Raw genomic sequence first — 288358 nt, forward strand, 5'->3', positions numbered from 1 at the left:
TTTTTTATGCCATGGACCCTTACCTTTAATCGAGGGGTCCTTCCTGGTTGGGAACCCATGAATCTAACCCAAAATTTTGGTAGTTCAAACCCCTACACCTACAGAAAATGAAACACAGATGCACCAGTGTAGCTCTACAGATTGATGGAAACGTTTCTATGTTGCAGAAGACCCTTAACAGTGTTGAAGAGCAGAAGGATCTTGGGGTCGAAGTTCATAGCTCGCTGAAAGTGGACACACAGGTTAATGGTGGGGTGGGGGCGGCTAAGAAGGCATGTGGCATGTTTGCCTTTATTAGCTGAGGCATTAAGTTCAAAAATCAGGAAGTTAGTTGCAGTTTTAAAAAACTCTAGTTAGGCCTCAGCTGGAGCATTGCATACAGTTCCAGTGATCCTCTTATAGGAAGGACATTGAGGTTTGGAGATTAGCAGGACGTTGCGTGCATGTGCTACAAGAGGCTGAACATACTTGGGTTGTTCTCTCTGGAGAGGCGGAGGCTTAGGGAGGATCTAATAGAGGCTCATAACATTATGAAAGTCATTGATTGAGTAGACAGGCAGTGTCTTTTTCAAGGTTATAAATATCTAATACCAGAGGGCATACACTTAAATTGAGAGGGGGTAATTTCAAAAGAGATGTGAGGGACAAGTTTTTTTACGCAGACAGTGGAGGGCGCTTGGAATGTGCTGGCTGGGGTGGTGATAGAGGCAGATACATTTTAAGAGACGTTTAGACCGGCACATGAATATGGGGAAAATGGAAGGATGTAGACATTCTTTTGGCAGAAGGAATTAGTTTAGTTGACTATTTGATTTTTAATTTAAATGTTTGGGATATGTCTGGGACCTGTTCCTGTGTTGTATTGTTCTATATTCTATGTTCTAAGAGTTAAATGTCATCCTGTCCATTTTTTTTTTGCAATTTGAAGTGGGTATTTTCAACATAACAATGATGTCCTTCTTACATTTCACTAAATGAGCAGAACACTGAATTTCTGACAGCTGTTCTCCAAATTCAATCAAAACATGTTCTTTTACTCTGACAATTACTGAGGAATCATGCAAGATGAAAAAGAAGGAACAACTGTGAGTCTAAAATCTTGGTGGTGAATAAAGCTATTCTGGCTTGTGATGGGGCAGTTTAGACCGACATGGACCCTTTGGCTACGGTCATCTGATCAACACAATCAAGGGTTGGAATTTTGTTCACTTTTAAGCTCAAAGTTCATTTTTTATCAAAGTGTGTATACTATATATAACCTTGATGATTTGTCTCCTTACAGGCAGGCCATAACACAAAGAAACCCAATAGAATGAATAAAAAGAGAAGGCTGTCAAACGATGTGCAGGGAAAAGAAAATAAATCATATAGAAGGTAAAAGTAGGCAAATAACATTCGGAACTGAAGTTCACGAAGATGAGCCCACAGCCACAAAGCCAGTCAGCACTGCAGCTGATCCAGATGCCCATTATTTGCAGGCCACAGCCTCAGTTCAGCGCAGGGATAAGTCTATCTCATGGAGCAGAGAGCTGAACACTGGCCTGACTGTCCCTTGCCTCCAGCCCTGATAGCCAGAACTTTTCAATCTGGCTCGGCACTTTAATTGGCCAAACCACAGGTTGTTCCTTACTCTTGGACCTGTTGCTTTGATACGCACTGACCATTCATTTCCTTGAATATCTATCTATTGACCATCCAGTACACATTATTTATGGCTGCTTCAGTAGCATTATACAGTTGTATATCTAACTATATGTCATATATGGATTTCATGTCAACCTCAAAGTTCAAAGTAAAGTTATTATCAAAGAACACATCCACGTCACCATATGCATTTTCTGAGATTCATTTTCTTGTGGGTATTCACAATAAACACAAAGAAACACAATAGCATCAATGAACATTCAGGCAATAAATACAAACAGCCAAAGTGCAAAAGACAACAAACTATGCAAATACAAAAAAGGAGAAAAAATAAATAATAATAATGATAATAAATACATAAGCAATAAATATCAATAACGAGTTGTAGAATCCATAAAAATGTGTTCATAGGTTGTAAAATCTGTTTTGTGTTGGGGCAAGTATAGTTATCGCCTGTAGATCAAGAGCCAGAATCACAGAATCTACATCGACAGGGTACTTTTTCTGTTACTGTATCTATTAATATTCTTGTGCTAATATTATTTTATGTGCTATATGTGATATATGTACTGTGTTTTGTACCTTGGTCCCAGAGGAATGATGGCTTGTTTAGCTCTGTACATGTGTAGAGTTGAATGACAATGAGCTTGAACTCAAACTTGTTCCTTGCTTTAATCATCTTGCGACTTTGTACTGTCAATGAAGTAGAATGTGGAACAGTCTGTAGCAACACACAAACTCAGTCGGTCAGGCGGTATATACATATTACATTTATTTAGAGATAAAGCACAGTAACAGGCCCTTCTGGCCCAACTCATGCCACCCAATTACACCCATGTGACCAATTAACATACTAACTTACACATCATTGAGAGGTTGGAGGAAGCTCATGTGGTCATGGGAAGAGTGTACAAACTCTTTACAGACTGCAGCAGGAATTGAACCTGGGTCACCAGAGCTGCAATGGCATTATGCTAACCACTATGGCACAATGCCAACCCCCCGCCCCGGAGGAAAATGGACAGTCAATGTTTTGTGTCAAGACTGTTTGTCTATGAATCAAATGTCAAGCTGAATATCCATTTTGATATGGAAAAGAGTATTGTCAATGTTTTCTGCCAAGATTTTTCAGCAGGACTGGCCTACTGAGATCCTCCAGCATTTTGTGTGTGCCGTCCATTTTACAGACTGCCCATCCTGTTCAAACGTCATGAGATTTGCTGGGAAAACCAAAATACCCCTGATTTAGTGGACATTTCCTCTACATACCACTCAGGTGATCAATACCAGAAGAAATGTCACCGCCACCTTATTGCTTAAAACACCACATTAATGTCCTGCTTTCCAGTGAAGAACTATTTTCAAGTCCTTCAACCATTTTCTTGCCTTTCTTCAGTGACACTTTATCATTAATTCTGTCTCTAACAGTCCTTATGAGCTGTTTAAATGAAAAATGATTTGAGAAGATCGATTAGGACTCCCCCTAGTGGTCTAGTCATTGTCTGGTGTTCCACTGAGTTCACTCCATGGTCTGTTTGAGCTGTTGGTAACAGTCAGCACAATGTTCAGAAGGTTTGATGATTATTCCCTGTGCTCTTGAAATAAGAAGCAGGGGGAAGCAGACAGGATTGTCACTCCAAATCAACCTTGAAATGTGTGTGGAAACAAAAACAGTTAAATCTTTTGAGGTTGAGGACCCTTCAGAAAACTCTGTATTGCCAGTATTTTCTGTTCTTATTTTAGACTTCCAGCATCTGCAGTTTATATTTTGATTCCTTCTTGTTACAGCTTTCTTTGGGCCTGTTGTCAGAACAAGGAGAACTCTTCATATCACAGAACTAATGAGATGTCTTTCATTTCAGAACTAAAGAGATGCCCTCCTTCAAAAAAAGAGGCTTTCCTTCCTCCACCATCAACCTCATCTGCATCTCTTCCATTTTGCTCATGTAAGCCATTACCCCATTCTCCCTCCACAATACCAGGGATAGGGTTCCTTTTGTCCTCAGCTACCACCCCATTAGCCCCTGCGTACAGCACATAATTCTCTGTAACCCCCACCATCACCAGTGGGATCCCTCCAAGCAGATCTTTCGATTGCTCACCACCATTTTCCGCTTTCCACAGTGATCACTTCCAATGAAACTCCCTGTCCACTCATCCCTCTCAACTGATCTCCCTCCTGGTACTTATCCTTGCAAGCGGAACTAGTGCCACACCTGCCCTTACACCTCCTCCCTCATTATCATTCAGGGTCCCAAAATGTCCTTCCATGTAAGGCAACACTTCACCTGTGAGTCTGTTGGGGTCATCTACTGCATCCGGTGTTCCACATGTGGTTCCTGTCTATCAGTGAGACCCAACGTAGATGTGGAGCCCGTTTCACCTACACCTGACTTCTGTCCAACAGAGAGCGGGATCTCCCGGTAGCCACACGTTTCAATTCTACTTCACATTCCCATTCTGAAATGTCAGTTCATAGCATCCTCCACTGCTGCACTCGGTTTAGGGGAGCAACACCTTATATTCTGTTTAGGTAGCCTCCAACCTGGATGACATGAACATCAATTTCTTGAACTCCAGATAACTGCCCACCCCTCACCATTCCGCATTCTTCTTTCTTTCTCTCATCTTTTTCCTTACCTGCCCATAAACCCCTCTGGTGCTCCTCCTCCTTCCCTTTCTTTCACATTCTTCTACCCTCTTCAATCAGATTCCACTTCCTCCAGCCCTTTACCTCTTTCACCAAACCAATTTCACAGATCTTTACTTCAATCCTTCCCCTGCTCCCAGTTTCACCCATCACCTACCTCCTTGTACTTCTTCCACCATTAGCTCCACCTTCTTACCCTGACTTCTCATCATTTCCTCCAGTCCCAATGAACAGACACAGCCCAAAACAGTGACTGTTTATTCTCTTCTTAAATGCTGCCTGACTTGCTGAGTTCCTCCAGCATGTTGTTTGTATTGCCTCCTGCAACAGGCTGTCCAGAGGGCTATACCCAAGCTGATGAATAACACATAGCACTGAGTTATACAGACAGAAAAAGGCTCTTCAGCCCATCTAATCCATGCTGATCCTAATCTAACTTGATCCTGTTTGCACATGATTGGCCCATATCTCTCCAAACATTTCCTATTCTTGTACCTGTCTAAATGTCCCATAAACGTTATTATCAAACCTGCCTTAATCACATCTTCTGGCAGCTTGTTCACCATCTTCTACATGTAGAAGTTGCCCCTCAGGTCCCTTTTAAATCTTTATCTTCTCAATTTAAACCTATGGCCTTTGGTTCTTGATGCCTTTTCCCTGGGAAAATGCCATTGTAAATTACATCATGATTTTGTACACCTCTATAAGGTCACCACCGTCAGTTTCTTGTGCTCTGAGGAATAAATTCCAAGCCTCTCTCAAAAACTCAGGTCCTCAAGGCCTTGCAGCATCTTTCTTCACACTCTTTCTAGCTTAATAAGTATTTTGTATTACACAGTTACGCAATATTACAAATACAGCCTCACCAATGAATTATACAACTGCAAAATAACATCCCGCCTCCTCTACTCGTTATCCTGACTGATGAAGTTCAGCATGCTAAGCCAGCACTTGACCACTCTGTTCGCTGGACGGAAAGGAAATCCGTTTATCAACCGTCATTGCTCAGAATTTCCAGAAGGTTTTGCAGCCAGCAATGGACATTTGAAAAACAGTCACCAACATTTAATGTGAAACAGAGAGAATGGAAGCCTGAGAAGACATAGTTCGATCAGTTCAGCCAATTGAGTAGAAAAGGCAGCAACTCATGGATGTTTGGTGCTTTGAGCAGTACCCAATCACTGTTCAAGATTTATTGGTGAGAACAAATTAAAGTAGGGCAGGGACAAGCAGAGCAGCCATTGTTGGAGAGGACAGAGTTAGATTGCAGGTTTTGAGGCTTTACCTCGTCGAATCTTTAGCAAGGAGACGCTTGAGTGAGAGAAAGCAAATAAAGCTGTGGATAGAGTATCCCGATGCCCTCAGTTTATCATTCTTCCTCCTTTATATTTGCTGAGTTAGAGATAGTTGAATGCTCCTCTTATGGGATGTTGGAATGTAGGGATACTTCTGGTATCCCTGACTCATCGTCATCACGGCTAGGCTTCACGAACGAAGATTTAGGAAGGGGGCTGCCCACGTCTGCTGCAGTGGTCAGTGAGGATGGTCGTAGACATGGATGTGTCCTTCGGCCTGCGCAATTATTTTTTTAGGTGGAGTGCAGTGTGCGCATTATTGGCCCCACCCTTTACACCCGGGGTTCATCTGTCATAGCCTAGCAAGCTGGGACGGTGAAAGTGAGGTCCTTGGGTCCCTGACTACGACACCTGCAAGAAGTGCATCCAGATGCAGCTTCTGACACTTCAAGTTAAAGAGTTGGAGCTGGAACTGGATGAACTCCAGATCATTTGAGAAGGTGAGGTACCCCTGAGGCCATCTCCCTCAACAATAGGTATACCACCCTGGACATTGCTGGGGTGTGATGACCCAGCAGAATAAAGTTGCAGTGACCAGGTCTCTGGCACTGAGTCGCAGGTAATTCAGAAGGAAAGGGAAAAGACAAGGCGAGCTGTGATAGGGGACCAAAAAGTTGGTTCTGAGGACAAGAATGAGATTCCCAGATGGTATGTTGTCTCGCGGGTGCCAGGGATTGGGACATCTTGAATCGAGTCCTCAAGTTTCGTAAGTGTTTGGGTGGTCCAGCTAGGTACCAATGACATAGGTAGGAAGAGTGATGGGGCTCTGCAAAGAGATTTCAGGGAGTTAGGAACTAAGCTAAAGAGCAAGACTTCCTGGGTTGTGATTTTAGGACTGCTATCCTTGCCATGTGCTAGTGAGGCCGGAAATAAGATTATATTGGCTAAGTAGTTGGTGTAGGAGGGAGGACATAATAATTTTGAATCATTGGGCCCTCTTCCAGGGAAGGTGGGATCTATACAGAAGAGTTAGTTTGCACCTGAACTGGAAGGAGACTAATATCCAATGGGAAGATTTGCTAGTGTTGCACAGCGGGGTATAAACTAGAGTTACAGGTGGATGAGAACCAGAGTGTCAGAAGAATTAGTGGAGAGGTCATGGAGACAATGTTGTTAAGGCCTCAGAAAAAGTCAGGAACCAAAAGGTTGAGCATGGTGTGACTAATGTCCTAGGCTGAGTATATTTCAATGCAAGAAGTTTTGTAGGAAAGGCGGATGAGCTCAGGGCATGAATCAGCACTTGGAATTATGCTATTGTACCCATCAGTGAGACTTGGTTACAGGAGGGGCAGAACTGTCAGCTCAATATTCTGGGGTTCCATTGTTTTAGACATGACAGAGCAGGAGGGATTAAAGAACAAGGGCTGGCTTTACTAGTCAGGGAAAATGTCAGGGCAGTGGTCAGGACAGACTGGAGAACTTGTCTAGTGAGGCACTATGGGTGGAACTGAGAAATGAGAAATGCATGACCATTTAGTGGGGCTATATTGCAGACCACCCAACAGTCCAGGGGATTTAGAGGAACAAATTTGCAGAGAGGTCACTGTCTGTTGCAAGAAACATAAGGCTGGTGAGGTAAGTGATTTTAACTTTCCATGTGTTGACTGGGAATCCCATACTGTAAAAGGACTAGACAGGATAGACACAAAATGCTGGAGGAACTCAGCAGGCCAGGCAGCATCTATGGAAAAGATTACAGTTGATGTTTTAGAATGAAACCCTTCAGTAGGTGGGTCTCGGCCTTAAACATCAATGGTACATTTTTCCATAGATGCTGCCCGGCCTGCTGAATTCCTCCATGAGGTTGCCCTAGCAAACAAAGTGAAGAAGAGTCTGAAGGGTTTCTACAGATATGGCAAGAGGAAAAGGATTGCAAGGGACAAAATTGGCTCCCTGGGAGATCAGAATGGGAATCCAAATACAGAGCCAAAAGAGATGGGAGAGTTCTTAAATGAAGTTTTTGCATCTGTATTTACTCAGAAGATGGACAAAAATATCTATAGAAGAGAGGCAAAGCAGCATCAACTTCATGGATCCTATAGAGATTACAGAGGAGGAGATGTTTGCTGTCCAGAGGCAAATTATGATGAATAAATTCCCAATGACTGACAAGATGTTCCCTCAAACCTTGCGGGAGGCAACCACAGAAATTGATGGGGCCCTTGCTGAGATATTTAAATATTCTTAGTGGCAGTTGAGGTACCAGAGGATTGAAGGATAGCCAATGTAGTTCTGCTGTTCAAGAAAGGCTCTAAAAATATACCAGGAAATTGTGGGCTAATTAGCCTGACATCAGTTGCGGGGAAGTTTTTGGAAGGTTCCTTGAGGGCTCGGATATGTAACTATTTGGATAGACATGGACTGATTGAGGATAAGCTGCATGGATTTGTGTGTGGAAGGTCATGTCTAACCAATCTTACAGAGTTTTTCGAGCTAGTTATTAGGAATGTTGATGAAGACAAGGTCGTGGATGTTGTTTACTTGAACTTTAGTAAGGCATTTGACAAGGTCCCACAGTGGGGGCTGGTCAAGATGACTGGGCCGCTCAGCATTCAAGATGAGGGAGTAAATTGGATTAGAAATGGTTTGGTGGGAGAAGCCAGAAAGTGGCCTTAGATGGCTGCTTCTCTGACTGGAGGTCTGTGACCAGTGGAATGCTGTGGAGTTCAGTGCTGGGCCCATTGTTGTTTGCTATCTACATCAACAGTCTGGACGATAATGAGATTAACTTTATCTTCACATTTGTGGATGGCACCAAGATTGGGAATTTAGTGGAGGGCAAGGCAGGCTATCATGACTTGCAGCAGGATCTAAACCTGCTGGAAATCTGGGCTAAAAAATGGATGATGGAATTAAATGCAGACAAGTGCGAGGTATTGCACTTCAGTAGGGCCAACCAGGGCAGGTCTTACATAGTGAAAGGTAGGGTACTGAGGAGTGCACTAGAACAAAGGGATCTGGAAATATAGGTCCATAATTTGCTGGAAGGGTGTCACAGGGAGATACTATCGTAAAGAAAGCTTTTGACTCATTGGCCTTCATTGATCAATCTATTGAGTACAGGAGATGGGATTTTATGTTGAAGTTCTATAAGACATTGGTGAGTCCTAATTTGGAGTATTGTATCTAGTTTTGGTCACCTAAATACAGGAAAGATGTAAATAAGATTAAAAGAGCGTAGAGAAAATTTACAAGGATGTTGCTGGGACTGGAGGACAAGAGCTATAAGGAAAGATTGAACAGGTTAGGATCTTACTCATTGGAATGTAGAAGATTGAGGGGATAGTTGATAGAGGTATACAAAATTATGAGGGGCAAATGCAAGCAGGTATTTTCCACAGAGGTTGGATGGCTCTACAACCAGTGGTCATGGGTTAAGGGTGAAAAATTTAAGGGGAACATGAGGGGGTACTCCTTCACTCACTGGGTCATGGGAGTATGTAATGAGCTGCCAACACAAGTGGTACATGCAAGGTTGATTTCAACGTTTAAAGGAAATTTGGCGATGTACACGGATGGTATGGGTATGGAGGGCTATGATCTGGCTGCAGGTCATTGGGAGTAGGCAGCTTAAATGGTTTGGCACAGACTAGATGGAATGAAGGGCCTGTTTCTGTGCTGTACCTATGACTGTAGGACACTTGTGTGCTGTCCACTGTGCATCCTTGGACTGTGTTGGTCTTCGATGCAACAATGTATGTTTCTATGTTTTGATGTGCATGACAAATGAAGCCAAGCTTAAGATAATCTTAACTAACTCGGAGAAATGGCAAAGGTATTGATAACCACACTTCACCCAGTGAAATGGGGTAGGATTATAAGGAAGAAGCCATTCAGTCTGTTGAGGCCTTACCATGCTATGGAAGAGCAATCCAGTGCGTCCTATTGACTTCTCTCCAGAGTCCTGGACTTCTTTCTTTTTAGGTGTATATGCAGACCTTTGGGAACACTATGATTAAACCTGCCTCCAATACCACCCCGACCCCATTGCAATCCAAACTGTAACTATTCTTCAAATAAAGTTTTCTCGCATGTTAACTTCAGTTCTTTCGACAATCACCTTCATTTAGAATTTCACACACAAATTGCTGGAGGAACACAACAAGTCAAGCAACATCCATAGAGAGGAATAAACAGTCAATGTTTTGGACTGAGACCCTTTATTAGGACTGGGAGCAGAAACCCGAATAGACTATGCAGGTCCCTGATGAAGGCCCTTTGTCTATAAAGTGTAAAAATAAGGTGAGAGTAGTTATTGCGCCATTGGAAAATGGTGCTGGAGAGGTAGTAATGGGGGACAATGAAATAGCAGATGAACTGCATCACTAGCAGTATGGCAGGTGTTGGGGCATGGCATGTGTGAAGTTAACATAATTCGAGAAGCTTTTGGAAAATTGAAATGTGTGGAGGTAGATAAGTCGCATGCACCAGATGATGTACACTCCGGAGTTCTGGAAGGGGTGGCTGAGGAGTTCATGGAGGTTTTAGTTTCCATCTTTCAAGAATCAATAGAGTCTGGAATGGTTCCTGAGGGGTAATAATTGTTCCTGAATATACTAAATTATATAAATATAATCAACATCAACAAGCATTAATTAATCCTATAAGTTGTCCAAATTGAAAAACTAGGTTTTTAGAAGTGTTTTGACGAAATGTCATGATCTCTTTTACTCCAGGGAAGATTTCCCTCACCATGAAAACAATCTCTAACCATCATGTAATGAGCTTGTATCTCCTCCCCATGTGGAATGCATGAGTTTCCTTCAGGTGTTCCAGTGTCTTCCCACAGTCCAACGGCAGACCAGTAAACTGTCCCGTGATTAGACTAGGATTAAACTGGGGAGTACAGGCCAGCGCAGCTAGAAAGACTGGAAGGGCCTATTCTGCATTGTATCTCAATAAATAGATAACTAAGTTTTGGCAAGAGGCAAGTCCTCAGTTTAATGTCTGATCCAGAATACTGTGCCTCCATCAGTGATGTACTCACTCAATGCTGGACTGAAGTGTTAGGTAGCTAGGACTCTGGATTTTGAGTAAATGACATTGGGGGAGGGAAAAGCCATAAAGAAATGGAGAGAATTTTCAATGACAATGTACCTGTATTAATATAATTGTCATTTGTTATGTCAAATTAGCTCCAAATTACTGGATAATTTACTGCAAGGTAATTAGAATGTTATTAAGCAGTCACATTAAAATAAGGGATTACAGTTACATTTTTTTATCCAACTAAGGTTGTGTTCATCAATTATTTTTCTCATCAAAATGATTAATTGGACACTTGGATGTAAGAAATCATTACAATTATTACATTGTCCTGAAACTTGCTGGGCCAGACTAACAATGAACAGAGTTACAGAGGATTTTCTCATCACTGCCTTCTTTATCTCAGTCCCTGCCTGAATCTCTACCACCCATGTAACCCCATTCCCTTCTAAAATCACTCCATTCCTCCAGTTCCAAATTCTTGTACATTCAGTAGATATGGGCTCCTCCTTCAGTAGTGATGGACAGCTCCTTTGGTAGACATGATAACTGCCTTCAGTAGGCATGGACATCTCCTTCAGTACAGATAGACACATCCTTCAGTAGACATGGGCATCTTCTTTAGTAGAAATGGCACCTCCTTCTGTATACTTGAACCCTTCCTTTGGTAGAGTTGTCCTCAGTTACCTGGGGCTGTTTTTCATGCAAAGAGTGATGCATATCTCTAATCAGCAGCCAGAAATAGTAGTTGAATCAGGCATATTAGCAAGATTCAAAAGCCATCAAGCTGTGCACATAAATAGAAGGTGAGAGGATTATGGACCAAACGTGAACAGAAAGGATTAACTCCCTGAGCAACACCATTGGCTTTGTTGAGCTTATTCCAATGTTGAGTGCATTTTGTAGATAGTATTTACTGCAGTCCCAGTGTGATAGTCATGGGCGGGATGGTAGATGGGGCCCCAGTCCACAGTATCCTAGCACCGGAGTTAGCATAACTCGTTACAGTACTAACGATCCAGGTACAATTCCTGTTGCTGCTTGTAAGGATTTTTTACATTCTCCCTGTGACCGTTTGTATTTCCTCTGGGTGACCATAATACCAGAAGACCATAAAATATAGAAGTCTGCTCCACCATTTCATCATGGCTGATCCAATTTTCCTCTCAACCCCAGTCTCCTGCCTTCTCCCTGTATTCCTTCACGCCATGACCAATCACAAATCTATCAACCTCTGCCTTAAATATACATAAATGTTGGCCTCCACAGCTGCCCCTGGCAAAGAATTCCACAGATTCACCATCCTCTAACTAAAGAAATTCCTCCTCATCTCCATTCTAATAGGACTTCCCACCATAGGAAACATCCTCACCACATCCACTCTCTCAAGGCCTTTCACTATTTGATAGGTTTCAATGTGATTACACCTTTTTCTTCTGAATTCTCATGAGTAGAGGCCCAGAGTCATCAAACACTCTTCATATGACAAGCCATTTAATCCCGGAATCCTTGTCGTGAACGTCCTTTGAACCCTCTCCAGCATCAAAACATCCTTTCCAAATGCCCAAAACTACTCACAATACCCTAAGTGAAGCCTCACCAGTGCTTTATAAAGTACATTACATCCTTGCTTCTGTATCCCAGTCCTCTTGAAATGAATGCTAACATTGCATTTGCCTTCCTCAACACAGACTCAACCTGCAAACTAAACTTTAGGGAAACGTGAACAAAGATTCTCAAGTCCCTTTCCACCTCTTTTTTTTTTGTATTGTCATTCCATTTAGGTCAACTGTTTCATTCCTTCTACCAAAGTGCATGACCATACACTTCACAACACATTTGCCAGTTCTTTGCCCTTTGTCAAGGTGCTCTGGCTCCCTCCCACAGTCCAAAGATGTACTGGTTGGTAGGTTAGTTGTTCATTATAAATTATCCTGTGATTAGGCCAGGATTAAGATCAGGGGATCACTGAGCGGAGCAGCCAGAAGGACCTATTCTATGCTGTATCTCAATAAACAAACAAATAAATCAATAATTCTACCAGGTTTCTTTATCTTGAATGGTGTGTAACTAACTAAACATTACTGGAGCTACATTCATCTCAGAGGAGAGTGAGACAAGAGATACTATAGTTGCTGGGATGTAGAGAAAAAATAACTGCTGGAGGAACCCAGAAGATCAAGCAGTATCTGAGGATGAAAATGGAGATTTGACATTTCAGGTTATCACACTTCCACTGGACTGAGGAGCTAGCAATGGGGAGTTCCACTCTTCTCATTTCCACACCTTATCCATTGCTAGGATGAGGGTAGTTGGTCGAAAAATGTAGAAATCACAGAGGCAAGGTAGTGTGAGGTGGTGTCTCAGAACTCCTGCCAAAGAGAGAAGCAAAAACACACTTCAACATCAGAATACCATGAGGAGAATTGAACAGTAAAAGGGAGACACAAGAGACTGCAATAGAATGTTCTGGAGTAGAAGACAAACATGGAGAAGCTCAACAAGTCAGACTGCATGTGTGGGAAGGGGAAGTTCTTTTCCTGCACAGAGGAGAGTGATATTGGCTAATAAGGGCCAAGCATGGTAAAATTTTGATAATCTGGCATTCCCAAGACTTTAGTGGTGCCGGAGTGGCAGATTTTGTATGTTATTTCTGTAAGGGGTTTCTTCTTTTATGTTATATTAAAATGGCTTCTCTGTACTGTTAACTGCTGAGACAGTGATTCTCTATAGCAGCTTTTTGGGTTATAATTACTGATAACAGGAATTGTATTCATTTGCTAACCAATTGAGATAGACGTTATTCTTTCTTGTGTGTGAAAGCTATTGTTTTTCGCAGGCTTTGGGGAGAAGGCGCAATGGGGACAGAGAGAGGAGACGCAATGCTGTAAGCTGGGTGACGGAACGGACCCCGAGTGCGAGTCTGAGGCCCAGGGTCTTTGGTGAGGAGAGGAGACACATTCAGACTCGAGCAGGGCATTTGGTCGATCACCGAGAGTGGCCCCATTCGTGGGTCAGCAGAATTCGGAGGACATCAACTGGAGGAAGGGGGACCCGGTTCTGTAAGAGCTCCAACGATGTGTGCACAAACTGGTTAATAATAACAACGCCTATTTCTTTTTTTTAAACAGTTCTTATTTTGTTCCTTTACTATCTACATAGTCAAAGCAGGAGTTATAAAATGGTGTACTGTCTGTTATTTGGTGAGGTGGGATATATCACACAGCATCTACACAAACTCGATTATACAGTTTGGCGGGGCCGAAGGCTGCCCCTCCTAAACGAGAGCGAGCTGAGTGAGCCTGAGGCTTACCAGGGGGCTCTATTTCAAATTAGTACCTTAATTTGCTTTTGATTCAAGCGTAACGCTATTACAGCACCTTATCTCTTATTCATTTCCGCTGCTGTCTATAAGGAGTTTGTACATTCTTTTCAGACCCCACTAGTTCTTTCCCAGTGCCCTGGTTCCCTCCCACATTCCAAGGGCATACAGGTTAGGGTTGGGGTGGGCATGTGGTGTTGTTTCCGAAAGCATGGTGACATTTGTGGGCTGCCCTCAGCACATTATCGGCATAAGCAACACATTCCCCTGCATGTTTCGATGTACATGTGACAAATAAAGCTTACCTTTATCTTTTACCAGAGATACAAGAGAGACTAAAGATGCTGTAAATCTGGAGCAACACACATAAATGCCAGAGGGTCTCAGCAGGTAAGGAAGCATCAACTGAGAGGAATAATCAGTCAGTGGTTTAGTCTGAGGTGTTGACTGCTTATTTCCCTCTGTGGATGCTGTCTGACCTGCTAAGTTCCTCTGGCATTTGTGTGTGTTGCCAGGAAGATTAATATCTATTGCCAGTTTTTACTTGCCTTTGAGAATGTTGTGGTAATTGAACCTCTTGAACCCCTGCTTCACTTCTAGTGAAGGTGCTGTGTGGCAGGGAGTTCCAGGATTTAACTGGGTGAGTGAAGTGCTAAATCATTGGGATTCCTGAAGAGAGGCAAAGCCGATGGCATTTTGGGTACCACGGTAGTATAGTGATTAGCGTGACACTATTATAGCTCAGAGTTCAGAGTTCAATTCCAGAATCCTCTGTAAGGAGTCCCTGTACGCCCTCCCCGTGGAATGTGTGGGTTTTCCGAGTGGAGTTTTCCAAAGACGTACTGGGCAGATTAATTGGTCATTGTAAATTGTCCTATGATTAGTATAGGGTTAAACGGGGGTTGTCAGGCATTATTGGGATAGCACTCTGTGCTGTATCTTTAAATAAAAACATTAAATTTCTACTGCCCGCTAGATCCGTAAGTTGCACAGGAGAACTCGCTCAATGGGATGGACCGATATTTCTTGAAGTGTCTCTGGAATCCTTTTTGCCTCTTTCCCTCTCTTGCCACCTCTAACGTTCCACATTTTAAAACTTGCTTCTTCATCAAGTGTTTAGACCGTCTTCTTCGTGGGGAATGAAGTGAGGGCACAGTAGCTCTGCATTTGTGATGCAAAGTGTTTTATTGTTTGTGTTTGGAAAGGATCAACACCAAAGGAGGACTGGAAGATTGCAAATGTCACTCCGCTATTTAAGAAGGGGGCAAGGAAGCAAAAAGGAAATTATAGACCTGTTAGCTTGACATCGGTGGTTGGGAAGTTGTTGGAGTCGATTGTCAAGGATGAGGTTATGGAGTACCTGGAGGCATATGACAAGATAGGCAGAACTCAGCATGGTTTCCTTAAAGGAAAATCCTGCCTGACAAACCTATTGCAATTTTTTGAGGAAAATACAAGTAGGCTAGACAGGGGAGATGCAGTGGATATTGTGTATTTGAATTTTCAGAAGGCCTTTGACAAGGTGCCACACATGAGGCTGCTAAACAAGATAAGAGCCGATGGAATTACGGGAAAGTTACATACGTGGATAGAACGTTGGTTGATTGGCTGGAAACAGAGAGTGCGAATAAAAGGATCCCATTCTGGTTGGCTGCCAGTTACCAGTGGTGTTCCACAGGGGTCCATATTGGGGCCGCTTCTTTTTACATTGTATATCAACGATTTGGATTATGAAATAGATGGCTTTGTGGCTAAGTTTGCTGATGATACAAAGATAGGTGGAGGGGCCGGTAGTGCTGAGGAAACAGAGAGTCTGCAGAGAGACTGGATAGATTGGGGGAATGGGCAAAGAAGTGGCAAATGAATTACAGTGTCAGAATGTGTATGGTCATGTACTTTGGTAGAATAAATAAACGGGCAGACTATTATTTAAATGGGGAGAGAATTCAAAGTTCTGAGATGCACCAGGACTTGGGAGTCCTCGTGCAGGATATCCTTAAGGTTAACCACCAGGTTGAGTCAGTGGTGAAGAATGCGAATGCAATGTTGGCATTCATTTCTAGAAGAATAGAGTATAGGAGCAGGGATGTGATGTTAAGGCTCTATAAGGTACTGGTAAGACCTCACTTGGAATACTGTGTGCAATTTTGGGCTCCGTATTTAAGAAAGGATGTGCTAACATTGGAGAGGGTTCAGAGAAGATTCACGAGAATGATTCCAGGAATGAGAGGGTTAACATATGAGAAACGTTTGACCGCTCTTGGACCGTACTCCTTGGAGTTTAGAAGAATGAGGGGGGACCTCATAGAAACATTTCAAATGTTGAAAGGCATGGACAGAGTGGATGTGGCAAAGTTGTTTCCCATGGTGGGGGAGTCTAGTATGAGAGGACATGACTTGAGGATTGCAGGGCACCCATTCAGAACAGAGATGCGAAAAAAATTTTTTAGCCACAGGGTGGTGAATCTGTAGAATTTGTTGCCATGGGCCGCAGTGGAGGCCAAGTCATTGGGTGTATTTAAGGCAGAGATTGATAGGTATCTGAGTAGTCAGGGCATCAAAGGTTTTGGTGAGAAGGTGGGGGAATGGGACTAAAGGGGAGATTGGATCAGCTCATGATGAAATGGCAGAGCAGAATCGATGGGCTGAATGGCTGATTTCTGCTCCTTTGTCTGTGGAGAGAGACAGAATGAAAGCATTTCTGTTTTATGACCTTTCATCCTAAGTTAATGTATATAGCATCTGCAGGTTCTGATTTTATTCTTTAAAACGTAATTAAGAGTAATTTTGTATATGCAATGTTAAAAGAAATAGAAATCTACAGCACATTACAGGCCCTTCAGCCCACAATGTTGTGCCAACCATGTAACCTATGCTAGTAACTGCCTAGAGTAATGGTAGAGCACAAAAGCAGGCCACGTGCCCCAAAATGTCCACACCGAACATGACACCAAATTAAGTAACATAGCTACTTTATGAACATGATCCATATCCCTCTATTTTCTGCATATTCATATGTGTATCTAAAACCTTCTTAAAAGCTTTTGTTGTGTCTGCTTCCACCATTACCTCAGGCTGTTTCTTTAAAACACATACCACTCTCTGTCTAAAGAATTTGCCCACCACATCTCCAACTCACACAATACAGTATTAGACCATCAGACCCATCTCACACAATACAGCATTAGACCATCAGACCCATCTCCTCTCATACAAAACAGTATCAGACCATCAGACCCATCTCACACAATACAGTATTAGACTATCAGACCCATCTCCTCTCATACAATACAGTATCAGACCATCAGACCCATCTCCTCTCATACAATACAGTATCAGACCATCAGAACCATCTTCTCTTATACAATAGGGTATTAGATCATCAGGCTGATGTCTCCTTCCAATCTGAGTGGTTTTCAAAACCAAAGTCCCATTTTTCTGATCTTTCACCATTGTGAAGCAAGTTATTCACTCTTATAAACTTGCCTCACTCCCTTTTCAAAGTGTTGATAATTTTGGTTTTCATTCCCAAGCATTGAGTTTTCAATCATTACCAAAGCTCAGTGTAAAAAGGATTTTTCTCATAATCCTTCCTGCATCTGAAGAATAAGGGGTGATCACACTGAAACCTGTTGAATGTTGAAAGCCCTAGCTAGGATGGATGTCGAGAGGATGCTTCCAATAGTGTTGGAAATCTAGGACCAAAGGGCACAATGTCGGAATTGTGGAACTTTGGAACAGTGGTAAGGAGGTATTTATTTAGCCAGAGTGTGGTGAATTTGTGGAATTCTTTGCCACAGGTGGCTGTGGAGGCCAATTCATTGAGTGTACTTAAAGTGGAGGTTGATTGGTTCTTGATTAGTCAGGGCATCAAAGGTAATGGGGAGAAGGCAGGAGAATTGGGTCAAGAGGGGAAATAAAGCAGCCATGATGGAATGGAAAAGCAGACATGATGGGCCAAATGTCCTAATTCTTCTCCTATGTCTTTTCTATTAGCTAAAATTTTATATCCAATTTCCCCCAGTCCTTTGAACAGCTGCTAATGGGAATAATCTTTCTCCATTTACCTGGTCTCAACCAGTCGTGACCTTGACCTCCTCTGTCAAATCCCCTCTCCACTTCCTCTGCTCTGAAGGGCTTGTTCCATTATTTGAGTGATTGCACAAAGAATTGACAGTGTTCTACAACACATTTAACCCAATTGCAATGCCTAATTAAACATCCCTTTGTTACCTTGCAGAGCCTTATGTTACTCTCAGTATTGGAGCCGATACAGACATCGTCAGCCTGGCCAAGAAACAAAATGCTTGAAAATACATTGATGTCGGATCATTATGAATATTCACATGAGATATTGTTCATGCTGATTTGTTTCAACCGTCTTCACTTACCTGTCACCCAGTCAAGTTGTAAAATCAATTATGATATCAGAAATTGCTGGAGTCATTCGGTAGGTCAGGCAGCATCTGTAGAGCGAGAAAAAAGAGTATATTTTTCAGACAATGGGTCACTGAGCTGAAATTAATTCTGCTTTTCTTTGTACAAATGCAGACAGTTTTTCTGAGTGCTTCTAAAATTTCCTATTGCAGGTTTCTAGCATCTAAAATATTTGTTTTTTTCATTTACTTGAAGAAACAATTACTTGTCACCATCTCTGCAAATCTATCCTGGCACAATATTGATATATTCACAAAGAAATCACAACAGCGGCTCTATTTTATTAGGAGTTTGAGGAGTTTTGGTATATCATCTAAGACACTCGAAAATTTCTACAAACGTAATGTAGCATTCTAACTAGTTGCATCATTCTTGGTATTGAGGGGCCACTACACGAGATCGGTAAAACCTGCAGAAAGTTACAGACCCAGCTGTAACAGTTAATTAAAGTTACAACACCATTGATCACATCAGAATCAGAATCAGAATCAGACTTTAATCGCCAAGTACCTGTACACATACAAGGAATTTACTTCCGGCAGATGTTGCCTCTCTGCTCATAACAATAATAATGATAAATATAAATGAAAATATAGATTATACATACAGGTAGTGCAATCCAAGTAATAGTTAGCCGACAGTTAACCGGCAGTTAACTGTTCAGCAAAGTGACCGCAGTAGGGAAAAAACTTCTCCAATGCCTATTAGTCTTAGTCTGGAAAGATCTGAAACGCCGACCAGACAGAAGCAGTTCAAACAGTCCATGTGCAGGATGGGAGAAGTCCTTTATGATGTTCCCCGCCCTCTTCTTCAACCTGGAAAACCTGAAAACAAGAAAAACTTCCTCACTATTGAACATATTTACGTGCAGCACTGCCTCAAGAGAGTAGCATCCATCATCAAGGACCCCCACCATCCAGGCCATGCTGTCTTCTCAGTACCAGCATCCAGCAGGAGATATAGGAACCTGAGGGGCCACACCACCAAGTTCAGAAACTTTCATTACCATTCAGCCATCAGGCGCTTGAACCAGTGTAGATAATGTCACTCACCTCAGCTCTGAAGAGATTCCAGAAACCTATAGGCTCAGTTTCAAGGAATCTACAACTCACATTCTCGGTACTTTTTTTTGCACAATTTTGTCTTCTTTTTCACCTTATATATTTGTCAGTCTTTGTGTATAGTTATTCATAAATTCTATTGCAATTCTTTATTTTCCTGTAAATCCCTGCAAGAAAATGAATCTCAAAGTGATATATGATAACATATACATGCAGTACATTGATACAAAATTTTACTTTGACTTTGACTTTGGACAGTTTAATAGAAGTCATTATAAAATAGTTCAATATATTACCTGTTATGAATATATATCCCTCTATATGACCCAGCAGAACCAGAGGCTCTAAGTACAAGACAGTCATTAGTAATTCCAATGTGAAATTTATTCTCAGAATGTTCAGAATATGTAAAGCTGCAGCCCAAATTGAGCCAAATTGCATGAATGTATTTATTCAGATTTAGAGGAACTTGAAAGAATAGAATAATATATTGACAAAGTAGGAGGAGGAGGCTTGTGTGAAACATAATCACCACCTGTCAGATTAATTTCAGTCTCTTTGCTGTCAATCTATGAAATTCCATGAGCATATTTTTTGCAAATTCTTTAAGCACTTTACAGTAATAGCTACAGTGTATAGAACATTCTTAACTCTAAAAGCTCTAGTCATTTGTGGTGTATGCATTGTCTGTTCCAAAATCTGTTCTCATTGGCTGTTCTGCCCTTTGGGCAATTGATTCATGTTTTTCTATGTGATTTAAGCACATTGAACTTTTATTTTGAAATGAACAGTTTCAGATCTGTATTAGGCCACTTCTTGTGTAGTTGGGAAATAGCAAGAAGGAAAGTCCATTGACTAGCAGAAGGCCAGAGATTTATGTTAGGAGCTAAAGAAGTTTCTGTCTAAAGCCATCCTGTCTTTTTCCCCCAGCAGAAACATTGCTTATAAGTTGATGTTATATTGTTTAGCAGCTAATCTAAAGGTATCAGTAAGATTTTGCTCAAATAGAACATTATTTTTTGAGTTTATTGGACATTAACCCTGCTGCTAATAGCTTATACATACTATTTACCTGATGTATTAATTTGTTGGAAGCTCATAATATTTACCTGCAAGACCCGTAACTAAGTTCTTACTTACCTGCTTCTTTACTTTTGTGAATGGACCAACACGGTAACTGCACTGTACTTTGTTGCTTTTGTCTGTGTCTCTCCCTATTGACATGTCATGTCAATGTCATGTCATTGAGTCTGCAATAACCTCAGGGAGCTAGGAGGCTACATGCTGATTCTCTTGTCATTTTTGATTGGAGTTTGCCTGTCTGTCCAGTTCCTGTTACAACACCTCCGCAAGGGTAGTACACTGACAGACTGAGGTCTGTACTCTTCAGCAGGTATTCTTTTTATCTAATTGATCATAAGACCATAAGACAGAATTAGACCATTTAGCCCAACAGGCCTGCAGTGCCATTCCCTCACGCCTGATTTACTATACTTCTTACCCCATTCTCCTGCCTTCTCCACATAACCTTTGACACTCAGACTAATCAATAACCAATCAACCTCCACTTTAAATAAACCCAATGATTTTGCCTCTGCAGTTATCTATGGCAATGAATTTTACAGATCCATCACCCTCTAGCTAATGAAAATCCTCCTCTTCTCAGTTCAAAAAGACAGTCCTTAAATTCTGCAGCTATACTCTCTGGTCCTAGACCGCACTGCTATTGAAAGAGCCTCTCTATAACCACTCTGCCTGGTTCTTTCAATATTCAACAGAGCTCACCTCTCATTCTCCTAAACTCCAGTGAGTACAGGCCCAGAGCCATCAAATACTTCTCATATATTAAACCTTTCATTCTCAGAATCATTCTCGTGAACCTCCTCTAGATCCTTCAATGTCAGCGTATCTTTTTTTAGATAACAGACCCAAACTCCTCACCTCATCTTCTTTGAATCTAAATCCAATTATATTTTTCTTTCTTTCTGATGCCGAGAGAGAGCCCTGGGCTTAAAACATTAACTCTATTTCTCTTTCCACAGATGCTACCTGGACTGCTGAGTACTTCTAAGATTTTGAGTTTCTTTGCCAGAATTTGAATTTGTTTAAAACTTTCAAGTGGATAATCTAATTGAGTGTGATATACCCTCAGTTACACTTTATTAGTTACCTCCTGCACCTAATAAAGTGGCCAATAGGCATATGTTGATGGTCTTCTGCTATTGTAGCTCATCCACTTCAAGGTTCAACGTGTTGTCTGTTCAGAGGTGCTCTTTTGCACACTACTGTTGTAACACATGTCCCTTCCTCCCAGCTTGAACCACTCTGGCCACTCTCCTCTAAACTTTCTCATTAACACGGCATTCTTGCATACAGATCTACTGCTCACTAGATTTTTTTTTTGTTTTTCACACATTTCTTTGTAAACTCTAGGCAGGGTGGTTTGAGTATCTCAGATAATCCTGATCTCTTGAGATTTTCACGCACCACAGAGCTCACCTGTTTGTCAGTGAATACTGCTTAGCAGATGAGGCCTTTTGATTCAAGTACCAGTTGAGGTTTATCTTCTGACTATAACCTTTCCTCCTCAAGAAGGGTATTTCCATTCCAAAATTCTTTCTTTAACCAATCGGATATTGAGCACAAGGTATTCTACAGATGCTGGAAATCCAGAGCAACACACACAAAATGCCGGAGGAACTCAGCAGGTCAGGTAGCATCTATGGAGGGGATCTCCTTTCCTATCAGATTCCTTCTTCTTCGGCCCTTTCCCTCTTTCACCTATCAGCTTCCAGCTTCTCACTTCATCCTCCCTCCCCCAGCCACCCACCTTCCATCTCAGCTGGCTTTAACTATCACCTGCCGGTTGTCTTCCTTCTCTTGCCCACCTTCTTATTCTGGGTTCTTCCCCTTTCCTTTCCAGCCCTGATCTTAACCCAAAATGTCCACTGCCTTTTCCTCTCTACAGGTGCTGTCTGATCTGCTGACTTCCTCCTGCATTTTGTGTATGTTGTTTTAGATTTTGAATTCTTTTATTAAAAAAAAATCTTTATTTAGAGATAGAGCATGGGAATAGGTCCTCTCAGCCCAATTAGCCTGCACTGCATAATTAAACCCACGTGAACAATTAATCTGCTAACCTGTACATCTTTGATACTTGGGAGGAAACCAGGGCACCTGGAAGCAACCCATGCAGTCAATCCTAAAGCAGTGATTAACATAGAATAGTACAGCACAGTACAGGCCCTTCAGCCCACAATGTTGTGCCAATCCTTAAACGCTGCCTCACATATATCCCCCCACCTTAAATTCCTCCATATACCTGTATTCAACCTGAAACACTGGCAATTCCTCATCCCGCACCAACATAGAAGCTGCTTGACCCATATTTCCCCCAGCAGATCATTTGTTGCTGCAGCCATTAGCATTATTTGCCTTTCCTGAGTGTGAATTTGGCTAAGGACCAGCACCATTATCATTTATTTATTTAGCGATATAGCATGGATTAGGCCCTTCTGGCCCTTCGAACCACACTGGCCCAGTCAACCTCTAATAAACCCAATTAACCCTAAACTAATCACAAGACAATTTGCAATAACCAATAAGCTTACCTGGTAGTCTTCAGAGCGTGGGAGGAAACTGGAAGAAAAGCCATGCATTCCACTGGGAGGGCATACAGAGAATCCTTGGAAAACCACACCGGATCAAACTCTAAACTCTGGAATGCCCTGTAGTATAATAGCATCGCGCTAACCATCACACTACCGTGGTGCCCAACAGAACTAGAAGGCCAGGAAGACAGACAGGAACACTTACCACTCAACAGAAAAAAATCAGGTAGTAAATCGCTTACAATATACATCTGTAAAGAAAATAGTCAGTTAGATTAGCTGTGGAGCAAATTTTAAGTATTCTTTGTAATATGTAGGTAGCATAGATCAAGGAACACTTAGGAACACATAGGAGAATAAATACTTCACTCCCCGATCTGCTCAATTGACTTGTTTAGTGGGATATCAAAGTTATATTGACAGGACCATCTAGATTGACAGGAACATCCAATTTGATCAGACGTCCACTGTAATTTTTTTGTTTGCTTGAATAATTTGGTTGAATACAGGCTGGCAGTGTGACAAATAGCTCGCTGTTTCTCAGAGAATGATGGCAACCTTACTGTCTTTCCAGACCCACCTCCTTTATTTTGCTGCATGTTTTCAATGAGTGCATCCCATTTAAGAACATAGAACAGTATAGCACATAAGCAGGTCCTTCAGCCCACAATGTTGTGCCAAATCAGTTCAATTAGTAATTAAATGGTAAGCTAAACTAATCCCTTCTGCTGACACAGTATCCCTCCATCCCTCAAGAGAAAGAAGATAGTTAAGAACAACGTTGGCCCCTTGAAGAATGAATTGTGAGAAATTGTTATGGGAAACAGGGAAATGGCAACAGAATTTAATGCGTACTTTAGATCTGTCTTCACCAGGGAGGACACAAGCAATCTCCCAGATGTATGGATGGGCCAGGGTCATAAGATATCAGAAGAATTGAGACAGATTGACATTAGGAAAGAAACTGTGATGAGTAGACTGGTAGGACTGAAGGCTAATAAATCCCCAGGTCCAGATGGTCTGCATCCGAGGGTTCTAAAAGAGGTGGCTCAGGAAATTGCGGATGCATTGGTAATCATTTTCCAATGTTCCTTAGATTCAGGATCAGTTCCTGAAGATTGGGGAGTGGCTAATGTTGTCCCACTTTTCAAGAAGGGAGGGAAGGAGAAAACGGAGAACTATCGCCCTGTTAGCCTAACGTCAGTCGTGGGGAAGATGCTTGAGTCCATTATTAAGGACGAAATAGTGGCACATCTTGATGGCAGTAATAGGATTAGGCCGAGCCAGCATGGACTTACCAAGGGCAAATCATGCTTGACTAATCTGTTGAAGTTTTTTGAGGGTGTAACAAGGATGTTAGATGAGGGTAAGCCAGTGGATGTTGTGTACCTAGATTTTCAGAAGGCATTCGATAAGGTGCCACATAGGAGATTGGTGAGTAAGATCAGAGCTCATGGCATTGGGGGCAGGGTTTCAACATGGATAGAAAACTGGTTGGCAGATAGAAAGCAAAGGGTAGCAGTGAATGGGTGTTTCTCGGACTGGCAGGAGGTGACTAGTGGGGTACCACAGGGCTCTGTATTGGGACCACAGCTCTTTACGATTTATGTCAACGATTTAGATGAGGGCATTGAAAACTATATCAGCAAGTTTGCTGACGATACTAAACTGGGTGGCAGTGTGACATGCGAAGAGGACGTTAGGAGAATACAGGGAGACTTGGATAGGCTGGGTGAGTGGGCAGATACTTGGCAGATGTCATTCAATGTGAATAAATGTGAAGTTATTTGGAAGCAGGAACAAGAGGGCAGAGTATTGTCTGAATGGTGTAGAGTTAGGTAAGGGAGAAATGCAAAGAGACCTAGGAGTCCTAGTTCATCAGTCAATGAAGGTGAATGAGCAAGTGCAACAGGCAGTGAAGAGGGCAAATGGAATGTTGGCCTTTGTTACAAGGGGAATTGAGTACAAGAGCAAGGATGTCCTTTTGCATTTGTACAGGGCCCTGGTGAGACCACACCTGGAATATTGTGTACAGTTTTGGTCTCCAGGTTTAAGGAAGGACATTCTGGCAATTGAGGAAGTGCAGCGTAGATTCACTAGGTTGATTCCTGGGATGGCAGGGCTGTCTTACGCAGAGAGATTGGAGAGATTGGGCTTGTACACGCTGGAATTGAGGAGATTGAGAGGGGATCTGATTGAAATGTTTAAGATAATTAAAGGATTTGATAGAATTGAGGCAGGAAATATGTTCCAGATGTTGGGAGAGTCCAGTACCAGAGGGCATGGATTGAGAATAAGAGGTCAGTTATTTAAAACAGAGTTGAGGAAGAGCTTCTTCTCCCAGAGAGTTGTGGAGGTGTGGAATGCACTGCCTCGGAAGACGGTGGAGGCCAATTCTCTGGATGCTTTCAAGAAGGAGCTAGATAGATATCTGATGGATAGGGGAATCAAGGGATATGGGGACAAGGCAGGGACTGGGTATTGATAGTGAATGATCAGCCATGATCTCAGAATGGCGGTGCAGACTCGATGGGCTGAATGGTCTACTTCTGCACATATTGTCTATTGTCTATTTCCCTCATGTTCATATGCCTATCTAAACATTGCTTATAAGTCTCTAATGTACCCGCCTCTACCACCACTCTTGGCAGTGCATTCCAAGCACCCACCACTCTCTTGCCCTTCACACCTTCTTTCAAATTACCCCCACTAGTGTCAAATGTATGCCCTCAGGTATATGATCATTCAATCTTCTGACAAAGGTATTGCCTGTCTACCCCATTTATGCCTCTCATAATCTTATAAAGCTCTGTCAGATCTCCCCTCAATCTCCACCATCCTGGAGCAATCAGACCAATATGTCATGATCGCACATGCCCTCTAGTCCTGGCAGCTTCTTGTTAAACCTCTTCCGAACTTTCTTCAAAGCTTTGACACCCTACCTATAATAGGGTGAGCAGAACGGTGTGCAATACTCCAAATGCAGCTTAGCTGGTGTATTATAATGCTGCAATTTTATAAGACTCACTAGGCATCTGGATTATTGCTTACAACTTACTGTCTTCTGAAAGACAATCATATATTCATACATCGCAAATAACTGGGAGTGAATCCTCAGCATGTTCTAAATAACAGTTAATCTCATGTTCACCAATAACACCAATTAAGTCCTAAGCAACACTTTCAACACAACATGTCAAAAAGCCTAGATAGAGTAGATGTGCAGGGGAATCTAGGACCAGCAGGTACAATCTCAGAACAGAGAGACATCCATTTAGAATGAGAATGAGGAGGAATTTCTTTAGCCAGAGGATTGTGAGTCTTTGGAATTCATTACTACTGACAGCTCCTTCTTCACCCTTCTGTTTGTTGTTTTTCTTTGTCCAATAGGTTTGTTTTCACAATTGTCCTGATGGTTAATTACAATCAACAGAACTTTAATCAGAATCAGGTTTATCATAACTGCTATATGTTATGAAATCTGTTGTTTTGTGGCAGCAGTATACACTATTAAAAGAAAATTATAAATTAAAATAAGTATCTATACCAGTTCAGCAAACTCATGGTGGAGGGGAAGAAGCTGTTTTTAAATTGTTGCATGTGTGTCTTTGAGCTCCCTTACCTCCTCCTTGATGGTGGCAATGAGAAGAGGGCAACTCCTTGGTGATGGGGGTTATTAAAGTTGGATGCTACGTTTTTGAGGCATTGCCTTTTGAAGATATCCTCAATACTGGAGAGGCTAGTGCCCATGGTGGAGCCCGAATGTAACGAGTTAGGGTACTCTGCACTGTGCAGCTGTAGAAGTTTGTCAAAGTTTGAGGTGACTGACTGAATCTACACAAACTTTTAAGAAAGTAGAACTCCTCCTGTGCCTTTGTTCCGATGACACTTATGAGTTGGTGCCAGGTCAGATCATCTGATATAATAATGGCAAGATCCCTCAACATCTTCCTCTTTTCCAAATAAAAAACTTAGACCCTATTTAGTCTTTCTTGATGACTACTCATGTTCACTTCTGCAAGCATTTAGGTAAAGAATCTTTGAGATACTATGTGGAACATTACAACTTAAACACAATTTCAAAAATCCACAATTCATACATTTGGTATTCCTGGAACTTCCTTTACAATGTCAAGGACAGCAGCAATTCAAGAAAGCAATACATTTTCATCTTGACAAGGACAGCTAGGGATGGACGATTAAACGCTGTCTCAGACTGCAAAGCCCACATCTCATGAATGAAAGTTAAAAGAAGGCTTTGAGATTCCTTCTAAATTCTCTTGTAATTTCAGATAATAGTTGCACAATATTTTAATCTCTCCTCTCTTCCATCAATAGGACATTAGGTACATTTAATGTCAGAGAAATATATACAATATACATCCTGAAATTCATTTTCTTCAATATGATTTCATCAAAACATCCTTTTCCCTTCCTTGGGATGTGAAAACTGGTTGATCTCCCCTTTAGAATGTAGAACATAGAATATGACAGCACAGTAAAGGTCTTTAGACAGACAGACAGACAGACAGACAGACATAATGTATTGATCCCAAGGGAAATTGGGTTTTGTTACAGCCGCACCAATCAAGAATAGTGAAGAAATATAGCAATATAAAACCATAAATAATTAAATAATAATGTTAATCATGCCAAGTGGAAATAAGTCCAGGACCAGCCTATTGGTTCAGGGTGTCTGACACTCTGAGGGAGGAGTTGTAAAGTTTGATGGCCACAGGCCGGAATGACTTCCTATGATGCTCAGTGTTACATCTCGGTGGAATGAGTCTCTGGCTGAATGTACTCCTGTGCCTAACCAGTACATTATGAAGTGGATGGGAGTTATTGTCCAAGATGGCATGCAACTTGGACAGCATCCTCTTTTCAGACACCACCGTCAGTGAGTCCAGTTCCACCCCTACAACATCACTGGCCTTACAAATGAGTTTGTTGATTCTGATGGAGTCTGCTACCCTCAGCCTGCTGCCCCAGCACACAACAGCAAACATGATAGCACTGGCCACCACAGACTCGTAGAACATCCTCAGCATCATCTGGCAGATGTTAAAGGACCTCAGTCTCCTCAGGAAATAGAGACGGCTCTGACCCTTCTTGTAGACAGCCTCAGGTCGACAATGTTATGCCAAATATTTAACCTACTCTAAGATCAATCTAAACTTTCCTACCTACATAGCCCTCGTTTTTTATCATTCATGTGCCCATCTATTAGTTTCCTAAATGTCCCTAGTGTATCTGCCTCTACCACCACCTCTGATAGCGTATTAGAAACATAAAAACATAGAAAAACTACAGCACAATACAGGCCCTTCGGCCCACAAAGTTGTTCTGAACATGTCCTTACCTTAGAAATTACCTAGGGTTACCCATAGCCCTCTATTTTTCTAAGCTCCATGTACCTACCCAGGAGTCTCTTAAAAGACCCTTTCGTATCCACCTCCACCACCATCGCCGGCAGCCCATTCCACACACTGACCACTCTCTGCTTAAAAAACATATCCCTAGCATCTCCTCTGTAACTACTTCCAAGCACCTTAAAACTATGCCCTCCAGGGCTAGCCATTTCAGCCCTGGGGAAAAGCCTCTGACTATCCACTCGGTCAATGCCTCTCATCATCTTAGACACTTCTGTCAGGTGACCTCTCATCCTCCATAGCTCCAAGGAGAAAAGGCCAAGTTCACTTAATCTATTCTGATAAGGCATGCTCCCTAATCTAGACAACACACCTATCTACACAATATTCTACACACCTATCGCAATCTGTGTATGAAAACCTACCTCTGACAGCCCCCTCACTTTCCCCCAATCACCTCGATTTAGCTTTTGCTGCCCTGAGGAAAAGGTCTTAGGCTGTCTACTCCATCTATGCTTCTCATCATCTTGTACACTTCACCTTTGTCCTTTTTGCTACAGAAAGGTAATCAACTTGAATCATCGACTGTGCTTCTCTGATATCAGATCATCTGACCTTCTGAAGTTCTCCAGCATTTTGCACTTTTTAATCAGCAAATTAGTACATGTTATCTTTGTCTTGGACTCATATGGTAAAGACCCTATTGTGGGGAGATGTATAGAAAGTCATGGAATTAAACTCAATTCCTGAAGCAAGTTCAAGTTTATTGTCAGCTGCCAACACCGATTAACAAAATGAAACAATGTTCTTCTGGACAATGGTGTAGCCGCAAATTATATGACATGCACAGCACCTAAAATAAAATATTACCACAAATAAATGGTATGTATTGTAGTGCACAGCACAGGTAAACAGTAAGCAGCTCGCTATCCTAGTGGCGGTATGATATTCATTAGCCTCACCTCCCAATAGAAGAAGCGGTTATCCAATCTGTGAGTCCTGGTCCTGATGCTCCTGATGGTAGTGGGTCAAAGAGATTGTGGGATGGGTGTGAGGGAGCCTCAATAACATTTTGGCCTTTGTCTACAGCACTTCTGTAAATGTCACAAGTAGCAGGAAGGGAGACCACCGTAGAGTTTTGCAGTCAAATACCTTGCATCCTCTGTACCACATACTGATGCAGCCAGACAGAACACTCTCAATAGTGCCCATGTAAAAAAAAAAGTTAGAATGGATTTATGTTCATTCTACAGGTCACGTTAAGAATTTAACTTTTTTAAAATTGAGATACAGTACAGAATAAGCCCTTCCGGCCCTTCTAGACATGCCACCCAGCAATCCCACAATTTAATCCATGCCTAATCATGGGACAATTTACAATGTAAAAATTACCCTGCCATACAGTAGGTCTTTGTTCCATGGGAAGAAACGGTACACCTAGAAGAAACCACATGGTCATGGGGTGGACAAACACTAGGCTACCATGGCACCCCAAGTTGAGACCTCGGTCTGAAGTTACTTAGAGTCATGTGGAATTGTGCATTTGACTTTTGAAAGCTGAGGCACGACAGTTTGAGCACCATGTCATAATTCACTTTGCTATTTCATCCCACAAAGCGTAGCATGAAGGTACAAATGGAAAACTTGACTATGAATTGTTCTGCTGACGTTAGCCCTCTGGCTGAATGGAGGTAGAAACTGAAATTGATTTGAATAATCATTTTACCTCATTTCCCTGCATTAATGACCATTCAATTGGAATCCTCCTGCCATTTTGACCTGCTCCCAACGTGTAATTACAGCACATCTGTTACCACAGATGTACCGTGAAAATATAAAACTCCTAGGGCAGTCTGAGTGATTTGTTTCAAATGCATCTGTTTGCAAACCAGTGAAAACCTCTCGTTTCAATCTCAAATTGCCTGGGCAAAGCATTTGCCTTTTCAGCAAAATTATTTGTTTTTATATTAAGTTTAACACTAGCTTCCCTGGTAAATGATTGATTTTGAATGCCAATACAGGGGCTCCCTGGGTTATGGATAATTTAGCTTATGGAAGTTCAACTTTACACTAATATCTCCTATACACTTTAAAGCAATTTTCAAGATATTAACAATAATAAGAAGAATAAGAATATTAAAAGTATGTGTGGTATTTACCAATGACTGGTTACAATTTTAATATCATTAGTTAAATTATAGATAGTGTTAGAATGGCTACTTGAACAATTAAGAAATTATAACAGCTATGTAGGTCTATGGTCCCAGTGCAGGTCAATAAGATTTGGCAGTTTAACATGCATTAGATGGGCTGAATTGCCTGTTTCATGCTGTGCTTTTCTATGATTGTATATGTAGGATGAAATAATACGGGTTACAATAAAAATCAGACGCTTCTGTTTTGGAAATTTTGGCTTTTGAATATTTCTCAGGAAGAGAATCCTTTCTCTAACTCTGAGACTAACTATACTGTACATGTTACCAGCTCAAGCGCACAAGCTTACGTTCTGCCTGGATCTTCCTAGAGGTGTAGCAGTTATCACAATGCTTTCCAGTGCCTGTGTGATTGGGGTTCAATTCCGTCTGCTGACAGTGAGGAATTTGTACATCCACCCAAGACTGGGTGGGTTTCCTCTGGATGCTCCAGTTTCCCAACACGTTCCAAGGATCTGAGGGTTTGTGTTAGTAAGTTGTGGACATGCTAAGTTGGATCCAGAAGCATGGCAAGCTGCCAGTGCAAGTGGATTATGTGAGCTCAAATTCACCACTTGAGAGAAGTTTGGACAGGTACATGAGTAGCAGGGGTATGGAGGATGATGGTCTCAGTGCAGGTCAATGGGACCAGGCAGTTTAAGTGGTTCAGCATGAACTAGATGGAGTGAATGGCCTGCTTCTGTGCTGTACTTAATTCTGCTCTTTTGTCTTATGGTCTTGAAGTTTATCGGAGCCTATCGCTTTAAACAAATTATAGTTGTGTGCCCTGATATCTGTAAACCTATGTGAAACTTGTAATTATGCCCTCTTTGCAGACCCATTTTTTTCTTGCTTTTTTCCTCCCTCCCTCCTCCTGATATCTTCCTGCCCTGCAATCCTGTTTGAGCTCCAACTCATTCATTCTCTGCACTGTCCAGGTGAATCTTGCAGGGAAGCGCCAAATGTCTGTGATTCCCTGGGTCGGTACCAACAGGTCAACCAAGTCTGGGGGGCAAAGGTGAAGAGTGAAATCCAAAGCTTGATGAACCTGGAGGTAGAGCTCCCTCGATCAGCTTGCGCAGAGGTCAGTGGGCTGATGTCAGCGAGTCCGGGCTAGTGACTATAGGCTGTAAGTCTGATATCTGCAAATCTGAGGGTCTGAGATGGCCTTTCCTGGAGTTGGATGCCTGTCTAAATGCGTGAGGGGCTGGTTGGGTATAGGGTGGGGAAGTGGTCCGTTTGGCTGTTATTGTCTAGTTTGTTTTGTGATTCTCTGGTCTGAATTCCACCCATGCTGATCATTTCAGTAAAGTACTGCACTGAGGCAGGACAAACTCAGATTACCAATTTTATCAGTGCATAGGAATATGAATTCTACAGATGAGGATCCTTGGAATTTTATTAAGTGGAGAAGAAGTGTTCTAAGGGAATGTTGGAAATGAGTTATTGGATCTATAGAGCCATATTGCAGGGAAACATGCCCTTCAGTCCACTTCATATGGAACTAGCTTAGACGGACCTGTTGGTAAGTATCTATGAGTTAGGTTGAAGGGATATTTTTCTGAGCTGTATTTTTCTATGACTATGACTCAAAGATGCTGACTAAAATGCCTCTCTACACTCACTGTTCTCAACTTTTTTATACCTAATGGACTAATACTTTTAAGCTAGGGGTCCATGGACCCAAGTTGGGAGCCCTTGCTCTACATTAATTCATTTTCCTTGCATTTGGCTCATATCCTTTCATTCCTTTCCGATCCATATGCCTTTCCAAAACTTTGTTTAAGTACCAATGCACAAGAACAGAGAAGTCTACAGTAATAGGTGGATATAGCCCAGTACAGCACTGGAAAAAAAATCATTGAACACAGTTACATAGAAAGCCAGAGGAAAGCATCATCCATCATCAAGGACCCCCTCCTTCCAGGCCATACCCTCTTCTCACTACTACCATTGGATAGGAAGTACAGAAGCCTTAGCTCCCGCACCATCTGGTTCAGTAACAGTTGTTTCCCTTACAACCATCAGGCTCCTGAACCTGTACGAATAGGTTCACCAGCTCAAGTCTGGACTGATTCCACAACCTATGGACTCAGGGACTCTAAACTCACATTCTCAGCATTATTTATTTATTTGTCTTTAATTTGCACGGTTTGTCTTCTTGGTTCTCTTAGTCCCATAAAACAGCCAGTCCAATTGGATTGCTTGTTTATCTTTGCTAATGTATAATTTTTCCTGTAAATACAAAAAAATGAAACTCAAGGTAGTGTATGATAACATATATGTACTATGATAATAAAATTAATTTGATTTTGAATATAGTGATTAGCCCTGCTTCGACCACCTTCTCTAGCTGCTTGTTCAATATCTCCACCACCCTCTCCATGAAGAGTTTGCTCCTTTCACTAAATCTCTCTCCTCTCTCCTTAAACCTTTGGTAAAAATCTGTGACTGCCTGACCTATTATAATTGTTTCATTATCCTAAGCCTATAGTGGGAGAGTCCAGCACCAGAGGACACCGGCTCAGAAGAGAAAGATGTCCCTTTAGAACAGAATTGAGGAGGAATTTCATTAGCTAGAGGGTAATGAATCTGTGGAATTCATTGCCACAGACAGATGGAAGGCCAAGTGATTAGGAATATTTAAAAAGAAGGTTGATAGTTTCTTGATTAGTGAGGATATCAACAGTTATGTGGTGAAGGCAGGATAATGGTGTTGAGAGGGATAATAAATTAAATATGATGGAATGGCAGAGGACTCTCAATGGGTCGAGTGGCTTAATTCAGCTCCTATATCTTGTGGATTTATGGTCTTATAAAGCACTAGGGCAGCAACCCCAATCAAAGGTTTGCAAAACTGGCAAACAGAATCAACAGAAGACAAGGGAAAAAATAATGAGGATTTTCATGGATGAGTATTCAATTATTGTAGGCAACTTTAACCTTCATATAAATTGCACAAGTCGAATTGGCTAATGTAGCCTTGAGGACGAGTTCATAGATTCTGTTTGGTGCAAGTTTTTAGTGGAATACGTTGTAACCCTTACAAAGACTCTGGATAACTTACTTTATCAAAGACACTAATTTAGATCTGTAATGAGACAGGATTAATTAATGTTCCTCTGGGGAGTGAGTGATTGTAATATGATGAATTTCACATTCATTTTGACAGTGACAAACATCAATTTAAAACTAGTGTCTTAAACTTTAATAAAGTAGCAAAGGTATGAAGGCAGTGTTGGCTGGTGGCATGGGAAAATGGATTAAAGGGTAGGATGGTTGATAAGCAGTGGCTCACGTTTACTGAGTTATTTCATCATTCTCAACAGAGATATATTCCACTGAGAAATTAAGAAGGATGATCAATCTGTGGCTAGCTAATGAAGTTACAGATGGTATAAAATTGAAAGGAAAGGCATAAAGCGTGGTGAAGATTAGTCATAGGCCAGAAGATTGGAGATATTTTAGAATCCTGCAAAAGATGGTAAAAAAAGTAATAAAGTAAAGGAAATAGATTATGAGAGTAAACCAGAAAGAAAAATAAGAGCAGACAATAAGAATTTCGACAAGAATATAAGAGGCAAAAGCGTAGATAGGATTTGGTTCCTTTGAGAAGGGATGAGAGAATTAATAAAATGGAATAAAGAAAGGCAGAGACTTAGAACAAATATTTTGTATCTATTTTCCGAGGAGATGACAGAAAAAAAGATAATAATAGTCATAGAAAATGCAGAGGGAAAAAGTGGGAGAAACTTAAAACAATCACCAGGATTTAAGGAGAGGTATGATGCAGACAGCCTGCCAATGGTGCAGTGTCATTCACACTAGACTTTGACATGAGTGGTCCTGGGTTCGAATATGGCCGTCTCCTTGCACACCTTCCATCTGCGCAGGGTTGAGCATTGAGCTAGTAATTTGGCCTCATAAAAAACAGATAAATGCAAGATTGTCGCCCCATACATCAGAAGGTGCAGAGGGGAATAACAATGCTGCATACAAAGGAAATTGAGGATGAATCACTCCCCAGGACCTGAAAAGATTTCCCACTCAGGATCGATAAAGTACTTCTTCTTCCTCTTCTTCCTCTTCTTCTTCTTCTTCTTCTTCTTCTTCTTCTTCTTCTTCTTCTTCTTCTTCTTCTTCTTCTTCTTCTTCTTCTTCTTCTTCTTATTATTATTATTATTATTATTATTATTATTATTATTATTATTAATGGATTATTAGTCTTCCTATTCTAAATTTCCTGGATTCAAGAAAAGTTTCAAACAGATATGAAATTGAAAATGTAATGCCTCTATATTACAATGAGATGAGGAAAAGATCTTCCAAAGATCAATCCAACCTTCCCCTCCCCTCCAAGACACACACATAGATCCCTTCATTTTCAATCAACTATAAGTTAGATGGCAGGGTGGTGGTACATCTCTACCAGAGAAGGTGTAAGAAGCTCCTTCCCTCCACTCTCCTGCAGCTGACCCTTGGGCAAGGTGCAGCACCAGCTTAGCCCCTTAATCTGCTTCACGTGAAGTCATGGGAGCAGGTGGTCGATGGCCGTATGAGCAGCTGGGGCATATCACAAGTCCTGGTTATGTGACCACTGACACCAGGCAGACAATCTCTGAAGAGTATTGATAATGGCTGGGGTCACCCGTCTTGTAAAGACACTGCCCAGAAGAAGGTAATGGGAAACCACTTCTGGAGAAAAATTTTGCCAAGAACATTCATGATCAAAGACTGAGTCTGTCCTCATCATATGACAGGGCACATGATGATGATCATAATGATGAATTATCTAAGAGTTTTTAAAATGTCCTTAATGTATCTGCCACTATCAGCAACCACAACAGGGGATTCCTCATACCCACTAATCTCTCTGTAATAAAAACTTACCTCTAACATCCCCTTACTCTTTCCTCCAATCACCTTAAATTATGCTCCCTGGTATTAACTATTTCCATCCTAGGATATATCTATCTGTTAAAACACATACCCATCAATGGCAGCTTCTGAGGTTTAGACGCTCTAACTCCCCAGAGTATGGATAGCTGGCGCAGCTCCTTTAAGATTCAGGGCAGTCCCGCCAGTTGGTTATCAATATAAGGAGTACTTGAACTGAGATTCGGCATTCAATCATAAACCTACTCTTGATTTTGTCTGGTGTTTGTTTTGTGCTCAGATTCTCAATCCAGTTTGAATCCGTGTCTTGATCCTAGCTGAACCCATACTCCAGCGTTTGGGTCCTAACCAAACTCATCAAGGACTCCCATCACAGTATCTTTCACCTTCAAAATTACTCCCAGACACAACAGTCATGTCTGTTCTGCCTTCATCACTGCTAGTGTCCCCTTCCAATCAATTTTGCCAGCTCTTCTGTCATGCCTCTGTAATTTCCTTTACTCCACTGTAATACTGATACATTTGACCTTATCTTCTCTCTCTCAAACTTTAGGGTAAATTCCATCATATTATGATCAGTGCTTTCTAAGGGTCTGTTTACTCTAAGCTGTCTGATCAAATCTGCTTCATTACACAATACCCAATCCAGAATTGTGTTTCCCCTCAAGGCCTCAACCACAAGCTGCTCTAAAAAGTCACCACGGAGGCATTCTACAGATCCTCTATCTTGGGATACAGCATCAACCTGATTTTCCCAATCTACCTGGGCATTGAAATGCCCATTGAAATTTGTAACCCACTTCCTGGCTTCTAGTGGAGACCTGTATATAATTCCCATCAGAGCCTTTTTGCCCTTGAAGATACTTAACTTTACCCACAACAATTCTACATCTTCCATAGAAACATAGAAAATCTACAGCACAATACAGGCCCTTCGGCCCACAAGCTGTGCTGAACATGTCCTTACCTTAGAAATGTCTATGCTTTCCCAGAGCCCTCTATTTTTCTAAGCTCCATGCACCTATCCAGGAGCTCTTAAAAGAGCATATCGTTTCCACCTCCAGCACCGCTGCCGGCAGCCCATTCCACAATTCTAAGTCACCTCTTTCTAAGGATTTGATTTCATTTTTTACCAACAGAGCCACCCCACCCCTCTGCCTACCTGCCTGTCCTGCCAATACAATGTCTATCCTTGGTTGTTATGCTCCTAACTATGATCTTTTTTCAGCCACAACTCACTGGAGCCCACAGCATCATACCTGCCAATCTTTGACTGCACTACAAGATCATATACCTTATCCTGTATAATGTATGCATTCAAATATAACACCTTCATTTCTGTATTCATCAGCCAATTTAATTTTGCCCATATGTTACACTTTAACTCATTCCACTGATTGCAAATTTGCCCGATCATAGTCTGTCCTTTCTCACAGTCCCGCCTCACACTGCATCAACTTGTATATCAAATGCCCCATCCTCAGCCCCCTATCACTGCAGTTTCCAACTGCCTGCCAAATTAGTTTAAACTCTCCCCAAATTCTTCCATATTTCATTATTTTCCTGAAAATGTCTGCAAGAAAATTAATCTCATAGTATATGGTGACATATGTACTTTGATGATAAATTTATTTTGACTTTAAGTAGGTTTCAGATCCATCAAAAAATGGAAGGCATTGTTGCATGTTCGTCTGGGTTTTGTGCATAGCTTTCAAAAGAACCTACAGATGTGTGGTATTCCCATATGTCTGTTGTCCTTCTCATTATTTGACCATGAGCATTGTCAGTGATCCCCCCCCCATCCAGCGAACAATCATTTGACTCCCTACCATCAGCCAGGAGGTACAGTAGCATTAGAAGAAGGACATTTAGGATGGGAAACAGCTTCTTCTCTCAGGCCATAAGACTACTGATCTCCATGCCATCACCAACGGCTCATCAAGCATAAAGTGTCAGTAGTGTTATACTGCTTCATTTTTAACTTGTGTCGTAAATGCACCTTATTATTTGTTTGTGGTTAAAGTTCTATTTATTTATTTATTTACTGCGCCACAGCACAGAATACACACTTCTGGCCCTGTGAGATGCACAAAAAGCAATCCTCCAATTTAACGCTACCCTAATCTCTCTCACACACACACACACCCTTTGCAATTTTTGCTCATTTCTTTCTCAAATCCTGCTAAAACATTGCTTACATTTACATCATTTATTATTATATTGTAATTTGCCCTTTACTGTGCCTATTGTCTTGTTTATTAGTTATTGTACTGTCTTGCATGTCTTGTGCACTTTATGTAGTCTCATGTAGGTCTGAGGTCTAATGTAGTTTTGTGTTGCTTCATATAGCACCACGGTCCTGGAGGAACGTTGTTTCGTTTTTACTGTGTACTGTGCCAGCAGTTATGGTTGAAATGACAATAAAAGCTACTCGACTTGATTTACAATGACCAATTAACCTACAAACTGGTACATCTTTGGGCTGTGGGAGGAAACCGCAGCATCCAGAGGAATCCCATATGGACATGAGGAGAACATACAAACTTCTTTCAGGCAGCGCAGGAATTGAACCTTGGTTGCCTGCTCTGTAAAGTTTTCTGTTAACCACTACACTATTATACCACTGACTTTATGTGTAAGAGTTATATGTACTATATTTTGCACCTTGGTCTGGAGGAACATTGTTTGGTCTACATGTGTACGGTTGAATGAAAATAAACTTGAACTTGATAGGGGAGGTCAAAGATGTTTAGCAGTTGATTAATAGAACAAGAACTGTTAGACTGGGAGATAGCTTCTTCCCCTAGGTTGTAAGGCTACTGAACACCCTGTTGCCACCTAGTACACATTACTTATGTCAGCGCCACTAGCATTGTACTGTTGTATATTTAACCATATGTCTATATGCACTTTATGTCAATTTGTACTTCTACTCGGTGTACTTTTATAAGTTAATATTATTTTATGTGCTGTATATGATATACGTACTGTGTTTTGCTCCTTGGTCCCAAAGGAACGTTGCTTCACTTGGCTGTATACAGTTGAGTGACAATAAACCTGAACTTGAACTTGAACTGACTGTGGTGTGGATGGTGCACAGGACAGCCACAGTGAACCTGTTGTATAGAGAATGTTTGGTATGAAAAACTATACATAAACATGGAATATGTTGAATTCATTGCAACAGAAAGCAATGCAGACCAAATCATTGGGTATATCTTAATGTCTCCCACAGTCCAAAGACATACTGGTTTGTTGATTAATTGGTCATTGTAAATTGTCCTGTGTGTGGGGATATCATGTGTCATGTGTAAGAACATGACTGGACAGAGTTTGGAGCATATGCAGAAATGACAGAGTGATCTAGAAAGCATGGCAGTGTTAAACGTGGTTGTTGTTTGCTGTTAAGTAAAAGTTCTAGTTTTAATTCTTCCAAAATATGGTCTGTTCTTAGTAACTCACGGTACGTATAAAGAACACAATGTGGTGTTAGAGTCGGTTTGGAAGAATAACATGTTTCACTAACACAGGAGAAGAGAAGGAAATTGAAAAAAGAGGGCAAACTTTTCCGTTGTTTGCTAACAGCTTTGAAAATGGAAGTTTTGCAACTCCTATCGACGCTTGAGCTGACTGGAAACGTAGCTGAAAACTGGAAAAGATTTAAACAGCATTTTGAAATTTATTTATCGGTGATCAGAGCTGATAAAAACAGGAAAAAACAAAAGCTGGCATTCTTCTCCACGTGACTGGCAATGATGCAGTTGGGGTATATAACCATTTTACTTCTGAGAAATTAGATAATTTGGATCTAAGAGCGAAAATCGACAAGTTTGAAGAATTTTGTATATTGAAGCGCAATGTGACGTATGAAGGGTGCAAATTATTTACATGCAAGCAGAAAGCTGGTCAAACGATTGAGCAATTTGGTACAGAATTGAGAAACCACAGTAAAACATGTGAGTTTGCAGGACTGATAGACTCTCTCATAAAGACAGAATTGTTTGCGGCATTCTGTTAATGCTCTGAGAGAAAGACACTTAAGAGAACCAAACATAAAGTCATAGGCTGAAGAGATTTTTATTGAGAACTGCAGCATACACACTGTGATTAACCACAGCATATTAAGAAAAAGAATAAAACACAATGAAACTGACAGAGAGCAAGACGTCATTTGAAAGAAAAAAAATTGTGATTGCTGTGGGCGGCAGCACTGACCTAAAAAGTTTCCAGCGTATGGAATAATGTGCAATCACTGTGGTAAGAGTAATCATTTTTCACGCTGTCGCAGAAGCAGAAAGGAAACAAAACACAAAATGCAGTGCTTGAAAATTAACTTGAGGAGTTTGATATAGATGTGCTTTATGAAAATAAACAAAGTAAGAATGACTGGACTATGCCATTGCAAGTGAACCAAAACATTATTCTGTTTAAACTGGATACTGGAGCACAAGTAAATGTTTTTTCAGAATCTGAGTGTAATGCATCAAAGCTAAGACCTGAGTTATATCAGACAAAAATAAAAATGACTGGGTGTTCAGGTGCAGACATTCCAGTAAAAGGAACATGTGTGGTGAAAGTATCACACAAAAATAGTATGTACACACTTTCATTTGTGGTCATGCCAAAGAATGTATAGACAATTCTGGGTTTATCTGCCTGTGAAAAACTGAATTTGGTGAAAAGAGTCTTAGTCCTGGATAGTGACACAGAGTCAGAATAGAGTGACCTGATGAAAGAGCAAGAGAGAACAGAATTTGATTCCAAGTAAAAAAAGTAATAAAGAAAGATCCCACACCCATCCTTTTGTTACCAGCATCTGACAAAGCATTGCCACCAAAACCAGGAGTTGCAATTTTGTCCTCTGGAAGTAATGCACATGCATCAATGGACCATGCATTCCATCACAATCCCACCTCTGCAGGAGGACAGAAACCAAACTGGCCTGTACAGTACAATACTGATCTGAAGCCAAAGAATGACAAGAATCAGGATCCAGTTGAAGATGTGAAAGCACAAGTGAAGGTATTGAGAAGTTTTATTGAAATGATGATGTCTCAGCATAAAAAAAGAGATTACACAGTTAATGAATCAATTGCGATTTCTTCGCAAAGACCTCAAGAAAGAGCTAACTTCAGAGTTTCTATTAACTGATGCAGACCAGACGAAATATGGAAATAACAACACAACACAAGAACTGTGTGAACCACTTAGAAGGTCTACTCGTGTTTGTAAACCCCTAGAAAGACTGATAGAGACATGTTAAATTATACATTTGTTTTGATTAATGTTGCTAATTGTTTTTCTTTTTAAGGAAAGGAGGATGTGGTGATATCACGTGTCACGTGCAAGAACATGATCAGACAGAGTTCAGAGCATGTGCAGACATGACAGAATGATCTAGAAAGCATGGCAGAGTAAAACATGGTTGCTGTTTGCTGTTAAATAAAAGTTCTAGTTTTAATTCTTCCAGAATATGGTTTGTTTTTAGTAACCCACGGTACATATAAGGAACTCAACCCTGTGATTAGGCTAGAGTTAAGTAGCTGGCTTGCTGGCCACTGCAGCTCATTGGGCCAGTAGGGCCTGTTCTGTATTGCATCTCTAAATAAAAGTAAGTTGAAGTTGAACTTGAATAAACTACAGTGTTGAATGTGCACACCACAGCCACAGAGTACCTGTTGTACACAGAAGATTTGCATGACATTATAATGCAGTTGATGTGACCAAGTATTTCTTGCACTCACCCATGCAGATGCAAGATATTCAGTCAGATCCTTACATGCCTCGCACATGTTAAAAGGACTGCAAGAATTCAAAGGAGATTTGCAATCAATATAACCCAGTATTTAACTTGCAGTTGTAGAGAGATTATTTATGTGACTGATTGATGGTGATCCTAAGACTTCTACTTTTGGGCACTCAGCAAAGGCCCTGTTGGTGAAAATTAAGGCTTATAATTAAAATCTCTCTTGTTGAGGAATTTCTCTTTATAACTTTTCAGCAAACTTTGCTCACTAGATGATTGAGCAATTGCTTCAAGAATCTTACTTGTGCCAAGGTTGAGCAGATAACATACCAAACGGAACTGAATAAATTACTGGTTGTCTTTAGATAACTGTCTTCAAAATCCCCTGACTAATGCCATTCACTAGTCAGCAGATTGAGCTCAAGAGCTATAAGGCAACTTTGCAGCTGTATAAAACTCTGCTTAGACCACATTTGGAATATTGTGTTCGGTTCTGACCACCTCTTATTGGAGGATGTGGAAGCTTTCGAGGGGCTGCAGAAGAGATTTGCCAGCATTCTAAATGGAGAGCATGTCTTATGAGGATAGGTTGAGGAAACGAGGGCTTTTCCCTTTGATGGAAAGGAGGACAAAAGGTGACCTGATAGAGGTGCACAAGATGATAAGAGGCATAGTATGAGTGGACAGCCAGAGACTTAAACATGAGAAATTCTGCAGATGCTGGAGATACAAAGCAACACACACAAAATGCTGGAAGAACTCAGAAAGTCAGGCAGCTTCTTTGGAAAAGCGTAAACAGTCAATGTTTCAGGCCAGAGACCTTTCTTCAGGACATTCTCATAGGATGGAAATATTGGGGGGGATGTTAGAGAAAGCTCTTTTCACACAGAGAGTGATGGGTATGTGGAATACACTGCCAGGAATGGTGGTCATTCAGATATATTAGTCCATTTTAGAGACTATTTAGTAGGCAAATTATTGACAGAAAATAGAGAACTATGTGGGTGGGAAGTGTTAGATTGATCTTGGAGTAGGTTTAAATGTTGGCATAATATCATAGGCCAAAGAGCTTGTATTATGCTCTAATGTTCTATACTCTACAGAACATAGAATATTATATGCCTAATAGACAATAGACAATAAGTGCTCATCAGATGCATGGAGAGGCTGGAACTTGATACGTGAGCAACAACTTGCTCTCCATATCGTACTGCCCAGGCTTGAGTATCTAGACAGGTAGGATGCAATATCCATGGTCAATTCTGACTGATGGAGGCCTTTACTCACTCACTTTCCTCTAATCAGCTTAAAATTTTGCCCAATCATATCAGTTATTTCCACCTTAGGAAAATGTCTCTATCCATTTGATCTATGCATCTCATGATTGTGTACACCTTTATCATGGCACATCTCATCCATCTTTGCTCATGTTCTGTGTCAGTGATGGTAAGAAGAAGAGGAAAGCTCCTTACTCCGAGTGGAGTCATCAGGACGCTATTGTGATGATGTTTTTGTTTTTTTAGCAGGCTTTCTTGTTTTTACAAGGCCGAGTTGCTAGCTTGACACTCAACAGATGGAAAGTGTGCAAGGGAGCCGGCTGGATTTGAACTCCGGACCCTTTGCTCCGAAGTCCAGCCACTACGCCACCAGCCAGCTAGAGATGGTAAACCTGTTTTCAGTTCACTGATACTGAAATAGCATAGAAAATTTGAAGAAGGCAAGTAATAGAGTGGCAGGGGGAAGAAAATAGAGAGATACTGAAGTGGACGGGCCAGTGTTAAATATTCCCCCCGCCATTCTACTACTCTGCATAGCAGTTTGCTCAATACAATTACAGCTCAAGGTATTCCGGAGTTTGGAGTTTACTTCCGGAGCCATCTGTAAGGAGTTTGTATATTCTGTTCCTGGTGCTCCGGTTTCCTCCCACAGTCAAAGGCATACTGGTTAGTAGACTAATTGGTCATCATAAGTTATCCTTTGATTAAGCTACAGGTAAATGTGTGGGTTGCTAGGCGGTGGGGCTTGTTGGACTGGAAGGTCCTGTTTCGTGCTGAATCTATAAATAAAAATCGCACATGTGTAGCATTAATCCCCTCTCGTAAAAGATGAGAAGTTGAGGAAGGCAAGCTAGTTTCAAAGGTCCATGCCCAGGCATGCCTGCCACTGTGTGCCAATACCTAACATATTGACTACTTGTTTCTGGGGAGTAAATCTAAAGGCAATGAATGATTTGAATCCAGGGGAATCCTTATTTCCAGCAGTAAATGTTAAGAGCGCCCCCATCTCCCTCCCCTTTATTGCCCCTTTACTTGCTGGAGAGTCTAGTGTCATTACAAGTGTCAGCTCACAATATTTATATCCAGGTGCAGACAGTAATCACAATCTCACTGAAGGAACAGAATATTTTTCAGATTCTGATCCTTGTTCTTCATTCAGGTATGTTTACCTATCATGAAAGTGCACTTAACAAAAAATGCTATTTAAATATTCATGTATTTTACATTTTGGACAAGTTACATGCTAAGATACACTCACTGGCCATTTATTAGCTACCTCCTGTACCTAATGAAGTGGCCAGTGAATGCAACTCGTGTTCTTCTGCCACTTCAAATTTCGACATGTCGTGCATCTAGAGATGCTCTTCTGCACACCACTGTTGTAACACATGGTTATTGGAGTTACTGTCACCTTGCTGTCAGCTTAATCCAGTCTGGCCATTTTCTTCTGACCTCTGTCATTAACAAGAACTGCCACTCAATGGATGGTTTTTGTTTTTCATACAGTTCTCTGTAATCTGTAAGGAATGTTGTGTGTGAAAATCCCAGGAGATCAGCACTTTCTGAGATACTCAAACCACCCCATCTGGCACCAACAATCATTAAGTGGTCATAACGTAGTATTTAGCATTACAAGCGCCATGGTATTGTAATGGTTAGCGCCATTCTATTTCTGCTCAGATGTTGGAGTTTGGAGTGTAACACTACCTGCAAGGAGTCTCTGTACATTCTCTCCTTGGACTGAAGGGGTCTCCCCAGGTGTTCCGTTTCCTCCCACACTCCAAAGATGTACTGGGTAGGTTAATTGGTTAGGATTAAATCAAAGTTGTCAAGGGTTTTGGCGCAGAGACGGTCAAAGAGGAGGAAGGGCCTACTCTGCACTGTATCACAAAGAAAGTAAGAATAAATCACTTTTCTTCCCCATTCTGATGTTTATTCTGAACTACAATTAAGCCTCTTGACCCTGTCTTTGATGCATTGAGAAGCTGCCACATGATTGGCCGATCAGATAATTGCATTAACAAGCATGTGTACAGGTGTACCTAATAAAGTGGCTACTGAGTGTATTTATCCGTCATGGAAATCCACTTACCATAAAATATTTAAATATTAATGTGTTTTACATTTTGAAGAAGTTACAGGGTAAGATATATAAGGCTTAAGTTGTCTTATAAATGGATTTAAAGGCTCCATTAATGTTTCTTGTTGGTCCAAATAACCACTACATATTGAAGTTGGAAAGAAAATAATGACCTTTTTAATATGCACAAAACAAGCTGCAAAACATTTAAATTGCTTTCTTTGGAGGCATAGATATATACAAGAAGAAGTGTAAGATAATGTCAGTGTCCATCCAGTTCTGGGGTGTTCTGCAGATAATTGGACATCGTACCAGGCTATAACTGAGCTAGCGGATGCAAGACACCAGTGCCAAGGTTAAAATTAAAAACAGAATTAGAATTAAATGTGGCAGCTAAAAATGGTAACTGGAAAATTAAACACTTGTGAATGTGCAATATTGTATAGAAAAATTAAGGTGATGCATCCAGTCTGTTCAGTAAGTCAACCAGCCTCTCTCTCTCCATCCTGCAACAGCAATAGGAAGAGGCAAAGGCCTTCTGTTCTTTCAAGCCTGGCTGACTATTCAATATGATCATGGTTGAACTACTCAAAGCCATGTCCCAGATCCCTAATGTTCTCAATCCGAATGTCTTTCAAACGTTTATCTAATCCATTAAGTCCTTCTAAGAAGCTGGTGTCTGCAACTCTCTGGAGCAGCGATCAACCATCCTCTGCAAAAAAAATTCTATATACCTCAGAACGAATTGACCGTCCCGATCTATAAATTATGTTGTCTTGTTTGAGGTTCTTTCACTCACAAAACATCCCAATATCTACCCTATAAAGGATCATACTTATTAAAAGGCCACTGTTTGTTACTGTACTCAGAATCCCAATCTATTAAATATGCTGCCAGTTCTTATGCTCTCTGAAGTATGTTAAGACCATAAAACCAGAAGACATAGGAGTGGAATTAGGCCACTTCAACCATTGAGTCTGCTCTGCCATTGCATTATGGCTGATTTACCCATTCTCCTGCCTTTTCCATGAAACCTTATACACCCAGACTAACAAGGAACCTACCAAACTGCTTAAATATACTCAATGACTTAGCCTCCGCAGCTGCCTGTCACAATGAATTCCACAGATTCCTTGTAATTTCTGTTTTAAACGGATATCATCTCCACATCAACCATTTCAATATTCAGTAGGTTTCAATAAGATCCCCCCTCGTTCTTCTGAACTCCAATGAGTACAGACCCAGGGTCATCAAGTGTTCCTCGTATGTTAACACTTTCATTTCCAGAATAATTTTTGTGAACTTGCTCTGGATCCTCTCCAGTGCCAGCACATCTTTTCTTAGATAAGGGGTCAAAACTGCTCACAATATTCCAACAGATTTGTCAAGCTTGATTTTCCCTGGTCTTCCTTATCAGGTGCCTCCAAGTACCGCAAAATCCTTAATAATGGAGTCTAGCAATCACCCAATTATTGAAGTCAGGCTAACTGGTCATAATTTAATTTCTCAGCCTCCCTCCCTTCTTAAAGAGTGGAGTGACATTTTCAATTTTCCAGTCCTCCAGAACCATTCCAGAATCTAGTGTTTCTTGAAAGATCATTACTAATGCCTCCATAATAAGCTTCTCTTTTCTGAATCCTAAGGTATGGTCCATTTGATCCAGTTACCTTACAATATATTCCTTCAGACCTTTCAGCTTCCCAAGCACCTTCTGTAACAATACACTCACTTCTGCCACCTGACACTCTTGAATTTCTGGCATACTGCCAGTGTCTTCCATAGTGTAGACTGGCAACAAATATTTATTAAGATCGTCCTCTATTTCTTTGTCTCCCCTCCCTCCACTGCATCTCGAGCATCATTTTCCAATGGTCTGACATCCGTTCTTGTCTCTCTTTTACTCTTTATATATCTGAAAATGTTTTGGTATTCTATTGATAGCTTTGGCTCGCCTACCATTATATTTCATCTATTCTCTCATTTTTTTTAGTTGCCCTCTGTTGTTTTTCAAATGTTTCCCAATCTTTTATCTTCTTACTAATTTTTGCAATACTACACTTTATTTTATGCTGTCTTATCTTTCCTTGTCACCCACAAATTCTTTATCCTCCCATTAGAATACCTCCTCATGTTTGGAATGTACCTAACCAATGCCTTTCAAATTGTCCTCTTCTGCCATTATTCCTGCTATCGTCCCCTTCCAAACAACTTTAGCCAGCTCTTCTCTCATACCCCTATAATCCCCCTTACTTAACCGTACTACTGATACATCTGACTTTAAATTCTTCCTCTCAAACTGTGGAGTGAATTTTATCATTTTATGATCACTGACCCCTAAAAGTTCCTTTACCTTAAAGTCCACATTCAAATCTGATTCATTACACATGTCCCAGTCCAGATTCACCTTTCCCTCATGGGGTCAACCGCAAGATACTCTAAAAATCCACCTCATAGATATTCTACAAATTCACTCTCTTGGGATCGTGCACAAATCTAATTTTGTTTCAATCTACCTGGATATTGAAAACCCCCCTTACATTCATAACATTGCCTTTTTGATATGCTTTTTCTATCATCTATTGTAACGTATATCTCACATCCTGACTACTGTTCGGGGGCTGGTATATAACTCCCATCCGGGTCTTATTACCCTTGCAGTTTCTTAACTCTACCCACATGATTCTACATCATCCAATCCTATGTTACCTCTTTCTAAGTATTTGATTTCATTTTTTTAAATATATTTTATTCTTTTTTTCTATAAACAAACAAAAAAAATATAGCACATCCACAAAAACCATGACCTTAACAAAATTAAATTAAATATTGAGCAGCAAAAGGGAGAAAAATATAAAGGCAAAAGTAAACATACACAGCAGAGGTGCACTGCACCAGAAAACCTCAGTTCTCACCCCGAAAGAAAGTCCAATACAGGGCCAAATATCCTTTCAAAGATGTCCCCTCTGTCCTCATTACATATTCTCAGTCTCTCCAAATGTAAAGTATTTGCCAGTTCTCTCAGCCACAGATCGTATGTAGGCATAGAATCCATTTTCCACATTTGCAGGATTAACTCCTTAGCAATCACCATTCCAAACAATACAGCCATGTTTTCATACTTATTGGCTGAAGATAGGGAGCTTGTTGCTCCAAGGATGGCTATGAGCGGGTCCGGTTCCCACCGCTTCCCATAAGCCTCAGAGAAACAGTGACAAATTCTTTTCCAGTATGCATAAAGCTTACAACATGACCAGAATGAACGTGACAAGTTACTGTTCTCAGATTTACATCTATTACGAACTGGTGAAACATCAGGATAGAAGCTGTGCAACTTTTCTTTGGAATAATGGAGTCTATGTATTGTTTTAAACTGTATTAGTCTGTGTCTGACGTTGACCGAACAATCATGTATACTCTTTAAACACTCATCCCAGACCTCCTCTGTCAGTTTTTATACCCAATTCATCCACCCATGCGGGTTTAAGTCCTGCAATATTCACCCAAGCTCCATTATGTAGGATCTGATAGAAATAGGATACGGAACTATGAGTAACCGGATCAAATTTATTTATTGCCTCCAGGGACTCATGTTTGTCTAAAACTTCGAAATTAGGTATATATTTCCCAACCTCATAATCTCGAATTTGTAAATATCTAAAAAAACTAGATACAGGGATATTGTAAACTGCTTGTAACTGTGCAAATGAGGCAAAGTTTCTATTAATGTATAGGTCACCTACACTACAGATGCCACTCTATTTCCAGGAATCAAAAACAGTTTCATTCAAGCCAGGCAAAAAAGAATGGTTGTCACAAATCGAAGTGTCAATATAAGTTTTTGGAGCCTTAATGTGTAGTTGAATCTGCTTCCAAATTCTTACAGTGCTGCCGACCACAAAGCTGTTTCTAAAATGTGACTTATTAACTGCAGTGGGGCTATTAAGGAGAGCTGGTAAGGAAGTCTTCTTACAAAGCACTTGCTCTATGAGTAACCATGCTGGGCATGAGTCTGAGGTAAAGGGTGGGCCTTTTTTTCCACCAACATTTAATTTTTTACCAACAGAGCCACTGGACCCCCTCTGCCTACCTGCCTGTCCTTTCAATGCAATGTGTATCCTTGGATTCTATGTTCCCAACTATGATTTTCTTTCATCCACGACTCAGTGATGTCCACAACATTAAGCCTGCCAATCTCTGTGCTACAAAATCATCTTCTTTATTCGGAGCACTGCATGCATTCAAATATAACACCTTCAGTCCTGTATTAATCACTCTTTATGATTTTGCTTGCACATTACACTTCACCTCATTCTACTGACAGTACTTTCGCCCTATCGCCTGTTGTTCACTACACACTGCATCGACTTGTATAACAACTGCCCTATCATCAGCCCTATCGCTCTGGTTCCCATCCCCTTGCCAACTTAATTTAAGCCCGCCATAACAGCTCTACCAAACCTGTCCAGAAGCCCAAATTGGGTTCAGGTGTAACCCACACAAAATGCTGGTGGAACACAGCAGCCCTGACGAAGGGTCTCAGCCCGAAACGTCGACAGCGCTTCTCCCTATAGATGCTGCCTGGCCTGCTGCGTTCCACCGGCATTTTGTGTGTGTTGTTGTTTGAATTTCCAGCATCTGCAGATTTCCTCATGTTTGTTCAGGTGTAACCCATCCTATTTGCACAGTTCATACAATACCTTCCTTGGAAGAGATCCCAATGATCCGAAATCTGAAACCCTGCCCCTGCACCACTTCTTCAGCCACTCATTCATCTGTACTGTCATTCTATTCCTGCCATGTGGCACTGACAGCACCCCAGAGCTCATCTCCTTGGAGGCTCAGTTCATCAGTCTTTTCTCTAAATCCCTATGCTCAATGCGCAGCACCACTTCCTCCTTTCTACCTATGTGCACCACAAACCTCTTACTGCTCACCCTCTTTCTTAAAAATCTTCTATGGCCATTCTAATTCTAGCACCTGGGAGGAAACTCACCATCCTGGCATCTTTTTTGCGACCACAGATTCTCTTGTCCATCCTTCCAACTATGGAGTCTCCTATCGCTATTACTCTGCTTGACTTATATTTCCCTGCTGAGCCTCACAGCCAGTCATGGTGCCACTGGCCTGCTCATGGTTACATGAAATTCAAACTTCTCCAGCTTGACGTAAAGTCCATGATCAAGAAGCCACTTTAGAATGCCTCTGATGTGAGCGATGAGCTCCTCCATGGACTTCAAAAAAATTAGGATGTCATCCAATTAGACGAAAGCATACTTTTGGAGAGCATCCCAGAGCACGTTGTTTGTAAAGGCCTGGAGAGCTGCTGGAGCATTCACAAGGCCAAAGGGCATTTCCAGATACTCATAGTGCCCTGTCAGTGTGTTGAATGCTGCCTTCCACTCATCACCCTCCTCTGTAGGAACCAGCTGTATGCACTTCACAAGTCGAGATTCGAGAATGCTCTTGTCCCTTGGAGAAACTCAAAAGTAGTGTTCATGAGTGAAAGAGCGTAACAATTCTTGATTGTTATGCAATTCAGTCCTCTATAATTAATGCAAGACCACAGACTCCCATCTTTTGTATAAAGAAGAAGGCAGCTAAATGAATCCTAGGGCAAGAGCCTCCATAATATACTCTGCCATAGCACTTCTCTCTGGGCCTGTGACACTGTCGAGATCATCGGCCTGGCAGTAGATCTGTTGCACAGTTGTAGTGATGGATTGGTGGGAAAGTTGAGGCCTTTCCCTTACTGAAGACCCCCTTCCAAATCTTTGTAAATGGATGGAATTTCGTTCAACTTGGGTACTGCAATTACCTCCGAATCTTCATCTGAGGATGACTTCTGAGACTCCGTCTGTAGCGGGGGGGTGCTTTGGAAATCCCCAGAGTCTCCCCCATAGGTCCACAAGAGTCTTTAGTGAAAACAGAAGCCAAATCTGATGGTCATGAATCCTCCAAGTCTGAATAAAGCTCCAACCTGTATTCCCAATGTGCAGTGTCCCAGGCCTGTGCTCTCCAGTCAGAAGAGAGGTAATGAAGGCCACCTTTTCATGCTCTGAACCGGGATGGCTGGAGCTCAAACACTAATGAGCACTAGATGAGGAAGCCCGCAGCAAAAATCCAGGTCATCGTTGAACCTCTCCAGGTTGGAGGATATACTGGCTCCAAAGTGGTACCTACTGATTCTCTCAAGTGACTCTGGTCTCTTACTTGCAAAGGTTGACCCATGTCTCTCTGGAGTCTGCGTATCTCCGGGCTCTATCAGGAAATGACTTTACTGTGGCAGGTCACAGTGGACGAAAGACTCTGATACCCAGCTGGGTCCATACTGACTCAATCATACTGTGATGAGAGTCCTTGACAAGAATGGTTTGGACCCAAATGCTGGAGTCCCTGCGACAAGGATCAAGACACGGTTTCAAACTTAATCGCAAATCGAGCACAAAACAAACATCAGACAAAATCATGAGCAGGCTTATGATTGATCACCAAGCATCAGTTCAGCTGCTCCTTAAATGCTCAATCCTTGCTGCCCAAGACATGATTACCAATTAGCAGACTGTCCTGACTCTTTAAAGGGACTGTAGCAGCTATCCTCTGTTATGTTATGTTATATTGCTCAGAATGTTGGACAATATCTAGTAACATGAGGAAACTAATTGAAGCAGCAGAGAGGTGGTTTTTGAGGAGGATGCGAAGAATATCATGGATGAAACGAATATCTAACGAGGATGTCATGAGCAGAACAAGCACAAAAAGAGAAATTATGAGATCATGAAAAGGCAACATAACTTCATTGGACATGTGATTAGGAAAGAGGAGTTAGAACGCATGGTAATTATGGGAAAGATTGAAGGGGAGAAAACAAGAGGAAGGCAAAGAGAAATGATGATGGAGACAGCAGCCAGGGGATTGGAAATGAGTACTAATGAATTGATCCACTTGACCCGAAACAGGAGTGTGTGGGCCATGGTAGTCAAAGCTCACACTGGGCATGGCACCTGATGATGATGATGAGCAGCTATCCATAATCCAGTGAGTTAGAGCATCTAAACTTCAGAAGCTGGTACGGATGGGTACCTGTTGTAATATGTTGTTCCTTTGTGCCAGGGATAGCCACCTGAAGAACAACACATACTCCTATAACATCCTAACTACTTTTTAAATTCTGTTATTTCACACTTCTTGTTTTAACTTAGCTATTTAATAGATATATATACTTACTATAACTCAGTTTTTCTCTTTATTTATTTACCATGTATTGCATTGTACTGCTTCCATGAATTTAACGGATCTCCTGACATATGACTGTGATATTAAATCTGATTCTGATTCTGATAACTGACACTCACTGGGTGTTTTTTACTGCACCACCTGTTGTGTGTGAAAATCCTAGGAGATCAGCAGTTTCTGAAATACTCAATCCACCCCATCTGACACCAACAATAAATCCTTATTCAAAGTCACTGAGATCCCATTTCTTCCCCGTTCTGATATCTGAACAAGGTATGGCCTGCAGAAGGCTATTTTAAGGATAAGAAAACAATTCTGACTGAGGATAGAGATGGAATCAAAGGTACGTCAACTCTGGCAGGGTTTACAGACACTACAAAGTGAATGACTGTGATGCTTCATTCCGAGATGTGCTCAGCAACTTTTATGCACACTTCTAAAGGGAGAATCAAACTACACCTGTGCAAATCCCTGCAGCATCCAGTGACTCTATGATCTTAGTCAGATCATCTTTCAAGAAGGTGAACCCTCATAAGCTGCCAGGGCCTGATGGTGTACTTGGTGGATCTCTGAACACCTGTGCCAAGCAACTACCAGAAGTGTTCAAGCATATCTTCAATCTTTCACTGCTACAGTTATAAGTTCCTACCTGCTTCAAAAGTGTGACATTCAAACTAGTTCCCAAAAAGAGCAGGGTGAACTGCCTCAGTGACTATTGCTCAGTGACACAGACATCTACTGTGACGATCTGCTTTGAGAGGTTTGTCATAGCTAGAATTAACTGTTGCCCAAACCCTCTGCAAAATGACTACAGCTCAGCTTTCAACACAATCATATTCTCAGTTCTAATCAACAAGCTCTAAAACCTGGACCTCTGTTCCTCCCTCTGCAATGGCATCTTTGACATCCTGACTGTGTGGATTGGAAACAGCATCTCAGCCTTGCTGACAATCAACACTGGGGCACCTCAGGGATGCATGCATAGCCCACTGCATAGGAGCAAGATAGATCAACTGGTTGTGTGATGTTGCAATAACAACCTTGCACCCAATGTTTGTAAGACCAAGGAATTGATTGTGGACTTCAGGAAGGGGAAGTTGAGGGAAAACACACCAATCATCATTAAGGGATCAGAAGTAGAAAGGGTGAACAGCTACAAGCTCCTGGGTGTCAACATCTCTGGGAATATGTCCTGTGCCCAACATATTGATGCAATTACAAAGAAGGCACAAAACCAGTGATTAGGAGTTTAAGGAGAATTGGTATGGCACCAAAGACACAAATTTCTACAGATATGCCATACAGAGCATTCTAACTGGTTGCATCACAGTCTGGTATGGAGGGGCCACTGCACAGGATTGGAAAAAGATGCAGAAAGTTGCAACTTCAGTTAGCTCCATCATGGGCACTAGCTTCCCCAATGTCCAGGACACCTTCAAAAGGCTACATCTATCATTAAGGACCTCCATCACCCAGAACATGCTCGCTTCTCATTTCTACCATCAGTGAGAAGGTACAGGAGCCTGAAGGCACACACTCAATGTTTCAAGAACAGCTTTTTCCGCCATGCCATCAGATTTGTGAATGGACATTTGGAGTTGCTGCAACATGAGTGGCTGATTATGTATTTGCATTAGCGAGCAGGTGCACAGGTGTATCTAATATAGTGGCTACGGAGTGTAGATCTCTCCACAACCCAATTCTTTCATTATATGAATAGCTCATGTTGAAAGATCTGTTCTGCATCAGAACTGTCAGGAAAAGCTTTAAACTTTATTTAAGCTTTATTTGAAACAGGCTTTTAAAATATTTCTTGGCATATATAAGGGTGATAGACTGGTGGTGTTTGATTAATAAAGTCGAAATGGGTATAAGAGCATAAAAATAAACATTTTTAATTAGTGTGTTAATTCACCATCTGTGAGAAACCAATATTAAATTACTGAACTTTTAAAATTATTGCTGAGCAATTTTCAAGTTAGCGTAGAGTTCAGCAGTCAGTTCTCCAGTTGATGAATAAAGCTTTTTCAAAGATCAAATTTCAAAGTTCAAATTTATTCTAATGATATGTACATCATATACAACCTTGAGATTCATCTTCATGCAAAATAAAGAAACACAATCGAGTCCACAAAAAACCATACGCATAAAAGTCTTTCAAACATGCAATGTGCAAAAGAGGACAAATCATGCAAATAGTTTTTAAGAAGTTTTTTTAAATAAAGAGAACATGAGCTGCAGAATTCCTGTAAGTGAGTCTGCAGGCTGTGTAGTCAGTGCAGTGTTGTGGGAGTTTAGACAGCCCAGGAACCCAGTGGTCGCAGGTCAATGACTACTTCCGAACCTGGCGGCGTAGGACCCGAGACTCCTGCACCTCTCACCTGATGGTGGTAGGAAGAAGAGAGGGAACTGGTCAAGCACTGGTAGATGGCACTGAACTTATTTTCATCTTGTTCCTCTCTTATCTTAGAAAGAACGTTTTGACATTGGAGAGGGTTCAAAGAATGATTCTAGGATTGAAAGACTTATTGCATGAGGAGCATTTGATGTCTCTGGCCCTGTATTCACTTCATTGAAACCTCATTGAAACCTATTGAATAGTGAAATGCCTTGATAGAGTGGATGTGGAGAGGATGTTTCCTACATGGGGGAGTCTAAGACTAGAGAATTCATCCTCGGAATTAGAATTAGACCCATTTAGAATGGAGATATGGAGGTTTTTCTTTAGCCAGAGAGTGATGAATCTGAGGAATTTGTTGCTACTGGTGGCTGTGGAAGCCAAGTTTTTATGCATATTTAGGGCAGCCCCTGATAAATTCTTGATTGGTCAAGAAATGAAAGGATGCGGGGAGAAGGCATGAACTTGGACTGAGAGTGAAAATGGGTCAACCATTATGAAATAGTGGATCAGACTCGATAGGCCAAATGGACTAATTTGCTCCTAGATCTTATGGTATTATATGTATGTTGTGACAATAAACCTGATTCTAACTCTGAAATGGGTGTAATTTTATCAAGCTGCTAGAGGATGTGCTTGAGGCAGGAACAATAACAACAGTTTAAATACATTTGAACAACACACAGATAGGAAAGGTTTAGGTGTATATAGGTCAAACACAGGTAAATGGGATAAGCTTAGATGGGCATTTTGTTTGGCCTGGTTGAGTTATAAATATTAAATTTATTTGTCACATGTACATTGAAACTGTGAAATGTATCATCTGTGTCAAATCAAATCAGTGTGGGTGTGCTGTGGTATCCCACAAATGTCCATAAGTTATAAGACTATAAGATATAGGAGTAGAATTAAGCCCATCAAGTCTGCGCTACCATTTCATCATGGCTGATCCAATTTTCTTGTCCGCCTCAATCTCTTGCCTTCTCCCCATATCCCTTCATACCCTGAGTGTCACCACACTTCCAGCACCAACAAAGCATGCCCAATACTCACTAACCCTAACCTGTACGTTTTTGAAACTGGAGCACACAGAGGAAACTGATGTGGTCACAGCAAGAACATACAAACCATATTTTTTTCGTTTGGACTATTTTCTAAATGGGGAGCCAACTCAAAAATCAGAGTTGCAAAGGGACTTGGGAATCCTCATGCAGGATTAACTTGCAGGGTGAGTCATTGGTAAGGAAGGCAAATGCAATAAAAAGAAGGATATGATGCTGAGGCTTTATAAGGTATTGGTCAGATCACACTTGGAGTATTGTGAGTAGTTTTGGAACTTTTATCTCGGACAATATGTGCTGGCATTGGAGAGAGTCCAGAGAAGGTTCTTGAGAATGACCTTGGAATGAAATGTTTAACATATGAAGAAGGTTTGATGGCTCACAGCCTGTACTTGCTGGACTTTAGAAGAATCTCATTGAAGCCTCTGAATATTGAAAGGTTAAGATAGTGTGGATGTGGAGAAGATGTTTCCTATCGTGGGAGAGTCTGGGACCAGAGGGCACAGCCTCAGAATAGAGGCACATCCATTTAGAACAGAGATGAGGAAAAATTTCTTGAGCCAGAGGATGGTAAATCTGTGTAATTCATTGTCACAGATGGCTGTTCAGGCTAATTCATTGGTTACATTTCACAAATTTCAAGCTTTCAAAGTACATTTATTATCAAAGTATGCATATAAAATACAACTCTGAGATTCCTCCTCCCGCAGGCAGACACAAAACAAAGAAACACCATGGAACCCATTCAAGAAAACACCAAACACTGAACGCATGAATAAAAGACAAATTGCAAAATGGCAAAAAGTGAGTGAACAACATTTAGACATCAAACCAGCCGTCCAGGAGTGCTCGGTTTATTTCAGCTCAGCAATACACCACTAGCCCACAGCAGACTGCAGGGCCATTCTTCATCAAAGTACCCTGGTCAAACTGCTCAAAAGCAGCAAAAAAAGTAGCCAGGATCCAGAAACACATGTAACTTGAACCTCAGATCCCCCCAAACCAGTCTACAACCTTGCCGACCAACTCTTGCAAAGTGGATACCAAGACTCCTGCATTTTTCTCTAAAAACAGCTAGTGAGAGGGACAGCAAGACTGGTTAACTGCAGGTGGATGGTGCCAAACCCCGTCCATCTTCCACTCTCGTCTTTGTCAATTTCAGCCACGCTCAACAACTCATTCGGAGAGAAGTCAATGGAGTCAATCATGGGCTCACGCTCAATCTCCAGGCTTCCAGGCATCGATGCCACAGACTCTGCTCCGAACCTCACCAGATTTCCTCGGAGACAGCAAAGCACCAGATCGCTCAATCGGCCCAAAAACACACCATCAATATTTATATCATAGGTTCTAATCGCACACAAATTAGTAGCAGAAACATTTTTGAAAGAACTAAGAGGAATAAAAAGAATTCTTTACACAATATTGCTGGCACAATCTTGAAGTTTATAGTAAATTTAAGATGATGGTGATAGATTCTTGATTAATTTGAGCATCTGAAGTTATGGGGAAAAGGCATGAGAATGGGGTTGAGAAAAACAATAGACCGGCTATAATGGAATGGAGGAGGAAACTTGATGGACAAAATGGCATAATTTTGCTCCGATGTCCTTTGATCTTATGGTCTCTTGCTCAAACTCCTTACAGTCGGCTGAGGGAGTTAAATTATGGTCTCTGACACTGTAAAACATTTGCACTAACCACTACATTATCGTGCCATCCCAATGATTCTGCCTATGGCCACTGACCTGCACCTGGACCATAACCCTTCATACCCCTCCCATCCATGTACCTATCACATAACCATGCACATGAGACATATAATGTAAAGCCCTGTGAGATATTTTAGATAAGTGTTCTTACCCAAAATAAGATTAAGAAGTTAGTATTATTTTTAAGTTCTTGTAAATGAGAATGCATAAGAAGGAAAGGAAGGAGATAAGTTTAAGATACGGGAGAAAGAAAGCTTAATGGGAGAGACAGCATTAGTAAGGACTAGTGGGGGCATGGCATATTTTGGTCAAAAGCCACTTCTATCATGCCAATCAGTGATTGGTTCATTTAAAGTTTGCAATGTTCTTTTCCCATTGGTTGGCTTGTGTGCCACGGTACCCATTTCTGGCTCCAGTCACTTTGGGAGTAGAAGGGTAGCACATGCTTTCATCCACAAGGCCCACTTCAGGCTGAGAGTCGCAACCAGCTTTGAAGGACTACGGGCAAAAAGCACTGAAGACGTAGATGGATTCCACACATTTGCTTAGTTAAGTATCTGTCTGTAGCATCTTGGGTAGTATTAAATCGTGGAGCTTTAGCAGAGTATCATTTAAAGGTGGTTTTGTGTAGCTTAGATGAACTCCTTTCAGTTGGACACTGGGTTTAGTGTTTCACTGTTCATTTTTAAATAATAGTAACATACCCCTTTTTAAACCTGTGTCTCCTGTTTCTTACATTGGATCCTCGAACCTGCTCTGTCACAGACCAATTGGGTCAAACGGCTCCCTATGAGCTGTAACTTCTCAGTAACTGCTCAAGCAAATTACTGAAGAGAAAATCAGATGTATTCCTATGTTGGAGTACAATCCATGACATTAGGGTGACCTTGACGCACCAGTCCATGTCTGATATGCATAAATACAATTTACATCAATTTAAGAGCATTAGCTGGGGTAGATTTGAAATGGTCTGACCTAATTACCATTCAGCTGCTGAATATTATTATTCTTGTCGTGCAACCCAAACAATGTCAGGAACGTGGAGATCAAATTGAAAGCAGAAATGGGATGGACACTACAAATCTGAAACAGACAGATACCCAGAAAATCAGGCTGTATCAGAGGAGAGACTCTGAAAATCAGACTGTATCACTTTAATTGATAGTTTCAATTCCACTTTGACCTCTTTACTCATTGATGTCCTAATCTCTCCCAGGGAAGCTGGAGGACCAACATCTCGATTTCAGACTGGATTGACGATAGCCCTCCAGATGCAACACTGAATACAGGGATGGAAAACAGAAGTGCTGCAGATGCTGGAAATATCTCATGTACCTAATAAAGTGATCACCAAGTGTATGCTTGTGGTCTTCTGCTTCTGTAACCCATCCACTTCAAGATTCAATGTGTTGAGCATTTAATCATGTTCTTCAGCACACCACTGTTATAATGTGCGGTGAGTTACTGTCACCTTCCTGTCAGCTTGAACAGTCTGCCTATTCTCATCTGACCTCTCTCATTAACAAGGCACTTTTACCCATGGAACTGCTTCTCACTGGATGTTTTGATTTGTTTTTGCACCATTCTCTATAAACTCTAGAGACTGATGTGTGTGAAAATCCCAGAAAATCAGCAGAGTCTGAGATACTCAAACCACCCCGTCATCTACAGTCGAAGTCACTTAATCACATTTCTTCCCCATTCTGATTTTTGGCCTGAAGAAGAACTGAACCACTTGACCATGTCTGCAAGCTTTTGTGCATTGAGTTGCAACCAAATGGTTGGCTGATTAGATACAAGAGATTTTGCAGATACTGTAAATCCAGAGCAACACACAAAATGCTGCAGGAAACTCAGCAGGTATGGAATTCAATAGCCATTTGACATTTCTGACTGAGAGCCTCCTTTAGGACTCTTCTTCATGTTAGATATTTACATTAACATGCAGGGAAACAGAGTTACCTCATAATTCCCTATCATATTCATATACATAATTCCCCATCCACACAGACTATATATGTGTTCTTTCATATCTAGCAGTTTCACCACTTCCATAAAATTCCCTATTCCATCTATATCACCATTTCTGCCTGTTCCTTATTCTAGTACCTACTACTCATGTGTCTCTTAAACCAAGTTCAATTCCGATTTCCAAACGCAAGAGATTCTGCAGATGTTGGAAGTTCTTTCATTTCCATGCAAGGATTCTGCATCTCCCACAGAAGCCCCATCATTTGTTTCCTAATGATTGACTACCATCGTTGTTTTTGCCTTTCATTGTCATGCATTCTGTAAGAGAGGGTTGAGAGCTTCAAGTTCCTCATATGAACATCACTAATAGCCTATCCTGGCCCAACCAAGTTGACACCATGGCCAAGAAAGTTCACCAGCGCCTCTACTTACTCAGGAGGTTAAAGAAATTTTGCTTGTGCCCCTCATCAACCTCTGCCAGTTTCTATTAATGCATCTAGTTAAGTGCATAACTGCTTGGTATGGCAACTGGTCGGTACGTGACTGCAGAGATTTGTGGACACATTTCAGAAGCCATGGGAAACAGCATTTCCTCCATGGTCTCTGACTCTACTTCTCGCTGCCTCAGTAGAACAGCTGTATAATGTAAGACTCCACTGTACCTAAACATTCTCTCTTCTTCCCCCTCCCATCAGGCAGAAGATACAAACAGCCTGAAAACATATACCATGAGGCTCAAGAGAAGCCTCTATCCCACTCATGTCAGACTTCTTGCTGATGAGATTGTTTCTCAACCTCATAATCTACCTGGTAAATTATAAAAAGTAGTGAACCACTACCTTCTTGGCCATGCCCCCTTCTCGCTGTTGTCATCAGGAAGAAGATACAGGAGCCTCAGCACCCACACCACCAGGTTCAGGAACAGTCACTTTCAAGGACTTGAGTTTATCTCATGTTTTTGATGTTTATTGCTTATTTATTTTTTCATTTGTACTTGCACAGTTTGTTCTTTCTTGAACATCGGTTGCTTGCCCATCCAGTTGGGTGTGGGTTGTCATTGATTCTATTAGGTTTCTTGGACTTACTGAGTATGCTCACAAGGAAATTAATCTCAGGGTTGTATATGGTGATGTATATATATTTTAATATTAAATTTACTTTGATCTTTAGACTCTTGACCTTGTTATGAACTTGCGCCTTACTGTTTATCTGCATTGCACTTTCTCTGAATTTTATTCTGCATTGCTATTGTTTTACCTTGATCTGTCTCAGTGCACTATGTAACGTTTGATCTGTATGAACAGTATGCAAGACAAACTTTTCACTGTATCTTGTCACATGTGACAATAATACACCAATACCTATAACACTGTTTAACTTTCCTTACTTCCTGCCCTCACATAACTTCCCTTTTCATTTCCCCCTCCCTCTGTGTCCTACAAACTGTCATCTCTAGTGCCTATTGTTTACGAGAAAGTTTAACTCTGTTCCTCTCCCTACAGAAGCTGTCTTATCTGCTCAGGATTCCTAGCACCTTTTGAATCCACTGGCAAAATGGTTTTCGCTGCATGAGTTGGGATATTAACTGGCAGTCCTCTTAATATAATATATGTACACAATGAAAAAGAGAACAAAAGTAGTGAGGTAGTGTGCACTGTTCAGAAATCTGATGGCTCAGTGGGAAGAAGCTGTTCCTAAAACACTGACTATAAGACCATAGGACCTTAGATATAGGAACAGGATTAGGCCATTTGGCCCATTGAGATTGCCCCCTCAATTTTATCATGGCTGATCAATTTCCCTCTCAACCCCAATCTTCTGTCTTCTTGCCATATCATTTCATGCCATGACTAATTAAGGATCTATCAACCTTTGCCATAAACATACCCAATGACTTGACCTTCCCAGCCACCTGTGGCAAAAAATTCCTTGGATTTACCTCTCCCTGGCTAAAGAAATTCCTCCTCATCTCTGTTCCAAATGGATATCCCTCTATTTTGAGGCCATGTCCTCTGGTCTTACACTCCCCCACCACAGGAAACATCCTTTCCACATCCACTCTATCAAGGTCTTTCAACATTAGATAGGGTTTGGTGAGGTCCCCCCTCAATCTTCTCTGCTCCAGTGAGTGTATCTCTTCATGGTCCTGTACCTCCTCCCTGATGGAAAGGGCCTGTCCTGGGTGATGAATGGATTTTATGATGGATGCTACCATTTTGAGGCATCACTTTTTGAAGATGTCCTCAGTGCTGAGGTGGCAAGTACCCATGATAGAGGTGGCTGAGTTTGTAGCCCTCTGTTGAATTTTTCTAAGCCTGTGCGTTGGCCCCCTCTGTACCCAAACAGAGATCGGTCTTGATCAGAGCCCAGTCATGCATTTCCTTTAAACTCTTTGACCTCCTTTTTGCTTGACAAGTGAGCTGTGCAGCTAGTGTTGCAGTAATTGATCAGTGGTGTGCTTTCTTTGCAGGATTACAAACAGGAGAGGGATGAATGATGTCTGTCACATTTGAGTATAAATCAGCCTAACTTAGTAAGCAGTAAAGCTGAAGTGAAACAAATTACCTCACCCTTCTCAATATGAATTTAATTTCCACTCATTAAATAATTTATCTGATAATAAATAGGCTGCTTCTGCTGACGCAGTCCCTAGAAGTACATATCTATAAGTCAGCATGTTTTTTTCTCTCTCTCCAGATACAAGAGCCATTTCAGATTAAAATGAACACTGAAAGGTTTCACTGTGGCACAGTCCAATTTGGGTATTAATTAGACTAACTCAGACAGTGACAAAGCTGCGTCTTGAGGCTGGTTCTGGCCAGTCCAGGCTTGCAGATCTGTTACTCTACTAGGTTTGACTCATTAATTTCTATAGGCTCTGGAGGGCTAGAATCTAATAGCATTCTCTTAAAACAATTAAAACACCCTTTTTCTGTCATTGAAAGCCTCTTGTGTGTATGGCGTGACTCATTTGGTAACAGTCCCTTGTCTCATTTGCAAGGTTATGGGTCGAGTCCCAAAATGGGGATGCGTGCACTGCAGAAACTTGTATCTTCACTGCCGTACTGGGCTGAGGGATGTGCTGTTTTACAAGAGTCAAGATTTAAGGCTGCTTATTGTCATCCTTTCAGTTCAAGAGCGAAACTGATGTGTTCATTTATTGAGATAAGCTTTATTGAGATACAGGCCCTTCAAGCTGCCTCCTCCAGCAATCCCCTGAGTTAATCTTCTCCTAACCAGAGGACCACTTAGCCTTCTAACTGGTAGGTCTTCAGAATGTGGGAGGAAACCCATGTGGTCATGGCGAGAATGCACAAACTCTTTACAGGCAGTGCTGGGAGTTGAACCCAGGTTGCAGGTACTGTAAAGCATTGTGCTAACCACCATGCTACCATGCCGCCTGGTATGATATGCTGTATCAGATCAGATGCAACATGAAAATGAACACAGAAGCACAAAGACACAATAAGCATAAAAGCACAACAAGCACTTATCCCTGCAAACAACCTAAGTGCCAATTCACCTACTCCCTCGCCCCCATTCATGAGTCGCAAACAGTCCTTCCAGGTGAGGCAGCACTTCAGCTGCAAAACTGCTGGAGTCATCTATTGTGTCCAATGCTCCCAATGAGTCCTCCTCTACATTGGTTGAGCACCTCCGCACCATCCACCATAAGCAGGAATTCACGGTGGCCATACGCTCTAATTCCCATTCCCATTCCTGTTCCGATGTGGAGGTCCATGGCCTCTTCTTATGCCAAGATGTGGTCACCTTCAGAGTGAAGGAGCAATGCCTCATATACCTCCAAATGGGTCCTCTCCAACCTGATGGTATGAATATCTATTTCTCCTTACAGCGACAAATTGCACCCGCATTCTGCTATTCACTCTGACCTTTTACCTCTTCTTAACTGCCTATTAGTTTCCCCTGGGTACCCCCCTCCTTCCCTTTCTCTTATGGTCCACTCTCTTCAATTAAGTTTGTTTCTTCTCCAGCCCTTGACCTTTCTGACCCACCTGGCTTCACTAACCACCTTCCAACTAGAAACTTTACCTTCCCACCACCTTCTTACACTGACTTCTCATCTTTTTTTCCAGTCCTGGTGAAGGATCTCGGCCCAAAACATTGACTGTTTACTGTTTTCAACAGATGCTGGCTGACCTGCTGAGTTCCTCCAGCATTCTGTGTGCGTTGCTTTGGATTTCCAGCATCTGCAGGCTTTCTTGTGTTCATGACAAGTGTAAAGAACACAAAACAACAAAAAATGTTAAGCATAAATATGAAAGCAAATCTATAAATCGATGTATGAGTAACTGTTTGAGTGTGGCCATCTATACATAAGATTAGCTTATATAAATAGAGTGATTGTAAGTACATTTCAGAAGTCATGCTAATCCTTAACTGTTTCTTGTGGTTGTAAAACTTGCAATGAACAGGGGCAGAAACCCAGCATTACTAAAATACGTGAAGTCATCGACCTGAAATACAAGTCCTGTTTATTTCTCCACAGCTTGACTTTGTCAGCATTTCTTTCATCTTGCTTTTGCCATGACAGCTACAGCAATCTGCTCTTTATCCTGTTGCTTCTTGTGGGATTGTTTCCTGTTCTGGGGACACATGGAACTAATAAATTCACTGTCCACTGGCTTTTACTGTTCCTGTCAGAAGCAACCTGCTTGTGTGGACAAATATTGGATTGCTTGCATTTTCTAATGCCTCATTGTACAAGGGCTGCAACCTCTGCTGCTGTCGGTGTGGAATTTGTACATTCTCCTTGTGACCACATGAATTTCCCCCCAAATGCTTTGTTTTCCTCACTCATCCCAAAGTCAGGCAGCTTGGCTGTTTAATTGTGCACTGTAACTGCAGGTGAGTGGCAGAATATGAGGGGATTTGATGGGAATGTCAAGAGGATATGATGGGATTAATGAGCTTTTAGTGGCTCTGGGCCTGTGTCAGAATTAAAAGTTCAAAGTCCATTTATTATCTAAGTATATATACTATATGAGTATAGTATGTATATATATATACACACAAGTATGAGATTTGTCTCCTTACAGGGCAGCCACACAAAAAAAATCCATTAAAAAAGATGGATCAGACAATGTGTGAAAAAAGAACATATTATGCAAGCATAAAGAAGTAAACAAATAACGTTCAGAACTGAAGTTCGCCAAGGTGAGTCCACAGCCACTAAGCCAGTCATTACCACAGCCCATGCTGGAGTCTTTTAGTTGTAGGTCACAGCCTCAATTCAGCACAGAGGTGAGTAAACCTCATTCAGTAGTGAGCTGAACACTGGCCCTTCCCTCACCTCCTGCCCCAAAACCCTAAGCTTTTCATCTGGCCTGGGACTTAAATCTACCAAACATTGCTCATTCGTCACTCACAGACCTGCCAGTTTGATATGCTCTTGGGCTCTTGATTCAACACGTATCCAAACTTTCCAACCTGGCCCAGTGGAGTTTAAAAGAATAGAGGGTTGCGAGAAGTCTCACTGAATCCTTTTGAATATTGAAAGGCCTAGAAGGAGAGGATGTGGAGAGGATATTTTCATTAATGGTGAGTCTTGGACCAGAAGACACAGCCTCAGAATACAAGGACATCCCTTTAGAAGAGTTGAGGAGGATTTCCTTTAGCCAGAGAGTGGTGAATCAGAGGAATTCATTGCCACAGACTGTTGTGGAGGCCAAGTCATTGGGTATATTTAAAGTGGAAGTTGATAGGTTCTTGATTAATCAAGTTGTCAAAGGTTATGGGGAGAAAGTTGGATAATGGGGTTGAGAGGGATAATAAGTCAGCCATGATGGAATGGCAAAGCAGACTTGATGGGGTATGTGGCCTAATTCTGATCATATACCTTATGGTCATATGGGATTAATGCAGCCTTGATGCACATAGGTGGTTCATAGGTGCTTATTAGATTGAAGGGCCATGCTGTGGAACTGCCTGGCTCCCTATGACTCTGGCTCAATACCACTGAAGACAAAGGCTCTGTCCATACTTCTCTCTCAAAGATTACAAACTTAAGGGTGTATCTCAAAGTCAAAGGCAAAGTCAAAGTTGAGTTTATTGTCAAATATGCTGGTACATACATGTATAGGTGCAATCAAACTTACTTGCACATCACAGACAGACAGTCTGGATATAAAACTTCCACAGAAAAACTAATTATACACAATTCTTACAAGAAATAACACAATTACAACAAAAAAATGTTCTTTTTAGTACAAAGTAGTTTAAGTGGTCATAAAGTTTTCATTTCAGAGAATCTGTCCTGGGTTCAGCCCATAAATGCAATTAGGTAGAGCTCAGCAGTGTCTCTACTTCCTTCAAAGTTTGCAAAGATGTGGCATGACATCTAAATCTTTGACATATTTCACTAGAGGGATGGTGAACTGTATATTAACTGGCTTTATCAAAGCCTGGTATTGTCATGGCGAGGGCTGGCAAAGACTGAACCCAAGTATGGAGGAAAGAAAGTCTCCCATATGAAGATGGCAACCTGGGCTTATTCATACAAGTTCCAACAAACCTCGGTAGCTTGGCAGAGCAACATTGCGAGATGTAATATTCACAAAGCTGGGACCCAAGCGATATGCGCTAATTGGGAGTCCGCTAAAAATAATTACAGAATGCAGAAAACCTGTGCCAGTCAAAATAAGCTTACCAATAATAAACAAAAAGCATAAGAGCTTAATGACTTTCAGTAAGACAGTAATGAAAAAATGCAAGTGCTCTAGAAATCCAGGAGCCCAGTGTTCTCCGGCTCTCTGCACAGATCCTAAGGATTCATTACAGGTATAAAAACACCAATGCCCTTGAACGGATAATATAGTCTAATCCGTTATGGATAAAGCTCTTCCCACTACTGAGAATATTTACATGAAATGCTGTCACAGTAAAGTAGCATCCATCATCAAAATCCCCACCACCCAGGCCATGCTCTCTCCTCTCTGCTGCCAAGCACGAAGAAGGTACAGGAACTATAGGATCAGATGGGGTTCAGGATCAGATATTACTCTTCAACCATCAGGCTTTTGAACCAGAGAATTAAGTTCACTCAACTTTACTCGCCCCTTTCACTGAATGATTCCCTTAACTTGCAGACTTATTTTCAAGAACTCTTCATCTCATGTTCTCAATATTTATACTTATTTCATTTATTTGACATTTGTGATGTTTGTTGTCTTTTGCACATTTGTTGTTTATTCATCTTTCAATTATTGCATCATGTTTCTTGGATTTACTGTTTATGTCTACAAGAAGTTTGAATTCTAAACTTTAGTATTGCTATATTGAGATATTGTTTAAGTTTATGCAGGGTTATTCAACAGTATTTATTTTAGAATTTCAGTACGTATAGGTGGTTTACTTAATTTTCATTTGCACTATCTTCAGTATTTTTCTATCATCCGTGTTCCTATCTAAGAGTTTCTTAAATACCCCTAATGAATCTGCCACTACCACCACCTCAGGTAGAATGTTCCACATATTCACCACTTTAACCATGTATTCTGGATTTATGGCACTGTATATAGCAAATAGTAGTTTAAACAGCAGCCTGTCTTCAGACATGGCCGTGGATTCTAGATTGAACTTAAAATGCAGCTCTGAACAACACCCTTCCATTTGATTGCAGAAACCTGCATATGCATGTATGCAGCCTGGAGTCAGTTGGAAATGTTACGTTCCCGATAGTTTTGTTTACTAAGTGTGGTGTATCTATAGTTTTGTCTTAATGGGAGTTCTTAGTTTCATTTACTGTGGGTGTCACATGTCCCCAGTTTCGTTTTACTTTGAGTCCACAGTTTCGTTTCTGTGAGCGTGACCTTCTGACGTATGATGATGGTGTAAAAGAAATGTGGTCAAAGAGTCCGTTAAGGAGTTGAAGGAAAGAGAGAGAAAGAGTGAAGATTGCAGGCTTCAAGCTATCTGGGAACAGCTCACGATCAAGAAGGGTAAAGTCTAATGCTTACCCAAGCCCAAAGGACGGTTAATTAGTGGCACACTGTTCATTGTGGAGATGTGTCTGTCCTTCGTATGGTCCAAGGATGTGGATTTCATGACAGTTGCCTTGTGAAATCACTCTTTGTGGACTTTGGAACAGTATTTCTGGGCTGGGATCTTTGGTAACCGTTTCTTCGTTTGCTAGCCATGGAATCTTTGGTCGCCTCTTCGCTGCACTATGAACCCACAAGTCTCTCCTCTCACCTATTTCATGAATTACTGAGACTCTCTGAACTGCCACGGTAAGACTGCACTTGAGTAAGTTTTGTTAAGGACGGGTTCTAAGTTTGACTGTTTGGGAGCTTTAGATGCATAACAGTGTTAACTCCCATTTAAGAAAGTAGTTTATTTAATTTTCTATATTTTTGAATAGATGTTAATAAATATAGTGGTTCTAATATTAAAACCTGCCTCAATTTGTCATCTTTTGCTGCTTGTACATTATGATTTCATAACAGAATTAATACTCATTTTGGGTATTTGGAATGCGGGTGTGAAGAAGGAGGTATTAGTAAGCTATATGTAAATCAAAGGAAGCATTGTAGATACATTGTAACTATAGAATTGTCCTGCTGTTACCTTTGATATTGGATTGAACAGGCCCCTTCTTCCAAGGGTGTCTCGATATGATGCCTGTTGCTCATTTTTGCTGAATAAAACACTTTTATATCCATTAGTTTCAGTGCCTCTCTGGTGACTTTATTCACGTCACAACAGCTGCTCTCTGTTTCAAAATTGTACCTCTGAGAATATCCTACAATCATCTTAAAATTATGCCCCCTGGTATTAGCGATTTTCACTATCCGATCGACATCTCTTATCATCTTGTGCACCATATTCATTACCTCTCATCCTCCTTCACTCCAAAACACAGAAGGGAGAAGAGAAAATGCCTCCCACTATACAGATGATGAGGAAGTCCACAAGAGTGAGATAGATCACCTGGTTCAATTGTATCGCAAAAACATCAGTAAGATCAAGGAACTGGTTGTGGACTTCAGGAAGAAAATGTTGAGGGAACACACATCATTCCTCATTGCAGGGTCAGCAGGGAAATGGGTGAGCAGTTTCAAGTTTTGAGGTGTCAACATCTCTGAAGATCTATCCACAGCCCAACATATTGGTGGAATTACATAGTAGGTACACCCACAGCTATATTTCAATAGGAATTTATGGAGTTTTGAAATCATAGAAGCAAATCTCTACAGAATTCCAATCGAAGGTATTATGATTGGTAGCATCACCATCTGATATAGAGACACCGATGCAGAGAATCGGAAAAAGCTGTAGAGAGCTTTAAACTCAGTCAGATCAACATAGGCATTAGCCTCTCCAACTTCAAAGACATCTTCCAAAGATAATGATTCCAGAACATGGCATCCATCAAGGAAGACCCTCAATACCCAAGACATGCCCTCTTCTCGTGTTGACTATCAGGGAGGAGGTACAGGAGCCTGAAGACACAAATTCAATGTTCTAGAAACAGCTTCTTCCCTTCCACCACCATATTTCTGAATGTTCCATGAACCCATGAATACTACCTCACTATTTTGCTCTTTTTTGGCTTGATTTGTATTTTTACATACAGTATTCCTTTTGGAATTTGGAACACATTTCATGACATATGTCAGTGACAATAAGGCAAATCCAGATTCAGGTCCTTAAAAGCCATCCTCTAATACATCAGTAGACGATGTATCTCTCTGGTTAAGGTTAGCCAAAAGGAAGAATATATTGCATGCTTTTGCCTTTTTTAATGAAATTTTAATGAAATTTAATGATGTAGGATCACCAGTTACAGCACTCTCACACATGCTTGCTCACTTTCCATTGACCTATGACATGAAAGCATTTAGAATTTCTAACACTACTTTTCTTTTACCTGAACCTGTGTTTACACTCAAGACTTTATAGCAGTGATTATTATCCTGAAACAAAATATGCCCTGAATATGCTGTGAATCTTATTGTACTTTAATTTATATTCATGAAGGGACTTCAGTTCTGCACCAACAAGATCCAACAAGGTTCTTCTTAACCTTTCACTTAAAGCCAGTTGCGAGGAAAATGAACTTCATCACTTCACTTTTTTTTATGATATTTGACCTCTAGTGGATGGACCACAGAATTAACCAGTTTAGAAAGCAAAGAAAGCTGTGTTTAATTCTCAAGGAACTGGTGCAGTGTGGGTTATATCACACGTCCATGAATGTTAATACAACTTAAATGAATGTAAGGGCTTCTGTTTGTGCAGAGATTTAATAAGTCCTCATGACATTTCAGAGTGTTTTAAAACCCATTTATTATTTTAGAAGAACAGTCAATATTAAAACATAGGATAACACAGAATTAGATTGCAAAGAGTCAATCCCCACGTTGCTGTACATTTCTCCTCTTCAAATTTTATCCAATTCAATTTCAGAACTCCTACTGAATTCCACCTTCCATATCCTTTGCCTCTAGTGCATTACAGACCATAATTTATTGAGCAGAAGCAGGAGTTCTTCATCTCCCTGCTCCAGAACCAGAACCACCCCCCCCCCCACACACACAAACACACACACACACACACACACACACACACACACACACACACACACACACACACACACACACACACACACACACACACACATATCATGGAAGACATCATCATGTGGAAAGTGGCTAGTGAGTGAGTGGGCCAGTGAAGGAGTGGAGATTTGAGGCTTTGACGCGAGAGATTCTGGCAGTTTTGGCAGTTGGACTGTGCAATCAAGTCAATCAAGATTTGAATAGCTCAGCAGAAAGCCGTTGATTTGACAATCAAGATTTGAATAGCTCAGACTCAGCAGAAAGCAGCTGATTGGGCAATCGAGGTCAAGTAACCAAGCAGTTTGAAAAGCTCCAACAAATAAATGGAGGGTTACCTCAAGTGGAGCGGCCTGTGGAAAGCGGCCAGTGAAGGAGTGCAGATTTGAAGCTTTGAGAAGAAGAGGCTGAGGATCAGCTTTACTCCAAGTGAGGTAAGGCTGGGTAAGTTCACTTCAAAGGAGAAAGTTTCTCCCATAAGTCTCTGTTTTTGAAACGTCATTTTCTTATATTTGAATATGGAATCTTTTTTTAAAGGCGTATTACGCTACTTTAAATTTCAATGGTTATCCTTTTTTTTATTAATGATTTTTTGCTTTTTTATATTATTTTTTCATTTTGATTGATATATATTCTTTCTTTTTACAACCCTGTATTTATATCTGGGTGTTATATAGTTTCTCTTTTCTTTCTTTTCATGAAGTTGCCATCTTGAAAATGGGGGTAATATTAGTATTAGTTCATGCGCCTGCCGCTTGGCTCTTTTTCGAGGGGTGGGGGGAGGGGGTAGGGATCTTGTTTCATGCTTTTGCTTTTTATTTTTTTGCTTTTAGTTTATGGGCCAACTTTAAATTATTAATATTGTTGAGGTGTCATGTTCTCCGGTTGCTCCTGAATCATTTTTCCTTCTTCCTGAATCATGGGTTATGTGTCTTTTTAACCTTTTATGATATACACAACTAATATTAGCATGATGGATAAGTCTATTAACTTTATCTCGTGGAATACTAATGGTTTAAATCATCCGATTAAACGTAAAAAAATATTTAAAGTATTCCATAGACTAAACGCTAATATTATTTTTGCACAGGAGACCCATATTAGGAGGGAGGATAATCAACGTTTTTTTAGGTTCTGGAAGGGTAAACAATTTCATTCGAATTGTACCGCCAAAATTAGGGGTGTGTCTATTTTTATAGACCCCTCAATTTTGTTTACACATCATGAAATTATTTCTGATCCACAGGGCAGATTTTTGTTGATAACTGGTTCACTTTTTAATCGAAAAGTGGCTTTAGTTAATATTTATGCTCCAAACTTTGACTGCCCTGAATTTTTTAAACGTTTATTTACTTCCCTTCCTAATCTAAATGAATATATGTTGATAATGGGTGGAGATTTCAATTGTTGTCTGAATCCTTTGATGGATAGATCTAAACCTATCCGAATTCTTCCAAATAGATCAGCCTTACTTATTAATTCTTTTATGGTTGATTCGGGAATTACTGAAATATGGCGGTTTTTGAACCCTAAAGATAAAGAATTTTCATTTTTTTCATATGTATATCACAGTTATTCTAGAATTGATTATTTCCTTATTGATCATCGTTTATTAACAGATGTTACTGATTGTAAATATGATTCTATTACTATTTCGGATCATGCACCTTTGAAGTTATCTATCAAGATTTCGGACTTTTCCAATAATACTAGATCTTGGAGACTTAACGCTACTTTGCTTCAAGACCCAGAATTTATCACCTACATAAAATAGCAAATTGACCTGTTTTTTTCAACAAACGATGCTGAAGAGATTGACAGAGGAATACTTTGGGACTCTTTTAAGGCTTTTATCCGTGGACAAATTATCTCATATTCCGTTGATAAAAGAAAACAAAGATATTTAGATATTGCTTTATTAGTGGATAAAATTAAAGAAATTGATAAGATTTATTCTGTGACTCCTACCAAAGAACTTTATAAGAAGAGAGTTGAGCTTCAAATGGAGCATAGCTTATTATTATCTTCTTCAATTGAGAATCAATTAATTAGGACCAGGGCTCAATTTTATATCCATAGTGATCGAACTGGTAAACTTTTAGCTAATCAATTAAAAGCTATTTCGACTAAGTGACAAATTATTAAAATTCGTAAACAAGACGGTAATCTAACTACTGATCATAAAGAAATCAATAACACTTTTCAAGATTTTTATAAATCTTTATATCAATCAGAATTTGATGGCGATCTGTCCATGATGGATAATTTTTTTAACAATTTGAATATTCCCAAACTGACAGATGAAGATCGCAGCTTGTTCGATGCTCCTATCTCTATGGCCGAAATAGGAGAGGCTATCTCATTAATGAATTCAGGGAAAGCTCCTGGACCTGATGGTTATATTATAGAATTTTTTAAAGCTTTTTCTTCTTCGCTTTCCCCTTGGTTATGTGAAATCTTTAATGATGCATTTGCTAAGAAGAGATTACCTCAATCTTTTTATGAAGCTACTATCTCTCTAATTCTTAAAAAAGGTAAGGATCCTACTTTATGTGCATCTTATCGCCCTATATCACTATTAAATGTAGACTCTAAGATTCTTACAAAAATTTTAGCCATTAGGTTAGAAAAGGTACTATCACAGATTATTTCAGAAGACCAAACTGGTTTTATTAGGAATCAGTATTCCTTTTTTAATGTTAGAAAATTGATTAATATAATTTATACTTCATCACCCATAATCCCAGAATGTGTTATTTCATTAGATGCTGAAAAAGCTTTTGATAGAGTTGAATGGACATACTTATTTTTTGAGATATTTTAATTTCAGTCCTAATTTTATATCATGGATCAAACTAATATATTATAAACCTGTTGCTTCTGTTCTTACAAATAATTACAGATCCTCTTTTTTTCAATTATCTCGTGGTACGAGACAAGGTTGTCCCTTAAGTCCTTTATTATTTAATATCGCATTAGAACCTTTAGCCATTGCTATTCGTGAATCTCCTAATATTTTTGGTATTACCCATAATGAGAAGTTATACAAGTTATCACTTTATGCTGATGACTTGTTGTTATATATTTCTGATCATGACAGGTCTATTCCCGCTATTTTATCCTGTTGGCTCAATTTGGTAGTTTTTCTGGTTATAAACTAAACTTGGATAAGAGTGATTTATTCCCTTTAAACGCGCAAACTTTATTGAATGATAGGATACCATTTAAAGTTGTTACTGATAACTTTATCTATTTAGGTATAAAAATTACCAAGAAATATAAAGATTTATTTAGACTGAACTTTTTACCTATGCTCCATCAAATTCAACAACTTACTACAAGATGGTCTCCCCTATCCTTATCATTAGTTGGTCGGATTAATGCTATTAAAATGATGATTTTACCGAAATTTCTATATTTATTTCAAGCTTTACCAATATTTATTCCTAAATCTTTTTTTGATAACATTGATTCAAAAATTTCCTCATTTGTGTGGCAAAATAAAAACCCCAGGTTAAGTAAAAGGCAATTACAAAAATCTAAAAAAGATGGTGGTTTAGCTTTACCTCACTTTAGATTTTACTATTGGGCGAATAATATTCGAAACTTAATATATTGGAAGTTAGATTTGGATTCACCATTGTGCCCACAGTGGGTAAATTTAGAATGCAGTGAGGTACAGGGATATTCCCTATTCTCCGTTCTTGGTTCTTCTCTTCCTACTGATTTAGTTAAATTCAACAAACAGATATCTAATCCTGTTGTCAAACATACATTACGAATTTGGTTTCAATTTCGTAAGTTTTTTACTCTGAAAAACTTTGTTCTTGATAGCCCTATCTTACTTAATTTTTTTTTCAAACCTTCTTTGACAGATCAAGCTTTTAGCATATGGAAAAGGAAAGGTATAAAATGTTTTCGTGATCTTTTTTTTGAAGGTACTTTGATGTCTTTCGACCAACTTTCCAACAAATTTAAGTTACCTAAATCTAATTTTTTTAGATATTTAAAAATCAGAATTTTTTTACATAAAGTTCTACCATCTTTCCCCAATTCAACTTCAATGGATTTCTCAGATTTGACTTTTAACTTAAATCCTTGTCAGAAGGGATTAGTGGCTTTTATTTATAATATGATTATGAAGATACAACCAGAAATATCAGATAGAATTAAACAAGAATGGGGAAAAGAACTTCAATATAATATATCAACAGAAAAATGGGAAAAAATTTTACAAATGGTTAATTCTTCTTCTATATGTGCTAAACATGCTTTAATACAATTTAAAATTGTACATAGAGCTCATATGTCTAAAGATAAGCTTGCTCGATTCTATTCTCATATTAACCCTCAATGTGACAGATGTCATTCAGATGTGGCTTCATTGACCCATATGTTTTGGTCATGTCCCACTTTACATAACTATTGGAAGGACATATTTGCTACCATTTCCTCAATTTGGAATATCGATTTACAACCTCATTTTATTACTGCAATTTTTGGTATACCAAAAGAGGATGGTAATCAGTTTTCCCCTTCAATTAGATGAATGATTGCTTTTGTAACATTAATGGCCAGAAGGTCTATATTACATAATTGGAAAGAAGTAAATTCTCCTACCACGTTTCAGTGGTTCTCTCAAACTATTTCTTATCTGAGCTTGGAAAAAATTAGAAGCACTATTTTTGACTCATCAATTAAATTTGAAGAAACTTGGGGACCGTTCATTCGACATTTTCATATGAATTAATTTGACCTCTTCCAGACCTTCTCTCTGCTTATTCTTGTTCAGGTATGGAGTTCCGGAGTTTTTGACACTATCATATACATATAAACTGTTATTATTGCCCATGTTAGTTTAGTTTAGTGCTTTTCTTTTTTTTCAATATATATTTTTTCTTGTATTTTTAATTTTTTTTTCTTCTTTTGATGATTATTTTTATTTGTTTCATATATAATTATTATAGACGATTGATTAATATACTATTTTTCTTGTTGTTGATAATTAATAGGATATTGTTATCTTATTATTAATGTAATCTCAAGTCTATTGCACTTATAACCTATTCACTATTATGTTATGTTTTCTTTATATATGAAATTCAATAAAAAGATTGAAAAAGAAAGAAAGGAGAAAGTTTCAAAAGTTAAGGTAAGTATTGGGTAGGTCATGGCAGCTGAGATCGGCCCCATGGTTTGTTCATCCTGCAACATGTGGGAAATCAGGGATACTTCCAGTGTCCCTGACGACTATGTGTGCAGGAAGTGTGTCCAAATGCAGCTTCTGGCAGACCGCACTGAGCGTCTGGAGCTGCGATTGGATTCATACTGGAGCATCCACGATGCTGAGATAGTCATGCATAGCACATTCAGTGAGTTGGCCGCACTGCAGGTAAAGGCTACACAGGCAGAAAGGGAAGGGGTGGCCACTAGACAGCATAGCATTAAGCAGGTAGTGCAGGAGTCCCCTGAGGACATCTCCCTCCTAAACAGATATACTGTTTTGGATACTGTTGGGGGAGATGTCTCATCAGGGGAAGGCAGCAGCAGCCGAGTTCATTGCACCATAGTTGGCTCTGCGGCACAGGAGGAAAGGGAAAGGAGTGGGAGAGCTATAGTGATAAGGGATTCGATTGTAAGGGGAATTAATAGCCGTTTCTGCGGCCGCAAACGAGACTCCAGGATGGTATGTTGTCTCCCTGGTGCAAGGGTTAAGGATGTCTCTGAGCGGCTGCAGGACATTCTGGAATAGGAGGGTGAACAGCCAGTGGTTGTGGTGCACATAGGTACCAACGATATAGGTAAAAAATGGGATGAGGTCCTACAAGGTGATTTTAGGGAGTTAAGAGATAAGCTAAAAAGTAGGACCACAGAGGTAATAATCTCTGGATTATTACCAGTGCCATGTGCTAGTCAGAGTAGAAATAGGAGGATATTTCAGATGAATACGTGGCTTGAAAAATGTTGCGGGGGGTGGGATTCAAATTTCTGGGGCATTGGAACCAGTTCCGGGGGAAGGTGGGACTGGTATAAACAGGACGGTCTGCTCCTGGGCTGGACTGGAACCAATGTCCTAGGGGGGAGCATTTGCTACTGTTGTTCAGGAGGATTTAAACTAATGTTGCAGGGGGATGGGAGCAAGTGCAGAGAGACAGAGGGGTGTAAAATGAGGGTAGAAGCAAAAAGCAGTAAGGTGAAAAGTAAAAGTGGCAGGCAGGCAAATCCAGGGCTAAAAGCAAAAAGAGCCACCTTTCAACATAATTGTATAAGGGCTAAGAGTGTTGTAAAAACAAGCCTGAAGGCTTTGTATATCAATGCGAAGAGCATTCGTAACAAGGTGGATGAATTGAATGTGCAGATTGTTATTAATGAATATGATATAGCTGCGATCACAGAGACTTGGCTCCAGGGTGACCAAGGATGGGAGCTCAACATCCAGGGATATTCAATATTCAAGAGGGATAGACAGGAAAGAAAAGGAGGTGGGGTAGCATTGCTGGTTAGAGAGGAGATTAACGCAATAGAAAAGAAGGACATTAGCCTGGACGATGTGGAATCGATATGGGTAGAGCTGCATAACACTAAGGGGCAGAAAACGCTGGTGGGAGTTGTGTACAGGCCACCTAACAGTAGTAGTGAGGTTGGGGGTGGCATTAAACAGGAAATTAGAAATGTGTGCAATAAAGGAACAGTAGTTATAATAGGTGACTTCAATCTACATATATATTGGGTGAACCAAATTGGTAAGGGTGCTGACGAAGAGGATTTCTTGGAAAGTATGCAGGATGGTTTTCTGAACCAACATGTCGAGGAACCAACTGGAGAGCAGGCCATTCTAGATTGGGAATTGAGCAATGAGGAAGGGTTAGTTAGCAATCTTGTCATGCAAGGCCCCTTGGGTAAGAGTGACCATAATATGGTGGAATTCTTCATTAAGATGGAGAGTGACATAGTTAATTCAGAAACAAAGGTTCTGAATTTAAAGAAGGGTAACTTTGAAGGTATGAGACGTGAATTAGCTAAGATAGACTAGCAAATGATACTTAAAGGGTTGACAGTGGATATGCAACTGCAAGCATTTAAAGATCATATGGATGAACTACAACAATTGTTCATCCCCGTTTGACAAAAGAATAAACCAGGGAAGTTAGTGCACCCGTGGCTGACAAGGAAAGTTAGGGATAGTATCAAGTCCAAAGAAGAAACATATAAATTAGCAAAAAAAAGCAGCACACCTGAGGACTGGGAGAAATTCAGAGACTAGCAGAGGAGGTCAAAGGGCTTAATTAGGAAAGGGAAAAAAGATTATGAGAGAAAGCTGGCAGGGAACATAAAAACTGACTATAAAAGCTTTTATAGATATGTGAAAAAAAAAGATTGGTCAAGACAAATGTAGGTCCTTCACAGTCAGAAACAGGTGATTTGATCATAGGGAACAAAGACATGGCAGACCAATTGAATAACTACTTTGGTTCTGTCTTCACTAAGGAGGACATAAATAATCTTCCTGAAATAGTAAGGGACTGAGGGTCTAGTGAGATGGAGAAACTGAGGGAAATACATGTTAGTAGGGAAGTGGTGTTAGGTAAATTAAAGGGATTAAAGGCAGATAAATCCCTAGGGCCAGATGGTCTGCATCTCAGAGTGCTTATGGAAGTAGCCCAAGAAATAGTGGATGCATTAGTGATAATTTTTCAAAACTCCTTAGATTTTGGATTAGTTTCTGAGAATTGGAGGGTGGCTAATGTAATCCCATTTTTTAAAAAAGGAGGGAGAGAGAAACTGGGAATTATAGACTGGTTAGCCTGACATCGGTAGTGGGGAAAATGCTAGAGCTGGTTATCAAAGAAGAGATAACAGCACATTTGGAAAGAGGTGAAATCATCGGACAAAGTCAGCATGGATTTGTGAAAGGGAAATCATGTCTGATGAATCTTATAGAATTTTTTGAGGATGTAACTAGTAGAGTGGATAGGAGGGAACCAGTGGATGTGGTATATTTGGATCTTCAAAAGGCTTTTGACAAGGTCCCACACAGGAGATTAGTGTGCAAACTTAAAGCACACGGTATTGGGGGTGTGGTATTGATAAGGATAGAGAATTGGTTGGCAGACAGGAAGCAAAGAGTGGGAGTAAACGGGACCTTTTCAGAATGGCAGGCAGTGACTAGTGGGATACTGCAAGGCTCAGTGCTGGGACCCCAGTAGTTTACAATATATATTAATGATTTAGACGAGGGAATTAAATGCAGCATCTCCAAGTTTGCAGATGACAGGAAGCTGGACGGCGGTGTTAGCTGTGAGGAGGATGCTAAGAGGATGCAGGGTGACTTGGATAGCTTAGGTGAGTGGGCAAATTCATGGCAGATGCAATTTAATGCAGATAATTGTGAGGTTATCCACTTTGGTTGCAAGAACAGGAAAACAGATTATTATCTGAACGATGGCCGATTAGGAAAAGGGGAGATGCAACGAGACCTGGGTGTCATTGTACACCAGTCATTGAAGGTGGGCATGTAGGTATAGCAGACGGTGAAAAAGGCAAATGGTATGTTGGCATTCATAGCAAGAGGATTTGAGTACAGGAGCAGGGAGGTTCTATTGCAGTTGTACAAGACCTTGGTGAGTCCGCATCTGGAATATTGTGTGCAGTTTTAGTCCCCTAATCTGAGGAGAGACATTCTTGCCATAGAGGGAGGACAGAGAAGGTTCACCAGATTGATTCCTGGGATGGCAGGACTTTCATATGAAGAAAGACTGGATCGACTAGGCTTATACTCACTGGAATTTAGAAGATTGAGGGGAGATCTTATTGAAACGTATAAAACTATAAAGGGATTGGACAGGCTAGATGCAGGAAGATTGTTTCCGATGTTGGAGAAGTCCAGAACAAGGGGTCACAATTTAAGCATAAAGGGGAAGCCTTTTAGGACCAAGATGAGGAAAAACTTCTTCACACAGAGAGTGGTGAATCTGTGGAATTCTCTGCCACAGGAAACAGTTGATCTGGTTCATTGGCTATATTTAAGAGGAAGTTAGATATGGCCCTTGTGGCTAAATGGATCAGGGGGTATGGAGAGAAAGCAGGTACAGGGTTCTGAGTTGGATGATCAGCCATGATCATACTGAATGACAGTGCAGGCTCGAAGGTCCAAATAGCCTACTCCTGCACCTATTTTCTATGTTTCTGTCAAGAGAGAATGTACTGAGAAGGCAGTATCCATCACTGAGGACACTCACCAACTGGGACATGCCATCTTTTCCTTGCTACCATGGGGATGAGATACTGGAGCATGAAGACCCACACTCCATGATTCAGAAACAGTTTCCTCCAATCCGCCATCAGATTTCTGACCAGTCCATGAACCCACAAAGACTTTCTTATTATTCCTTTTTTTTTGCACAAATTATTTTTACAACTTATAGTAATATTATGCCTTTGCACTGCACCTAATTCTGCTCCTATCTCTTATGGTCTTATTATATCAATCCAAATCTAATTAGATTAATTTCTTAATTTAATAGCTCAGCATTTAATACCATCATTCCCACAATCCTACTCAAAAAGCTGCAGAACCTGGGCCTCTGTACATCCCTCTGCAATTGGATCCTCAACTTCCTAACCAGAAGACCACAGTCTGTGTGGATTGGTGATAACATATTCTCCTCACTGACGATCAACACTGGCGCATCTCAGGGGTGTGTGCTTAGCCCACTGCTCTACTCTCTGTATACACATGACTGTGTGGCTAAGCATAGCTTAAACGTCATCTACAAATTTGCTGAAATACAGCCACTGTTGATAGAATCTCAGGTGGTGATGAGAGAGCATACAGGAGTGAGATATGCCACACTCCATAACATACTAGTGGAATGGTGCCGCAGCAACAACCTGGCACTCTATGTCAGTAAGATGAAAGAGCTGATTGTGGATTTCAGGAAAGGTAAATTGAAGGAGGTCATAACAATCCTCATAGAGGGATCAGAAATGGAGAGAGTGTGCAGCTTCAAGTTTCTAGGTCTCTGAGGATCTAACCTGGTCTCAACATATTGATGTAGTCATAAAGAAGGCAGGAGAGCAGCTATACTTTATTAGGAGCTTGAAGAGATTTCGTATGTCAAAAAATACACTCAAAAACTTCTACAGATGTACTGTGGAGAGCATTCTGACAGGCTGCATCACTGTCTGGTATGGAGCGGGTACTAAGCAGGACTGAAAGAAGCTGCAGAAGGTTGTAAATCTAGTCAGCTCTGTCTTGGGCACTAGTCTACAAAGTACCCAGGACATCTTCAGGGTACGGTGTCCCAGAAAGGCAGCGTCCATTATTAAAGACCTCTAGCACCCAGGGCATGCCCTTTTCTCACTGTTTCCATCAGGTAGGAGATACAGAAGCCTGCAGGCACAAACTCAGCGATTCAGGAACAATTTCTTCCCCTCTGCCATTCTATTCCTAAATGGACATTGAAGCGTTGAACACTACCTAGATTTTTTAATATACAGTATTTCTGGTTTTGCATGTTTTTTAAATCTATTCAATATACATAATAGATTTACTTGTTTATTTATTATTATTATTTTTATTTTATTTATTATTATTATTGTTTTTTTTCTTTGCTAGATTATGTAATATCATTGAACTGCTATTGCTAAACTAACAAATTTTCAGTCACATGTCAGTGATAAATAAATCTGATTCTGATTCTGGAAATGTGGTCCATTAACACGGACTGATGGATACATCTTGACCAAAGGACCAGGCCGTCCCTATTTTATTTCCCAACAGGCTCACAGGAAGTTTTCAGTCCGAAAAACAAAGTTTTGGATTGACACCACTTTTAAAAGTTGGCACCTCCAAACATGAAAGTCCTGGTTTGATGATCCCTGAAATAGACTCAGTGAACACTTCATTAGGAACATCTGTACATCTACTTGTTAATGAAAATGTCTGATCAGCCAATCATGTGGCGGCAGTTCAAGGCATAAAAGCATGCAGACATGGTCACCCAACCCTGAGACACCAGGCAAGGTCATTTGATTCTAAACAATTGGTTTATTGATCACTACAGAATGTCTCTCTGGTGCTTCCAGTTCTCTCCCCTATCCTTTCCCTTTTACAACCATAGAACATTACAGCACAGAAACAGGCCTTCTGGCCCTTCTTGGCAGTGCCGAACCATTTTTCTGCCTAGTACCACTGACCTGCACCTGAACCATATCTCTCCATACACCTCTCATCCATGTACCTGTCCAAGTTTTTCTTAAATGTTAAAAGTGAGCCCGCATTTACCACTTCATCTGGCAGCTCATTCCAAACTCTCACCACTCTGTGTGAAGAAGCCCCCCCCCCAATGTTCCCTTTAAACTTTTCCCCCTTCACCCTTCACCCATGTCCTCTGGTTTTTTCCTCCCGTAGCCTCAGAGAAAAAAAGTCTGCTTGCATTCACTCCATCTATATCCATCATAATTTTATATATCTCTATCAAGTCTCCCCTCATTCTCCTACCCTCCAGGGAATAAAGTCCTAACCTATTCAACTTTTCTGTGTAACTCAGTTTCTCAAGTCCTGGCAATATCCTTGTAAACCTTCTCTGCACTCTTTCAACCTTATTAATATCTTTCCTGTAATTTGATGACCAAAACTGCACACAATACTCCAAATTCGGTCTCACCAATGCTTTATACATCTTCACCATAACATTCCAACTCTTATACTCAATACTTCGATTTATAAAGGCCAATGTACCAAAAGCTCTCTTTACTACCCTATCTACCTGTGACGCCACTTTTAGGGAATTTTGTATCTGTATTCTTAGAGCTCTCTGTTCTACTGCACTCCTCAGTGCCCTACCATTTACCTTATATGTTCTACCTTGGTTTTTCCTTCCAAAGTGCAATACCTCACACTTGTCTGTATTAAACTCCATCTGCCATTTGTCAGCCCATTTTTCCAGCTGGTCCAAATCCCTCTGCAAACTTTGAAAACCTTCCTCACTGTCCACTACACCTCGAATCTTTGTATCATTAGCAGATCTGCTGATCCAATTTATCACGTTATCATCCAGGTCATTGATATTGATGACAAATAACAATGGACCCACTAGTCACACCACTAGTCACAGGCTTCCACTCAGAGAAGCAATCCTCCACTACCACTCTCTGACTTCTCCAATTCAGCCAATGTCTAATCCAATTTACTACCTCACCATGTAAACCTAGCGACTGAATCTTTGTAACTAATTTTCCATGCAGGACCTTGTCAAAGGCCTTACAGAAGTCCATGTAGACAACATCCACTGCCTTCCCTGCATCCACTTTCCTGGTAACCTCCTGGAAAAACTCTAATAGATTTGTTAAACATGAGCTACCACGCACAAAGCTGTGTTGACTCTCCCTAAATAAGGCCCTGTCTATCTAAATACTTGTAGATCATTACAGATTGTCTGTTTGCTTCCTCCCCTCTCCCTTCCACTTTTCCCAACCTTGACTGCCCTCTCCTTGCCCCCTTCCCACTCTCAGTCCACAATAGAGACCCATATCAGAAACAGGTTTATTATCACTCACATCTGTCATGATTATTTTTGCAGCAACAGTACAGTGCAATACATGAAATTACTACAGTATTGTGCTGAAGCCTTAGGCACCCTAGCTGTATATAAGTGCCTAAGACTTGTCGAATACAGTACATAAATACCAGTATGAATTTAGTCTGTAATGTTAATGTGCAGAGGTTGCATGGATCTGGATGGGGTACCTATCAACTGGGCTGCTACATCCAATACATTGTTGAGCTTCTTATGTGTTGTTGAAACTCCACTCATCCAAGCAAGAGGAGAGAATTCCATTGTTCTAAATAATCAGATCCAGTAACCTAACTACTTTGTAATGGGATCTCACAAGTCACCGTAAACAGCTGCTTGAAAAAGACTCCTGTCCTCAATCTCATGTGCTCATGAAAAGTTTAGAATAAAAGAAGAAGCATCTGGCTCCTTGGTCAGATGGACATTTGAGATTCATGGACAGTGTGGACATCGAGAGAGGATAGCCATTAGTAGGGGAATCGGAAACCAAGGGGATAAAATAAAGGCGATTAGCAGAAGAAAAAGTGAAACAAGTTTCTCCTTTAAGTCTGTGAGTGGAATGTTGGCCTTCATCACTCAGGGTATTGAGCATAAGAATCAGGATGTAATGTTACAGTTGCACAAAACAATGGTGAGGCTGGAATTGGAACATTGTGTGCAGTTTTTGTCACTCTGCTGTAGGAAGGACAATGTTAAGCTGGGAAGTGTGCAGAAAGGAATTGCGAGAATGCAGCTTGGACTCAAGGGCTTGAATTACAAGGTGACATTGGACAGGAAATGACTTTATTCCTTGGAACACATGAGGTAATATGTAACATATGAGGAACTATGCAATTTTACACAGATAATAACATCACAAGGAACATAGATTGTGTGAATGCACAATCTTTTCCCAAGGAAAAAAACACAAAACATAGAGGGGGAAAGTTTAAGATGAGGAAATACTGAAAAGGGATCTGAGGGACAACTTCTTCAAATAGAGGGTGACACATATACGGAACGAGCTTCCAGAGGAAGTAGTTAAGGCAGGTACAATATTGCAAACACAAGGAATTCTGAAGATGCTGGAAATTCAAAGCAACACACACAAATTCTAGAGGGACTCGGCAAATCAGGCAGCAGTGGAAATGAATAAACAGGCAAAGGTACAATATTGACATTTAAAAAATATTTGTTCATGGATCAGAAAGGTTTAAAGGGATGCAGGCCAAGTGTGTACAAATGGGATTAGATTAATTGGATACCTTGGTCAGTGTGGACAAGATGGGCCAAAGGGCCCGTTTTTTTTACTATGTTCCTCTACAATTCCATACCCCCATGAGTGGTTAATGTTTGGAATGCACTGCATTTAGGGATGATTCAATAACTGTGTTAATAGAGGGGATCAAACAGTTGAACTCTGAAGGGATGTGGAGAAACCAGCAGGGAATAAAGCTACTTACAGCCAGTCTGGACATGACGGGAAGAATGGTCTCTTCAATGTGTAAACATTCTTTAAATCTATGCTGAAGATATATCGTGCAAATTGTTGGATTTTTAGCATTGGACTTAAGTATCGTAGATCCACTCAAGCAAGTTCAAGTTCATTGTCATTCAACCATACACATGTATGCAACTAAATGAAACAATGTTCCTCTGGGACCAAGGTGCAAAACACAGAATATATATCTCATACAGTACAGCACAGATACAGGTCTTTCAGCCCACCTAGTCTTTGCTGAACTATTTACACTTTCTACTCACATCAACCTGCACCGGGGCCATAGCCCTCCATACTCCTACCATCCATGTACCTATCCAAACTTCTCTTAAACATTGAAATTGAGCATTAAATAATATCAATACAATATCATTGACAGAATTGTTTTCAAATCTGTAGCTGTACAAGTTGGCATAAAATTCAAAGTTCAAATTTCAAAGTAAATTATCAATATACATATATGTCAAAATACAACCCTGTCTGCATACACATTTAATCCAAGAAACACAGTGGAGTCAATTAAACGCCAAGCCCATTAGGGTGGACGAACAACCAGCACGCAAAGAAGAACAAACTGTGCAAATTCAGATTCCGATTCAGTTTATTGTCATTTAGAAACCACAAATGCAATGCAGTTAAAAAATGAGACAACATTCCTCCAGAATGATATCACAAAAGCATATGACAAAACAGACTACACCAGAAAATCCACATAATGTTTGGCAATCCCCAATCCAGAGTCCGGAGAGGCTGCTGCATATAAATATCGCGCTACCGTCTTAGTGCGTTCCCCGGAAAGGAGCTCCAAATCCACCAGACAAAATCAAGACCAAAAACTAAAGCTACAAGACGTGCACAAAACCACATAGTTGCAACATATAATTACAGAAGTGCAAACAATAGCGTAATTGATAAAAAAAAAACAGACCATGAGCACAGTAAAAATAGTCCAAAGATGTTAAGAGACTATATAAAAAAGAAAATGAAATAATAAATAAACAAACAATACATGTTGAGAGCATGAAGTGCAGAGTCCTCGAAAGTAAGTCAATAGGTTGTGGGAACAGTTCCATAAAGGGGTGAATGAAGCTGAGTGAAGTTATCCACTCTGGTTCAAGAGCTTGATGGTTGAGGGGTAGTAAGTATTCCTGAATCTGGGGGTGCAGTTCCTGAGGCTCCTGTACCTTCTTCCTGATGGCTCCATTGAGAAGAGAGCATATCCTGGATGGTGAGGATCCATGATAATGGCTGCTGCTTTCCTGCGGATGCGCTCCATGTAGACGTGCTCAAAGGAGGGGAAGGGATTTACATCATATAGTTAAATATAAAACCATATAATGCTATTGCTGCTGTCATAAATAATGTGTACTAGGTGGTAGCAGGGTATTCAAAAGAATTTTAACATCAAAAATCCCTTTAATGTATTATCACTTTTGGAGAAATACAAACGCACACACAAATGATATTCCAGAATGTTCTTGACAGTCCATCTCAGAGCAACATCAGATTTCAGAGAGTGTGTCACATCACCGCTAATCTCTGATTCATTATGAAGGAGTTGATTCTTAATTTTGATGAAGGTTCCTAGGGACATGTAGGGTGAATTTGCTTATGAACTTTGTTCCGGGCTTATTATTAAGGAATTACCTTGGGGGCATATGTGGACTTTGATCTGTCAGCAGCAATTTGTGTCTGGCCATTAAGTTTGCTTAGCATTTTAGACTAGGAGAAAGCATAAAAAGTTTTAAGCCTTTATAATCTTACTCTGAAACAATAGTTTATTTTGGAAACCCCTTCAGTAGCTCTGCTTCTTACTCAACTCTGTGAATGGGAACAGAGCAAGCATCCCTAAAAATTATGAAGGATTTCTTGGATGGAAGAAAAGTGTTTCCCAGTGCCACGAGGATGAAAAAGAAGAGATAAACAAAATGAAAAGAAATGGCAAAGGAAAATGAAGATTTCTTTTATTGTGCCTTCAGTGTGTGCTGTGTCGGCGAGGCTGGGTTCGACAGAGCTTTCATTGTGTGCTGTGTCTGCGAGGCTGAGTAAAGCGGTGCCATGGAAATCCATAGTGGGGGTATTCCCTTCTGCTGCCAGTGTGAGATGACGAGTCTTTCGGGACCCTGAGGACTTGTGAAAACTGTGTGGTGGTTTCTTTCAAACTTATAGTCTTTTAACATCTTTGGACTATTTTTATCGTGCCCGTGGTCTTTTTTTTAAAATCAAATTATGGTATTGTTTGCACTGTTGTAACTATGTGTTTTTGTGCAGGTCTTGTAGCTTTAGTTTTTGGTCTTGTTTTGTCTGGTGCGATTGGAGCTCCTTTCCGGGGAGCATGCTAAGATGGTAGCATGATAGTAATACGCAGCAGCCTCTCTGGACTCTGGATTGGGGATTGCCAAACGTTATGTGGATTTTCTGGTGTAGTCTGTTTTGTCACGTACTTTGTTGATATCATTCTGGGGGAATGTTGTCCCATTTTTTAACTGCATTGCATTTGTGGTTTTTAAATGACAATAAACTGAATCTGATTACACTGTGTCAAGTTAGTCCAAGGAACAAATAGTTGAAGGGAAGTTCATTCGTTATGTGCCATATTGTATGACATAGGCAATCATCGACTCTCCATGACGATGATTGTGTTTGTTTTTTTTTTACAGAAATGGCTTGCCATTGCCTTCTTCTGGGCAGTGCTTTTACAAGATGGGTGACCCCAGCTCTAAATCAATAATCTTCAGAGTTTGCCTGGCATCAGTGGTCACATAACCAGGACTTGTGATGTTTGTGATATGTACCAGCTGCTCATCCACGTGACCCCGATTGGTAGGGGGTGGTGGGTGGGTGTGCCTGAGCAGGTGCTACACCTTGCCCTAGGGTAACCTGCGTGTGGGCGGAGGGAAGATGCACCTTACACTACCTTTGGGGCAGATGTAAATTGTACCCTTAAGAAAGTGTTCTTGAAACTGCTGGTGTATTACTTTAGGTTTCGGTACCTCCTTTTGGATTTTCGTTATGAGAAGATGGCATAGTGGGGATCTTTCGTGATGGATATTGCCTTCTTGAGGTAGTTCCTCACTTTGAATGGTGGGGAGGGAATTACTCATGTTGATTTGGGCTGAGTCTGCTGCTTTGTGCGTTCCAATACAATTGTGTATTCATACCCCTTGTTAGCCTTGATAGTAATTTGGGCCAATTTTAAATTGCTCAGCAAATGGCTGCTTTCATCCTGGTCATTGTATAAAAGGGAAGGAGGGAAACCTTCACAGTGCTTTCCAATAGACCACATGATAAGTGTAGACACTAATTAATATAGTCAGCCTCAGATAAATATAGCCCCAATCTCCACACTGTCTGGTAGTACATTATATCCCGATGTGACATTTCCTTTTACCCAGTCAAATTACTTAGCAGGATGAGGATGAGTTTAGCTACAGACTAAGGAACAAAACCCCTGTTTCAAGCAAAACCCTTTGAAAGTCCTCTCACTTTTGCATAAAATAAATGTTTTAGTTAATAATTTTTGTTTGGATTCAATTACATGGTAAAGGATTCAGTGGTCTACAATGCAATTTGACAATTTTTATCTGCAGTTTATAAATAAAAGGCTGATTCCAGCATAATCCGGACTCACGAATAACATTTCTTTGGCAAGGAAGAGATTTCTCATTCATCAGGCTTCTGTGTTAACAGCGGCCAAACTGTGAATGAAATGCTCTGTAAAATATTAGCCTACAGATGTTAAACATGCCTGCATTAAATTGCTATGTCACTGGCCTCAATGAAGGATTAAACATTCTATTTTAAAGTGGCTCAGCGTAAGCAGCAGAGCTTCCTCAGATGATTGTACATGTGCCTTTAATTTAGAAATTAGTCCCTCTCCCAAGCACAAAAATAAACTGGCCACTTTATTAAGTACAGGAGTGTAACTAATAAATTAGTCACAGGATTGGAACCTGGTGTGGTCTTCTGCTGCTGCAGCCCAACCACTTCCAGATTCAAATGTGTTGTGTGTTCTGAGATGCTCCTCTGAACACTACTGTTATCCGAGTTACAATCATCTTCCTGTTAGCTTGAAACAATCTGGCCATTCCCTTCTGATCTCTCAATTTAACAAAGCATTTTTTTTTCTCACAAAACTGCTGCTCACTGGATGTTTTTTTTCCGCATCATTCTCTGTAAACTCGAGAGACTGCTGTGCATGAAAGTTCCAAGAGATCAACAGTTTCTGAGATACTCAAACCTCCCTGTCCGGCACCAAGAAACATTCCATAGTCAAAGTGACTTTGATCACATCCCTTCCCATTCTGATGTTTAGGTCCGAACAGCAAATGAACCTCTTGACCATGTCTGCATGCTTCTATGCATTGAGTTGCTGCCACATGATTGGCTAATTAGATATTTGCTTTAATGAGCAGGTGTACAGCTGTACCCAATAAAATGGCCACTGAGTTTATTAGGCTGGCATAGTAATGCTGAACAGGGAAGTTCTTGATCTCTGAGGTGCCCTGTATTTTGTTTAAATTATGAAACTAACATTCTGCTTTCCCAATGAAATAGGTGTTAAAAAAAACCATAAAAGCAATAGTAAACCATTTCCCTTCTCAAAATAGTTGCATATTTCAACAAGATGGTGAAAGATCTTCCATCTCAACAGTTTTTATGTTCTCATCCCTTATCTCTTTCATTTCTTGGTGAGGTGATTTAATACATTCTCATGAATCTGAATCTGAATGGGTCCTACAGTAGTGTAGCAGTTAGGGTAACACCATTGTAGTGCCAGCAATCCAGATTCAATTCTGATGCTGTCTGTAAGGAGTTTGCATATTCTCCTTGTGACCTCATGAACTTGCAGTGGTTGCAGTTGTGCAGTGCTCATTGTTACCGTGTTGTATCTCTAAATAGCAATAAACACAAGAATCAGGCTTATTATCACTGACGTATGTCATGAAATTTGTTATTTTACAACAGCAGTACAATGCAATACATACAGTGCTGTCCAAAAGTTGCGGGTACATACATAAAACAAGTACGTAATGCTATGTATTGCAGTGTATTGCCGGCACAAAGAAAAACAAAATTCATGACATGTGAGTGATGATAAACCTGATTCTGATATGGATCTCTATTGTGGACGGAGAGTGGGAATCATGGTTGGGAAAAGAGGAAGGGAGAGGGGAGCCAGGGGAGGCACCAGAGAAACATTCTCTAATGATCAATAAACCATATGTTTATGTATATGTATATATATACATACACATACACATATATACATATATCTAAGACTTTTGCACAGTACTGTATAAAAGTTACAAAATAAAATATATAAAACTAAGGAAATTGTGCAAAGAGAGAGCAAAATGTTTTATGGGTTCATTTCCTAGAGTCTTTGCTGATGTTCAATGATCAAAGTTCAAATCAATTTATTATCAAAGTATACACTGTATATGTCATTATATACAACCCTGAGATTTATTTACTTGTGGGTATATTCAATAAGTCTGTAATAGAATAATAACCATATCAAAATCAATGAAATACTTTGCTAACTTGGGCATTCAACCAGAATGCAGAAGACAAGAAACTATGCAAATACAGAATGAAAAAAATATTATTAATAAATAAATTAGCACTAACTATCAAGAATAAATATTGATTACATCAATATGATGTGCCCAGGATAGATCCTCTAAGATGCTGATGCCCAGGAACTTGAAGTTGCTCACACATTCCACTGTTGTTCCCTCAGACTGGAATGGTGTGTGTTTCTCCGACTTCCCTTTCCTGATGTTGACAGTTAGTTCTTTGGTTTTACTGACGTTAAGTGCAGGGTTGTTGTTGCAACACCAATCAACCAGCCAATCTATCACACTCCTGTATATGCCCTCATCACCATCTGGGGAATCTGCCAACAACAGTCTTGTCGATCGTGGATTTATAAAAGGCATTTGAGCTGTGCTTAGCAATACAGTCATGAGTGTAGAGAGAGTAGCAAAGCAGGCTAAGCTTGCATCCTTGCAGTGCGCCAGAGTTGATTGCCAGCGAGGAGGAGATCTTTTTTATGATGCACACTGACTATGATCTCACGATGAGGTAGTCAAGAATCCAGTTGCAGAGGGAGGTACAGAAGCCCAGGTATCAACTGGCCTGTATAAATGGCATTACAAAACCAAGGTTTAGTGAAAAGCCTGGTATTATGGATCCAGTTTCTGTGCTGGAGTGCTTGTGCCACTATGAGTTAATGTAAGAAAAATGGAAGATTGTGAGCTATATTGGATGGAAGGGTTGATTAAATGTGGAGAAAGTTAAAAAGTTGGCAAAGCATCATAGTCTGAAAGACCTATACTGTGCTGTAATGTTCTATGTTCTCAATAGCATCTGAATGTTCTATCTCCACTTTGAGCAGTCACGGCCAGAGTTTCTCAGTAGTGAGGGTGGACTCTGCATTCTCAAGGAAGGCCTTGAGCACATTCTCTCTCCTGTGAAAAAGCCCAGCACAGTTTGAACAGTCTGATGTTGAGAAGAAGTAGCAAGGCATAGATAAATATGGAAAATACTGAAATAGGCCATTTAGAGGTTCAAGCCAGCTCCCTCTTTCAATATGACCACATATAGTTGATTAAGGTTCAAGGTACATTTATTGTCAAAGCATGTATGCAGTGTACAACTCTGAGATTTGTCTTCTCCAAACAGCCATGAAACAAAGAAAACTATGGGAGACACTCGAAGAAAAAAAATCAACACAACACCCACAAATAAAACCATACAGCATAAATAGAGGCTGAGGTCTTACCCCAGGGTTATAATCCTGAGACTTTCCCTTGCTCTTTGATGCCTTCTGTGTCTAGAAAGTTATCTTAAACAAAAGAGATACTGCAGATGCTGTCTTCAGCAACATACACAATGTACTGGAGGAACTCAGCAAGTCAAGCACCATCTATGGAGATGATGTCTTGGACTGAGACCCTTCATCAGGACTGGAAAGGAAGGTGGTGGAAGAATAAGAAGGGGAGAGGGGAAGGATGCGCTAGCAAGCTGGCAGGTGATAGGTGATTGGCGGGAGGTATGTGGGTGCGTGGGGAGGGATGAAGTGAGAAGCCGGAAGATGATAGGCAGAATAGATAAACAGCTGAAGAAGAAGAAGGAACCTGATAAGAAAATACAGCAGACCATGGGAGAAAGGAAACGAGGAAGGGCATCAGAGGGAGGCTATGGGCAGGCGAGAAGAAGAGAAGAGGTGAGGGGGAACCAGAATAGGGAATGGGAAAAACATTCCTGCTATCAGTTTGGAGGCTGCCCAGATGAAATATGAGGTGTTTCTTGTCCAGCCTGAGTTTGGACTGATCAGTGTTTACCACAGAGTATAAATAGAGCCTCAGTCCTATGATGGAGACACAAGATAATGAAATCTGGAGCAACAAATGGACTATGGGGGGAACTCAACAGGTCAGATCACAGCTGTGGGGGCTGGGGAACAAATTGTTGATGTTCCAGATCACAACCCTTCATCAGGACCAAGAGTGGAGAGGGGAGGATAAAGCCAATGGCAGGAATGATGAGATAAGGGGCTAATTGGAGACTGGTGGACAGAGAGCTGAGGGATGATGGGAGAGGGGTAGAATTGGGGGCCAGTGATGGGTAGATGGAGAAGGCAGGATGAGTTGACAGGGGGTGGGGGCAGGTGTTGTTGAAGGAAAGAACACTTACATTGATTTGCTTTTCCTGTCCACATAAAGTTGATTAAGGTTCAAGGTACATTTATCATCAAAGCATAAATGCAGTGTACAACTCTGAGATTCATCCTCTCCAGACAGCCATGAAACAAAGAAAACCATGGAAGCCATTCAAAGAAAAATAAATCAACACAACTCCCACGAAAAAAACCATATAGCATAAATAGCAACAAGAACATCAATGATCACTTACACATTCTTATTCCAGCATTCACGAGAATGATTCCAGGAATGAAATGAGGAACGTCTGGCAGCTCATGGGTTGTATTCCCTGGCGTTCAGGAGAATGAGGGGGGATTTCATTGAAACATTCCAAATGTTAAAAGGCAGGAACAGACTAGAAATTGCAATGTTTTTTTCCCATGGTAGGGGATTCTAGGACAAAAGGGCATGACTTCAGGATTGAAGGATATCCAATTAGAAAAGAGATGTGGAGAACTTACTTTTTGCAGCTGGGGAGGCCAAGTCATCGGGTGTATTTAAGGCAGAGATAGATAGGTTCTTGATTAGCCAAGGCATGAAAGGGTATGGGGAGAAGGCAGGAGAGTGGGAATGACTGGAAGAATTGGATCAGCTCATGATTGAATGGTGGAGCGGACTAGATGGGCCAAATGGCCTGCATCTGCTCCTATATTTTATGGTCTTCTAGTCTTAATAAAGATACAAGCCCTGAAAACATTCTAATCAACCTATCTTCTTCATTTCAGGTACAAGTTGACATGGTCCCTCTGTTCCACTTTCCCACCCAGTATCCTAAAACCTATCCTAAAGGTTGGTAGGATCATTTTAAACTAACAATACAAAAAGAGGAAGAGGTCTTGGGGTCTACAATTGTGTTCCTCTACCCTTTCCCTTTACTAGTCTCTTCCTCTTTAAAAACTGTGCTGATAGAGATATGTCCAGAATGAACAGGAGAAAAATGGTACAGGGTTTTCATTGCATTCTCATCCAAGTGCCTTGGCCTTAAACAGTATAAGGGTACGGTTATGTAATGGTCACATTACAGCACAATTCATTTTCAAGCCTGAATTATCAACAGAGGAAGCAAGACTTCCAATCACATCAAGGCAGTTTGAAAATTTTAAATTTAGTTTAAATGAAAATTGGGATACATAATTATGATAAAAGAGTATGAAACAGCAAAAGTGACAGTGAAGCTACAGATTGTCATGTTAAGTTAATCGTATATCCTTCATTGACAGAAATTTGTAGTCCTTGTCTGCCCTGACAAAATACATTCTGTGGTCACTTTATTAGGTGCACCTGTACACCCTGCTTGGTAAAGCAAATATCTAATCAGCCAATTATGTGGCATCAACTCAGTGCAAAAAAGCATGCAGATGTGGTCAGGACATTCAGTTGTTGCTTAGAGCAATGATAGAAAGGGAACAAAATGTATTCTAAGTATCTTTGATTGTTGGAAAGATTGTTGGTTCCACATGTGGAGATTTGAATATCTCAGAAACAGCTAATCTCCTGGGATTTTCACGCACAACAAATGTTCAAAGTCAAAGGTCAAATCTAATGTTAGTTATCCCAAAAGCTCCGCGTTTCAACAGAAATTCGACAAACCGCAGGTTCTCCCTTTCCCTGGTAAGAGAGAGGAAGGTGACCGTCATCTTCACAGCAAGTGGGAGACATAACAACAACCCACTAGCTTACAATATTAAAAGTCTGTTTTGTTGCTTTTTTTGAGCTCTGTGTCCAAAGATCGCAAAGACCTCAGGTCTTCAGGCCCGCAGCGGAAGATTTTCCGGCCTCCCCGATGACACACGAATCTCCTGCTGTGACACCAACCCTCGATCCGCCCAGTTCCAAAGCCCCGAGATCTTAGGCTTCTGAACACGACTGAGATCCTCAGGCCAAAGCTTTGGCTTGTCGAATAGCGGTCAGTCATGGAACCCCGAGAACGGGTCCCATTCCCGCAAAGAACTGAAACCGGCATGTAACTTCAGGTCAGGGTCTTCAAAAGAACCCTGAAAGGGTAAAATAAAGATATTAAAGGTAGAAATAAAGCTGTTTCAAAGATGCAAGCAAATAAGTCGCTGTTAGGTGCCAGCATCCCTCTTAAACTCTACCCAAACAGTCTCTTGAGTTTACAGAGAATGGTGTGAAAAACAATAAAAAAACATCCAGTGAGCTGCAGATCTGTAGATGAAAATTCATTGCTAATGAGCAAGGTCAGAGGAGAATGGCAGACTGGATCAAGCTGATAGGAAGGTGACAGTAACTCGAATAACCACAGGTTACAACAGTAGTGTGCAGAAGAGCATCTCTGAATGCACGACACATTGAACTTTGAAGTCAATGGGCTATAGTTGCAAAATACCAGGAATATATGGGGATATGCTCAGTGGCCACTTTATTATGTACCTCCTGTACCTAGTGACTGGCCAGTAAGTATTAATTGTATTTATTTGATACAATGAGCACTTCCAGGAAGAGCGACAAGAGCACTGTCACATGAAATTTGACACTGAGATACATTGGGACATATTAGACAAACAAATGGCTTTGTCAAATGAGTAGGCCTTGAGGACAAAGTAAAAAGGGAGAAGTAAAGGGGAAGGAATTCCAGAGATCAGATTCAATATCATTTATTTAATGCAGGTACATCAAAACATTCTTCAATTTGAGGGCCATGGTTGTTGAAGTTTCAGCTGCTAGCAGTGACCAATTAAGTTCAGGATTGTTCAACAGTCTAGAAATGGAGGGAGGGCAGAGGCTTAGAATTGCAGCACAGAGATTAACGCAGTGAGAGTACATAGAAAGATTTGTAAATTGAGATAGAACATAGAAAACATAGAAAACCTACAGCACAATAAAGGCCCTTCAGTCCACAATGCTGTGTCTAACATGTACTTATTTTAGAAATTACTTTGGGTTACCCATAGTCCTCTATTTTACTAAGCTCCATGTACCTATCCAAGAGACTCTTACCATTGCTGGTAGACAATTCCAAGCACTCAACACTCTCTGCATAAAAAAAACTTACCTCTGACATCTCCTCTGTACCCACTTCCAAACACCTTAAAACTGTGCTTTCTCATGTTAGACATTTCAGAATCAGAATCAGGTTTATTATCACCAGCATGTCATGTGAAATTTGTTAACTTAGCAGCAGCAGTTCAATGAATACATAATCTAGCAGAGAGAGAAAAATTAAAAATAATAAATAAACAAGTAACTCAATTACATATATTGAAAAGATTTTAAAAATGTGAAAAAGCAGAAATACTGTATATTTAAAAAAAGTGAAGTAGTGTCTAAAGATTCAATGTCCATTAGGGATTTGGATGGCACATGGGAAGAAGCTGTTCCTGAATCGCTGAGTGTGTGCCTTCAGGCTTTTGTATATCCTGCCTGATGGTAACAGTGAGAAAAGGGCATGCTCTGGGTGCTTAAGGTCCTTAATAATGGACGCTGCCTTTCTGAGACCCCGCTCCCTGAAGATGTTCTAGGTACTTTGTAGGCTAGCACTCAACTTCAGAGCTGACTAGAGCAGAGCAGCTTCTTTCGGTCCTGTGCAGAAGCCCTTCCATTCCAGACAGTGATGCAGCCTGTCAGAAGCTCTCCAGGGAACAACTATAGAAGTTTTTGAGTGTATTTGTTGAATGCCAAATCTCTTCAAACTCCTAATAAAGCCGGTATCTTGTCTTCTTTATAACTGTATCAATATGTTGGGACTAGTTTAGATCCTCAGAGATCTTAACAGCCAGGAACTTGAAACTGCTCACTCTCTCCACTTATGATCCCTCTATGAGGATTCAGCCCTGGGAAAAAGCCTCTGGCTATCCACACGATCAACGCCTCTCATCATCTTATACACCTCTATCAGGTCACCTGTCATCCTCCATTGCTCCAAGGAGAAAAGGCCAAGTTCACTCAACCTATTATCCCAAGATCTCTCTGATCCTCCACACTGCCAAGAGTCTTACCATTAATACTATACTTTGCCATCATATTTGACCTACTAAAATGAACCACCTCACACTTATCTGGGTTGAACACCACCTGCCACTTCTCAGCCCTGTTTTGCATCCTATCAATGTACTGCCGTAACCACTCACAGCCCTGTACACTATCCACAACACACCCAACCCTTTGTGTCATCAGCAAATTTAGTAACCCATCCCTCCACTTCCTCATCCAGTTCATTTAGAAAAATCACAAAGAGAAGGGGTCCCAGAACAGATTCCTGAGGCACAACACTGGTCACCAACCTCCATGCAGAATATGACCCATCTACAACCACTTTTTAGCCTTCTGTGGGCAAACCAATTTTGGATCCACAGAACAAAGCCCCCTTGGATCCATGCCTCCTTACGTTCTCAATAAGCCTTGCATGGGATACCTTATCAAATGCTTTGCTGAAATCCATATACACTACATCTACTGTTCTACCTTCATCGATGAGTTTAGTCACATCCTCAAAAAATTCAGTCAGGCTCATAAGGCACGACCTGCCTTTGACCATTCCTAATCATATTATTCCTCTCTAAATGTCCATTATCCTGCCTCTCAGGATCTTTTCCATCATCTGTCTCCTGAGGTCCCGGTATGGCTACTTGCTTATAGCTCCTATCTATCACTTCCTCACTTTCCCTGACCAGTTGAAGGTCATTGAGCTGCATCTCCAGTTCCCTAACCTGATCCCTTAAGAGCTGCAGCTCGATGTACCTGGTGCAGATGTGACCGTCTTGGAGGCTGGGTGTCTCCCGGACATTCCACATCTGATACCCATTACAGAACACCAGCCTCACAGACATACTCTGAATTCCTCTACTCCATCTCCCACTCCTCCAACACCCACTCTATAAAGATACCTTCTTTTTAAATTGTTCCCGCCAATCTAACTTGTTGACATCCATGCGCGTGCACGGTTGTGCCTTGATCAAACCATTGAAATAAAAATGCTCCCCTTTTATATTCTTCCTGCCGCTCTACCTCACTGATTTCCACACACCTGAGCAGTTGTGCCTTGATCAAAAAACAAAAAAAAAATCAGAAGTTGCTTGATAAACAAGCAGCGTAGGTCTTGATCTTCTTGAATCTGTCCACAAGGAGAAACAAGAACTGATTTTTTTCCACGTGGACACAATGCAAGTTCAAGTGTTGGCCTTGTCAATATCCTAAGCCATGTATGGTCCATTCTCTGACCAGAAGAAAAACCAAAAGCTATTGCATAGTCTGGCTCTTGCCACATTCACAGTCTTAGGAAGAGAAGGTCAGGTGCAAGTTCTCCAGCCATCTCTTAGTAATTCATCACAGCCCTTCCTGTTCTTATTTTGTAACTGAGTACATTATTCTGCCTTTCAGAAATGTTACAACTCTTCTGAGTGGAATGAAATATTTTGCGGTTGCTCTTGAAGGCAAGTGACATCAAGTTTTGGGATATGTCGTAGTAGTGACAAATACTGAACAAATGTAAAGTAAGACATTCATTTTCTCTTTGAAATGTTTGGATAAAGCTTAAGGCACAGTTGTTTATTGCATTACTGCAGTAAATAACATCAAACAGCTATCTTTTTTGAAGTGTGGCAATATGCCACTTCTTTTGGTAAATAAATGCCTTTACTAATAACTTCTGTTGGGATTGTTTGACCTGAACCATTTAATGAATGATTCAGCAGTCTGTGGGGCAAAGGTTTGCAAATTGGCCATTTTTATCTGCAGTTTATAAAAGAATCTCTGATCCCAGCATAATGTGATTATGTATGAGCGTCTGGTGTACTAAAAAAGACTTACTAATGCAGTGCAGTTGACTGAGGTAATCATTTTAATAATGGAAAAAAAACAGAGCTTCGTTAAGCCAGTGACATCAGCCTGTGTCTGTTTTTATTTGTGTGCGTGTGTGTGTATGTGTGTGTTGGACAGGAACTAACTCCATAATGTAAATCTGAAAGAAAATGAGACAGAGAGAGAAAGAGAGGCAGAAAAGAGAGACAGAAAGATAGAAGTACACTGCAGGAGGGGGTAGAGAGTGGGACAGAGACTGAAAGACGGAGGCAGGCGGAGGGGGAGAAAGGGAGACAGAAACAGAGACAGAAAAAGAGAGTAAAATTTCCTTCAAAACCCTTAAATTTCCTTCAAAACTCTTAAATTATTCTAACACCTGTGATATTCCAAAGGAGAACATAAAAACTTAACGCTATCTTCAAAGATTCCTCCCCCTCCCCTGCCCATCAGTTAACCTTCATCAACCATTTTAGTTGACCCATCACTACAATGCACTGTGGACACTTTAAACCATTTTTATAATGCTGTTTGCACTGTAAGTACAAGCTGGTAGCTTTGTATTTATGCTCATTTTATTCTATATCCATACTTTAATTCCTAACTTTATTTTTGTAAAATTCTTGATTACAAACAGAAAACCTACAGGACAATACAGGCCCTTTGGCCTACAAAGCTATACCAAACATAACTTTATCTTAGAAATTACCTAGGATTACCCATAGCCCTCTATTTTTCTGAGCTCCTGTCATCTCTTAAAAGATCCTATCGTATCCGCCTCCACCACCATTGCCAGCAGCCCATTCTAGGCACTCACCACTCTCTGCATAAAGAAACTACCCCTGACATCTCCTCTGTACTTACTTCCAAGCACCTTAAGACTGTGCCTCTCTTGCTAGCCACTCCAGCCTTGGGAAAAAGCCTCTGACTATCCATACGATCAATGCCTCTCATCATCTTGTACACCTTTATCAGGTCACCTGTCATCCTCTGTTGCTCCAAGGAAAAAAGGCCAAGTTCACTCAACCTATTCTCATAGGGCATGCTCCCCAATCCAGGTAACATCTCCTCTGCACCCTTTCTATGGTTTCCACATGCATCCTGTAGTGAGGCGACCAGAACTGGCACAGTACTCCAAGTGGGGTCTGACCAGGGTCCGAAACAGCTGCAACATTACCTCTTGGCTCCGAACCTCAAACCCACGATTGATGAAGGTCAATGCTTTTTTAACCACAGAGTCAACCTGAGTGGCAGCTTTGAGTATCCTATGAACTCACACCCCAAGTTCCCTCTGATCCTCCACACTGCCAAGAGACTTACCATTATTACTATATTCTGCCATCATATTTGACCTACCAAAATGAGCCACCTCACTTACTTGGGTTGAACACCACCTGCCACTTCTCAGCCCCATTTTGCATCCTATCAATGTCCTGCTGCAGCCTCTGACAGCCCTCTACACTATCCACAACACCCCAACCTTTGTGGGATCAGCAAATTTACTAACCCATCTCTCTGCTTCCTCATCCAGGACATTTATAAAAATCAAAAAGAATAGGGGTCCCAGAATAGATCCCTGAGGCACACCACTGTTTACCAACCTCCATGCAGAATATGCACGCTCTCCATCTGTGCCTGGGTTCAGTGTCGAGCTTTCAACTTGACCTTGTAAAAAAAAAACCTGGAGAGGGATGGGCTCCACCAGGTTTCAGATGCCCAAGACATGAAATATGATGAGCAATCACCAAAAGGATCGGTGCAAAGAGCTTGTCATGACAGCGCCCCGAAGAGTACACTAGGAGTTAAGGGCACACACACACACACAAACACACAATATGACCTGTCTACAACCAATCTTTACCTTCCAAGCAAGTTCTGGATCCACAAAGCAATGTCCCTTTGGATCCCATGCCTCCTTACTTTCTCAATAAGCCTTGCACTTTCTCATTAGCCATGCTGACTATTCCTAATCATATTATGCCTCTCCAAATGTTCATAAATCCTGCCTTTCAGGATCTCCTCCATCAACTTACCAACCACTGAAGTAAGACTCACTGGTCTATAATTTCCTGGATTATCTCTACTCCCTTCTTGAATAAGGGAACAACATCCGCAATCCTCCAATCCTCCGGAACCTATCCCGTCCCCAAAGGTCATCGCCAAAGACTCAGCAATCTCCTCCCTTGCCTCCCACAGTAGCCTGGGGTATATCTCATCTGGCCCCGGAGACATATCCAACTTGATGCTTTCCAAAGGCTCCAACACATCCTGTTTCTTAATACCTACATGCTCAAGCTTTTCAGTCTGCTGTAAGTCATCCTGACAATCGCCATCCGTAGTGAATTCTGAAGCAAAGTACAGTATTCATTGAGTACCTCTGCTATCTCCTCTGGTTCCATAGACACTGTTCCACTGTCACCAGGTTTATTGCACAAACTTGCTCTTTTCACTTTCACAAGGATCAAATTTATTTGCCATAATACATTTACATGTATTAGGAATTTGCTGTGGTGCGCTGGTCAGGGCACAACATGTAACAAAAATAAAAACATTCAACAATTATAAAGAGCTATGATGTTGTGGCCATTACAGAGACATGCATGGCTCAGGGGCAGGAATGGTGCCAGGCTTTAGAAGTTTCAGAAAGGACAGGGAGGGAGGCAAAAGAGATGGGGGTGTGGCACTGTTGATCAGAGATAGTGTCACACTTGTAGTAAAGGAGGTAGACATGAAGGGATTGTCTATGGAGTCTCTGTGGATGGAAGTTAGGATTTGATTGAAACGCTAATAGATTTGTTAAACATGACCTACCACACACAAAGCCATGTTGACTCTCCCTAATAAGTCCCTGTCTATCCAAATACTTGTAGATCCTATCTCTTAGTACTCCTTCCAATAATTTGCCTACTACTGACATCAAATTTACCGGCCCATAATTTCCCGGATTACTTTTAGAGACTTTTTTAAACAACAGTACAACATAAGCTATCCTCCAATCCTCCGGCACCTCACTCGTAGACACCGACATTTTAAATATATCTGCCAGGGCCCCTGCAATTTCAACACTAGTCTCCTTCAAGGTCCGAGGGAATACCCTGTCAGGTCCTGGGGATTTATCTACTCTGGTTTGCCTCGAGACATCAAGCACCTCCTTCTCTTCAATCTGTATAGGTTCCATGACCTTACTATGCCTTATTTCCATTGACTCCATGCCAGTTTCCTTAGTAAATACAGATGCAAAAAACCCATTTAAGATCTCCCCCATTTCTTTTGGTTCCATACATAGCCGACCACTCTGATCTTCAAGAGGACCAATTTCATCCCTTACTATCCTTTTGCTCTTAATATACCTGTAGAAGCTCTTTGGATTATCCTTCACCTTGACTGCCAAAGCAGCCTCATGTCTTCTTCTGGCCCTCCTGATTTCTTTCTTAACTATTTTTTTGCACTTTTTATACTCCTCAAGCACCTTATTTGCTCCCTGCTTCCTATACATGTCATACATCTCTCTCTTCTTCTTTATCAGATTTCCAATATCCCTCAAGAACTAATTTGTATGTTCCTTATTCTTATTCACTTTGCCTTTAATCCTGACAGGAACATACAAATTCTACACTCTCAAAATTTCTCCTTTGAAGGCCTCCCACCTACCAAACACATTCTTGCCAGAGAACAACCTGTCCCAATCCACACTTTTTAAATCATTTCTCATTTCTTCAAATTTGGCCTCAACCCGAGGACCAGATCTAACTTTATCCATGATCAAGTTGAAACTAATGGTGTTATGATCACTGGAACCAAAGTGTTTCCCTACACACACTTCTGTCACTTGTCCTAACTCGTTTCCTAATAGGAGATCTAATATTGCATCCTCTCTAGTTGGTACTTCTATATATTGATTTAGAAAACACACTTTACAAACTCTAACCCATCTAGACCTTTAACAGTATGGGATTCCCAATCAATATGTGGAAAATTAAATTCCCCTACTATCACAACTTTATGTTTCCTGCAATTGTCTGCTATCTCTCTGCAGATTTGCTACTCCAATTCTTGCTGACTATTGGGCGATCTATAATACAACCCCATTAATGTCAAGTCAAGTCAAGTCACTTTTATTGTCATTTCGACCATAACTGCTGGTACAGTACACAGTAAAAATGAGACAACGTTTTTCAGGACCACGGTGTTACATAACACAGTACAAAAACTAGACTGAACTACGTAAAAAAAAACACAGAGAAAGCTACACTAGACTACAGACCTACCCGGGTGCACAAAGTGCACAAAAACAGTGCAGGCATTACAATAAATAATAAACAGGACAATAGGGTAAAGTGTCAGTCCAGGCTTCGGGTATTGAGGAGTCTGATAGCTTGGGGGAAGAAACTGTTACATAGTCTGGTTGTGAGAGCCGAATGCTTCGGAGCCTTTTCCCAGATGGCAGGAAGGAGAAGAGATTGTATGAGGGGTGCATGGGGTCCTTCATAATGCTGTTTCCTTTGCAGATGCAGCGTGTAGTGTAAATGTCCGTGATGGCGGGAAGAGAGACCCCGATGATCTTCTCAGCTGCAGGATCTTGCGATCCGAGTTGGTGCAATTTCCAAACCAGGCAGTGATGCAGCTGCTCAGGATGCTCTCAATAGAACCCCTGTAGAATGTGATGAGGATGGGTGGGGGGGGTGGGAGATGGACTTTCCTCAGCCTTTGTAGAAAGTAGAGACGCTGCTGGTCTTTCTTTACTATGGAGCTGGTGTTGAGGGACCAGGTGAGATTCTCTGTCAGGTGAACACCAAGAAATTTGGTGCTCTTTACGATCTCTACCGAGGAGCCGTCGATGTTCAGCGGGGAGTGGTTGCTCCGTGCCCTCCTGAAGTCAACAACCATCTGTTTTGTTTTGTTCACATTAAGAGACAGGTTGCTGGCTCTGCACCAGTCCGTTAGCCAGTGCACCTCCTTTCTGTAAGCTGACTCATTGTTTTTGCTGATGAGACCCACCACGGTCGTGTCATTGGTGAATTTGATGATATGGTTCGAGCTGTGTGTTGCAGCACAGTCGTGGGTCAGCAGAGTGAACAGCAGTGGACTGAGCACGCAGCCCTGGGGAGCCCCCGTGCTCAGTGTGATGGCGTTGGAGATGCTGCTCCCGATCTGGATTGACCGAGGTCTCCCAGTCAGGAAGTCTAGGATCCAGTTGCAGAGGGAGGTGTTCAGGCCCAATAGGCTCAGCTTTCCAATCAGTTTCTGAGGAGTGATTTGGTCATACCTTTCCTGTTTCTCAGCTCCACCCATGTGGGCTTGGTAGACCAGCCCATTAATCTGTCTTGCCTGAGCACTGCTGTAACATTTTCCCTGGATAGCAATGCCACATCCCCCCCACCCACCCTTCATCCCTCTGCCTCTATCACGTCTGAAACATCAGAACCCTGGAACATTAAGCTACTAGTCCTGCCCCCCCACCCCCATAGCCAAATTTCACTAATGGCTACAACGTCATAATTCCACATATCAATCCACACCCTCAGCTGGTCAGCCTTCCCCACAATACTCCTCACATTGAAATAGACACACCTCAGAAGATTATTACCACCACACACAACCCTTCTATTTCTGAATTTGCATGAACCTTTAACATTATTTATTTTCACCCCTGCTCCACTATCTGCTCTGGAACTCTGGTTCCCATACCCCTACAAATCTAATTTAACCCCAAAGCACTAACAAACCTCCCTGCAACAATATTGGTCCCTTTGTAGTTCAAGTGCAACTGTTTACATTGCTCACTGCCTTGGCATTCAATCAACGTAACTGAAGTCCTCTCCTACTCTGGACAATACTTCTCCCAGTAAGATACAAAAACTTGAAAGCACGTACCACCAGTCTCGAGGATGGCTTGTTATAAGAATATTGAAAAGTCCCTAATACAATAAACATGCACTCCTGGCCTCACAGACTACCTTGCTGTGGTCTTGCAGCTTATTATCTGTCTGTACTGCACTTTCTCTGTAACTGTAACAATTTATTCTGCATTCTCTTATTGTTTTCCTTTCTACTACCTCAATGCACAGTGTAGAGATCTATATGGATGGCACGCAGAAGAAAGTTTTTCACTGCAACTTGGTCCATTTGACAATAATAATCCATATTACCAATTTACCAATGAACTGTGTCATTTAAAGCAGAGTTTGTTGGGTTTTTGGTTAGTCAGTGTGTCAAAGGTTACAGGGAGAAGTTAGGAGAAAGTGTTTGAGAAGGATAATAAATTAGCCATGATAGAATGATGAGCAGATTTAATGGGCTGCATGGCTGCATTCTGCTCCTACTGTCTTATGGTCTTATGTGCCTAACATACTAACATCCTTCCTCAAGTGAGGAGATCATCATGAGACAATACCTCAGATATGGTCTCGGCAGTATCCTATAAACAGTTGTGCAATCAATATCCCTCAATGAACCAGGAAAAAAAGGAAGGCTTAGAGAAGCCGGCATCTCAGAATGAGGCCATTCTGCCCATTGTGCCCTTGCCAGCTTCTTAATACAACAATGTAAGCTGTCTTACTTCTGTAAATATTTCTTGTCCCTTTTCACAACAGTAAGTGAGTCCCTTATTAGCGCCCTTCCATACAATGCATTCAATCACAACATGCTGTCTAATAATATTCTGTCCCTGGTATTTTTTCTAATTACCACAATATGGGATTTAAATACAGCAAAAATTACCACTGCTGATGGGTCTCAGCCAGAAATGTCAACTGCTTACCATAGATGTTGCCTGACCTACTGCGTTTCCAGCATTTTGTGGAGGAAGTTTGGATTTCCAGCTTCTGCAGACTTTCTTGTGTTTGAAAAATTACTGCTCTCTACGTTATATCTCCAATTCCTTCCTCCGATCATGTTAAAATTATACCCTCTTGCATTAGACATTGCTAACTAGCTATGCACTCTACTCAAGCCTCTTACCCTGTACACCACTGTCAAATTGCCTCTCATCCTCCTTCATTCCAAAGAGAAAAGCCTGAGATTACTGGAACTTTCCTTTGCACCTTCGTTAAAGCTTCTGCATCCTTCCTATAATGAGGTGAGCAGAGCTGAACACAATCCGCCAAGTGTGATCTAACAGGGATTTTACAGAGTTGCAATATTACTTGGCAGCTCTTGAACTCAATCCCCTGATGAATGAAGGCCAACAAACAAACGCCTTCTTAACAACCTGATCAGCATGTGTGACAATTTTGAGGGATCCGTGGACATGGATCCCAAGATCCCTCTGTTCCTCCACACTGCTAGGAATATAATCAAGGAGCTAGAATTGGAAGAACAAAGGTATTTCAGGGAATAATTAGATCACAGGAGGTTGAAGAGAACAGAAGCAAAAAGGCTTCACCAAAAGGACTGCTATTTGTTCAGGAAACTGGCTCACCATGACCTTCTCAATGTCAATTGGAAACTGAGCAATAATTAAGATCCCATAAACAAGACTCACAATCCTTTAACATAGAACGTAGAACAGTATGTCATAGGAGCAGGCCATTCTGCCTTCAATGTAGTGCCAAACCCTCCTACCTACACCATGACCATATCCCTCTAATTTCCTTATGTCTCTGTGCCTAGCCAAATGTCTCTTAAAAGCCTCGAATGTATTCGCCTCTACTACTATACCAGGCAGCACATTCCTGGAATCCAAGACTCTTAAAGTAAAAAATTCACTCCTCACATCGCCATTTAACCTACCCCATCTGGTAGGTTTCAGCCCTGGGAAACAGATACACTGTATCCACTCTATCTACTGTATACCTCTCAGAATCTTATAAATGCCTATCAAAACTGCCCTCAGCTTCTGGCACTCCAGAGAAAACAACCCAAGTTTATCCAGACTTTTGTGATAGCACATGTCTTATAACCCAGGCAGCATCTTGGAAAAACTCCTCTGTACCCTCTCCAAAGCCTCAACTTCCTTCCTATAGTGGAGTGACCAGAACTGTACACAACCAGCATTTTATTAAGATGCAACATAACCTCCTGATTTTTTAACTCAATGCCTCGACCGAAAAAACAAGCATACCATAAGCCTTCTTAACCATCTTATTGACCTGTGTAGCCGCTTTCAACGAGCTAGGAACTTGGATCCCAAGATCTCTCTGCTCAGCAAAACTGTTAAAGATCTTTAAATAAATTAATATAAAATTAAATGGATAGGATTACATTTGTTTTCCTGTCAAATCAGCTTGGTGTGATTGTGTTGAATTGCAAGCCAGGCGATCATGCGGTAACACCCCAGCGACATGTCCACAAAGGTTTGACCTGTCTGTGGAAACAGATTATAAAGACATAAATGTAGTTGTTATTGATAAGTCAAGTTAAGTTTATTGTCATTTAACTATATACATGTATATAATATAGATAACCATATAATGTATATAGAAATGAGACACGGTTCTCTGAACATAAAACGCAATAATGTAAAGATAAAATCTACAGATGAATCGCACATGAATAACGTACTAAAGTGCATTAATGCTAAATATTGTTAGGTACGGAACAAATTAAGCAGTGACTCTTTGAATACAATGTGGCAGAGGTTCAGAAGCCTTAAGGCCTGGGATAGGAACTGTTTCTCACCTTGACCATTCTTCTTTTTATACATCAGAGTCTCCTGCCTGATGGTAGAAAGTCAAAAAGGATGCTGGATGGACGGTAGGATCTTTAATAATTTATCAGCGCTTCTGATAAATGTCCCCGATAGATGGTAGGGAGACATGATGAACCACTCAGCTGTTCTCACAGTCCTTTGTAGGGAATTCCAGTCCAATGAGGGGGTGTTCCCACAGCAGCTGGAGATGTAACTTGTTAGCATGCCATCAATGATGCTCCTGTAAAACACAGTTAAGATGGGTGGGGTGAGCCTTGTTTGCCTCAATCTCCTTAGGAAATGGAGGCACTGCTGTGCCTTCTTGTTCAGGGAGGTGATAAGGAGCAGAAATATCCCCTCCAGCTTCTCCCAATGTCCGGATATTGTTTCTAAAGGTTATTCTGCCTGTGTCCTAAAGTCCGGCCATAAGGTTTCCCCAGCCCAAGCCTATGATTGGTTGTATCTGATGATGACAATTACATTTATGCAGATCTATTGTAGGTGGCTGCTAAGTCCAAGTTGTAAGTCCACAATAAGGACACGAAAGCTCTGGTGGATCTGGAAGTGGAACTGCTGCTATTGCTTTTCTTCATTGTCAAGCAGTGATTAGTACTGCTTGCCATCTTGCTTCTTAGTTATTGTGAGCGTCTCCAACCAAGGCTCACCAGCCACTCTGGTCTTGTGCACTCTGTTCCAGCCATTTTGGTACAAGTCCATTGTGTGCAATGTTAGCTTTCATGCAGAATTTGAACCTCTTACCTCAATTCCTATACCTATACATGGAGCCTAATCACGGGGAAAGGTTCTGTACCAGCACAGGAATACCTTGCTCCTTCTTCAAACAATCTTTGATCAACCTAAGGGGAACTTGAGATGGAACTTTTTCACTCAGAGGGTGGTGAGAGTGTGGACCAAGCTGCCAGTGGAAATGGTGGATACAGGTTCAATGGCAACAATTAAGAGAAATTTGGATAAGTAACTGGAAGGGGTGGATATAGAGGGCTATGGTCTGCATGAAGATCGAGGGGACAAGACAGGTTAATATTTCAGCATGGACTAGATGGGCTGAAGGGTCTGTTACTCTGCTACAGAGCTCTATGACTACATTTTATGGGGAGTATGGAGTTACGTTCCTCTCGGACAATTACGTAGCAGTACTGAGCCAGAAGGTCCCTTGATTCTGTAGTTGGCGGAGCTTGCATTTGCACAGCACTGATCACACGCCTTTTACATGAACTCAAAGCATCCTGTTGCCACTGAAATACTTTTGACATCTGTTCATTGTTTTAACGTAGACAGCCCAGATGCTAAAAACAAGCACAGCAAGATCCGACAAGCACAAAGATCAGTTACTTGGTCTGCTGAGTCAAAGAGTATCTGCAGGAGGAAAAGAATTGTCAAAGTTTATGATTAATAGACACATAGAAATTGTGGCAAGGTAAAGGTTAATATGATGTGCAGGCACGGACAGCTTATAGATAGTGTGCAGTCAGCCCAGGGAAGAAACATCCTTGAGAGCATAGCTTCCCTTTTGCACAACATTGGGCTGGTGCCATTGCCATACCAAGAGAAGACAAGGATGGAAATGACTGGTTCTAGTGTGACACTTACTATTGGATAGTTATCTTACTAATTCTGAAGTATTATTGGCCTCCAATGCAGCTTCCATTGGCTAGTAATACCTGTATTACTGTAGTATGGATGGTGATTTGGGTGGTGTGGTGGAGATACGTCTCTACCCTGCAGGTCATCCTTGGACAAAGTGTAGCACATACTTAGCCCCCAATCAGAGTCACCCGAAGCCATGGGAGCAGGTGGTGGATGGCCGTTCGAGCAGTCGGTGCAAATCACAAGTCCTGGTTCTGCAACCACTGACACCAGGCAATTTCTGAAAAGTATTGTTAATGGCTGCGGTCACATGACTTGTAAAACCACTGCCTAGAGGAAGGCAATAGCAAGCCACTTCTGCAGACAAATTTGCCAGGAATGATCATGATCATAAATGTGATCACACACATCATACAACATGGCAAAAAATGAAGATGATGGATGGTTATTTCAGCAAATAGGGAATTTGGACTTCCAAAAGGTTATCTTTTGGCCAATATCTGTATTCACCTTGTGGATTTTTGTATAAAAATGTCACTTCTTTGTTCAGACTTTAGAACAGTTTGGTGACAGGGGACATGCTGTTCTCCTTTTGCACTCGTGAATAATGTGTGATTGAGGAATGAATGGTATTCAGAGTCCAGTTAACCAACAATAACACATCATTACATCGAGGTCCTAAAAGAAAACAGGATGCAGAATATAAAGTTGAAATTACAGAGAGAGCACAGTTTGGGCTGACATATACAGTGCAAGGGAGATGGCAAAGTAACCTGAGAGAGCAGGAGTTCATCTTTTAGCAATGAGAGGTCCATTGAGGTGGCTGATGACAGTGGGATAGAATCTCTCCTTAAGTCTGTTGACAAGTGGTATCAGGCTTTTGCATCATCTGCCGATTGGTCTTCACTGGAAGCCATCAAGCTTTACAACTCCTCCCTCGGAGTGTCAGACACCCTGAGCCAATAGGCTGGTCCTGGATTTATTTCCACTTGGCATAATTTACTTATTATTATTTAATTATTTATGGTTTTATATTGCTATATTTCTACAGTATTCTTGGTTGGTGCGACTGTAATGAAACCCAATTTCCCTTGGGATCAATAAAATATGTCTGACTCTCTGTCTGTTTGTCAAGTTGTTAAAAAAACTCATCCGATGCTTTTTAGAAGAATAAAACTGGTGTCCCTACCTTATCTGGCCTCTACTTGATACCAGACCCATAGCAAAGTGACTAAATTCTAGTCTTTTAAATGACTTCCCCAAACATCAGGATTTTGAATCAAAGGGGATAATTTCACTCAACTTCACTTGCCCATCATTGAGTAGTTCCCACAACTAATGGACTCACTTTCAAGGGCTTTTCTCATGTTCTCGGTACTTCTGCTTTTTTTTTATTATTATTATTATTTTTATTATTTTTTCTTTTTCTATTTGCAAAGTTTGTTGTCTTCTGCACTTCAGTTGAATGCCCCAGTTGGGCAGACTTCCATAGATTCTGTTATTGCTATTATTCTATAGAGTTATTGAGTATGCCCACAAGAAAATAAATCTCAAGTTGTATGAAGTGACATATAAGTACTTAGATTATAAATTTACTTTGAACCTTCAAATTTCAACTTTAAAATAGTCCAAAAACTTGCTCGAATTTGGGCAATGAATGCTGGCCTTACTCTTTAAACCTCATTCTAAAGAAATGTATGCCTGGAGTGAGCTGTCTAAGGAAGCAGTCAAAGTGGTTACATTGCAAAACAGAAAATAGAACACAGAATACAGAATACTACAGCACAGAAGCCATTCAGCCCATGCTGTTGTGCTGACGTTTTAACCTACCGTTTAAGTATTTGGGTCGTACATGGAGGGGAAGGGCTTGGAGGATTATGAGCTGAATATGGAACTAGTCTGGAGGATGGTCAGAATGGATCTGCTGGGCTGAAGGGCCTGTTTCACTACTGTATAACTCTATAACTCTAAAAATATAAATAAGAAGAAAATGTTCTGGCCTAGCAATAGGGGTTTGGCAATTGCCATGCCAAAAAAAAAATTAATTGTCAAACAAAAAGATTAAATTTATTTAAATTGTTTAACATTCTTCCTGTGACTCATTGACCAGAACAAAACACATTAGTTGCAGTGTGGTCCATCTGGCTTAAATGAGATCTTGTATTTTACTGATCGCCTTGGTAATTCCAAGTAGTTTGTTAATATTAAGGAGAATTAATTCATGTAGACACCAAGTTACATTCAATATCAGCAATCACTCAATGGGTAGTACACTAATGGTTAGATAACATCAGTAGAAAATGTTGGAAATGCTCTACAGAGTGAGAATTTCAGTGCATAGAACTTATGATTGGACCTGAAATATTAAATCTGTATCTTTCTTCACAGATGCTGCTTGACTTGCTCAGTGGTTCGATCATATTCTGCAGATTGTCAGAATTTTAGATTTCACCTTTCCTCTCAGATCCAAGTGCCCTGATGCAGCACCTTGTTCCAACGTTGTTCTTTACCATCCTCTTGCGTGCATTAGAAGTGTCAATGGTGGCTTGACCTTTCACTCTAAGTGTGTGCCTGCACAAGCATCATCTACTGATGAACAATCTGATGGAGGAATTCAATGGATGGAGCAGATTCTGTAGGAAGAAAGAATTACTGATCTTTTAGCTCAGTCCTAATGTTAAGCATGAGAGATTCTGCAGATGCTGGATGCACAATATGCTGGAGGAACTCTGCAGGTCCGACAACACCCATGGAGAGGAATAAGCTATCAATGTTTTGTGCTGAGACGCTTCATCAAGATTGGGAATAAAGGGAGAAGATGACAGAATAAGGAGGTGGTGGAGGGGAAGGATATGAGCTAGATGGTGTAAGGTGGCTTCCTTCACCTATCACCTTTTTTGCGACTAGCTTGCATTCCTTCCCCGCCTTCTTATTCTGGTATCTTAAGACCATAAAACATAGGAGCACAATTAGGCCATTCAGCCCATCGAGTCTGCTCCACTAGACTCTTTCCCCCTTCTATTCCAGTCCTGTTGAAGGTCTCAGCCAGAAACATGCACTGCCTGGCCTGCTGAAATTCTTCAACATTTTGTGCTTGTTGCTCCTAATATTAAATTTGTTTACAGATGCTGCTATACCTGCTGACTTCTGCTTTTTTTTTGTTGCAGATTTTCAGAACCTGTAAATTTTCACCTTGGCTCTCAGATTCAATGCCCTGACACAAAACCTGATTCAACACATTTCTTTCTTATCTTCATCCATACTTCATCGCCTGTGACAATGGCTGCGTGGATCTTTCATGCTACATCAGTGTCATCTACTGATAACCGATCTGCTGGAGGAATTCCATGGGTTCAGCAGGATCTGTGGGAAGAAAGGGACTGTTGATTTTTTGGCACAGTCCTAATGAAGGGTTTTGTCCAAAATCTCTGACAATTCCTTTCCTCCTACAGACACTGCCTGACCTGCTGAGTTCTTCCAGCATTCTCTTTGTTGCAACAGATTCCAGTATCTGCAGGTTTTTGTATTTCTCAAGGAGAGAGCTGCAACGCTATTGGGTTATTTGTTCCAGGTGAAACGCCCAGTCAGAGCTGTCCAATGGATGGAAAAGACCCTTTGACACTTCATTAAAGAGACAATATTTATTCATTTATTTGTTTCTTTGCTTATTGATTTATTTATTTGACTCATACAGTAAAACAAGTTATGTTGTGTCAGCAACCAACACAGTCTGAGATCTGTGCTAGAGGCAGCCTGCAAGTGTCATACAGCAACAGGCCCTTCTGGCCTAACAAGTCGCACTGCCTAGCAACCCATCTATTTAACACTAGCCTAATTACAGGGCAATTTACAATGACAAGTTAACCTGCTAACCTGCACATCTTTGTTTTTTTTTGGATACATCATGGAGTAGGCCTTTCTGGCCTTTCTATCTGCGTCGGCCAGCAACCCACAATTTTAACCCTAAGCTAATCACAATTCACAATGACCAATTAACCTACCAACCGGTACGTCTTTAGACTGTGGAAGGAAACCAAAGCCCTGCCCCAACTCCCGAGGAAACCCACGTGGTCATGGGGAGAACGTACAAGCTCCTTAACTGGAATTGAGCTCTGAACTCCAGAACACCCCAACTGTAATTGTGTCATACCCGCCACTACGATACCATGTTGCCCCTGTTATCTGTTGATTAATGTCATTACAGTTACTTGGCCTTTATTATCATGTGTTGTAACTGGTTTGCATGAATGTTAAATCACTGAACAGCAAGGACAACAAAAATCAACAATGGACTTGAGGCAAACACGAGGAAATCTGCAGATACTGGAAATTCAAGCAACTCACACAAAATGCTGGTGGAACGCAGCAGGCCAGGCAGCATCTATAGGGAGAAGCACTGTCGACGTTTCAGGCCGAGTCCCAGTCAAGGGTCTCAGCTTGAAACATTGACAGTGCTTCTTCCTATAGATGCTGCTTGGCCTGCTGCGTTCCACCGGCACCTTGTGTGTGTTGAATGGACTTGAGGCGTTATGATAGTGTAATGGTTAGCACAACACTATTACAGCTCGGGGCATTGGAAATCGGTGTTCAGTTCTGGCATTCTTGTACATTCTTTTCAGTGTCCACATGCCCTTCCTCTGGTTGCTCTGGTTTCTTCCCACAGTCCAAAGACGTACCCATTAGTTTGTTAATTGGTCATTGTAAATTGTCCTGTGATTAGGCTAGGGCGTGACAAATAAAGCTAATGCAAGTGTTATCTGAATACACAGCAGAGCCAACACATAATTCACTATTTTATCTCTGTAAACATAGTCCCAAAGATTCAGAGCCAACAGGCATTTGGCCGATAAGAAGTTCAATGTCAAAGCTGTCAAGGGCCCCACAGTATGAGCTCTTCCCAAGACACAAAATCTCACACATCCCAGTCAACTCCTTCTTGATTCTTTAGGAATTCAATGCTCAAAGTTCAAAATTCAAAGTACGCATCGCCCATATACTATCTTCAGATTCATTTTCTTGCAAACATTTACAAGAAAGTATACTATTGTAGCGATGTGCTACACGCAGTGCTAAAATAACGACATGGAGTCGGTAAACTGCAGTTAAAGAAGATTTTATTCGAACTTCGCGGCTTCGCTTTAAAGCCTCCTTGATCCCGCCCTCCCAGGGCGCGGATGCTGTAAGGGCACGTACTCACAGTCCCACATGAGCTTTTCCCTTTGTTGGTGAAGCAGACTTGGCGCCTTTTTGGGACTGGCCTTTATGCCGGCGCGCTGGCTGTTTGTGAGCCGGTTCGAGTGCACTAGGAAGTGGGTCACCACACTATAAAGTTTAAGAAAAACTGTACAAATCCAAGACTGACAATAATTTAACGTGCAACAATAGAGAAATCATACCAGCAATAAATAAAAATAAAGATAAATGATACTGAAAACATGAGCTGCATTGGTCTACTTTCAAACTTGAAAGTGAATCAATAGGTTATAGTCAGTTAAGTGTTAATATGACTGATGTCAAAAGTCACTCCACTTCTAAATCACTTTGGATTGGTGACTTCATGGAGTTGGGGTCCAAAGTTCGGATATATTCCTTTGGATTCTCCTCAAAATAATATTGAATCTCAGGACGAATGGTTCCCAATGAGAATTGGAAAACTGCTGTTATTTCTTATTCAATATTGTAAGTCAGTGTAGCCTTACCAATCTGACGGTCCTTGTATGGCATACCAGAACTATTCAACTCAGAACCACATGGAGACAGCTGAATCCACAATTAAGAATGACTGGAAGTTCGTTACTATGTGAAACCTTGGATTCATTTCAAGGATTTCTCCTTCTCGTAGTTCAAGGTTTATTTCATATTTTTTATTAAAATGTCTAAAAGAAATCATCCAAGCTCACATTCTGGATGGCTCCATCAAAATAGTGAGTCTTATATTTGGGACTGACTCAGGCTCTGGAGTAGTTCCATGGCTGCCATACTCTGGACTCCCACAGACATTCTCCCTGTCCGTTCTCAGTCTCATTCTCTACTTCAGGCGATCCAAAGAGATGCTGTTGAACTCACACTGACTCCCATTCACCCACCTTTTCTCGGCACTTCCTTTCAATTCAACAAGAGATTCTGTGAAGCGCATCACTTGTGTTAACATCCTAAGGAGGTACTGGAGGCAGCCCACAGATATTGCCACACACTTCGGCACCAGCAGCGCCTGACCTCTGAAGTCCGGGTCCAGTGGTTCGAACAAATGTCACAAACTGGGGTCTTCCGTGGTTGCAGTGGATGACCACTACATCCTCTGGGCCTTGTCATGCCCTTCGTTCTCCACAAAGCAGTGTAGAGCTGCCTCCCTGGCCATTGGATCTCATTGTAGATCTCATCAGCCTAGCCCGCCGCCGCTGACTTTTCATGCTAGGGCAGGCATGGCACTAACTCCGTGAGATTTGAGGGCCACTGGCTACCCTCACCTGCTTTAGCCTACCTGTCAAAGCGATGTACTGGGGTGTGGCCGCTGTCACAGGCAAACAGCTACTTGGAGCCACAGAAGAGAGCTGAATGGCACCAAAGGTGAGTGAACTGCCCCAGAATGGACATTTCAAGCCCCTTCACCAGAGGTGCTAGCCCTCCCTGGACACCCCATATATAACTTTATGTATAATTTGTGTATAACATACTACGTGTACTGTGTATGCCCTCTCAAACTAAGTGCACGTGGTGAGGATGCAAGGTTTTTCATTGACTCTGTAGCTCACCTTACCTGTGGATATGACAATAAACGTAACTTTATTCCACAAGCAATGGTCACATGTCAAAGGTCTCTACGACTTGCACAAATTGTCTCCTTTCGCATGTTGGTTGTTTATCAGTCTCTGTGTGTAATTTTTCATTGATACTATTCCATTTCTTCTTTTTACTGTGAATGTCTGCAAGAAAATGAATCTCGAGGTAGTATATGGTGACAAATACATACTCTGATAATAAATTTACTTTGTACTTTGACTTGACATAGTCTGACCAGGTTAATCTCACTCTCTAGTCCCTGTTGCTCCCTGGAAGTTGTTTGCACATTCTCCCCGTGACCTCATGGGTTTCCTCCAGGTGCTCCAGTTTCCTCTCACAGTCCAAAGATGTACCAGGTGGTAGGATAATTGGTCATTGTAAAATGTATCATGTTTAGGCTAGAATAAAATTGGGAGATTGCCGGGTTGTGTGGCTTGAAGGCTGGAAGGACAGATTCCGCACCGTATCTCAGTAAATAAATAAAAAGTGGTTTTTACTTTGTTTCATAGTTTGGTTTAATGGTTGGAAAATGTGCTCCAGGTACCAAATTTTCTCTGCATAAAAAAAATCTTGCATTTCATGGAATCATAGCATCATAGAGAAGTACAGTACAGAAATAGGCCCTTCGGCTCATCTAGTCAATGACAAAACCATTTAAGTCGCTATTCTTAATGACCTGCACCTAGATTATAGCTGTCTATATCCTGCATATCCATGTATCTAGCCAAACCTCTCTTAAACATTGAAATCAAGCTCGCTTGGGCCATTTGTGCTGGCTCATTCCACACTTTCACGGTTCTCTGAGTGAAGAAATTTCCCCTTATATTCCCATTAAAGTTGTCACCTTTCACCGTCAAGCCATGACCTCTGATTGTAGTCCCACCCATTCTCAGTGGAAGAAGTCTGCCTGCATTTATGCTATCTACAGTATACCCTCATCATTTTATAAACCTCTATCAATTTGAATCATTTGCCAAACATCTTAAATCTGTGGTTCCTTACTGTTAAACCTTATCAAGGAGAACACTTTCCCATTGTTTGTACCTCAAGTTTTGTTAAATACATTCAGTGGCCATTTTATTAGTTACACCTGTACACCTGCTCATCAAAGGAAATATCTAATGAACAAACCATGTGGCAGTAATTAAATTCATAAAATGATGCAAACATGGTCATGAGGTTCAGTTGTTCAAACCAAAAATCAGAATGGGGAAGAAATGTGATCTAAGTGACTTTGACCATGGAATGATTGTTGGTGGCCGACAGGATGGTTTGAGTGTCTTAAAAGCTGTTGATCTCCTGGAATTTTCCGCACACAGCATTTCAAGCGTTTGTAGCAAATGCTGCAAAAAAAAAAAAAACAGGAAACAAAACACACACACACACTTCCAGTAAGCAGCAGTTCTGTGGCCGAAAATACCTTGTTAATGAGAAAGTACAGAGGAGAATAGCCAGACTGGCTCAAGTTGACAGAAAGGCGACGGTAACTCAAATAACCACACGTTATAGCAGTGGTGTGCAGAAGAGCATCCATGAATGCATAATGCATTGAACCTTAAAGTGGATGGACTACAGCAACAGAAGACCATGCAACCGCATTGAGTGGCCACTCTATTAGGTACAGGATGTACCTAATAAAGTGGCTACTGAGTGTGCATTTAGCACATTTTTTATTGAATAACGTCCCTCCTTCAACTTATTTTCTCTGCAGGGAGCCGCAATGGTCCTTGCTAATAACTCTGTTTTTTTTAATCCAACCCTCCCTAGGTCTTTGTTTGTGATTAACCTTTTTTGGAAAGTGAAACTGGTAGTCAAAGTCATATTAGTTACAACTCTGGCATGTGATGCATAATTGATAAGGGTATATGATACGATATGCCTGCCCAGTTCATTATAGCCTAATGCACTTTCCTGGTTAGATCTGCTGTACCAGCAGCTGTAGACATCCGTAGGTAATCAATCACTCATGAGGTAATACAAATCACTCCTTGTTTCAACAGTGGATCATTTAATTAAAGATCCTGCTGCAAAGAATTATTCACATGTTCCAGACTCTGGAGAGAAGAGCACAATGAGGAATCCAGTGAAATTATTACTATAATTTTGTTGAAGTACCCAGGAGTGGGCTATTATCATCTCAATGTCTCATTGCCTTCCGATTCTACTGTGCAAAAGCAGCCATTAAACCACCACTCTGTTGGGAAAAAATGAAGGAGCATTATCATTGCTGAGTTCTCTGGAATGCCAACAATGAAATAACATAATTTATGTTTACACATCTTGGGTAAGTGACGCATGCATGAACTTGCATTTGTATGAATAGATACATGCGCAAAAGACCATAAGACACAGGAACAAATGTAGGCTATTTAGCCCATCAAGTCTAATCCACCATTTCATCATGGCTGATTACTTACTCTCTCAATCCCTTTCTCCTGCCTCCTTCCCATAACTATTGAGCACATTGACATGAAACGTTGTCATAGGAAAGCAGCATCCATCATCAGGGATCCCCATTACCCAGGTTATACTCTTCTCATTGCTACCATCAGGAAGTTGTAAAAAAGCCTCAGGACTTGCACCACCAGGTTTCAGAAAAGTTACTACCCCTCAGCCATTAGGCTGTTAAACAGATTAGGATAACTTCAATCAACTTTACTTGCCTCATCATTGAAAACTTTCCACAACCAGTGAACTCACTTTCAAGGATTCTTCATCTCATGTTCTCATTACCTATTGCTATTTACTTATAACTGCATTTGCACCGTTTGTTGCTGCCTTCATGTTTGTTGAACGCCCTAGTTGGTTGGTCTTCCATTGATTCTGTTATAGTTACTATTCTATAGATTTGTTGAGTATCCCCACAAGAAAATGAATTACAGGGTTGTATATAGTAACATATAGAGTATGTACGTTAATAGTAAAATGTACTTTGAACTTTGAACTTTAACATTTTTTGCCCTGACTAATGCCCTGACTAATCAAGAATCTATCAGCTTCTGCAACTGATTGTGAGAATGAATTCCACAGATTCACCACTCTCTGGCTAAATAAATTCATGCTCATCTCCATTCTTAATAGGCATACCTCTATTCTGAGACTTTGCCCTCTGATAATAGCCTCCCCACCAGAGGAAACATCCACTCCATATCCACTCTATCGAGGCCTTTCAACATTCAATAGGATGGAATGAGATAACCATTCTTCTGAATTCAGGAGAATATAGTCCTAGAGCCATCAATTGAAATCGTTTTCGAGAACCTCTTATGAGCCCGCTGCAATATAAGCACATCGTTTCTTAAAGAACCCAAAACTGCTCTCAATGCTCCAATTGAGGCTGTACCTGTCCCTTACAAAGCCTCAATATTACTGCTTTGCTTTTATATTCCGGTTCTCTCAAAGTGAACGCTAACCTTCTTCAAAACCAAGTCAACCTGCAAATTAACTTTTAGGCATTCTGCACAAGGTTACCCAAATCTCTTTGCACTTCAGATTTTTGAATATTCTCTCAATTTAGAAATTAGTATATGATTTTATTTCTTCTACTAAAGTGCATGACCATACAATTTTGCCTCTTCTTTGCTTATTTTCCTAGTCTGTCTAAGTCTTTCTGTAGACTCTCTACTTCCTCAACCCTACTTGTCCCTCCATCTATCTTCCTATCATCTGCAAACTTGGCTATAAAGCCATCAATTCCATCATCCAAATCATTGACATATAACAAAGAGAATTGGTCCGAATATAGACCCATGTGAAGCACCACTGGTCACTGGCAACCAAGCAAAAAAGCTCCCTTTATTCACACATTTTGCAGATCAGCTAATGTTCTATCTATTTTAGTATATTTCCTGTAATACCATGGGTTCATAGTTTGTTAAGCAGCCTCATGTGTGGTACCTTGTCAAAGGTCTTTTGAAAATTCAAGTACACAACATCAACCAACTCTTCTTCGACTCACACACACATCCACACATACACTAACACACATATTAATACAGCAAATATAACTTCCCCAGTGATACCATTTCAAAAGATCTGTCCTGGGCCAACACGTAACTTCAAATTATGAAGAAAGTTCCGGCTTGCCTCTACTCCCTTGGGAGTTACAAAACATAACAATGGTGATGAATAAGTTTTAACCTGTTGAAGTGCAGTGCATTTTTTTCCTTTGCAAGAGGAGAGAGACGTTTGAGTTTTTGAAAACGTGCAGTGAAATGTTGGAGTTTAAAAAAAGGTAGAAAATGGATGAAAGTCACATTGAGAACCAAGAGATAATAACAATAAATATTAAAAAACAGAAATGACTGGCTATATTGGAAAGATAGACATGTCTGACTGCCAAAGAAATAACTGGATATTGTATACTGAGTGAATTAAGCAGTATTTTAAAGCAAATTAAATAGCCAATTCAAAGCGAGTGCCAGTTTTGCTGAGTGCAATAGATGGAAAAGCATACAGTTTGCTTAGAAGTTTAAATATTCCAACCAAACTGGCTAAAGTGACCGATGCTGATATTGTGAAAATAATGCAGGAATATTTAGAACAAACCCATTGTTGATTAGGAATAAGCAGAGTCAAAAGAAAGGGGATTCCATTTCAGCTTATGTGGCTAAATTGAAGAAATTGTCTGAGCATTGCCAGTTCAGTGATGGCTTAATAAGAGAGGTTCCTTAGTTTCAGGAATCTTAAAAGAAAACATTAAAAAGTTTCTCCTAACTGAAGCACAACTCACACTTACAGTTAAAGAGTAGTTGAAATTGTTGTATCAATGGAAACAGCAGAAGGAGACACAAATGAGCTGTTGTCAGCAATGAAAGTGAGCACAAAAAAATTGCAAAGTCTAGAAAGAAACATGCCTTGCCAAACAAATTGTGTTGCCATTGTGGCAGAGGCTCACATTCATCGGATAAATACAGGTTTCAGGGCAGAACTTGCAGAAAATGCAAAATAAGTAGGAAACATATAAAGAACATTCTAGGCATACAGGAAGAGAAAAAGAAAAAAAGTCAAGTTACCATTTCAAAAAGAGCACTATTCTGCATGCTGGTGATGAAAAGTCTGATCATAATGAGAGTAACACAGGACTGAATAGCCTTGGGATTTACAAGGTAAAAATTAACAAGAGACAAGCAAAATGGCTTACAGTACACCAGAAGTGAACGGCAAATCAATTAAAATGGAATTGGACACTGGCTCAGCTGTTTCAGTCATTCTACAAAATGAGTTTGAATGGCATTTCAAAGATATTGAACTGACACCTGTAGATATCCAACCAAGAACTTATACTGCAGAAAAAGATCATTCTTGTAGGAATGACATTTGGAACAAAGAAATACAAGAACCGAAAAGCTGCATTGGACTTGTATGTGATAAAAACTGGAGGGCCAGCATTGTGGGGCCATGATTGGCTGAGACTTGATTAGAGATCTATTCACCACTTGCATGTTATATTTTCTGTAACATAGTCAACAGAAAGCAAATTAGGAAAGGTACTGGATGATGGCACAGCAGTGTACAAGGACTGCACTGAAAAACTTAGGCATATCAACACTAAAATTGTGTTAAATAAAAATGTTGCACCAAAGTTTTACAAAGCCTGTCCAGCTCCTGCTACCATCGGTGATAAAGTAGCCAGTTGAGCTAGATCACATGGAGGTTGAAGGAATTTTTTTCCAAGTTTGAGTGAAGACCACAGGAAACACCAGTGTGCTCAATAGACAAGAAGGATGGCTCTGTCAGGATCTGTGGTGATTTTAAGATCATCATCAACCCAGTACTGAAAGTAGATCAATACCATCTGCCCAGGTTAGCGGATATCTTTGCAAACCTTTCTGGAAGGAAATACTTCAGTAAAATGAACTTAGCTGAGGCCTACCTACAGATGGGATGGAAGAAGAGTCATAAGTGTTTCTCATCATAAATACTCACAAAGGGTTTTATCACTACAGTAGGCTTATTTGTGGAGTAGCTTCTGCACCTGCACTCTAGCAGAGAGCTGTGGACCAGGTGGTGCAAGGCTGCCCAGGAACTCAATGTTGCCTCGATAACTCCATTGTTACCAGTAAGGATGACAAGGAACTTCTCCAAAATCTCAAGACCATGTTAATAATATTAAAAGATGATGGGCTCAGAGCACAATGCAACTAGTGTGAATTTCTTAAACCCAGCATCATTTATTGTGGTCACACCATTGATGCAGAAATATTGCACAAGTGTGCTGAGAAAATTCAAGCAGTGGTGGATACCCCAATGCCAAAGGACATGTCAAAGTTGTGGTCCTTTTCAGGATATATTAATTACTATAACAATGTCCTACCAAACTTGACTACTGTGTTCCACCCCTTGAACTAATTTCTACAGATCAGGAAGAAATGGCAATCAACCAAGCAGAGTGAGGGGGATTTCCAAAAGATAAAAGAAATGGTGACATCAGACACTGTACTCACATATTATGATCCACATCGTCAAGTGAAACTTGCCTGTGATGCCTTGCCTTATAGTACAGGTGTAGGCATGTCATCATGTTATGAGTGATGGAAGTGAATGCCCCATAGCCTTTACATAATATTTCCTTACTGCTGCAGAGAAAAGATTGACAGAGAGGACATGAATCTGGTTTGCAGTGTAAAACACTTCAACTAGTACTTGTACTAATCATCAACCACTAGTATCCATTTTCAATCCACAGAAGCACAAATACAGCAATAGACTCCGTTTCTTGGAGGACACAACTTCAAGATCAAATTCAAGAGCACAGCTAATCATGGAAATTCTAATGGATTTCCCTGTCCACACATGGAAAAGGAAATACCTGAAAAATTTACAAAAAAAGGACACTCCTCTTGACACATACTTCCTCATGTAAATCGAAAGCCTTCCTATTACGGCAGTGATGTTCCAAAGAGAAAGCAGAAACAACCCCAGACTGTCTCAGGTCTACATAGCTACCCAAAATTGCTGGAATATGCAGCAAAAATCCCAGTTCCCCCATTTTTTCCAGTGTCAGTATGAACTTGCCCTTCACATGGGTTGCCTTATGTGGGGATTGAGAGTTGTTGTACCATCCAAGCTGAGAGCTGAAGTGTTGGAGGAGCTACATGCTGGTCATCTAGGCCTGGTCAAAATGAAAGCATTGACTCAAAGCTTTGTCTGGTGGCTTAGGATGGATCAACAGATCAAACAGATTGCAATGCACTATTCAGGATGTCAACACATCCAGAAGATGGCAAGACCAGTGTGTCTCCGTCCTTGGGAATGCCCTGTATTGTTCTGACAGATGATTCATGCAGATTTTGCTGAACCATCATGTGCACGTTCCATAGTAGCAATAGATACAGCCACAAAGTGTCCAGAAGTTTTCCTAAGAGCCTCCACTGTAGTCTTAGACACTGTTGATGTGTTGAGAAGCCTCTTCTCAAGGACTGGTGTTCCAGAATACTTAGTAACATTGGACCACAGTTTGTTGTGGAACAGTTTCAGTCATTCCTGAAAATGAATGGGTAAGACATATTACATTGCATCATACCACCCAGCTACAAATGGCTTTGTGGAAAGAACACACTGCGAGCAATGTCAGCAGAGCACACTGCACTGACTGACACTGAATCCAAAGCCTGCGACATTGCTCCTTGCATATCACAGTGCTGCACATTCCACAACCAGTGATGCTGTTCCTGGATTGTCCTTGCGCTCATGCTTGGATCTGCCGAACCTCAATCTCAGGAGGATATAGGACAAATAGCTGAAACAATCTGTGGGCTCCTCAAACAAGGATGTTTCACTCCTGGACAAACAGTCCTGGTGAGGGACTACGGAGGTGATTAAAAGTGGGTACTTGGCAAGATTAAGGACAGAACTGTACCACTCTCTTACACAGTGTGGTTGGCATCTGATGTCATCTGGAAACGATGCACTTGAGGAGAGCAGAGTGAATTGTTAGAGAAGAGAGGTGTCTAGACCTGTCAGAACCACTTCCTGCAGTGCCAAAGTCAACTTTTACAACCATTACTGAGCAGGCTCTGTAGGTTTGTAAATCCATGACATATCTGAGTTGAGATGCATTCTACATTGAGTTGGAGTTCATAGCTAAGCAGAGAGGAGTGCTGTGTATTTAATATTTCAGTAATATTTGAGTAATAGTGCAAATATATTGTTTGACTAAGCATTCTTTGTTGTTTACATAATTCATTATTGGTTATATGTAAAAGCATGTGAATGTCATACATCATTATGCCACCACTACATCATACGTGCATGCCAAACGAAAACTGAAACTAAGAGTCCCCGGCTTCATGCTTTTCCTTCAATTAGTTTTGCAGCTTTTTGAAGATAATAGAGGGGAACCCCCAGATATTAAACACCCTAATTCTGGCCCACCTATTACCAACTAAGAAATAACCAAAACAATGGAAAGCATGAAACATGGTAAAGCCACTGGACCTGATTAAATTTCAGTGGAAATGATACAAACCCTAGAAGATTTGGGCATAGATATTCTTTTTGAACTGTTTAATGGCACATAGGAGTCTGGTGGCTTGCCTGACGATCTCTTAAAATCAGTACTTATAACTCTGCCAAAAATTCCTGGAACTATTGACTGCGAAAATTATAGAACAATCAGTCTTATGAGTCACATAATAAAGATTTTGTTGAGAATTGTTCTGAGTCGAATTTGAAATAAGTTAAGGCCAGAAGCTTCTAACCTGCATTATGGGTTTATTGAGGATAGAGGAACTGGGAACGCAACTTTCATACTACAAATGCTTTCAGAAAAAGCGATTGAATATCAAAGTGATTCATGGATAAGGCATCTGGCTGTGGGTCAGAAGATTGCAGGTTCAAGTCCTGCCTTTGTCGGTTTTATACTCAAAATGTTTTGCTGGTGCCAGAACATGTGGCAACACTTACATCCTTGACTTTATTGGTTATTAACACAAATGACACATTTCATAGTATTTTTTGATGTACAAAACTAATCATAACTTTTCTGTAGAAAATTCACCAGCCTCTTACGAGATGTTCCTACGCACTTCAGTTTAAAGTGACCGTCCCCTTAATCTCACTGCAGTTACTATGTACTGTTCTTTATACAATGTTTCTCCAGCAGTGCAGTCTGTTCTACAGCCTTGTACATCCGTAACCACTTTACGAGAGTTAAATCTTCTTTCCACAGTAGCTGTTCTCTCAGGCCCAACTCCTAATTCCATGAATAATCCAATCTTTGAGCAACAAGTTCTTGAAATCCGCAAAACTAGGATTTTCTGCCAATAATCTTAGCTCCGTTAAGAGACTACTAAAGGAAACTCCCTGCTTTTTGCTGCAAGGAATGTACCCCTAAAGGTCAACTATTTCATTTCCTGGTGGGCTGGAAATATAAGTAATGCATCTAATGCATTCTCCAGGGACTATTATGAGGATTTTATGGTATGGTACAATACCCTTGTTTTAGAAAAAATATGTATAATTGCTTTTTTTTTTAAAACAAAGCTTTATTCAGATGATTACAATATTATACAATCTTTCAGAACTTCAGAATATGTGGAAAATACTGCAGAGGGTAATAAACTCAGGCAGCTCTATCATAGAAATATAGAAACATAGAAAATAGGTGCAGGAGTAGGCCATTTGTCTCTTCGAGCCTGCACCACCATTCAGTATGATCATGGCTGATCATCTAAACATATCATGGGGGTTATGTTTCTACACACCTCTTTTATTGTGTACAGTTCTGGTCACTGAATTATAGGAAAGATGTCAACAAAATAGAGAGAGTACAGTGGAGATTTACTAGAATGTTACCTGGGTTTCAGCACCTAAGTTACAGTGAAAGGTTGAACAAGTTAGGTCTTTATTCTTTGGAGCGTAGAAGGTTGAGGGGGGACTTGATAGAGGTATTTAAAATTATGAGGGGGATAGATAGTGTTGACAAGGATAGGCATTTACCATTGAGAGTAGGGGAGATTCAAACAAGAGGACATGAGTTGAGAGTTAGGGGGCAAAAGTTTAGGGATAACACGAGGGGGAACTTCTTTACTCAGAGAGTGGTAGCTGTGTGTTAAGAGCTTCCAGTAGAAGTGGTAGAGGCAGGTTTGATATTGTCATTTAAAAAAAAAATTGGATTGGTATATGGACAGGAAAGGAATGGAGGGTTATGGGCTGAGTGCAGGTCGGTGGAACTAGGTGAGAGTAAGCATTTGGCATGGAATAGAAGGGCCGAGATGGCCTGTTTCCGTGCCGTAATTGTTCTGTGGTTCTATGGTTATATGTTTCTCACCATCAACACACACAAAATGCTGGAGGAACTCAGCAGGTCAGGAAGATCATCAACAGAGAGGAATCAACAGTCGCATTTCGGACTGAGACCCTTCATTAGGACTCCCCACCATCAATGACATCTTCAAAAGGCGAGGAGTCAAAAATGCAGCATCTATCATTAAGGACTCCCACACACCCAGGACATGCCCCTTCTCATTCATTCCATTCGAGATGAACAGCACTTCGCTATTTTTGCTCTTTTTTCAATACTTATTTAACTCTCTTGTATATATATATTTCTTACGGTAATTTATAGTATAGTTCGTGTATTGCACTGTGCTACAGCTGCAAAAGCAACAAATTTCACAGCATGTGTCAGTGATAATAAGCCTGATTTAGATTTTAATTCTGATTCATTACTACACAAAACCGACTTGAGCCCCTGATGCACCTTCTTCACACTTTCACATGGCCTCTCCCATTCCTCAAAGTCAAATAAAGAAGACAGTCTCCGAGGAAGTTTCCAGCTTTCCGCATGAACATCAAATTCTCAAACTTCTGGCAATTGCACCCTCAGCTCTTTTCCCAATTATGTTCTCTCTTCCAGATCCACCTGGACCCCATAACCCTATCTCTGTCACCTCTCCTATCCTCTCTCTCCACTATCACCCATACACTTCTTTAAATTGTTTCCCTTTTCCTACTTTATTCCCCTTTATTCCATGCTCTACCATTTGTTCCTTTCAGATTCCATCATCTTCAGCCATATGTAACTTCCACCAATCAGCTCTCAGCTTTTTGACATCATTCCAGCCCTTATCTGCCAATTACCCACCAGCTCTAGCTTCACTCCTTCCCATCACTTTTTTTATTTTGGTTATCTCCCCTCTTTAATTCCAGTCCTGATGAGGAGTCTTGACTCAAAATGTTAATTGCCCATTTCCCTCCATAGACGTTGCTTGACCCATTGAGCTTCTCCAGTGGTTTTTGTGTTGCTCTAGACTCCAGCATCTGTAATCCCTAATGTCTCAGTGTACAGCACAGTGTCCAGATTTCATATTATACTGGCCAGCACTGGTGTAATCCTGTTGTGGACTTCCAAGTGGTGAAGTTTGGATGAGCGTAGGATCCATGGTGTTGGGTTTATGAAGGCTAACTGAAGGAATTGAAGAATGGTTACTCTTATCCACACTGCACCAGAAAATTTGCAACATGATTCAGCCTCCAAAGACACCAGAGGACCCATCAATAGACAGGACACCACCATACTTGATCAGAGCTATAGCTTCTACTACAATTACTGCCATTGTGGAGTGGTGAAGGCCTGGTCTTCCACTAACTTCTGGACTTTCAATTGACCTTCAGGCTTAGATCTTTGTAAATGACCCCAGAACCCACCGATGAAAAAGAATGAAGACTCTAGATAAGGATCCTGAGCACTCGGCCTCAAATGCCAGTCTTGCCAGTTCATGCACCTAGAGGGTCACGACCCTTCATGCCACCTGCCTGCACAGAACTCTGATGCTAGCTTAACTCTTTACAGTGTTATGAATTGGGGTTCAATTCCCAAAAGGAGATGGTACATTCTCTCCATGACTGTCGATTTCCTCCAAGTGCTTTGATTTCCTCCCACATTCCAAGGATGAACAGTATTGGTGAATTGTGAGGAAAGGTGACACCATAAGACCATAAGACATTCAGTACTGTGCAAATGTCTTAGGCACTCTAGCTTTTTTATCTGGTTTCAGATAGCATGGCCTCCACACAGGTCTGATCTCAACATCATCAAGGGATTACCTGGAGAGACAGAAGCAAGTAAGACAGACAAAGTTTTCAGAAAAATTGCAACAAGTTTTCCAAGACGCTTGGAACAACCTACGAGCCGATTTCCTCATGAGACTCCACAGCAGCGTGCCCAAGAGAACTGATGTAGTTTTGAAGGCAAGGGGCTGTCACACCAAATACTGATTTGATTTAGTTTTTTTTTAATGTCTACTGCTGTTCATTATTTTTGAAGGCATCCTCACTTTATAGAATTTTTTTTTTTTTTTTTTTTTTTTAACATGTGGCTAAGACTTTTGTACAGTACTGTAGAAGCAGAATTTGGCCATTCAGCCCTTTGAGGCTGCTGTATCTTTCCACCATGGCCGATCCATTATTCCTCTCAACCCCATTCTCCTGCCTTCTCCCAGTAATCTTTGAAGGCCTGACAAATCAAGAAACAATCAATATCAGCTTTAAATATATTCAATGACTTGGCCTCCACAGTCATTTCAGGCAATGAATTCCATGGATTCACTACCCTCTAACTAGAGAAATTCAACTGCATCTGTATTCTAAAACATCATCCTTCTGTTCTGAGACTGTTTTCTTTGGTCCTAGACTCCCCTTGTAAAGAAAATATCGTCTCCACATCTACTGTATCTAGGCCTTTCAATATTGTTTAGGAATCAATAAGGACCACTGTCATTCTTCTAAACTCCAGCGAGTACAGGTCCAAAGCCATCAAACGCTCCTCATACATTTGTTCATTATGGGCTGTGTCATATGGTCTTTCCGTGGCCATGACTGTTCTCAGTGTTACGTACCCCATAACTGGGTCACTTACCAGCAAAGATAGAGAGGTCCATTGAAGTCTGATGGTACTATTTTTAAACAGTGTTTATTGATAAAAATACACAAAAATAACATCGATGCAAACATACAGATAATATACGTCATCAATACTAAATCTAAAAGCACGGGTATAATAATAATCAATAAGAAATACATTCAAGCTGCAGCTTTTTGGTTGGAGAGAAAGACGGAGGTTTAACTTGCCTATGCCTTTTATGATGTCAATCCTTTGAGAGTCATTGGGGGCTGATTTCCCCTTTGTTGTTAGCTAAAGCCGTGCTTCCATGGTAAAGGCCCACCAATTCCAAGGTAAATGGAAAAGGACGCACGTGGGCTTTTCCACCGGCTTTCGCTATTACGCTGTTACAGGAGTTCTAGCATTTCTTCTGGTGCGTCTGAAGGGGCTGTTCCCCAGACCCTCTTTTATCCTGACTCACAGGGTCTCAGATGTCAATCAGGTTGAGATGATGCAATCCCTCCACCAACCCCTCTCGATTCATTGCCTGGGACTTCGATGAATCGTACAGTACTCAATACACAAATCCGTCTCCAAGAGATAATGGCCGTTAACCATGGCTTTGTCTTTCGGATGCAGAGGCCACATTACAAACACTGAGGAATCTGCGTGTCTCTCTCTCATTTCCTGGGTCTCCTGACCCGAATCAATAGCGATCCTGCGATTCTCAAAAAGGAGGGGGCCATGGACGTAACACCCCCTTTCTTCAACGCGTTTTTTACAATCGGAAAAAAACGAAGTAATACAGAGTCTTACAGGATTTTAGAATCTAACACAATACCAAAGCTTTTTTTTCTACAGTGTAATACAGTTATACATTCAATTCAGTATCTAGATGGTTACCGATTGCATTGCCACTTCCCTTAATACCTTAACATCTTGTACCTTACAAAAGTCTTGTAGCATCAGACTCCAATTTAATAACCAACTATTTGTAGGTCTTATTTTTCTTTAGCAAACAAAAACTAAAGAGTTGTGATCTTAGCTTACGGGTATACTACAAAAGTTCATGCAAATACTAATCTTTATGTTGCTTTCAAACTTAACAGGCAGGCTTCCATGGGGTTGTCTTTATTATTCACATGCTTTGTGAATAACCAGACAGATCATTCATGTCCAACTCTGGACCTTTTAACAGCTCTATCTGTTTCTCATCTTTATTTCCTGCCTCTGGAACTTTTCTCCTCGCTAAGAGCAGGTCTACCTTACTCTCTTTCACTTTACTACTCTTTGTTTTACCACCCTCTAAACCCTCGAGGTACAGGGTCGGTAAAAACATCTCAGCCAAATCGATACTGGCCGGATTTAAACTGCTCCCTTTCTCAGCTGCCTTTCTCGACATGCTGCGAGTGATCGCGCATGCGGGATAGATCTTGGAATCTAGGGGCGGGGCCGCAGCACTCACCGGCCGGCTTGTCAGCGTCATTGCTGACCGAACCTTACCACTGGCTAAATCGTTACCAAGAAGGACATCCACGTCAGTTCTCGGGAATTCTGATCGCACCCCTATTTCAACTGGTCCAGATACCAGCTCACAATCCATAATGATCCTATGCAGGGACACCATTTTCGTCTCTTTTCCTATTCCTTTCACAGTTACCATTCCCGTCTTGCGACCAAAATCCAGTACCTTACTGCTAATCAATGATAGTTCAGCCCCCGAGTCTCTCCAGATCCGTACTGGAACTGGTTGGTCTCCCTCCCTCACAGACACTGGTCCGTTTGACATACAAGTCTCAGACCCTTCTCGTACTCTGTCTACCCGGGGCTCTCTTGTCGATTTACTGATTACCATGGCACATCTGATAGGGACCGCTGCTTTCCCTTTTCCTGTCTCTTTCCTCGGAGCAAAGCACCTAGATGCAATATGCCCCCCCCCCCCTTTCCACAATTAAAACAGGTCAAGCCCGGAAATCTCTGGCCGTCTTGCCTTTCCCCCTCAATCTTACCACTAGCTTCCGGCGGGACCTCTGCCTCAGCCTGCAGGCTTTCTCAATCATTCCCACGGTCTCTCTGGGAACTTTTATTTGAGGAAAACTTTGTCTTGTGGGTTAGGGCATATTCATCTGCGAACCTAGCAAATTCTGAGAAGAACTTATTCGGCTTCTCATTCAAATACATCCGGATATCCTCCGAAACACAACCTTTAAATTTCTCAATCAGAATTAACTCCCTGAGCTGCCAATAATCTTCATCCACTATTTCTGCTGTACACCAACGGTCCAAGAGCACAGCCTTCTCATAGGCAAACTCAGTATACGTCTGATTCCACCCTTTCTTTAAATTTCTGAACTTTTGTCTATACGCTTCAGGTACTAACTCATAACTCCGGAGAATGGCCGCCTTTACTTTGTCATAACTCTCCTCCTCTTCCTCCTCCATGGACAATGCCGTATATGCTCATTGTGCCTTCCCTTTTAACACACTTTGTAACAACGCCACTCACTGCTCTTTGGGCCACCTCTGATTCACTGCCACTTTTTCAAAAAGCAAGAAATAACCATCAACATCCGTCTCCTCGAACGGAGGTACTAACCTCAACTCCCGACTAACATTAAACCGCTCCTCTCGGTCTGACCCTTGATCTGTTCGTCCTTGCCTTAACTTCTCCATCTCCAAGTTATGTTTCCTCTGTTTCTCTGCCTCCCCATTCTCTCTCCTTCTCAGCTCTCTCCTTCTCTTTCTCAGCTGCTTCCAGCTGTTTTAACTGAATTTCATGCTCTCTTTGTTTCTCAGCTCTTTCCTGCTCTCGTTTCACCTCTAACTCCTTTAGCTGGAGCGCATGCTCCCTCTCTCTCTCGGCCCTTTCTTTCTCCTTCTCAGTTGCTTCCAGCTGCTTTATCTTAATTGCATGTTCCAACTTTAATTTCTCCAACTCTAACTGAGCCGTCCCACTAGCTGGTACCTTTTCAGGGATATTTTTCAATACCTCAGCTGCAAACACATTCTTCCCAATATAATACTGAGTTATTGTCCTTCGTACCTCCCTTTTTTTCATGCACAACCTCACCTCTGCGAGGTTTAGCCCTTTTGCCAGATTTATCAAGTCTGATTTGGTGGCTGCCACTAGCGCCTCTAGAGTCGGGTTTTCTATAAATTCATCCACGTCCATCTTTGCTGGTTTCCTGTCTGGCTACCCGCGTAACCAGATCCAAGTTTGGACTTACAAGCCCGATTCACTGGCCTCCCAATTTGGTGTCAAATCTCGAGACGAGAACCCCAATTGTTACATACCCCGTAACTGGGTCACTTACCAGCAAAGATAGAGAGGTCCGTTGAAGTCTGATGGTACTATTTTTAACAGTGTTTATTGATAAAATAACATTGATGCAAACATACAGATAATATACGTTGTCAATACTAAATCTAAAAGCACGGGTATAATAATAATCAATAAGAAATAGCTCTATCGTTGTCTAGGGGATAATGTATTGTCCGATGGAAATATAAAAGTCACTCAAGTTCATTCAATCTGCAGCTTTTTGGTTGGAGAGAAAGACGGAGGTTTAACTTGCCCATGCCTTTTATGATGTCAATCCTTCGAGAGTCATTGGGGGCTGATTTCCCCTTTGTTGTTAGCTAAAGTCGTGCTTCCGTGGTAAAGGCCCACCAATTCTGAGGCAAATGGAAAATGACACACGTGGGCTTTTCCACCGGCTTTCACTATTACACTGTTACAGGAGTTCTAGCATTTCTTCTGGTGCGTCTGAAAGGGCTGTTCCCCAGACCCTCTTTTATCCTGACTCACAGGGTCTCAGATGTCAGTCAGGTTGGGATGATGCAATCCCTCCACCAACCCTCCCTCGGTTCATTGCCTGGGACTTCGATGAATCGTACAGTACTCAATACACAAATCCATCTCCAAGAGATAATGGCCGTTAACCGTGGCTTTGTCTTTCGGATGCTGAGGAAACAATCCAAACATTAAGGAATCTGCGTGTCTCTCTCTCATTTCCTGGGTCTCCTGACCCGAATCAATAGCGATCCTCAAAAAGGAGGGGGCCACGGGCATAACACAGCAAAATTTTCAACAGATGCTGTTTGCTATTGCCTTCTTCGGGGCAGTGTCTTTTAAAGATGGGTGACCCCAGCCATTATTAATACTCTTCAGAGATTGTCTGCTTAGCATCCGTAGTCACATAAGCAGGACTTGTGATACACACCAGCTATTCATACGACCATCCACCACCTGCTCCCATGGCTTCACGTGACCCTGATCAGAGAGGCTAAGCAGGTGCTACACCTTGCCCAAGGGTGACCTGCAGACCAGCAGAGGGAAGGAGTGCCTTACATCTCCTTTGGCAAAGTCATATCTCCACCCTGCAACCCATATATTAACCTTTTTATTCCCAGGATTATGTTCGTCCTTTCTTTCTTATGAGCCCACCATCACACAGGCTTAGCTCCACACAGAAATATTTGTGCCAACAGAGTGAACGGTTTCTCAAACTTATTATGGAAATACAAAAGACAATGGATTCTGCAATCTGAAACAAAAAAAATCTGCTTGACTTGCTGAGTTTCTCCAGCAGTTTATTTAATGTTCCAAAAAAATACTCTTTTTTTCTATTGAACAGTCAGTCCCCCTTTGGCAATGCTTTTGTGTGCCCAACAGTGCCACCCTGGGTGAAAATGAGAACTGCACCTGTTTCACAAGGTTTCCTTCACCCACCTCAGGTATTCCCACTGAGCAAGCACTCCGCTGGACAAAATGCCAACTGCTTGTAGATTAAGATAATTGAGCAGTTAACTAACTCTTCCACTTGCATTAAGAAGTCCATTAGCTTCTGTCTACATCTGTAAATCATAAATTTTCAAACTGACAGGAGTGAAGCCAATTAACAGGCCTAATTTAAGGTGACGCGAGATCACTGCTTTAATTGCAATGCAGGGAGAATTCACACTTGCCTTCACAGATGAATATTTTTTCTCAGGTTAGCACTCTAACTCATTTGCTTGTTGGCGAATGCAAAATAAGTCTCAGGCACAGGGCCAATAAGCAAGTGTTTTTCAAAAAACATCTTAAAATATATTTCTCAGCATATTTCAGAGAACTTTTATTTATACAGGGATGGGTAATGAATGTTAACCTTGTTATTCATATCTTGAAACATAAATAACTAAAGGAAATCTCTTTTGTAAAACCAGATACAAACTCAGTTTAACATCTGATCTGCCAAACAGCTTGATGATCAACGCAAAAGGTGCAACAAATACTGGAAGTCCAGAGTAACACGTTATAGTACCACCGACTCTGGTTCAATTCCCACTGCTGCCTGTAATGGGTTTCCTCCAGGTGCTCCGGTTTCCACCCACAGTCTAAAGGCGTTCCGATTGGTGAGTTAATTGGTCATTGTACATTGTCCTTTGATAAGGCTAGGTTAAAATTAAGGATTGTTCAGCCAATAGGGCCTGTTCACACACGCACACGTACACGCACACGCACACCTCAGCAGGTCAGGCAACAGCCGTGGAGAGGAATATTCAATCAACACTTTGAACCAAGGCCCTTCAGCCCTTCATTGGGACTCTTGTCAAGACAGTCAGTACCGCTGCCTCATAGTTGCAGAATCATGGACTCCAATAATATCTGAAAGGAACATACTGTGGAACACTATAGCTATTTGGCCCATGATGATGTGCTGATCTTCGAACCTTCTCTAAGATCAATCTAGCTCTTCACTCCCACATCACCCTCCATTTTTCTATCATCCAATCTGCTTTTACCTCTGCCCTGACAGAATATTCCACAAATCCCCCACTCTCTATATAAAAGACCTTTAGTGCAAAAGTCTTAGGCACATATATGTAATTAGCAAGGGAGCTTAAGAACTTTACACAGTACTGAAATCATCAACAGGGAACAGAGACCAGGTTTGTAAATCAGGCAGGAGCAAAGAGTGTTGGAAATGGTGAGGGTGGAATGCTATGGAAGGGGTTTGGGACAGGGCTGAGAGGTGGCATCACAATAGACACTCATATCAGAATCAGTTTTATCAACACTCATGTCATAATTATTACATTCCTGTGCAAAAGTCTTAGGCACACATACATGACTTTACCTCTGTACTGTACCTCTGATATCCTCACTATACTTTCCTTAAATCATCTTAAAATTATGCCCCCTGGTATTAGCCATTTCCACCCTAGAGAAAAGTCTCTGGCTGTCCACTCAATCTATGTCTTTTATCATATTGTTCACCTTCCTCAAGGCTGAGACTCATCGGTCCTGACGAAGGGTCTCGGCCCGAAACGTCAACAGTGCTTCTCCCTATAAGTGCTTCCTGGCCCGCTGTGTTCCACCAGCATTTTGTGTGTGTTGCTGGAATTTCCAGCATCTGCAGATTTCATTGTGTTTGCTCTGACCAATTAATCTACTAAGCCATATATCTTTGGAATGTGGGAGGAAACCGGATCACCCAAAAGGCACCCATGTGGTCAAGGGGAGAAAGTGCAAACACCTTACAGTCCGTGGCGGGAATTGAACCCAAGCTGCTGGTGTTATACTAATGTTACACTGAGCTCTGTGCTACCGTGCCACCCCATTATGTGGACCAGGCAAGACAATGACTGTGGACTTATTTCCCTGAAGGATATCATTGTGTGGAATGGCCACATGGAATTAATTGGTTGGTTTGTGATTCCAAATTAACAAAGTACATTTAACAGGCTGGTCTAGGTCTCTGTTTCAAAAGGTGGGCAATCTAACCAATACAGAATTATATCAGCCTCAGCTTGGTGCAACTTGATTAATACACATGGAAATGAGTTTATTCACAGTGAAAATCACTGCATGTCAATCCTCCTCCAGTCATGACTAACCCAGTTGTAAGCTTCTGAAAATAACTTAAAAACTGCAGAGATTCTTTCAACTGTATAAGTTCGTGGATACGTCCAGAGATGCATAGTGAAGAGCTCTTCAATTTTTCCGTTTGTTGGGTTAAAGCTGCCTTGTGCAAACTGAAGTATTATGTGGAACTTGGCTGGCTGAGTTCAAAAACAGTGCTACAGTGAAACAATTTTTTTAATATCTAAGTATGCATATGTTATCATATACTAACTTGAGATTCAGTTTCTTGCAGATATGTGCAGGAAAAAAAGATATGTGCAGGAAAAAAAAAGAAAAAAAGAAAAATATACATAAGCTGTCAATGACTGACAAACGGCCAAGGAAGACAGACTGCAAATAAAAAAATGATACCGAGAACGTGAGTTATAAAGATTCTTTGAATGTTTAAAGTTCAAAGTACATTTATTTTTGAAGTATGTACAGTGTAAATTATATAACCTTTAGATTCATCTCCTTACAAGCAACCACAAACCAAGAAACCCAAAAGAACACATGAGAAAAAAGACCAACACTCAATGCGCAGAGAGAAAGCATAAAAACACAAATCGTGCAAACAATAAAACATTCAGGGTGAATGTGAGTCCTCTGACATGAAGGCTGTCACATTGATATGTTTTACCTGAACCCTGCCTCCATGTTCTGGCCCATACCTGACCTTTCCAAATTAGGCCAATGTTTAGATCAATCCAGCCTTGCCCTCGGATTAGGTGGACAAGCTCTGAAAATCCTCTGCTTCGACTTTTCTCCACTTCACATGCCCCAACTCCATCTCGGCCTTGCTCTGATCACTTCTCCTCAAACATACCTTGACCTCACTCCAACTTTGCATCACATGTCTTGACCCTTCAGGTAGCCTCACCTTCATTCACCTCATCATTGTTTGCAATGATCATTTGCCACACCTTTCCACAGAAAAAGTGTTATTAAAAAAGTATTTAGTTGCATTTCTTGCTTTATGAACCGCCAGTAATTCGTTGCCCATCTTCAGTAGTGCCATCTAAAACTGTAGGTGAGTTTGTAGGTTGGAGAATCAGTTCAGAGTTGTGATGGGTGGAGTTATCCATACCACTTTAGGAGCATGATGGTTGCAGGGTAATAACTGTTCCTGAAACCATTGGTGTGGGACCTGTGTGTGAACCTCCTGCCTGATGGCAGCAGTGAGGAGAGAACTTGGCATGCATGGTGGGTGGCTTTGATGATGTATGCTGCCTCCTTGGGGCAGTGCTCCACATAAATGCATTCAATGGTGGGGAGGGCTTTTCCAGTGATGGACTGGGCTGTGCCCATCTCTTTCTATAGCCTTTTCTGTTCCTGGGCATCAGTGCTTCCACACCAGGCTGTGATGGTATCAGTTCAGACACTCTCCACTGAGCACCCATAGAACTTTGTCAAAAATTTTTATATATGCTGAATCTACACAAGCATCTAAAAAAGTAAAAGTGCTATTGTACCTTCTTTGTGGTGGTGCTCCCAGATGAAATCTTTTGATCAGTTAATGCCAAAAAATGTTAAACTCCTGACTCTCTCCACCTTCCATCCCCTAATGGGGACTGGCTCACGAGCCTACAGCTTCTTCTGCCTGTAGTCAATAATCATTTGGTTTGGCTGACACTGTGTGAGAGGTTGTGGTACTATTTAACCAGATTTTCATCCTCCCTCCTCTATGCCAATTCATCACTACACAATTAATTGCAGAGTGATTAATTAATTAGAACATGAAGGTATGCAATCAGTGGCCACATTATTAAGCTTACCTGTACACCTGCTCATTAATTCAGTCCAGATAAAAGGTCTTGGTCTGAAATGTTGACTTTTTATTCACTTCCATAGATACTGCCTGACCTGCTGAATTCTTCCAGCATTTTGTATGTTACATCAGACAGAATTATACAAGATGTTTTACAAGCTGATCCACAATGGTGATAGAAGCAGAGCTATTCAAGGTTGCGATGGATATGTTAGGAACAGAGTACAAGAAGTCTACTTTACACCGGGGGCACGCAAAAGCAGAAGCAAATTGCTGGAAATGATATTTCATACCAAGGTTAATAGATTTATTTCAATAAGGTTAGAATGGTGTGCTAGGAATTATTATGGTTTCAATTTACAATCGAAAGATCAGATGTCTAAAGGGCTTATTCTGCACTTTGATTCCCTTCACAATCGTTCATTTTTATGAATCCTATTGTGTTCATAAGCACCAATAGCCTCAGCCATCCCTATCTCCTCTAGTCCCCTTCTAGAGTCACAACAAAGAAACAGGACTTTTGCCAGTGATGGACTGGGCTATGTCCATCTCTTTCTGTCACGATGATGACCAAGGTGGCCCATCCTGTCTGCTCCCATTTGTCAGTGTCTGGCCCATAACTTTCCAAAACCATCCTATTCATAGACTGTACCTATACAACTTTCTTCTAAAGATTGTTGTAGTACCTGCCTCAAAAACGTCCTCTAGTAAATCATTCCAATAGGTACTGTATGTACCACCCTTTGTGTGAAAGAGTTGCATTTCGAGTTTGTATTGAATCTTTTCCCTGTTGGCCTTCATTCCCTATGCCTGAAAAAAAAATAGACTGAGTGCATTCACCCTATCTATGCCCCTCATTATGTTGTACACTTCTATAAGATACCTCTCAGTCTCCTTTGTTCTAAGGAAGAAAAAATCCTAGCCTGTCCAATCTCTCCCATCCCCAGTTCATCAAGTTCTGGAAGTATCCTTGTAAATTTTTTCTGCACTTAACACAGCATAGAGACCAAAACTAAATACAATATTCCAAATATGGTCCACTGAGGTGAGGGCCTCGGTTGGTCAGAGTTGATCATGGATATTGTGTCCTAGCTTTCTAGATAAACAAGCCTGGGCAGTACAAAATGGAGAGCAAGCTATTGCCTATGTAGCAAGCTCCCCCTCTTAATGCAACTGATGAACCCAAAGGAATGGCAGAGACCGATACACTACGATACCAGCAGCAGGAGTTTCCAGTCAACATTGAACTCAATGTAGGGCACCCTTAGGGGATCCATCTCCGGACTTTTCCCTCGTGGTGTACTCCTGAAGCCTTCACCATGAGTGGGTATAGCTGCAAGGCAGCGGAGGCTTGAGATCAGAGTTTTCCTTCTCCTAGATGAGCTGTCAACCATGGTTGACATCTGCCTGAAGTGACTCGTTTTAAGATGCCAGTAACTGACTTTTGCCACTTCTCCTGTCAATAGGTTCTGCCGGGGATAGTAGCTAAGCCACACATGTAATAAAGTAAAGTAAAGGCAGGATTTGGTCCTGGTTGTCAGAGACTATTTGAAGTGCACACCACAGGGAGCAGTTAATAGGTAGTGGGAGCTTGTTCCCATTATCATCCCCAGCTCTAACAATCTTAAGGAATCACACCATGGTCTAGTGCAACCACACCATTACCTCCCAATTTCTATACTCACTGATTAAGGCCTGCATGCCAAAAGTCTTTTTCACCACCCTACCTGCCTATGATTTTACTTACAAGCATCATGTAACTAAACCATAGACGTGAGCTCCAAGTTCCTTCTGGTCCACAACACTTCCCAGGGCCCTAGTATTCACCATGAATGGTTTACCTTGATTTGACTTTCCAAAATTAATCATTCCATCACTCTGTGAATTTTTGGAATAGTTTTATTCCCTAGCGTGCATGGAAGCTAAATCATCTTGTGTATTTACGGGTAAGACAGATGGATTGTTGGGCTGTGAGGAAAGGGTGAGGGTTATGTGAAACAGGAAGGACAGTAGAATGGAGGCCAACAATTAAATCAAGCCTAATTTTATACAATAGTAAAACATACTTAAGGGGCATTTAGTTATTCTTGTGTTTTAAAATCATTGGATTTCTTTAAATCTAACTCATAGTATGTGCTATAAGTGCTGTGTGTTGTCTGTGACTGTTCGTTCTTTGTTTTTCACCTTGGTCCAAGAGGAACAACATCTTGTTTGGCTGTATTCATGTCTATACTGGAAAGACAATTAAACTTGAGTTTGACCTTGACCTTGAACTTTAACTCTGAATTTGTGATCTCATAATGCTATTTTGAAGGAGGACGAGAAAGATTGCTTTGGTGTTTTAGATGAGTTATCTCCTTTGGTCTAAGTTACCAAAACCCTGATATGCTGACATTAGCATTTGTTTGAGGAATTTTGCTAAGTCATAATTTATTCTAAGAACGACTTCCTACTTAAGACCAAAAGATCATAAGACAGAGGAGCAGAATTAGACCATTCCTTTATGTCTGATTTATTACCCCTCTCCACCACATTCTTTTTTTTTTAAACTTTTTTTATTGCATTTTTAAATGATTACAAAGTATGAAAAAACAATATATATATAACCCTTACCCCCTCCCCTTAACCCCTCCCCCCTAACTGCTCTATAGAAAGAAAGAAAGAAAGAAAGAAAGAAAGAAAGAAAGAAAGAAAGAAAGAAAGAAAGAAAGAAAGAAAGAAAGAATGCCTGGTTGTTGGAAGATCTCCACATGCTCCATGGAATTTGTAATAACTTTAATATGTATATTTATTTCTTTCCCCTAATAACCAATTGTTTCATCTTCAGAGCATCTATATATTTAATCCTGTCCCACATTCTTATGCCTTCTCCTCATAACCTTTCATGCTCTGACTAATCAAGAACTTATCAACCTTCTGCTTTAAACAATAGCTTGGCCTCCACGGCTGTCTGTGGCAATGAATCCCACAGATTCACCACTCGCTGGTTGAAGAACTTCTTTCTTATCTCTGATCTAAATGGACGTTCCATTGTTTTGAGGCTGTGCCTTCTGGACCTAGACTTCCCCACTATAGGATACGTCATCTACACATCCACTCTATCTAAGGCTTTCAATATTTGTTCGGTCTCTGTCTTACTCTCCCAGTCAGTGGGAATAAATCTTGCCATCCCCTCTTTCTAAGGTTTTATTAATTCTTTCACCTTAAATTCTAGATTAAATTACATATTCTGCCAATTAGCAGCATATTATTGGACACTGTTTAGCAGCTTAGACTTTATTCTGTATTCCGTTATTGATTTCCCTTGCGCTATCTCAATGTATCAATGGGATGAAATGATCTGAATTGGGTGGTATACAAAACAAAGCTTCTCACTGTACCACAGTGCATGTGACAATAAATAAATAAATTACCAGTATAGACTTGCTCAAATGTGCACCAATAATGCCATAATTTTATTGCAATAAGAATTAGACATAGCCAAGAGGTTCAGTTATTGTTCAGACCAAACACCAGAATGGGAAAGAAATGTGATCTATGTGATTTTGACCATGGAAAGATTGTTGGTGCCAGATGGGGTGGTTTGAGTATCTCAGAAACTGTTGACCTCCTGGGATCTTCACACACAACAGCAGGTGTTCCCAACCTTTATTATGCCATGGATCAATACCATTAATCAAAGGGTCTGTGACCCCAGGTTGGGAAACCCTGATCAAGAGTTTACAAAGAATGGTGCAAAACACAAAAAAAAACTTTAGATGAGTAGTAGTTCTGTGGGCAAAACTGCCTTGTTAATGAAAGCAATCAGAGGAGAATGGCCAGACTGCTTCAAGCTAACTGGTTCACTTCAGGTATAAGATAGTGCTAGTGAAGTTGGGTGACAGCTTACTGGTGGTTCATAAGGCACAAAATACAATTAAATCCTTTATTAATAACATTTTTCCTGGTGAAAATTGTGGTAAACGATCACCATAAACAATTAAGAGGTGAAAGAAGGCATGGCTGACTCGAGGGTTGAGCTGTGTGGGGACGATGCAAATTTGGAGCATGGCATGTTGGAGAAGTGGCATGTCAGAGTGAGATTGTGGCATGTTTGAGACAGAGATGGAGTTCGAGTGAGTGACTTGGAGAGGACTGAGTGTGGGGGACTTTCTGAGCCAGTTCACCTAAACCAGGAGTGAGTTTGGATCGATCTAAGCACCAAGCTGATTTGGAAAAGTTGAGTACGCTGGCCACAGACTGGGCAGTGGAGTACAAGCCCAGAGCATACCGTTGTGGTGGGGCCCAAGTCCTAGTGCAGTGATGACCTGGTGTTTGGATAATTAAAACTCTGGCCCAGACAATGCAGGGTGTCAAGACCAGAGGCGAGGATCTGGCCAATTCCGTTCACTCTTCTGAGGCATTTTCTCCTCTCTCTGTGGTACTGAGGCTGTGAGGCTGCTCCAGCTGCTACATGCTTCGTGTCTGCAAGCTTTGCAGCAATTTGCCTTGCTGTGTGATGAACTGAGACTGACACGATTTGCCTACTTCAGCTGCTCCAGGTCAATGGACTGTAATTGGTTCTGAATGCTGTTGCTTGCTTTTATTGTTTGCATGGTTTGTGCTTCTTCTTCTATCTTCACATTAGGTGTTGGGCTTATTTTTTAAAAAATTGGGTTCATTTGAGTTTCTTGCTTTGTGGCTGCCGGTAAGCAGACAAATCTCAAAGGTGTCTAATTTATACATACTTTGAACTTTTGAACTTTGAGGAAGGCATTAGTAACTCAAATTACCATGCATTAAGGTAATCAACAATAAGGTGCAGAAGAACATCTCCGAAAGCACAACACATTGAACTTTGAAGTGGATTGACCACGATCATACACACAGTGGCCAATTTATTTGATAAAGGAGGCACCTAATAAAGTGACTGTACTTTGCATCTTTGCCAATGTTCACCCTCAATTAGCACCACCAGTGCAGGCAACTTGATTATTTATTATTTGTTGGGGTTTTCTGTTGCAGCTTGAAGGAGTATAAAATCAATGGCCTCATGAAACAAGGAAAAAAATCATACCCAATTGTAGTAAAACATTTCTGATGTAATTTAGATGTGAATGATGTTAGTTAAATGCAATTTATTTCCTTAAGAAGGAACAATTATGAGTCTGTAGGCAATTGTTAATTTGTCAGTGCCTATTTTGCTAATGGATTAAAACCACACAAATTCTGAAATAGATGTATTAAGATGTTCAGGAAATTAATTTGTTAATTTAGTCCAGGTGTTAATTCTATTAAAAGTAATCTCTTGAGGCTTGCAGTGGAATACAAAACTGCATAATATCACAAACAAATGCCATTCCACTTTTCTGTTTCATCTCAAAGCACTATTTCCTAGACTCCGCTTATATTTAAGGCTGTGCTTTGCTTCAGGGACGACATCAACTCAAGTCTGGTCTGTTCTGTTAGATGAAGGCTGTCCTCTCACATCTACTATCAAGCAAGAGGCAACACACACAAAATGCTGGTGGAACACAGCAGGCCAGGCAGCATCTATAGGGAAAAGCATTGTTGATGTTTCGGGCAAAGACCCTTCGTCAGGACTAACTGTGTTCCAGCATTTTGTGTGTGTCGTTTGAATTTCCAGCATCTGCAGATTTCCTCGTGTTTGATCAAGCAAGAGGTACAGTTCTGAAGTCCTCCAATACCAGGTTCAAGAACAGCTTCTTCCCTTCAACTGTTTGGTTCTTTTAAAGAACCAGCACAACCATAATCATTTACCTCAGTATCAAAGTTCAGAGTAAATTTATTATCAAAGTATTAATTTCAAAAAAGGATCTAGTGCTTTCCTGGAAATTTATTATAAATATTTTTTTTTCATTCCTGGAATTTAAATAAATTCTTCTTGGGCTCCAGCTGGGGACAGGTATTAATTTTAACTGACTTTTCAATGACAAACTCTGCCATCTTCAACAGGTATGATGCCCGTACATGTTTAGTCCGGTGGTATATATACCCCCTTCGTTTGTCCCTCCTGATTGATAGTCCTCATCCAATCAGGTTTCTGCTGTCCCACCTTATTTACAATCCAATTCCAGAAGATCTCGCTCTAAGTAAGAACTGGAATTTGATTGTAAACAAGATGGACAGTGGAAATCTGATTGGATGAGGATGAACCAACCAGGAGAGACAGACGATGGTTGTGTAAATACCACTGGACGAGACATGACCAGGCGTCATCCCTAATGAAGAAGGCAGATTTTGTCATTGAAATATCAGTGAAAATTTATACTTTTACCCGGCTGGAAGCCGGAAAAGAGTTTATTCATTAAATTACACATGTGTTTAAAACTAGTGGGCATAGGTTAGAGGTGAAAGGGGAAAGAACAAAAATGGATCTGAGGGTTTTTTCATAGAGAAGCTGATAATCAAAATCAGCATAAGAGTACGTCTATCACCTCTGACGAACAGTATGCTTGTTTTGCAGCATTAGGGTGCAATATTTTACAGTGCAATACATAAAAGTTACTATAAATTACAATAAGAACATATAAAATAGAAGCAGTACAAAACGAGAGTCATTTAGAGTTCATGAACCATTCAGAAATCTGATGATGGAGCGGTGCCTTCATAGTGTAATGGTTATTATGGCATTATTACAGCTTGGGGTATCAAAGTTTGGAGTTCAATTCCAGCATCCACTGTAAACAAGTTAGTATGTTCCTTCCTGTGTCTAAAGACATACTGGTTAGGAGATTAATTGGTCATTGTAAGTTGTCTTGTGATTAGGCTAGGGTTAACATGGTGGATTGCTAGGCAGTCTGGCTCGAAAGCCGGAAGGACCTATTCTGTCCTGTATCACAATAAGTAAATCTAAAAATACATACCCAATGACCTGGGCTCCACAGCCATCGGTGGCAATGAATTCACAGATACACTATCCTGTGGCTAAATAAATTCCTCCTCATCACTCTTCTAATTGGATGTCCCTCTATTCTGAAGCTGTGCGCTCTGGTCTTAAACTCCCCCACCATAGGAAATACCTTCCCTACATACACTCTCTCTCAACTTTTTAATATTTGAAAGTTTATAAAGTGATTCCGTTCCCTCATTCCTCCAAACTCGAGCAAATACTGGTCCATCAAACATTCCTTATATAGTAACCCTTTCATTCCTGGTGTCATGCTTCTGTCCCTCCTCTGGATTCTCTTCAGGGACTGGATTCCTTGGAAGTGAGTACATAATATGGCAAAATAATGACCAATTTGATCACTTTCCACTACAATGGACTTTCTCACTGAATTACATTCTTTCTTTTATAATTTTTATACAATGTATGCCTTTTATTAATAAATGTGTATCTGATGCTATGTGTCGGTGGTGCTGCTACAAGTAAGTTTTTCACTGCACCTGTGCATTATTGTACATGTGCTGGTGACAGTAAACTCGACTTTTGATTTTATGTATGAATTTGAGATTTCATTGTGCTGTTGAGGAGGGCAAAGGTTCAACGATTCAAAATATATTTATTATCAAAGTATGTGTGCAGTATACACCCCGAGTTTCATCTTCACACAGACCAGCCACGAAACCAAGAAGCATCATGGAACCCGTTCAAGATTACATCAAACCTGAAAGTCATTGAAGTAGTCTGGCAATGTTCAGTTTAATTCAGTTCAGTTCAATTTAGTGCTGTGTCATTCACTGACAGTAGGCTGCAGAGCCAGGTGGACTTCCTTGCTGTTTTAGCCAAGATCCTCAAATCGCCAAAACCCCGGTTAGCTAGCAATTAGCATATGGTTTGAGGAATCTTGCTAAGTTATAATTAGGTATGATGGTTCTTACATACTAATGGTCACACTCTTTAACACATTCTTCATGGTGCATAAGCTTCAGTAAAAGACCTAAATATTTTGTGAAGAACAGATCTTTTTTTAATCAATGGTCATCAATGTTCAGGTTAGACTATATTCAGTAGGCTTCAATTGGTATATTTAATATCAGAGAAATGTATACAATATACATCCTGAAATTCTTTTTCTTCACAAACATCTGCTGAACAGAGGAATACCCCAAAGAATGAATAACAGTTAAATGTTAGGACACCAAACTCCAAAGCCCCCCAGCTCCCCCCTCCCATACACAAGCAGCAGCAAAGCACCCTTCCCCCACCAGCAAAAACCGGCAATCCTATTGAGCACTCCTGAATACAACTTCTGCTGTCAATGGTGTTGCCTTAGAATATTCCACTGCCTCTCTCCCCCCGCCCCCTTAATTTTCAGTCCTAATTCTTCCATATGTGACTCTGTAATATTTTCGTTAATGTTTATGGAGAGCAACACACACGAAATGCTGGAGGAATTCTACAGGTCAGGTAGCATCTAGGAAAGTGAATAAATGATTAGTGTTTTTGCATTTTGTGTGTGTTGCTCTGGATCTCCAGCATCTGCAGGCTTTCTCATGTTAATGTTTATGGGGAATATGTACATGATTCGGAACTGTTTAATATCCTTAATTTTCAGTCCTAATTCTTCCATATGTGACTCTGTAATATTATCATTAATGTTTATGGAGAGCAACACACACGAAATGCTGGAGGAACTCAGCTGGTCAGATAGCACTTTGTGTGTGTTTGCTCTGGATATCCTTTTAATAACAATGGTAAAGGAACATGAGAAAATTGTGACTCCAGATCTAATACAGCACAAAAAAACATAATAATATTAATAACACAATTATCTAAAAAACACAATAAATATAAATATGTAGATTGTTGTATGTCCATAAAGTGATGCTAGGCACATGAATGCCTGTAAATAAGGTAACAGGAAAGGAGAAAGTTTTGGTGGTTGGGGGTGTGGAGAGGTGGGTTAGTAGGTGGAGGTGTTAATCACCCTTACTGCTTGGGGAAGGTGACTATTTTTGAGTCTGGTGGTCTTGGAGTGGTTGCTACATTTCTAGGAGATGTCACCATATTTAATATGCTCTGAAAACAGCAACAGACCATTCTGCCCATCACATCTGTGTTGAACATGAGGTGAATTTACACCCATCTGTCTACCTGCTCATGGTCTATATAACTGAATTTCCTGCCTGTTTATGCACCTGCCAAAATGCATCTTAAGCTTTGCATCCACCAAGTCCCCTGGCACTGTGCTTAAAACACCTATAACCCTCTGTGCAAGGGAGCTTGCTACAAAAATCCCCTTTGAACGTGTCCCCCTCACCTCAAAGTAACATCATCCAGCATTTGCCATCTCCACCCTGGGTAAGGAATCTGACTCTCTACCTTAGCTACAAACACAAAAGATTCTGCAGATGCTGGAAATCTTGATCCACACACACAATATTCTGGAGGAACTCAGCAGGTCAGGTAGCATCTATAACATTTTGCGACAAGATCTGATGAAGTCTAGGTGGTCCTGATGAAGAGCCACACCCCAAAATGTCAACTGTTTATTCCCCTCCTGACATTTTGAGTTTGTCTACCATAGCTAAGCTTCTCGCCATTTCATAAACTCCTCTCAGGTTGCCCTTCAGACTCTGAAGCTCCAGAGAAAACACCTAAGTTTATCCCATGAACTTGACTTTGTTGGTCCTGTAATGTGGCCACCAGAACTACACACAATACACAAGGTGAGCCCACCCAGCTGCATATTGCTTTACACTCAATATCCCAACCAATACCCTGACAATGGAAGACAACTATGTCATATGCTTTCTTTTACCACCATATCCATTTATGCGGTCACTTTCAAGTTAAAGGTGAAGATTTGCTTTGTCACACTTACATCAAAACTTTGAAACATACAGTGTAAAGCATAGCTTGCGTTCACAACCAGCATGGTCCAAGGACGTGCAGGGAGCAAACTGCAAGTGTTGCCATACCTCTGGTGCTAACATAGCTTGCCCACAACTTACTCATCTATAAGTCATTAGAAAGTAAGAGGAAACTGGAGCATCCGAGGGAAATCCACATGGTCATGGAGAGAAATTAGAGACTCCTTACCAATAGCGGCGTGAATTAATCCCCAATCATTGGTGCAGTAGAGTGCAATGTTATCCACTACACAAGCTAACAGATAATAGATTTTCAAGCAGATGTTTATATAAAACCTAGTTACAACTTTTAGCATGTTAAAAAAACATTTGATATCAATGAGTGATTTTTTTTGTAGATTGTACACGGTGTGACACAGCTCATAAACCCCAGATAACAGACCATGAAAAACAAATCTGTTGAACGTCACAACACACACCTACCCAATTATCAGTACAGTCTTGACATTTTCCTTTACTTCCCATTGTCTGGGCTCTGAAAGGATGTTCCTATTAAGACAGTCCAAGGACAAGATGCAGGGTTTAAAATCCTGGGCAGTACACACAGTGAAAATGTGCTAATAGCACATTTCATTTATGCTGGAAGTAGGTATGACCAAAATAGTGTCTGTGATGTTGCTGGAAACAGAATCAATCAAGGTTTCTCTTAAAGAGAAAATTAGAGAGGCACTTCAGGGAAAATAATTTTCATTTCAAAATCAAATTTAATGTCACAGACATACAGTACTGTGCAAAAGTCTTAAGGCTGATTTATACTTGTGCATCGCACCAATGCCGTAGGTACCTGATGTGTACCTGTGGTGAACTACATATACCTGTCTGGACACGCCCCCCCCGCTGACTGCTCCTGTGGCTCCTTCCACAGACCCCTGTATAAAGGCGATTGAGGCCTGAGCCCGGCCTCTCAGTCTCCAGGATGTAGTATAATGGTCACTCACTGCTTGTTCCTTCTTCCAGTCAATAAAAGCCGATATCTCGCCTTTACGTCTCAGAGTTAGTTATTGACGGTGCATCAGTACCCCTCCAGAAAAGTTAGTCACGCGTCATGGCGACACAGTCCGCAGTAACTGCGATTGGTCCACTTGGAAGCATTGCATCTCCTCCTACGCATTTCAGGTTGCTTCTTCTCCACCATGTCTGTAGGCTGTGCGTACATGGATATGAAATAGATGGACCAAATCATCAAATCTACCTGCCAACATGCGAAAATGTTTGAAATGCATTTCCTCGTCCTTGTCCTTCACGAAGAAACTCAACACAGTGGCATAGAAACCCCACCGCCAACTAGCATTTTGGCGCACACCAACGCATGCTCGCTATGGTGTAGATTGACACAGAAGTGAAAATCAGGGCTACGGTGTAGGCTGCGGCTTAGCCCGTACGCACAAGTATAAATCAGCCTTTCGATGCGCGTGCGCACACACACAGACACACACACAAACACACACACACACACACACACGTGTTGGTGCATGGCCAAGTGGTTAAGGTGTTCGTCTAGTGATCTGAAGGTCTCTAGTTCCAGCCTTGGCTGAGGCTGCGTGTGTGACCTTGAGCAAGGAATTTAACCGCACATTGCTCTGCGATGACACCGGTGCCAAGCTGTATGGGTCCTAATGCCCTTCCCTTGGACAACATCGGTGGCATGGAGAGGGGAGATGTGCAGCTTGGGCAACTGCCGGTCTTCATTAAAAAAAAACCTTGCCCAGGCTTGCGCCCTGGAAACTTTCCAATATTGTATATCGGTTAAAGTGGGAAGGTGATTGGGAAGTAGAAATAAGGTTACTTAGCTTTGATGTAGGGGGTATCCATCATTAAAGGCCCCTAACAGCCAGCACACAACTTTTTCTCATTGCTACCATCAGGGAGAAGGTACAGAAGCCTGAAGGCACTCAACGATACAGGAACAGCTTCTTCCCGTCTGCCATCAGATTTCTAAATGAACATAGAGCCCACGAGCACTACCTCACTACTTTAATTTTCCTTTTGCACTACTTATTTAGTTTATCTTTTTAAATATATATACTTACTGTTATTATGTATTGCAATGTACTGCTGCTGCATAACAGGAAATTTCACAACATATGCCAGTGATATTAAACCTGATTCTGATTCTGATTAGCTCAGTAGTATTAAGTGTTACTTGGTAAACGGAAAGACATAATCTATATAATCTGTGTAAAAGTCTTAGCCACCCAAGGTATATATATATATATTTGCACAGCAATGTATGTCATGAAATATGTTGTTTTGCAGCAGTGGTACATTGCAAAGCATAATTAAAAATAACTATTTTACAATAGAAATACAGATATTAAATTAAATAAGTAGTGCCAAAAGAGAGCTAAAAAACAAATGAAATAGTGACGCCCTGTACAAGAGTTCAATGTCCATCCAGAAATCTGATGGTAGAGGGGAAGAAGCTGTTTCTGAATTGTTGAGTGAGTGTTTTCAGGCTCTTGTACCTCCTGTCTGAATGTAGCAATAAGAAGCCGTCATGTGCTGGGTGATGGGCTTTCTTAATTATGGATGCTGCCTTTTTGTGGCATTGACTTAAAAACAGATGCATTTTTATGTATGAAAGAGCGGGGTAAGGAGATTGATAGAACAGGCATAATACAACACAGGACCAACCTTTCGGCCCAAGATGTTGTGCCAAACTTAGTATTTGAATACTTAACTAAACTAATCTCTTTTTATTTTATTTAGAGACACAGCACAGTAATAGGCCCTCCAGTCCAATGAGTCTGTGTTGCCTAATTACATCCATGTGACCAATTAACTTACATAATCATTAGGACTGTGGAGAGAAACCAGAGCACCTGGAGGAAACCCCCATGGTCACAGGGAGAAGATACTCCTTACTTAGAGGGGCAGAATTGAACTCAGCTCAGAGGCACTGCAATGGCTAACCTCTTTGCTACCTTGCCGCCCTACACAATGTCCTCATCCCTCCATTCTCTGCACATTCATGTGGCTCTCTGAGATTAGTTTATGCCCATCACTCTTAGTGGGGCTCAGGTGGACAGCAGCTCGTGACGGTCCTTTGTCCTGGGTCAGTCTTTCAAGTTGTCCTGTGCGTAGCCCATCTTGTTGGTATATCCTTCTCCTCCCATGGATCTTCTGTTGGTGTTTCTGTAGCTCTGGATTTTTATGGGATGGAGTTGTTAGCCTCGTACCCGACCCTCTTTCTCTGGCAGCCGGGACCATGCATGGTGTGTTGCTTATCTAAAGCCAATTATTATTAGAGCAGGGGGCTACGTGAGTGCAATTACTCTTAAGAAATGCAATGGAACGTCGGAATGAAACAATGCATTGCCTATGAATGTAAGAATATTCCGGTTTAAGCTGGCACTGCTGAAGCTGAGCAACAACTTAACAAAACAAGAAATACGACTAAATACTTCGGTAATAAAATCTGTTCTGTGGAAAATTTACGGTACACGATTATCGCAAGACAAGTGAAGGCAAGGTTGAGTGGTGGTGCAAAACATTCAGGTGCACAGCATGGTCGAGGCATGTTCTGGGAGAAGTCAAGGTGAGGTCAGGGCATATTTAAGGTGAATTTGGGGCAAGTGGAGTGGAGCAAATTCGGAACAAAGAGGCAGATTCAGGGCTCGACACCTGAACCAATAGCGAGGTTTGATGGATTTAAGCGCCAGGCCAATTTGGAAAGGTTGAGTACAGGCGGAAACATAGCGGTGGGGTCCGGTCCCAGAGTGTTTCACTGTAATGGGACCCAGGTCTTTGAGCGAGGAGCAACCCAATGTTTGGCCAATTTAAATGCCAGGCCAGGTGGATTCAGAAGGCAGGGTTTTGGGGCCAGGGGTGGAGATCGGGCTGATTCTGCTTGCTGCTGCGTGATGTTTACTCTTCGGTGTACTGAGTCTGAGGCTGTGTCTTGCTCCGGATGTTCTGGCTCCTCGATGTTTGCTCCACACTGCAATGAAGCGAGGCTGAGGCTGTGGCCTGCTCGAATTGTTCATACTTCATGCCTGAGGACTTATTTTGTTCTAAACACTATTTACTTACTTTTGTTGCTTGATGCTTCATTATGTTCTTTCTCTCATCACATCGGGTGTTTGGTGGTCTTTTTTTCACGGGTTCCTTTGGGTTTCTTGTTTCACAGCTGCCTGGAAGAAGACGAATTCCAAGGCTGCATTATGCATACATACTCTGGCTGTAAATGCACTTTGAACTTCAAACTTTTGAAAAGGCAATGCACAGTTTATTCTTGTTAATAAATTCTTATTATGAATTAAGTTTATTTTGGTTCCAAGGTTGTCAAACTGAGGATTGGTAGTGGGGACAAGCTCCCACTACCTAAAAATGCTCCTCATGGCATGCACCTCAAATAGCCTCTGATAATTAACTCCATCTCCTGGCCTTCTCGTGTGGCTTAGCCTCTAAGCCCGGCAGAACTGTTTCTCCTGACAGAAGAAGGGGCGAAGGTGGGTCCTGGTGCCTTAAAACCAATGCTTCGGGTAGATGGAGCTCATCAGCCTGGGAAGGCAGTCCATCTAAGAGAGGGAAAACTCTGATTTCAAACCTCTGCTGCATTGCGGCTGTACTCACTCATGGGAAAGGCTTAGGGAGTAAACCCTGAGGACAAATCCGGAGCTGGAGTCCCTAAGGCAGTCCGAAGTTGTCTTCAACCTCGTTCTGGCAACTCCGACAACATTGGTGTCGTGAAGAGGGGAGACTTACAGCATGGGGAACAGCTGGTCTTCCATACAACCTTGCCCAGGCCTGCGCCCTGGAGACCATTCCAGGCGCAGATCCATGGTCTCGCGAGACTAACGGATGCCACCACCATTTTGATAAAATTTTAAAAAGAGCCTCTTGAATGATTCTACCAGCACCCTAGCAGTGCATTCCAGGCACCTGCCCCTCTCTGTGTGAAAAAACCTGCCCCTCACAATCTCACATGATGGGACTGGGTTCCTCCAGGCAAAATGACTTCGTTATCTGCTGAAATAAGCAGGCAATTCTGTGAGTTTCAAAGCAGTGAACTTCTCTTTTTAAACTGTGAAACTTCAAGATAGGTTTTTAAAAGAGTCGCCCAACCTGTGACAGGATGTCACAACTGTGACAGATCTCTAGCTTGCTGTCTGCTTCCCGCTCCGCTCTCGCTGAAGAGACTGGCAGTTTGCAGCAGAGTCCAAGTAACCTTGGAGGCAAGTGACTGGTGGTCATTTTAGATCAGTCCGTCGCCTGCTGCTGTGAGTCACTCCAAACAGATGAATTCAAACCAGCGAGCTGGAGGCAACTGTTACACCTACAGCCCTTTCAGCTCCCTCTGTCAGCCAACACTTGTCATACGAAGAGACATTAATCCAAGCTCGGCAGTGAAGCCACCTGCGGCTTGTAATGCTTCAACAGGATGTGAGAGCAGTCTCCTTGATCAACATGCATTTCTATAGCCTTCCTTCGAGCTCAGTACTCGCAATGCACTTTGCACTGTATTGCTGCTGCAAAACAATAAATTTCACATCATCTATGACAGAGATAATGAACCTGATTCTGACCGATAATAGAGCATGAAAAGAGGCCCTTCGGTTCAACTTGTTCATACTAGCCAAGTTTCCCATATAAGTTCATCCTATTTAACTGCATTTGTCCCATATCCCTCTAAATCTTTCCATTTCTTTACACTCACAAGTATAAACGAGATGAAGTACACCCACTGCCCTGTCCACCAACCTATGTCGATAATTTGAATGTCCCGGCACCTAATGAAATGCAGATCTCTTGAATGAAGTAATTTCTGATAACCCCCAATTCTCAGTTCCCCTATCCTTCAGACATTTATGTAAGACAATAAGTCACAGGAGCAGAATTAGGCCATTTGGTCTATCGAGTCCGTGTCACCATTTCATCATGGCTGATCCATTTTCCCTCTCAGCCTACTGGAATACTTTCTAATGATCCAGCCTTCTCAACCCTCAGGAGAAGAGAATTACACCCTCTGCACAGAAAGAAAATTCTCTAGACTTCTGATTTAAATGTCCAGTTTGCTTATCTTAACATAACTGTTAGCAAAACCCTTTACAGAACTAGTGAAGGGAGGTCTGGGGTTTGATTCCTGCCGGTGCCTGTAAGGAGTTTGTACGTTCTCCCCATGACCAAGTGAGTTTCCTCCTGGTGCTCCGGCGCCCTCCCCCATTCCAAAGATACATAGGTTAGTGTTAGTAAGTCGTGCGTGAGCTGTGTTGGCATCGGAAGCCTGGAGAAACTCACGGCAGCCCCCAACACATCCTCGGACTGTGTTGGTTGTTGACACAAAAGACACATTTCACTATGTTTCAATGTGACAAATAGATCTAATTTAATCCAGTCTAATTTAAATGTACATATTCTTCTGACTTCCATTGGAATGGTATAAAGAACAGGAGCATCGCAGCGGAGAAAATTCCAGCCTCTTTGGCACCATGAACTGATTATGGTTTATATTAACCATTGTTGGGATTCAGTTCCATCGGAATTTCTGATTGGACCCAGGCAATGCAATTGGGAAGTGGCTAAAGGGTCCAGCAGAGAAACAACCCATAATGAATTCTGTAATGACCCCTTAAGCACTGGGATCTTTCCTTCCTGCCACTCTGGGATGGATTCAGTAGCTTTCATCATTACTGTTATGTGCCGCGTGATATAAGTCATCATGTTCTCATGACTATGATTGTATGGTTGTTCTTGGCATAATTTTCTATAGAAGTGGTTTGCTATTGCCTTCTTCTGGGTAGTGTCTTTACCCAGCCATTATCAATACCCTTCAGTGATTATCTGTCTGAGCGTCAGTGATCACATAACCAGGACTTGTGATATGTCCCAGCTGCTCACTCCACCATCCACCACCTGCTCCCATGACTTCACATGAGCCAGATCGGCAGGATAAGCAGATGCTACACCTTGCCCGGGGTGACCTGCAGGCTAACAGAGGAAACAGATGGTACAGATGTAGCTCCACCCACCACCCATTAATTGCTTTACCAGAGATGGAAGAATAACTTAATTGATTTTATTTAGCAATAAACCACAGTAACCAGTCCTTCCAGCTCAACACACCCATAATGCACCAATTATGTCACCTGACTAATTAACCTACTAACCTGAATGTCTTTGCAATGTGGGAAGAAACCGGAGCACCTGGAGGAAACACATGTGGTCATGAGGAGAATGTACAAGCTCCTTAAAGATAGTGCCAGAACTGAACCCCCATCAGGACACAGCGTAGCATTATACTAACCATGCCGCCCCAAAGATGAGTGAATGTTTGATGCCAAGCAACTAATACATCGGCTCCAAGGGATTTTCAGTTCTGTAGCATAATTGTTAATTAACTAGGTACAGTGGAATCTCTTTAATGGCTGCTTGCCAGCTTAGCTCATTTAATTATCTGAGCTTTCTCCTGAATATTACCCTCATTTTCCTTCACAGTTTTTAGTTTTGTTTTACCACGCTTGCAATTTTAAATCCTCGCAGCTCTTTACAACACTTAGAACTTCCCTCTGCTGAGAAATTTTATCTGTCCTTAGACAGGACATTTACAGGAAGCTGGCAGTTTAGGAGAGCGTGTCTTATGTGGGTGTTGACTGAGCTAGGACTTTTCACTTAGTAGAGAAGCAGGATGAGAGGCGACGATAAGGTAATAAGAGGCATAGGTAGAATGGATAGCACGTGACTTTTTTCCCAAGGCTAAAATGAGAGGGCATACATTTAAGGTAATAGGAAGAAAATACAGTATATGGGGAATATCAGAGTATCAGAAGTAGGTTTTTTACAGAATTGTGGGTATGTGGAATCCAAAGCCAAATGTGGCAGTAGGGGCAAAATAGAGACTTTTAGATAGGCACATAGATGAAAGAAAAATTATTGTTTTTTTTTATTTATTGAGAAACAGCGTGAAACTGCTGGGCCTGAACACCTCCCTCTACAACTGGATCCTAGACTTCCTGACTGGGAGACCTCAGTCAGTCCGGATCAGGAGCAGCATCTCCAACACCATCACACTGAGCACGGGGGGCCCCCAGGACTGTGTGCTCAGTCCACTGCTGTTCACTCTGCTGACGCATGACTGTGCAGCAATAAACAGCTCGAACCACATCATCAAGTTCACTGATGACACGACTGTAGTGGGTCTCATCAGCAAGAATGACATACAGAGAGGAGGTGCAGCAGCTAACAGACTGGTGCAGAGCCAACAACCTGTCTCTGAAATGTGAACAAAACAAAAGAAATGGTCGTTGACTTCAGGAGAGCACGGAGTGACCACTCTCTGCTGAACACTGACGGCTCCTATGTTGAGATCATTAAGAGCATCAAACTTCTTAATGTTCACCTGGCAGAGAATCTCACCTGGTCCCTCAACACCAGCTCCATCGCAAAGAAAGCCCAGCAGCGTCTCTACTTTCTGAGAAGGCTGAGGAAAGTCCATCTCCCACTCCCCATCCTCACCACATTCTACAGAGGATGTATTGAGAGCTTCCTGACTAGCTGCATCACTGCCTGGTTCAGGAATTGCACTGCGTTGGATCGCAAGACCCTGCGGCAGATAGTGAGGTCAGCTGAGAAGATCATTGAGGTCCCCCTTCCCACCATTACAGACATTTACACCACACGCTGCACCTGCAAAGCTAACAGTATTGTGAAGGACCCCATGCACCCCTCACACAAACTGTTCTTCCTCCTGCCATCTGGCAAAAGGTACCGAAGCATTCGGGCTCTCACGACCAGACTGTACAACAGTCTCTTCCCCCAAGCCATCAGACTCCTTAATACTCAGAGTCTAGACTGGCATCTACATCATTTATTATTATATTGTAATTTGTCCTCTGCTGTGCCTATTGTCTTGTTTATTAATTATTGTACTGCCCTGCACTGTTTTGTGCACTTTATGTAGTCCTGTGCAGGTCTGTAGTCAAGGGCAGTTTTTATGTTGTTTTACGTAGTCTAATGTAGCCTTGTGCTGTCTCACATAGTCTAGTGTAGTTTTGTGTTGTTTCATGTAGCACCAGTGTCCTGGAGGACCGTTGTTTTTTTTTACTGTGTACTCTACAAGCAGTTTATGGTTGAAATGACAATAAACTTGACTTGACTTGGAGTATGCCCTTCCAACCCTTGGAGGCCCACCACCCAGCACCACCTGCTTCCACCCTGGCCTAATCAAAGGACAATTTACAATGACCAATTAACCTACTGACCCGTACGTATTTTGGAATGTAGGGAGAAACTGGAGCACCTAGAGGAAACCCACCCAGTCACGGGGAGAACATACAAACACCTTACAGACAAGGGGTGGGAACTGAGTCTCAGTTGCTGGTACTGTAAAGCTTTGTGCTAACCACGACAACACTGTACCGTCAAAACAGAGGGCTATGTGGGAAGGAAGGGTTAGATTGATCTTGGTGTTGACTAAATGGTCAGAACAACATTGTGGGCTGAAGAGCTAATACTGTGCTGTACTGTATGTTGCTCTGTGCTCTATGTTCTGTGTCTACGTGTTCATCCCACTCATCCTCCTGTCCGCATCCTTAATCCTCAGTCATTGAATATCAAACAGTGTGCTTGAGAATCTCAATATGTCAAGCAACATCTATGGGGGCAGTGGTGGCTGAAGAAGGATCTAATGCCTGGAACTTCATCTGTTACTTATTAGTGTTGATTGGATGCCCCATTTCCCTCTTCAGTGGAATCATGGCTAGAGCTTGGATCTTATTAACCCTGTTATCTCACCTCCAGTAACTTTTCCCCTTCCACCTTCCATCTTTTTCCAACCCCCTCTCTGGCTCCCCTCTTATCTCTTTCTCTTCTCCTGAATGAAAATCAACTACTAGGCCAACATTTTCCAGACATAAGCAGTCAGGAACTAATATGATAAACACAAGAGATTCTGCTGATGCTGGAAATCTCCTGTCTATCACCTCTCCTTGGTGCCTCTCCTTCTTTCCTTTCTCCCACAGTCCACTCTGCCATCCTATCAGAAACCTTCTTCTTCAGTCCTTTACCTTTTCCACCTATCACCTCCCAGTATCTTCCTTCATTGCCTCCTCCGCATCCACCGGGTTTACCTATTACCTTCTAGATGATACTCCTTCCCCTCCCCCTCCCTTCTTATTCTACCTTCTCCCTTTATTTCTAATCCTAATGAAGGGTCTTAGTCCAAAATGTCAACAGTTTATTCCATTCCATGGATGCTGCCTGACCTGCTGAGTTCCTCCAACATTTTGTATAGGTTACTCTGGATTTCCAGCATCTGCAGAATCTCTTGTGTTTATCATTTTAGTTCCTGACTCCTTATGTCTAGAAAAATAGTGACCTAGTGCTTGGTTTTCATTCAGATCCTCCTTTAAAATGCCATAGATGTGATTTCTACTTAACCGACAACCAGCTGAAGTCTCGTGTTTGAACTAGGCACATCCTACGACAGAAATCGGTGACAAGGAAAGGGAAGGGTTAAAGAAGGAGAGAGTGCAGGAGCCAAGAAGAATCAGGATGAGACAAATGAAATTAAGGATAATTAACAGATGGGAACAAGGAAGCAATTTAAAAGAACAAGCACATTTATCATTCATGCCTAGACTGACTGGCGGCCTCTACATCCTCCAGCCTCTCAATGAAGATGGATATTTAATAATAAATAATACAGCTGTTATTAACACAGGAGATTCTGCAGATGCTGGAAATCCAGAAAAATATACACACAACTGTGAAGGTGGTGCAGTAGCCTCCTTAGCGCAACACTTACAGACCAGCGACCGGGGTTCGATTCCCACCTATCACCTTGAGTTTCTCTCTCCCCTCCCCCCACCTTTAAAATCTACTCCTTGGCTTTTTTTTCTCCATTTCTGCTGAAGGGTCTCAGCCCAAAACATCAACTGTACTCTTTTCCATAGATGCCACCTGGCCTGCTGAGTTCCTCCAGCATTTGGTGTGTGTTTCATGATTCAAGATGGTTTATTGTCATTTTGAGTCTGGTGGTCCCGGTGTGAATGTTCCCTGCTGGAAGTGGGACAAACAGTCCATGAGCAGGGTGGGTGTGATCTTTCATGATGTCCCCGGTCCTATTCTGGCACCTTTCTGTCCCATACGTCCTTGATGCCGGGAAGGCTGGTGCTAGTGATATGTTGGACTGCTTTGACTACACATTGTAGAACCTCCCTATCCGCTGCAATGCAGCTTCTGTACCAAGCAGTGATGCAGCTTATTAGGATGTTCTCTACTGCGCTGCTGTAGAATGACCTGTATATGGATGAGTAAAGTCCAACTCTCTTCCGCCTCCTCAGGAAGCAGAGGCATTGTTAAGTTTCCTAACACTAGATTATTATTCTTTTCAGTTAGGAAAACCTTATATTCCTCCACCAAATATCACCCATGTTAACTTTCCATTCTGTTTAAATGGATTAGTTCTCCTCTTTAACGCCATACAAAGTCAAAATAGCCTTTCCTGTAAAGTCATGCACAGCAGCTTCAAGTTGCTGATTTCTAACCTGCTTCAGGACACCAATTTAGCACGACTGCTTTCACAATTTCTCCAGCTGAAGAGAGGATTTGACAGCAATATGTTAGTAACAACAGTGATGGTTACACCAACCGGCCAGATCTTACCTCTAAACACATTTATTATACTTGTCAGGTCAAAGAGATTTTTACTTAGTGACTCAGAATCCGCTTCCTCCCCTCCATCTTCAGATTTCTGAATGGTCTATGAATGCTACCTCATTATTCCTTTTTTATTACATTGTTCATCTATTTATGAAAGTTACAGTAATTTTATGGCTTTGCACTGTACTGCTGCCACAAAACAACACATTTCATGTCGTAAACACAAAAGATTCTGCATTTGCTGGAAATCCAGAGTTACTGGAGGAACTCAGAAAGTCAGTAAACACAAAATACACTGCAGATGCTGTGGTCAAATCAACATGTACAAACAAGCTGGAGGAACTCAGCAGGTCGGGCAGCATCCGTGGAAATGAACAGTCAACGTTTCGGGCCGAGACCCTTCGTCAGGACTGAAGAAAGAGGGGACAGGGGCCCTATAAAGAAGGTGGGGGGAGGGTGGAAGGTGCTAAGTGAGAAACCAATCAGAGGAAAGATCAGGGGTGGGGGAGGGGAAGCAGGGAGTGGATAGGCAGGAGAGGTGAAGAAGGAGTGCAAGGGGAAAGCACTATGGGTAGTAGAAAAAGGCAGAATCATGAGAGAGGTGATAGGTAACTGGAAGAGGAGGTAGAGTGAAAGTGGGATGGGGGAAGGGAGAGGGAGGGAATTACCGGAAGTTGGAAAATTCGATGTTCATACCAAGGGGCTGGAGACTACCCAGACGGTATATGAGGTGTTGCTCCTCCATCCTGAGTTTAGCCTCATCATGGCAGTACTGGAGTCCTGTTGAAGGGTCTCAGCCCAAAACATCACCTGTACTCTTTCCGATAGAAGCTGCATAACCTGCTGTGTTCCTCCAGTCTTTTTATTTGCTTGTGTTACGTGAATTTCTAGCATCTGCAGATTTTCTCTCGTTTATACTTGTGCCTAAGAATTTTGCACAGTACTGTACATGTTTATTTATTTATCTATCTGTCTGTCTGGATATCTACAGTGGTGCTAGAAAGATTGTGAACCTGTAGAATTTTCACTGTCTCTGCATAAATATGAATTAAAATGTGATCAGTTCTTCACATAAGTCCTAAAACTAGATAAAGAGAAGCCAATTAAATAAGTAACATAAAACATTATACTTGTTTGTTTATGTATTGAAAGAGTGATCCAAGGTATTTGTTGGAAAAAGTATGTGAACCTCTGGGGTAATGTCTTCTATAAAAGCTATGTGGAGTCAGGTGTTTCAATTAGTGAGATGAGATTGGAGGTGTGGGTTGTAGAGGTGCCCTGCCCTATAAAAAAGACATGCAAAGTGAGGTTACTGATAGAGCCTGCTCTTCTCAAGAAAGATTCAGTTTATGTGTGCATGCCTAGATCAAAACAACTTTTAGAGGACCTACAAAAAAGAATTGTCAAGATGTATGAAGCTGGATGTATGAAACACTCTGGTTTTGACGACCAGATTGTTCATAATTACCACAGTAAGAGAAATTGTCTACAAATGGAGGAAACTCAGTACTGTTGCTACTTTCCCTAGGAGTGGGCTTCCTGCAAAGATCACACCAAGAGCACAACATGCAATGCAGAAGGAAGTGAAAAAGAACCCAAGGATAACAGCAAACGAACTGCTGAAATCTCTGGAACTACCAAGAGTCTCTGTTCATGTGTCCACTATAAAAAAGAATGGTGTTTATGGAAGGACACCATGGAAGAAACCACATTGCTGCATGTCTCAAGTCTGCAAAAACCACCTGATCATTCTATAACATAACTGGGACAATGTTCTGTGGACAGTTGAGACAAAGGTTTAACTTTTTGACAGAACTGCACATTGCAATATTTGGAGAAAAATGGGTACTACACACGAGCACCAAAATCTCATCCCAACCACGAAGCACGGTGGAAGGAGCATCATGGTTTGGGGCTGCTTTGCTGCCTCAGGGAGTTTGCAATCGTTGAGGAAATAATGAGTTCAAAATTGTTTCAAGACATTTTACAGGAGAATGTCAGGGTAGCAATCTGACACCTGAAGCTTAATAGAAGTTAGATAATGCAACAAGACAATGATCTGAAAGGCAAGATTAAATTAACTGCAGAATGGTTTTAAATGAAGGAAATTATTGCTTTGGAATGGCCGAGTCAAAGTCCTGACCTTAATCCTATAGAAAAATTGAGGAAGGACCTGAAGTAAGTAGTTCATGCAAGGAAGCCCACCACCATCTCAGTGTTGAAGCAGTTTTTTAAGGAAGAATGGACTAAAATCCCTCCAAGCCCACGTTCAGGATTGATCAATGGTACTGGAAATGTTTGGTTGAAGATATTACTATATAAGGGGGCGTCACAACAATTACTGAAAGAAAAGGCTCATGTACTTTTTCAAACAAATACATGTAATATTGGATACCTTCTCTCAATAAATAAATGAATAAGTATAATTTTTTAGTGTTAGATATTTAATTGGTTTCTCATTAACTAGTTTTAAGACTTGTGTGAATATCTGATCACATTTTAGGTCACAAACTTTCAAGCACCACTGTATCTATCTATCTATCTATTTATTTGAATGGGCCCTTTCAAACCTCTGGACCATGCCAACCAGTAGCCTAGCCTAATCACAGGACAATATACAATGGCCAGCTAAATTACCAATTAGTATGTCGTTGGACTGTGGGAGAAAACCTGAGCACCCAGAGGAAACCCATGCACTCACTGGAAGAAGGTGCACACTTTCTTACAGAGAACACTAGAGTTTGAATTCAGAACTCTAATACCCAAGCATACTGATTTTACATACAGTATTATTACAAGAATATATAAAAATGATCCTTTTGGGTTCTAGCTCCCATTCCAGAGGCTTGATACATATTACTTTCTGAGTGATGTTCAGACTGCAAGTTCAATGCCCAAGGCTTCCTAAACAAGCAACTGAAAAATGGTACTGGTTTACTATGTGAAATCGACAATCACCTTTAGAGGCACTCACTGAATACCAGTGCTGGGCGTATGGATTACACATCTACTACACAGGTCTTACAGTATTTGCGTTGTAAATCATCATTAATGAGAATTCATGCACCTAAAACTATCAGTAAAACTTAGGCAAAGTAACAACGTGCTCTTATCATACCATTATTCTGTTGCGATGGTATTGCAAGCAATCATTCACCATTATACAACTTGAATTCTGGCCTGACTAAACTTTTCCCACAATGTGCTTTAATAAAGCTGCATTGTTGATTAATCCAGTTGGGTGCTTACCACCAGTTGCTCAGAAGAATAGTTTCTTTATTGCAAAGTACATTGCTTTGATTTTCAAAAGCTTGCAGTTATAATATGCCATTACTGGGATGAAATGTGCCAAAGAGTTTTGCAGCAGCAGTTAACACATAACAAACCATGTAAGAAGAAAAACATGTCTGGTCACAGAGGTGACCTGAAGCATTTCTGTCCTCTCATGTTGGTCTGTAGCCTCCTCTTTTAACATGATGAGGTCATACTCAGGCTGGAGTAGCAACACCTTATATTCCGTCTCAGTAGCCTCCAAACTGATGGCCTGAAAATTGATTTCTCCAACTTCCAGTAATTTTCCCCTCCTCTTTCCTTTTCTTCATCAATTCCCCTTCTAGCCTCTTAACTTTTCTCCTCACTTGCACTTCACCTCCCCCCAATGCCCCTCTAACTTCCCTTTCTCCCATGGTCCATTCTCTTCTCCTAACAGTTTCCTTCTTCTCCACCCCTTTACCTTTTCCAGCTATTATCTCCCAGCCACTTACTTCATTCCCCCCTCCCCCACCCACCTGGCTTCACCTAACTTCTAGTTTGTCCTCCTTCCACTCACCCACCTCCTTATTCTGACATCTTCCCCCTTCTTTTCCAGTCCTAATGAAGGGACTCTGCTTGTAATACTGTGTATATAATACTTCAGTAGTATTTGAGTAATATTGTAAATATATTGTTTGGTTACTCATTCTTATTTGTTTAAATCATTCATTACAAGTTATATGTTAAAATATGTGAATTGCAAATGTCATCATGTGAAACGCTTGTGCCTCACTCAAAGTACACGAAGTTAGACTCACTTTTTGGACTCCCGTGTCTTCCTTTGAATTAGTTCAGTGTTTTGATGCTACAAAACGTAACACAGAACATCAACTCTTTATTCATTTCCACAGAAGCTGCCGCACATGCTGAGTTCGTCCAACATTATGTGTTTGTAGCTCCAGTATCTGCACATCTCTAGTGTTTATGCTCAGAGACGGATTTCAGGAGGCATCTTAACTGCATTGAACAGAAATGTTCCTCAGTTCCCTGTGGACTTAGTCCATTGTTAGTGGAAGAAGAGAGTCAGGAGATTTCAGGTGCTGGAGTCAGCAGAAATACAATCAAACTGTGGGAGGAAATTGGCAAGTCTGGTGGGATCTGTAGAGAGCAATGAGTAGCTGATGTTTCGGATTGAGTCCCTTCCTTTGGATTCCTCCAGCAATAAGCTTATTTTGGTTCTCCTGGATAGATAAGGACTTTTCATAGAAGAAACAATAATAAAGGACAGAAAGTGATGATAGGTTTACTGTGGAGATGAAAGAACATGATGGCTATGCATAACTTATATTTTTTCCCCCTTATGACCTCCCTTGTAATTTTTCCCTAAGGTTTATATCCAGGCCATCTGTGAAACATCCAATAATGTAGAACTATTGTCTGTATTTTTATATATTTATTGAGTTACAGTGCAGATTAGGCCATAAGACCATAAGACAGAGGAGAAGAATTAGGCCATTTGGCCCATCAATTCTGCTCCACCATTCCATCATTACTGATTCCAGATTCCACTCAACCCCATACACCTGACTTCTCGACTTATCCTTTGATGCCCTGACTGATTAGGCAACGATTAACTTCTGCCTTAAGTTTGCAGATGGACTTGGATCCACAGAGGTCTGTGCCAGAGAATTCTACAGATTCACTACTGTCTGGCTAAAAAAATTCCTCCTTACCTCTGTTCTAACAGGTTTCCCCTCAGTTTTGAGCCTGTACCCTCTAGTTCTAGATACCCCCACCATAGGAAACATATTCTCAATATCCACGCTATCTAGTTCTTTCAACATCCAGAAGGTTTCAAAGAGATCCCCATGCATTCTTCTAAATTCCAGTGATTACAAGCCCAAAGCTGCCAAATGTTTTTCATAGGTTAAGCCCTTCATCCCTGGAATCATCCTCATGAACCTCCTCTGGACTCTTTCCTTACTGAGATATTCTGCCCAAAACTGTTGACAATAATCCAAGTGCAGTCTGACCAGAGTCTTATAAGCACTCACATTATCTCTTTGCTTTTATATTCTATTCCCCTAGAAATAAATGCCAACATTGCATTTGCCTTCTTTACCACAGACTCAACCTGTAAATTAACCTTCTGGGAGTCTTGCACAAGGACTCCTAAGTTCCTCTGCACCTCTGATATTTGAACCTTTTCTCCATTTAGATGATAGTCTGCACTATTGTTCCTTTTCGCAAAATGGATTTCCCAACAGGTTATACCATTTCCCAATGCTTTGCCCATTCTTTCAATTTGTCTAAGACTTGCTGCAACTGCTTTGCTTCCTCAGCACTACCTACCCATCCATCTATCTTTGTATCATTCACAAACTTTGCCACAAAGCCAACAATTCCATTCTCAAAATCATTGGCAAAGAAGGCAAGAAGTAGTAATCCCAATACAGACACCCAAGGAACACCAGTAGTCACTGGTAGCCAACCAGGAAAGGCCCCTTTTATTCCCACTCGCTGCCTCTTGCTTGTCAGCCATTCCTCTATCCATGCCAGCATCTTTCCTGTAATGCCATAGGATTTTATCTTGTTAAGCAGCCTCATGTGTAGCACCTTATCAAATGCCTTCTGAAAATCCAAGTTAAATGATATCCACTGTCTCTCCTTTGTCCACCCCATTTGTTACTTTACAATCCACGGAAGTTAGTCTAACTGGCCCATAATTTCCTCTCTTTTGTCTTCTTCCCTTCTTAAAGAATGGAGTGACGTTTGCAATTTCCAGTCCTCTGGGACAATGCCAGAATCAAGTGATTCGTGAAATATCATGATCAATGCATATTTATCTCTTTAGCAGCTTCTCTGAGGACTCTGGGATGTAGTCCATCTGGTCCAGGTGACTTATCCACCTTGAGACCTTTGAGTTTCCCCAGCACTTTTTCATTTGTAATAGTAATAGCCCCCACTCCTGCTCCCTGACAGTCATGGACCTCTGTCACACTGCTAGTGTCTTACATAGTGAAGACTGATGCAAAGTTTCTATTAAGTTCATCTGCCATTTCTTTGTCTCCCATTACTACCTCAGCAGCATCATTTTCCAGTGATTCAATATCAATTCTCAACTCCCTTTTAACTGAAAAGCTTTTAGTATCCTGCTTTATATTAATGGCTAGTCTGTCTTCATGTTTCATCATTTTCCTTTTTTTTGTGATTTTGCTGGATTTCAAAAGCTTCCTAATCATCCAACTTCTCACTCACTTTTGCTACCTTATATGCCCTTTCTTTAGCTTTTATGCAGTGCTTAACTTCCCTTGTCAGCCATGGTTGCCTAGCTCTGCCATTTGAGAGCTTTTTCTTCTGTGGGACATATCTATCCTGCGCCTTGTGAACTATTCCCAGGAACTTCAGCCACCTCTGCCCTGCCATCATCCCCACCAGTATCCTCCTCCAAACCAAACCACCTGGGCAAGCTCCTCTCTCATGCCTCTGTAATTCCCTTTATGCCATTGCGACTCATGCTTCTCCCTCTCAAATTGCAGTACGAATTCAATCATAGTATGATCACTGGCTCCTAAGGATTCCTTTGCATTAAGCCCTGTAATAAAATCTGGGTTATTACTTAACACCCAATCAAAGATAGCCTTTCCTGAGTAGGCTCAATCACAAGCTGCTCTAAACCACCTTCTCATAGGCATTCAGCAAATTCCCTCTCTTGCGATCTGACACCAACCTGATTTTCCCAATCTCTTGCATATTGTAGTCCCCCATTACAATGTTGTCATTTACCCTTATTACATGTCTTTCTGACCTTTAAGTTACACCACCCAGCAATTCCCTGATTTAATCCTAGCCTAATCATGGGACAATTTATAATGACCTTTTAATCTACCAACTGGTATATCTGTGGTGAATTACACATACCTGTCTGGACACACCCCTCTGCTGACTGCTCCTGTGGCTCCTCCCACAGACCCCTGTATAAAAGTGATTGGAGGCACTGCTCCTCCCTCAGTCTCCAGGATGTTGTGTGATGGTCTCTTGCTGCTGACTGTGCTTTCTTCCAGCTAATAAAAGCTTATCTCTCACCTCACGTCTCCGAGAGTTATTGATGGTGCATCAATATCTTTGCACTGTGTCAGGAAACCCACACGGTCACAGGTAGAATGTACAAACTCCTTGCAGGCAGTGGCAGGAATTGAAACCAGATCGCCTGTACTGTACTGCTACAGTGCCACCTGCCTCAGCACCCCAATGACCTTGTCTACTTCTTGTCAATCTCACCTTAACCCTTCTTTCTCCAAGTAGACCTTACAAATCCCTTCTGCACCTTTTCCATCACTCGGCAACCAAAACCATGTACAATATTCCAGTTGCGAAGCTGCCAGTGACTTACACAGTTGCAACTTGATTTCCCATAACACAGTAGGTGTGTGGACTGTAGTGTCCTGCTAGTATTATGATAAACTTTCATCTATCTTGTGAGCTCTCCTTATAATAATGCTTTTCACTTATGCCTTATCATGTTTCCAAACACTTGCTGATTAAGTTCTTATTTGATTATGTCCTGTGATATATCCTCTATTTATGTTCAATTACACTGGAAAATCAGACCTTTAAAAAAATCAATGAGAGAAGCTAACAATGATAATCAGTCCCGATATAAATCGTTTTATTCATCAACTTTATAGATTTCCTGAAGACTGGATTAGTAGCCACACTGATCAGTGTTGAACTGAGCCATAGTAAGCAGGATATTGCTGCCAGGGATCTCAGCCTATCTCATAGAAGCAAATGGTTTTAGGTCTCATAGTATGTATTTGGCTTGAAGTTTCTCCCTTGTGGACATTCTTCAGATGTAGGCCATTGGAAATAAGGTACTTTCCATGTCATTGTTGGCCAGGTTTAGTTAAGTAAAAGAAAATGCACTCAGTGGCTACATTATTAGGCACCTCCTGTACCTAATAAAGTGGTCAACGACTGTATGCTTGTGGTCTTTGGCTGCTGTAGCCCATCCACTTCAATGCTTGATGTGCTGTGCATTCACAGATGCTCTTCCACACACCATTGTTTTAAAACGTGGTTCGGTGAGTTGCTGCAACCTTCCTGTCAGCTTCAAACAGTCTAGCCATTCTCTCCTCTGACCTCTCTCATTAGCAAATTATTTTCACCCACAAAACTGCCTCTCACTGGATGCTTTTGTTTTGCACCATTCTCTATAAACACCAAAGACTGCACGAGAGTCTCAGGAGATCAGCAGTTTCTGAGATACTCAAACCACCCTGTCTGGCACCAACAATAATTCCATGGTCAAAGCCACTTAGATCGCATTTCTTCCCCATTCTGATGTTTAATCTGAACCACAACTAAACCTTTTGATCAAGTCTACATGGTTTTACTCATTGAATTGCAGCCATATGATTGGCTGATTAGATATTTGCATTAGCGAGCAGGTGTATGTGTGTATTTATACTGAGTGTACAGATAAACTGGCAACATTCAGACACACAGCCATCAACCTGAAATATTATCTTTGACTCAGACTGTGGCAGAAATAATTTTTTCAAGCTGATGGCTGTGAATCGGAACTGAACTTCAGAAATATCCTCATTTCTGAAGGAAGGACATCAAACAATAAACTTGAGAAATTGAGGCTATAGTGCGATCACACGAGTCGGGTATAATGTTCTGCAAATGGGTTGTCTATTGGTGGATCTTCAGGTGACTGTAGAGACTGATCTGGGATCCACATATCCAGTATATTAAGGTAGATTCCCTTAATGAAGCACACCTTTATGTGACTTGGTTTAACGTGTGGAGGCTGATGCAGGGGTAGCCATTACACAGTCCTTGACAGATTGAGGTCAGGGTCCAGTGGCGTGGAATCAAAGTCAAAATCAAAGCATGTATGCAGTATGAAACCCTGAGATTTTTCTTCCTACTGACAGCCGTGAAACAAAGAAATACTGTGATCCTGTTAAAACTAAACATCAAACACCCAATGCACAAACAATGAACAAATCACGCAAATAACAAAAATAGAGTGAAAAACACAAAGAATGTAATAAACCAAACCACGGAGTCCTTGAAAACATCCAGGAATTTTCAGTTTAGTTCAGTTCAATTTTGTGCTGTGTCATTTGTTGGCCGCAGGCTGTGGAGTCAATTAGCCCGATCGGAATCACAATAAAAAAAAGTAACCAGAAGCCTGAAACACACAGAACGTGAATTGCAGAGCACTCTAAAAATGAGTCTAATTGTCTAAGTCGAGAGCAAGAGCAGCACACAGTCATGACATATTGAATGGTGAGGCAAGCTTCAGAGTTCGGTTTGATGAGTCATGCTCCAAATTTCTTATTCAGTCTTCTCTCCCCTCAATCACTGACTGTTCTGATGATTACGTCCAGCTTCCTCTAAAGTTACCAGAATCTGCAGGTTTTTGTATTTCTGTTGCTTGTCTTCTCGTTAATCTAGGAATGCTTCCGGGATGGGGAATTCCGGCTGCTTGAACAGCCCTGGAGGCTTGGTCAGGCACACTGGAGGAACGTTTATGAGGAGACTTGACACATGTACAAGATCTCACTTTTCAATTATTTTTATGTCTATTCACAACATAGGTGGTAGTTATTGAGCTGCTAATTCCATTGTGCCTTTTTGAGCAACTGGATCCTAGACTTCCTGACTGGGAGACCTCAGTCAGTCCGAATCGGGAGCAGCAACACCGACACCATCACACTGAGCACGGGGGCTCCCCAGGGCTGTGTGCTCAGTCCACTGCTGTTCACTCTGCTGACCCACGACTGTGATGCAACACACAGCTCAAACCATATCATTAAATTCACCGATGACACAACCGTGGTGGGTCTCATCAGCAAGAACGATGAGTCAGCATACAGAGAGGAGGTGCAGTGGCTAACGGACTGGTGCAGAGCCAACAACCTGTCTCTTAATGTGAACAAAACAAAAGAGATGGTTGTTGACTTCAGGAGGGCATGGAGCAACTACTCCCCGCTGAACATGAACGGCTCCTCGATAGAGATTGTTAGGAGCACCAAATTTCTTGGTGTTCACCTGGTGGAGAATCTCACCTGGTCCCTCAACACCATCTCCATAGGAAAGAAAGCCCAGCAGCTTCTCTACTTTCTGAAAAAGCTGAGGAAAGTCCATCTCCCACCCCCCATCCTCATCACATTCTACAGGGGTTGTATTGAGAGCATCCTGGGCAGCTGCATCACTGCCTGGTTTGGAAATTGCACCATCTTGGATCGCAAGACCCTGCAACGGATAATGAGGTCAACTAAGAAGATGATCGGGGTCTCTCTTCCCACCATCAAGGACATTTACACTACATGCTGCATTCGCAAATCAAACAGCATTACGAAGGACCCCACACAGCCCTCATACAAACTCTTCTCCCTCCTGCCGTCTGGGAAAAGGCACCGAAGCATTCCGGCTCTCACGACCAGACTATGTAACAGTTTCTTCCCCTAAGCTATCAGACTCCTCAATACCCAGAGCCAGGACTGACACCAACTTACTGCCCTATTGTCCTGTTTATTATTTATTGTAATGCCTGCATTGTTTTGTGTACTTTATGCAGTCCTGGGTAGGTCTGTAGGCTAGTGTAGTTGTTTTTTTTCCCTCTTTTTTTTTATGTAGTTCAGCCTAGTTTTTGTACTGTGTCATGTAACACTATGGTCCTGAAAAACGTTGTCTCATTTTTACTATGCACTGTACATAGCAGTTATGGTCGAAATGACAATAAAACTGACTTGACTTGATCAGTCAATCCCTTCATTTATTTCCTTGTAATCAAAATAAAGTACTTAAAATTGTATTAACCCTGAGATTCATTTTCCTGTGGGCGTGCTCAGCAAACCTATAGAATAGTAACTATTTCCGAATCAATGAAAGACCAATTAGACTGCAGAATTAGACAACAAACTGTGCAAATGCAAATATAAGTGAATAGCAATAAATAATGAGAACATGAAATAACAAAATAAAGAATACTTAAAGTGAAACTATTAGTTGAGGGAACATCTCAATGGATGGGGAAGTGAGTGTAGTTATTACCTTTGGTTCAAGAGCCTGATGGGTGCAGGATAGTGACTGTTCGTGAACCTGGTGGTGCAAGTCCCGAAGCTCTTGCTCTTTCTACCTGATGACAACAGTGAGGAAGGATTTATGGAGCAACACAGCCAGAGACAGGATGTTTGACCCACCTAGTCCATGTTAACTTAGTTTTATGCCTAATCTCATCTGCCTGCACCAAGACCAGAGCCCTACACACCCCTCTCATCCATGCACGGTACTGTGTAAAAGACTTTGGCACATATATATAGCTAGGGTGCCTAAGACTTTTGCACAGTACTGTAGTCATTTTAGGTATTACACCGTACTGCTGCTGCAACAAAATAAAATCAAATTTCATGACATATGTGAGTGATGGTAAATCTGATTCTGATAAGGGTCTCTATTGTGGACTGAGAGTGGGAAGGACTGAGAGTGAGAATGGTTGGGAAAAGTGTAAGGGAGAGGGAAGCATCAGAGGAATACTTTACGTAATGATCAATAAATCATATGCTTGGGATCTACTAACCTTGTCCAGTGTCTCAGGGCTGGGTGTGTCTGCAACTGTGCCACCCGCCCCTGCACTTCTACTCCGCTACCTGCCCCACACCCCTCCCACTGCGCTCCACCCTTGCCATTCCCAACATTCTTTGTTCCCACCAAGCTTATAAGCTTGCTCTCCACTTCATGTTGAGAATGCAATCCTGCACAAAATCTTCGCCACCCTAGCTATATAAATGTGCTTGGACTTTTGCACCGAACTGTAACTGTCTTAAATTCTATAATTGTAATCTATTCATATCTTATTGACCTATCAACACCAAATCATTATATTTCCACCAGCATTCATCAGGGGTAACTCATAGATTCGTGGATTCACACAGCACAGAAACTGGCCCTTTGGCCGATTCATCCATGTTGACCAAGATGGCTATTGACCCTGATCGAATTTTCTTGCATTTAGCCTCCTTCCCTCAATACCTTTGCTATCCTTGTACTTGTCTGAATGTTTTTTTAAAACTTTATAATTGTTTCCACCTCTAGCAGCTCATACCATATAATCAACACCTTCTGTTTGAAAAACTTGTCCCTCAGGTCCTCTGTCAATACTTCACTTCTCACCTTAAGCTATTTGGCTTTTGTCTCTTCTAATCCAATGAAAAATGTTCTGACTTTATATGCTACTCAGAGTGGCCAATTAGCCTAGCAAGCAGTATGACTTTGTAATTGAACTCCTAAGAGATTGTGCCAATTTGTCACAGATAGCACTGGAAGTAAGGATTAAACCAAGTTGGAATTCACTTACATTCTATTATTCAACCATACATAAAACTAGCTAGATGAAGGAATGTTCCTCCAGGGCCAAGGTGAAAAACACATTACCGACAACACGCAGCACATAGTGCATAGCACAAATGGCACATATAATTACGATCTCAGAAAAACATACAATCATAAAGAAAAAAATCTTTTCAACGACATTCACCAATGTTTATAGATGCACCATCTATCTGAATGCTTGGGATAGCAACAGTTCTGTCCAAGACCACAAGAAATGACAAGGAATTGTGAACACATTGTACAACACAGCACAGAAAAAGGTACTTCAGCCTATCTAGTCCATACCAAACTGTTATGTAGCCTAGTCCCATTGACCTGTCCTTTATCTCCTGAATATTGAAATCGAATCCACATCCACCACTTCCACTGGTAAATCATTCCACTCTCACACACATCACCCTGAGTGAAGAAAGTCCCATTCACCTTCCCCTTAAACATTTCACCATTCACCATTAACCCATGATCTCTAGTTCTCATCTCACCCAACCTCAGTTTATTACAAAAATCAGCTTCCCCTCCATCAACTCTGTCTACACTTTCCACCACATTGTGGAAAACTGCCAAGATAATCAAAGAGTTCTCCTACACTTGTTATTCTCTCCTTTCCTCGCGCCACACACACACACACACACACACACACACACACTCACACACACACACACACACACACACACACACACACACACACACACACACACACACACACACACACACACACAACTTCCACCGAGCAGAAGGTAGAAAAGCTTGAAATCACGTATCTCCAGATTCAAGAGCAGTATCTATCCCTATGTTCTAAGTTCTATGTTCTACCTTCTGCCTCCCTTGAAGGAATTCAAATTCAGATTCATTTATTTCTCACATGTTTGTGGAAGCATATAGTGAAATGTGCCGTTTGCGTTAATAATCAACGCAACCAAAGAATGTGCTGGGGGCAGCCCACAGGTGTCACCACACATTCTGGTGTCAAGCTAGCTTGCCGGTGATGCTCAGCAGAACAACACAAGCAGAAAAAAAAGAACAACAGCAAAACAATTTCCTTTCCTCCCTCCCACTCTCCACCTACCCGCTTCTTATGCGATAAGGATGAACGTTTATCGCACAGTGTACCTCTGCCTGTGTTGCACTTCCTCTGCAACTATACACTCTGAATTCTGTAACAATTAGATTCTGCAGATGCTTGAAATCCATAGTAATATATGAAAAATACTGGAGGTCAGGCAGCATCTATGAAGAGGAATGAACAGTCAGAGTTTCGGGCCAAGACGCTTCATCAGCACTGAATTCTGCTACCGCTTTTCCCTTGTACTACCTCAGAGCGCTCCATTTGGAAAGATCTGTCTGGATGGCATTCAGAACAAAATGCTTCAGTTTACCTCAGTACACGTGACGATGAGAAAGCAATCACCAACACAAAACTGAACATGTGAACTTTGTCCAACGAGCATAATGGCCTTGATCCCAAATTGGCTTCCAATGGAAATAACTTGTTGAGATCTCTGTTAACTTATTAGCACCTCAGTTCTCTGTTGTTGAATTAGACAACAACAACTCCGATGGAAATAATGTAAGACTTTCACACCACCCACACAAAGTGTTAGATTGGAGTTTTGAGATCTGAATCCTCCTCGACAGTAGCACATGCTCTTGCACACTGGTTGGCTTAATTTAGTAACTAATATATGGATTAAATAAGTAATGCAACTTTGTTTTACTCGCATTTGGGACTGGGCATCATTAGAAGTTTTGTGAATGCTGCTGTTTAACTGTGTGAACTGCTATACCATTTCAGAGAAGAGTCAGGAGTCAACCACATTACTGTGGATCACAGTCACATGTAGACCCAACCAGATCAAGTATGGAAAGAGAAACAGGAGATTCTTTGGATGCTATAAATCTTGAGCAATGCACACAAAATGGTGAAACACCTCTCCAGACCAGTCTGCATCTACAGAAGGGAAAAATAGTTGATGTTTCAGGCCAAGACCCTTCATCAGGATCCTTGAGAAAAATTCTTTACCCATCAACTGTAGATGCTGTCTAAGCTAGTGAGTTCCATTGTGTGTGTGTTTCTCGTGGATATTTTTCCCAAATATCAAAATGCTAAACCAAATGACATTGACAATAACTCCAGTGATTCAGTGGTGAGCATAAGTAAAACCAGATTTTTTTGTCATAACCTACATATTTAAGTCCTCCACTCTGATAGAATTTGGGGCTGTATATTTCTGCTGTTCATGAAATTGTTGCCTCATGGCTTCAGTAAAACAACTTCTGATTCTGATTCAGTCCTGACCTCGAGTACTGTCTGTGCAAAGGTACATTCTCCCTGACACCTCACCTGAATGCTCTGATATCCTCTCACACACACAAAATGCAGGAAGAACTCAGCAGGTCAGGCAGCATCTATGGAGAGGAATAAACAGATGAAGTTTCTGCCTAAAACCCTTCATTACCTCCAAATGCTTTGTCAGGTAAACTTTCCCACTTCACACATGAACACCATCTTTTTTTCTTTTACTTCAGGTCTCTCCTCTGAGCTGATAGTGGGAAGGAGGCTAAAAAAGAATCAATTACTTTGTATAACAGCTCAGAAAGTGCTGGAAATACTCAGCAGATCAAGCAGCATTAGTACAGAGAGAGATGCAGAACCTAATGATGGAGGTGCATTAACCATCTTTCGTTCTTCACAAGTTCCACCTGACTTGTTGAATATTTCTAGCATCTTTGGATTTCATTTCCGTTTTCCAGTATCAGCAACATTTTTAAAATATTCATTCAATTCTTACAGCTGTTGAGCCTATTTTCCTTTATGTTTGACAGCTTCCCAATTCCACAGTTGGTCCATTGGGTCATAGCAAATTTCACGGGTGTTTATGTTTGGTCCTCCAAGAGAACCACAACCTTGTTGGAGGGTCTGGAGGCTCATGTGCCACACTGACCTGGAGAGCTATGTTGGCTGGATTCAGGGCTTTATGCTTTGGCTCTTGGTAGGGTCGCCCATGCCAAACAGGTCAAAGGGTAGAGGGCAGGCTGAGAGTGGTTGACTGGTCCTCCAGTTTCTGGGGTTCAGCTCAGGACCACCAACCCTGCCTAGTAAAACATTTTTTTTAGGGAAACAGCAATGAAGAATCCTTCTTCATCTGAGTGTGATGGTGTTCTTGAGTCTCCACCTGGGACTTACATGACTGACAGTAGTGAAAAATGAGAGGAAGCTACTGACATGATGAAGGACCCAGCAGAGATGGAGGACCTACATTGCTGCCCTCAACGCCAATGGTGCAATGTGTAGTGAGTAAGTAAGCTATATCTGATGCAAGATTTATGAGGTCGTTGTCTAGAATCATAGTCTATAGAGTTTTCAGAGAATGGTGCAAAAAAACAAAATTACATGCAGTGAGCAGCAATTCTTGAGTGAAAATTGCTCGTTAATGAGGGAGATGAGAGGAGAAGAACAGACTGGACAGGAAGTAATTCAATTAATCAAATGCTACAACAGCAGTGTGCAGAATGGCACAGCACATTGATCCTTGAAGTGGATGGGCTACAGCAGCAGAAGACCGTACTGGGTTCCTCTCCTGTATCTAATAAAATGACCACTGAGTGTATATGTCCTTGATGGTGTGTAGTCTCACAGTATTGTTGAATAGGGATGAGTAATTAACCATTAATCCTAATTCTTCCCTTTTTAAATCCTGCAGTACATCCTGTCCTGTTATCTGGATCACCAGCTATATCCGCAGGCTTGATTCTCTTGGCTGCTTGTACGCATCATTTATCAAGATGTGAAATCTGACTGTTGTAACTTGCTATGAACATTGTAGATTTGTCACACTCATAATTCTTATCAGAGCTGCCTCGCAGTGAAAGGTCCTACAGCAGGTAAACTTTGTTCTTTATCCAGCTGTGCCTTGGAGCAAATTATTCCAAGCCAGGCAACCGTGAATCTTTTAATATGTTATATTTGTTGCTCTGAATCCCCCGCCTTATCTCCCGACATGAAGGCTGGTAGCTTTTCAGTATCTCCTTCTCACTGCCTTTGAACATCTTTTATATATGATCCAAACCAGGTAGTCAAAACTGCTCACTGCATCCTTGTACCTGCCTAAGTGATATACTGTAGTGGTGTGCTACACGCAGCACTGAAATAACGACACGGAGTTGGTAAACTGCAGTTAAAGAAGATTTTATTTGAACTTCGCAGCTTCGCTTTAAAGCCTCCCTGATCCCACCCTCCCCGGGCATGGATGCTGTAGGGGGCACGTATTCACAGTCCTGCGCTGGCTTTTCCCTTTGTTGGTGAAGCAGACCTGGCGCCCTTTTGGGACTGGCCTTTATGCCGGCGCGCTGGCTATTTGTGAGCCGGTTCGAGTGCGCTAGGAAGTGGGTCACCACAATACAATGTTATATATATTCAGAAAGGTCTGATAACATCACAATAGATCTCACCCATCCTGCTCATGGACTGTTCGTCTCACTCCCATCCATGTCAGGACCACTATACTCAAAAACAATTATTTTCCCTAAGCAGTAATGCTGATCAACACTTCCACTTAATAACTACCCCTTCACACTCCTAACTATCACTACTTCGTCATTTCCTGTCAGTCACCTCATATGTAAACACTCCTGTGCCTGGTGTTACTTTATTGACATACATCTTTGTATATAAGCTATCTTATGTACATATATTTAATGTGTTCTTTATCTTATTGAATTTTCATTTGTGCTGCGTCACATCCAGAGTAAAAATTATTTAATTCTCTTTTACTGGAAATGGCATGAAATAATTTTGAATTTTGAAGTGAGAGAGATGCTATGGAAAAATATGACACAGAGAATTCCATGGACTCTATTTACACTTCTTGCTGCCTCAGTAAACCAACCAGTATAATCAAAGACCCCATTCATTCAGACATTTGTTCTTCTCACCTCTCCCATTGGGCAGAAGATGCTAAAACCTGAAAGCACGTATCACCAGACTCAAGGACAGTGCTGATCACACTGCTAAAGGACTATTGAGTGGTTTAAGATTACCTTTATTTGTCACATATACATTGAAACATACAATGAGATGCATTTGTCTGGTGTCTACAACTAACAGAGTCTGTTACAAGTGTTGCAATGCTTCTCATGCCATTATAACATCCCCACAATCTACTAACCTTAACCCATACATCTTTTAGAATGTGGGAGGAAACCAGAGCATGTAGAGAAAACCCACACGGTCACATGCAGATTATACAAACTTCTTACAGATAACAGAGGGAATTGAATTCCAATATTTTTCAAATGGCCTATACAGCATTTCACTAATCGCTACGCTATCATACCAGCCTTCACTAATTTTATTACACTTTTCGATACTTTGTTGTACATGTGACAAGTAAAGGCCATCTTAATCTGGTTCCCTCATACCATAAATGGACTCTGACCTCACAAGTACCTCGTCATGGCCTTGAACCTTATTGGTCTACCTGTACTGTGTTTTCTCTGTAACTGTAATGTTTTATTCAGCATTCTGTTATTGTTTTCCCTTGAACTGCCTCAGTTCACTGTTGTAATGAAATGATCCAGTGGAACCGTATGCAGGAGAAGGTTTTCTCTTTATTTTAGTACATGAGGCAATGGTAACCTAATTTACCAGTTTATCATTACCCTCCCCACCACCACCAGCCCCGTTCCTTGTCCCATATTCAGTCATTTACTCGTTCACAGGTGTCACTAATGATGCTAGCATTTTTTGCTCATCCTTAATTGTCCCTGAACTGAGGAGGCAGACAAGAGGCAAAGTACTGTCAGGCCTGAAGTCACATATGGACCCAAGTCAGTGAGAAAGGCATACATCCTTTCCTGAAGGACATTAACTAACAATGTGGCCATTTACAACACTCATGTTGTTTACTGGTTACTGACACTGGTGTTTTCTTTATGTACTGTAAATAGAATAACTTTATTGAATAACTTTAAATTCTCTTGATGGCATGGTGGGATTTGAACTGACACCCTTGAATCAATGGCTAGAATTCTGACTGCAGGTACAGTGATGTACCTGCAATCAGAATAAGGCTCTGAATATGAGGAGAAGTTTCTTAGAACACAGAGCATATAACAGTACAGCAGTGTATGGTACCTTTGGTCCACAAAGTTGTGTGGATCTTTTAACCTATTCTATAATCAATTTTCTCATTTACCAAGATCGTGATGGACCTTTGAACTGTGACAATTTTCTAGCAGTGTTGGCAGGTCCCTTGATTCCTTTCATCTGTCAATCTCTAGCGTGAATGATCTCAGAGACTGAGCCTCGACTGCCCTCCAAATTGAAGAATCCCTAAGATATACCTCCCGCTGAGAGAGTTCCATTATGGTCGCCTCATTTTCGAAAGTATGTGGAAGTTTTAGAGAGGTTGAAGAGGCGAATTACCAGGATTAGAGAACAATCATTATGAGGAAAGTTTGAGTGAGTTATGTTTTTCTCTTTGGAGCGAAGGAGGATAAGAGTTGATTTGAGAGAGGAATCTATGATAAAAGGCCTGCACCTTTTCCCCAGGGTGACCATGGTTAATACCAAAGGACATCCTTTTAAGGAGAGGGGAGGAGAGTTTAAGGGGAATATCTGAGATTGTTTTTAAATAAAGAGAGTGGTAAGTGCCTATACACTGTAAGTAAGTGGTAAGTAACTCTGCAGGCCAGGCAGCATCTATGGAAGAGTACAGTTGACGTTCTGGGGCCGGGATCCTCCAGAAGGACTGGAGAGAAAAAAAAGATAAGGAGTAGAGTTAAAAGGTGGGGGGAGGATAGGAAAAAACACCAGGTGATGGGTGAAACCAGCAGAAGGAGGGATGAAGTAAAGAGCTGGGAAGTTGATTGGTGAAAGAGATACAGGTCTGGAGAAGCAGGAGTCTCATAGGAGAAGACAGAAGCCCATGGGGGAAAGAAAAGGGGTGAGGAAGACCAGAGAGAGGTGTTGGGCAGGCATGGAGATAAGGTGAGAGAGGGAAAAGGGGATGAGTAATGGTGGAGAGGGGGTAGGAAGTTCGAGAAATCGATGTTTATGCCATCAGGTTGGAGCCTACTCAGACAGAGTATAAGGTGTTGTTTCTCACCATGGCAATCCTCTTCTATCAGACTCCCCCTTCTCCTGCCCCCACCCTTGCTTCCCTCTTCACCAGAACTCACCTACCACCTCCCAGCTTATACTACCCCCGCTCCTCCTACCCTTTAATTCTAGCTTCCACTCCCTTCCCTTCCCATCCTGATTTAGGGTCATCAACTGTTCACTTCCCTCCATAGATGCTGCCTGACCTACTGAGCTTCTCCAGCACTTACTGTACATTGACATAACACTCCACTCAAGATTCTGTATAACTGTAGTATGATATCTTTACTTCTGCAATCAAGTCCACGCATACTAAAGGCCAACATACCATATGCCTTGCTAATTGCTTGTTGCACCTGTGTTTTGGCTTCCAGTGACTTGTGCACAAGTTACGTTGTAAGTGCCGCTATTTCAGAGTAATTAAGAAGTAACCATATTGGTGGGTCAGAGTCACACATGAGCTGCACATTCCCTGAAGGATATTAATGAACCAGATGCGTATTTAATAACAGCAGTTACCAAAGATGGATTTTCAAGTCAATTAATTATTTGAATTTGAATTCCCAAAGCTGGTCTTCAAAATTGCACTTAGTGGCCACTTTATTAGGCACTTCCTGTACCTAATAAAGTGGCCGCTGAGAGTCTGTTCATGGACCTCTGCTGCTGTAGTCCATCCACTTCAATGATTGATGTGCTGTGCATACAGAGATGCTCTTCTGCACACCACTGTTGTAACCTGTGGTTATCTGCGTTTCTGTCACCTTCCTGTCAGCTTGAACCAGTCTGCCTATTCTCCTCTGACCTCTCTCATTCACAAGGCACTTCTGCCCACACAACTGCCTCTCATTGGATGTATTCTGATTTTGCACCATTCTCTGTAAACTCTGGAAGCTGTTGAGTATGAATATCCCAGGAGATCAGCAGTATCTGGAATACTCAAGCCACCCAATCCGGCACCAGTAATCAATTCACATTCATATTCACTTAGATCACATTTTTCCCATTCTGATCTTTGGTCTGAAAAACAACTGAACCTCTTGACCATGTCTGCATGTTTTTATGCATTGAGTCGCTGCCACGTGATTGGCTGCTTCGATATTTGCTAGGAGCTGGTGTACAGGTGTACCTAATGAAGTGCCCATTAAGTGTTGTCTCTGAATCAATAATCCCAGGATTCTGTTTGTTATTCCTTCATTAGTAAACCACTGTTTTCTGGTACAAAATTACCTTCCTTCAAGATACTGATAAGATAACCAGTAGGCTAAACTTATCAAGTTTCTTTATTAAACATATTAAGCAAAAACACTTACAGAGATAGACAAGGAGAGGCAATTAGCTATAATGTGTCTATTATACAAGCAAACAAATTTAACATTAGTAAGCAGCAAGCTTGCACTCCTTCTCCTTCTTTGTCTTTGTATTCTGGCTTCTGCCCCCTTCCTTTTCAGTCCTGGTGAAGGGACTCAGCCAGAATCACTGAGTGTTTATCCCCCTCCATAGATGGTAGAGGTGTGGAGGGCTATGGTCCAGGTGCAGGTAGATGGGAGCAGGCAGTTTAAATGGCTCAGTATGGACTCGATGGGCTGAAGATCATGTTTCTGTGCTGTACTTTTCTATGACTCGTGACTCTAAAAGAAGACAAAATGTTCAAATACATAGAACACAGCACATTGCAGGCCCTTCGGCCCACAATGTTGCGCCGACCCTCAAACCCTGCAAAAAAAAGCAACAGATATTAATTGTAAATAATTAATACTGAGAATACGAATTGTAGAGTGCTTGAAAGTGAGTCAACTGGTTGTGGAATAATTTCAGCTTGGAAGTGAGAGAAGTTATCCATGCTGATTCAGGAGCCTGATAGTTGAAAGGTATTAACTGGTTCTGAACCTGGTGGTGTGGGACCTAAGACTCCTGTACTTCTTTCTTGATGGCAGCAGTGAGAAGAGAGCATGACCAGAATGATTAAACCTAATACAGGGCTTTGACCTGAAAAGCTGATTACTCTATTCCTCCAACATAACCTGCTCCGTCCATTGAGTTCCTTCAGCAGGTTGTTTATTGTAATAGTACTAGCTCAATTTAATTTGGTATCACAGTTGACACAAATATAGTGAGCTAAAAACCCTTTACTTTTGCTGTAATCTTCCTTGTTCTATAAATGTTAAAAGGAGTTGCACTCATGGTATAATTCTTCTTCTTTTCAAGCCTATCACTCCTACTGGAGCGTATGTCAGCAACAGCAGCTTGACAAGTCCCTTATCCTGGGCCAGTCTTTCAAGTTGTCCTCAGGTGTGGCCCATTTTTGAAGATCCTTCCTATCCCAGCGATGAGGTCTTTTGGAGTCTCTGTTGGCATTTCTGTAGCACTGTGTTTATATGAGGTGGAGTTGCTAGCCCAAGGCACAACCTTCTTTTCGCAGCTGGGTTTGGGACCGTCAATGGGGGAATTATGATAAAATTCTTAAAGGGTGCAAAATATTCCATTAGCCCCATTGGGGATGTCTGGTAATCCCTTCCCAATGTTCAATTAAAAATAAAGAAAATAGCTTTATTTGTCACATGTACTTAGAAACATTGAAACACATTGAAATGTACCATTTGCGTCAATGCCCAACATTGTCCAAAGACGTGCTGGGGGCAGCCTCCAAATGTTGACGTGACTCCAGCACCAAGCTAGCATGCCTACAACTCACCAACCCTAACCTGTACGTCTTTGGAATGTCGGGGGATGTCTGAGCAGCAGGGGGAAACCCATGCAGTCATGGGGAGAATGTGCAAAATCGTTATGGACAGCAGCAGGAATCGAATCCCAATCAGTGATTTCTGGCACTATAAAGCTCCCATGTCAAGAGTTTGGTGACTCCTTCCGTAATATTATTTAGAACTCATCCCTTCCACCTAGATTATTATTACTGTCTTAATACTTTATTGATACTCTTTTAAAGAGTATTAATATTCTTTTGGAAGAGGATAGCGAGGCTTTGAGAGGAAGTGCGGCGGCGGCCATTTTCAAATTGTCCAATTGTGTCTCAGATCGGAGTTCTGAGAGGCGGGACTGCACAGGCGCGTGAAGGAGGCCTGGGAAGGAGGGAAGATATAAAAAGAACGCAGCCTTAAGAAGCAGGCAGCTTCGATTGCGGGCAGCGGAGTGCGCCGGGAGCAGAGTGTAGGGCTTGGGCTCAGCGGGCTTAGGCGGAAGAGGGCACAGTCGGCTTATCTTTTAGTTCTCCTTGTTATTTTCAGTTATTCAGGAAGTATGAGTGTGAGGGCAGCTTGTTGTTCTCGGTGTCAGATGTGGGAGGGCCTGGAGTCTCCGAGCCTCCCGGACGTCCACATCTGCACCAGGTGCACCGAACTGCAGCTCCTGAGGGACCGAGTTAGGGAACTGGAGCTGCAGCTTGATGACCTTCGCCTGGTCAGGGAGAGTGAGGAGGTGATAGAGAGGAGTTACAGGCAGGTGGTCACTCCGCGGCCACTGGAGACTGACAAGTAGGTCACAGTCAGGAAGGGGAAGAGGCAGGTACTAGAGAATATCCCAGTGGCTGTACCCCTTGACAATAAGTACTCATGTTTGAGTACTGTTGGGGGGGACAGCCTACCTGGTGGAAGTGACAGTGGCTGGGCCTCCGGCACAGAGGACAGCCCTGTAGCTCAGAAGGGTAGGGATAGAAGAAAGAGGACCATAGTAATAGGGGACTTGATAGGCAGGGGTTCAGACAGGTGGTTCTGTGGAGGTGATCGGGAGTCCCGGATGGTAATTTGCCTCCCTGGTGCCAGGGTTCGGGACATTTCTGATCACATCCAAGATATCCTGAAGTAGGAGGGTGAAGAGCCAGAGGTCGTGGTACATGTAGGTACCAATGACATAGGTAGGAAAGGGGAAGAGGTCCTGAAACGAGAGTATAGGGAGTTAGGAAGGCAGTTAAGAAGAAGGACCGCAAAGGTAGTAATCTCGGGATTATTGCCTGTGCCACGCGACAGTGAGAGTAGGAATGGAATTAGGTGGAGGATGAATGCGTGGCTGTGGGATTGGAGCAGGGGGCAGGGATTCAAGTTTCTGGATCATTGGGACCTCTTCTGGGGCAGGTGTGACCTGTTCAAGAAGGACGGGTTACACTTGAATCCTGGAGGGACCAATATCCTAGCGGGGAGATTTGCTAAGGCTACAGGGCAGACTTTAAACTAGTAGGATGGGGCGGGCGGGAATCAATTTGAGGAAACTATGGGAGAGGAGGTTAGTTCACCAGTAGAGCAAGTAAATAGACAGTGTGTGAGGGAGGAAAGGCAGGTGATGGAGAAGGGATGTGCTCAGCCCGAAGATGTAGGGGAGAAGAAAGAAAAGGATAATAAATTTGAATGCATTCTTAAGGATGAAAAGAGAGGAGGAGATGGAGAGTATCTTAAATGTATCTATTTTAATGCTAGGAGCATTGTAAGAAAGGTGGATGAGCTTAAAGCGTGGATTGATACCTGGAATTATGATGTTGTAGCTATTAGTGAAACATGGTTGCAGGAAGGGTGTGATTGGCAACTAAATATTCCTGGATTTAGTTGCTTCAGGTGTGATAGAGTAGGAGGGGCCAGAGGAGGAGGTGTTGCATTGCTTGTCCGAGAAATTCTTATGGCGGTGCTTTGGAAGGATAGATTAGAGAGCTCCTCTAGGGAGGCTATTTGGGTGGAATTGAGGAATGGGAAAGGTGTAGTAACACTGATAGGAGTGTATTATAGGTCGCCTTATGGGGAGCATGAGTTGGAAGAGCAAATGTGTAAGGAGATAGCAGATATTTGTAGCAAACACAAGGTGGTGATTGTGGGAGGTTTTAATTTTCCACACGTAGACTGGGAAGCTCATTCTGTAAAAGGACTGGATGGTTTAGAGTTTGTGAAATGTGTGCAGGATAGTTTTTTGCAACAATACATAGAAGTACCGACTAGAGATGGGGCAGTGTTGGATCTCTGGTTAGGGAATGCGATAGGTCAGCTGACAGATGTATGTGTTGGGGAGCATTTCGGGTCCAGTGATCACAATAGCATTAGCTTCAATATAATTATGGAGAAGGAGAGGACAGGACCTAGAGTTGAGATTTTTGATTGGAGAAAGGTTAACTTTGAGGAGATGCGAAGAGATTTAGAGAGAGTGGATTGGGTCAAGTTGTTTTATGGGAAGGATGTAATAGAGAAATGGAGGTCATTTAAGGGTGAAATTATGAGGGTACAGAATCTTTATGTTCCTGTTAGGTTGAAAGGAAAGGTTAAAGGTTTGAAAGCACCATGGTTTTCAAGGGATATTAGAAATTTGGTTTGAAAAAAGAGGGATGTCTACAATAGATATAGGCAGCATGGAGTAAAGGAATTGCTCGAGGAATATAAAGAATGTAAAAGGAATCTTAAGAAAGAGATTAGAAAAGCTAAAAGAAGATACGAGGTTGGTTTGGCAAATAAGGTGAAAGTAAATCTGAAAGGTTTCTACAGTTATATTAAAAGCAAGAGGATAGTGAGGGATAAAATTGGCCCCTTAGAGAATCAGAGTGGTCAGCTATGTGTGGAGCTGAGGGAGTTTGGAGAGATTTTGAACGATTTCTTCTCTTCGGTATTCACTAAGGAGAAGGATATTGAATTGTGTAAGGTGTGGGAAACAAGTAAGTAAGTTATGGAACCTATGACAATTAAAGAGGTGGAAGAACTGGCGCTTTTAAGAAATTTAAAAGTGGATAAATCTCCAGGTCCTGACAGGATATTCCCCAAGACCTTGAGGGAAGTTTGTGTAGAAATAGCAGGAACTCTGACGGAGATCTTTAAGATGTCATTAGAAACGGGGATTGTGCCGGAGGATTGGCGTATTGCTCATGTGGTTCCATTGTTTAAAAAGGATTCTAGAAGTAAACCTAGCAATTATAGACCTGTCAGTTTGACATCAGTGGTGGGTAAATTAATGGAAAGTATTCTTAGAGATAGTATTAATAATTATCTGGATAGACAGGATCTGATTAGGAGTAGCCAGCATGGATTTGCGCGTGGAAGGTCATGTTTGACAAACCTTATTGAATTTTTTGAAGAAGTTATGAGGAATGTTGACGAGGGTAAGGCAGTGGATGTAGTCTATATGGACTTCAGCAAAGCCTTTGACAAAGTTCCACATGGAAGGTTAGTTAAGAAGGTTCAGCCGTTAGGTATTAATGCTGGAGTAATAAAATGGATTCAACAGTGGCTAGATGGGAGATGCCAGAGAGTAGTGGTGGATAATTGTTTATCGGGATGGAGGCCGGTGACTAGCGGGTTGCCTCAGGGTTCTGTTTTGGGCCCAATGTTGTTTGTAATATACATAAATGATCTGGATGATGGGGTGGTAAATTGGATTAGTAAGTATGCCGATGATACTAAGGTAGGAGGTGTTGTGGATAATGAGGTGGGTTTTCAAAGCTTGCAGGGAGATTTATGCCGTTTAGAAGAATGGGCTGAACGTTGGCAGATGGAGTTTAATGCTGAGAAGTGTGAGGTTCTACATTTTGGCAGGAATAATCCAAATAGAACATACAGGGTAAATGGTAGGGTATTGAGGAATGCAGAGGAACAGAGAGATCTAGGAATAACAGTGCATAGTTCCCTGAAGGTGGAGTCTCATGTTGATAGGGTGGTGAAAAAGGCTTTTGGAACGCTGGCCTTTATAAATCAGAGCATTGAGTGCAGAAGTTGGGATGTAATGTTAAAATTGTACAAGGCATTGGTAAGGCCAAATTTGGAATATTGTGTACAGTTCTGGTCACCGAATTATAGGAAAGATATTAATAAATTAGAGAGAATGCAGAGACGATTTACTAGGATGTTACCTGGGTTTCAGCACTTAAGTTACAGAGAAAGGTTGAACAAGTTAGGTCTCTATTCATTGGAGGGTAGAAGGTTGAGGGGGGATTTGATCGAGGTATTTAAAATTTTGAGGGGAATAGATAGAGTTGACGTGAATAGGCTGTTTCCATTGAGAGTAGAGGAGATTCAAATGAGAGGACACGATTTGAGAGTTAGGGGGCAGAAATTTAAGGGAAACACGAGGGGGTATTTCTTTACTCAGAGAGTGATAGCTGTGTGGAATGAGCTTCCTGTGGAAGTAGTAGAGGCCAGTTCAGTTCTGTCATTTAAGGTAAAATTGGATAGGTATATGGACAGGAAAGGAGTGGAGGGTTATGGGCTGAGTGCGGGTAGGTGGGACTAGGTGAGATTAAGAGTTCGGCACGGACTAGGAGGGCCGAGATGGCCTGTTTCTGTGCTGTGATTGTTATATGGTTATATGGTTATATGATAATAAAGAACTTTTAGACCATTTAATGGTTCAATATTCCTGACTACTGTTATGTTACCCACTCTCTGAGGCAATTCAGCATTGGTTAGTAAACATTTCTCCAGGTAAGTAGACTATTAAGAGTCACCATGGTTATAATGTGGAAAGGTAGTGCCTGGCACATACTTAACAAAGAGTTGCAATACTTTGCAAAAGTCTTAGGCATACAGTATAGCTAAGGTGCCCAAGACTTCTGCACAGTTCTGTAGTAATTTACATATTGCACTGTACTGCTGCAGGAAAAAAAATCTTGACATATTTGAGTGATCATAAACTTGATTCTGATATGGGTCCCTATTGTGGACTGAGAGCGGGAAGGGGGCAGGCAGAGAGAAATCACATTTGGGAAAAGAAGTAGGGAGAGTGGAGGGAGCAGAGGCACCAGAGAGATGTTCTGTAATGATCAATAAACCTGTTGTTTGGAATCAAATGACCTTTCCTGGTGTCTCAGGGCTGGGTGTGTCTAAACCCATGCCATTCCCTGCCCCTCGCACTCCTTCTCTGCCATCTGACCCACACCCCTTGTGCAGTGCTCCTCCCTCGCTGTTCTCAACATCCTTTGCCCCTACCAGATGTACAAACTTTCTCTCCACTCTACGTTGACAAAGAGTACTGTGCAAAAGTCTTAGTCAACCTGCAGTATCTATATGTACATGCCTAAGACTTTTGTAGATTACTGTATTTAAGTAAACATTATAAAATTAACTTTTTTGTCATATGTACATTTAAACATTCAATGAAATATACCGTTTGCATCATCAGTCAACACAGTCGAAGGATGTTCTTGGGATAGCCTCAAATGTCCCCATGTGTCTTCGGTCTCCTGTACCTCACTCTGATCGTAGCAATGAAAAGAGGGCATGTCCTGGATGGTGAGGGTCTGCAATGATGGACACCACTTTCTAGAAGTATTGCTGATTAAAGGTGTCCTGCTTGGTGGGAGGGCTAGTGCCCATGATGGAGCTGGCTAAGTTTGCAACCCTTTACAGCTTTTTCTAGTCCTGTACAGTTGGCCGCACGTACATCTGCAGAAACTTAGTGACATACCAAGTCTCCTCAAACTGCTAATGAAATATAGTCACTGCTGTGCTTTCTTTGCAATTGCATCAATATGTTTGGAGCAGAATAGATCCTCAGAGATGTAGACACCCAGGAACTTGAAGCGGCTTGTTCCATTGGTTCCAAGTCATAGAAGGTTCCAAGGGGATGGGATTAGTATAGACAGGTAAACCAGGAAGCATGAGCAGAATGGGCTGAAAGGCCTGTTTCAGAGCAGCACCACTCTATGTCTCTAGGGAGTCTCAACCCAAATGGAAGCTGCAGTTCATTACTGAACCACAGGGGGAGCTCATGTGGTATTTGAAGTCCGACAGCATTTGTTGTCTCAACAGAACAGCCTGATGCATCAGCCAGTGACAAGGCCATTTAGTTGAACCTTTCAGTTTTTTTTTTCATCATAATTGCAAAGAAAAATATATTGATACGAAAGGCTGCTTGAAAAGGCGCTGGGAGGAAATCCAATTGCAGCTGTCAAAAGAGAATTGAATAAATCTGAGAATTTCTTCAGGGCAATGAGGAACTGTTGGATAGCTCTTTTAAGGTAAATGAGAAAAGAGAAAACTCCAGATGCTACAGATCCAAAATAAAAACAGGAAATGCTGGAAAGGCACAGCAGGTCAGGCAGCATCTGTAGGGAACGAAACAGAGGTAACATCAGCTCCCCTATATTTTTATTTGGCAGCACAGTAATGATGCTAGTAGATTTACTGCCTCACTTCAGGTTGAGTCCTGGTGTCCACAGAGATCCAGGTTCAATCCTGATCTTAACTAATGTCTTTGTATAATGTGTATGTTCTCCCTGTTATCAAGTGTCATCAACTAAATTTCTCCAAGCTCTCCAGTTTCTTCCCACATCATGAAGACATGGTTTATGTTAATTGGCTCTCTCTCAAAAATCTCTGCACTCACTTCAATGTTGAACTGACTCCACGACCTTGAAACTCAATTTCAAGGTCTCTGCGGCCCATATTCTCAGTATTAGATACAGCCCAGTCCGTCATGGTTAAAGCCCTCCCCATCATTGAGCACATCTACACAAAACGCTGTGGTCGGAAAGCAGTATCCATCATCAGGGACCCCCACCACCTAGGACACGCTCTCTTCTCACTGCTGCTATCAAGAAGAAGGTACAAGAGCCTCAGATCTCACACCACCAGGTTCAGGAATAGTTACCACCCCTCAACCATCAGACTCTTGAACCAAAGGGATAACTTCACTCAACTTCACTTGCCCCATCACCCATCATTGAAATGTTCCCACAACCTATAAACTCACTTTCAAGTACTCTTCATCTCATGTTCTCCATATTTATTGCTTATTTATTTATTTTTAAATTTGCACAGTTTGTTGCCTTTTTCACATTGGTTGAACACCTATTCATGTGATCTTTTATTAATTCTGTTATGGTTATTATTTTATGGATCTATTACATATGCCCAAAAGAAAATTAATCACAGTGTTGTATTTACTGACAGGGGAACAGAGAGGTTGTTAACGCAGAGGGCGATTGATATCTGGAATGTGTTGTCAGAGGAAGTGAGAGAATCAGATGGAAATTCTGCATAAAACCATAAGATACAGGATCAGAATTAGGCCAATTTAGCCCATTGACTCTGCTCCACCATTTCATCATGGCTAATCCATTTTCTCTCTCAGCCCCAGTCACTTGCCTTCTATTTGTATCCCTTCATCTCCTGACTAATTAAGAATTTATCAACCACTACCTAAAGTATACCTAATAACTTGGCCTCCATGGCCACTTACGGCAACAAATTCTATACCTTCATCATACCCTGGCTAAAGAAATTCCTCCTCATCTCTGTTCTAACAGAATGCCCCTCTATTCTGAGGCTGTGCCTCCTGATCCTAGATTCCCCCACCACAGGAAACACCCTCTGCACATCCACTCTATCAAGGCCTTTCAACATTTGATAGGTTTCAATGGGGTCATCCATCATTCTTCTGAATTCCAGTGAGCAGGGGTCCAGAGTCTTCAAATTCTACTTAAAATTAGACAGCATTTAGACAATTAGCTAAATAAGCAAAGCAAAGAAGGATATGGTCCTAATATAAGCAAATGTGACAGGTGTAGATGAGCAAGAAGGTTGGCATGGACTTGATGGGCCAAAGAGGCTGTATATGCCTTTGTAATTTTATAATCCATCAATAGCTTTAAAATGACATATATGTCACCATATACAACACTGAGATTTATTTTCTTGTGGGATTACTTAATGATGATTGAGGGGTAGTAACCGTTCTGGTACCTGATAGTGTGAGTCTTGAGCTGATGGTAGTGTTTGTCCATTCTGTACTGTTTTATATTCTGTTATAATTATGGCAGATTTGTCCTCTTTAAAAGGTTGTTTCAATGACCAGATTTTAATTGACTCTGAAGAAGGAACAGATTGTGCTGAGACAAAAGATCAGTTGCCTCTTCCTTAGATTTAGCTTTAACTGGCAAAGACCAACAAGAGGAGAATTGATTTGTATGCAGCAAGTGGAGGTTCTCTGCAAACACTTCCAAGAATTTTAAGCCATTTCATGTTTGTAAACTAGTTAAATCACACATAGAACAAGCACACAAAGTGCTGATGACTTCATCAGTTATTCTATAATGTCTCCACTCTGGCCCATTGTAAGATACAAGGTGCTGAAAGATCAGGAGAAAATATTAGCTTGGGTTGTTTTGCCAATACCAGTAAAAATATCCCAAAGCACTTTACAGGAGTTTAAGTCTTTTGGTGCGGTTGTACTGGAGAGGATCTTGTTATGTCAGCAGTGAGTAAAAGGGTTTGTCTTTATTGTTGAAAAACAGAATTGTTTGCCTTCATAATATTTTAGTGTGTTTAGGGAAGCTTGCAAAGTGTTTCATGGTCAATTGCTTTACTGACAGCAAATGTACTTGTTTTGCAAATAAATGCACCAACAATTTCAGTCCAGCAAGGAACAGGAAGGGAAGAGAGTGTTAATCTGGTACCTTATTTTAAAATCAGTCTTAGAAAACATTGGTTAGGCTGCACTTGGATTATAGTGAGTAGCTGGGTTGCCAGACTGTAGGAAGACACGAGGAATTCTGCAGATGCTGGAGACCTTGAGTAGCTCACACAAAATGCTGGATAAGTCAGCAGATCAGGCAGCATCTATGGAGAGAAATAAAGAGTTGTCATTACAAGCCAAGACGCTTCATGAAGACTCCTGGATGTCGACTGTGTATTTCGCCGGATCTGCTAAGTGCCTCCAGCATTATGTATGTGTTATTTATTTTATTTAGAGATACCACACGTCAGGTCATTCCAGCCCAGTGAGCTGCTCCACACAGCAACCCCCTGATTCAACACCAGCCTAATTACAGGACAATTCTTATCTCGTCTATATTATGTATTGCATTGAACTGCTGCTGCTAAGTTAACAAAGTTCACGACACATGCCGGGGATAATAAACCTGATTCTGATTCTGATTCTGGGCTAGAATGTCGGCAGTGAAGTGATGGGCCAAAGAGCCTGTATATGCCTCCATAATTCTATAATCCACCAATAGCTTTAAGATGACAAGTTTTACTTGGTGAAAAAATAAATTGGTAAATCGGCTTATTATTCCCCCGAGGTACAGTGAAAAACATGTCTTGCATATTGTTGATTCAGACAAATTCATAACAGCAGTGTATTGAGGTAGTACAAGGTAACTGAAATAACAGAATACAGAATAAAGTGTAACAGTTACAAAGAAAGCGTAGTGCAAATAGAGAACAGGGTGCCATATCATAAAGTGGTAAATAGTGAGGTCTTATTGTACTAGGGAACAATTCAATAGTCTTACAACAGTGGGACAGAAGCTCCCCTTGAACCTAATGATACGTCCTTTCAGGCTTTTGTATCTTCTGCCCAATGGGAGGAGGGAGATGTCCGGGATGGGTGGAATCTTTGATAATGGTGGCTGCTTTATTGCGATAGTAAGAAGTGTAGACAGAGTCCTTGGAGGGGAGGCTGGTTCCTGTGATGTGCTGACCTGAACCGGCCATAAGATAGAAAAGTAAGATCTGCGATTATATATAGATTAAGTAAGTGCAGTATATTACCTTAATATTATATTAAAATACTTTAACATACATAAATGTATGAAACGCTTTCAAATTACTTTATAAAAGCAGAAACTGCTGAAAACACTGATCAGGACAGGTAGCATCTATGGAGAGAAAAACAGAAATAAAGTTTGAGATCTCTCAGAAATGGAAAAGAGAGAACACTAATTAAATTTAAGCTGCAGGGAGTGTGGGGGAGGAGATGGCACATATGTTGCCTGACCTACTGTGTGCTCCAAGAATTTTCTGCTTTTATTTCAGAATTCCGGCAATTACTTTAATTTTCGTCAAATTACTTCACTGACTGTTATGGGATATTCAAAGTCACAAGAAGTGATATGCAAAATTAAGTACTTTCTTCTTCAAACAATAAGAGAAATGTTAACAATTGAAGATGCATGAAAGGCGGTAAAATACTGCTCTTTGGAAAAGAAGATTTGAAAGTTGGTAATTGGTCACTGGTTTATTGTTGCTTTGCACAAAATGCTTCCACAATCTTTCTCAACATTTATTTTTCTTTATTCCACAACTTCATTAAACATATTTTACCTAAATTCTTACTCCTAGTTTTCTAACTTAGTCATTTATTGAGATACAGGATGGAAGAGGCTCTTCCAGCACTTTGAGCCACGTCGCCCAGCAATCACCCGATTTAATCCTAGCCTAATCACCGGACAATTTGCCATGACCAATTAACCACGAACCAATATGTCTTTTTGGATTGTGGAAGGAAACTGGAGCACTCCGAGGAAACCCAGGTAGTCATGGAGAGATCTTACTAACTCCTTACAGACAGCTATAGAAATTGAACCAGGGATCTTGGTATTGTAAAGCGTTGTGCTAACGACTATGCTCATGTGCCACCTCTACTTTATCAGTGTGAACTCTGCCCAAATTCTGTACCACAAGGCTGTTAAAGCCACAAACAAAGTGCTGGAGGAACCCAGTGTGGGTCAGGCATGCAGAGGGAAATTACACTCAGTGGCCACTTTATTAGATACACCTGTTAACTTGCTTGGTAATGTAAATATCTAATCAGCCTATCATGTGGCAGCAACTCAATGCATAAAAGCATGCAAGCATGGTCAAGAGGTTCAGTTGTTGTTCAGACTAAACATCCAAATGGGAAAAAAATGCGATCCAAGTGATTTTGACTGTGGAATGGTTGTTGTTTCAAGTATCTCCTGGTCACATATGATCATCTCTATAAAGTTTACAGAAAATGGTGTGGAAAACAAAATAATAATATCCCATGAGCAGCAGCCCTATGGACAAAAATGCCTTGTTAATGAGAAGTCAGAGGAGAATGGCCAGACTGATTCAAGCTGACATGAAGGTGACACTAACTCATCTAACCATGTGTTATAACAGTGTTGTGCAGAAGAGCATCTCAGAATGCATAGCATGTTGAACGTTAAAGTTACACATACAAAGTGCTGGGGGAATTCAGCAGGTTAAGTAGAAGCTATGGAGTGTAATAAACAATTACTGTTGCAGGCCAAAGTCTTGATGAAGAAAAATCAACTGTTTATTACTCTTCATAGATGCTACCTGACATGCTGAGTTCCTCCAGCATTCTGGTTGTGTTACTCTGGATGTCCAACATCTGCAGAATCTCTTGAATTTATTCATGTTCCATGTGTTGAGATACACTGGAAAACTGTGCATGTTGTCCAGACAGATCATTCCAAAATGAAGTACATCAAAGTAGGGCAATGGGAAAGGCATTAAGTGAATGCAGAATATAGAGTTATAGTTGAGGAGAAAATGCAATGCAGATAGACAATAAGATGCAAGGGACAAAATAAGGTAGATTGAGAGATTAGAGTTCATCTTTATTCTTCAAAAGATCTGTTCAAGAATCTATGAACAGCTGCCTTAGAAAGGCTAGAGACTGGAGGTAGGAGGTTGGGAATGAAAAGATGAAGCCGCAATGTTCAAAGATCGACAGAGTACTGTGCAAAGCTCAGAGTCACATATCTATATGCAAGTAAGGTGCCTAAGATAGTACTGTAGTTACTAGGGCAGAATATGATCCAATCAATATTGACACACAATACGAATTGCAACAGTAGGTATGAGAAAGTGTGAATGCTCTTTACCCATTTATTCACGTCGAACTGTTATGTTTCACGTTCCTCATTCTAATTAGAGCATCATGAAATAGGGTGTGGAACAGAAAATATCAACTAGCCAATGTGCATGCTTTATTTACTATGCTCTACATTTACTTCATAGTTAGTGAAGTTCCATGTGGGCAGGAGGCATAAGTGACAGTGATCTCCAAGGTATGCAAATCGAGATCACTGGAATTCGCGGCCTAGTGTTCAGGGTCCCGTCACCCCGAGTCTGGAGTTTGTGGGCTCATTCATTGTCATTGGCGAGTCCTGTGGTTGATATTGAAGACTGAAGCCAGAATGTCGATCAGAATCTGTGGAAGATCAAGACTGCAAGTCTCCAAGAGTCTGCTGGGATTCGAAGCCCAATGTTCATGAATACATGAGTCTGCTGGCGGATGAAGATGGTCTGTCCTGGAGCTAGAGGGCTGTGTGCATGGGTGGATGAGTGGAAAGGTGGAGCATAACTTGTTTCGCTGTTGTTGTTCGGTTGGTTTACGTGTACTGTGTTGTTCTGTCGAGCATTATGGGCACCTGATACTAGTACTGGAATGTCAGGCTGCTCCCAGCATATCCTCAGGTTACGTTGGCCGTTTATGCAATGGTGCACAATACTGTGTAAAAGTCTTAGTCACATGTACTATATACTGTGCATCTAGGGTGGCTAAGACTTAGGCACAGTGCTGATTTGTCAACGTGGAACGGAGAGTGAATTTATAAATCTGGCATTAGCAAAGTATGTTGGGAATGATGAGGATGGAGTGCCATGAGAGGGGCCTAGGACAAACAACAGAGGAGGAATGCCAAGCATGGGTTTGGCCCGGGTGCAGACACACCCAGCCCTGAGACACCAAGCAAGATCATTTGATTACAAACAATTGGTTTATTGATCATTATAGAACGTCTCTCTAGTGCTTCCCGCTCCCTCCCCTCTCTGTTCCCCTTTTCCCAACCATGATGCCCCTTTCCCTGCCCCCTTCTCACTCTCAATCCACAATAGAGACCAATATCGAAATCAGGTTTGCTATCACTCATAGCTGCAGATTGGTTTATTGATCATGACAGAATATCCCTCCTGTGCTCCTTATTCCCTTCCTTCACCATTTCCCTTTTCCCAAACATGATTCCCCTCTCCCAGCCCGCTTCCCACTCTCACTCCACAATAGAGACCCATATCAGAATCAGGTTTATCATCACTCACATATGTCATGAAATTTGTTCTTTTTGTGGCAGCAGTACAGTGCAGTACTCTGCAAAAATCTCAGGAACCCTAACTATATAAATATGCTTCAGATTTTTGCACAATACTGTGTAAGGAGCATTTGATGCCTTTAGGTCTATACTCACTGCTTTTTAGAAAAATGAACGGAAGCTTATTGAAACATGCCAGATATTGAAGAGGATGTTTCCTACAGTCTTATGCCTGCTCTGGTATCCACCCACTTCCTAATAACATGAGGGCTTGAGGTCATGTGACCATTGTAAATTGCTTCTGTTGGGTGACAAGGCTGCAAAGCAGTTAACATAACACTTTATAATGCGGGTGATCGGAGTCCAGTTCCTGCCACTGTCTGTAAGGAGTTTGTGTTTACTCTCCGTGACCACGTACGCTTCCTCCAGGTGCTCCCACGTTCCAAAGACCCAAAGACGTACAGGTTAATAACGGTTAGCAAGTTGTGGACATGCTATATGCTACTTTAACGGATGCAGCTTGGCAACTCTTGTGAGCTGCCTGGGCACGTCCTCGAATTATAGTAAACACAAGAGATTCTGTAGGTGCTGGAAATCCAGAGTAACACAGAAAATGCTGGAGGAACTCAGCAAGTCAGGCAGTATCGATGAGGAAGAATAAACAATTGACGTATTATCATTGGAGAGAGACCAGAAGAGGTTAATGAGGATGATTCTGGGAATGAAGGGGTTAACATATGAGGAACATTTGGCAGCTTTGGGCCTGTACTCACTGGAATTTAGAAGAATGCAGGGGGATCTCATTGAAAAATACCAAATGTTGAAAAGACTAGATAGGTGGATGTAGAGAGAATGTTTCCTCTGGTGGAAACTAGAGGGCAAAACTCAAAATTGATGGGTGACTTTTTAGAACAGAAATAAGGAGGGATTTTTTTTAGCCAAAGAGTAGTAAATCTGTGGAAAGCTCTGCCTCAGACTGTGACTGAGGCCAAGTCCATGGGTATATTTAAAGCAGAAGTTGATAAATTCCTATTGGTCAGGGCTTCAAGAAATATGGTGAGAGGACAGGTGTAGGGGATTGAATGGGATCTGGGATCAGCCATGATGGAATGGCAGACTGGACTCAATGGGCTGAATAGCCTAATTCTGCTCCTATGTCTTATGTACGTTTCTGGCCAAAACTTCATCGGGTCTTGGTCTGAAACATCAACTGTTTATTCCTTTCCATTGATGCTGCCTGAACTGCTGAGTTCCTGTGACTGTTAGTCATTGATGCAAATGACACATTTCACCAATGTTTCAATGAACATGTGACAAAGCTGATTTTTATTTTTATCTGGTATGACAGCAAGTGGCAGAATCGGGAGGGAATAGAAGTGCATCTGAAGAGAATTATAAAAGGGATTAATGTGGGAATTAGTATGAAATAGTGGTTGATGGTCAGTATAGACTTGATGGGCTGAAGAGCCATTTCACATGCGATATCTCCCTGTGGCTCTTTGACTCTAAGGAAATAGAATTAATACTTCAGGTCAATTATCAATCAGAATTGCAACAACATCACTTATTTGAACTCTCTCCACTAACTTACACACCATGGCAGTTAATGTTGTGAGTGTGATGGGGGGGATGTGTGTCACCTGAAGTTGATATTGAAAAGATGGAGGGCCGGAGGGTATGGGGACAGGTGGAGAGTGTTGAGGGTGGTGGAGGTTGTGGAGGGTGGGGGAACATGCCTACCTTGGACAGCCTGTAGTTGATGTTGCAAGTATGGAATGGAGGAAGGTAACATTGTAATAAAGGAGAGAGTGTGGAAGGTGGGGGCAGTGTGTCCAACTTCCACACACTGGCTCTGTTATGAGAGGCAAACTGGACACACAGGAAGCTGTAGTAGAACAAAGGACCCATTGCAAAATTTTGGCAATTCTGAACAATGTTACTCACCCTTTGCATGCCACCTTGGCTGAAGAGAGGAGCACTTTCAGTCATAGACTAAGACAACTGTGCTGTTCCAAAGAGCACGATATGAGGTCATTCTTACCCACGGCCATTAGGCTATATGAGTTAACCTCCAGCTGGAGAAGCAATGCCCCCTCCTGTTAAACTGTTATTAGCTTCTGTTTACCAGAGCTCTGTTTAAACTCTGTTTAGCTCTGTTTACTGCACCCTGCTATCACGGACACCCAGTGCAATGCTACCATCAGTTCTTATCTGGAAGGTGTGAATGTGTACTATTACTGTATAATATTACAGTATTTCTTGCACTACTGTCTTATCAGTGTGAACTTAGAAATCTTGTAAATCTTGTCCTCTTTGACTTCCAAATCTTGAATATCTTATTTTTAAGGTAACTCATTTTTTTATTCTTTCTTACGCCTCTTCCAATGTATTTGTATCTGTGCATTTGTAATTCTGTTGTGACACTATAACTTCCTTATCTGCCGGTGGTTGATACTATGAGTACAGTGGAGGGTGGAGAGTGTGGTTGGAGAAAAGTGTGGATGCAGTGAGGGGGCGTATCCACTTTTGGCACAGTGTAGTTAATATTGTGAGTGCGGGGGGGTAGAGAGTGTGATTGTGGGGGTGACGTGTCTATGTTAAACACAGTGTAGTTGATATTGTGAGTGCAGAGGTGGGGTGGAGAGGGTGTTCAAGAGGAGAGGGTGGATGTTGTGTGGGGGGTGTCTACGTTAAACACAGTGCAGTTGATTTTATGAGTGCAGAGGGGGGCAGGAAGGGTGGTCACGGGAAGAGTGTGGATGGTGGGAGGTTACAGGTCTAAACTGATGTGAGTATGGAGGCGGGGGTGGAATGCCAAACTGGGAGCTGCAATGTGGAGTGTTTCTCCCTTGGACAAATCTGCAGCTGCTGTTATGGAAGTAGGGAAGTACAGGAGGGGGGTATGGAGGGTGGTAGGGAGTGAGTCTACCTAAGACAAACCTGTAGCTGAGTAATTGTTCTAAGTCATCCTCTTCAATGTATCTGGTGCCGATCAATGTTTACAGTAGTCTGACTTTACATCCAGCTTGCTACAAATATGGACATTATGACCAGTAATGTGTGTGTAGAACATTACTATATATCTTCTCAATAGCCTATGTAAATGAGATTTTGAAGCAAGTGTACTGAATATCTCTTTGCAGTCTAGTTTCAGTTCCCTGAGCAAGTTGTTGCCCGTTGGTGTTATTCAAGTCATATAATCAGCCAGAACCATTGAGGTCTATTTGCTGATCATAATGATTCTCTCTGAGTCTCATCCAGCTTATAGCTTTCAATACTTTGTCTATGTTTTCAGATTCAGTGCACTCTTCATTAGTGCTGGCTGACTGAATTGCCTTGGTAGCTTTGCCCATGAATAAGAAATCTCATACTATGATACTTGACTGGCCATTAAACCATACATTTTCATTAGGTTGTTCGCCTTTTCAGCCGTCAACATTGGTGATATGATACATATCTTCTCCAAGGATCATTACCTTGTCATGTTGGTGAGGCCTGTAAGCTTCTAAGATCCTGAGAGCAACTGGAGTTTAGCTACTGAGTGCTGGCTTGTACTCGGTTCACTTAAAGTGGTAAGGTCAAGAGGGAAGTTCCAGTCGAAGAGCAATCTGACGAAAACCTGAGCTGGTGAAAAATGGTGACACGTCATAATGGCAGTGAAAGGCCTCCAGTCGTCCTGCATTCCATACCACTGGCCATCTACCCCGATTTACCAAAGACTGAGGGGTAACTGCCCATGCATCAGCCTTGCCAATGCCAAATCACACACAGACATTCTCCACCAAAGGAATCCACCCTAGCATCCCGGATTAAGACCCGTGGTGATCAGCAAGTGCAGAATATGTGGATCCTGTATCAGTCTCTACAACCAACTGAAGATGCAACTGTAGATAATCCTTAGCAGAACGTCACATTCGGCTTGAGTGATTGAACAACGACAATATTACATACATAAGGCCAATTTTCCAACATTCCTATTGCCTTAAAAATGTGGTCTTCCTCGCTGTGTCCTTCATTTCTCTGATGCCTTCCCTTCTGTGTGTCAAATGCTCTATTAGAGTTTCTGTAACTACCTTAGCTTCAGACTAGCATTATGATCAACATTTGAACTGCCTACTCCCATTGGCATTCACCCCGACCACAGCCCTCCATATCTCTACCACATTAGTTGTTTGTCAGTCCTTGTTTGTGTGTAGTTTTTCAATGATTCTTTTGTACTTCTTTGTTCTATTGTGAATGCCTGCAGGAAAATTAATCCCAGAGAATGAGAGGTGAGTGGAACACTGCCAGAGGACTGGTGGAAGAAGATTCACCAGGAACATTCATGCAGCATTTTGACACGTACATGAACAGGCAGGAAATGGAGGGGCATAGACCACATGCAGCACAAGAGATTCAGTGGATGCTGGAAATCTTGAGCAACACAAACAAAATGCTGATGAACTGAGCAGGTCAGGCAGCATCTGTGGAGAGGAATGAAGAGTCAATGTTTCAGGTTTTGTTCCAAAATGTCAGCTGTTTATTTCTCTTCATAAATGCTGCCTGACCTGCTGAGTTCATCCAGCATGCACAGGCAGATGGAATTAGCTCAGATTTGCATCATAAGATATAGGAGCAGAATTAGGCTATATGGCCCATCAGCTCTGCTCCACTATACCATTACGGCTGATTGATTATCCCTCTCTACTGCATTCTCCTGCCTTCTTCCTTTGATGCCCTCAATAATCAAGAACATATCATCCTCTGTTTTAAGTATATCCTGTGACCTGGTCTCCACAGCCGTCTGTGACAATGCATCCCACGGATGCTCCACCCTCTAACTAAAGAAATTACACCTCACCTCTGTTCGATAGGAATGTTCCTCTATTCTGAAGTTGTGCCCTTTGGTCCAAGACTTCCTGTCTAAAGCAAACGTCCTCTCCATGTCCACTCTAGAGCTTTTAATATTCGATAGGTTTCATAGAAACATAGAAAATCTACAGCACAATACAGGCCCTTTGGCCCACAAAGTTGTGCTGAACATGTCCCTACCTTAGAAATTACTAGGGTAACCCATAGTCCTCTATTTAATGAGATCCCCTCTCATTCTTCTAAATTCCATCAAATATAGGCCCAAAGCCGTCAAATATTCCTCATACCTTAACACTTATATTCAGGGGATCATTGTCTTAAACCTCTTCTCGAGCCTCTCCAACGTCAGCACATCCTTTCTTAAGTAAGGGGGCCTAAAGCTCCACTCTCTGTGACTCTGAGGCTGAGGCTGGGAGCCTGCTCCAGGCCTCATGTCTGCAGGCTCTACGACGATTCACTTCAGTGTGCGATGAATTGAGGTGGAGGCTATGGGCCTGCGCCGGCTGCTCCAGTCTCCGTGTTTGAGGACTCACGTTCATTCTGAATGCTGTTGCTTGCTTTTATCGTTTGCACGATTTATGTTTTTTTTGCTCTCTCTTCATTGGGAGTTTGTTGGTCTTTTTGTTAATGGCTTCTTTCAGGTTTCTTGATTCATGGCTGCCCGTAAGGTGACAAATCTCAAGATTGCACAATTTATACATACCTTGATAATAAATGTACTTTGAAATTTGAAAGTTGCTCACAATACTACGAGTGCAGTCTGACGAATGCCTTATAAAGCCTCAGTTAACACAGGCATAGAGGGTTGAAGGGGCCTGTTGTGGTGCTGTACTATTCTCTGATCTATGTCTGCTAAGTATGTTTGCTTTGTTCCTGCAATATCTATTCTCTATATCTTTGTCTCCAATTTGTAAACTCTTTGTTGCTTTGTATTCAAGCTATCAGCTGTGCCTGGAGTGCACCAAATCACTATAGAGACTGGGAAAGCTGTAAAAACATGTGCAGCCCTTCATAATGTAGTACACTGCGTGTGTACATGCTTCCAATAAGCTATCATGAGAACAATATATGGTTCACTCGGGTGCTTTATAAACACAATTTTTAATCTGCTTTTTCCTTGTTGCATTAGTCTTGTTAATATGTTCAAACACAACATGGATAACCTTCTGCTAGAAGAAAGAGCCTGCTACTGGAATTCAACAGATCGATAGGTGGGAGGAAAAGAATTGTCGCAACTTCATGTCAAAAGCCTGCATCAGGATGAAGCATCGGCAAATCGTTTTTGGGCTGCATGGGAATGTAGCTTTTACCGCAACTCTTTACAACTCCAGTGATCAGCGATGGGGGTTCAAATCTGCACGTCCTCCCCGTGTCCACGGGGTTTCCACTGAAAGCTCTGGTTTCCTCCCACATTCCAAAGGTGCATGGGTTAACGGTAGTTAGTTGTGAGCGTGCAATGTTGGTGCCAGAAGCACGGTGATATTTGCAGGCTGCCGCCAGCACATTTGCAACTCATAAGACTCCCGGAAGCGGTTGAGTTGTATTCCTCTCTATGGGTTCAGACCTGCTAGAAGTGTACAATGCTATGCTTCTAGCCGGCTGCATGCCAGAATCCATGAGTAAAGGCATCATTATCCTTACCTACAAGCGGAAGGGAGAAAGGGAAGACATTAAAAATTGGAGGCCCATATCACTCCTAAATGTGGACCACAAGATCCTGTCCAAGGCTACCGCCACCTGGACCAAACCTGTGCTGTATCGGGCAGGAAGATCTCGGACAGCCTCGCGCTGCTGAGGGACACCATCGCCTACGTGCAGGACAGGGGAGTGGACGCCTGCCTGGTCAGCTTGGACCAGGAGAAAGCCTTCAACAGGATATCGCACACGTACATGGCGGATGTTACTCTCCAAAATGGGATTTGGGGAGGGAATCCGGAATTGGATCAAACTGCTCTACAGAGTCATCTGTAGTGCAGTCCAGGTCAACGGATGGGAAACAGACAGCTTCCCCATCAGGTCTGGAGTCAGGCAGGACTGCCCTCTCTCCCCTGGCTTGTTCGTGTGCTGCATAGAAACCCTTGCCAAAGCCATCAGGAGGGATGAGGGCATAAGAGGGGTGAAGCTGCCAGGCAGCGGAGGGTCCATGTGGAAACCTCCCTGTACATGGAGGACCTTACCATCTTCTGCTATGATCCAAGGTCAGTTCGCAGGCTGATTAGTATCTTCGACCAGTTTGAGCTGGTGTCAGGGGCCTGGGTCAACCGCACAAAGAGTGAAGCCATGCTCTTCGGCAACTGACCCGACCGATCCAATGTCCCCCTTCCCCCTTACGTGAAGGTGTTGAGGATCTGGTTTGGGGTCCGAGGTGAACAATAAGAACTGGCTGGAGCGGACTGCCAGGTAAAGCAGAAACTGGGACTGTGGAGAGGGCGCGTCCTATCGATAACGGGGAAGAACCTGGTCATCATGTGTGGGGCACTCTCAGGGCTCCCGTACTTGGCGTAAGTGTAGCCCATTCCCCACTCCTGCAGCTCAGAAATTGCCCAAGCCGTCTTTAGGTTCATATGGGGATCAAAGATGGAGTGGGTCAGTCGCATTATCACACACGACTCCTTGGACAATGGGGGCAAAAACATTCCCAATGTTGCCCTCATCCTGAGGACCAGCTTGGTGTGTTGCTACATCAGGTTGTGTGTGGAACCCAAATATGTGGGCATCAAGTACCACTACATGCCCGGGTTCTACCTGTTGCCCTGGTTACAAAGGATGGGTCTGGCCCCATTCCCGTGCAAAACCCCACTAAGCTGGACACTGCTGCACTACCTGTCCTTTGTGGTGAAGTTCTTCCAGAACAATGTCTTTGACCACAGGGCCATCAGGCAGTAGTCAACAGGGAATGTCCTGCTGACAATGCAGGAGGGGGACGTGAAGGACATAGTGTGGTGGTTCCCTGAGCAGACTGTCCAGGTCATCTGGCAAAATGATTCATTGCTGGACCTTACCAACAGACACCAAGACTTAAGAACATAAGAACATAAGAAATAGGAGCAGGAGTAGGCCATCCAGCCCATCGAGCCTGCCCCGCCATTCAATAAGATCATGGTTGATCTGTCTGTAAACTCAGCTCCATCTACCTGCCTTTCCCCCATAACCCTTGATTCCCTTACTATGTAAAAACCTATATAACTGTTTTTTAAATACATTTAGTGAAGAAGCCTTAACTGCATCCCAGGGCAGAGAATTCCACAAATTCACCATTCTCTGGGAAAATCAGTTTCTCCTCATCTCCGTCCCAAATCTTCTCCCCTGAATCTTGAGGCAATGTCCTCTAGTTCTAGTCTCACCTACCAATGGAAACAACTTTCCTCCTTCTATCTTGTCTATCCCTTTCAAAATGTTGTATGTTTCTATAAGATCCCCTCTCATTCTTCTGAAATCCAGAGAGTATAGTCCCAGGCGATTCAATTTCTTCTCATAGGTTAACCCCTTCATCCCTGGAATCAGCCTGGTGAACCTTCTCTGTACTTGCTCCAAAGCCAGTATATCCTTCCTCAAGTATGGAGACCAGAAATGCACACAGTGCTCCAGGTACGACCTCACGAGTACTCTGTATACTGTAGTTGCAACATGACCTCCCTGCTCTTGAATTCAATACCTCTAGCAATGAAGGCCAACATTCTGTTTGCCTTCTTAGTAACCTGTTGTACCTGCAAGTTGACTTTTTGTGACTTAGCCTGGCTGGTGGTGAAAGGGGCCCTCTCAGTCAAATCCCTCCTATATCAGTAACCCACCTCTTTGCACATTGTGGGTTTGCAGAGAAGGTGTGGAGCAGGATGAAAGGGCTGGTGTCACTCTTCATCCCCAGCAGCTGCATAACAGAGGACTCTCTGTTCTACGGGCTGTTCTCGGGGACGCACACGGAGACCAACATCCGGTGCTGCTGGCAGATCATCAACTCGGTGAAAGACACTCTTTGGTTGGCCTGAAACTCGATGGTCTACCAGCACATGGAGATGTCCGTGGCAGAATACTGCCAACTGGCACATTCTCGGCTGCAGGAGTACGTGCTGAGGGACGCATGGAAACATGGTGCCGCCACTGCAAGGGCCCAGCGGGAGTGGGAGGGGTTGGGAGGCAGGGAATATACCTCTCAACAATGGTTGTACAATATGAACTAACAGAGTGCCACATGAATGGCTGAAATTGTTGAACTGTGCAGAATGTAATGATAATGTCTGTAAAGTATTCAGAGTTATTGAATAGTTTATTGTAAATAATTTTATTGTGAATAAAGTATATTTTGTTAAAAAAATTGTGACTCATATGATTTGTTTCACTGTGTGAACATAGAACAGTGGAGCTCACACAGAATGCTGGAAGAACTCAGCAGGTCAGACAGCATCTATAGAAATGAATAAACAAGTCAATGTTTCAGGCCAAGACCCTTCTCAGGGCTGGAAAGAAAGGGGGAAGAAGCCAGAATAAAAAGATAGGAGGAGGGGAGGGAAAGGAGGATAGCTAGAAGGTGATAGGCGAAGCCTGGTGGATGGAGTCATATCCCAACATACCATGTACTATGAACCTCATTGTCAGTTCTCAGACACAAGAGGAACACCAATGTGAGAAAATATTCAGTACTACATCCTCGGTCACTCATTTACTTAAAGGAGCCAAGCTTCCTGCTCCAAGTGCACCAAGTTATAGATTACACTGTCTTCAGCCTGTGATCAATTGAACCTCCATATTATTAACAACCACCTAAAGAAGGTGCGCTGTCTGTCTCCTGTGCTACATCACAGACCTCATTTAAATGAACTGCTGGCATATTCAATGCATGAACCAGTTACCTACCAAATGTTAGGCAGAGTGTGTGAGCTTCATCACGAACACCATTAATCAGAAATGGTTCCAGTGGTAGTGTCACCTTAACATGTTAACTGAATAAAGCCAAACCATTATCACATGGCTCAGTCTAAAAGCTTTGTAAATTAGTCCACAGCCAGCTTTATTTACAATATGTACAATATAATTTTAATATTCCCATGTACTTCTCTCAACTGAAAAAAGTAGAACACAGAACATTACAGCACAAACCCTTTAGCCCAAGATGTTGTGCTGACCGTTAAAATATTCTAAGACCAATCTAAGTCTTCCCTTCTACACAGACCTCCATTTTTCTATCAGTCATGTGCCTATCTAAGATTTTCTTAGATGCCCCTGGAGTGTCTGCCCCTACCACCTCCCCTAGCAGTAAGTTCCATGCACCCACCACTCTGTGTAAAAAAAAATGAGTGGCAGCTTGTTTAAAGCCCACCATTTCAATGTTTAAACTATACTACCAAAAGTCCTGATACATGAGTGCTTAAGACAAAATTGGTGCAATATCAGGGCAGCAAAATATACTGCCTCAGAATTCCAGTGACCCAGAATGAAACTTGGACCAAGGTGCTGTCTATATGGAGGCTTCAAGCTCTCCCTGTGCCCGCATGGATAATCCTGCTCCTTTCCGTGGTCAGAAGATATGGGGTGGCACGGTAGGGTAGTGGTTAGTATAACACTTTACTATACAGGCAAGCCAGGTTCAATTCCTGGCACTGTCTGTAAAGAGTTTGTACGTTCTCTCCATGAACAAGTGGGTTTCCACCAGGTGCTCCAAATTCCTCCCACAGTCCAAAGACATACCATTTGGTAGGTTAATTGGTCCTTGCAAATTGCCCTGTGATTAGGTTAGGATTAAATCAGGGCTCGGCTCAAAGGGCCGGAAGGGCCTATCCTGAGCTGTATCTCAATAAATAATTTTTAAAAAGATGTGCTGATTAGTTGGTAAGTTGGCCTCTGTAAATTGCCCTTAGGTGATTGTTACATCTGCAGGGAGCTGATAGTTACCGGAATTGGAATTGGTTCATTATTGTCACATATATCGAGGAATGGTGAAAGTCTCATCTTGCATACTGTTCACACAGATCAAATCACTACTCAGTGCATGGAGGTAATACTACTTAAAGTTCATAGTTAATTCTATTATTAAGGTACATATATGTTACCACATACATCCCTGATATTCATTTTCCTGAGGGCATACTCAACAAATCTGTAACGTATGACCTATGACAGAGTCAATGAACAACCACACAATTAGGGTATTCAACTAGTGCTGAAGATGCCAAATTGTGCAAATTCAAAAAGAAGGAACAATAATATAAATGAATATCAAGAACTAAAGTGAAGGGTCCTTGAAAGTGTGTCCATTGGTTGTGGGAACATTTCAGTGACGGGGTAAATGAAGTTGAGTGAAGTTTTCCCCTTTGTTTGAGAGCCTGATGGGTGAGGAGTAGCAGTAGTTCCCAAGCCTGGGTCGTATGAGTCTTAGGGCTCTTGTACTTTTTTGCTGATAGCAGCAGCAAGAAGAGAGCATATCCTCAGTGGTGGGGGTCCCTGATAATGGATGATGGAAATGACAATGCTGAGCAAGTTGAAGGAAGTACAGAATGCAGAATAACATATAACATCTGCAGAGGAAGTACAGTACAGATAGGTGTGAAGGTGCGAGGTCATTACATGATAGATTGTGTGGACAAAAGTCCATTTTATCATACAAAGGAACCATTTAATAACCTTATAAGTTACTGTCCTTGAGTCTGGTGGTACATACTTCCAGGCTTTTTCATCTTCTATCCAATGGGGTAGAACAGCAAATGTGGATAGGCATCTTGATTATGTTGGCTGCTTTACCGAGGTGACAATAAGTATAGAGGGGAGGCTTGTTTCTGTGATATGCAGAGCTGGGTCCACAACTCACTGCAGCTTATTTCAGTCTGATTCAGAGCAGTTGCTATGCTAAGAAGCATAGCATCTACATCCAGAAAGAATGTTTTCTACGGTGCATCAATAAAAATTGGTAAGGGTAAATGGGGACATCCTCTTGAGGAAGTAGAGACGATGTTGAGTACTGATGCAGTATAAATTCCTCTAATTTACCTGGACAACAACGCCTAAAGGAGGCTGCAATCCATTCTAATGCCCTCAGGTCTCTTCAGAAGGGATACGTATTGCATAGACATGACTTTTCAACAGACCAAATGATATTGAGTAGTCCTACTGTCAATCAGATCTACCTTTCCACTCCACCTCCAACCCTTCACTGAGACAGCGATATCAGCATGTGTAGCACCCTTCAAATACAGGGTTACTGCCATCCACGGGGGGGGGGGGGGGGGGGGGGAGAAAAAAAGCAAACTGTTTAAGTGTTACATTTAAGCCCTTGTAACATTAATGCACTCAGCCCAATATACAGATGTAGTTCCAACAAAGGAACGACAGCTGCTATATCTCATTTGGAAGTTGAAGAGAAATGGCATGTCACCAAAAACTCTTGCAAATTTCTACAAATGTATCATGGAAAGCATTCTAACTGACTGAATCACCATCTAGTATGGGCAGGGGCTACTGTACAGGATTGAAAGAAGCTGCAGGAAGTTGAGAACTCAGGCAGCTCCCACATGGACACTAGACGTTGAGAACTCAGTCAGCTCCAACATGGACACAACATGTCCAGCATCCAGGACATCTTCAAGGAGCGATGTCTCAAAAAGGTGGAATAGATCATTAAAGACCCCCACCACGCAACACGTGCTTTCTTTTCATTGCTACCATCAAGGAGCAGGTACAGGAACATTAAGACACACACTCAACAATTCAGGGATAGCTTTTATCCTCCTGCCATCTGATTTCTGAATGGGCATTGAACCCAAAAGCCTCACTACATTTCTTATGCTACTTGATTAATTTAACTTTTATATACATACTTCTTACTGCAATTCACAGTTTTTATTATAATGTACTGCAACGTACTGTTGCTGCGTAACAATGAATTTCATGATATCTGCCGGTGATACTAAACCTGATTCTGATTCTGATCTGAGGTCTTCTTCTGAAGAATGATGACAAGTCATTTGGTTTCTACCTCGCTACCTCACTATTTTTTTTAACTTTTTTCACTTCTTATTTAATGAAACTTTTTAAATAAATATATATGTGTGTGTATGTATATATATATATATATATATATATATATATATATATATATATATATATATCAACTGTAATTTGTACTGGTGCCATATAACAACAAATTTCAGTGCCAGTGATATTGAACCTGATTCTGACTTAAAAAATATCATTCATTTGATGGAACAAATTGCAAATGAGAGACAACAGTCATAAAAGAACTTTGGTTTCCTCGTCGATGCAGTTTGTGAATAAAATCAGTCAAGTGCAACCAATCTAGCTAATAAACATAAAACTCTGATATTTTGACCTATTTTTATTTAGTTTGTTGCTGTATTTCTCCATTTTTCTCTCATTGTTATGCATCTTCGAATCACAGTGATACCTAAATATATATGTCATTGGGCAACATGTAAGATACTGGAGGAACTGTATGGGTCAGGCAGTATCTGAGAAGAGAAATGGACAGTTGATGTTTTACTTGGCTAGCAACAGGGGACGACTCGTTTCCACACAGCTGTGACCGACCTTAGCCTCATCCATTGGCAAGAAGTGGTTAAATACAAATTTGAGGAACAGCACCTGATATTCCATAAATCCATTAGATCATAAGACATTGAGCATTTTCTGTCTTACGATTGTGGCTGATTTATTATCTCTCTCAATCCTATTCTGTCTTCTCCCTTCTATAGTCTACAACCTTATGGTCTGGGTTGTCAGTGTGATTGAACTCACTGGGAGACATGGAAGCTGGTGATATGGGAGACTTTATTCTGCACAACAAGACGGTGTCTTTGGAGACCCTCTCAGCAGAGGCTTCCTGAGCCAATAATACATCATATTTCTATATGCTAAAGATCAAAGATAATGGCAGAACATTTCTATAGTTACAATATATCACAATGCTTTTTTCAAACACTTAGATCTTCAGACCAACATTTCAGATAACCCCAAAATGAACATAAATCACCGCTGTCTCTAAGCTTCATTCATGCATATGCAGACATCTCAGGTCAGTGGAGTGTTTTCTGGTTTGCAATCAATCCCAGTGTGCAGCTCCAGGAAGACCAATATCTTGAGCTGCATTTTAAATTCAATCTGCAATCCACATTCAGATCTGAAGACTGGTAGCAGTTGGAATGAATATTTGATATTTTCTGTAACTCCAGAAAATGCCCTAACAGTGTGTACACTTAGGTTCATCAGTTTCAGGTGAACTGCACTCTCTCTGTCCCTTTTCTCTCTCCTCCGTATCTATTCAATTCTTCCTGCAACCATTTCAGTCCCGATCACCCAATTCATTTCTCCTCCTCCACCCATCCCATCTGCCCATTACCTACACACTGCTCCCATTAATTCCCCTCCCCCACTGTTCACATTTGCCCTCCCAAACTCCTATCAGAGTTCCTGTCAGATGCCTCCTATCAGATACCATCATCTGAGGCCCCTTTCCCATCTCCAGCTCTTAGCTTCCTCCTCACTTAATTCCACGCTCCACCTTCTTCACCTATTCGATCCCATCATCTTCTCACCTGGATTCACCTTTGCCCTTTTCATGCCGGCTATCTCCCCTTTGTTGTTTTAGTCCAGATAGAGTGAGTGTCTCAGCTTGAAACACTGGAAGTCCAATTCCCTTCACAGATGCTGTGTTCCTCCAAGATCTTGTCTTTAGCTCCAGATTCCAGCATCTGTAGTCTTGCTTTCATATCTATTCTGACAAGTTCTACAAAATGTAGAACCTGTGTGCAGACATCTGCTGATGCTTCTGGACACATCATCAGTGATGTTCCTGGAATCATTGGGTGTTTCGGGTCTTTCAACATCATACACCCTCGTCCAGGTGACCCAGCCGGGGCCGATCAGACCCCAGCTTGTGTCCAGATGGCTCGCTATTTATGACTCCATGGCTCCCCTCTTTTGAGCCACAGCCATCTTGAGGGCCTCTCTGCCCCATCGGTGGTACTGCGGATGGCTCTCCTCTTCCCCTCTCCCTCGATGCCCAAATTGCTGTAAGCTCTGGCTAAGGAACGGGCTGAGAATCCCCGACAACCAACTTCCACTGGGAGACACCTTGCTCTCCATCCAGCCTGCTGGCAGTTGCTGACCAGTCCTGCATACTTAGATAGCTTCCTTTCAAAGGCCTCTTCCAAGTGACCTTCCCATGGGACTGTCAGCTCCAGCAGCAGCACCTGCTTCGTAGACTCAGACACAAGGACAATGTCTGAGGGAAACCTCAGCTGCCTTTCGAGGTCCACCAACAGCTGCCAGTCTCTTGCAGAGGTCAGGATACTTGCTGATGCTCTTTTGGCGGGTATTGGCTGCTCCCTAGCTCTTACAAAGGCAATGGTCTGTTTGGAGGGTCGGGACTGCTTTGCCCACTCCACTCCTACACTGATGGCTTTAGTGATGGTCTTCAGGACCTGATCATGCCTCCATCGGCACCGTCTCTCACCAAGGGCCCTTGTTCAGCTGCTGAGGATGTGCTCCAGGGTTCCTCGCTTGGAGCACAGTGGGCACACTGATGACTCTGCTTTGCCCCATGTGTGCAGGTTTGATGGGCTTGGAAGCACTTCGTACACCGCCTGGATGAGAAATTGGATGTGGTGTGGCTCGGCTTTCCAAAGCTCAGCCCAGGTCACTTTCCTCTCCACCGCATTCTCCCATCTTGTCCAAGCTCCCTGTTGCTTTACTCCCACCGCCTTGCAGGTTCTCCTCTCCTCCACTGCTGCTCTCACCTCCTCCAGAACTAGGTGGAACCTTTCCTTCCCTCTGATGGTGTCCATTTGGGGAGTTGGAAAGGATCCTAGCCCAGCTCGGCCTCGTGTGACCACTCCCACCAGCCTCCTGTGATGCAGCCTTTCCTCTGCTTCCTCTGCCCTCCATGTCCTGCCAATCCTCACTTGGATCCCTGCTCGAGCCACCTTTGGATCTCTTGAGTCCCTGTACAGTATCACTTCTCTGGAACCAATAATATGTCTCTATAATAATATTGATTCTCAATTTTGAACTAGTTTGTAAAGCTGGTTGTAGGAAACTGGTTATGTCATGCATTGAATGGGTAACATCAATATTTTCCATATTTTGTTTATTTCACTATTTTCCTGTACATACAAGGAACCATTTGACTCACTGAAGCTCTGCTAGCTGACAGCTTGCTCAGGAAGGTTTACACATCTCTGCACTGAACTGAGGCTAATGGGCTCCTGAATCGGCTGCAGTGATGATTGTCTTCAGGGCTGTGGACACACTTCTGAGAAATTCATTTCTGGTTGTTGGAGTCCGGAGGTGTGGAGAACTGATGCAGAAGATTGTAACATTGAAACAGCGAGCTACTACTCTTCCCTTTTATTGCTGGGAGTGATATCTCCCTCTCCCTCACTAGTGAGAGACAGCCTGACTGAGATAGCAGAGTGTTGGGATGGACAGTAGTTTTTGATGGACTCTAGATCATGGTCCCTTTGGAGGTTTTGCTATTGCTTGCCTGGTGGGTGGTGGGTGGGGGTTTGGAAGCTTTTGCTCGAGAAATGGGGGAAAGGTTGATGCTTTTACTACACTTGTGTGCAAGGGGAGGGTGGGAGGGGGCTCTGTGGTTTAACACTTTCTGTCATTCATTCTTTAGCATTTTTTCAGTTTTGTGTTTGTCTGCAAAGAGTAAGAATTTCAGGTTGTAATCTGTATACATTCTCTAATATTAAATTAAACCATTTGAACCATTGTACCACTGATTGTTGTTCGTTTAATGTTATTTTTTGCACAGTTTGTTTCTTTTTCTGCACTTTGGGTGTTTGGCAGTCTTTTCTTAAAGGATTCTATCTTTGTAAGAGATGAATCACAAGGTTGTATATCGTACACAGACTTCGATAAATGTACTTTGAACTTTGAAGCAATCCCATTTCTTAATATTCTATGCAAACTATTATCCCCATGCACCCACTTGACATCCCTTATAAATATACCAAGAGCTTGCAGCTGGATCTGGATAAGCTGGGAGAAATGGCTGAAAAATAACAGATGGAACTTAACACAGACAAGTGTTAAATTTTGCACTTTGATAGTACAAATCTGAGTAAGGTTTACTCAGTGAGTGGTAAAGCACTGTGGTGTGCAGTAGAACAGAGGGATATGGGAATACAGATAGAGAGGAATACAGATCCATTATTTCTGGAAAGTGATGTTATAGTTAGATAAGGTCATAAAGAGAACTTTGGCACATTGGCTTTCATATTCAGAGCAGGGTACAGGAGTGAAGATGTCCTGCTGAAATTTTATAAGATGGTGGTGAGGCCAGATTTGGAGTATTGTGTGCAGTTCTGGTCATCCACCTGCAGAAAAGACATTAATAAGCTTGAAAGCATGTAAAGAAAATTTACAAGGATGTTGTTGGGACTTGTGGACCTGAGTTACAGTCAAAAGTTGTGTAAGTTAGGACTTTGTTCCCTGGAACATGGGAGAATGAGGGAACATTTAATTGTACTGTTCCCTCTAAACTGCGCAGGTACACAGCCACGCAATAACTGATATGCTCCCACTCACGTTGCCTTTGTTACCTCACAGTTGGAATTTCCTTTTATATAATGTTTTTTTAAAGTGACATCAGTTTTCATGCCATGCAAGTATTTCCTTCTCAGAACAATGATTGGTCCGTGTAGTAGTAAAAAATTATTAGCAAGAATATTGTTTGATAGATATATAGAAAATTATAAGAGTTATCAACATTACCATTATGTGCTGTGTTGTATGACATAGACAATCATGGTCTCATGATTGTCGTTGGAAATGTTTTCTACAGAAGTGGTTAGCCATTGCTTTCTTCTGGGCAGGTGACTCTAGCAATTATCAATACTCTTCAGAGATTGTCTGCCTGGACGCAGTGGTCACATAAATAGGACTTGTAATATAAGACCATAAGCTATAGGAGCAGAATAAAGCCATTTGGCCAATCAAGTCTGCTCTACTACTTCATTATGGCCGATCCATTTTTCCCTTCAGCCCCAATCTCCAACCATCTCTCCGTATCCCTTCATGCCCTGACCAATCACAGATCTATCAATTGCTGCCTTAAAAATATGTAAAGAGTTGGTCTCCACAGCCTCCATGTGCACCGGTTACTCATACAACCATCCACTACCTGCTTCCAGGGCTTCATGTTTCACATGACCCTGATAGGGGGCTAAGCAGGTGCTACACCTTGCCGAAGGGTGACCTGCAGGCTAGCGGTGGGAAGGAGTACCTTATACCTCTTTTGGTAGAGATGTATCTCCACCCCACCCCAATATGAGGGGTATAGATAAAGTAAATGCGTGCAGGCTTTTTCCACTAAGATTGAGTGAGACAAGAACTAGAGGTCGTAGTTTTAGGATGAAAGGTGAAATATTTAAAGTGATCCTGAGGGGGAACTTATTCACTCAGAGGGTGGTGCAAGGGTGGAATGAGCTGCTAGTAGAAGTGATGGATCTGAGTTTAACTGCAACATTTAAGAAAAGTTTAGATGGTATGTACATGGATAGGAGGTGTAAGGAGGGCTATTGTCTGTGTGCTGGTAGATGGGTCTGAGCAGAAGACTAATCAGGAATGGACTGGATGGCCCAACAGACCTTTTCTGTGCTGTCTAGGATTTGATGAGGGCAAACACGTGGCTACCTAACTCACTAACACACAATTTCTTGGTATGTCTCATCTACTCCGTGACGCCTCTGATTTTACCACACACCTAGAGGCTAGGGGCAATTTAATGATTAACCCATAGGTTTTTGGATTGTGGAAGGAAGCTGGATGAAAGTCATGATCACAAAGACATGCTGCTAAATCCATACGGTCATCACCCACGTCCGGGATTGAACCCTGGTCTCCAGAGCTGTGAGATAGCGATTCTACAAGCAGTGTTACTATAGGGAGACTGAGGGTTGAACAGTGTTCAAGCATTGAAGGAAACACAGATAAAGGTGGTGGACTTCTCAGAGCAAAGAAGATTAATGGGATACTTTACAGTACTCAAAATCATGAAAGTTTATAATACTTGTACAAATAAGTAGTCTAAAACTTCAAGCCATTTTTCACTGGGCAGTAACCAAAGAATGTAGATTTACAATAATGACAAAAGAGACAGATAAGACAACTTTATTTTACAGCATGTAATTTTGTTGTGGAATTAAGAGATGAGATGAGAAATATCTTCATTTGGAGTACTGTGATCCATTTACAAACACACAGACACATACATACAGTTGAAGTCAGAAGTTTACATACACCTTAGCCAAATACATTTAAACTCAGTTTTTCACAATTCCTAACATTTAATCCTAGAAAACATTCCCTGTCTTAGGTCAGTCAGGATCACTACTTTATTTTAAGAATGTGAAATATCAGAATAATTGTAGAGAGAATGATTTATTTCAGCTTTTATTTCTTTCATCACATTCCCAGTGGGTTAGAAGTTTACACTTTGTTAGTACTTTGTAGCATTACCTTTAAATTGTTTAACTTGGGTCAAACGTTTTGGGTAGCCTTCCACAAGTTGCTGGAATTTTGTTCCATTCCTCCAGACAGAACTGGTGTAATTGACTCAGGTTTGTAGGCCTCCTTGCTCGCACTCGCTTTTTCAGTTTGGCACACAAATTTTCTATCAGATTGAGGTCAGCGCTTTGTGATGCCCACTCCAATACCTTGACTCTGTTGTCCTTAAGCAATTTTGCTACAACTTTGGAGGTATGCATAGGGTCATTGTCCATTTGGAAGACCCATTTGCGACTGAGCTTTAACTTCCGGGCTGATGTCTTGAGATGTTACTTCAATATATCCACATAATTTTCCTTCCTCATGATGCCATCTATTTTGTGAAGTGCGCCAGTCCCTCCTGCAACAAAACACTCCCACAACATGATGCTGCCACCCCATGCTTCATGGTTGGGATGGTGTTCTTCGACTTGCAAGCCTCACCTTTTTTCCTCCAAACAAAACGATGGATATTAAAGCCAAACAGTTCAATTTTTGTCTCATCAGACCAGAGGACATTTCTCCAAAAGGTAAGATCTTTGTCCCCATGTGCACTTGCAAACTTTTTTATGGTGGCTTTGGAGCAGTGGCTTCTTCCTTGCTAAGCAGCCTTCCAGGTTATGCTGATATAGGACTCGTTTTCCTGTGGATATAGATACTTGTCTACCTGTTTCCTCCAGCATCTTCACAAAGTCCTTTGCTGTTGTTCTGGGATTGATTTGCACTTTTCGCGCCAAAGTACATTCACCTCTAGGAGACAGAATGCGTCTCCTTTCTGAGCAGTATGACGGCTGTGTGGTCCCATGGTGTTTATACTTGTGTACTATTGTTTGTACAGATGAACGTAGTACCTTCAGGCATTTGGAAATTGCTCCCAAGGATGTACCAGACTTGTGGAGGTCCACAATTTTTGTTTCTAAGGTCTTGGCTGATTTCTTTTGATTTAGTTTGTAAACTTCTGACCCACTGGAATTGTGATATAGTCAATTAAAAGTAAAATAATCTGTCTATAAACAATTGTTGGAAAAATTACTCATGTCATGCACAAAGTAGATGTCCTCAACGTCTTGTCAAAACTATAGTTTGCTAATATAAAATCTGTGGAATGCTTAAACAATGAGTTTTAATGACTTCAACCTAAGTGTAAGTAAACTTCTAACCCACTGGGAATGTGATGAAAGAAATAAAAGCTGAAATAAATCATTCTCTCTACTATTATTCTGACATTTCACATTCTTAAAATAAAGTAGTGATCCTAACTGACCTAAGACGTGGAATGTTTTCTAGGATTAAATGTCAGGAATTGTGAAAAACTGAGTTTAAATGTATTTGGCCAAGGTGCATGTAAACTTCTGACTTCAACTGTATATGTATTACATATGGTATGAACCGCTATAATATAGATACTGTGCAAAAGTCTTATGCACAGTACCGTAAGAATTTTATGCATTACACTGTACTGTTGCCATAAGAAAAAACAAATACATGACATACAGTATGCGAGTGATGGTAAACCTGATTCTGATATGGGTCTATTGTGGACTGAGAGTGGGAAGGGGGCAGAAAGAAGGGAATCATGGCTGGGAAAAGGAGAAGGGAGAGGGACAGGAGTGAGAAGCACCAGGAACACATTCACTAATGATCAGTAAGCCAATTGTTTGGAATCAAATAATCTTGCCTGGTGTCTCAGGTTGGGTGTGGCTGGACCTGTGCCAGCCCTGGCTCCGGCACTCCTTCTCTGCCACCTGTCCCGCACTCCTCCACAGCACCACACCCCAACATTCCCAACACCCTTTGCTCCCATGGGATTTACAAACTCACTCTCCACTCTACATTGACAAATGCAGCACTGTGCAAAAGTCTTGGAGTCTTGGGCTTTTAAATACAGTATGTGCCTTAGAGTTTTGTACAGTACTGTACACGGAACATAGAGTAGTACAGCACAGGAACAGTCCCTTCAGCCCACCTTGTTGTGATGAAAGAATTAACTTGGTATGTAAAAAAAGAACTAAATTAATCTCTAGTCCCTACACAATATCCTTATCCTTCCATTTATCTCATTCATATGCCTATCTAAGCATCTCTTAAAAATCGTGAATGTATCTGCCTCTCCCATCACCCCAGGCAATGTATTTCCGGCACCCACCACTCTCTGTGTAAAAAAATTGCCCATCACATCTCCTTTGAAATTACAACTTGCACCTGGAATGCATGCCCTCTGATATTAGATCTTTCAACCCTGGGAAAAAGATACTGTCTGATTACTCTGTCCATGCTTCACAAACCTCTATTTCAGGTTTTCCTGACAGTGTCCACCGACTGCTCAGTTAATAGTAAGGCACAATGGCATAAATATAAAGAAGGCTGGGGACGCCTGCTCTAGCAGATCTCCCTTCAGCATCTGCTTCTCCAGAGAAAACAAAGGCTGGATTGTTCCAAGCTGACAGGAAGGTGACAGTAACTCAAATAACCACACATTACAACAGTGGTGTGCAGAAGAGCATCTCTGAATGCACAACATGTCGAATCTTGAAGTGGATGGGCCACAGCAGCACAGAATCACAAGTAAACACTCAGTGGCCACTTTATTAGATACATGGAATAATGTGACAACTGAGTGTATAACTCCCAGTTGCGCTTCTTATACCCAATGCAACCTTTCAAATCATGAAAGAGTTTTCCTTCTAATAACTCATAAAAAAGCTCCCAAGTAATGAGACAGGTTGAGAAGCTGCAACTCAGATGCTGTGATACAAAATTACTCTCATAATTCACTAAAGGCATGGCAAATAACAAAATCAAGTGATTGGAATACAATTCCTGAATTCAACAGAGCAACCGGAATGGCATCTTTCAGTTGGCTCCTTTATTGATTATGTACACATGCTTATGTCAGAATGTGTAGAATGATTGATATCTTTCATTTATTCACAATAGGACGGCAACATTGCCCCGGGGATAATGGAGTTTACAGTGTAAGCAGAAGTTTTCAGCAAAGGTTTTTTTTGTCAGAGAAGTGTACAGGAACTCAGTGGTGCGGGTGGGTGATAGATGGTCAAGGATGACCCCGCCATTTATTTTATTACTTTATTTAAAGATACGCTGTGGAACAGGCCCTTCTTGCCCAACGAGCTGCACCACCCAGTGACCCACCTAGCCTAATCAAAGGACAATTCACAATGACTAATTAACCTACTAATTGGTGCGTCTTTGAATGTCGGACAAAACCGGAGGACCTGGAGGAAACCCACACACATTTTCAGAGAGGAACATACAGACTCCTTACAAATGACATCAAAGTTGAACTCCGATCTCCGACACCCAAACCTGTAATAGCACTGTGCTAACCGCTACGCGACGTGGTGAACGAACTTGTTTTTGAGTGTTTTACCAGACAGGAAGACTTGCATTTATATATCACCTTTCGTCACCCTAAGATATTCCCAAAACATTTTACAGCCAATTAAGTACCCTTGAAGTATAGAGCTGCTGTAATGTCAGAGTGGAGTGGTGAAGAAGGTGGAGACACAAAAGATTTCAGATGCTGGAATCTGGAATGGTACAAAGTGTGCTGGTCAGGCAGCATATAAATGGATATTGGATGTTCTGATGACTGTAAAATAGAGGATTTGGTTTCTTCAACCCACTTCCCTTCTTTTATTCCTTCCTCCACCTTTCTATCCAATCAGATTCTACTGTCATCTGCCCTTTGAGCTTCCACCTATCACCGCCCAGCCTCTGACATCATTCCCACTCTTGCCCTCCCTCATAGGCCTATCGCCCCTTCACCTGGATCCTCTTATCAGCTTGCTCCCCACTCCCCTTCCCTCCATCCTGCCTGTCCCCCATCTATCCTTCAGTCTAGGTGAAGGGTTCTGACCTGAAACATTGACTGCCCGGTTCCCTCCACAGATGCTGCCTGAACTGCTAAGTTCCCCCCACAATGCACTTTGTACATTACATAGTGAAGAAGGTGCTTCATATACATACCCTCAATCGTCAGGGCACAGTGTACAAGAAGTGAGGTATCATGTTACAGCTATACAAGGAGTATTGCACTTGAAATACTGTGTACACTTCTGGCCACCCAGCTATAGGAAGACTGTTATTAATCTGGAAAGGATGCACTTGTCTTAGTGTTCAACGTGCTCCGTGGCTGTGACTGATTGGAAGAAGGCAGAGAGTGGGAAGAAAAGGATCCTTGTCTGGTTAGCTGCCAGTGACTAGTGGTGTTCCGCAAGGGTCGGTGTTGGGACCGCTTCTTTTTATGCTGTGCATCAATGATTTAGATGATGAAATAGATGGCTTTGTTGCCAGGTTTGCAGTTGATACAAAGATTGGTGGAGGGGTAGGTAGTATTGAGGAAACAGATAGGATGCAGAAGGACTTAGACAGATTAGGAGAACGGGTAAGAAAGTGGCAAATGAAATATAATGTTGGAAAATGCATGGTCATGCACTTTGGTAGTAGAAATAAATGTGCAGCCTATTTTCTAAACAGGAGAAAATCCAAAAATCTGAGATGCAAATGGACTTTGGAGTCCTTGGACAGAACATCTTAAAGGTTCAATTGCAGGTTGAGTCGGTGGTGAGGAAGGCAAATGCAATGTTAGGATTCCTTTCAAAAGGTCTAGAATACAAGAGCAGGAATATGATGCTGAGGCTTTATAAGTCACGGGTGAGGCTTCACCTTGAGTATTGTGAACAGTTTTGAGCTCCTCATCTTAGAAGAGATGTGCTGGCATTGGAGAGGGTCCAGAGGAGGTTCACAAGGATGATTCCAGGAATGAAAGGTTTATACGAGGAATGTTTGATGGCTCTGGGTCTGTACTTGCTGGAATTTAGAAGGATGAGGGGGATCTCATTGAAACCTTTTAAATGTTGAAAGACCTAGACAGAGTAGATAGGGAAAGGATGTTTCTCATGGTGGGAGAGTGTAGGACAAGAGGGCATAGCCTCAGGATAGGGGGGTCTCCATTCAAAACAGAGATTGTGGAATTTGTTGCCATGAGCTGTTGTGGAGGTCAGGCCATTGGAAGTATTTAAGGCAGAGATTGATAGGTTCTTGATTGTACAAATCATCATAGGTTAAGAGGAGAAGGTTGGGAAATGGTGTTGAGGATGAGGGAAAAAAGATCAGCCATGATTGAATGGCAGAACAGACTCAATATGCTCCTATGTAGGTAGAGAGGAGACATCAAGGGTAAGTTTTTTAACGCAGGGAGTGATGCATGTGTGGAATGGGCTGCCGGTGATGGTGGTGGAGGCAGATACGATAGGGTGTTTTAAGAGACTCCTGGACAGATACATGGAGCTCAGAAAAATAGAGGATTATGGGTAACCCGAGGTAATTTCTAAGGTAAGGACATGTTCGGCAGAGCTTTGTGGGCCGAAGGACCTGTATCATGCTTTAGGTTTTCTATGTTTCTATATTTTATGGTCTCACTTTCAGGAACTCTGTGGTTCAAGTCCTGTGTATTATTCATTCACTTTTTTATTGTTTGCACAATTTATTCCATTTATTTTGCACATTGAATTGTGTCAATTTTTGTTCTGTGGGTTTTTTTGTGGATTCTATTGTATTCCTTTGCTTTGTAGCTGCCAGCAAGAAATTGAATCTCAAGGTTGTGTAGATAATAAATGAACTTTGAAGTTTGAAAACTTACGGTGGATGTTACTGGGTCTGGGTGGAGGAGTTAAGTTATAAGGACAAACCAAATAGGCAGGGACATTTTTCCCTGAAGTGTAGGATGCTGAGATAAGAACTTTTGAAAATTATTAAATTATGGGAGGCAAAGGCAAGGTCTTTTTCCCAAGGTAGAGAATCCTGAAACTTGAGGACATAGAGCTAAAAGGAGCGAAGAAAGGTTTAAAAGGAATCTTAGGGGTAATTTTTTCATAGAGAGATTAATTGGTATATGGAATGAGCTGCCAGAGGGATTAATCACAGAGGGTACAATTACAACATTTAATAGATATTTGCACAGGTGCAATATGGCAGTGGCATTGTAGTGTAGCAGTTGGCACAATCAGTTTACAGCGCCAGCAATCGCTGATTAAGGTTCAATTCCCAATGCTATCAGTAAGGAGCTTGTATCTTCTCCCTATGACTGAAAGTGCTCCGGATTCTTCCCACACCCCAAAGACATATGGTTAGACATATAGTTGGTATAATTGGTATATAGCGTATAGTTGGTACGCTGTGTCCATGCCAGAAGCTTGGAAAAACTTGTGAGCTGCCTCCAGCACAATCCTTGGACTGTGGATTAGTCGTTGGCACAAAACACCATATTTCACTGTATATTTCGAAGTTTCAATGTAAGTACGACAAATAAAGCTAATCTTTATATGAATGCTAAAGGTTTAGATGGATATGGGCTAAACATGGTAAAATATGACAAACGTGGACAACTTTGTTGGCTGAAAGAGCTGGGCTGAAGTGCCTGTTTCCAAGCTGTATAACTCTGTGTCTCCAGAACAGTGGAAAGCAATGTTTGAGTCACAAGCTCCGCTGAATAGTAATTTTCTAATGAACTCATTTTTAGACAATTGAACATAGACTTGATGACTCAACAATTCTGGAAGCAGTGCCACGGTGTATTAGATATCCTGCTGAATAACAACTTTGCCAATACAGACTCTGTAGTTCATGTTCTGTAGATTGTTTGCTTGCTTTTATCATTGTTTGCACAATTTGTTCTTTTTTCTTGCACATTGGATGTTTGATGGTCTTTGTTCTGTGGGTTTTCTCATAGATTCTATTGCATTTCTTTGTTTTGCGGCTGCCTGCAAGCAGATGAATATCCAGGTTGTACATGGTATACATACTTTGATAATAAATTCACTTTGAACTTTGAAGAGCTTTGTGTTCAAGATGCTGAAGTAAAACCCCTTAGCTTTCTGACTACAAAGAGAGCATCAGTTTAGAACAGAGATGAGGAGAAGTTTCTTTAGCTAGAGGGTGGTGAATCTGTGTTGTTCATTGCCACAGACAGCTGTGGCGGCCAAGTCACTGAATATATTTAAAGTGGAGATTGATAGTTTCTTGATTAGTCAGGATTAGTCAGACTCCATGGGCTGAATGGCCTCATGTCTTATGGTCAACAAAGTAAGGATGCAAGCACTGTGATCAGCAATGTGGAGGGATCCATCTTAGAGATGAGACAGTAAACAGGGACTCCGGCTTACGCAAGGGGACATTAAGGATGGATAAAAGCTCACTTCATGTCCTTACCAGCATTGCCCCTCACTGAATATCTTTAAAATCAGTTGAATAGTTCTTTCACCTCCAAGATTTGGCATATCATTCGACGGAAGCATACAATATTATGGGGGGTGTAAATACTGTAAACGCAGACAGGCTTTCTCCACTGAGGATGGGTGAGACTAGAACTAAAGATCATAGGTTAAGAGTGAATTGTGAAAAGTTTAAGAACTTCTTCACTCAGAGTGTGGGAAGCAGTGTAGAATGATCTGCTGGATGCAGGTTCAACTTTAACATTTAAGAGAGGCTTAGATAAGTAGACGGAGGGCAGGGGGGTGGAGGGGTATGGTGCAGCTGGGTGTCGATGGGACTGGATAGATTAACAGCTCGGCATGGACTAGATGGGATGATGGATCTGGTTCAGTGCTGTACGATGACTCTCTCTTCCCTGGATTACACTGAATGTTAATTTTCAAGCTTAGCAATTGCTGCAAGGTGGAAAATGGGAGTAATGAGAGTGACGCTTTATTATTCAATGTCTGTTCTATCGTAATTTATATTATTCTCTTTCATCCATTCCAATCACATCTTGCTTTCCCAACGTGCTGTTATGTCTCCCTGCACTGATTTCTTGCTTGAACAGCATTCAGCCGATCTTATACACCATGACCCTGGCACGTATTCATGGAAAAATTGCTCTTTTGGAAATGCTGAGGAGGCTTTTGTTTTATTTTTCCATTGCTTTTAAAGAGCTCTGAGGGAGATCAAATAAAGGTTGTTTTTTAATGACAGAGGGTTGTCTCGATGTAGCCTTGGTGTGCAGTCACCATTCGAAAATCACAGCAGCAAATTTGAACCAATAATATCTCAGGCACAGTGGTGTGATAATGACCACTTTAATGCTGTGGCTTGAAAGATAACATGCCTCTACTATCCGAGGAGGCTGAAGAGAGCTGGTCTATGCACATCAATACTCACAACCTTCTCCAGCTGAGTAGTAGCAAGCTGCATTACTGTGCGCTTTGGAAACTGCAGTGCCACTGACAGGAAGGCTCGACATCGGGTTGACAAAATTGCCCGGTGCATCACCGGCATCAGCCTACCTACCACCAAGGGCATAGAGTACTGTGCTAAAATCTGAGGAACATATATAGCCAGGGTGCCTAATACTTTTGCACAGTACTGTAGTAATTTTATGTATTGCACTGTACTGCTACCGCGAGAAAAACAAATTCTCATGACACGTGAGTGGTGACAAAGCTGATTCTGACATAGGTCTGTATCGGGGACTGAGAGTGGGAAGGGGGCAGGAAGAGGGGAATCATGCTTGGGAAAAGGGGAAGGGAGAGGGAAGCACCAGAGAGACATTCTGTAATGATCAATAAACTAATTAGTTGGACCTTGCCTGGTGTCTCAAGGCTGGGTGAGTCTGCACTCGTGCCACCTCCCCCACCCCCTGCCCCTGACTCTTCTCTGTCACCTGTCCCACACCTCTCTTGTGCCACTTCATCCTCACCATTCCCAATATCCTTTGGTCCCATCAGATTTACAAACTCGCTGCCTGCTCCACATTAACAAATACAGTACTGTGCAAAAATCTTAGCCACCCTAGATGTGTGTGTGTGTGTGTGTGTGTGTGTGTGTGTGTATGTGTTTAACACTTTTGCACAGTATTGTACATACAGAAAGATGCTGGGAAAAGACCAGCAACATCATGAAGGATCCTGCCCACACCGCTCACGGACTGTTCGTCCTGCTCCTATCATGGAAGAGACCAACAAATTCAAAAACATTTACTTCATTTACTTCATTCCCCCAAGCTGTCAGTCTGAATAGCACCTCCATCCATTAACACGCCCCAGCACCACTAATTTATCATTTCCTTTCAGAGTCATCCCGTGCCTAGCATCACCTATGTACTTAAGCTAATCATGTGTATAGCTGATGTGGGTTGGTGTCCAAGGTGGGGTAGTACCTTTTGTGAAGAGGTTTTGTCCTGTCCATTCTGGGGTAGCTCGCTCACCTTTGGTCCCCACTGGACTTAGCTCTCACCTGTGACCCCAAGTGGCTTATTGTATGTGACAGAGGCCACAAAGCCCAGTGCATCCCTTCAACAAATGGGCCAAACCAGGTGAGGGTGGCCGACAGTAAAATGGGTACATACCTGTCCTCGCATGTGATGTCCGCTCTGGTAGACTGGGTGGGTGAGATCTACAATGAGATCTAATGGCCAGGAAAGCGGTACTGCAGCACTCCATGGAAAGCGAAGGTACAGAAGACAGAAGACCATGAAGACAGAAGACATCATGGTCGTCCATGCAACCAAGGAAGACCACACTGGACTCAGACTTCTGACACTGAGAGAGTGGAACCGCCCCCGTGCAACAGAGTTTTCATTTTAAAAACTCTCCTGCACAGGTTTCCAGTCGTTGTCAGAGACAATGGACAATAACAATGTATGTAGAGGTATTTGTGTCTATTGTTCAAAGTACATTTATTATCAAATTTTTATACACTATGCAACCTTGAAATTTGTCTCCTTACAGGCAGCCACAGAACAAAGAAACCCACTACAAAGAAGGCAGTCAAACTTCCCATGTTCAGAGAGAGAAAAACTAATCTTGCAAATAATAAAAGTAAACAAATAGCATTCAGAATATAAGCGTGCCTGCAGACATGAAGCCAGGCATCACTGCAGCTGGAGCAGGCCACGGTCTCAATTCAACAAAGAGCTGAGCAGCAGGCAGAACTGGCCCAATCCTCACCTCTGGTCCCGACAACCTGATTTTTCAATCTGCCCCAGCGTTTAAATCATCTAAACATCGTGATTCCCCTTGCCCTTGGTCCAAAGCCATGTTGATTTGATATGCTGTGGGCTTGGAGCTTGCCACCATGGACCAGCCCATATTCGACCTTTCCAAATTGGCCTGATGCTTAGATCATTTAAAGCTCAAGTCTTTCCTCACATTTGGCTTTGGTGGAGGCATCACACCTTCGCTTCCCTCGACTATGCCTCAACTTCGCCCTGATTCTGCCTCACACTCACTTGTCTTCCTCTGTCTCGACTCCAACTCACCCCCATTGTTTACCAGGAATTATTAATGAAGTATTGATTTATATATTCTTTGTTTTGTTTGTAAGCCGTAAGTAGCTGCTGGGCTTCACCAACAACATCTTAAACTGGAATTGTGCATTTTTTATCATGTCCTTTATGCTTACTGCATTTTCTATGCTGGATCAGATGCTGAGTAACAACCATTTTGCTCTCCCTTACACTTTTGCACTGATGAATGACAATAAACTACCATAGCCAGGGCAACCTGCTTACCTGGTAACATAGTACTGAAGGACTTTGGTGAAATTATTCAGCAGGACAAGGGGAGAATTATTCTGAAGCCAGCTTGCGAAAAACAGGTTCACGCATTTTAAATTTATTTAATAGGGAACGTTTAGAGGGTTATTGTGGTAAACTATGTATACCTGTCTGGACACACCCCTCTGCTGACTGCTCCTGTGGCTCCTCCCACAGACCCCTGTATAAAGGCGATTGGAGGCAATGCTCCTCCCTCAGTCTTCGAGATGTTGTGCTCCCTTTTTGCTGCTAATAAAAGCCTATCGTTCACTTCCTGTCTCCGAGAGTTATTGATGGTGCATCAATTTTATTAGCAGCAATTTTAAAACATGGAGAGCATTTTATGACCTGACAGATTGGATCTTGACCCTCAATCCCAGGAAGCCAGTGACGCTTTCGAACTCTGGCTAGCATGCTTTGAATCGTACCTGGAGAAATCGACCTCAGTTGCTGCCAGTCGCGAGTCCCTGAAGTCCCCGCAACCTGTCAGCGAGTCGACCACGGCTGCTGCCAGTCGCAAATCTGCACAGTGTTACTTCTGTGGACTCAAAAAGTACCCCCAAAAACACTGCCCGGCCCGAGAAGCTACCTGCTCCAGCTGCAGGAAGAAGGGCCATTTCACCAAGGTCTGTAAGTCTAAACCACGAGCGGTGTCGAGCAGCGCCACTTGCAAGGGATGGGGGTCGCCATCTTGGTCGCCGCCATCTTGCCTGCCTGCCGCGTGCGAGGCATGGGGGCAGCAATCATTGTCAGTGCCACCTCGCCCCGCCTCTGACCCACGGGTGCTTACCGGGCACCAAGATGGCGATGCAACTCTGGCCTCTGTGACCCTGGACCAAAGTGCTCCACACCAGCTCGCAAGATCAATGATGGACATCCTGGTGGAGGGGCACAGGACTAGGTGCCTGTTTGACACGGGCAGCACTGAGAGTTTTATTCACCCGGACATGGTGAAACGCTGCGGACTCGTGACACGGCCGGAAAGCCAGAAGGTCACCATGGCTTCTGGATCGCATTCCACAGACAACCGGGAGGGTAGTATAGCGACATTGGTGGTACAGGGCACAGAATATCAGGACTTTGCATTACTGGTCATGCCTCAAATGTGTGCCCCGTGCTATTGGGGCTGGACTTCCAGAGCCACCTGAAATGTGTGACAATGGAGTATGATGGGCCCCTCCCACCAATCACTGTCAGAAATCCTCAGTTCTGTGGGACTTTGTCACATATCCCGCTACTGACCACACACACACACCGACCCGCACATCCCACCCAACACCATACCGACAGCTGCGCTACCGACACCACTTGCAGCCTCTCCACCCTCAAGATCCCTCCCCCACCGCTGTTCGCCAACCTGACCCCCAACTGTAAACCTGTGGCAACTAAAAGCAGGAGGTACAGCACAGGGGACAGGGCCTTCACTAAGTCGGAGGTGCAGCATCTGCTCAGGGAGGGGATCATTGAGCCAAGCACAAGTCCTTGGAGGGCCCAGGTGGTTGTTGTTCGGACCGGGCAGAAAAAATAGGATGGTCGTGGACTATAGCCAGACCATCAATAGATTCACGCAGCTTGACACGTACCCCCTACCCCACATCGCGGATATTGTCAATCAGATAGCTCAGTACAAGGTGTACTCGACCACAGACCTGAAATCCGCTTACCATCAGCTCCCCATCCGCCCGGAGGACCGCCCCTACACTGCCTTCGAGGCGGGCGGCAGGCTCTATCACTTCCTGCGCGTCCCCTTCGGTGTCACGAATGGTGTCTCTGTCTTCCAGAGGGAAATGGACCGGTTGGTGGACCAGTGCCAACTGAAGGCCACGTTCCCATATCTGGATAACATCGCCATCTGCGGTCACGACTGGCAGGATCACGACACCAACCTCCAATGATTTTTCCAAGCGGCCAAAGCTCTTAACCTTACCTATAACAGGGACAAGTGTGTGTTTGGAACTACCCGACTCACTATCCTTGGGTATGTCGTGGAGAATGGAGTCATTAGCCCTGACCCCGACCATATGCGCCCCCTGTTGGAACTCCCTCTTCCCACCACCCTCAGAGCCCTCAGAAGGTGCCCGGGCTTCTTTTCCTATTACGCCCAATGGGTCCCTCGCTACGCAGACAAGGCCCGCCTCCTGCAAGGCCTTCAGCTGCCTTAAAGGGGACATTGCCAAAGTAACGATGCATGCTGTGGACGAGACCATTCCCTTCCAAGTAGAGAGTGACATCTCCGACTTCGCGCTGCTGCTACCCTCAATCAGGCAGGCAGGCCAGTAGCATTCTTTTCTCATACCCTTCAAGACCCTGAAATCCAACACTCTGCGGTGGAGAAAGAAGCCCAGGCCATAGTGGAAGCTATTAGGTACTGGAGGAATCTCGCAGGCAAAAGGTTCACCTTGCTGACCGACCAGCACTCAGTTGCATTCATGTTTAGCAACCAACAGCGGGGCAAAATCAAAAATGATAAAATTTTGCGGTGGAGAATAGAACTCTCCACCTACAACTATGACATCCTGCACTGACCTGGAAGGCTCAATGAGTCCCCTGATGCCCTATCCCGGGGAGCGTGTGCCAGCGCGCAGCTCGACCAGCTATACACCCTCCATGCAGATCTTTGCATCCCGGGGGTCACCCGGCTTTACCATTTTGTGAAAGCCCAGAACCTGCCTTACTCCCTTGAGGAAATCAGGTGACAATGACCAGGGACTGCCAAGTCTGCGCTGAGTGCAAACCGCACTTCTACTGTCCTGAAAAAGTGCAACTTATCAAGGCCACCCACCCCTTTGAGCAACTGAGTGTAGACTTTAAGGGCCCCCTTCCCTCCACCGACCACAATGTGTACTTTCTTAACATAATCGCAGTTCCCCTTTGCCATCCCCTGCCCCGATACCACTACCACATCTGTCATAAAAGCCCTGCGCCAGCTCTTCACTCTGTTCGGATATCCCTGCTATATCCACAGTGATAGAGGGTCCTCCTTTATGAGTGACGAGCTGCACCAGTACCTGCTGGCTAGGGGCATTGCTACTAGTAGGACCACGAGTTATAATCCCCGAGGGAATGGACAGGTGGAGAGGGAGAATGCCACTGTGAGGAAGGCCACACTCTTAGCCCTTAGGTCAAAAGGGTTGCCGGTCTCTCGCTGGCAGGAGGTCCTCCCCGAGGCGCTCCACTCCATCCGCTCCCTGTTATGCACGTCCACCAATGCCACCCCTCATGAGTGACTCTTTTCTTTTCCCAGGAAGTCTGCCACTGGGACCACCCTACTGGCTTGGCTGACGTCCCCAGGGCCAGTGCTGCTCCGGAAACATGCGAGGAGCAATAAATACTCCCCGATGGTCGAGAAGGTTCACCTTCTACATGCGAACCCCCAGTATCCCTACGTGGTCTTACCTGATGGGCGGGAGGACACAGTCTCCGTCCGCGACCTGGCGCCCACAGGAGCAGCAGATCACTATGCCGAACACTCCATGGTGACTATGAACCCCGTACCCACTGATGTATATCCCATGAGACACCGCACACGCCAAGCCCTACACAGACTCCTCACAACACTCCCATACCGGGCACCTCACACACGCATGAGGGGATACTGATGCCTAACGGGCTGGCACCTCAAGTCAGGCCGGAGCCAGCACAACCACTGTCACCGGTGCAATCACTACTGGTGCTACGTAGATCGCAGCGACAGACTCGACCACCTGATAGACTTGACCTGTAAATATACTTGTAAGAAACTTCGCCCCTTGGGGACTCTCTTTTAAAACAAAGTGGGGGTGAATGTAGTAAACTATGTATACCCGTCTGGACACACCCCCTGCTGACTGCTCCTGTGGCTCCTCCCACAGACCCCTGTATAAAGGCGATTCCGGCACTGCTCCCCCCTCAGTCTCCAGGATGTCGTGCTCCCTTTTTGCTGCTAATAAAAGCCTATCGTTCACTTCCTGTCTCTGAGAGTTATTGATGGTGCATCAGTTATGAGCTGACCACAGCTAAGTGGGACTAGCCTGGGCTAGAATGGCACTTTGGTTAGCACAGAGCTTTTGGGCTGAAGGGCTCGATTTGGCAGTGCATAACCAAGACCAACCATCTTTTCTGATGGCAAACATTCCTATTAAATCATCCCTGGCTTAGAACACACTGCAGCCATCTCTCAGATCCAGGGTGACACATTAACTCTGGCTGAGGGAAACAAGCAGCTCCAGACACTTTTTTAGACCTTAGCTTTATTTGTCACATGTGCATAAAATCATCAAAACATACAGTGAAATGCATCGTTTGTGTCAGCGATCGACACAGTCCAGGATGGACTTGCAGCCCGCAAATGTTGGCATGCTTCTGGTGCCAGGGTAGCATGTCCACAACTTACTGACCCTAACCTCTACATCCTTGGTTTGAGGGAGGAAACCAGGGCACCTGGAGGAAACCCACACGGTCACGGGAGAACATATAAACTCCTGAAGCCCATGAACCTTAAGGATGGCTACAGCAGCAGAAGACCATGAACATACACCCAGTGGCCACTTTATTAGATAGTGGAGGTACTCAATAAAGTGGCCACTCTGTGTCTATTTTTCTCCTTGGAATATTGTTGATCTCACGACCTTTTGATTCACAGGTGGGAGAGATGCCAACTCTTCACTGAGCAGCTGGTGTCAAGACATTTCAGACTGCAGCCAACTTGAGATTGAGGTGCCTGCTTCTCCTTCCAACCCATTGCTCCCTGTCCATGACACTAACCACATCACTAACTTAGTAGAATTATGGAGAATGAAAACTTCAATCCCAAGTGGCTAAAGACCGAAGATATATTTAAAGCAAAGTCTATTATACCCCAGGAGGTTCCAGAGTAATTTGCAGACGATTAGATGTGCTTGCAGTTGTGGTGTATGCACTCAAAAGCCAAATTATGTTCAGCAAGATTGGTCAGGACACTGGGGAGGTGATGAAATATTTACTGGCTGCAATCAGAGATTTAATGTATGAAGTCGCTGGCATAAATCTGTTCTAGCAATGGACAATATCACCAGATATTTCAGAGATGGGAGATCCAGATGTAGGGCTAAGAATATAACGGGATAATCTGTTTAATTCGGATTGAAATAACTAATACTAGAGGGAATGAGGTTAAGGTGAGAAGGCATAACTTCAAAGAAGGTGTACGGGGCAAGTGTTTACACAGAGTGCTAGGTGCCCGGAATATGCTGCCTGTGGTGGTAGTGAGTAATAAGAGACATGTAAAAGGCTCACAGAAGTACATGAATGTGCAGAGAATGGAGGGATGTGGACATTGAGCAGACTGAAGGGATTAGCTTAGTTAGGTATTTAATTACCAATTTAAACAGTTTGGCACAACAATGAGGACTGGAGGACCTGTTCCTATGCTGTACTGTTCCACATTCTATGTAATTGGTGAACTGCATCTTATTCATAAGCTCCTCATCTATAGCTGTGAATATGATTGCCCAATAGAGATGTGACAGCCTTTCCATGCATTCTTGTCTGTGTCAAAATTCCATCTTGTTTCACTGTCGAGATTTCGGACTCTATAGAAATTAAACATGTACAGAATTCACATGTTTTCATATTGCATAAATTAGACACAGCATTACTTTTTTATTCCTAACTTCCCTCTAGATTTCTTTCCCTCTCTTGAAGATTGCAGTCTAGGCAGGATAAATTTTCAGGAGCACTATCTGCCCACTGGATCTCTCAACCAAAGAACATTCATCTCACGGTCTCTGCCCTGGAGTTTACAGAAAGCACACAGCATGCAATGAAACACTCCTCTGCCCATGAAGTGACACACCTCTCTGTTCATGGAGTGACACACTCCTCTGTCCGTGCAGTGACACACTCCTCTGTCCGTGCAGTGACACACTCCTCTGTCCGTGCAGTGACACACTCCTCTCTCCGTGCAGTGACACACTCCTCTCTCCGTGCAGTGACACACTCCTCTCTCCGTGCAGTGACACACTCCTCTGTCCGTGAAGTGACACACTCCTCTGTTCGTGCAGTGACACACTCCTCTGTCCATGAAGTGACACACTCCTCTGCCCATGAAGTGACACACTCCTCTGTCCATGCAGTGACACACTCCTCTGTCCATGCAGTGACACACTCCTCTGTCCATGCAGTGACACACTCCTCTGTCCGTGAAGTGACACACTCTGTCCGTGAAGTGACACACTCCTCTGTCCGTGCAGTGACACACTCCTCTGTCCGTGCAGTGACACACTCCTCTGTCCGTGCAGTGACACACTCCTCTGTCCGTGAAGTGACACACTCCTCTGTCCGTGCAGTGACACACTCCTCTGTCCGTGCAGTGACACACTCCTCTGTCCGTGCAGTGACAGTTCTCTGCGGTCTCTGAGAAGATTCCAGGGGGCAGAGGCAGTGTACAGGAGCATCATGGTGAGAAGTCTGAGGGGCTCCATTTTGCCAATTAACTCTCCCATCTTTTGCTGATTAATATGATGAGGTAAATTGAAACATCGAGGCAAATGTGGAAGATGAGAAATGGCTGCCTGCCTTTTGATGGCTGGGGGATCGTTCTGCTGCTGGAAAGGGGAGACTGCTTTTTGATCGTTTGGTGAGATTGCTCTGTTGCCAGAGAGAGGAGACTGGTTTTGATGACTGGGGGATCACTCTGCTACGGAGAGGGGAGACTGCTTTTGATGACTGGGGGATCACTCTGCTACAGAGAGGGGAGACTGCTTTTGATCACTGATGGTATCACTCTGCTACAGAGAGGGGAGACTGCTTTTGGTGACTGGGGGATCACTCTGCTACAGAGAGGGGAGACTGCTTTTGATCGTTTGGTGAGATTGCTCTGTTGCCAGAGAGAGGAGACTGGTTTTGATGACTGGGGGATCATTCTGCTACGGAGAGGGGAGACTGTTTTTGATGACTGGGGGATCATTCTGCTACAGAGAGGGGAGACTGCTTTTGATGACTGGGGGATCATTCTGCTACGGAGAGGGGAGACTGCTTTTGATGGCTGGGGGAATCACTCCTCTACGGAGAGGGTAGACTGCTTTTGATGGCTGGGGATCACTCTGCTGCTGGAGAGGGGAGACTGCTTTTGATGGCTGTAGGAATTACTCTCCTGCTGGAGAGGGAAAAACCTGCCACTGTGCTCAGGGAATGTTATTCAGGTTTTCGGCATTTTGGATATGGACTTGGACTATAGACTTTTTTCAGTCTTACAGTCTTTTATATACTGTGTATTTTGTCCAATCTTTCTCACTTTTTTGTGTGCAGGGGAGAGGGATTTGCGGGTTGATATGTCAATTCCATTTTTGTCCACTTTTTTATGTGGGGAGGGTCCTTTGGGTGTTGCATTTCTTTTCTTTCTTGGCTTCCTGCCTATCAGAATTGTATACTTTGATAACCAATGAACCTTTGAAATACTCAGACAGGCCTCCAACCCCAAGACAGGACACCTCCAAGCCCCCAACCTCAAGTATCTGGCCCCGAATTCATAGGCTTGCAAGTATCAGGCCTCCGACTTCTGGATGCACCAACTTTGGGCTCCGATCCTCACCAAATCAGAACTTCAAGCTCCAGACTCACATGGACATCCGACCCTGTTGACCTGATGAGGTCACCGATGCTTATGCCTCTTGCCTGCATGGACTTTTGATCTGGAGCATCATTTGTGAAGAACATCATGGAGTCATAGAGTTACGTTATGCAAAGTTAGTCCCTTCAGCCCAAAACATCCAGGCTGGGCAAGATGTAATCTTAGCCAACCTCATTTCCAATGGTTGAGCGATAGCCCTCTAAACCTTTCCCATCCAATTACCTGTGTGTCAGGAGGAGCTGGTTGCAGTAGGACTCAAGTGCAGACCAATGAATGTTCTTTTACCAGGATTTTATTAGCAGCCACAGAGGCAACAGTCTTTCCACACCAGGAGGCAGGCACGAAGCCAGAATGGTAGGTGGAGGTCTTACCCGGGAAAGGCTGTCCAGCGAGGGCAGACGATTACGTTTGCTTCAGGCTAGAATCAGGTTCCAAACAGGCAGAATCCGTAAACACAGAATTCAATAATTTCCATTGGCTGTGGTCACTACAGCAGGCTGGAACGACTCAGTTCAGGACTGGGACGAACAGGCAGAGAGTGTCAGTCGAGGCAGGGTTTAAATGGACCGGGTAATGAGCGAGAACAGAAACAGGTGGGTGCTATTGAGGAGATAAGTGGGTAATTGGTGAGAGTCCAATTAGGGAAGGGGTTGGTTCAAAGCCCACATGGCCAGGTGAAAGAAGGTAGAATTTAAAGGCTGTCGTGGTCCAGAGCTATCAGCAGAGCCCCCCTGACCCAGTGTTCAGGCTGGATCCTTAACACTGTGCAAGGAAGAAGAGAGAAACAATGTTAGTGTTTCTTTCACCATGGCTCAGGGATATTTTTCATCACTTCAGAACATCAGTTAAGTTTTTTTTTCTCCATAGATGCTTTGTGATCCATAGTTTCTACACAACACTCTGCACCAGGGATTCCCTACCGGTTTTATGCCATTGACCTCTAGGGTTAACCAAGGTCCGTGGCCCCCAAGATGGGAACCTTGCTCTATACAATAGGCAGAGAATTCCATACTCTGTTGGCATTTCTTGCTGCCTCAGTGAAGCAACCAGCAGGAACAAAGACCACACAAGCGATAGATATTCTCTCTTCTCCCCTCTCCCATCAGGCAGAAGGTACAAAAGCCTGCAAGTACATGTCACCAGCCTCAAGGATAGCTTCTATCCTACTGTTATAAGACTCTTGAATAGATCTCTTGTACAAAAGATGGACTCTTGGCCTCACAATCTACCTCATTATGTTCTTGCACTTTTAACTGCATTCTACTTTTTCAGCAGCTTTCGCACTTTACTCAGCATTGTTATTTTTTTACCTTATTCTAGCGCAATGCACTGTCAATGATCTGATCTGTATGAATTGAATTTGCTTTTATCTCTTACATCCTTCACATACACGAGGAATAAAAACCTTTATGTTACGTCTCTGTCTAAATGTGCAATGTGCAATTTATAGTAAATTGTAATAAATAGTAGTGGTAAATAGTAGGTACATCATGACAGTCAATATAACATAGAAATACAATTGTATCAGCCTGAATTAATCAATCTGATGGCCTGGTGGAAGAAGCTGTCCTGGATCCTGTTGGTCCTGGCTTTAATGCTGCGGTACTATTTCGCAGATGGTAGCAGCTGAAGCAATTTGTGGTTGGGATGACTCGGGTCTCCAATGCAGAGTCCTGCGATTGAGGGAAATACAGTTCCCATACCAGGCAGTGATGCAGCCGGTTAGGATACACTCAGTTGTGGCCCTGTAGAAAGGTCTTAGGATTTGGGGGTTCATGCCAAACTTCTTCAATCATCTGAGGGGAAAGAGGCACTGTTGTGCTTTTTTCACCACACAGTCGGTATGTTCAGACCACATGAGATCCTTGGTGATGTTTATGCTGAGGAACTTAAAGCTGTTCACCCTCTCAACCCCAGATCCATTGATGTCAACAGGGGATTAGCCTGTCTCCATTCCTCCTGTAGTCCACAACCAGCTCCTTTGTTTTTGCGACATTGTGGGAGAGGTTGTTTACTTGACCCCACTGTGTCAGGGCGACACAGTCGACACAACAAGCTTTTTGCTGTATCTTGGTACATGCAACAATAATAGACCAATACTGATACCATACTGTATTTTTTTATTTTAGATGTCGTACATGTTACTAAACATAGTTAATGATTCTATGATCCTTTGGCATATACACATAAACAGATATCAGATGGATAACAAATCCATCATAACGGAATGGCAAAGGAGATTCAATGAGCTGAATATCCTAATTTTGCTCGTATTTCTTATGGTCTTATCAACTTGATGCTGACTCTGAAGGTAGTTGCCTTCTGATTATCATTTGGAAGGTAGCTGTCAATCCCAGGGGATTATGGGTTTGTGCCTCTGGTGGACTGTGTCCTCTCCAGGGCTCAAGCTTGGCTGGGAAGATTTGAAGAACCGGCTGTTGCCCATGCAGCGGGTTCCCCCTCTCCATGTCACTGATGTTGTCCAAGGGAAGGGCAATTGCCAATATAGCTTGGCACCAGTGTCTTCGCAGACGTTGCCAGAGTGAAATTGTAAACAACATCAAACTGCCTCAGGGAGCCTGGCACTGGATTTGGGTGGGTATGGCCGCAAGGCAGTGGAGGATTAAAATCAGTGTTTTCCTACTCCTAGGCGGGCTGCCGTCCAAGGCTGATGAGCCCCACTTGCCCGAAGCAACTGGTTTTGAGGCAACAGTTCTCTGTCTTTGCCCCCTCTCTTGTCATTAGAAACAGTTCCACCAGGCCTAATAGCTAAGCCACACATGAAGGCCGAGAATTGGACTTGGTTGTCAGAGGCTGTTAGAGACACATGCCATTTGGAGCACTTTATAAGTAGTGGGAACTTATCCCCACTACTGCCCCCGGCCATGACAACCTTTGGAGTCTGACTATCATTACCACAACAGTTAATGCATTTGCCATTTGGTTTACTGATAGAAGTTAACCACCGAATTCAGAAATGGAAAGTTCCTGATGAAAGAAATTAAAGTGGAACTAGCTAAACCAATTAACCTGCTAATTGTGGGCTAGAAAAAATGCACATTGACATTAAAAACCTCCTAGAAACTAATGGCTAGATATGAAATTCTCCGTGGTTCCTGTTTCATATTGATTACTATCCAACCTTTCCCTGTTCAAGCAACTTCAGCAGGGCTTTAGGAAGATTAGTCGAACTTGGTGAAGAGGTAACCTTTTGAAACTTGACACTATATTTGCTCATATTCCACGTAGGTAGCCTCCAATGTGATGACATGAGTATTAATTTCTGTAACTTATCGTCATTTCTCCCCCATCCCCTTTCTTCCTTTTTCCATTCCCTATCCCAGTTCCTCTCATATCACCTTTTCTTCTCTTCACCTGTCCATTACCTCCTCCTTCCCTTTCTCCCATGATCCACAGTCTTCTCCTATCAGATTCCCTGGAGAAAGAATCCAAAATGGAACTAACCAAACTGATCGGCCTTTTAGTTGTGGGCTAGAAGAAATGCACTTTGACGTTAATAACCTCCCAGAAACTAATGGCTAGACATGAAATCCTTTGTGGTTGCTGCTTCATATTGATTCCTTTTTTTTGAAAGCACAGCAGGGATTTGGGAAGACATTTCAGAACTTGGTACACAAGTAACCTTTTGAAACTTGACCCTACAATTGCTATTGCTCATCCTTCTAATGTCACTAAATGAGAGCTTAAAATAAAACAGAAAACCAGGGCTGATTCAAACTTCCTTCACATCTGAAGATTTAAGAAAAAAACAACGTATTAAATGGACTATGTTTTTATAATCTTGAAAGTATATTTCACATTGCGAGTAAGAACTATAGAGTAAATGTTAGTGCTGGGGTGGAGGTACGATCCCCAGCAAAGGAGTTGGAAGATTCTCCTTCTGTCCGCTAATCTGCAGGTCATTCTTGTGCAAGGTGTAGCACCTGCTTAGCCCCCTGATCAGGGTCACCTGAAACCATGAGAGCAGGTGGTGGCTGGTCATATGAGCAGCTGGTGCATATCACAGGTCCTGGTTATGTGACCACTGACACCAGGCAGACAATCTCTGAGAAGTATTGATAATAGTTGGAGTCATCTGTCTTGTAAAAACACTGCCCAGAAGAAGGCAATGGCAAATAACTTCTGTAGAAAAATTTGCCAAGAATAATCATGAGACCCATAATGGCTTATGTCGTATCATATGACACATAATGATACTGATGATTGTGGTGTAGTGGTTAAGCTATTGGACTAACAAACCAAAGGTCAATGATCCAAGAACCTGGCTTCAAATCCCACCTGCGACAGTCGAGAATTTATATTTCTGAAGATCAGCACAACATTGTGGGCAAATGAATGTAGGGTGTTGTTCCTTCAACCTGATGGCATGAACATCGATTTCTCAAACTTCCGGTAAACCTCCTTCCTTCACCATTCCCCATTCCTTTTTCCCTCTCTCACCTTTTCTCTGTACCTGCCCATCACCTCCATCTGGTGCTCTTCCCCCTTTTTTGCTTCCATGGATTTCTGTCTTCTCCTATCAGATTCCCCCTTCTCTAGCCCTGTGTATCTTTCACCAATCAACTTCACAGCTCTTTACTTCTTCCCTCCCTCCCCCGATTTCACTTATCACCTTGTGTATCTTCCTCCCTCCCCCCACCCCGTAACCCTGACTCCTGGTCTTTTTCTCTTCAGTCTTGATGAAGGGTTTCGGCCCAAATATTGACTGTACTCTTTTTCCATAGGTGCTGCCTGGCCTGCTGAATTCCTCCAGCATTTTGTGTGTGTTGCTTGGATTTCCAGCATCTGTAGATTTTCTCTTGTTTGTGACTATCAGCGAGGTGGAGACATTATTTCCATTCTACACAGACTGTGGTCAATGATCCAGTTGCAGAGGGAAATATAGAGGCACAGGTTTAGGAGCTTTTTGATCAGATGTGTAGGAATGCTTGTGTTAAAATGCTGAGCAGTAGTGAATACTCAGCAGCCTGTCATAGGTATTAGTATTGTTCTAATATTAGATACCCTGATATGAGGAATTGGTGACATATTGGTGAGGAATTTCTTTGGATCAACTTTCTAGTATTGGAGGAGAACAACTTTGAAGCTATTCATCTATTTTTGTCTCATGTACTGAGATAGTGTACAATACAGTTGTATGCTATTCATATGGATCATTTCATAGAATATGGAACATTACAGCACAGTACAGGCCTTTTGGCCCATGATGTTGTGCCAATCCTTTAACCAGCTCTAAGTTCAACCTAACCCTTCCGTCCTATATCAATACGTCAGTGCATTGAGTTGTAACTAGGCTGGGGTTAGAATAGGTGGGTTGCTAGGTGGTGGGGCTCGTGGAGTTGGAAGGGCCTATTCCACGCTGTATCACTATATGGATGACAGGATGGAGACACATCTCTAACAAAGGAGGTATGAGGTGCTCCTCCCCGTCACTAGCCTGCAGGTCACCCTTGGGCAAGATGTAGACCCCCCGATCAGGGTCATGTGAAGCCATGGGAGCAGCTGATGGGTGGTCGAATGAGCATCTGGTGCATATCACGTCCTGGTTATGTGATCACTGATGCCAGGCAGACAATCTCTGAAAGATATTGATAATGGCTGGAGTCACCAATCTTGCAAAGACACTGAGAAAAGAAGGCAATGCCAAAACACTTCTTTAGGAAAATCTGCCAGAAACAGTCATGGTCATGGGAGGATGTCATCGCCCATGTCATATGGCATGGCACAAAATGATCACTAAATAAAAATACTAAAAAGACACGTAAATGTACATTGCAAAGAACGCGAAGACCTCAATCCTCTTGACCTCAGCACCACTGATATAAACAGGAGCAGATGCACCCTAACCTCTCCCTGACTTGGTCTAGTCAATGATCAGTTCTTTTGTTTCGTTGACATTAAAAGATAGAAAGTCAGAGTACAAGAAGGGGATAGAAAGCATGATAACAAAGTGGCATCACAACAACTGAGGTCTCTATCTCCTTCCTGTACTCTGACACATCATTATTTGAAATGTGGCTTTACCAAGGTAGCAAAAAGTGCAGAGAGAATCCACAAACAATAGACTGAAAACTTACGTCTGATTCCATATGAGGTTCTTAACTATTTCTGTAATACCACAGCAATTTTAGATAATAACAACAATTAAATAATAATCAAGTTACTAAGTGTTGATCCACCATTGCATTCAAGATTTGCATTATTTATTTTATTTTTACTTATTTAGGGGTATGGCACCATAGAGGCCGTTCCGGCTTCATGAGTTACGTCAGTCAACAACCCTCAATTTCACAGGACAATTTACAATGACCAGTTAACCTACTAACCAAGACAGCTTCATACTGTTGGAAGAAACCTGAGCACCTACCCGATGACAGTTTGCTGTTCGTCGACTATAACTCAGCATTTAATACCATCACTCCAACAATCTTGATTGATCAGTTACAGAACCTGGGCCTCTGTACCTCCCAGAGCAATTGGATCCTCAACTTCCTAACCAGAAAATCACAATCTGTGCAGATTGGTGATAACATCTCCTCCTCGCTGTTAAGCAACACTGGTGCACCTCAAGGGTGTGTGGTTAACCCATGGCTCTACTCTCTTTATACCCATGACTGTGTGGCTAAGCATAGCTCAAGTACCATCGATAAATTTGCTGATGATACAACCATTGTTGGTAGAATCTCAGATGGAGACAAGGTGGTGTACAGGAGCGAGATATACCAACCAGTGGAGTGGTGTCACAGCAACAACCTTGCACTCAATGTCAGTAAGATGAAAGAACTGACTGTAGACTTCAGGATGGGTAAGATGAAGGAACACACACCAATCCTCATAGCGGGATCAGAAGTGGAGAGAGTGAGCAGCTTCAAGTTCATGGGTGTTAATATCTCTGAGGACCTAACCTGGTCTCAACATATCGATGCAGCTATAAAGAGGGAAGACAGCGACTATACTTCATTAAGAGTTTGAAGAGAATTGGTATGTCAACAGAAACACTTAAAAACTTCTATAGATGTACCATGGAGAGCATTTTGACAGGCTGCATCACTGTCTGGTATGGGGATGGGGGGGTCTACAGCACAGGACTGAAAGAAGCTGCAGAGGTTCGTAAATTTAGAAAGCTCCATCTTGGGCACTAGCCTATGAATTACCCAGGACATCTTCAGGAGGCGGTGTCTCAGAAAGCAGCATCCATTATTAAGGACCTCCAGCACCCATGGCATGCCCTTTTCTCATTGTTACCGTCACGTAGGAGGTACAGAAGCCTGAAAGCACCCACTCAGCGATTCAGGAACAACTTCTTCCCCTCTGCCATTCAATTCCTAAATGGACATTGAATGCATGAACACTACCTCACTTTTTTAATATATGTTATTTCTGTTGATGTACAATTTTTAATTTATTCAATATACATACACTGTAATTGATTGATTAATTTTCTTCTCTATTATGAATTGCATTGAACTGCTGCTGCTAAGTTAACAAAATTCGTGACACATGCTGGTGATAATAAACCTAATTCTGATATGCTCTGGGAAAATCCACTCATCCCATGAGGAGGACATACAAACGACTTACAGAAGACTCGGGGACAGTTCACCAAACCCAAAACTGCAAAAGCATGGCGTTATCCTTTAGACTTCTGTGACAACTCAGAAATTGAAAATTCACCTCACACTGACTTATATTGTTATTTGTATTGGTTCATTATTGTCACACATTCTAAGAGGTCTAGAATACAAGAGCAGAGATGTGATACCGAGGCTATATAAGGATCTGGAGAGGCCTCACCTTGAGCACTGTGAACAGATTTGGGCACCACATCTAAAAGATGTGCTGGCATTGGAGAGGGTTCAGAGGCAGTTTACAAGGATGATTCTGGGAATGAAAGGGTCATCAAGTGAAGAACATTTGTTGGCTCTGGGTCTGTACTCACTGGAATTTAGAAGGATGGGGGGGGATGTCATTGAAACCTTTCAAATGTTGAAAGACCTAGACAGAGTAGATGTGGAAAAGATGTTTCCCATGGTGGGAGAGTCTAGGACAAAAAGGCATAGCCTCAGGGTAGAGGGGCATCCATTTCAAACAGAGATGCAGAGAAATTTCTTTAGCCAGAGGGTGGTGAATTTGTGGAACCTGTTACCATTGGCACCTGTGGAGGCTAGATTTTTGGGTGTATTTAAGGCAGAGTTTGATTAGTTCTTGATTGGACATGGCATCAAAGGATACCGAGAGAAGGTCAAGGAGTGGGGCTGAAGAGGGGAGAGAAAAGGATCAGCCACGATTGAATGGCGGAGCAGACTCAATAGCTTAATTCTGCTCCTATGTATTATGGTCTTACTATGATACAGTGAAAAGCTTTTCTTACATGCTTACATATCAAATCTTTACATGGTGCATTCAGCTAGAATAACAGGTGTAAAACAATAACAAGAGTATAGTGAAATAAACAAAAAAGCAGAAAAGCATAGTGTAATAAACGATAAAGTGCAAGATCATAACAAGGTAGATTGTGATGCCAATGCTCTAGTTTATCGTGCAAAAGGTTTGTTCAAGATCAGAGGCATTGCTGACCTTTCTGGGCCATGCCATCAACAGGCGATTGGTGATGCTCACTCCTGGAATCTTGAAGCTCTCACTCCTCTCTGCCTCAACACTATTGACATATTTGTTTATTTTTTTAAATATAATGATGCCACACAGAACAGATCATTCCTACCCGAGCCATGCTGCCAAGCTCATAACCCACTTTTATTTTTAACCCTAGCTTAATCACAGGATAATTTTCAATGATCAGTTAACCTACTAACTGGTACATCTTTGGATTTTGGGAGGAAACCAGAGCATTTGGAGGAAACATGCATGGTCACAGGGAGAACTTATAAACTCCCTGTAGACAGTGCTAGAATTGAATTCCAGGCTCAAAAATCCTGAGCTGTAATAGCATTACGCTAAGCTCTACTGTGGCATAGACCGGAGGTTGTGCACCATCTCCCCCCCTTCCTCTTTTATTCTGGTTAAGAAACCTAAAGCATTCTGCAATCAACAATGGTTTCAGTTCTAAATGTTCCTGCATTACTTACAGGATATCAACAAAACTCATTTTGGCTGGCTTGGATGGAGGAGTTAAATTTCAAAGCACACTGTATGCATTTAAACTCAATGCACAGCAAAACTGGTACTCTTCTTTCATTTATTATTCCATTTGCTTTAAACTATTGTTCAATTTGTTCAGTATCCAATATTCAGTTATCACTCGTGCAATTGGATGCATCTATCTTCTGATGTAGCCAGCTATTTCTGCTTTTCTTATTTATGATTATCATCACTAGGTACTCACTGTTTATACAGTTTTCTCCCGTTTTTAAGTCAGGTGTTTCTTCCTTTCCAAAGAGCTTGCCCTGTAATTTTTGTTTTTAATTTGAAGGTCTCGCTATACTTTTTTAAAAAACTTAAATATTTTGTTGTGCTTCAATGGGTAAGTTGTTGTCTCGGGTTCATTTTAAAACTTCCTTGTCACCTCTATCATGTTTTGTAACTCCAGAACAGAAAGCTAATTGAAGCCAAAAAGATGGGATCCCAGGGGAACATGTCTGTTTCGTTTTTACTTTAAGTGACGCACATACGTATGACGTGACAGCTTAATGATGTATGCCATTTATGTACCTTTACATATGATATGCAATGCATTATGTAAACAACAAGAGTGCTTAATCAAACAACATATTTACATTTCTCAAATATTACTGAAATACTAAATACACAACAAAAACCATAACAACCTGTACATGTATAGTTCTTTCAATGTGATAAACATCGCAGGGGCCTACAACAGAGCATTATCAAGCAGAGAATTTGGCACAGTCGATTATGAGATAAAAGCGTCTAATTTTAAATAAATTGGGACTGATTTGGTATCTTGTAATTAGATGATGGCAAGCAGATTGCAATCTAAAAGACTTGTGATAATCATTAGATGGTGTTGTACTTATTCCCTGCAAGATCCTGCCAGAAGATTCAATTGAGCATGACAGGGGTGGAGGAATGGAGATCTCCAGATTGGAAGAGCAGTATAAATTGTTTAATGTGCACATTCATCAGTATAACCTGAAGGAAAAGAGAGAGTCACAACTATCTATTAAGGTTCAAGTGTCCTTCAGGTTATACATAGTACTTCAGAGCAAAATTAAATGTTTCTTTATTTAGTGTACAGAATTTTTGCAAAAGTCTAAGGCATATACAATACGTATAGCTAGGGTTGAGGTGCCTAAGACTTTTGCATGGTATTGTATCTATTAACATGGAGCTGAGAGTTTGTAAATCTGGCGGGAACAAAGGACGTTGGAAATGGCAGAAGTGAAGTGCCATGTACGGGTGTGGGACAGGTGGCAGAGAAGGAGTGTGGGGATGGGGAGTGTGGAGGTGGCATGTGTGTAAACACACTCAACCCTGAGACACTAGGCAAGATCATTTGATTCCAACAATTGGAATCAATTGGTTTCCAAACCAACAATTGGTTTATTGATCATTACAGAATGTCTTCTCACTCCCTCCCTTCTTCCTTTCCCTTTTCCTATGATTCGACTCTGCTTGCCCCTTTTCTGCTCTCAGTTCACAATAGAAACCCACATCAGAATCAAGTTTATCATTACTCACATATGTCATGGGTTTTTTTTTCTGGCAGCAGTAACAGAGCAAGGCATAAAATTACCACAGTACTGTGCAAAAATCTTCAGTTCCCTTGCTATATATATGCACCTATGACTTTTGCACAGTAATGTACTGACTATCTATGAAATATGGCAGTCAATTTGACCATAACGCCATAAGACAGAGGATTAGAATTAGATCATTCAGCCCATCGATTTTGCTCCACCTTTCCATCATGGCTGATTTATTAGCCCTTTCAACCTCGTACTCTTGCCTTCTCCCCATAACCTTTGATGCCCTTACTGATCAAGAACCTACCAACCTCCTACTTAAATATACCCAATAACTTGGCCCCCACTGTCATCTGAGGCAATGAATTCCACAGATTCACCACTATTTGATTAAGAAGGTTTTCCTTATTTTTGTTCTACAACATCTATGGAATGGAATAAACAGTTAACGATTCCAGTTCTGATGGAAGGTCTCAGCTTGAAATTTTTACTCTTCATTCCTTACCCTAGATGCTGACCGACCTACTGAGTTTCTCCAACGTTTTGTGTGTGTTGCTGCAGAATATTATGCTACGGTTGCAGAACAAGAGTATTTCGCCAATAGAGCAGTATGACACACGAACATGCCCTCCGCCCATGATGTCTGCAATAATCAAGAAGCCAAATTAACCCAACCCCTTCTGCCTGTATCCATCCAGTCCCTGTCTAATCATGTGTCCATTGAAAAGCCTCTGAAAGCCTACTATGAAAGGTCACAGTAAACTGGAAGTTGGAGGGAATGTATTTCCAAAGCACACATATGTCACTATGTACCACCCTGAGATTCATTTCCTTGCAAGCAATTTTTAGGAAAATAAAGAAATACAATGGAATTTATGAAAAACTATACATAAACAAAGATTACCAAACAATGTGCAAAATAATTGTGGAAATCATGGCTACTTCATTGCTCAGCCCATTGGAACTGTTTCAACTGACAGAAGAAGAGGTAAAGGTGGGTTACTGGTGCCTTAAAACCAGTCATTTTGGGCAGAGTGGGCTTGTCAGCAGTGGTTGACAGCTCATCAAGGAGAAAGATAACTGATCTCAAAATTCTGCTGCCTTGTGGCTCTACCTACTCATGGGGAATGCTTCGGAAGCAAACTCCAAGGAAAAATCCAGAGCTAGAGTCCCTGAGGCAGTCCTTTGTTGACTGGCAACTCCTGCAATGCTACTGATGCCAAACTTCCCGTTCTGTTATGGTCTACTGTTCTGTCCGATCAGATTCTATCTTCTCCAGCCCTTGACCTTTCCCACCCACCTGGCTTTACCGATCACTTTCCAGCTAGCCTCTTACCCCTCTCCCCACCACCTTTTAATTCAGACATCTCGCTCCTTCCCTCTCAGCCCTGAAGAAGGGTCTTGGCCTGAAATGTTGACTGTTTGCTCATTTTCATAGATTTCATAGATGCTGCTGACTTGCTAAGTTTCTCCAGCACTTTGTTTGTGTAGACTGTATTGGCCTCTGCTGTTCCTTTGTGTTTATCAGACGCATGGAGATAGGGAGCTTGGTCCATCAGCAATAGCTTGCTCTCCATATTGTACTGGCCAGCCTTGCGTATCTAGACAGCTAGAACGCAACATCTATGGTTAAAGCCCAGACCAACGGAGACCTCGATCAATTACTAGTAAATCAGAGAAATGTGACAGAATCAATGAAAGACTACACACAACAGAACTAACAAATAACAACCGAGCAAAAGACAACAAACTGTGCAAATACAAAAGAAAAAGAAAGAAATACAAATAATAATAATAATATGTAACTAATAAATATTGAGAACATGAGATGCAGAGCATTTAAAAGTGAGTCTATAGGTTGAGGGAACAGTTCAGTGATCGGGTAAGTGAAGTTACCCCCTCTGGTTCAGGAACCTGGTGGTTGAAGGATAGTAACTGTTCCTGAAGCTGGCGGTGTGAGTCCCGAGGCTCCTGTACCTTCTTCCTGATGGCAGCAGTGAGCAGAGAACAAGACCTGGGTGGTGGGGATCCCTGATGATGATTGCTGGTTTCCTGTGACAATGCTCTGTGTAGTTGTGCTTGGTGGCGGAGAGAGCTTTACCCATGTTGGCCTGGGCCACATCCACCACTTTTTGTAGGATTTTCCATTCAAGGGCACTGGTATTTCTATACCAGGCCGTTATGGAACCAGTCAATATACTCTCCACCATGCATCTAGAGATGTCTGTCAAAGTTTTAGATGTCATGTCAACTCTTTGCAAACACCTAGGTAAGTAGACATGCTGCCATGCTTTCTTCGTAATGGCACTGAGGTGCTGGGCCCAAGACAGATCCTCTGAAATGAAATGAAAAAGGGAATTGTGTGAAGAATTGACCAGGAATAGGGTAATACAAAGAATCTGACTCAATCATTTTATTACCACTGAAAAATGTTTTGAATTCTGTTGTTTTGCAGCAGCAGTAAATTGCAATATTTAAAAAAATTACTGTAAGTTACAGTAAGAAAAATAAAAGCAATTAATATTGCAAAAAGAGATCAAAACAAAGAAGCGCTTCATCCACAAACAAGAGAAGCTCGGCAAATCCAAGCAACACACACAAACTGCTGGAAGAATTCAGCAGGTCAGACAGCATCTATGGAAAAGAGTAAACAGTTGACCTTTTGATCCGAGACCCTTCATCAGCATTTTGTGTGAAGTGCTTCATCCTCTGGCTTTCACAGAAGGATGCTGAAGGAAGAGGAACAAGCGTAAAATACAATGAAAAGCGAGGGAAATAAATGAAGTGTTTGATATCAACAGATGGTCAATGGTCAGCATTCACTCAATGGGCTGAAGGTCCTGTTTGCATGCTGCATGTTTTGAAGTCTCTATGAATCCATGAATGAGTGGACTGAGGTTATGTGTTTGCTGCAGTCCTTCCACAATTAGAATTGTGTCTTCCCAGAATTTGTTTCACATTCTTTATAGATGACAAGAGATTGGGCTGGATTTAAACCCTGCTCCCAGGAGTATAAGGTAATTTTGGATTCATTAACACTTCAGAGAAACTGAGGTTTCTCATCTTCTGTGCCGAGAGACAAAGAGCTATTTTAAATCCCTTCTGATCTCTCTGTGTTGGCACTCTAAACTGTGAGCAGGAAGCAGCACTCAAAGGAACTACAGAGGCCCGTGGAATAAAGTGTTATCACCAGTCTATATACCAGAGCGTTAATGAAAGACATGCGGCCTAGCAGAAATGCCATCACTCAAGTGGAGGATGATGTTCTCCTCAGGGGCTGTCTATTATTTCCTTAATCGAAAATGCCTATGTATGACTTTGTTTAATGTGGAGAGGCAGTTGCACAGGACACCACCACACAGTCCTTGACAGATCCGGGTCAAGGTCCCATGGCATGTACCGCAAGACCACTGGAGACAACTCACTGATGTAGTCTTGCTCTGCCTTCACTCCACTGTGATATTTCATCATCTTCTGCCAGATTCACCATTGCGGTCGAGGTTGTACTGCACTTTGTCTGAACCTCACCATTGACCTTACCACCATGGGTGACCCTACCAGGAGCTAAACACCGGGTGGCTAAACACCAGGCAACATTGTTTTCCAGATCTTGGGAACTCACAAGCCTCTCCACCATGACCAGCTAACGATCTTGGAGAAGTACCAATCAGTGCAGTTTGAAGTCTAAAGCTGTAGAAGATCAATGTCACTCTCTCCCCTCATTCACCTGAACATCATTCCCAAATCTAAACTACACCATACCCTAATGAAACCCCCCAGGCCTCTTGGATCAGAGATCCAAGCCTGGAAGTTGAGGCCCAAGGTGTCCCACAGTTGACCTCGGTAAAGTATGGATGGCGAAAGCCGAAGGTCAAAGTGCAGTGCTTGTGCCAGTCCGGAGTCAGAGGACTGCAGGTTGAGTTGGCAAGTCTAGTCCATGGTCTAGAGATTGAAGGCCCAATGTCTGCTCATTCAGAGTGTCTAGGACAAGGACTGCAGGCCCAGAGGTGGCCTGTCATGGGAGACAGAGGCCTATCATGGGGGTTAGATGTCTACTAAAGTTTATGGGGAGAAGGCAGGAGAAGTGGGTCAAGAGAGATAAGTAATCAGCCATGATGGAATGTTGGAGCAGACTTGATGGGCTAAATGGCCTAATTCTTCTATGTGCTATCGTCTTATGGAACTCAGAGGATCCAGTAACACCCCCCCCCCCCCCAGGGCAAGTTCTCAGCCCAAAACATCAACTCTCCCTTCTTCTCCACCCATCATCTCATAGACACTACTCGACCCTTTGAGTTCCTCTTGCTCGTTGCTCATCGCAAGATTTTAGTAATGGCCAGTAAGCTGTTTGAAAATGGGTCTTCAAAGTGGCAATTCCTGCAGAAGATTTGCGAGATCAGGAACACTTGTTTATCAGGATTACCTCTCAAAACAGCTGACTCACAAACATCCTGATCTAGAATAATATGGAAGTCATAAATTGGGGAGTTGTCAGGGAGTAAGATTTGTTTGTTTGGAACCCATGGATTTTTCATCTACACAAAATGGAATGCCTTTACTAATGAGACCAGTGGAATGTATGGCAGTGAACTCCTTCCCATCTGTTACTGAGAGATGGTGAGTTCAAAACCCAGCAAAGCAAGAAATAAAATTGAAAGCAAATCATAAACATGAAAAATTCTGCAGATGCTGGAAATCGAGAGCAACACACACAAAATGCTGGAGCTGGAGGAACTCAGCAGGTCAGGCATCATCCATGGAAATGAATAAACAGTCGATGTTTCGGACAGAGACACTTCTTCAAAGAAATTGAAAGGCTGCATATCTAATAGCGATACTAGTGACAGACGTGTGGCGATAATTGGATAATTTCCTTGTGAATCAGACTTGGTGAACACATTGTAATAAAATTAGCCTTATTTGTCACATCTACTGTATTATGCAAAAGTCACGTATTAAAAAATTCTGTAAAGTGAAGAAGCTTTCAAAAATAATGTAATGAAAGCTTTTAAATACCAAAAAATTTACTATAAGGAGCAGTAAATAGTAAAATTCTACTATTCAATATTTTATACACTATTCTACTTGAGTCTAAAAACAAACCAGTTCCAAACTAATGATTTGAAGAATGAAAGGTGATCTCTGTGGATTAGAGTGTAAAATCGTTATTTTTTAAACTTTCCTGTGCTTGCTTGTATTTTTACAATATTGTGTGAAACTCTTTGACGTGTTAGCTATATTTATGTGCCTAAGACTTTTGCACAGTACAGTATTTGTCAACGTGGAGTGGACAGCGAGTTTATAAATCAGGCGTAAGCAAAGGATGTAGTGGGTGGCGAGGATGGAGCGCCGTGGGAGGGGCATGGGTGGGACAGGTTGCAGAGAAGGAGTGCCAGGTGCAGCTTGGGTGCAGACAAACCCACCCCTGAGACACCAGGCAAAGTCATTTGATTTTGGTTTACTGATCATTACAGAATGTCTCTCTGGTGCTTCCTGCTCCCTCCTGTCTACTTTCCCTTTTCCTAACCATGATTCTCCTCTCCCTTCCCCCGTGCCACTCTCAGTTTATAGTAGAGACCCATATCAGAATTGGGTATATTATCACTCACAAAATGTCATGAAGCTTGTTTTTTTGTGTGGCAGAGTACAGTGCTATACATAAAATTACTACAATCCTAGGCAACCTAAATATATATATATATATATATATATATATATATATATATTGTATAAGTGCCTAGAACTTTTGCATGGTGAGTTTTGCAGGAATTGTATTTCAGTTTTTTCTGTGCTTCCGTATTTTTCTAGAAGCTTAGATTTTCTGTGGTGCGTGTTATGCCTTCTGGCTATTTCATAGGCTACTTGTTGTCAGGAAAGTCTTGTTATCTTTTTCATCTGAGCTAGTTTTGTATAAAACAAAAACAACTTCATTGTTCTTTGTTGTTTGCTCAATAAATGGCCATAAGCAACATAAGTTACTTGCCTCATTCTTGACTTCCAAAGAACCACTGGATCACAAAAGCACCAGGATCCAACATCTCACTGAAATGAACAAAATTCATAAAAGCCTCAACAGCAGGAATTGAACTGTTTTCTCTGGTCAAGGCAGCTAGAACTAAGGTTCACAGTCTCAAAGTAACGAAGAAGTGGGGAGAAATTTGAAGGGGGGGGGAGGGTGAACCTTTGCAATTCTGAACCGAAATAACTCAGAAAATGTGTAGCTCGGGTGGTTGATGGTTGGGTTGAGTTGTTCTCTGGTCTTGGCAATCCATTTGCAAACGTTTCATCACCATAGGAGGAGACACATTTAACTTAGTTGTGGTGCGTCGAGCCCAAGCATTCGAAGGACACACTGCAATTGAACAGCACACTAATGATATCTTCTCCTGTGCTGATGAAACATTTGCAAATGGATTGCCAAGATCAGAGAACAATTCAGATCAACCATTCTGAACCTTCAAGGGCTGTAGAGGGTACATCAATGACTGCATTCAAGACAAAGATTCATGGATTTTTGGATATTAAAGGAATTAAGGGATATAGGAATAGGCCTGGAAGATGGGCCTAAGGTAGGAGATTAGCAATGATCCTGTTGAGTTGTGGAGCAGACTTCGGAGAACAAACATCTTATATATTACATTCTTATGTCATTAAACTTGGCATGCACTCGCTCTCAACCTGAAATGTGTTGAATCTGTAAATCGCAGCAGTAAACAACTCCATTCTGAGCAATACATCATAACCAAATATTGACAGCTCGATCGATATTTTAATTGTTGACACATTTCTCCCTGTCATCTCCTGCTGATATACAACTAATAAATCATGTTCTCAGAATTTCTTCTGATTACATGGAGTGTGGACTTTGTTGAGTAAAGGGTGTTTCAACAATTTTCTTGATTACACTTCTTGCACAGTTTTAGTTGATTTGCTGTTTTAAGGTGCAATGATATAAAGTGCCAAATAATTAAGTTGTCATCCTCCAGATAATCACCTATAACAGCTAATTAAAGTCAATAATTTCCTGTTTCATTGGCCACAGAATTCAGTTGTACAGTCAATATTAACATTTCACAAATGAGAGGCCATTACATATTGCTTTTGGCTCCTTATTCTTAACTTCTGAAATTCTATTGCTTCCCTTGTGTCTACGATAGTGAGTGGGTTGTGTCCATGATGGAGATAGGTGAGTCTACAATCCTCTGCCATTCCATGCATTCCCCTCCACCATCAGATGTAAGAATGGTCCATATGAATCTACCTCACTCCTCAATATTCCTCTTATCACCAACATCATTATGTGCCCTGCTACATGGCATGGGCAAGCACTGACCTTTCATGACTTTGATTGCTCTTGGCAATTTTCTCTACAAAACTGGTCGGCCAATGTCTTCTTCTAGGCCATTTATTTATAAGACGAGTGACCCCAGCCATTATCAACACTCTTCAGAGATTATCTGCCTGGCGTCAGTAGTTGTATAACTAGCACTGTTGATCTGTAGCAGCTGCTCATACGACCATCCACCACCTGCTCCCATGGCTTCATATGACCCTGATTGGGTGGGGGGGGGAATAAGCAGGTGCTACACTTTGCTCAAGGATGACATGTAAGCTAGTGGAGGCCAACCACCTTACACTTCCTTTGGTAGGTTTGTATCACCACCCTGCCACTCATACATACTTTACCTTTCCCACCCACCCGGCTTCACCAATCACTTCCCAGCCAGCCTCCGTTCCCTCGCCCCACCTTTTTATTCTGGTGTCTTTGCCCTTCCTTTTCAGTCCTGATGAACTGTCAAACATTGACTTTATTTATTGACTTTATGCTGCCTGACCTACTAAATTTCTCTGCCATTTTGTGTATGTTACCCATACATACATGTTTAGTCGAAGAGGGGTGAATCTGTGGAATTCTTTGACACAGGCAGCTATGGAGGACAAGTCTTTATGTATAGTTAAGGCAGAGGTTAATAGATTCTTGGTTGTCAGAATATGTAGGGATACGGGAAGGAGGCAGGAGATTGGGGCTGAGAGGAATATTGGTTCAGCCATGATGAAATGGTGAAGCAGTCATGATGGGCCAAATGGCCTAATTCTGCTCCTATATCTTATGGTCTATATTCTTTTGGTCTCTTTATTCTTACCTCCTGCAATCTTATTACTTTCTCTGTATCTGTGATAGTGGAAAGGGCTGTGTTCGAGATAGAGATGACTGAGTCTACAACGCTCTGCGATTCTATGCTTTCCCCTCTGTCATCAGATTTATGAACAGTCTGTGAATCTATGAACACTGATCAGAATCAGAATCAGGTTTAATATCATCAGCATATGTCATGAACTGTGTTGTATTTGCGGCAGCGGTACAATGCAATGCATAATAAAAGAGAGAAAAACCTGAATTGCAGTAGGTCTATATATACTAAATAGTTAAATGGGCAGTGCAAAAATAAAAGTAAAAGAGAGTAGTAGTGAGGTAGTGTTCCATCTCCCTATTCCTTTCACAATATTTATTTATTTATTTCTAATTGTAACTTGCAATAATATTTTGGATGTCAGTAATGAAGGAAAGAAAAAAACATGGATCTGTTAGACTGATGTGAATGGTGAAGAAAAGGCTGTAATTTAGTAATAAGGCAGCAACAAGTTGATCAGAGGCAGTGCAGATTTATGGAAGAGAATGTCTGACAAAATGCACTCACAATCAGAATCAGAGTCAGATTCATTATCCCTGATGTGCATGACATGAAAGGTGTTGTTTGCATCAGCTGTACAGTGTAAAGCTAGAAAACTACTTTAAATTGTAATAATAAACAAACAGCACCAAAAATGGAATAATGAGTTAACTATTCATGAACTAATCAGAAATCTGACGGTGAAGGAGCGGAAGGTGTTGTATGATTGCTGAGCTTCAGGCTCTCGTACCTCATCCTCAATGGTGGTATAAGAAGAGGACATCTTCTGGATGGTGAAGGTCCTTAGTGAATCAGGGGTTCACCACCTGGGACCACAGATCCCTCAGTTAATGATAGGGTCCATGGCATAAAAAAAACAGGTGGGGATCCCTGTTCGTGTTGGATCCCATCTTCCTGAGGCACCACCTGCTAAAGATGTTGACGATGGTGGGAAGAGTTGTGCCTGTGATGGAGATCACTGTATCCACAACACTCTAGAGCCTCTGGTGATATTGTGCATTCTCCTTCGCCATCAGATCTGAGGAACCCGTGAACACACTAGCTCACTATTCCTCTTTGCACACTTTGTTTATTTTCAATTGTAACTTGCAGTATCTTTTTCATATATTTCACTGCACTGCTACCACAAAACAACACAGATCACAATGTATGTCAATGATAATAAACCTGATTTTGATTCTAATGTTAAGAATCATGTGCGACTATTACTCTTCAGTATCAGTTTCATCTATTATTAAAATTGAACTTGGAACTCCGATGCCCTAAGCTGTAATAGTGTCGCACTAACCACTGCACTAGGTAGGTTTAGGGTTCTACTAGTCCAAACACAATCATAACCCTACCTTCTTATATTAGTGCAGTTCTTGTACAATTTAATTCCATCCACTCAATCTCCACTGCGCTATCCCAGAACAATAGCTTGCAGAATACTTTTTCACAGCTAGAGTGCAGATCCCAACACCTATTTCTCCCTCCTTGGCACTGTTGATGCCAGAGGGATTTCCACAAATAAATGCATGCTACTGGGAATATTACTTCCTCTTATCACGCTATAGTGAAATCACACAACACTCACCCTGGGGGACAAATTCCACATACGCTGACTCTCCTTGGGGGAATACAGATACAGCATGACACCACATCTCTCCGTATTTGAATCCATTGGAATCAGAAAAGGCTACAGAAGGTAACTCAGCTCCATCATGCGCAGTAGCCTCCCTAGCATCTAGGATATCTTCAAAAGGTGATGCCTCAAAAAGACAGTATCCATCATTAAGGACCACATCAGCCAGCACATGCCGTCTTCTCTTTGGTACTCTCAGGGTGGAGGTGCAAGGATGCAAAGGCACACATTCAATGTTTTAGGAACAACTTTTTTCCTTCTGCCATCAGATTATGAATGGACATTGAACCCATGAACACTTTCTCAATATTTTCCTTCTCTTTTTACACTACTTATTTAATTTATTTTTATATATACTTCTTATTATAATTGATAGCTTTCGTTACTTGTTTTGAAATGTATTGCTGCCATAAAACAACAAATTTCACAACATAAGCCAGCGATACTAATCCTGGTTCTGATTCATTTACCACAATTCTGTCCAGTCAAAGTTGAAAATTCAAAGTTAGTCCACTGCTGGCTGAAGGGCTGTTCTTCGCCAAGGCACCCCAGTCCGTATCAATTGCCCCAATCAAACCGCTCAAAAGCTGCAAAAGAAAAGTAACCGGAATCCAGGACACATGCAACATGAACTTCACAGTCCCTCAAAACAAGTCCACGGCCATGGCAATGAATCCTTGTAGTATTTTATTCATTAATTTTTCTCTATAAATCTAATGCGATCTCATAAATTTAGAGCAAGGAACAGTACAGCACAAAAAAAATCTTTCAACAAATGATGTCTATGGCAACTCTGAAGCCAAATTAATCCAAATTGATCTGCCCACATGAGGTCCCTCCATTCCCTGCAAGTGCTTGTCTAGCTACTTCTTAAATTCCACTAACATATCTGCTTCCCCTACCACCCATGGTAGAATGTACACAGCACTTACTTTTAAAGGAATTAACTAAGGGCCAAGACCCTTCTTCAGTCCTTATGGCACGGTGACACTTGAAGAAACCTCAAACTCGTCCGCTAATGTGCTGGTTGTTGATGCAAGTGACACATTTCACTGTATGTTTTGATTTTTCTGTGTATATGTGACAAATAGGGCTAATCCTCGTGTTCAGAGAGGTGCTCGAGGCTTCGGTACATGAAGGAGGTGTGCGGTCTAATGGCAAGTGATCGTCTTGGTCACCTTTCTTGTGTCGCAAGATCCTGTTGGACACTGCTAATGTGGAATGGTGCAAGTCCAATTCACTGATTTATTGGTGGACGGTGGAAAACAGTTTATGAATACATGTGTAAGGAGTGCATTTACTGAATGCTGTCCATCACACTATCTGGAACAGCTGGAAAAATGGGCTGAAAAATAGCATATGGAATTTAATGCAGATGAGTGTGAGGTATTACTCTTCAAGAGGACAAAACAGGGGAGGACTTACATAATGAATGGCAGGGCACTCAGGAGTGAGATAGTTCAGAGGGATCTGGGAATACAGATCCATAATTCCTTGAAAGTGTTGTCACAGGTAGACAGGGTGGTGAAGAAAGCTTTTTGCGACATTGGCCTTCATAATCAAGGTACTGAATACAAGAGTTAGGATGTTATATTGAAGTTGGCAAGGCAAAATTAGATGGGTTATAATGACTGCACTGAGCATTGGATCCATCTGGTCTAAGTCAGCTCCAGGAACAATCTCATCAGTCCCTTTCCTTCAACCAATTTCTCTGTAACTACATGCATACCCGTCAACATTGTCCTAAGTGTAGAATGCAACTGACTAAAGTAGAATGTATTTCTTTACTAAATGACAATGGTGTAGATAGATTGTCCTATAGCTTTGCAATCCATCAGCTTACATTGTGATGAATCTAGGAAATCACCAACACAATAGGTGGCAGAACAAATCAATATGGCTGCTAGCATCTACACTAAAGCAAAGAAATAATGTTGCTTAGAAATCATTACTTAGAAATCAGCTGGAATATTAGAATCAGAGAGCAGCAGATTCATAGAATCACAGAGTTATACACATAGTGGCTACATTATTAAGGATCTCCTGTATCTAATAAAGTGGTTACTGAGCATATGTTTGTGGTCTTCTGCAGCTGCAGGCCATCCACTTCACAGTTTGATGCATTGTACATTCAGAGATGCTCTTCCACACACCACGGTCGTCATATGTGGTTACTTAAATTACCATCACCTTCCTGTCAGCTTGAACCAGTCTGCCCATTCTCCTCTGAACTCTCTCATTAGCAAGGCATTTTTGCCCACTGAAATTCTGCTCACTGGAATTATTTTAGTTTTTGCACCTTTCTCTGTAAAGTCTAGAGAATGTTGTGCGTGAAAATCACAGCAGTTTTTGAGATACTCAAATCATCCCATCTAGCACCAACAATCATCCACGGTCAAAGTCACTTAGGTCACATTTCTTCCCCTTTCTGATGTTTGGGTTGAACAGCAACTGAACCTCTGGACCATGTCTACATGAGTTGCTGCCACATGATTAGCTGATTAGATACTTGCATTAACTTTCAATCAGATGGCGGCACATTTGCATGAAGAGGCCTCTCGGGGACAAAATGTGCTTTTTTTGTTAAATGTGCTTTTTACAATCGCAGGAAAATTCTACTTCAAGAAATTTCGCTACGGCAGGGCTACTCAGTCATTGAGCTGTTAGTTCATCAGAGTAGCTGGACTGGTGTTAGTGACAGCGTTGGCTGAGGTGTTGAAGGGGTCAACTGGGATATCGGAGGAGCTGGCTTGGGTTCAGTGGAGCTGACCTGGATGCAAACTGTATTGCTGCCTGTTACTTGTAAGCATTGGAGTTGGTGTGTAAAAATGGTGTACAGTATAACCGTGGGAGATTGTCCCAGACATTTCTTGTGCAATTGTAAGACTTTGATGGATAGTAAGTTGCTGCAGGCATGTTACCCTTGTCTGGTGGCATAACAGATGACTTTGGAAGACATGTAATCTCAGTCATAGCAAGGACTAGGCCTCAAGCCGTGGGATTGCCTGCTGCTGCAGACCAGCTGAGGAAATGTCAGATGTGGTGCAGCGTATCATCCACAATTTGTGGGTGGGGGGGGGGGGGGGTGGCTGGTCTCTCCAGTCAATGCTACCTTCCCATGTTCGCACAATGGTATGACAGGCTAAATTGTAAGCATCTGTGCACTGCAGGGAGACAGCATCACTGAGGGTTTTGGATATATATAATTTCTGTGTGAAAATGCTTTTTGCCCTCTATTTTGGTTGTTGTGAACCTTGGCCCAGAAGAATGCTCTTTCATTTGCTGTATCTATTATGGTTGAATGATAAATAAACTTGAATTCATTTCTTAACAAGCACATGTACAGGTGTACCTAACAAAGTGGCCAGTGGGTGAAAAGTCACAGAGTTATTTTATTTTATCTTATTTAGAGGCACAGTGTGGAACAAGCCCTTACAGCCCAACGCTTTACCATTCAGTAACACCCCTATCTAACCCTAGCACAATCATGGAACAGATTGCAATGACCTATTAACCACTAACTGATATGTCTTTAGACTGTGGGAGGAAACCAGAGCACTTGGAGGGATCACTTGCATTTACAGGGAGAATTCACAAACTCCTTGCAAGTGGACTTGAACTCAAAACTGCAATGCCGCAAGCTGTAAAAGTGTCGTACTCCTTATGGAATCATAAGGTTGCAGAATCATAGAATAATAGAGCCATAGAATTATAGAATCAGAGTCACAGAGTCACACAGTCACTGAGAAATACAGGCATGGAGTGTAATCATTGAATCATAGACTCTTTGTAATTGCAGTTTTGTCATCTTTTGCACAATTGTTTGCTTTTATATGTAGTTTTTTACTAATTCTATGTATTTATTTGGTCTGTTACAAGAATCACCCTTTATAATATTGATCAGTGAGGCACAGAGAATCTGTATTTACCGACAAGAAACTTGTTATTTCAATAAAAAGCACGTGAGTTCACACTTTTATCTACCTATGTGCTGCCTACTAGAACCCCTGACACTACATGAATAGTCACTGAAGAAAAAAGTTATTACCTGGGAAAGGAATCTACACTGGCCAGACGTTCCTCGTGGTCCTAATCTCCACATGTCCATGAGGTCCCCCTAAATCTTCTACTGTATTTGGAGCTCCTGAATCGTATACTGTTCTGCATCAATTGAACCATTGAATCTCCATCCCATTGACTCAAGGTCACCTGATCTACCTGGGTCACTTTCTTACTGGTCAGTGTACAGGGCTACAATCAACATTACTTCATGTCTCTGCCCACCCCAGCCTTGTGTATTTGTGCCTTTCGACACTGACTGGTCCAAGTCAGTTAAATGGGGCAACCCAGACAGAGTCTAACGAGAGAACAGATTGCTTCTTTGGCAGGTCTGCCATTTTGCATAACAAGCAGCTACTCCTCTGAGAATAGTCTCAGATTTAACGCTCTGATTAAACTATCCCAGAGCAAGAATCGGGTCAGAGTCCATGTCCTTTACATAACAAATGGCTACTTGTTTGAGAATGGTCTCATGTTTGGCAGATCATTACCTGAAGCTTCTGTCCACATTCAGTTGCTCTGATTAGATTATCCAAGAACAAGAAACTGCTCAGAGTCAAAAAAGGGGGAAACAAAGACAACTGGCTTGCCTGCTTCCCCAGTTCTTGATTAGACTGCAGTTCCTTCTGGCTAACATTTCTATGATGAATGCCTGCAAGCAATTGAATCTCAGGGTTGTATCACCATCATCATAATGGATGCTGCATTGTATAACATGGATGATCATGGTCTCATGACCCTGATTGTTCTTGACAGAAGTGGTTTGCCATTGCCTTCTTCAGGGCAGTGTCTTTACAAGATGGTGGCCCCAGCCAATATCAATACTCTTCAAAAATTGTCTGTACGACATCATAACCAGGACTTGTGATCTGCACTACCTGCTCATTCGACCATCCACCATCTACTCTGATGGCTTCCTAAGACCCTGACTGGGAGGCTAAGCAGGTGTTGCTTAAGGGTGATCTACAGGCTCGCAGAAGAAAGGAGCACCTTTCTGCTTTGTAGAGGATTATCTTCACCCCACCACCCATATACATATATATATATATTGATAATAAATTTACTTCGAGTCAAAGAGTCACAGAGATGTACAGTCAAATTCAATGGGTTGGAGAGCCATATAGTTGTTAGATCATAGAGTCATAGGTTTATGGTAGGGTAGGAGTTAGCGTAACACTTTTACAGCACCAGAAATCATCGATCAGGGCTCATTCACATCCCTACGCATAGGGAAGTTGTACATTCTCCACATGATAGTGTTTCCTGCATGGGTTCTCCCACATTCCAAAGACATTAGAGTTAGTGAGCTGTGGGCTCTGTTCCATCTAAGCTGTGTGGGTGTGCGGCCGTGCAGTAATTGAATGCTCTCATGCAACTGGACTTTCTTGCCACACAGCTGGAATAATGACAAACAAGAATTTTACAAAACACAGAAGATATTCTTTATCTTACTGTATTTCATTAAACCTTTCAATTTATTAATAATATTTTTCAGTTTTCATTCTAAATACTCACAGTATGCATATTGCGAAAAAAAATTAAAGTGCTGCAACACACATAAAATGCTGGAAGAACTCAGCAGACCAGGCAGCATCTATCAAAAAAGGTACAGTCAACATTCTGGGCCGAGACCCTTTGGCAGGACTTCTCTTTCACTGATGCTGCCTGGCCTGCTGGGTTCCTCCAGCATTTTGTGTGCGTTGCTTGGATTTCCAGCATCTGCAGATTTTCTCTTGTTTGTGATCTAAAGTGCTATGCAGATTTCAGGCTGTATAAAAATTTCCTGCTCAGAGCAATGGTTTGTCCGTGCAGCTATAAAGGAAAATAGGGGAGAACGTTGACTGTGAGCATGCTCTGTTGATGCTAGTAGTACGGAGACAAATGCAGGCTGTCCTTCTCAATCATGACTGATTTGATTTGACACAAAATAATGCATTTCACTGTATATTTTGATGTGAGTGTAACAAATAAAGTTAATATTTATCTTTTCTGTCAGGGAGTTGTAGAGTCAGAGTCATAGGATCATACCGTTCATTACACAGCACCGAAACAGGCTCTTCAGCCTCCAGTACTGGGCAAGTCTTAGGCATGTATATATAGTTCTGTTGTCCAAGGCTTTTACACAGTCCTGTATTTCTCAACGTGGAGTGGAGAGCAGCTTTGTAAGTCTGGCAGGAGCAAATGATGTTGGGAATGGTGAGGGTGGAGCACCATGAGAGGGAACGGTGGTAGAGAAGCAGTGCCAGGGCTGTGGGGCAGCAAGGGTGCAGACACTCCCATCCCTGAGACACCACAAAAGGCAATTTGATTCCAAACAATCGGTTTATTGATCATTACAGAATGTCTCTCTGTTGTTTCCCACTCCCTCCACTTTCCCCTCCCCTTTCCCCAAAGATAGCCCCCTCTCCCTGTCCGCTTCGCACACTCAGTCCATAACGAAGACACATATCAGAATCCAGTTTATCATCACTGATGTCATTAAATTTGTTGTTTTTTTTTTGCAGCAGTACAATACCATACATAAAACACTTCATTACTGTGTAAAAGTATTGTAACAAATTCCTTGTGCAGGTGGAGGCAGCCAAGTCTGAAGGCTATTCAGATGTTTGTCTTACCTTGACACTGCACGAGTAATCCATCCCATCTTGGAGAAGCTCAACTTCTTTAGTCTTCAGAAGAAATAGATGTCAGAGGAGACTAGATTTAAACTGGAAAAGGGAGTCAGCTTCCCACTCTTCTCCTTCTCTGATTTCATCTGGACTGAAGCAAGAATGATGAACAACACCAGCTTCATCATGACCACCTCTAGGTCAGCACCACTTAAATCAGAGAAACCTGCTAGAGGTCCTGTCATGGTGCATGAAACTGAGGTGGACAGTGTTCTCCAAAAAGATGACTCTAAAATTTCAGAAGATGCTGACCAACAGTGCCTTCTACATCAGAAACCACACCCTACCCAGAAGTGTAGAAGTTTCAATGAGAAACCTCTAGAGGAGTGAAGGGCCTTCCTCAAAGAGCACTCCTCATGCTTCTGCTGCCATTCTTCAACCAGCCACCGGGCAAGGGACAGTAATGTTATCATCCAGTGCTCTGAATGCAACAGCAGCAAACACATTGCAGCTCTTCATTTTGACTCACTTCCCTGGTCTATGGAGAATAACACAAGTACTTCCTTTCAGTATGGCGGGGAGATAGATGTATCCTCTTCCTCTCTCATTGCCACCTTGTCCTCTACTGAGGTTTGTGGGGAAAACTCCACCAGTTCAAGGATCTGCCTTGTCAATGTTTACCAAGAAGGTTCCCGTGAGAAGATGATGACGATGGATGACATCTTGGATGATTAGAGCAATAACTCACTAGCTAAATCATCTTTATTCAACATCTTCAACATAACTGACGGTGCCTCTCCTTACATACTTAAAATACATGCAGGTGTATCACAGATAGCTAGGCAATGAGCAAGAGGCTTCATTGTTGAATCTGCTGAAAAAATGACTTGTTATCTCTCTCCGTGCTCCTTGACTGTGATGAACTTCTGGACAAAAGGAACAAATTCCCTACCCCAGAAGCAGTAACTTGCCTCCCTCACCTCAGGTCCTTAGCCAGCAAGGTACCATCAGTCCAGCCAAAGGCTGAGATGCTGCTCCTGCTGGCAAGGAACATCATACAGGTACACAAGGTACTTGAGCAACATAATAGGCCTCCAAACACTCCCTCTGCTCAGAGGTCAGCGATGGGATGGTTTATAGTAGGAGACATCTTCCTAGGGAGTGCAAACAAACCTTCACCTGTGAACATTCTAGAATATGGGAGCCCCAGTCTCATGACCTTTTGCCTTGGCAGCATCCACATCAAGGAGAACTTTGGCCAGTCCTGCCAGCTTCCCGTCTCTCCTGCCTTGACCTCACAACAGGGGTTTGTCGAGCAACACAGCAAGCAAGGGAAAATCTGTCTTTTTCCATACAAAGGATGACAACAAACCAGCTCCTCCAAAGGATGGTCTTATGATTCTTTAGTAATTGACTGTGCTATTCAATTGATCAGGTGCATGTTTTTTTTTGTGAAAGCCCTGGGTTCAGTTGTTGGCATCATCTGCAGATACCAGGTGGGGAATGTTATGCCTTTCCTGATTTGGATTGCTACCTTACCTCTGATTATGAGATCTCACTAATTGTAAGCCCACAGCTGTTGTTGATAGCTCATTACTGAGTTGTTACGCAATTAGCTTTCATCATCATGGTAGCCATTTTACATCGTTTGTACATTTCAGTCAGTCAGAAGCAATTTGTTGGAAGTCAAGGGAATTTTGATCAGTGTTTGAATCTGCTTTTCATTAGAATGCCAAGAAGTACTACCTTTATACATTGGCTCCTTGCATGTTGTAACGGGTTGGTGAATAATCAAACTGACTTCAACCTCAGCTATGCCAGGACCAGAGTTATCTATCTGTCTAGCTTAAGAAAAAGGGGAAAAATTCTTGAGCAAGGGCAGAATAGGCGCCCTAGCTCTATATATGTGCCGAAGATTTTTGCATAGTATTGTATGCTGACTATTGAGTACATATCTACATGAATCTAACTTACTAGCACCTATCTCCTAGCCCTCTGTGTCCTGGTGATCTACATGTTTACTGAAATGCTGCTTAAAAGACATGAGAATCTCTTTCTCCACCATCCACTTGAGCAGTACATCCCAAATTGTTATAACTCTGGGAACCACCCTTTGCTAAGTTCACGAAAGGAGGAGGAGGAGATTTACTTGACTGATAACGGTGATTACTTATTCAGTGAAAACTAGAGTTTTTCAGAGAGCAGAGAACATTGAGGGAATATTTAATGGTGCTGTTTATAGATAATATAGATGACTATTTGACAGTTAGGGCTAAGGTGCTCGTTTCTGTGCCGACATAATGACTAAAATTAATAGGTTGTTGCAAACTAAATAAGGAAGGATCATTTTTATTGATGATAATCATTGAAGATTTGAGTTGGGTGATGAGGATTGATTAGACTTTGGAATTCAGTCAGCAGTTAAACAAAACTCATCTAAATCTTCCACTGAACACAGCTATCCCAGTATTCCCAATAAATCATATATTACCCACATAGGAACTTAGAGGTCAACTTCTACAGTGGAACGAGATGATCAAAGAGATACAGTAAGTATAGGGTCTTTTCAACCACAACTAGTAGGCCATGTAAAGAGAAAGGCCTTAGGTGGGTTAGGCCTGGACCACGTCCCCTCTGAGAGACTGAATGTTTACTAATACCTCCAACACATTCAGGAATCTGATGGCAGAGGGGAAGAAGCTGTTCCTCAAACATTAAGTGTGGGTTTTCAGGCTCCTGTACCTCCTCCCTGATGGTATTAATGAGAAAAGGGCATGCCCTGGCTGGTGAGGGTCCTTAATCATTGATGTTGCATTCCTGAGGCCCCACCTTTTAAAGATGTCCTCGACGGTGGGAGGCTTGTGCCCTTAATGTAGCTGGCTGAGTCTACAGCCTTTGCAAACTCTTATGATCCTGTACACTGGAGCCTCCATACCAGGCAGTGATGTAACCTGTATGAATGCTCTCCCTGGTACATCATGAAAATTTGTGGCACTTCACCTGCAAGTCTATTTGGGTCGTCTACTGGACCTGGTGCTCTCAATGCGGGCTCTGTGTAGAGGTGAGACCTAAAGTAGATTGGAAGACTGCTTCGTTGTGCACCTTCAATTGGAAAAAAAGCAGGGTTTCCAGGTGACCACCCATCTCAATTCTAGTTCCCATTCCCACACGTCAGTCCATGGCCCCCTCTACAGTCACGATATAGCCACACTGAACTTGGAGGAGCAACACCTTATACTCCATCTGGGTGGTCTCCAATCTGATGGCATGTATATCAATTTCTCAAACTCTTGGTAATTGTCCATCCTCTCTCCATCACCATTCGCATTCCTGTTTCCCTCTCTTCTCATCTTCCTACCTGTCCATCAACTCCCTCTAGTGCTCCTCCCCCTTCCCTTTTATCCATGATCTTCTGTCCTCTTCGATCAGCTTCCCTGGTATGGATTTCAGTAAGGCATTTGATAAGGTTCCCCTGCAAGGCTTATTCAGAAAGTAATGAGGCATCGGATCTAAGAAGATCAGAATTGGCATGCCCACAGAAAGCAAAAGGATGGTTGTAGATAGTTTGTATTCTGCATGGAGGCTGGTGACCAGTGGTGTGCCTCAGGGATCTGTTCTGGGACTCCTACTCTTTGTGATTTTTATAAATGACTTGGATGAGGAAGTAGAAGGGTGGGTTCATAAGTTTGCTGATGACAAAAAGGTTGGGGGTGTTGTAGATAGTCTGGAGGGTTGTCAGAGGTTATGGTGGGACATCAATAGAATGAAGAACTGGACTGAGAAATGGCAGATAGAGTTCTACCCAGATAAGTGTGAAGTTCATTTTGGAAGGTCAAATTTGAAGGCAGAATATAGTATTAATGGTAAGACTCTTGGCAATGTGGAGGATCAGAGGAATCTTGGGGTCCAAGTCCCGCGCAGGTTAACAGTGTTGTTAAGGAGGCATATGGTGTGTTGGCATTCATCAACCATGGGACTGAGTTCAAGAGCCGAGAGGTAATGTTACAGCTATAGATGACCTTGGTCAGACCCCACTTGGAGTACTGTGTTCAGTTCTGGTCGCCTCACTACTGGAAGGATGTGGATACTATAGAAAGGGTGCAGAGGGCACTTACAAGGTCGTTGCTTGGATTGGAGAATGTGCCTTATGAGAATAGGTGGAGTGAACTTGGCATTTTCTCCTTGGAACAGTGGAGGATGAGAAATGATAGAAGTGTATAGGATGATGAGAGACATTGATCATGTGGATAGCCAGAGGCTTTTCCCCAGGACTGAAATGGCTATCACGAGAGGGCATAGTTTTAAGGTGCTTGGAAGTAGGTACAGAGAGACGTTAGGGGTAAGTTTTTCACACAGAGAGTGGTGGGTGCATGGAATACACTGCCAGCGACAGTGGTGGAGGCGAATTCAATAGGGTCTTTTAAGAGAGATGGGTACATGGAACTTAGAAAAATAGAGCGCTGTATGGTAGGGAAATTGTAGGCAGCTTCTAGGGTCAGCACAACATTGTGGGCTGTAGGGCCTGTAACATGCTGTAGATGTTTATGTTCTGTGTTCCATGGTTGCCTTTGTCATGACAGCATCAATAAGATGTTCTCAGAATAGATCTGATGAATGAGATGTTGACACCCAGGAACTGTTCACCCTTTTCACTGGGTGTCCACTTATGCTCTAATGCTTCTCATACATTTATGGTCTGCAGGGCAGCACAGTGAGATAGCAGGTAGTCGAGCTCTAGCAGTCCGAGTTTTGATCTTACCTCTACTGCTGTCCACATGGAGTTTGAATGCCCTTCCTGATTTTCCTGTCACATCCCTAATGCTACATTGGTTGCTGAAAAGTCAGCAATTCAAAGCTACTCCCCATGTAGGCGGGTGGTGATAGGAGAGTCACCTTCACCTACTCATATCACCAAGTTAGAGTTGATGGACATGTGTGAGAAGATGGATTACAGGAAAAAAATGGGGAAAATGGGATTAATTGGCATAATCTGGGAGCTAGTATGGATGAAGGGTTGAATATCCCCTTTCTTTGTCATAAGGTTAAATGATAAAGGCACAAAATGTAAAGTTGGGTAGGAAAGTTGTATTTGTTAAAGCAATAGGACTTCTATACTTCTGCAGTAAAGTCTCAGAACTTATAATGTGCATGAATACACAACCATGTGTACATTGCTGAATACGCCACAGGCCATTTATGAAATTGGTAAGAGTCTTTAGTGACATAGACTACTGTGCAAGAGCCACAGGCATCATAGCTATATACATGGGCCTCGGACTTTGCACAGTACTGTATCAGATTGGTGTGGTTTGAAAAGGTGGCATAACAACTTAAGGAGCAGAGGTGCAGCTTGGCAGTTAGCATAACACTTCATAATGCCAACAATTCTGCACTCCCTCTGTAAGGAAGTTTGCACGTACTTCCTGAGTGTGCATGGGTTTCCTCAGGTGCTCCGGTTTGCTCCCACAGTCAAATGACATACTTGCCAGTAGGTTATTTGGTTATTGTAAATTGTCCTGCGATTAGGCTCGGGTTAATTGGGCAGCACGGCTCAAAGAGAAGGACAGACCTGTTCCATGCTGTATCTTCAGATAAAAGAAATAACTAAAATAATAATCTCAACAGGATTCAATTCTGCCACTGTCTATAATCAGACAGTTTACTCCCTGTTCCAGCATGGGTTTCCTCTGACCCTCAACACAGGTGCCCCTCAGGGCTTGTCCTAAGCCCCCTCCTTTACTCTCTGTTTACCCATGACTGTGTCATCACCCACAGCTGCATCTGCTAATTAAATTTGCTGCTCACACTACATTGATTGGCCTAATCTCAAATAATATTGAGGCCGCACACAGAGAAGAAGTCATCACCCTGACACAGTGATGCCAAGAAAACAACCTCTCCCTTAATGTTGCAAAAACAAAGGAGCTGGTTGTAGACTACAAGAGAACTGGAGACAAACTAAACCCTGTTGACATCAATAGATCTGCGGTTGAGAGGGTGAACAGCTTTAAGTTTCTTGGTATACACATCACCGAGGATCTCACGTGGTCTGTACATACCGGAGTGTGGTGAGAAAAGCATAACAGCTCCTTTTGGCATAAATCCCCAAATCCTAAGAACTTTCTACAGTGGCACAATTGAGACCATCCTGACTGGTTGCATCGCTGCCTGGTGTGGGAACTGTACGTCTCTCAATCACAGGACTCTGTAGAGAGTGGTGCAGACAGCCCAGCACATCCATAGATGTGAACTTCCCACTATTCAGGACATTTAGAAAGGCAGATGTGTAAAAAGGGCCTGAATGATCATTGGGGACCGGAATCACCCCAACCACAAACTGTTCCAGCTGCTACCATCTGGGAAACAGTACCACAGCATAAAAGCAAAGATTAACAGGCTCCAGGACAGCTTCTTCCACCAGGCCATCAGACTGGTTAATTCATGCTGATACAATTGTACTTCTATGTTACATTGAATGTCCTCTTGTACATATTAGATATTATAAATTACTATAAATTGCACATTGCACGTTTAGACGGAAATGTAACATGAAGATTTTTACTCCTCGTGTATATGAAGAATGTAAAAAGTAAAGTCATTTCAATTCAATTCCAGTTTCCTTCCACGTTCCAAATAGGAGATCAGTACATTGTGGAAAATCTCTGCTGCCCAGTAAGCATGGCAGCACTTGTGGGCTGTTCCCAGTACATCCTCGGACTTCGTTAACTGTTGACACAATTGATGCACTTCACTGTATGTCCCAATATTTCAATGCCCATATGACAAATGAAGTTCATCTTCAACCTCTTCTACCTTTATCTGCTTTTCCATCACATTGAGAAGCACATACTCGATTGTCCACATCATCAATACAATTTTTAAAAGACCGTGCCTTGAAAAGTACCTACACCATCTGGGACATGTCCTGCTATAGTTACTACCATCAGGGAGGAGGAACAGAAGCCTAAAGACTTAATGTTTTAGGGACATCTTCTTCTCCTCTGCCATTGGATTTCTGAATGGCCCATGAACCCACAAACATAACCTCACAATTCTTCTTTCACATTAGATATCTACTTAGTTGTTATAGTAATTTAACATTAATTTTTTATGTCTTGCACTGTATTGCTGCCACAAAACAACAGATTTCTTAAGATATGTCAGTGATAATAAAACTAATTCCGATTCTGTTGCTGATCAGACCTGCTGCCTGTGTCTGACCCCTATGTTACAATTGTAGCCTTTCACATGACACTGAGGCCAAGCCTACAGTTCTAAATTCACTTCAGCTGAGATTGATTTTAATAAGTGTATATATAGCATAATGCAAAAGTCTTTGGCATCCTAGCTAATTATGTGTGCCTTTTGCACAGGACTGTAGTAATTGCACTGTACTGCTGCTACTAAACAAATTTCTTGACATGCATGACTGATGATAAATATGATTCAGATATGAGTCACCCTAAGAGGTGGAAGTGGGCAGGGAGAGGGGAATCATGGATGAGACAAGGCGAAGGTGGAAGGGAAGGAGCGAGGAGCACCAGAGAGACCTTCTGTAAAGATCAATAAACCAATTGCTTGGAATCAAATGATGTGGCCTGGTGTTTCAGGGTCAGTTGTGTCTGCATATGCATCATCATCCTTCCCACTCCCTCCCAGTCCCAGTAACTCCTTCTCTGCCATCTGTCCCATACTTTTCCCGAGATGCTCCACCCTCACCATTCCCAACATCCTTTGTTTCCACCAGATTTGCAAACACGCTCTCCATTCCACATTGACAAGTACAGCATTGTGCAAAAGTCTTCGGCACCCTAGTGTTTAAGTGCCTAAGACTTTTACACAGTACTGTATATCTACATCTGTATTTTAAAAATGTTAACAAAATAAATAAAATATTAGACTAACATTAATTACGTACAAAAACAACGTAACCATATTGTGAAATAACAATCACCTCACTTAACATAATGGAACTCATTGCTCCTGGGAGAGATTGTAGTGCTTAAGTTTCTGTTTATCTGGCTGGAACTAAAAGTGTTAAGTGTGCAATGTGACAATTTTATTCTGCTGCTCATGTTAAGTGCACTAAATGGTTGGCAATGCATTTGACTGATGTAGCACAGAGTATTTGCAAGATTGTAATCCACCAATACTTCTTCCACACTATAAATCCAAGGGTCTGTTTGCTTTTCCTGACCACATTATCAACATGTCCTCTCACTTATTTATTTATTTTTAATTTGAAGATGCAGCACAGAAAACTCTGACCTCAAACCACCATTGCCTCCCAACAGTCTTTGGCACCCAAGCTCCATACAGATGGCGGCAGAATTAAACTCCAAACTCCGGGACACATGAGCTGTAATAACATTGCTTTACATGCTTTGCTACCAGGGCAGTTTTATGATAAATCACCTACATTTACCCCAAATCTCTCTGCTCATGCTGAAGCCCGAAAGTTGAAGATTGAAGTCAGCGAGTCTGGATGGAGGTCAAGGCCTAAAGGTCAAAGCCCCTGGGTCGATGTGTCTGGAAGTTGAAGACATTTGGAACACGTGAGTCTGAGCCAGTGACTGGGTGGTTGGAGGCATCTGTATGTCTAAGAGCTCTGGGCCAAGAACTGCTGATCAGAGTCCCAGGATTGGAGGCCAGTCTTTGTTTGTGAGTGTGTGGGTGGGAAGGAAAGGAGCCTGCTTTGCTGTTGTTCTTGTTGCTGAGTATTGTGTAGATGCTATGTTTGCAGTGGAATGTATAGCAACATTTGACCGTTGCCTCCAGACATCCTTAGTTTGTGTTGGTTGTTAATGCAAACAAGGTATTTCACTCAACGTTCAATGTCCATGTGATAAATAAATGGAAAATGAATCTGAATCTGAATGCTTTCAGAAGAGTGATTTATATTGCTTCTTCTCATTCCTTCTACCAAAATGTACCACTTCTCAATTCTCAGCATCACACTTCGTCGGCCCTCTCTCTACTCACTCTGCCTTAAAGACTGGTATCTTTGGTCACTGGCAATTGACAGTCTCCATCTTGTTGCTGCCACTGGAAGGTGTAGGAGTCATGGGTTCCCTGCTTTAAGGCTTGATCATCTCAGTAGCTCATTGATGTCGACTCATTTTGGCTGTGGTTTGATGTTTGATGTCCTCAGTGATGAACGCGCTTTGCTATTTGTGTAATTTCCTTGAGGCACTTTGGTACAGAACTGGTTCTGTGGCTGTAGCCATCAACACAGCACTGAACTAACTGATTCAATTTCTGTGGCCCTGGCCATTGGCTCCTAGACCAGCTTCTCTTGCCTCGGCAGCTTGAAGCAGTGAACTCACTTTTGTTGTTTCTGCTGTTTTTTTGGGAATGTTTAATGTATTGTGTGTTATTTGTTTGCTTTTTGTTGTTGTGTAATTTGCTCTTTTTTCACATGGTTGACGGTCTTGTTCTGTGGAACTTTCCTTGAAATAGGTTCTATGGTGTTTCTTTGTTTTGTGGCTGCCTGCAAGGTTGTATGCCTTGATAATTCATGTACTTTGAAATTTGAACTTTGATCATCAATCAGACATCAACAATCTTGACTATACCATTCCACTCACTTATTCTAACTTCATCTCATTTGAATTCACTGCCCTCCACTCTCTCCACACCAATCCCAACATCAAACCCACAGACAAGGGTGGTGCTACTGTAGTCTGGCAGACTGACCTCTACATTTCTGAGGCCAGGCAGCAGCTCTGAAACACCACCTCTTTCTTACCCCTAAATCACAATCACATTAGGAAGCATCAAACCATTATCTCCTGCACCATCACCAGCCTCATTGCCTCGGAAGATCTCCATCTCCTGCCTTCAACCTCATAGATTGCCTACCCCTTGTTTCTACTTCAAGTCCAAGATTCACAAACGTAACTGTTCTGGTAGGCCCATAAATTCTGCCTACACTTGCTCCACCAAACTCATGTCTTGTGCAGCACCCTCCCTCTCCTCCACACACCTTCTTATTCTTCTGTTTGTCCCCTTCCTTTCCTGTCCTGCAAAAAGATCCTTAGCTCAAAATGTTATTCCCCTCTATAGATGCTGCTTGACTTGCTGAGTTCTTTCAGCATTGTGTGTGTGTGTGTGTGTGTGCGTGTGTGCATGTGTGTGTGTGTGTGTGTGTGTGTGTGTGTGTGTGTGTGTGTGTGTGTGTGTGTGTGTGTGTGTGTGTGTGTGTGTGTGTGTGTGTGTGTGTGTTACTCAAGATTTCCAGTATCTGCAGAATCTTGTGTCTGACTTTGAGACTATTATCTTTGTTTTCATTATTCAAGTTCTCCAAGTACTGTGCCACCTGCAAATTTGGTAATTGTGCCCTGTTCACTCAGGTCCAAACCATTAGCACGCATGTTAAGAGAAGCTATGGTTCTATAACTAACCTCTGAGAAACTCCATTGCACACTTTGTTCCAATCTGAAGCACAACCTTTTGCTTCTAATCTTAGTCTCTTCTAACTTAATTAATCATTTTCCCATGCTCCTACAGGCTTTGCTCTACATTCTTCAATTAGGTTAACAAAACTATTGTTGGCATCTAATCCAATGGTTTTCAGAAGTCCATATATATCACATCAATTATATGCCCTCTCTTTTGCTTTTATGCTGTCTTTGACTTCCATTGTCAGCCACAGTTGTCTCATCCTCCACGTAGAAGACTTCTTCATTTTTGGAATGTATCTTTCCTGCACCTTCCAAATTTCCCCCATAAACATCAGCCATTGTTGTTCTGCCATCATCCCTGCTAGTGTCCCTTTCCAATCTATTTAGGCCAGCTCCTCTCTCATGCCTCTTTAATTCCCTTTACTCCACTGTAATACTGATATATTTCTCAAACTGCAGAGTGAATTCTATCATATTATGATCATGACTCCTAGGGGTTCCATTACCTTAAGCTTCCTAATTTTATTTGGGTCATCACATAACATCTAAAAGAAACTTGGACAGGCACATGGATAGGAAAGGTTTAAAGGATTTGGGTCAAATGAAGATGAATGGAACTGGCTGAGATGGACACTTAGGTTAGCATGGTCATAGAGCTGAAGGGCTTGTTTCTGTGCTGTATGACCTCATGACCTTATGAGGTGGTGTTCTGTATCTACCTCCACAATTCCTGCCTCATCCTCTGAGCAGTTTTACACTTTGTATTTTTCTGTCATTGCCAGCACAGTAGAGAAACATGCCCTTCAATCCAATTGGTCCACGCCAACCAAGAATTACCATCTATTTTGCTTTGGAATGCTCAACCTTCTTGCTGTCTTCTTGTATACTTTGCTTTTAATGCTGCCTGTTTTATTAAATTTCTCTTACTTCAAATTCAGATTTATTTAACATATATATCAAAGCATATAGTGAAATTAGAACTTTAAAGATTTTTTGACAAGAACAGGCCATTCGACCCAATGAGGCTTACCAAATTCCTATTCACATAGGGTTTTGAAATAGACTTGAAAGTCTCTGAGGTACTACTCTCAACTACACAACTAGGTAGTTTGTTCTATGTGACCACAACTCGCTGTGTAAAGAATTACATTTTGACATTAGTCTTAAATCTCCTTTTAACCAGCCTCCACCTATGGCCCCATTTTCTTCATGATGGATTAATTTTGAAGTAGCAGCTGGCATCCACCTTACTTATATCCTTAATGATTTTGAACACTTCTATCATGTCTCCTCTAATTCCATGTCTACTTAGGTTAAAAATATTTAATTATTTCAATCTTTCTTCATAGCTCATACCCTGCAGACCTGAAATTAATCTAGTCACCCTTGTCTGAACTTTCTCCAGTGCTTTCACGTCCCTCACACAATATGGAGATCAAAATTGTACACAGTACTCAAGACGTGGCCTCACAAGCACATTACACAGTTTAAGGCGAACGTCTCTAGATTTGAAATCCTCAGAGCACATTTTATAGCCCAGTGTTCTAATAGCCCTCCTAATAACTTCTGTTTATTGTGTACGTGTTGATTGTGATGAGTCTACCACTACACCCAAATCCTTCTCTTACAGTGCGCCATCTAACTCAAGACCCCCCATTGTATAATTATACCTAATATTTCTACTTCCTGAATATAATACTTTACATTTACTTACAATAAATTTCATCTGCCGTTTATCTGCCATACTCACAGAGTGGTGGGTGTGTGGAATGCATGGCCAGTGATAGTGGTAGAGGTGGATACAATAGCGTCTTTTAAGAGACTCTTAGATAGGTACATGGAGCTTAGAAAAATAGAGGGCTGCATGGTAGGGAAACTCTAGGCAGCTTCTAGAGTAGGTTACATGGTTGGCACAACATTGTGGGCCAAAGGGCCTGTAATGTGCTGTAGATCTTCTATGTTTCCATGTTTCTATCTGCCCACCTTTGGATTTTGTTTTCATCTAACTATATTGATTCTGCCACCTGAATGTTACCAGCCCGTCCCTTAATGTCATGTCTTTGACAAATTTTACTCGTTTATTTGTTACCTGCTTATCAAAATCATTAACATAAATTAAGAACAGCAGTAGCCCCAAAAATGATCCCTGTGGAAACCCACTTTTAACATCTTCTAGCTGTGAACATGATCCTCTCACCATAACTCAATGTTTTCTGTTTTTGAGCCAATTCTGGACCCATTTGCACATCTTACTCTGAATCCCTACCTCCTCTAATTTGATTAGTAACCTCTCATGGGCTACCTTATCAAAAGCCTTCTGAAAATCCAAGTAAGTGATATCAACAGCTCTATTGTATTCATAAATTTTAGTTGCCTTTTCATAGAATTCTGGCATATTAGTAGAACGTGATTTCCCTTTTGTAAACCCATGTTGTCTTTCTGCTAACATGCCTGTTCTTATTAGCTGCTTTTCCATCTCATTCTTTATTATTATTGTTTCTATGATCTTGCCTGTGAGACACATTAAACTTACCAGGATCAGTGTGGTCACCCTTCTTACATACCGGGACAATGTTAGCCCATTTCCAGTCCTTAGGGATTGCAACAGTCTTCAATTACTTTTGAAATATACATGTTAGGGGTTACTATATCTAATCACATACCTCTTTAAGTACCCTTGGATACATTGTCTGGCCCTGGGAATTATTAACTTTCAGCCTTTTCAGCTGAAGCAGGACCTCACTTTCTAAAATTTCTAAGCCACTTAAAACAACCCCATTTTTCTCTACATTAACTTACATATTGCTATCATCTTCACAGGATGTGTTATTTGCACTAATAACCAACACCCATATGGATGGACTGGAGGCAGCCCACAAGTATCACCATGTATTCCAACACTGACATAGCATGCGCGCAGTGCTCAGCAGAACCACAAAGCATGCAACAATCGACAAAACAACAGCAAAAGAAGCCTTGTTCCTCACCCATGTACGCACATCAACCTCGGGACAGGCCTTCTTCAGCCTCTACCCTTCAGTAGACTCAGACTGCTATCGGGCCTTCTACTTCCCAGTGGATTCGTAAAGTTGGAGCTGCAGCCAATTGGGCATCACTCTTCGATCTTCAGTATTGACCCAAGACTTACTGATGATGAAGAATGAGGACCTGAACTACTTACTAAACCAGGCAGGATTCTGAAAGCAGAGTAGTGGAAACTGAATCCCACATCTTCTTGAGAGTTATTCCTGAGCTACCAGATTGTTTACCCAGCAAAAAAAATCTACCGCATCCAAGAATCATTCGTTTGTTCATTATCTGCAGTATTGTACGATGTGGGCGATCATAGTCTATAAATGACCACAATTATTCTTGCCAAATTTTCTACAGAAGTGGTTTGCCATTTCCTTCTTTTGGGCAGTGTCTTTACAAGATGGGTGACCCCTGCCGTTATTAATCTCTTCAAAGATTGTCTGGCATCAATGGTCCCATAACCAGGACTTGTGATTATGCATCAGATTCTTAAATGATCATCCACCATCTGCTCCCGTGGCATCACGTGGCACTGATCTGGTTGGGTGGGGGGGGGTGCTAAGCAGTTTCTATGCCTTAGTCCAAGGGTGACCTGCATACTAGTGGAGGGAAGGAGCGTTGTATACCTCCTTTGGCAGAAATGTAGTGAGAGAGAGAAAGAGAGAGAGAGAGAGAGAGAGAGAGAGAGAGAAAGGAGGAGCCATGAAAGGAGAAATAGAGAGAGAGGGAGATAGAGAGAGCGAGAGAGAGGAAAGTGAAGGGGCAGAGAGAAAGGGGGAACTGTGAAGAGAAAGATAGGAATAGAGAAAGAGAGCAAGAGAAAGGGTGGAGAAGAGAGCATGTGGAAAGGAGATAGACACAGAGAGAGGGAGGAGTATGAAAGGAGAGAGAGTGATAAAGAGAGAGAGGATTGGGAGGAGAGTTTGTGGAAAGGGAATGGAGAAGGAGAGGGAGAACTGTGAAGGGAAACATAGGGAGAGAAAGAGTTATAGGGAGAGATAGAGTGAGGGTGAGGTGGGAGGAGAGGGCAGTGAGAGAGGCGGAACTGTAAAGAGAGAGTGTGTGGAAATGCAGGGATCAGAAAGAGGGGGGATCTATAAAGGAAGAGATAGGGAGAGAGAAAGAGAGAGTGTGATATAGGAGAGTGCAGAGAGGAGGAACTGTGAAGAGAGAGAGGGGAAGGTGGGAGGAGTGTGAGTGGAAAAGGGAGGGACAGAGAGGGACCGTGAGGAGAAACAGAGAGAGAAGATGGATGAAGTACTGGTAGCGCAAGTTCTCAAATTGAGTATAATGTCTTCCTACAGTGGCTGATCCAGGATCCACATATCTTGGTGCAGTCTGGATAACAATGAGTGATGGCTGTGGTTAGTGTTTGGGTGTTTTGCTTGTGTTCAGCCTCTCCTTTCGCAGCTGCCGCTTGCTCTCTGCAGCACAGTGGATATTACTCCCATTTAGTGCATCTCCCTCTTGAACAGATATTTCCTTCAGCAATCTTGTTTGCAATGTTTTTCCAGTTTGTAGATGATTTTAATGTTATCTTTGAAACACTTCCTTTGCCCACTAGGGCCTTGCTGACCTTCCTCCAGCTAGACCGTTTGGGAGATATGACTTAGGTATCTGGATGACATGACCTGTCCATCGGAGTTGGCGTTGCTTTATTGTGGTGGAGACACTGTTCGTGTTGGCCTCCAGCAGTATGTTGGTGTTAGTGCGTCTGTGATAGAGAAGGCGGAAGAGACAGAGGGTAGGGAACAAAAAGGCAGGTAGAAGAGAGAGAGGTGAGGAGAGAGAGGTGAGGAGAGGGCGAGAGTGAATGAGAGGAGGGATGGAGAGGGAAAGAGTGAGAGTGTAAAGGAGAGGGAAAGAGTGGGAGGGAGTGGAGTGGGAGAAAGAGAGAGAATGAGAGACACAGACAGAGAGAGTGAGCAAATGAGAGAAAGAGAGAGAGCTGTGAACTGCAAGTCACAGTTGTTTCTGAAACATAAAATGAACATAGTAATGAAAAAAGAATGCCAGAAGTGCCCAAAAGATTGTTGACCACACTTGAAACCCTACCTTCAGAGAAATCTCCTTGGAAGGACAATCAATGTGAAACGTGTATTGTGATTGACTGTGGGAAGTTCAGGGTCATGTGATCGTATGTGAATAGGAGTGGAAGTAGATTTACTCCCTGTTCCCATTATTGTTCAGGTGTTCATATCCTCTGTGTATTTACAAGATGCATGCAAGATGGGAAAGGCTAATTCATTGGAGAGTGCAGGGAGACAGGTGCTTCCTGCTTCTTTGAATACTGATTGTGAGCTTGTAGTTACCTGCTGCTGCCTCTCATACAATTGGCAATCCATTCAGCCTGAATAAAGACCTGAATTAGGAACCTGTTGCCACACAGGTTTAGTTTCTTTCACTTTCCAGTTCAAATAGAAAGTTTAATGAATGTTCACAGTTGCTCTGTGCCCCCTCCCATAGTATACACTCGGTGGCCAATTTATTAGGTATCTACTGTACATAATAAAGTGGCCACTAAGTATATGTTAGTGGCCTTCCGCAGCTGTAGCCTCATCCACTTCAAGATTCATAAACAGAAGAGATCCTGCAGATGCTGGAAATCCAGAGTAACACACACACACACACACACAATGCTGGATAAACTCAACAGGTCAGGCAGCACCTATGGAGAACTCATGAATAATCTCAGCCTGAAATGTCGACTGATTATTCCTTTCCATTGATGTTGCCTGATCTGCTGAATTCCTCCAGCATTGTGTATGTGTCATTTCAATGTTTGACATGTTGGGTGTTCAGAGATGCTCTTCTGTACACCGATGTTGTAATGGATGGTTTTGCCCCCTTCCTGGCAGCTTGAACCACTCTGACCATTCTCTTCTAATCTCTCTCAGTAACAAGTTTTTGTTTTGCCAACAGATCTGCCACTCACTGAATGTGCTTTTAGTTTTCCACACCATTCTTTGTAAACTCCGGAGAGTGCAGTGCATGAAATTCCACAGTTAGATCACTTAGGTCACATTTCTTCCCCATTTTGATGTTGGGTTTGAACAACGAGGGAACCTCTTGACCACATCTCTGTGCTTTTATATATTAAGTTGCTGCCACATAATTAGCTGATTGGATATTTGCATTATTGAGCAGGTGTATAGGTGTACCTAATAAAGTGACCACTGACTGTAACTTCTTTGATGCTTTCTCAAGGAAAGGCTTCATAAATGGAACATGCTGTGTTTTGACAGTGTAGATGAGCAAAGTTCAAAGTTCATAGTTCAATGTAAATTTATTGTCAAAATACTTATCTGTAACTATACAACCTTGTGATTCATTTCCTTGCAGGCATTTGCAGTAAACAAATAATAACCAAAAAATGCAAAATAATAATATTAAATAAAAAAAGCAATGAACATTGAGATCAGTGATGAAGAGTCCTTGAAAGAGAGTCCATAAATTGTGGGAATAGATTAGTGTTGGGCTTGAGCATCATCTCTGTACTGTCCCATGGAGACAAGTATAGTGTACGCTTAATCATCCTCAAAATGCCCCAGGCAATATGTCTTCAATGCCACATAAACCCTATCTTTACAGCAATAGGGAACTCCCATATAGAAAATGGTAGCAAAGCGGTCAGCATGATGCTATTACAGGACATTGGAGTTTGGAGATTAAATCCAATGTCACCTGTAAGAATACTGTCCGTTCGTGCTGCACATTGCGTGGATTTTCTCCGGATGCTCCCATTTCCTCCTGTAGTCCAAAGATGTACCAGTGAGTAGATTACTAGGTCATTGTAATTTGCTGCATGAATTATTTGCGTGTTTGCTGGCTCAAAGGGTTGGAAAGGCCTACTCCATGCTATATCCCAATAAATAAATAAAACATTGTACACAAACCAGATCAAACAGTCAGACAGCCCAGCAAACACACAACTAATTAGTCAGAGTGTCAAAGGTAATGGGGAGAAGGTAGGAGAATGGGGTTAAGAAGGATAATAGATCAGCCACGATGGAATGATGGAGCAGGCCCCATTCCACTTCCTCACTAAGGATGAAAATGTTACTGGATGATAGTCATTGAGACAAGTTATGATGTTCTTGTTAGGCACCAGTATAATTGAAGCCTGCTTGAAGCAGATAGGTACCCAGACTGCCGAAGTGAGAGGCTAAAGATATCGGTGAATACTCCAGCCAGTTGATCAGCACAGGTATTTACCACTTGGCCAGGTACCCCATCTGAGCAGGACACTTTCCATGGGATCGCATGCACTCGTATCGGTCTCTGAAACTGAAATCACAGGGTCAATGGGTGCTGTGAGAGTTTGTGAAGGTTCCTCCAGACATTGACAAGTCAAAGTGGGCATAGAAGGCACTGAGCTCATTTGGAAGCAAAGCATTTTAGTTACCTGTGCCTCTTGATTTCCCTTTATATGAGGTGGTAGCATTCAAGTTTTGCTACTGCTGTTGGCCGTCATTCAGTGTTTCAAGTTTGATCCAGAATTGCCACATTACACCTGAGTTAGCTTCCTGGAGATCATAAACGGACCTTTTGCACTTTACTTGGTCACCAAATGTGAACATCACTAATGTGGCCCTCAGTAAATTGTGACTCTCATGGCTCAGCCAGGACTTCTGTTTGGGGAAGACTGTGAATGATTTTGTGCGAAGATACTTGTCTACTACTGTTTTCACATGACAACTATGGTGTATTCTTTCAGATGCTCTGATGTGTTGGTGACCAGTCCACTGACTCAAAGCAATCCCACCACTGCTCCTCTGCCTCCCTTTGTTGTTCTAATCTCTGGAGCCTTGCTCTTTAGCCTCTGCCTGTATGCAGGGAGGAGAAGGACACACAAGCATTTAGATTTGCCAAAATGCAATCTAGCCATGGAATGATAGGCCTTCCTAATCATAGTGTGTCAGTGGTCAAGTGCATTGGGACCTGCTGCAGGTTATACAATGATGATAATTGGGCAGAGATTTCTTCAAACAAGCCTGATTGAAGTCCTCGACTATGATTTAAAATGTGTTGGGATGAGCTGTTTCTTGTTTGGAGATGGCGGCATTCAATATCTCAAGTGTCTGAAGAATGTCAGCTTCTGGTGGTATGTAATCTGCGGTCAGGATCATGGAGAACTCTCTTAGTAAGTAGAATGATCAGTGCTTAATTAGTAAGTGTTCCAGGTCGGAGGAAGAAGAGTGTGACAAGACCACTGTGTCCAAGCACCACAAAGAGTTTATCATGAAACAGACTCCCACCTTTTGCCTTCTCCGAATTAGCACTCCGGTCCATTCTATTGTTTTATAAATTCTAAACTTTAGAATAATTCAAAAGATGACATGGGAGTCTGAAATGCAGGTGTGTTTTTGTCTTTAAGCAAGTTGCTCACATATCATTCTATAGCGTGCAAAAAGTATATTCTTCCATATAACCCATAATTAATTATTTAAACAAACAAAAATTCTTAATAAAACAATATATATGCAAGATTACTCAAATATTATTGAAATATCAAATACACAACACATCCTAGGTATTGAGAAGCCTTCTGGTCTCACCAATTTGTCCAGAGTGAGCCATGACTCTGCAAAACTCAGAACACAACAATTCCTCATTTCCCTCCAATACAACAAATGTCCTTTGGTCCTCAATCTTGTTGTACATTTGCTAATAAGATTCTGGGTAGAGGAATTTTCATTCCCCAGTATTTCAGTCTACCTTGGAAAGCCATTTGACTCTTTAAGTATTTCCAGGTACATACAAAATAGAACAAAGTGCAAAATAAAGTGAAGCCATCAAGAATGATACAATATTTTAAAACCATTTATGTCATCACAGATAATATCCCAGTGTGCCACAATAAATTAATTATGCTTCTGCTCTATTATTTTTCTGCAACTTGAGCAGCTGAAACCCATTTATATCTTCTTAAAGTTTCTCTGAATCTATGCTGTCATTAGGAGCAGATTATATAAAGGGAAATTTCTATATTTAGATGAAAAATCATGATTTGAAGAGATTTGAGATGCTAAAGTATGTTTAACTGGGTTCAGTAACAACAGTAAATATTGGAAACATTTAGCAGATTAGACAGTGTTTGCAGAAAGAGAAACAGTTAAAACTTCAGGTCTGAGACCCTCTGTCAAAACCTGAAATAGAACATAGAATGTAAAACAGGAACAGACCCTTTGACCAATGGCTTTGTGCAGAACTATTTAAACGAGTAATTAAAATCCAAATTAAACACACTTGCCGTATGCCTGCACATTCTTGTGCCTGTCTCAGAGTCTGTTAAATGACTCAATCATATTTCCACCCTCGACCACACCTGGCACTGCATTCCAGGCACTCACCGTTCTGTAAAAAATCTGCCCTGCACCTCTCTTTTGAACTAATCTTAAATGCATTGCCTCTAATATTAGACACCTCAACTCTCAGAAAAAGTACCAGTTGTCTATCTGAGCCTATTATAACCTAATATATTTTGGACAGGTGTCCTCCAGCTCGCACCACTCACAAGGCAACAGCTCAACTTTATCCAGCTATGCAAACGGTGAACAAACTCCTTGGTCTAACTACACCACTGTGCAACTTGGTGTTGGACTTCCTAACCAACAGACGGCAGGTAGCCAGAATGCCCAACCACTCCTAACTCCCCATTATCTTCAACACAAATTCCCCTCAGGGCTGCGTGCTGAGTCTACTGCTGCACACTCTGCCAGTATATGATTGCATGACCAAACGCCCAAGTTCGCTCTTGACATGAGAGTGGTAGGAGTCATTACCAACAATGATGAGGTGACCTACAGAGAGGCGTTAGAAGAGCTCAAGGGCTGGTGCCAGGTAAATAACCTCTTCCTAAGGCAAAGGAGAAGGTTCCCGACTTCAAGAGATGTCACACCACTCACGCCTGCCCTTTATATTATTGACACAGTATGGAAACTGCAAGCAAACCTGGGAATGCATGCCACATAAAATCTCCTAGAACACATCCTATACTGTCACCAAACCTCACCTATGCCTCTGCATTCTGAGGAGGCTGAAGAGAGCTGGATTTTGCATGTCCATACTCATGTCATTCTACAGATTCGCAGTAGAAAGCATCCTAACGCTGTGCATCACTGCCTGGTATGGAAACTGCAGTGCAGCAAACAGGAAGGCTCTACAACGGGCATTCAAAACGCATCGCTGACAGCAGCTTACACACTATCAATGATATATTTAAAGATTCAGAATACACTTGCTATCAAAGAATATATGCAGAATGCAATTCTGAGATTTGTCTTCCCGCAGACAGCCACGAAATAAAGGAACACTGTGTAACCCGCTCAAGAAAACATCAAACACCCAATGTGGAAAGAAAGAGAACAAATTTTGCAAACAGGTAAAAGTGCATGAACATAGCATGAACATAACATATCAAGCATCAAACAAGGACTCTACTAGTATTCAGCTTAGTTCAGTTCAGCGACACTAGCCCACTGCAGGCCGCAGTCCATTCTTTGCCGAAGTGCACCAGTCCACATCAATCACCCCAATCAAACCACAAAAAATCAGCAAAAATAATGAGTAACCAGAATCCAGGAACACGAGCAACATGAACTTCAACATCCCCCCAAACTGAGCCCACACTCTCATTGATCAATCCTAGCAATGTGGATCCCAAGACTCCTGCACTTTCCCCTAACAGCAGCTAGTGAGAGGAAGAGGCAGCAACTGTCATTCAAGCCACCCATCACCCAGGACATGCTTTCTTCTTCTTACTACCATTAAGGAGGAAGTACAGAAGCCTGAAGGCACACACTCAATGTCTCAATGTTTTAGGAACAGTTTCTACCATTCCACCATCAGATCTCTGAACGGGCAATGAACCCATGACACTAACACAGTATTTTTGCTCTCATTCTGCAATACTTCAATACTTAAGTAATTTAATGTGTGTGTGTGTGTGTGTGTGTGTGTGTGTGTGTGTGTGTGTGTGTCTGTCTGTCTGTGTGTGTGTGTGTGTGTGTGTGTGTCTGTGTGTGTGTGTGTGTGTGTGTGTCTGTCTGTCTGTGTGTGTGTGTGTCTGTGTGTGTCTGTCTGTCTGTGTGTGTGTGTGTGTGTGTGTGTGTGTGTGTCTGTGTGTGTGTGTGTGTGTGTGTGTGTGTGTGTGTGTGTGTGTCTGTGTGTGTGTGTGTGTGTCTGTGTGTGTCTGTGTGTATCTCTTGCATTGCAATTTATAGTATCTTTATGTATTGCACTTTTCCTGTCAGTGGTTTTGAACCTCATTCTTATGCTCCCTAATCAAGGCAATATCCTGGTGAATCTTTTATGAGCCCCCTCCAAAGACTCCACAGAGGGTACCAAATAAAGTGGTCTTTGCTTCTATCCCATCCACTTCAAGTTTCAATGTGTTGCGCCTTCAGGGATACTCTTCTGTACACCACTTTTGTACCGTGTGGGTGTGGTTGTTTGAGTTCTTATCACCATCCTGTCTGCCCATTCTCCTCTGACCTCTTCCATTAACAAAGCATTTTTGCCCACAGAACTGCTGTTCAATGGGATGTTTTGTAGCGGTGTGCTACACGCAGCGCTAAAATTACGACACGGAGTCGGTAACTGCAGTCGAAGGAAAAAACTTTATTCGAAAACTTCAGCCTCACTTTTAAGCCTCTGTCAACCGGCCCCCCATGGCGCAGAGGATCCAAAGCTCTGTGCTCGCAAACCCCCGTAGGCTATCTAATTGTGAGTCGGTTCGGATACGCTAGGAAATGGGTCGCCACAGTTTGTTCTTTTTGCAATCTTTCAAGGTTCAAAGTTTCAAAGGTCAAGTTTAATATCAGAGAAACGTATACAATATACATACTGAAATGTTTTTTTCTTCACAAATTCTATTTAAATTCTCTGTAAATTCTAGAGACTGCTGTGTCTGAAAGTCCCAGGAGACCAGCAGCTTCTGGGATACTCAAACACCTGATCATTCTGTAGACAAAATCACTTAGATCACATTTCTTCCTCCATTCTGATGTTTGTTCTGAACAACAACTGAACCTCTTGATCATGTCTGAATACTTCTTTGCATTGAATTGCTGCCACATGATTGGCTGATTAGAATTTTGCATAACGAGCAGGTGTACAGGTGTGCCAAATAATTAAACATGAAACTGGGAGTTTACTTTAAACAATGTGAGCACGTATCACTTGGTAGCATGATGTATTTATACATATGACCCGTATTTATTAATGTATTTATACATATAACCCGTAATCAGTTATTTAAACAAAAAGGAATGCTTAATCGACCATTATAAATATGCAATTACTCAAATATTATTGAAATATTAAACACAGAACATAAAGTGATTCTGCAGATGCCTGAGTAATATACACAAAATGCTAGAGGAACTCAGCATGTCAGAGAGCATGTAAAGGGAGGAATAAATGGTCAAGGTTTTGGACCAAGATTAGAAAGGAAGGAGAAAAAGCCATAATAAGAAGGATGGAGGGAGAGGAAGGAACACAAGCTGGCAGGTAGATGATAGGTGAGGTTAGCAAGGAGAAGGTAGGTGGGAGGGAGAGGGGAGATGAAGTGAGAAGTTGGGAGCTGATAGGTGGAAAAGTTAAAGGTCTGAAAAAGAAAGAATCTGATAGGAGAGGACAGTGGACCATGAAAGGACGGGAAGAAGGAGGGAACCAGAAGGAAGTGATGGCCAGGTGAGCAGAAGAGAAGTGGTAAAAGAAGAGGCAGAATGGGGAATGGAAAAAAGAGAGAAGCAGGAGTAGGGGTTATTTACAGGAAGTCAGAGAAATCGATGCTCATCATCCTGAGTAACACACACAAAATTCAGGAGGAAATCAGCAGGTTTGGCAACACCTATAGAAAGAAATAAAGAATTGACATTTAGGGCAGAGAACCTTATCGAACAACGTTGGAAGCGACATCGGATGCATGACAGCTCTGGCAAGGTTTGCAAAACATTACTTCCTACAAATTGAAACTCAATTGCATGAATAGCAGTGAAGCTTCACTACCAGATGAACTCAACGCCTTCTATGCTGTGACTTTGAAAGGGAGAACACAACTACAGCTGTGAAGATACCTGCTGCACCTGATGACTCTTTGATCTCTGTCTCGGAGGCCGATGTTTGGCTGTCCTTGCAAGGAGGAAAGTCCCAATGGAGTACCTGGTAAGGATCTGAAAAACTCTGCCAACCAACTGGTGAGAGTATTCAAGGACATCTTCAACCTCTCATTTATATGGGCAGAAATTCCCACTTGCTTCAAAAAGGGAAAAATTATACCAGTGCCTAAGAAGAATAATGTGAGCTGCCTTAATGACTATCACCCAGTAGCACTCACATCTACAGTGATGAAATGCTTTGAGAGGTTGGACATGACTAGAATGAGCTCGTACCTCAGCAAGAACCTGGACCCATTGCAATTTGCCTATCGCCGCAATAGGTCAACAGCAGATGCAATCTCAATGGCAGAACACATGGCTTTAGACCACTTGTTGACTACAGATCAGCATTTAACACCATCATTCCCACAATCCTGATTTAGACGTTGCAGAACCTGGGCCTCTGTGCCTCCCTCTGCAATTGGATCCTTGACTTCCTAACCAGAACACCATAATCTGTGTGGATTGGTGATAACATCTCCTCCTCACTGACAATTAACACTGCTGCACCTCAGGGGTATGTGCTTAGACCACAGCTCTACTCTCTATATACCCATGACTGTGTGGCTAGGCACAGCTCAAATACCATTTATAAATTTGCTGACAATACAACATTGTTCATAAAATCTCAGGTGGTGACGAGAGAGCGTACAGGAGTGAGATATACCAACTAGTGGAGTGGTGCCACAGCAACAACCTGGCAGTAAGACGAAAGAGTTGATTGTTGATTTCAGGAAAGACAAGATGAAGGAATGCATAGCAATCCTGATAGAGGGGTCAGAAGTGGAGAGAGTGAGCAGTTTCAAGTTCCTGGGTGTCAAGTTCTCTGAGTATCTAACCTGGTCCCAAAATATCGATGCAGTTATAAAGAAGGCAAGACAGCGGCTATATGTCATTAGGAGTTTGAAGAGATTTGGTACGTCAACAAGTACCCTCAAGAACCTCTGTAGATGTACTGTGGAGAGCATTCTGACAGTTTGCATCACTGTCTGGCTGTCTGGTATGGGGGGGGGCTACTGTACAAGACCGAAAGAAGCTGCAGAGGGTTGTAAATTTAGTTGGCTCCACCTTGGTTACTATCCTATAAGGTACCCAGGACACCTTCAAGGAGCGGTGTCTCAGAAAGGCAATGTCCATTATTAAAGACCTCCAGCACCCAGGGCATGCCCTTTTCCCACTGTTACCATCAGGTAGGAGGTACAAAAGCCTGAAGGCACACACTCAGTGATTCAGAATCAACTTTTTCCTCTCTGCCATCCAACTTCTAAATGGACATTGAACCCTTCGACACTACCTCACTTATTTTTTAATATATAATTCTGCTTTTTGCATGATTTTTAATCGATTCAATATACATATAGTGCAATTGTCTGATTTATTTATTTATTATTATTATTTTATTTTGTGTTTTTTTTCTATATTATGTATTGCATTGTACTGCTGCTGCTGAGTTAATAAATTTCACGTCACATGCCAATGATAATAAACCTGATTCTGATTCTGATTCATCTTGGCCTGAGACGTGTACTGTTTATTCTTTTCCATAGATGTGTTCTGACCTCCTGAGCTCCTCCACCATTTTATGTATGTACTTTGGATTTCCGGCATCTACAGAATCTTTTGTGTTTAAACATAATCCTGAGTCCTCTTCTGCCAGCTTATACCTCAGGTTCAAAGTTCAAAGTAAATTTTCTAAGTACATGTATGCCACTATATACAACCTTAAGATTCATTTTCTTAATGCTAGTAAATACAAGAAGCAAAATAGAATCAATGAAAGACTGCACCCAACAGGACGGATAAACAAATGACAACAAACTCTGCAAATACAAAAATAAAAAAGAAAAATAAACAATAATAAATAAATAAACAGACAAATAAATAAATAAATATTGAGAACATTGAAGGAAGTGTCCTTAAAAGTGAATGCATTAGTTGTGGGAACAATTCAGTGATGGTGTGAGTGAAGTTATCCTCTTAGTTTCCGGAGCTTGATGGTTAAATGGTAATAACTGTTCCTGAACCTGATGATGTGAGTCCTGAGGCTCCTGTACCTCTTTCCTGATGGCAGCAGCGAGAAGAGAAAATGTACTTAAGTATTTCCAAACTGCATAATGCATGAAACACATTGGACAAGCTATGTCCTCAAGAGGTCAACAGGGAGCTGAATATTTTTTAGTTCAGTTGATGCACATCATCCCAGGCAAGTAGCCCAGTGAGCTGTTGATATTCAGCCAAATGGAAAGTTGTCCATGGGAATTCAAAGTAACTGTACGACTAAAATAGGAAGTTTTTCACTCACTGTGGAATGCATCAAGTGAAATCAGTTCATGCGGCTTTTCCCAGTCGCAGGAAAAGGCTCTGTCTCCCATACGAGATCCAGATTTACAACTGCTCTTGAACACAGCAAGTAAACAGCACATTTCCCACGGTTTGTTTGGAGGTTGTGGGAAGTGCATGACTTGCTCTTTCGTACTGTGATCTAACTGACATTTTCTGTGCTCACAGCAAGCTAGCAGTGTCTCCAAAGGGATCATACAACTAAACATATCTTTACCCCTCCCCCACCTCTCAGTTTTCCACAGAGATTGCTCCCTCCATGGTTTCCTTGTCTATTCACCGCTCCCCACTAACCTCCAGCTCAGCACTTATCCCTGCAAGTAGCAAAAGTGCTACAATTGCCCATTCATCTCCTCTTTCATCTCTATTCAGGGTCCCGAATAGTCCTTCCAGTTGAGGCAATATTTCACCTGCGAATCTTCTGGGGTTGTTTATTGTGTACCATGCTCCTGATATAGCCTCCTCTACGTTGGTGACCCCTGTTACAAGGGGTCCACTTCCTCGAGCACCTCTGCTCCATCCGCCAAAAGCAAAACTTCCTGGTGGCCAAACACATTAATTCCGAATCCCATTCCCATTCCAACGTGTCAGTCCATGGCCTCCTCTTGTGCCACGATGAGGTCACCCTCAGGGTGGAGGAACAACACCTTATATTCTGCCTGGGCTACTTTCAATGCAATGGCATGAATATCGATTTCTTCTTTTTATAAAAAAATGATTCCCTTCTCCGATGGAGCAAATTCGATGGACCAGATAGCCTAACTCTGCTCTTATGTCTTGTGGTTTTATAGTCTCACTTCTGCTTTGAACTTAGTGTCTCTTTCCTTAAGTGCATACCTTCTGGTTGAAGTTAGATAGGTGATTATGGCAATTGAAACTGTAGTTACTTGCTTATTGCTACCTTCGTGTTGAAGAAGTATAAAATATCATGTAAGGAGAGTGAGATTCTCTTGTATTTTCTCTCCTAAAGGTTTGCTCTTGTGAATAAAGACTTTTACACCTCCAAGTTATGACTTCTGTATGATTCAGTTTTAGTGAGTCACAACATTTTGGGAGGTTTCTGCATTTTGACCAAAAGACCAAAAGACCAAAGGAGCAGTATTATGACATTTGGCCCATCAAGGTTTCTTCACCATTTCACCATGGCTGGTTTATTTACTTATTTATTGATATATTACGCACAACAGGCCTTTCCGGTCCTTTCAGCCTCGCTGACTAGCAACCATAAATTTAATCCCAGCCTAATCACAGGACAATTTATAATGACTAATTAACCTACCAACGGGTATATCTTTGGATTGAGGGAGAAAACCAGGGCAACTGGAGGAAACGGAAGTGATCACAGGGAGAATGTACAAACTCCCTATAGGCAGCAGCGGGAAATTAACCCAGGTTGCTTGTACTGTAAAGCATTGTGCTAACCATTACGCTACCATGCCATCTTAGGAGTATTGTCTTCTCCTCTGTAATTTCAATGAGACAAAACAACAATGTCCTATTAAATTGGATCCAGGCTTTATTTCTTGAAGACTGGGTCTTATTTTAGTTAACCAATAATTATGATTCCCAATACTGAATATTTGTGTCAATATTTCATTACCATTTTAGCTGATAGTCAAAACTAAAAATCAGAAAACAGTCCATCAAGTCATAGAATCATAAACTATACAGTATTGAAACAGATCTTTTCTGCCCAGATCATCCATGATGTTTGTCAACACCAATCACATTTTCCTGCATTAAACAGTAATGTAATAAAAAATTTTCCCGCAGTTTGAGAAATAGAAGTCAGATGTATCAGTATTACAGTGGAGTGAAGGGAATTACAGAGGCATGAGAGAGGAGCAGCCCAAAGTTGATTGGAAGGGGACACTAGCAGGGATGATGGGGTAATAGCAATGGCTGGAGTTTCTGGAGACAATTTCTAAGGCACAGGATAGATACTTCTCAAAGATGAAGTGTTCTAAAGGGCGGATGAGGCAACCATGGCTGACAAGAGAAATCAAGGACAGCATAAAAAGTGAAACAGAGGATATAGCAAAAAATTAGTGGGATGTTAGTGGGTTGAGAAGCTTTCAGAAACCTAAAAAAGGCAAGAAAATAAGTCATAAAGAGAGAAAAGATTAAATATGAAGCTAAGCTAAACAATAATATAAAGAAGGATACCATTTTTTTTTAGATACATAAAGAGTAAAGAGAGATGAGTTACTTATTGGACCACTGGAAAATGACACTGGAGAGTTAGTAATGGGAGACAAAGAAATGGCAGAAAAAAACTAGTAAGTATTTTGCATCATTCTTCATTGTGGAAGATGCTAGCAGCATGTCAGGGTCACAAGCGAATGTAATTGCTATTATTAAAGACAAGGTGCTTGGGAAGCTGAATGATCTGAAAGTAGGTAAGTCACCTCGGCCAGATGAAATATGCCCCAGTGTTTTGAAGGTGCTATCTGAAGAGATTGTGGAGGCATTAATAATCACCTTTCAAGAATCACTATCATCTGGAATATTTCTGAACCAAGTGTCCCACCCACTCTTTAAGAAGGGGGGGAGGCAGAAGAAAGTAAGTAATATGCCAATTGGTCTGGCTTCAGTGGTTGGGAAGATGATGGAGTCCATTATTTTTATAAGTTTTCAAGATACTTGAAGGCATATGATAAATTAGGCCAAAGTCAGCACAGTTAACTTATTGGAAAAACTTGCCTCACAAATCTGTTGGAATTCTTTGGAGAAATTAACAGACACGATAGACAAAGGAGAGTCAGTGGATTTTGTTTACTTTGATTTTCAAAAGGCCTTTGACGAAGTGCCACGCACGACGCTGCTTAACAAGATAAGAGCTCATGGTATTACTGAGAAGACAGTAACATGGATGATAGTCTGGCTGATGGGTAGGAAGCAATAAATGGGGGTAAAGGCAGCCTATTCCATTTAGCTGCTGGTGACTACTGGTATTCCGTAGGAGTCAGTATTGGGATCGCTTCTTCTCACATTATAAGTCACAATATGGATGATAACATTGATGGTTTTGTGGCCAAGTCTGTGAACGATAAGAAGTAAATGGAGGGGCAGCAGAGACAAGTAGAGAGTCTGCAGAAGTACTTTGACAAACTGAAGAATAGTCAAAGAAGTGACAGATGGAATATAGTGCAGGTAAGTGTATGATCATACACTTTGGTAAAAGAAAGGTATATACTATTTTGTAAATGAGGAAAAAATACAAAATTTAGGTGCAAGGGGACTTGGGAGTCCTTGTGCAATATTCCCTAAAGGTTAATTTGCAAGTTGAGTCAGTGGTAAGGAAGGCAAGTGCAATGTTAGCAAACATTGTGACAGGGCTAGAATCTAAAAGCAAGCATATAATGTTGAGGCTTTACAAGGCATTGGTCAGAAAACACTTGGAGTTTGTGAGCCGTTTTGGGCCCCTTATCTAAGCAATGATGTGTTGGCATTGGAGAAGGAGGTTCACAAAAATCATTCCAGAAATAAAAGGGAGCATTTGATGGCTCTGATCCTGTATTTAATGGAGTTTTGAATAACGAGGGGTGGACCTCATTGAGAACTATTGAATATTGAAAGGTCTGATAGAGTGGATGTACAGAGGATGTTTCCTACAGTAGGAGAGTCTAGAACCAGAGAAAACAGCCTCAGAATAGAAGGATTTCCTTTTAGAAAAGAGATAAGGAGGAATTTTTTTAGCCAGAGGGTGGAAACTGTGGAATTCATTGCCTCAGAAGGCTGTGGAGTCCAAGTCATTGGGTATATTCAAAGCAGAGGTTGATAGCTTCTTGATTAGTCAAAGCATCAAAAGCTATGAAGAGAAGGAAGAAGAATAGGGTTGCGAGAGATAATAAATCAGCCATGTTGGACTTGCAGAGCGGACTCAGTTGGCTAAATGGCATTGTTCTGCTCCTTTGTCTTATGTTCTTATGGTCTTATGGTCCATAACCATCTTCCCCTTCACTTTCCAAGTACTTGTCCAAAAGTCTTTTAAACATTGTAATTGCATCTTCCTCTAATATCTCTCGGGCAACTCATTCCAGATAATAAGCATCCGTGTGAAAAACTTACACTTCAATTCTGTTTCATCTACTCTCATTTTAAACCTTTGCCCTCCAGTTCTGGACTCCCTGCCCTGGTGGGAATAACAAGATGATCCATTCTATCTCAACCACTAATCATTTAAAAAGCCTCCATGTGGTCATCCCTTGTCCTTCTCTAATCCAGAAAACCATCTCAACCTTAAGTACAGCTCAAGTGCCATCTATGAATTTGCCAGTGACACAACTGTGGTTGGCAGTTGTGAGAACTGTGGTGACAAGAAGGAGTAAAATAGATTGGCTGGTTGAGAGTGGTGTTGCAACAACAACCTTGCACTCAACATCAGTAAAACCAAGGAATTTATTGTGGACTTCAGGAAGAGGAAGTTGGGAGAACACCCATCGAGGGATCAACAGTGGAGTTTTAAGATGGCAGAGGAAAGTACAGAAGGGATGTCAGAGGTAAGTTCTTTATACTGGGAGTGATGGGTGTTTGGAACGCTCTGCCAGGGGTGGTGATAGAGATAAGTTTGGGGCTTTGAAGTAACTCACAGAAAGAAACATGGATGAAAATATGCAGATATGTAGGAGGAAAGGGTTAGAATGATCTTAGATTATGTTAAAAGGTCAGCACAACATCATAGGCCGAAGGGCCTGTGTTGTGCTGTAATGTTCTATGATCTATGTTCTATGTTTTATGTTAAATGTTCTCTGCTCTATCCTATCTAGGTCTTAATTTTTTAAAAAACTCTATGAGGACACTCCTCAGCCTCCTATAATCCAGAAAATAAACTCAGTCTTTCCAACTAGGCACAGCTCAAATGCAAACTGTGAATTTGCCAATGATACAACTGTGGTTGGCAGCATCTCGGATGGTGACTAGAAGACATACAGGAGTGAAATAGATTGGCTGGTTGAGTGGTTTTGCAACAATAGCCTTGCACTCTAAGTCCAAGGAATTGACTGTGGAGTTCAGGAAGGAGAACATATACAGTCCTCATCAAGGGATCAGCAGTAGAATTTTAAGCTGACTGGATAGGTGATATGGGAATGTCAGAGGTAAGTTCTTTACAGAGAGAGTAGAGGGTATGTCCTGCTGGGGGGCAGTGGTAGGGGCATTTAAGAAACTGTTAAGTAGCCATGAGG

This window comes from Hypanus sabinus, chromosome 15 (assembly GCF_030144855.1).
Source record: "Hypanus sabinus isolate sHypSab1 chromosome 15, sHypSab1.hap1, whole genome shotgun sequence".
NCBI lineage: Eukaryota > Metazoa > Chordata > Chondrichthyes > Myliobatiformes > Dasyatidae > Hypanus > Hypanus sabinus.